Source organism: Anabrus simplex, chromosome 2 (genome assembly GCF_040414725.1).
Source record: "Anabrus simplex isolate iqAnaSimp1 chromosome 2, ASM4041472v1, whole genome shotgun sequence".
Lineage (NCBI taxonomy): Eukaryota > Metazoa > Arthropoda > Insecta > Orthoptera > Tettigoniidae > Anabrus > Anabrus simplex.
In genome coordinates this window covers 1,076,740,233-1,077,028,590 of record NC_090266.1, presented here as the reverse complement: position 1 = coordinate 1,077,028,590, position 288,358 = coordinate 1,076,740,233, and the positions used below count along the sequence as shown (strand labels likewise).

Genomic DNA, 288,358 nt, shown 5'->3' with positions numbered 1-288,358 from the left:
ATGGTCACGAAGAACTTTTCAGTATCAATCCAATGTAAGTATTCATTTCAATACTCCAGTACCCATTTTATGTAATTCTTCTTCCTCTTCTTCCTCAGTCATGCTTTTCCAGGGAGCTCCTGGGTCAGGCTGTGAATCATTCACCTCCATCCACTCTTTGCACCTCTCTGCAGACACAAGAGATGTGTGTGTGTCGCTTCTAAGGTAATCCTTACATCTCTGTTCTGATCTACTTTGGGACTTCATATAGGCTATTATTATGATAGGCTCACCACACCCAAAGGCATTTTGTATCTAACTGCCAGGTTTCAGTGAAGCCGCCCCAAACCTGAAAAAAAAAGATGCTTTTTGCACTCGCCCCTCACCTAGAGAACAGATGCTGCTTGCTGGGTTTCAGTGGCAATTCCTCCACTGGCAGCCCAGCATGCAAGCCGTTGATTCCTTTAGAGAGTCAAGTTATTTACAGCTGCCCAACACTTCACATTGAATTGCTGGTTGTACAGTCTACTCCATCCCATACCAGGTAACCCTGGCCTGTAATTATTAAAATATAGATCAAAGAAATAAAGGCACAAAGAAAATGTTCATTTTACACACCATAATGTGTATTTACTGTATAATAATAATAATAATATGTTTTATTTATTCTGGCAAAGTTAGGGATGTACTCCCTTTCTTACACTTCACCAGTCTTAACTTAGAACACTGTTAATACTAACTACTGATGACAGTAATATGGAATCAATATTAACAATGAAAATGAAAATCCACAACCTGTTTCCAGTCATTCGACTGGGTTAGGAATGGAATGAATGAAGCCCCCATCTAATTGCAAGGATAGGAATTTTGCCGGCTGCCAAAGCCTGCTGCACTCCTCTGGGACAATGATTGATGAATGACAGATGAAATGAAATGATACTGGAGAGTGTTGCTGGAATGAATTATGTCAGGGAAAACCGGAGTACACGGAGAAAAACCTGTTCTGCCTCCGCTTTGTCCAGCACAAATCTCCCATGGAGTGACTGGGATTTGAATCACGGAACCCAACGGTGAGAGGCCAGCGCGCTGCCGCCTGAGCCACAGAGGCTCAATATTAACAATAATAGTATTAATAAAAGTAATCACATGTAAAAAATCAAATATCATTTATATCATGTACATCGTATGTACAGTACATTAAAAATATATGAATAATGAGTGCTATAAATATTACTTAAGAGAAACTTTCGAAAATAGATAAATTTTTACAATATACTGAGATATCGCCTTCAATTGAGAGGTGAAGAGAATGAATAGTAAGAAGAAGAAGAAGATGATCTGTGAAAGGAAGAGGGAAATAATGATGAAGAGGAGGTAAGAGGTGTTTTCAGATCAAAACTTGATAATTCATGCATGTTTACCTAGTATTTTGACACAGGCATATTTAAAGGCTGAGCTGCTGGACATGCTTCTGATGCCCACTGGCAAGAGATTCCACTGTCGGCCTGCGGTAACGGTGAATGATTTTGTGTAGACTGTTGTTCTGTGTACAGGAAGAGATAAAGACATGGTACTGCAGGATCCAGTATTTTTGTTATGGTCTGTGGAGACGAGTTCAATGCGATCATGGAGATAGGCTGGTTGAGAAATTTTAAGAATGTTATGCAAAAAGCAAAGAGTATGAAGTGTGCGTTGTTCTTGCACGTGAAGGCACCCGAGCCGTATGACATGGTCAGCGTAACGAAGTTAAGCACAGCGCTGCAATTTAATTTCAATTAATTTTCTTTTTAATAGTGTTGTTTTTATCTGTCAATTGGTGCCAAGGACATTAAGCAGATGACCTTTTCAGATGTATTTTACTCACAAACTCTTTAAAACAACACATACGTGTCATGAATACAATTAGTATAACATTATGTAAATATTATCATTATTTCTCTATGTACTAATAACTATAACAATGCAAAGAAAGAAATAATGCTACAAAGTCTGGCAAACTAAGCAATTCTGTAATTCTTCTTGTAAAACAGTCTCATTTAATATCTGAGAAAATTTTTATATGACAATAAATGAGGATAGCAGGGGCCAACTATGGTGGGTGTAGTGTGGGCTCGCTCTGGAGTTCGCAGTGTGCAGTTGCGGACATCCATGTGCCAAACCAATAAAAAGGCCAGTATGTAGCAAAACAGACAAAAAATGTATAACTCAAAATATACAGGTAATCAATTTTTTTTTTTTACGTCGCACTGACACAGATAGGTCTTTTGGCGACAATGGGATTGGAAAGGCCTAGGAAGTGGAAGGAAGCAGCCATGGCCTTAATTAAGGTTCAGCCCCGGCATTTGCCTGGTGAGAAAATGGGAAACCACGGACAACCATCTTCAGGGCTGCCGACAATGGGGCTCGAACCCACTATCTCCTGATTACTGGATATTGGCCGCACTTAAGCTACTGCAGCTATTGAGCTTGGTAGGTAATCAACTTCCACTTACTGAAGAGCTATGTGTTTAGCTGGTTACACATCTCTTTTTATTTGTTTGTTTGTTTCTTTGCAGTGGTTACTTTCAGATCACCTCTAAAGTTGCAAATTATATCTTGTTCTATTTATTTTAAATCCAGAATCTATCATGAACAATACATTTGACTTCATTGAACTTTTCTACTCCTTAAACTCATATGCCATATCTTCACCTGCTCTTTCACATGGTAACTTCTCCTTCGTCTTCCTCCATGACCCTTAATCCAGGGAGCTCCTAGGTCGGGCTGTGAATCTGACCTCCATACACTTCTTGCACCTCCCTTGAAACACAAGAGATGAGTGTTGCTTCTGGGGTATTTCTTAGTTTTTATTTCTGATCCACTTTGATGCTTCATATAGGCTAATATTACAATGGGCTCGTTACACCCAAAGGCATCACATAACTACCTAGAAATGTTCCAGCAACTGCCACCAACAGAAGTAAAAGAAGAAGAAGAAAATTTCACCCGGGGAGGGACTAAAACACAGACCTCTGAGCTGACAGGATATTGCAGATCATGCCATGGCAAGTACGCTATGGTGACACCAGCTGTAACCCACGATGTGTTTGTGTTTAATGCCGATTTCTCAGCATGACTCTTTAGCCTATCTTAAGTCATGCACATATAATTTTCTTTTTTACCATCCATGTTGAACAAAATTATGATGCAAACTGGAGTTTTCCTTATAATATTTCCTAAGAGTCGTATTATACTTCTCCCTCTTATCTTGTTATAATCCATTGTTAACACACCTAATTCCATCCTGTTGGCTGATTCAGGTAATTTTAGTTTGTTCAAAAACTCCAGTGGTATTAATGAATTGAATACCAACAAACAGTAAATGAGTGAATACAAATGTTGGTAGAGCAGTTATTATCTGCATGTTTTTTGCAGTTTAGATGCATTTCTCCAACATATGTCAGATTTGTTAAAAATGTAGACTTAGTAATTATAGCTATATCAGAGAGCATTTCATCACTTGTAACAGCAACACTACAGCATATGAAAGGCTTTTATAGTATATGATAATTTGTCTAAACTGCTGCACCAAGAACTATTAATGCAAGAGCGATGTGCCTTGATACCAAAACCAACAGCCAGCAATTATGGTACTTACAAAGAGAGTTAGAGGTTTGGCAGCTGAAACATTCACCATGGACCTTATTGTACAGGATGGTCAGAAACAACGTGAACTAGGTATATGAGCGTTAGAGGGGTGGTCATACTGATAAATAAAATGAAAAAAATCATTCAACATCTCGCCCCGTTATCATTTCGTCAGCTGCAGAACTTCGCCAATCAGGTTGCTTCCCAAGCAAATTCAAATGGGCTTTGTGAGGCAGTGTTGCTAAATCTGAACGTGACTTAAGACTCGGTTGAGAGCACCATCAGAAGAAAAAAATTTCACCCAGGGAGGGACTGAAACACAGACCTCTGAGCTGACAGGATAGTGCAAATCATACCATGGCAAGTATGCTATGGTGACACCAACTGTAACCCACGATGTGTTTGTGTTTAATGCCGATTTTTCAGCATGACTCTCTAGCCGATCTTAAGTCATGCGTAGATTTAGCAACCTCGCAAAGCCCAGGTGAATTCGCCTGCGAAGCAATCAAATTGGCTAACTTCAGAAGCTAATAAAATAACAATGGTGCGAGAAATCGAAATAATTTTTTTCAAATTATTCGTTAGTATGACTAATACTTCAATGCACGTGTACCTGGTTCATGTTGTTTCCGACCACCCAGTATATGTGTGTAGAAAGTTGTGTGTGTCTCCTAACAAGTAAGAACAATGTAATTTAAATGTTTCCAGATCCTGGATTAAACAAGTCTTCCAATCTATTAGGTTTGGTCACCTGGCTCATAAAAAAGAAAAGATCAATAGAAGGCAAATTACTCTTTACTCTCATGAAAGTAACCTCTCACAAGAATGTCATATTTCCTTAATCAATATGACAATATGATTTTAATTCTCCATCAAAACAGAAGGTAGTTCAAATATAATCAGACATATTTTTTCTTTGGAAAATACTTTACTACAAGGAGGGGCAATACAGACAAGTGACTATCATAATTAGCTCCTTAAAAACATGGGGATGTTTCGAATCCTGGCCACTGTATATGGGATTTGAAATAGAAATAATAATGTTATTTGCTTTACATCCCGCTACCTACTTCTGCAGTTTTCGGAGAAGCCAAGGTGCCAGAATTTAGTCCCGCACAAGGCTGATGTATTTGAGTACCTTCAAAAACCACTGGACTGAGCCAGGATCAAACTTACCAAGCTGGGGTCAGAAAGCCAGCCCCTCAACCGTCTAGCAAATCTTCTCCCATAACCTCATGGCCAGATTTGTTTCTCTGATATAAATTTTTTTTTTACAATTGGCTTTACGTCACACCGACACACATAGGTTTTATGGTGATGATGGGACGGGAAAGGGCTAGGAGTGGGAAGGAAGCGGCCGTGGCCTTAATTAAGGTACAGCCGCAGCATTTGCCTTGTGTAAAAATAAGAAACCACAGAAAAACAGTTGTATTCATATTTGTGGCATGTTCTACAATGGAAACAATGCAAATATTTTCTGAAATACCAGGTGGTCATATGGTAATCACAGATAATATGGCTATCAATCAACACATATCAACACATTGTTCGATTCATTATTAATATTGTGCATGACTGCACAATGAACACTGCATTCTGTGCAGTGGACATGCTAGTAAAGCTCTTACTCACTTAAAATCATGTTCAAGTATGGTTCACACAGAGGAGCACTAGTCTTCTGACCTCGAGTTGGTGGCTCTGAAGGTACTCAGTTCCACTTATATTTGAATCACGTTCTAAAATGGATACAATGCAAATACTTTCTGAGATATCTGGTGGTCATATTGTAATGGCTACCGATCAACACAGTTTGATCCCCAGCCAGTCTCATGTTGGCGTATATGCAGGCACATAAAGGAACTCCTGCATGACTAAATACCGGCACCTCCAAAAATTGTAAAAGTAGTCAGTGAGGTATAAAATAAATAACATTATTCATTAATATCCAGATGATTTGTACACACACACACTAAAACATTAGACTTACTACATTTCATGGGAGATGAGATTCCACAGCTGTACATCACCTCACCAATGTTAATTAAGCTTTGCTGTGCAATAATAATAATGTTATTGGTTTTACATCGCACTACTTTGATGGTTTTCAGAGACACCGAGGTAATGGAACTGCTATGCAGTGGTGGAAGGGAAATGCACTAGATTTTCCGTAATTATGAGTCTCTCTCTCTCTCTCTCTTCCTTCAGTTTCACTGTTTTCAATTGTACATGTTCATGTATTTTGTAACCATAACATTCAAAAACCAATATTGAGGCAATTTGAAATTTCAGTACTCAGCAAAAGCCAGTAGATCTCGTTTGCATTCAATTTGAATGCAAGTCATGAACTGAGAACTTTTATACAAAAGGGACACGCTAGTAAAACTCTTACTCATACAAAATCATCCTCAAATATTTGAATTCTTTTGATATTTCAACATTTAACAGCTTTTTTAATAATCTGTTAGGGCATAGTATGATAAAATAACAACAATCTATTTATTCTTGTACTTAGTTTATACTGTATTTCTACAGTTAACCTATTATTACAATTATTTCAAAATTCAGGGTATGCCTAAGTACAGTGGAATTGTAGTTAGTATATTGCTTGCTTTTTTGTTGTGTAATCATTATGTAGGATATATTATTTCTTTCCTTTAATTATTTCCTAATTCAGAGGATATGTTATTTTATTCTATTTGATATTTTCATAATATTTCATATTTCTGAAAACAAGTTTAAAGAATGGCTGAAGAATGCAGGTGTAGGGACTGTGGATTTACGTGGGCATTAAGGAGCATGAAGGAAGAGACAGAGAGTTTGGCTGCACTGAGTGGCTCAGACGTTTGTGGCGCTGGCCTTATGATTCCAACTTGATAGTTTGATCCTGGCTCAGTCCGGTGGTATTTGAAGATGCTCAAATACATCAGCCTCATGTCGGTAGATTTACTGGCAGATAAAAGAACCCCTGCAGGACTAAATTATGGCACCTTGGCGTCTCCAAAAATCATAAAAATTGTTAGTGGGACATAAAGCAAATAATATTATTACAGAGAGTTTGAAGGATATTATTAGGCTTGTAAAGGAGGACAGGCATGAAGGAAAGTCTCCCTCAAACGATGAATACACTACACTAAGTAGACAAGATGAAGGGGAAATTAAGGGAGAAGATGTGGAAGCAGGGAAGGTATTCAGGAGAAATATTGGTGAGGAATCAGCATCAGTCACTGCCGGTAGAACAGCAGAGTGAACATTGGGAACAGGTAAGTGTAACAGAGAAGGGAAGGGAAACACGGAGTAGAGGATAGGAAGAGGGGTGGGGGGGTAAATGGAGAGGGAAGTATGAAGTATGTTGTGCAGCCATCAGGGAAGATAAGGGAGGCAAGAAGGGGATGGGATTTAATGAGGTGGGTCGAACTGATCCTCTGATCATGGAAGACCATTTGTTAGGCATGTGGAAAAAGTGGGTGGAGAAAAGGGAAACAGGATAGAGCGCAATTCAAGAATTAGGTTAAGACAGTTGTTGAAGAAAGTACAAGTGAAGGAGTATAGTAAGGAGAAGGAAGTAGTTTTTCACTAAGGTACCAACAACGTAAGGCAAGCACGAGTAAGTATATCAACATACACTGACGGAAAAAAAAAAAAAAAAAAAGCAACATCCTCAAGGACAAAGACATGTTATTCACAAGCAATGTGACAGGTAGTTCATCACTACAGGAGTATATGATTACAAATTCAGACCAAATGAAACACACGTCACAGTAAAGGGTGCCCAAACAGCCGCATCAGTACACAGTGTACCTCATCTGGCAGCAATGCAGGCATGTATTCGCACATGCAAACAATCATAAAGGTGCCAAATGGAATCCTCCAATAGATTACCAGCTAGAGTGGCAACAACACATCACAAAACTTGGATACATTGGATTTTTCCTTTCCAAATGGCAAGACACAGCTAACTTGTTTAACGGCAAATTCAAAATTAACTTCTCTCCACTTGACACCACTGAAGGCATTTTCCTACCAAAGACAACCTCCCCTGTCTTTCCTCTAGCCAGTCTACATTTCTCAGAACAGGGAACAGGGAACCCCCATGCTCCGACAGTCCCAGACTTGATACTTGCTTGGATTCTCCACTACTGTGCAGAAACACTAACGCCCTCATTGTGTTCGCTGTACAATCTGTAAATTAACACCGGAACTCTGCCGCAGGAATGGAAACATGCCAAAGTTGTTCGTGTGTTCACAGATGGAGACAAGGATGACATGGACATGGACAACTACCACCCTAATTTCACTAACATCTGGCATTTGTAAACGTATGAAGTGCCTGACTGCTAAGAACATACTAGAATTCCTGAGTGAATGAAACCTGTTCAATCAAAGCCAACATGGCTTCGTTCTGGGGAAATCTTGTACAATTCTTTTAACAAAGGTGGTTGCTGATTGGCAGAACTCTTTAGAATAGACTTACATCTCCCAAGTAGACTGGATTGAGCTGGACTCAAGTAAGGCTTTTGACTAAGTTTCTCATGAAAGACTCTTCTTGAAACTTAGCAAATATGGAAATGAAGGCACCCTGATGACATGGTTGAAGACATTCCTGGTAAGTCGAACGCATTGTGTAGTGTTTGGCGGGACCAGGTCATAGAACGCAGTGGTAAATTCTCGAGTACCACAGGGGTCAGTGATTGGGGCTTTGTTATACATGGCTTTTACCTTTGACCTTTCAGACTGTGTAATGTCAACTATGGCACTGTATGGAGATGACTCCATCATTTACAGAGCCATAAGAAATGGCAAAGACTTTAAAACACTTCAAGCCAATCTGGACAGTGTGGCAGTATGGTGTAATGTAAATAAAATGACTGAATCTGAACAAATGTAAATATATAAGATTAAGTAGGCCCAAACAGCTTCTTACATATAGCCTTTCACTGTGCAGCAAAATTCCTCCTCCTATGTGCACTTTTGACTACAAATGCAATTCTAAGTGGAATGTAAATGTACAGGAAACTAGGTGTAAAACCTTTACGTTACCAGTATTCTTTCATAGACATTTTGAAGTCATCTATGATACAATCCACTCTACTATATAGACTCCCTGCCTGGCAGCCCACCAGTGAGGAAATAAAGTGCAGTCCAACATCAAGTAGTGACTCATTTAGAGATAACATAATAAAGTTGCAACTAAACCATTAACATCTGTTAACAACGTGTGTCACCAAATAAACATAATATTTCTCTGAAAACCTCTGGCTGCCTCTGTTAAACTGTCCCCTTTTCACCGCCGCCAGCTACCATATCGCTCAGTCCGTAGAACACAAGGTGTCTCTCTCTCTTTCCCCCTTTCAATAGAACAACAGCGTACCAATCCAGTTTTTACAATCATTCTGCTTGACTCTGGAATAACCTTCCTTGTAAAATAAAGAACAAATATTTTGCTGCAAAGTAGGGTGACCTGATGCTTATTGAAAAAAAAGATATCAAAACTATTTAAAAAAGAGGACAATGCCAGAAAAAGGGGAAACAAAAATTCTCCATTGAGAGCCTGAATTTAGACATATATTCTAATTTTCACATAAATATTGAACAAAAGTATCCATTTCCATATTATACAGTAAACAACGAAACTAATTTGCTCACCTTGATAGCACTTTTTTAAAGATTCAATTGCCTTTAGGAGTTTTGGTTTGCCTAACATCTGTACATTGCTCAGAATTTGAAAAGAATGGTATTTCTGTATCGGTCATGTCCACAGTAACAAGGAAATGCAGTTTTTACTTTTCTGTAATGTCTGTCTGTCTGTCTGTCTGTCTGTCTGTCTGTCTGTCTGTCTGTCTGTCTGTCTGTCTGTCTGTCTGTCTGTCTGTCTGTCTGTCTGTCTGTCTGTCTGTCTGTACACGCATCACTAGAAAACGGCTGAAGAGAATTTAATAAAAATCAGTATGCAAAGTCGGAGAACAAGTCGCTACAATCTAGGCCGTAAATAATTTTATTCACGCTGATTGAAATGGTAGTTTAGGGGAAGGCCTAAAATTTAATTCTCAAATATTTATGTTATTAGTGGTGGTATCTTAATGAAAATTGGTATGCAAAGTCGAGGAATAAGTCGCTATAATCTAGGCTATAAACAATTGTATTCACGCTGAGTGAAATGGTAGTTTAGGGGAAGGCCAAAAATTTTATTCTTAAATATTCACGTTATTGGTGGTCCTATCTCATTGAAAATTTGTATGCAAAGTCGGAGAATGAGCCACTAAAATCCAGGCTATACATCATTTTATTCATGCTGAGCAAAATGGTACTTTGGGGGAAGGCCTAAAATTTAATTCTCGAATATTTATATTATTAGTGGTCGTATCGATAAATACTACATAACGAAAGTCATATAGAATTAAATTTCCGGGCATTTATGTCTTATACATTTATATCGTACCGGCTATGATAACACAGACCTTCATGAATTCGTATTTTTGTTGCTAAATCCATCAACGCCGAGCCATGAGAAAATGGGTTAACAGAATTTAATGAAAATCGGTATATAGAGACGGCGAGTAAGAAACTACAGTCTAAGCTATAAACAATTTTATTCAAACTGGATTAAATTGTAGTTTAGGGGAAGGCGCCTAAAATTTAATTTTTAAATTCCTATGTTATTGGTCCTGTCGAAAAGTACTACATAACAAAAGTTACAGAGAATACAATTTCCGATCATGTATATTTTATTCAGTTTTACTGTACCGACTATGATAGGAGTGGTATTTCAGAGTCGGAAGAAAACTAAATGTGAAGGCCTACAATATCGAAAGCGTATAACATTGATGAACAATAACATTACATTGACCATTGTTAGTGGCGGTGTTCTTTATCTCTTATACTGCCGCTCAACTCCGATAGATGGGATTACTGCTGCATACCGAGTGTAACAGCCTGACTGATTACTGGTGGAAAATAGCCAGGGAGTTTGAAAACTTTCTTCTTTCGCATGCCATTCTTCTGGTTCACACATTTTCTGATACAGCTGTACGTAACACACCAGTTCATCATAGTATTCCAGCAGTTTGATCTCCACTCTGACGTGCTGTTTTGAATGAGCAGTGTGCATACTTAGGCAGAGGCTCGCTTAGTAGTAGTAGTAGTAGTAGTAGTAGTAGTAGTAGTAGTAGTAGTAGTAATAGTAGTAGTAGTATGGCCTGGTCTAGAATAACAATTTAGGCCTATTCCAAATTATAGCACCACCATTCACTAAATGACTCAAAATTCAACCCTGAAAAGAGCCGTTTCTTAAGAAAAGCTTCTTCCTCTTAACTTTTATTAAATTCTACATTTATTTTATTCCAATTTAGCAGTGAAGAGGGGATTTCTCCTCTGGCTTGGAGGAGAAATTTGCCTCCAAGTCAGATAGATTTTTCCGCCGCCATTGTAGTGAATTGATATTTACCGACTCATCGTGTACTCCTAGGAAAGAGATTAGTAAAAGGGCATGATAATTGCCCTGGGAGTCTCCACTATTTGACTTCCACCCCGCCGAAAAAAAGACGAAGAGTGTTCACGGATCACGGCTGTCTCCGGCTTGGTCATTCCAGCTCTGAAACTTTGGATTGTAATATTGGAAGCTTAGACCTGTTCGTTAAAAGTGAGAAAATGTGTGGTTTGCGATTTGATCGAGTATTTCATACGAAAGCATTGCTTTTAATCGCGCCATTCCTATTGACGTCATTGTAATGTATATTTATTTCAGTTGGGAAAACCAGTAAGACAGTCTTTCTGAGGATGTAAAAAGGCAGGTGGAGAGTGAGTGTCTACCATTAAAATGAAAGCTTCCCAACCTGATTGTAACTGATGGTATGCAGACGAGTCTACCATTACAGTGAAAATTCCCTAACTCAGTCTTCATATGAGAAAAGATATTTGGTGACATCCCCGTCGCGTTTCTAGTGTAACGTTAAGAGCTTTGCAATTTAATACAATCTTGCTCACAACGTATACACTACCTAACCTAGAATTCTGTATACAATGTGGAATTCCATAGCGAAGCACGGGTACATCAGCTAGTATACTTATAAAAAAGTAACACATGTAAATTTCTTGAAATACTTTGCCCATTTCTGACTACAAGGTAACTTGTTAAATTCAGGGTCATTACTACTCTCATTCAGGAATTGTTTGAAATTGCAGAAATGGTCAAAAGATATCACATCATCAATTTGAAATGATTTACACAGCTTGCAAATACAGAATACTCTCTTTCAACATTACAATAAACCCTATCACTTTTCAGGGCCATCCATTTAAAACAGACCAAGACCTATTGTTGAAAGTATTCATAGCATGATTCATACAACAACATAGCTTCCTCCATAACAACAATCTTTATCAAAACCTTCTTTTCAAACACTTTCTTACTTCTCTTTAAATTTGAGGCAAACAAACTTCCCTTTTAATCTGTTTTGAAGGACCTGACAAACGGTATACAGGATTTTCATTATCTCAAGAATAGAATTTTCTTCCCTTTCTATTTGCATGATATGTTCATAAAACATAGACTTCACTGAATGTAAATACTATAAGCAGGCTTTACCTAATCTATATTAAAAAATGATACTAATAAGTTAGGTGGCTTACATATAGATAAGAAATAAGACTTTAATCGAGTATACATTTCCTGCACTTTCAATGCATCTAGCCATCTAGTTTTGCTGTGAGACAGTTATTTCTTGTAGTCAATACCAACAAAATCACAGAAAGACTTCTGTTCTCACAGTATGAATCAAAACCTAATTATTCATTTTCAACATGAAACATTCAATATTAACAGATAAACAGTCAGCTGCATGCTGTATTGTATTATGTAATATTTGGGCCAGACAGCCTACACCGACTAAATTGCCATTATTCAAAGATTTCTTGAAACTGCAATACCCATCGTGACCTTGCCAAATGCTACGCACTTATTCACAATGGCAAAAAAAATATAATACTTCTTAACATACCCAGAAATCATCTCAAATATTTCATTTGAGAATGATTTAAGCGCTACCAGTTTTGTTTCAATTCCACCCAGTTTGTAAACAAAATACTGAATAACAATAGTTTTACACATCCGTGGTTACTCACATCAGTAGAAACTCCAAAGCAAAATAGCCCATTTAAATATTCTACAGTTATATCTTAAAGCATGAGGAGCATAAACATAGATTATACTGTAATTCTTATAATGTATTACACTCAGTTTTTGTCCTGGCAACTGAAATCAGTTTGGCAACAGCAGAACCAAGAAAACACAGCTTCATTCAATTTTGGTGTACACTCCATGGATCTGTAGCTAAAAATTATGCCTAAAAGTGTGGAATGCCAGCGCTACTTCTCCAGCAAGTATCCAGTGAATAAATAATGTTACTGGCTTTACGTCCCACTAACCTCTCTTACAGTTTTTTGATACCCCGAGGTGCCGGAATTTAGTCCTGCAGGAGTTCTTTTACGTGCCAGTAAATCTACCAACACGAGGCTGACGTATCTGAGCACCTTCAAATACCACCGGACTAAGTCAGGATCAAACCTATCAAGTTGGGGTTAGAAGGCCAGCACGTCATCTATCTGAACCACTCAGCCCAGCAGGAACTGGTAACTTACAAGCAGAAGTGTCTGCTGTTGCTGAAATAATGTGCCTATTCTATCACTTCCCGAGTGAGTTCAAGATTAGTCTTACGATTCTGAGTAGCAATATGATTTTCCAAATCTTGGCTACCTAGTACAAGAAAACAAATTCCTGTGTCTTGTCTAGTTTGTTTTACAAAATATTTCATTATGTTTACTTGAAAGCATTATAAGCAGTGACAATTAGGAAACTACATACAGTCACGTAATGAGTAAAATATTATTTTCCTTTATTTGAAACTGAACCCAAGTTCCTACTCCACAAATTGTGTATTCCACTTCAAATTAATTCCTGCCTTTATTGAAAGCTGTACACTTATTTGCAAGAGCATCTGTATATGTACTATTCCAATTAGGCATTCTGAACGTGTATGTGCTGATTTAGAAATATTCCACTGAATGAAGAAAGATTATACGATTAACTAATGAAACACCAAATGATATGGCCGTGCAGTTTGGGTTGCGTAACTGTCATCTTGAATTCAGGAGATGGTGGGTTTGAATCCCACCGTCGGCAGCCCTGAAGGTGGTTTTCCGTGGTTTCCCATTTTCTTACCAGGCAAATGCTGGGGCTGTACCTTAATTAAGGCCATCCTAATCCTATCACTTCCCCATCCTTGCATCACGAAACACCTTTGATGTGTCAGAATGATGTTCAAAAACTAGCAAAAAACTGATGAAACAACACCAACTAATGAATAATTCATCAAGCCATGAACGCATGTTTATTTGGAGGTAGAGCCTGAATGTGAATGTGGAAACTATAACAGGAAATACCAAATGGATTGCATGTATCATTGGAGGCAAGTCAAGAATCAAGGAAAGTATCATTCCGTACCTAAGAACTACTAAAACATAGTACCCCAAAATATGCAGATTCATTAAAAAAGTCATCATTTTGGGTGTTTTTAAAATCCACCTGGACCGTGGACATTGGTTGAAAAAGGAAGACACGTCCACACATCTGGTCACCCTACTCTAAAGATCCTTAAAACTTGTGTAAACTGAAAGTGTATATAAAGTAAATCAGAGAGAGATTGATTATCCCATTTAGTTGTAAGCTGTGTGTTAATGGGCTCATGCGTAGTTACGTGTATATGTATCTAGCAATACTATGGTGTAAAACTGTAAATGTGTAACACAAGAAGATTTTAATATATTTAGTAACACTAACTTAAATCAATGGACATGGGAACAGTCCCGTGTATGTGACACTTGCTCTTTCTCCATCTGCCATCCACAAATTTTAGCAACAATTTTGGGATAATAATAATTTTTTTTTTTTTTTTTTTTACAAGTTGCTTTACATCTCACCGACACAGATAGCTCTTATAGAAACGATGGGACAGGAAAAGGCCAGGGAAGGAAGCAGCCGTGGCCTTAATTAAGGTACAGCCCCAGCATTAGTCTGGTATGAAAATGGGAAACCACAGAAAACCATCTTCAGGGCTGCCGACAGTGGGCTTCAAACCCATTATCTCCCAAATACTGGATACTGGCTGCACTTAAGCGACTGCAGCTATCAAGCTCGGTTTAATAATAATAATTTTTTTTACAAGTTACTTTACATCGCACCGACACAGATAGGTCTTATGCGACGATGGGACAGAAAAGGGCTAGGAGTGGGAAGGAAGCGGCCATGGCCTTAATTAAGGTTCAGCCCCAGCATTTGCCTGGTGTGAAAATGGGAAACCACTGAAAACCATCTTCAGGGCTGCCGACAGTGGGGTTTGAACCCATTGTAGGTATTTTGGGTATTCAGCCCGAAGGCTGGTTTGATCCTCTGCAGCTCAGCCAACAGCTGTCATAAATAGCCTAGGCATCACTGAAGAGGTGTACTAGGAAAATGAGGAATGGGGTAGTTTCCCGTTGCTTTCCTCACCGAGCCAGCCGTTCCTATTACATATCAGTCTGCCAAGCCCACTGAAATGCATGCACCAACCGACCCTAAGAGTGATATTCTCACACCATTCATAACAGGGACTGGCTGCATAAGGAATGGTATTACTAGCATCACTCATACCTCAGTCACTTTCATATTGTCAAAGCCAAGGATGAGATTGAGACAGGTCAATGAAAGTAACGAATTTGATATAGCCCATACCAGAAGACATAGTGCACTGTAAACACTACATCTACTACAGCAGGCAATGGTATGTTGATAAACGGGGCTAAAAGTCAGGTTGTGAGTTTTACAAATAGGAAAAGTCCTCTCAGTTTTAATTACTGTGTTGATGGGGTGAAAGTTCCTTTTGGGGATCATTGTAAGTATCTAGGTGTTAATATAAGGAAAGATCTTCACTGGGGTAATCACATAAATGGGATTGTAAATAAAGGGTACCGATCTCTGCACATGGTTATGAGGGTGTTTAGGGGTTGTAGTAAGGATGTAAAGGAGAGTGCATATAAGTCTCTGGTAAGACCCCAACTAGAGTATGGTTCCAGTGTATGGGACCCTCACCAGGATTACCTGATTCAAGAACTGGAAAAAATCCAAAGAAAAGCAGCTCGATTTGTTCTGGGTGATTTCCGACAAAAGAGTAGCGTTACAAAAATGTTGCAATGTTTGGGTTGGGAAGAATTGAGAGAAAGAAGAAGAGCTGCTCGACTAAGTGGTATGTTCCGAGCTGTCAGCGGAGAGATGGCGTGGAATGACATTAGTAGACGAATAGGTTTGAATGGCGTCTATAAAAGTAGGAAAGATCACAATATGAAGATAAAGTTGGAATTCTCGAGGACAAACTGGGGCAAATATTCATTTATAGGAAGGGGAGTTAGGGATTGGAATAACTTACCAAGGGAGATGTTCAATAAATTTCCAATTTCTTTGAAATCATTTTGGAAAAGGCTAGGAAAGCAACAGATAGGGAATCTGCCACCTGGGCGACTGCCCTAAATGCAGATCAGTATTGATTGATTGATTGATCTCGCCAGCAAACGCATTCGAACCCTTTATCTCCTAAATACTGGATACTGGCCGCACTTAAGCGACTGCAGCTATCAAGCTCGGTATAATAATAATAATAATAATAATAATAATAATAATAATAATAATAATAATAATAATGAAAATGAAAACCTACAACCTGTTTTCCGGTCATTGACCGGGTCAGGAATGAAATGAATGAATCATATATAGGCTATTAGTACGATGGGGTCGCCAATCCAAAAGTGATTTTATTAATGACTGATAAATGCTATGAAATGAGAATGGAGAGGGTTGCTGGAATGAAAGATGACAGGGAAAACCGGAGTACCTGGAGAAAAACCTGTCCCGCCTCCACTTTGTCCAGTACAAATCTCACATGGAGTGACCGGGATTTGAACCATGGTATCCAGCAGTGAGAGGCCGATGCGCTTCCGTCTGAGTCACGGAGGCTCTAATAATAATAATAATAATAATAATAATAATAAAAGAGCTTGTCGTCACTGATGGAGGTGCTCTGAATGGTCGATACATTGAGGTGGTGTTAACAGGGGCATGTAATCCCCTGTAATCCATTTGTCAGCAAAAACTTTAGACTGATGCACAACACCGCCTGGCCTCATGTCACTCATTGTGTGTAGGAATTCCTTCGTGACTCTGGGATACATACTCTGAACTGGCCAGCGTGTACTCCAGACCTCAATTTCACCAAATACCTAACGGGATATGCTTCAAAAAAAGTGTCTGACATAGGAATTACTTGGAATGAAAAGAGGCCAGCACAATTGGAGGAGTGGATCGTGGATCCACATCCCCCAGAATGGTAAATAATGTCTATTATCACAATACAAAGCATGCACAGAATAATGCCATGTACTGTACATCCATAACCACATTTCTATATACGATATCGATGATGCCAACACATAATAAAGAACATTGTGGGTACGCGCTGTGGTGCATAGAGGCTGTCATTGTTGCAGTGGTGGAAAAACACATTACTAGAGGAGGAAGGTGGTCACTGACAGCTATAGATCATCCCTTTAATTCTATTCATATGCTGACTGAAGGGAAACTGGACTTATGTATGATGGTGCCCCCTTTTTTGTTGTTGCCAAATTTCTGTTTTAATATGCTGTTGACTTGATCATCAGTGATCTGCATTTAGTGCTGTTGCTCAGGCGGTTGATTCCTTATCAGTTGTTTACTGTTTACCTAGCCTTTTCTTAAATGTTTTCAAGGAATCTGGAAATTTATCGAACATTTCCCTTGATAAATTATTCCAAATCTTTTAATTGAATATTTGCCCCAACTTGACCTATTGAATTACAGCTTTCTCTTCCAACTTTATCTGTAACGTCTGTCAGATTTATTAGTTCTTTGGAGACTACACTGTTTGGGTAATGTTTCATGATCTGTCTTTCAGCCTTTTAACATCACTTCTCAAAATGTCTGTAAAGAAGCATATGCCGGTCAGCATATTTATATATTTTTTTTTAATAGTCAAATTTTAAACAAATATCTGTAATTCACTTTTTAATAATTCATTTGGGTTTTCTGCATGAAATTTCCATATAAACTGTACAGACAACTGGACTAATTCTGAACATGTTCATGTGGAGGATAAAGACATAAACATCCTAACAAAATAATCTACTTCTCAAGTATGAAATACATTCTATTACAGCCTACATATTCAATGGCTCAAGTATAATCTGAGACTGTTCGAACCACTTCAGCTGATGAGCCTATGGCTACACAAGGGCAGAGTGCGAGAGATGGTGATATGCAATTTCAAATCACTAGATTGCGTGCCAAAAGTCTCAGTTCAATTCCGAACCTCTCCGCAGTGTTAATATGTACTGTGACATTTTAGGTCTATTGTAATTGGCAGTGAATTTTATGAGACGAGACTGTACGCCATGTGTTCTGCGCAGAGTGTTTGCGGCGGAACCCAAAGGGATGACTTTCTTTTTTCTTTTGTATAACCTGTTGAGGGGAGAAGAGCAGCCTTATCACCGCAAGAAAAGACGGGGAAAATTTTTAATAATGCTGAACTCTCCATCCATGAGAAATATTACATTCAAAACCTTTCGTAAAATCAAAACTTCAGATTCGACGTCTTAATACACATTCTCCAACAAGTGTGCATAAAAGCTTTGATAACGCATTTTTAGCAAGGCATAAATAATAATAATAGGAAACAAAATGAATTGTGGAATTAATTAACTAATTAATAAGAAATTAGGGGACATGTTAATTACAAGATAGAGGAATTCAGGACGTCAGCTGAATCACGAGGTATGACGTCAGAGCCCAGAATATAGGTGGCGAACTCAAACAAGGACTCTCTCACTTACTCACTTGCTGGCTACGTGTGTTGTTCAAAAGCTCACTACACAGGGAGGTCTTTTATAGACCTGGACAGCTGTTACTTGCCACCACGAGGAGAACAGTGTCATTTTTTGATAGATTTTTTTTTTTGCTAGGGGCTTTACGTCGCACCGACACAGATAGGTCTTATGGCGACGATGGGATAGGAAAGGCCTAGGAGTTGGAAGGAAGCGGCCATGGCCTTAATTAAGGTACAGCCCCAGCATTCGCCTGGTGTGAAAATGGGAAACCACGGAAAACCATTTTCAGGGCTGCCGATAGTGGGATTCGAACCTACTATCTCCCGGATGCAAGCTCACAGCCGCGCGCCTCTACGCGCACGGCCAACTCGCCCGGTTTTTGATAGTTTAACAGACCGTCTATAGTCATAACAGACGTCAATAGTGTCTATGAAGAAGGTACGTATCATTACATGTCAATTGTGAAACCACGAGTTGGGAATTTATACTAATATTTTCGTGAAAGTTTCAGTGCACATCAAGCAGTACCAGTTCGATACCGGCCAAGGCAATGAAGACCAACAGTAGGAACTTTGTGTGTGCCGAGGACATCGCCCAGATTAAGATGCAGCACTAAAAGGCAGGACCGATGCCGACAGCGTCCTATTGCCATGAATCCAGCCTAGAAGGAGACTAGGGTCATCAAGACATCCAAGTTAAGTCGACAATTCATGTATACTGGGTATTATCTGTTCTATGTAGCTGTAATAAGTACAGTAGAACCTCGATAATTTGAAATCGGTTAATTCAAAATCTCGCCTAATTCGAAGCAGTTCTCGTTCCCGGAAACATGAGGTATGGTTTTGCATGTTATTTAAATAGTTTAATTCGAAGTACGGATAATTCGTAGTAGTATAATACAGGGATTCTGGCGCCTCCTCCCGCGGGAAATTTGAATTTTGGCGGGAGATTTGAATTTTGGCGGGAGATTTGAATTTTGGCGCGAGATTTGAATTTGTAAACAAAGCCACGTGCTTTTTGACAGCTGTCATCGACAACAACGTATCGCTAACCTCACTGCTGCCATCTTGACGGGCCTAAACCTCAGTGGTACCAACTTAACCAACTAGCGCGAGGTCAACAAAGCCACGTGTTTTTTGACAGCCACGTGCTTTTTGACAGACAACAACGCATCGCTAACCTCAGTACTGCCATCTTGACGGGCCTAAACCTCAGTAGTACCAACTTAACCTAACTAGCGTGAGATAAACAAAGCCACGTGTTTTTTGACAGCCACGTGCTTTTTGACAGACAACAACACATCGCTAACCTCAGTACTGCCATCTTGACGGGCCTAAACCTTAGTGGTACCAACTTAACCTTACTAGCGTGTGGTAAACAAAGCCACGTGCTTTTTGACAGCTGTCATCCGCCATCTTTAAACCACAGAGCACTGTGCTGCCCTCTTTATCGTAGTAGATGTAAATTCGTCACCTGTCATCAGCAGTGCTGCCATCTTGGCGGGCCTAAACCTTAGTGCTACCAACTTAACCTCACCAGCGTGAGATAAACAAATCCACGTGCAGCTGTCATCCGCCATCTTTAATCCATAGAGCACAGTGCTGCCCTCTTTGTGGTGGCGGATAATTTGAAAAATGCTTTTTGATAGCAGCCATCTTTGAGCACCATGCTGCCCTCTTTAGCTACTTACCTTTGAAATGTGGTGGCGGTAAATTCCACGTGCTTTACAAACCTATATGCTATTCTGACAGCTGTCATCCGCCATCTTTAATCCAGAGAGAACAGTGCTGCCCTCTATGTGGTGGCGGCAAATTCCACGTGCTCTTGTTTGGAAACAAATCAACATGCTTTTTTGACAGCTGTCAACCGCCATCTTTAATCACCGTGCTGCCCTCTTTAGCTACTTACCTTTGTCAGCTGTCATCCGCCATCTTTAATCCAGAGAGAACAGTGCTGCCCTCTATGTGGTGGCGGCAAATTCCACGTGCTCTTGTTTGGAAACAAATCAACATGCTCTTTTTTGACAGCTGTCAACCGCCATCTTTAATCACCGTGCTGCCCTCTTTAGCTACTTACCTTTGACAGCTGTCATCCGCTATCTTTAATCCAGAGAGAACAGTGCTGCCCACTATGTGTTGGCGGCAAATTCCACGTGCTCTTGTTTGGAAACAAATCAACATGCTTTTTTTGACAGCTGTCAACCGCCATCTTTAATCACCGTGCTGCCCCCTCTTTAGCTACTCACCTTTGAAATGTGGTGGCGGTAAATTCTACGTGCTTTACAAACCTATATGCTTTTCTGACAGCTGTCATCCGCCATCTTTAAGCTGTAAATCCCCGATTCTCATGTTAAAAGAGCATCTAGTTTTAAAACAGATTCTTAACCGGAGTTCTTTGACGTCAGGAAGGGCAACCGGTCGAAAACAATAGTGTATGATGTAAGAGGCTAGATACTGCTAGTTTTGCGTCAGGAAGGGCAACTAGTCTTAAAACAAATTCTTGCGATTTAAAAATCTTAGTTTTGCGACAGGAAGGGCATCCAGCTGTAAAACAATAGTTCGTTATACAGCGATTTTAAATCTAAGAATAGCATCTAGCTGTAAATCCCCGATTCTCGTGTTAGAAGTTGTAAAACAGATTCTTAATCCGAGTTATTTGACGTCAGGAAGGGCAACCGGTCGAAAACAATAGTGTATGATGTAAGAGGCTAGATACTGCCAGTTTTGCGTCAGGAAGGGTAACTAGTCTTAAAACAAATTCTTGCGATTTAAAATCTTAGTATTGCGTAAGGAAGGGCATCCGGCTGTAAAACAATAGTTCGTGATACAGCGATTTAAAATCTAAGAAGAGCATCTAGCTGTAAATCCCCGATTCTCGTGTTAGAAGTTGTAAAACAGATTCTTAATCCGAGTTCTTTGACGTCAGGAAGGGCAACCGGTCGAAAACAATAGTGTATGATGTAAGAGGCTAGATACTGCTAGTTTTGCGTCAGGAAGGGCAACTAGTCTTAAAACAAATTCTTGCGATTTAAAATCTTAGTTTTGCGTCAGGAAGGGCATCCGGCTGTAAAACAATAGTTCGTGATACAGCGATTTAAAATCTAAGAAGAGCATCTAGCTATAAATCCCCGATTCTCGTGTTAGAAGTTGTAAAACAGTTTCTTAATCCGAGTTCTTTGACGTCAGGAAGGGCAACCGGTCGAAAACAATAGTGTATGATGTAAGAGGCTAGATACTGCTAGTTTTGCGTCAGGAAGGGCAACTAGTCTTAAAACAAATTCTTGCGATTTAAAATCATAGTTTTGCGTCAGGAAGGGCATCCAGCTGTAAAACAATAGTTCGTGATACAGCGATTTAAAATCTAAGAAGTGCATCTAGCTGTAAAACCCCGATTCTCGTGTTAGAAGTTGTAAAACAGATTCTTAATCCGAGTTCTTTGACGTCAGGAAGGGCAACCGGTCGAAAACAATAGTGTATGATGTAAGAGGCTAGATACTGCTATTTAAAATCCCAGGAGATATCCAGTTATAAAACGGATTCTTATGATTTAAAATCTCGCGTCAGGAAGGGCAACCGGTCGTAAAACGAATTCTTGCGATTTAAACTCATGCGTCAGGAGGAGGCACTCGGCTTTAAAACATATTTTTAATCCCGGCCCTGCTACGTTAGGAGCCACATCTAGCTGTAAAAACAGGAGCTTCAAACATTTACAGTTTTAAGCTTTAGGAACGGGTTATGGGTTACATTTTTTGTTCTACTGCATAGAACACTATCTTTGAAGTTGTATCGGCGCAGTCTGAAGCGAGGTATGGAATGTATGTGTTAGCTGAAATTGTACACTCGGCTTCCGGCAGCACTAACCTTGAACGAAGACACTGCATGCTGATAAGCAACTTGTAATTCATACAACGTCTTATTGCTAGATTATAAGCGTATTAAGGTTGTAAAATATTCTGTTCTGTAAAACTGAAATAGTCCTCCTCTGTGGTGTAGTAGTTAGTGTGATTAGCTGCTACCCCCGGAGGCCCGAGTTCGATTCCCGGCTCTGCCACGGAATGTGTAGCATTTAGCCCATGTAAGTTCCTAACATAAAATATCATGATTGTATGGAGAGGTTAAAACACAGTGCCAGCATATAGCCTACTCCTATCGAAAGAGCCTGCACGGCGCCGGCATGTAGGCTTCTCCTGTTGAAGGAGCCTGTACAAGGTTTAACACCCCTCCATCAACAGCCCTTACTTAATGCTGGGTTTTTGCACGCCCTCGAAACTACCTAAGAATGTAATATACAATAGTAGGGAGAGGGTAAAACCCGGTGCCGGCACATAGCCTACTCCTACCGAAGAAGCCTGCACACAGCTTAACGCCTCCATCCGACAAATGAATCACCCTCAACACTCTTGTACTCACAATCATTTTCGAAGGAGTCTGCATATGGTTTAACGTCCTCATCAACAACCCTTACTTAATGCTAGCTTTTTTTGCACACCCCGCCTCTTAGATCATACACCATAGTTTTACGACCGGTTGCCCTTCCTGACTAGGATTTTAAATCGCAGTATACGCGATAAATTTGTTATAGCGGGTTTTATAACTAGATATCCCGGTACCGGCACATAGCCTACTCCTACCGAAGAAGCCTGCACAAGGCTTATTGCCTCCATCCGACAGATGAATCACCATCAACGTCTTGTACTCAAAATCATTTTCGAAGGAGCCTGCACAAGATTTAACGCCCCCTATCAACAACCCTTACTTATTGCTGGCTTTTTGCACACCCCGCCTCTTAGATCATACACCATAGTTTTTCGACCGGTTGCCCTTCCTGACTAGGATTTTAAATCGCAGTATACGCGATAAATTTGTTATAGCGGGTTTTATAACTAGATATCCCGGTACTGGCACATAACCTACTCCTACCGAAGAAGCCTGCACAAGGCTTATTGCCTCCATCCGACAGATGAATCACCATCAACGTCTTGTACTCAAAATCATTTTCGAAGGAGCCTGCACAAGGTTTAACGCCCCCTATCAACAACCCTTACTTATTGCTGGCTTTTTGCACACCCCGCCTCTTAGATCATACACCATAGTTTTACGACCGGTTGCCCTTCCTGACTAGGATTTTAAATCGCAGTATACGCGATAAATTTGTTATAGCGGGTTTTATAACTAGATATCCCGGTACCGACACATAGCCTACTCCTACCGAAGAAGCCTGCACAAGGCTTATTGTCTCCATCCGACAGATGAATCACCATCAACGTCTTGTACTCAAAATCATTTTCGAAGGAGTCTGCACAAGGTTTAACGCCCCCCTATCAACAGCCCTTACTTAATGCCAGCTTTTTTGCACACACCGCCTCTTAGATCATACACCATAGTTTTACGACCGGTTACCCTTCCTGACTAGGATTTTAAATCGATAACTAGATGTCCCGGTACCGGTACATAGCCTACTCCTACCGAAGAAGCCTGCACACAGCTTAACGCCTCCATCCGACAAATGAATCACCCTCAACACTCTTCAATCATTCTCGCTACTTCGGAAGATAGCGGGTTCGAACTCCTACTGTTGGAAGCCGTAAAAAATAGCAAATGCTAGGCGAGGGGCCTGCGCGATCGTCATAACGTGTAATTACATGATCTAGCTAAATGTAGTTTTAGCTCAATACCTTTAAGTGCCTACAGGTAAGGAATACCGCGGATGTAGCTTAGTACCCTCCCGTTCCAGAAGTCGAGGATCGCGCGCTAACTATCCAAGGCTCGATCCGCTGCAGAACTCTTAAATTCTGACACCTCGGCATCAACAGGAGGTTCGATTCCGGCTTAAATACGTCAGCCTGCGGGACTTCAGGAGAGCTCTTGTTGCATAAACACTTCGTTCCAACTGTACTGCAGTTGTCAGCGATTTTCACATCCGCTTGGTAACAAGCAGCATATTTACTCGCTGCAGTCTACGTGAAGCGCTCACAGTTCTCTGTATGCGTTTATCACGTACACATCTCCCGTCTAAGTACTGTCTGCTGTGAATATTATTCTTCAGCCTTTATCTTAAGGTAAGCTAGAACTGTTAGTTACTGTTTGCAAAGCAACTTCTACGCTAGGTAATAGACATCTACATTCATATATGTTTGTTCTTTTCTTTTTTAGGTACCGTTCGAGTTACAGGCTTGAAAGCACGCATTTTATTCATCCGAGTAACAGTCTGCAGCACATGCATTTTTAAGGTATGTTTTCGAACTTTGAGTTGTAAAGATAGCTAGGTTAACTGATGTACCCTACACTACATTCATATATGTTTGTTCTTTTTAGGTACGACCAGAATATTATCATTCGAGTTTCAGGCTTGAACGTACGCATTTTATTTATCCGAGTAACAGTCTGCAGCACGTGCATTTTTTTAAGGTATGTTTTCGAACTTTCAGTTGTAAAGATAGCTAGGCTAACTGATGTACCCTACACTACATTCATATATGTTTGTTCTTTTCTTTTAGGTACCACCAGAATATTATCATTCGAGTTACAGGCTTGAAAGTACGCATTTTATTCATCCGAGTAACAGTCTGCAGTGCGAAGATTTTAAGGTACGTCTGACCTCTATTCGTTGAAACTTGGTTTCTTCCGAACATCGTAACTTTAAGCTAATAATAAATAGTTGTTCTCTTCAATCCTCATGCTATAGACGAGGTTCATCTTATAATTTCAAACACGCACACATAGCTATGTCTGTCCTCAACAGGCTGAAACTTGGTTTCTTCTAAAACATCGTAACTTTAGACTATTGATAAATAGTCGTTCTCTTCAATCCTCATACTATAGACGAGGTTAATTTTATAATTTCAAACACACACATAGCTATGTATGTCCTCAACAGGCCGAAACTTGGTTTCTTCCGAACATCGTAACTTTAAGCTAATCATAAATAGTTGTTCTCTTCAATCCTCATGCTATAGACGAGGTTAATCTTATAATTTCAAACACGCATACATAGCTATGTCTGTCCTCAACAGGCTGAAACTTGGTTTCTTCTAAAACATCGTAACTTTAAGCTAATCATAAATAGTTGTTCTCTTCAATCCTCATGCTATAGACGAGGTTAATCTTATAATTTCAAACACGCACACATAGCTATGTCTGTCCTCAACAGGCTGAAACTTGGTTTCTTCTAAAACATCGTAACTTTAGACTATTGATAAATAGTCGTTCTCTTCAATCCTCATACTATAGACGAGGTTAATTTTATAATTTCAAACACACACATAGCTATGTCTGTTCTCAACAGGCCGAAACTTGGTTTCTTCCGAACATCGTAACTTTAGGCTAATCATAAATAGTTGTTCACTTCAATCCTCATGCTATAGACGAGGTTAATCTTATAATTTCAAACACGCATACATAGCTATGTCTGTCCTCAACAGGCTGAAACTTGATTTCTTCTAAAACATCGTAACTTTAAGCTAATCATAAATAGTTGTTCTCTTCAATCCTCATGCTATAGACGAGGTTAATCTTATAATTTCAAACACGCATACATAGCTATGTCTGTCCTCAACAGGCTGAAACTTGGTTTCTTCTAAAACATCGTAACTTTAGACTATTGATAAATAGTCTTTCTCTTCAATCCTCATACTATGGACGAGGTTAATTTTATAATTTCAAACACACACATAGCTATGTCTGTTCTCAACAGGCCGAAACTTGGTTTCTTCCGAACATCGTAACCTGAAGCTAATCATAAATAGTTGTTCTCTCCAATCCTCATGCTATAGACGAGGTTAATTTTATAATTTCAAACACACACATAGCTGTGTCTGACCTCAACAGGCTGAAACTTGGTTTCTTCCGAACATCGTAACTTTAGTCTATTGATAAATAGTTATTGTCTTTAATCTGCATGTCATAGAAGAGGTTAATCTTATAATTTCAAACTCACAGCAATGTCCGACCTCTATACGTTGAAACTTGGTTTCTTCCGAACATCTTAACTTTAAGCTAATCATAAATAGTTGTTCTCTTCAATCCTCATGCTATAGACGAGGTTAATCTTATAATTTCAAACTCACAGCCATGTCCGACCTCTATACGTTGAAACTTGGTTTCTTCCGAACATCGTAACTTTCGCCTAATCTCTATCGGTCGTTCTCTTTTCAGATGTTCCCCTGCTGCGAGGAATGTATTGTAACGTTTACAAGGCGAGATAACTTCATGCGCCATATGAAATCAAAACACCCTAGCATAACATCTGCTTTATGTAAAGTTTGTAGTGTGTATTTCGCTAACGTAGAGCGATACGAGGCTCACTTAGTAGAGGTACATCAAATATCTACTTGCCCTCAGGTAGTAGTAGGGAAAAAGCGTGCAGCTACTGATGTAGCTGTAGAAAGTACTAGTAGTAAAAAACCTAGGAAAAATGAACTTCAAACTATTCACTGCGAGCACTGTAACACTGATGTACCATCTTCGCATTTTCAGGGACACTTACGGAGTAATGCACATAAAAATTATGCATGTAGAAGTGGTAGTAACGCAAACATCGAGGAAATTAATACAGCATTTAAAAGTAGGATTGCTAGTTACAGAATTCGCACTAGTCAAAAGTTTCAGAGCACCTCAAACTTTTTAAATTACGTTCAACCGGATGTACAACAGCTTCTTGCTAAATCTTTGTCCAATCATAATTTATTTAAAGTTAATTTTGAACTTTTCGCCTTGTAGGCCTACATTAAAAGCACGGATGAATCCGAAATAACGGACATTAAATCATTTAATACGAAGAATTTTGTCATAAGTGAGTCGACTAATTTTGGTGATGTACTTAGGGATGTCTCTAACATTATTTCAACTAAGAGCGAGGAATTTCAGGAAAAGGAATCAGGGTGGGCTTTAGTTGAGATAATGTATCTAGAAGTTAACATCAATAAGTACAATCCCATGCGAGGTTCATCGTACATCGAGCTGCCAACATGGATTCAGCAAAGAAAAGCTGTTGTAAACATCCAAAACAATGACGAGGCATGTTTTGCATGGGCGGTGATGTCGGCTTTAAATCCTGTGAAACGGAATGTAGCGAATAGAACATCATCGTATCCACACTATTCAACGCAACTAAATTTCGATAGTATAGAATTTCCTGTGCAGTTAAAAGATATTAAGCGCTTTGAGGAACTAAATAGCATTAGCATTAATGTGTATGGTGTAGAGAAAAAGTCTGTAGTAGGTCCTCTGTATTATACATGTCATAAGAAGAGTACTCATGTTAATTTACTCTATATTGAAAACAGTGAAAATAGCCACTTTTGCTGGATTAAAAATCTGAGTAGACTTGTTGGTAGTCAGTTATCCAAAGAAAGGTGTAAAAAGTGGCTATGTGACGGATGCTTGCAGTATTTTAGAACTGAAGATCAGTTAACGAAGCATTCCAAGAATGACTGCAATCATGTACGTACAGAGATACCTACTACAGGCAATAATGTTTTAAAATTTACAAATTTTCACAAGCAGATGTGGGTACTGTTCGTGATTTATGCAGACTTTGAAGCCATCCTCACGCCATGCAACACATGCTTACCTAATCCTGACAACTCTTTCACTAATACTACGCACACGCATGTCCCGTGTAGCTTCGCGTATTACATCAAGTGTAGTTACGATAGTACGCTTAACAAGTTAGAGCTGTATCGAGGACATGATGCTGCTAAAGTATTTTTAGAAAGACTTGAAAGTGATGCAGTTCGTCTTGGTCATATTCTAAATAGTAATATTCCTATGAAGCCACTCACCGAAATTCAGTTAAATGATCATGAACGTGCTACAAAGTGTAGCATTTGTGATGGGGAATTTTCCGAAAATGACCCTAAAGTTTTTGATCATGATCATTTAACTGGTTTCTACAGATGTGCCGCTCATTATAGCTGTAATCTTAAGTATAGAGTTCCTAAATTTATCCCTGTAATTTTTCATAACTTATCTGGTTACGACTCTCATTTCATCATTTCACAATTTGGAGCTTCAGATGAAAAAGTAGATATAATCCCTCAGAATAAAGAGCGGTACATTGCGTTTGCAAAGTCTGTAAAAGTAGATGCTGAGCATTCTATAAAACTGAGATTCCTTGACTCGTTTCGCTTTATGGCGAGTAGCCTCGATAAACTTTCTAGTCATTTACAACCTGAACAATTTACGGAAATTCGACGCGTTTTTCCCGAAGAAGCGCAGTTTAATTTACTTCGGCGTAAGGGTGTTTTTTGTTATGAATATCTCGACTGCTTAGAACGCCTCGAAGAACGTGCCTTACCATCGAAACAATCCTTTTACAGCTCGCTGAATTCAGCATATATTAGTGATGATGACTATTTACATGCACAACATATCTGGGAGCAGTGCCACATTCAAACGCTGGGTGAATACTCCGATTTATATTTAAAGACAGATGTACTTTTGTTAGCTGATGTTTTTTGAAAATTTTCGCTGTGTTTGCATGAAAACCTACAGCCTTGACCCATGTCAGTATTTTACTGCGCCTGGGTTAAGTTGGGACGCGATGTTAAAACACACGCAGGTGAATTTGGAACTGCTAACTGATATTGATATGGTGCACTTTATAAAATCATCTATTCGAGGTGGTCTAAGTCAGTGCAGCGGGCGGTATTCCAAGGCAAATAATAAGTACATGCCGAGTTTCGATTCTAGTCAGGAATCTCAGTATATCGTTTACCTCGATGCTAATAATCAGTATGGGTGGGCGATGAGTCAGCATCTACCGGTGAGTGGTTTCCGCTGGCTAACGCAGTGCGAAATTGATGCTTTACAGCTACACGCCCTAGGTGATGAAGCTGATAAAGGCTATTTCCTCGAAGTTGACTTACAGTATCCTAAAGAGTTACACACTTCTCATAATGACCTACCGTTCTGCCCTGAAAATATGAAGCCCCCGTACATCGCATCAACGACGAAAATGCTCATTGCTAATTTGTGCGATAAATCTAAGTATATCATTCATTACCGAAATTTAAAACAGTGTTTGCAGCATGGTTTGAAGTTATCCAAAATTCATCGCGTACTAGAATTTAATCAGTCACCGTGGCTAAAGCCATATATCGATCTGAACAATAATTTAAGAACGAATGCGGTTAACGAGTTTGAAAAAGATTTCTACAAGCGCATGAATAACAGTGTGTTTGGTAAGACTATGGAAAATGTTGACAAACGCGTTGATGTAAAATTGATTACAAACTGGGATAATATTAAGAAAAGGTATGGTGCTAACTATTTAATAAGTAAACCAAATTTCCACAGCTGCACCATCATACATGAGAATTTAGTTATTATACAGATGAATCGTGTTAAGGTTAAGTATGACAAACCTACCTACGTCGGCTTTGCAGTACTTGAATTGGCTAAAACACTCATGTATGAATTCCATTACGATTATATGATGAAGAAGTACGCGCATAATGCGCAATTGCTCTACACAGATACCGATTCGTTTATTTATCAAATCAAAACTGATGACTATTACAATGATATAAAGCCAGACTTGGGTAGGTTTGATACAAGTAACTATCCTGCAAATAATCAATATCATCTACCGCTAGTGAACAAAAAGGTTCTAGGTAAAATGAAAGATGAATGTGCTGGGAATATTATCGGTTCATTTGTAGGTACTAAATCCAAGTCATATTGCATAAAACTCTTAAATGAATTACAAATAAAGAGATTGAAGGGGTTTAAAAAGAATGTCGTTCAGAATCAGCTAAGTTTTGAAAACTATAACAATTGCATTAAAAGTAATCCACCTGTTTTGCATAAGCAAATGTCTGTCATTAGAAGCAAGAAGCACCAGTTGTACACTCATTTAATTAGTAAGGTAGCCCTTAATAATGTTGATTGCAAACGGTTTGTCATTCCAAATTCTACCAACACGCTAGCCTGGGGGCATAGTAGTATTGATAGGTACTACTTTACATAAAGCAGATGTGTGTGTAAACATTATGTTAGAGGTGTGTACTTACGTTACGCTGTCTTACATCACAATTCACTGTACATATTGTAGGGAGAGGTACGCTGAGAGCGTAGTACGGCAAGTTTAAATTTGTACATTCAAGAATTGCGTCGAGAAGTACGCAAACATCACTAGGGTAAAATGAATCGAGATAAAACTTGTACATACAAGACGTAAATAAATAATGTAGAATTAGCATATTCTTTTATTTTAGGTTAGGTATTACCTTCCTCCCGCTCCTTATTTGCAAGATAGAGTTTTTGTTTATTACTCAAAGAAGAAAAGCAAGAAAGAAGGTGTTGAGCAGATTCGTAAGTATGTTATTGTCTAGCTCATGTTGAGAAGAGATTTTTTTTCTAAACAGTGTTTGATTGCAATGCAGTGCCAAACAAGAGCACGTGGAATTTGCCGCCACCACATAGAGAGCAGCACTGTTCTCTCTGGATTAAAGATAGCGGATGACAGCTGTCAAAGGTAAGTAGCTAAAGAGGGCAGCACGGTGATTAAAGATGGTGGTTGACAGCTGTCAAAAAAAAGCATGTTGATTTGTTTCCAAACAAGAGCACGTGGAATTTGCAGCCACCACATAGAGGGCAGCACTGTTCTCTCTGGATTAAAGATGGCGGATGACAGCTGACAAAGGTAAGTAGCTAAAGAGGGCAGCACGGTGATTAAAGATGGCGTTGACAGATGTCAAAAAAGCATGTTGATTTGTTTCCAAACAAGAGCACGTGGAATTTGCCGCCACCACATAGAGGGCAGCACTGTTCTCTCTGGATTAAAGATGGCGAATGACAGCTGTCAGAAAAGCATATAGGTTTGTAAAGCACGTGGAATTTACCGCCACCACATTTCAAAGGTAAGTAGCTAAAGAGGGCAGCATGGTGCTCAAAGATGGCTGCTATCAAAAAGCATTTTTCAAATTATCCGCCACCACAAAGAGGGCAGCACGGTGCTCTATGGATTAAAGATGGCGGATGACAGCTGCACGTGGATTTGTTTATCTCACGCTAGTGAGGTTAAGTTGGTAGCACTAAGGTTTAGGCCCGCCAAGATGGCAGCACTGCTGATGACAGGTGACGAATTTACATCTACTACGATAAAGAGGGCAGCACAGTGCTCTGTGGTTTAAAGATGGCGGATGACAGCTGTCAAAAAGCACGTGGCTTTGTTTACCACACGCTAGTTAGGTTAAGTTGGTACCACTAAGGTTTAGGCCCGTCCAGATGGCAGTACTGAGGTTAGCGATGTGTTGATGTCTCTCAAAAAGCACGTGGCTGTCAAAAACACGTGGCTTTGTTTATCTCGCGCTAGTTAGGTTAAGTTGGTACTACTGAGGTTTAGGCCCGTCAAGATGGCAGTACTGAGGTTAGCGATGCGTTGTTGTCTGTCAAAAAGCACGTGGCTGTCAAAAAACACGTGGCTTTGTTTACCTCGCGCTAGTTAGGTTAAGTTGGTACCACTGAGGTTTAGGCCCGTCAAGATGGCAGCAGTGAGGTTAGCGATGCGTTGTTGTCGATGACAGCTGTCAAAAAACACGTGGCTTTGTTTACAAATTCAAATCTCGCGCCAAAATTCAAATCTCCCGCCAAAATTCAAATCTCCCGCCAAAATTCAAATTTCCCGCGGGAGGAGGCGCCAGAATCCCTGTATTATACTAATATTCGTAATTCGAAGAACAATGTCGGTCCTGTTACCAAAATTCAGACTTTTGATTCGAAACTGCCTTTACATTTTGATAAAAATAGTATTTTACAGAGTAATTTTAATTCAGAATTTCTCCGCGTCTTCCGGAACGTGAAGGGGTAACTTTGAGCACTTTCACGTACTTCGGCGTGTCTACCGTGTGCTTCATATCCGCTGTGTTCGAGCGGAATCGTAATTATTTTGTATTCGGCCTTTTTAGGAACGCCACAATATCACGTAGCAGGCAGTGTGCGGATGAGGAGAGGTAGAATCGGCGAACACTGGCGATGCCGACAGTAGGCAAACATGCGTGGCTTATAGCCTACAATCAATTCGTACGCACCAAAAATATTTTCAATGCCGATGAAACTGCATTGTTTGTTTGGTTTACTTTTTTAATGCTGAGGCCAGACGTACTTACAATTTTAAAGGAGAGAATTGCCAGCCGGGAAATGTATAATAGGCTACTGTGTTGTTACACAGTGCACACTGCACCCGGAAGCGAGAGACTTCCTTCACTTGTCATAGGAAAGTTCGAAAAGCCACGATGTTTTAAGGGCGTCGGGCACTTTCCATACAAGTACAATACATCTAAAAATGCAGACAGTACAGACATCCAAAAGATAAAGCATTTGCACAGGGCAGCCAGCATAACTTTTCCTCGTCTCTAAGTCGTGTTTTTCTTCCTTTCGTTGCGTGAGGCTATGTTTGTCATTGTTTTATACAAGTGAATTATTTGAATACCGGTAATGTAAATGCACCTTGTTGAATAAACTTCTGAAATAGTATTTTCCATGGCATTTGAAAAGTTTAAACTGAGAATCAAGGTGATTGCATGCATTAATGGGTCTTAGAAGTGCCACGGCAGGAAATCATACAAGTATAGTCACTGTACTGTTGTAATATGGACGGAAGCGAGAGACTTTCTCCCCTCATCATAGGAAAGTTCGATAATCCGCAATGTTTTAACAAGACCGACTCCAATCCTCAGACCTTAATGCTACTCTCGATCGTTCAAAGATGGCGAATCGAGTAGCCGAAATTGTTGGAAATGTGGGTTTGTTTTGGTTATCGTTTGGTTTGGTTATCGTATGTAGTCGGTGTAATTTTATGAAAGTTGACGATAAATGTTAATTTTTTTTGTAGAATATAAGTGTGCGAGTGTATTTATATGAGTCAGTGGACACATACGATCTGTAATTATACGCAGTAATATGATAATGTGTTTGTTTTGATCGTGTATTTACCAATTAAAAACACGAGTGCACTAGGTGGACCAGGTTTTAGTCTAACTGTGGCAATGCCTCTCATACACCTATTCTTAAGTTTCCTACGGAATAGAATATTGGGAGAGAAATGGATTAGAAATACACATCGTGATTATTATGAAGTGCATGACAAAACTGTAGCATGTCTACATCATTTTTGGAATAAGTCTGAGGTTAGAGAAGCCATTTCTCTACTTCCAAACTATTCGTGTTCCTCGAAAAATATTAACTTAGATAGAATATAATTGATATTGTGTTATTCCGTCAGTGTCTATGTGCTTCAAAGTGTCGAGTGATTTAGATGCAAGAGTATTTTACAATAACCTGTGGTTTGCCTGCGGAAATGTTTGGCTGGATCTTGGAGTATAGACTTAGAGGGATTAGTTGGGTTTGTAACGCAGGGTTTTACACTACCAACACCTTCCTATTCATGCTGTGGTTATCTGTTATCAAGCAGACTGCGTCGAACTGAAGCTCGTCCATGTGGTTAAATATCAATGTTTAGTCAATAGAGCTTTTGCGCTCATGTTATTTAATGGGTAAAAACCTATTATATCTTTAGTGTATGAACGTTTCTTTACTAAGGTTACCATCATTGTGTGAAGTGTTGCTATGCCATATGTCAATATTATGTTAACATTACCAGGCCCGTTCATTGGGTTAACATAATTTCGGGTGTACTTGGGCTGAGTGACTCAGACGGTTAAGGCGCCGGCCTTCTGACCCCGAGTTGGCAGATTCAATCCTGGCTCAGTCCGGTGGTATTTGAAGGTGCTCAAATACGTCAGCCTCGTGTCGGTGTATTTACTGGCACGTAAAAGTACTGCAGGACTAAATTCCGGCAGTTCGACGTCTACGAAAACCGTAAAAAATGTAGTTAGTGAGGCGTAAAGCCAATAACATTATCGTTTCGGGTGTACTTCCCATTCATTGGGTGCTGAATTTCAGAAATTGTCCACCACTTCAAAACTAAGGCAACAAATTATGTTTCATAGTTCTCATGAGAGCGAATAAATCGAGGAATTAAGCACCTTAATTCATTTTGAAACATTCCAAAATGATGTCGGAAATATCATTTTAACAGTTTTATCATGTATTTTCATCTATCCAGCGAAGTGGAATCTAAGAGAAAACGTTATTTGACGAATTGAAATATCTAAATAATCAGCTTGTTGGTCTCTTTTCTAGTAGAATATATCTGATTCTAGTTGATTATATGTGGTGCGTACTTGTTGGTGAAGCGTTTTCATACGTGTAAATTTGATTTTCCCTATGCTGTTACATTTACCATGTTAAATTACCGCCGTTTATATAATATGTACGTGATATTTTCGTGTTAGCGAATACCAGCATTCCGGCTACTTCGGCCGCCATGTTTCTTTTATATTACGGTCTGAGGATGGGTCTTGGTTTTAAGGGCATCGGGTACATTCCGTGCAAGCAAAAGGCATCTAAAATGCATACAGTACAATAATCCAATGATTAAAGCACTTGCACACGGGAGTCAGTGTAGATTTCTCCTCGTCTTAGAATCAAATTTTCTTTCTTTTGATTTCATTGCGTGAGGTTATGTTTGCCGGTGAGTTATCCAAGTGCATTATTTGAATACTGTAAATGCACCTTGTTGGATACATTTTGGAAATCGTTTTTCAATGGCATTTGAGAGCTTTAAACTGTGAATGAAGGTTAATTGCATGCAGTAACGGGTCTTGGAATATATTATGACGCCGCAAGGGTTGGCATTTCCGAAGTACGTGTTGGCGGTTAATTCGAAATCACGTAATTCGAAGTCCGATTTTTGCATCCCAACGGCTTCGAATTAACGAGGTTTTACTGTAGTTAACTTTCTTCTTGAAGGGATTATTGATTGAACAGTAGTTTGAGTAGATTTCTAGTATCTTTACCATGTCATTTTCTTGTTTTATACGACGTTGAATTTGTATTTTTTCCTATTAACATACGATTTTTTGAGGTGCGTGATGACGGTATGTCAACATCATCGACCACGCGGGTTTCAATAAGTCATATCATCGGACAAGTATCTGGTTTAAATATCAGCTATCGGCTAACCTTTAAGGAATATTACTTTTCCATTCAATTACTACAACATTGAGGGTCGTGTACATGTAATATGTTTATTCTTCGGAATTTATTTCTCCTATATTTTACCAAAAGTGTCTGCTACATTTTCATAAGAGAGCAGGCTCATCTGACATACTACTCCGATTTCATACTTTTAAGGGAGGACATTGTCTGATTATTATATTTATGTGTGGTTCCAGTCATTTATGAAATATTTTCCTTGATATTTTAGACGGATGTCGCGAATTATTTTGATATTTTCCCTCTCACGTTGTGCCATGTGGAGAGATGTTGCATTGGATTATGGTGATTTTTATGTGCTATTTGGGGGCGAATCTTGACGTCTCTATGATCAGAAGCACATGTAATCTATTTTCTGCGATGTTGTGTGTAATGATGAATGGATATTTAGAGATAATTTATCTTCATTTGAAGTATCTGCGAGTAGTTGTTTTCATGAGAGAACCATAGGCGATAGCGTCTTCACAAAATATTATAGAACCACGAGGTAAACCGCATGTCTTCCTATAATAATAAATTTGAGCGTATGAGATTGTTAGAGCCTTTTGTCATACCGGATGAGCGTCATCGCAATAGTATCAAAATCGTAACTGTATAATACTACCCAATTCCTCGATATTTGATATAAAGTTTGGGAACATCCTGAGTTCAATGTAGATATTGACGATATTATCAGTCACCGTTACCCACACTATTTCTACCGGACTGATTATTGTTGTTTCAGGCCATCATTTATGGGAGTTTTCCATCTCCATGAAAATGGATGAATAACGTGTGGACACGTGTGTATATTTGTAAAATAGTATTCTTAGTTGTAGTTGGTTACATTTCTTTCCTTGGTGGATGATGGTAACGGGAGATTTATTACGTGCATTTTATTTCATTATTTCCACAGGTTGAGTGTTTTTATTTTTATTGTAAATTATTGATGTGTGTGTTACCACCGTTGTTCCCAGTTTCGGCGTTGTGTTAAGGTCATTACACATGGTTAAAGATTTAACTTAAAATTCTTTTTTGCTTACTTTTATTACGTTAAGTCACGTGTATTCTGAGGTTACGCTGAACAGATAATCACTGAAAGGTCGAGTTAAATTGGAGAAACAATTAACAAGTAAAATTAAGTGTCCATCAATTTTTTTTATTTTCATACCCCCTGCGGGTGGGGGACGCACATGTAGAAAAAACCCGCGGTATCCCCTGCCTGTCATAAGAGGCGACAAAAAGGGGCGACCTAGGCACGGACATGGATTGTGGTTTGGTATAATGTGTCGGACCTCCTGTGGGTGGGAGAGGTTGAATACATCAACAGGTAATCCCTGACTGTCGAAGGCGACTAAAAGGGTCATGTGGGCATGGTCCTCTATTTCTTAATATTTTTCCGAGGGTCAGTTGTAGAACATTTCCAAATTTTGATGTGCGTGCTGCCCGGAGATGGGCCTCTTACGTGTGCGATTATGCCCAAAAGCCCACAATTGCCCACCCAGGAATATTGCGGGTGGGAGCGCCATGTACCTTGGCAGTAGTATCCGCCTTACAACACAGGACCCCGCACAGCCGAATGCCAGGACATATTATTAATATTTTTTAATATATTCTCTATATTTAGTGCTCTGTACACACTATGGGGTACATGCTATTGCGGGTGACTGGAGGAAGGGAGTCCTAGTGCTCATTGCCTCAGTCATCCCGTATTGGATATCGTCCAACATCGGACCCCGGGGAGTACCTGCTATGACCAGGTGGGTATTGCCTTGGCTGCTTGTTTCGGCTACAGAGACCCCTGATCGGAGTGGGTGGCATTCGGGGAGGAAGTTTTCGGATATGGCTTCCAAACGAAGTCGCCCCTCACAAGGTGGTCCCCCAACGAAGTCATTAACTTTTGCTTCCCTGAGAGGTTCAACTCCCTGGAAACATGCGCAACGTGAAGGAATGGGATCCAGCTTCCCTACGTTTCTGGTCACTACCAGAACCGATGGGCATGATTTTAAGCTGGTAAAATCGATCCTTTTTAGTAGACACATTGAAGGCGTCTACGGCGACCTTGAGGACCTCAAGAAAATGCGCAACGGTAGTTTGCTTATGAAGACTCGTACAGCACTGCAAGCTGATCAGTTGCGTAAGTGCGACCACTTTGGCGAAATCCCCGTCAAAGTGGAGGAGCATAAGTCCTTGAATCTGGTTCGGAGAGTCATCTTTCACCGCGACCTTATTTTGAACACTGACGACGAGTTGATGGAAGACATGAAGAACCGTAGCGTGTCACACGTCCGGTGCATTACGCGCAAGGTCAACGGTGAAGACGTTGCGACTGGTGTCTTCATTGTCTCTTTCAAGTTGTCATTGTTACCAGAGAAAGTCAAGGTAACAACTTACCGTTGCGATGTGAGGCCGTACATCCCGCCTCCTATGCGATGCTATCAATGCCAGCGATTCGGACATATGGTATCTCGCTGTTCGAATCAGTCTGTATGTGGTACATGTGGACGAGTAGCTCACGGCGCGGAGGAGTGTACAACTCCGTACAGTGCACTAACTGCTCCGGTTTTCATTCTCCTCGGGATCGGAACTGTCCGACATATCTGAATGAGAAGAAGATCCAGGAGATCAAGACCCTGGATGGTCTTTCCTACCAGGAAGCGCGCCGTAAGTTTAATTCCACGAATACGCCTGCCCGTACACTCGACTATAGCATGATAGCTCAGAGTCTTCCAGGTTCGTCATTTACAACATCGTCACCTGTGCTGATCGCCGCGCCCAAGGCGAATGTTGCTGCTCCCAGCAACGTCGCAAGGAGTAAAAGCTAGAAGGGGCGGACCACCCCACCTTCGACCAACCAGAAGTCTGTGCCGGCTGGCAGTTCCCATCCGGCACAGCAAGAGGGGAAGGCTAAGTCTCGCCTCCCTAAGAGGTCGGCGAAAGCCGTGCCCCAGCCGGCGGAGGCGGCATCGTCGACCAGGGCTGGGAAACCATCTCCCAGCCCGTCTAAACCAGAAGAGAAGAAGGCGGCGAAGAAGAGCGCCCTTGCTGAGCGCTCTCGCACTTCCCCTGCGAGGGAAAAGTCATGCCCCCCATCTGGGGGGTATGAGTCTGCGTCAGGAGATACTCCTGCTCCCAAACCTGCGCGCTCTCCTCGTAGAGGACCTGCTCGCTCCCGAAAACCATTGAAGTTCTGGGCGGCATCCCCGCCGTCTGTTGATGATGGGATGGATGTCGCGCTGTCCTCTACATCTACGGATGTAGATGTTGATAGTGTTTAGGCTTGCGAGCATTTTGTCAATTATAACCTAACACTCCTTTTATAGTCCACACTATGGCACTGTTACAGTGGAACTGTAACGTTTATGACAGGCATCTTGCTAAGTTACGTCAGCTAATTAGCGAGTACGCAGCGAGTATAGTCTGTATTCAGGAGACCAACTTCAGACCTGGTCATCATACGGTCTTGAGAAATTTCAGACTATACTCGACAGAACGATATTATGCCCACCGGGCGTCTGGTGGCGTGGGCATTTTTGTCCGTTCCGATACTTACAGCGAAGAGGTTCCTCTACGGACCCCACTGGAAGCAACTGCGGTGCGGGTACCTCTGTCTGTCATAGCAACAGTGTGCAACGTTTATTTTCCACCAGGTCAGCCTCTTAACATAAATGATGTCGCTGATCTTATAGATCAGCTTCCACCTCCCTTCATCTTGTTGGGCGATTTTAACGCCCATCACCCCATATGGGGCTCTGGGACGCCTTGTCCCAGGGGACGAGAGCTGGAAATATTGGTATCAGAGCTGGATTTATGTATTTTGAACACAGGGGAACCAACTCACTTTAGTGTACGTTACGGCACATATTCTCGCATAGACGTAAGTCTATGCAGCCGAACGTTGGTTCCGCTGTTTCGGTGGAATACACACGATAATCTCTGTGACAGTGACCATTCTCCCATCATCCTTACTTAGTTAAAACATAAATCCGTCGAGGCTCCCCCTCGATGGATTCTTAAACATGCTGATTGGCCAAAGTACACATCACTAGCTGTCTTTAACGATAATATCATTCGGACCGTCGGCGAACAAATAACTTACATCACTCAAGTTATTCTTGCTGCTGCTGAGGAGTCCATTCCATCCTTCTCGGGACCTCGTCGAAAACTCGTTCCTTGGTGGAACGAAGCAATAGCAGCAGCCATCAAGGAACGCCGTCGAGCTCATAAACGTTACCGTAGACAGCCTACTGTGGCAAACTTGGTAACATTTAAACAACTCCGCGCTAAGGTGCGAGTCCTTATTCGCCAAAATAAGGAAGCTTCGTGGGAGAGATGTGTGTCGTCTATGACGTCACAAACTCCATCATCTCAAGTGTGGACTAAACTTCGACGTACTTCGGGTATACAAGGATCATCTTCTGTACCGGGAATTTCCATTGCATGCAACATCGTCACTGAACCACTCTCGATTGCTAATCATCTAGCTAGCCATTTCGCGGATGTGTCTGGTTCCGGGAATTACCACTGTGACTTCCTCGCTCTGAAGCGGGAGGCAGAACGTCATCACCTCAGTTTTGCCACTCATGCTTCAGAGGACTATAACGTGCCATTTTCGGAGTGGGAACTCCGCAGCGCATTAGCGCTTTGCAAGGACACTTCTCCTGGACCAGACAACATCCATAACCAGATGATGAAACACCTTAGTGAGGACAGTCTTCTATATCTCCTTCGTGTGTTCAACCGAATCTGGATGGAGAGTGATTTTCCGTCTCAGTGGCGAGAGGGCATCCTCATTCCTGTCCTCAAGCCTGACAAAGATCCTAAGTATGCAGGAAGTTACAGACCTATTTGTCTTACAAGCTGCCTGTGCAAGCTATTTGAGAGGATGGTAAATCGTCGACTTATGTGGTGTCTGGAGAAACAAGGACTCTTGCCCGAGTATCAGTGTGGTTTTCGAGCCGCTCGATCCACCACTGACCACTTGGTACGCCTGGAGAGCTCTATCCAGGATGCGTTTCTCCGCAAACAGCATTTGGTAGCTGTTTTCTTTGACTTAGAGAAGGCCTACGACACCACATGGCGATATGGTATCCTTTCAGTCCTGCATCAATACAGATTCCGAGGTAACTTGCCGGTATTTATTGCGAATTTTTTGTCCCTCCGTCTATTCCGTGTCCGAGTAGGGAGAACATATTCGCAATACCATGTTCAACAAAACTGAGTCCCACAGGGATCGGTTCTTAGTGTCACTCTGTTCGCGATTGCCATAAACGGGATTGTTGCTGCTGCAGGTTCAGCAGTAATACCGTCGCTGTATGTGGACGGTTTTGCTCTGCATTATAGCTCGCGCAGTATGGCAGTCGCGGAGCGACTATTACAGCAAGCTATTAGGAGGGTGGAGCAGTGGACCTTAGAACATGGCTTTCGGATTTCTACCGCAAAGACCTCTGTTGTCCACTTTTGTCGTCAACGTACTCTTCACGCCCATCCTGAACTTTATCTAGGAAATGTCGCTCTTCCCGTAGTTGACACAGATTTCTTGGGCTCCTTTTTGACAGTAAATTATCGTGGGAGCCACACGTGCGGGAGCTAAAATTACAATGCACCAAGAGGCTTAATCTCCTGAAATTTCTTAGTAGCACTAATTGGGGAGCTGACCGCGCGGTGCTCCTACGATTCTACGGGGCACACATTTTATCCAGGTTAGACTACGGCAGTGCAGCATATGGCTCAACAAGACCAAGCGTTCTTGCGAAGCTGAACAGCATCGACCACAGCAGGGTTAGGCTGGCGACGGGAGCTTTTCGTACAAGCCCCATTGCCAGCCTGCTCGCTGAGTTTGGTGTACCGCCTTTACACTTGAGGCGCCAGCAGCTCCTACTTACGTATGCTGCAAGTTTGCGACAGATGCCACTTCATCCAAGCTATCCTTGCGTGTTCAACAAGGGCAACCATTTGCTGTACGCTGCTTGTCCTCGAGCAACGCGGCCGGTTGGAATACGTTTGGATAGCAGTTACAGATTGTTTCACGTATCTTCGGTTCCTTGCCTTGTCAGACAACCAAGTGGGGTACTTACGTGGGTAGTACAGCGACCTGAAATAATCCTGGACCTACACATTGGCCCGAAGGAAAACGCGGACCCTTCGATTTATCGGAGGATCTTCCTGTCCGTTGTTGGCCGATATCCAGGTTCAGTCGTCATCTACATGGATGGTTCAAGGACAGAAATGAAGGTGGGCTGTGCGTTCGTTGTCGACCATGATAGGTTTCTATTTGCTCTCCCGGAAACCTGTAGTGTGTACACAGCAGAGCTCTATGCCATCTGTGAAGCTCTGCGGTACGCACTGTACAATGAGCGCCGACACTTTCTGCTGTGTACTGACTCCATGAGTTCGCTCCAGTCTATTGATAATTGTTTCCCTCGGCACCCTCTGGTGTAGCGGGTCCAGGACCTGCTAGCCAGGTGTTCGGATGCCGGCACCAGAATCACGTTTATGTGGCTCCCAAGCCACATGGGTGTAGAGGGAAATGAATTGGCAGATGCGGCTGCCAAGGAGGCAGTTACACTGCCCCCGTTGCCTTTCAAGGTTCCAGCAACTGATATTCGCACTCAGCTGAGACATCTGGTTATGTCCCATTGGGAGATGGAGTGGCAGGCCATTCCACTTCCCAATAAGCTGAGAGCGATAAAAGGAACAACGAAGGTATGGAGGACTTCCCTTTGGGTTTCGCTGAGGGAAGCCGTGGTATTATGTCGTCTTAGGATCGGCCATGGTATCCTGACTCACTCGCATCTTTTGAAAGGAAAACTCCCTCCGGTGTGTACCTGCGACGACCATCTTACCGTGGTACACATCCTTACGGAGTGTATGGACCTGGTCGATCTTCGCTGTAGTCTTAACCTCCCGAGTACGATTTCCCTTATCTTGCGAGATTACGAACCGTCAGCAGACCTCGTCATCCGCATTATGAGGGATAGTGGTCTGTTTTATTGTGTCTAATGATGTCCTTTGTCCTAGTGTATTTGTGTCAATTGCGCTTTTATCTCATTGACTTCATTTTAGTTAATGTTGCGTATTTTAATATGTTATTTTAACATCTAATGTACATTATATATATCTGCACTTCCAGGCAATGCCTCATTCCTCTTTTCCCCTGTATTTTCTTTTATTTCATTAGAAAATAAGGCATTGTGAATTAGATCCACTGATTGTTTTAATCTCATACCTATTTTCTCATCATTTTTTTTTAACTCTCGTCAGTGGATACATTTTAAAATTTTAACTATCATATATCATGTCGTCCATCTCGTTCCATTAGGGGCCGATGACCTTCGATGTTAGGCCGCTTAAAACAACAATCATCATCATAATGTATTTTCACATTTTTGACCACTCGTGTAACTTAGCATTTAAAATCTTGTTCCAGATTTCCAGTATGATTTGACATGCATACGAGCATCATTCTCTAAACAAATAAAATTTAACATTCAAAATAATATTCGATAAAATATGATTTAATGAATTTTTTTTTTGGTCAGAATTAGCAGGAATTTATTAACATGTACCATCCCATTTGCTTTAATTTTTGGATGTATAGCAAGACTAAACGTAAAATTAAAATTCTAGTGATCATCTCACATAATCATAATTCTCAGGACGGAATTATTTTGTAATAAATCATCCAGCAGTAATTTATATTTTGATGGTTCATTATTTACCAATATCTGCCCATTTCCTTGATCCACACCATCTTTTTTATGGAACATGTCAATCCCTTACTGATCACCCCTGAGGGTGTCTTGTGTCTCTTATGTGTTAGTCGTCGCTTAAACGGGCAGAGTACCAAGGGCACATGATGCTGTTGATGGTGATTCATCCAGCAGATGGGCATGTTAAGCCTTGAGCAGACCCCTTGGTGTTATTCAACAGGAGTAGGCGATGTGCTGACACGGTGTTTCAACCTCTGCCTTCCTCATTATCATCATCATCTCACATCCAGATGTGCAATCGCCTTTGGGTGGAGAATATAAAGACCTGCACCACGTGATCCAAATGTTCTGATATACTTGCAGCACTAAAAGCTGTATGATAAATAAATTACAAAAATAATGTGATTAATGACACTCTCCTCATCCTTAAAATGTACACACATGCATATGGAATCGGCAAGTCAATGACTAGCTGAGAATGAGCAGCACATGAATTTCTTCTTCCCTTAGTGACACTGTTGGTCAAAACACCCTCTCCTTAAGTAGCCTCTTGCCCTATCACATAAGAACAAGTTGCATGCAGTCATTTTTTTTTTACAATTCCCTTTATGTCGCAACGAAACAGATAGGTCTTATGGCGAAGATGGGATAGGAAAGGCCTAGGAGTGGGAAGGAAGCGTCGGTGGCCTCAATTAACGTACAACCCCAGCATTTGGACGGGGTGAAAATGGAAAACCACGGAAAACCATCTTCAGGGCTGCTGACAATGGGGTTCGAACCCACTATCTCCCGGATGCAAGCTCACAGCTGCGTGCCCCTAACCACATGGCCAATCCACCCGGTTGCATGCAGTCATATGTACAAATTATCCTATGTATTCAATCTGACAACTGCCAATATTTATAGTGTCAAATGAATAAGAGAAGCAACAGAAAATATTCACAACCGTCAAGAAAGAAAAGGAATACATATTATGCGTAATCTTCCATATCATAAAGAGGCACTTTCACACCACATCTGCTCCTGCTCCTTATATTAACCGGAGCATATACTACCCCTTCACAAAATGACAACATTTACTGATATACACAGTATTTCTTGCCATTTCAGCATTGTGAATGTACTTGATCAGAGTTCAGCAAACTCTAAATATTATAGACTAAAATGCCACAAAGCGTGGTATGGACTCAACAGATAAATTAGTTGTTTACAAACTAATTTACATCGCACTGACTCAGATAGGTCTGGTGACGACAATGGGATAGGAAAGGGCTAGGAATAGGAAGGAAGCGACCGTGACCTTAATTAAGGTACAGCTCTGTATTTGCCTGTTGTGAAAATGGGAAATCACAGCAAACCATCTTTGGGGAATGCTGACAGTGCGGACAAATTAGCAAGTATTTACACTTGTAAGAGAGGAACTAGGGGATGGCCTATTGCCATATTTTACATCATCATTAACCTTGGAGCTATAAACACATTTTTATTATACATGCATGTAATCCCAGGATACAATGCTGGTAACATGTACAAAAGAAAACTGTTTTTGAAAGATCTTGGGAAATCCCTGACAGGAGGAGGTCACAGAGAAGGGTTGCAAGAGGATCTTCTTTGTACAGTAACACTGAAACTGCATGAAGTGGCAGGGACTAGTTTCTAAGATGTTGATGGGAGGAAGCACAGGCCTCGAAAAGATTTAAAACCCTCAACCAAATGTGCACTCTGTAAAGTATTTCTCTGCCAATGGTGAGTCAAAGTGTACTGCTCGTTTTGCATTATCTGAATCAAAGTAGAAGTGTAGTATCTATAATACCTGTTACGTGGTACCTTACATCATTTTCTCAAATTTTCAGTATGAATGTGCTAGGCTGAAGTGATTTTAAAAGAACAGAGTAGAAAGGTTGATTAAGATGCAGCCCCAACATTTGCCTGGTGTAATAATGGGAAACCACACAGAACCATCTTCAGGTCTGCTGACAGTGGGGTTCGAACCCTCTACCCCCAGAATGCAAGCTCACAGCTATGCGACTCAAAATGTGTGGCCACCTTGCCCAGCATATTCAAGCTCTTAAGCTATTTTAATTCATGAAATTAATAGCATTCTGCCCGGTATGGCAGAAGGATCATCAGCAGAGATGCCAACTTTCAAGAAGGGCAATTTGTAATGCAGCCGTTACGCCACCGGGGGGAGGGGGCGGCGGCTGCTCTAGAATTTTTTTCGGAGATCTTATTAACTTACATATCATTGAAAAATCAATGAACAACATAGAATTCAACCAGATGTAACATATTCCAAGACTGGCATATAAAGACTGTATGATTGTTACCTGTTAAAGCATAGCCGACTACTGTAGATGGCTCTGTGTCAAAGTAACAGGTGATCTGCAGTACATATCTGAGCGGAGGTTGAAGGATTATTTCTTCTGTTGAGTACTGTAGTTGCTGAACAACTGCCTGTCAAGTAATATCATGCCGTTCTTTGAATCATTGCAGCCAGCCATTCGAACACTAGAAGTCCAGTCCATGTTTCAATGCCATTTCGTTGGACTTCTCTTTTATCAATGGACCATCCACCGGAATATTATTTAAACGGGCCTGATGAAACCGCTCTATTAACTCATATTCTACTTTCGTGTGCCTTGCTCCTCGAATTCGCCTTGTTGATCAATCTTCTTAGTTTTGATCGCCTGCTTTCAATCTTCAATTTTTTAAGAATGTCGAAAGTGTTGATAGCGGTATTCTGTATGTTTTGGCTAGATGTGACGATGGATGGTGAAGGGACCTGATCCCTGTGGAAGGCACACCGGCCGGGTGAGAGCCCATGCTCGGCAGCCTATGAAATTTTAGTTGGTGACCACTCGGCCGGCCAACAGAGCAAAGCAAGTCTGTGTCCCACAGGCCGCACTTGTCGGCAGCGGATTTCACTTTTAGATTTTTTCTTCTCGTCAATTTCCTTGATGATCCACAATTTCTACGCTATTGCCCTTACAGAATGTCTTCTATTCAGCCATTATAAACAAAATCAGACTCTATGAAACTTGAACAAAAATAACCTCGCGACCATACTGTACATGTACCTCACAACAATAATAGGGCTTGTTGTCAATGCGATTAAAAAAGTAACAAAGAAGCAGCATATAAGTTTTAATTCCTGAAGAAATGAAGTACGGCCAACCTAATATTCTGGCGCGTACGCTATACGAGACAGTCGCTCATTGTCATTAATTGTCGTCTACAGTGACTTAATTTGTTAGCTGCTCTGCACCAACCAGATTACAGTACTGATTTTGAATTACATAGTTTAGGGGCCTGATGATAACTTCGAATTACATATTAACAGCATTTTGAATTAACCGATCGAAATAACTCACAAATGCCTATATTTTAATTCGAGGAATGGTAATTACTTCGAATTAACTGACTTCAAATTAAAGAGTTTTTACTGTCATTTATTTTTGCATGTATAAATAGCAAAACCCGTATAACTTATATAAATGTATTGGGTTAGTCTTTTGTGTATTTTCTTTTGATTTATCGTAACAACACAGGTAATATTATGTTCACAATCAGCTGTTCTTGTATCTTGAATAGAAAACAACTCCTTGAACTGAGATCAAAGATTTTAATCGGAGAAATTTCTCCATTCACGTTTATACAACAAAAAATCTGAGTTTGGCGTGAACAGAGATGAATTTTGTTTCTAAGATCAAAGGGTTAATGCAATCGACCCTAGTATCAACAAATCTCACATCCACTTTCCCACATACTCATTCCATAGTCTCGTTTTAATTCCCAATTACCTTCCAGTCAGTATACAGATTTTTATTGCAACTACTTGCAGACAGAAGAAGCAAGCAAAATATTGTCTAATAAGAATAGTTATGCTACATTTTAAACTGCAGTTAAACTTATCAAAGACTTGATTCTACTTACGGTGCTAATACTACATTCAATTGCTAACACACATTGACCCGTACACAACAAAATGTTCTTCACGGAGTGCAAGATGTGCACTCGTCATGGCCTCTAGGGACATAGGCCCTACCTAGGTGATTACTCTTAGAATGGAGTTTCATAACTGATTTGGGAGCCATTTTTTGTGCTCACGTTATTCATCTCAGCGACCCCGAAAACTATAGATTCTACATTAGTATTTCACCTGCCCTTTCAACCCCACTCCTAGGGGTGCTATTCGGGATGAACTCGACTTAAACAGCATTTTGGGTGTCATAGTTCATCTCAGTGATCCTGAAAACTATGGATACGACACTAATATCGGTCGTTTTCAATTACTTTCACATTTCATCCTCTCCCCTTGGGCTGGGAGGGGTGTCCTGCCCCCACACTATTTGATAAGAGCAGAAATAAGTTTTAAGGCACACATCATAATCTTCACATACTGTTGGGGTAGGCAACCCGCTGATCGGACTTGTCTTGCGGTTTCCTTTATCTTCCCCTATTTTATTTTTCACCCCTTAGTGGTGAAGGACCAATCAGATTTCGTTCAAACCACTTCATAATCCCTCTCAGATGTAATAAGAACAAACTGTGAAAATTTCAGCAAAATCGGTCCAGTAGTTTTTGAGTCTATTATCTTCAAACATACCAACATTCAATTTTATATACATAGATTAATGCTATTGGTTTTATGACTCAGTAACTACTTGCATGGTTTTTTGAAACACCAAGATGCTGGAATTTTGTCCCACAGGAGTTCATTTATACAGGGACTCAAATTTGGAGAGTATAGGAGTGGTAAAGCACTTCCCAACCCCAGTGATCGAACAAATCAGACATCACTCTTGCTGCATGCGCTCTTGCATTTTAGTGCAAAATGATAGGTGGGTTATCCATAAAGTGTCCCTGGGACATCGACCTAATCCCTAAGATGAAGGAACCACTGCGTGGTATTTGGTTCCAAACAGGTGAAGATGTCCTGAAGACAATGGATTGCTCTTTTAGAACCACTCAGAATTTAGGCAGTACCGATGGTATCCAAAAGCTTCTGTGTTGCTGGGGACATGTTTTATACAACACTGGTGGCTACATTGAAGACTATGCTATGTATCTAGAAAGTAAATAGTTGCCACTACCAAAAAAAAAAAAACCTATGTATCTAACGTTTATTAGTTCTCCAATTCTTCATTTCGGTGCTTGAATATTTTTGTTGGTTGATAGTGGAAATGTGAATAAATATAGATTAAATTAACTTCACTTCATTTTTAAACTACACAGAAATTTCTAACCTTTCTCATGGTTCTTTCGCTGCTACTACTACATCTTGAAATCTTCGTAGGCTGATGACAGCGAATTAGTTCTAGCTAAATATAGACTGAATGAAATGTACCACAGGCAACTATGCATGATGAGGTCAAAAGGAGATATTTGTTACATGAGCTTCAGAGATTCAGTAGAAGATTGTTTGGAGCTGGAAACCAAAACAGAAGATAGAGAGGGAGAGACACACAGGGAAATAAGAAGCTTCTCATTCACAAATGAAGATATTTTCAGAGAAATCCACCTGCTTCAGCACGGAAAAGCAGCAGGAAGTGATCAAATTACTGGGGAGGTATTAAAGACAATGGGGTGGTATATACTGCCTTATTTAAAATTTATCTTTGACTGTCATAAATAATAGTGTAATACCAAAGGAATTGAAGGAGTCTATAATAATACCAATTTTAAAGGAAAGGGTGAAAAAAGGAAACCTGAGAACTACAGACTAATCAGCCTGACCAGTGTAGTTTGTAAAATACTGGAGAGTTTAATAGCAAAGTATATCAGAGGGATATGTGATGATAAAAATTGGTTCATGAGGAGCCAGTATGGATATAGAAAGAAATTTTCTTGTGGGGCACAACTGGTGGGATTTCAGCAGGAGATATCAGATCAGTTGGATTCAGGAGGCCAGTTAGATTGCATAGCCATAGATCTTTCCAAAGCCTTTGATAGAGTGGAACATTGAATATTATTAAAGAAATCAGAGAGAATAGGATTGGACGTAAGGGTATATGTTGGATAAGAACATTTCTAAATTTGAGGGTTCAGAAATTCAAGGTACGAAATAATGTATCACAGGAAGAGAAAGTTTGGAAGGGAATTGCACAGGGTAGTATAATTGGTCCGTTACTTTTCTTAATATACGCAAATGATTTAGGGAACAATATAACATCGCAAATAAGATTGCATGCAGATGACATCATTGTTTATAGGGAAAAAAATAACACTGAGGATTGTTCACAATTACGAAGGGACCTTGACAGTATCCAACAATGGGTTGAAGAAAATAATATGAAGGTTAATGGAGGCAAATCAACTGTTACAATATTTTCAAACAGGAGCTTTAAATCTGAATTTAAATATACTTTGGATAAAGTAGTTATCCCACAAGATGGCAAGTGCAAATACTTAGGTGTGAGATTTGAAAGTAATTTGCACTGGAAGGGTCATGTTGATGACATTGTTGGGAAAGCATACCGATCGTTACATGTCATAATGAGGCTACTTAAAGGATGCAACAAAGAATTAAAAGAGAAAAGTTACTTAAGTATGGTTTGTCCATTATTGGAATATGCAAACAGTGTTTGGGATCCTCACCAACAATACCTAATAAAAGAAATAGATAGTGTGCACAGGAAAGCAGCAAGATTTGTAACAGGGGATTTCAGGTGAAAAAGTAGTGTTAGAGGAACTTGGGTAGGAAACTTTAAGTAAGAGAAGGGAGAAAACTAGACTTATAGGATTATATAGAGCCTATACAGGAGAAGCAGCATGGGAAGAAATCCGTGAGAGGCTTCAGTTGGAAAATAATTATACTGGCAGGACTAATCACAAGTATAAAATTAGAAGGCATTTTAGCAGAAGTGATTGGGGTAAATTTTCATTCACTGGGAAGGGCGTGAAAGAGTGGAACAGTTTACTAGGGGTAGTGTTTGATCCTTTTCCAAAATCTGTACAGATATTCAAGAAGAGAATAAACAGCAACAGAGAAAATAAATGTTAGAAGGCATTCGACCAGTGCAGTAAATAAAAAATGTGTGTGAATAAATTAATTCCATCCCCTGGTCTATGGAGATTAGACAGCCGAAGTAGAGGACTGCTTGTAGGGGTGAAGTACAGTGGGGACTTCGAGGGCCCTGGGACCACTATGGTATCTGTGAAGGCCCTTCAGGAACTCGGAAAAGCGGTGGCAAAAAGGGCTCTGTTTAAGACGTAGCAGGTCGTTATGCTACTTACGTTCCAAAATAAATAAATAAATAAATAAATAAATAAATAAATAAATAAATGCAATGTAAATTTTCATCTTATACCAGTTGCATAGTATTATTTGAAGTAATTCCACATACTGTATATGAGTTGACTATGTTTGTAAGTACAGGAGATATTATAAGTAGAATTTTGTAAACAATATAAATTTATTAAGGATGAGCTGTGTGTTTAATAGAAAAAAATTGTTAGTGTAAATTGTATAATATTGTATTCTAGGAAAATATCTTCTTCTCTAGTTAATTTAAAATTTAGTGCTTGACAATAATGTATTCTAGTGTACCATTTGCCACCAAGGTAGACACCTCATTTGCAAATAAAGTGATTTTGATTTGATTTGATATTTTGCAAGGCTAGAGAGAAGTCTTCGGACCTGATGCAAGCTATCATCCTGATATTTGCTGATAACCACCAATTTGTCAATAACATACACTTGACAGGTAAAAATAGTCAAGTAAGCATCTATACAACAAAAAAGTCAGACACCTACACTTGATTATGTATGTGTTCAGAATCGCTATACATAATTCATTATGGAAGAAGAACACATTAACATTTTAAAATGTTCTCTTTTAAAATTAGAATCCTCAACAACAACAATAGCAACATCAACTACAACTTTATTGTTAAACACATTTCCTTTTAAATAAGTAATTTTCTAGTGTAGAAAAGAACATTCGCTGTCATTAAGAGGACAACCATCTGGATGATTTCTGAAAGGGGTGAGGTCTATCAGTAGGGGTGAAGTCTATCAGTAGGGGTGAAGTCGATCGCCAATACATTGTTATGATTTTCGCTACTGCTGCCTGGTGGCAAATCTGGGAACTTCATTATATATATTCTCTTTGGAAGCCAATGAGTTGCAGAGTATTTTTTATCTGTAGAATATTCTCTATGAATATCCATTCAGTGGCACTGTGAGAAATAATCACATGCATTTTGGCTGCCTGTGAATGAAAGCAGACAAATGTGTCACAATACCACATTTTCGGATTGTTAGTCGGTAAGTGAATTCATTGTCATATGATTTATCTATTTGCAAAGACTGAAGTTTGTCATATGGGCAATATGACAACTGATCTAACAATTGAATTGTTGTATTTTGCAGTGTGAAGTCAATCATGCTGCGAACATAAAAGGAACTACAATGCGGTATATCTGGAAAATGCCATTCAGTAAGTGAAGGAAGGGAAGTTGAGTATTCGTAAAGCATCTGAGTGTTATGGTGTGCCCTATACAACGTTAAATGACTGGGTGAAGGGCAAACGTAAAAACAAGCATGGTGGGCAGCCTGTTCTAAATTCACAAGACGAAGAATGTTTAGCACATTGATTGATCACGTGTGGAGAATGGGGTTTTCCTTTGAAACGGCATGATATGAAAAATGTTGTACAGGAGTACTTGAATCATTCTGGGTGAGTTCAGAAACGTTTTAAGAACAATAAACCAGGAAGATACTGGTTCTTAGGCTTTATGAAGAGAAACAAGGAGCTTACTGAGAAATTAGTGCAAAATATTAAGAGGAGTCATGCTGGAATTAGTGAGGAAGTTATTCATGATTATTTTGATAATCTGGAAGCATACGTTGCAGACATGCCTCCTAGTAACATAATAAACTTTGATGAGACCAACTTTACCGATGACCCAGGACAAAGTAAAGCACTGGTTAGGAGAGGAGTAGAGTATGCATAGAAAATAATGGATTCGTCCAAGATAAATATCAGTGTCCTGATTTCAGCTACAGGTGAAGGTGTTGTTTTGCCACCATATGTGGTATATAAAGCAAAATATCTCTACATAACATGGATTGAAAATGGCATTCACAGCAGTGGGTACAACAGGAACACAAACAGTTCATTTGACCTCAAGATATTTGAAGACTGGTTTGAGAAAATGCTGCTCCCATTTACTTGTAAGCTGAGCGGTAGAAAAGTACTCATAGGAGAAAAACCTCTCAAGTCATCTTTCTCTTCATGTTTTTCAGTTGTGTGAGGAGAGCAAAACTGACTTCATTTACTTCCACCAAATACCACCCACATTTGACAACCACTTGACGTAGCCTTCTTCCATTCACTGAAAGGAGCTTGGAGAAAGTTCTTAGAAGAATGGAAAGTGAAAAACAGAGGAATCTTGCCTAGGTGCGAGTTTCCTAAGATGCTGAAAAAGACCTTCAAGGAAGTAGATGTTCACCTAACATCCAACGTTGTGGCAGGATTTGCAGCATGTGGCATTGTTCCTCTGAATCAAGAAGCTGTCCTTAAGAAACTTACAAAATCTCCGAGGGAAACTGAAGAATTGGAATGACGGTGGAGCGACACATTGGTGGAACACCTTGAGGAACTAAGGAAGGAGACCATCAGAAGTACCGAGAAACGCCCAAGGCAAAAATGTCTCAATGCTGCAGCTGGCAAGGGAATAGTGGTTTGTGATCTCATAGAGTCAGGTGATAATACGCAATCAGGATCATCTAACGACAATCAATTGCATTCTGATTCGGAGCTAATTGTCAAGGATGATACTGGTAGGTCTAGTGTCACAGATTATAGTGGAACAACTGAAGAAGGTGAAAACTGTAGTTCTTACAACAGTGGTGAATTTGTATTGTGTTATTTCCCACTGGTAGCAGGAACAGAAATTTTACAAACAGTGAAAATTCTTTATGATGTAAGATAATTTTATATATAGTGGCTACTTTCATTTTTATGAAAATACAATGTTCTAAACATAAAATATTCTATTTGTTAATTTGCATACATGTTAGGTCCCTGAGGAACACCCTCTAGTATTTTAAAAATGAATATAAACAAAGCCTACCATACCTTTGGAGCTATTTTAATTTAAAAGTTGATCAGTTTCACCCCATTACCTGCATGAAACCATTATGGACCTTTAAAAAAGCAATTAAAACAACTCCAAAAGCACAATAGGCTATGTCTATATTCAGCATTAGGTATAGAGTCGAAATGCTAAGGATTAAACGTAATTTTTTTGAAACTAATTCTTCAAGAGATTCCCCCTAAAATAAAAGAAAAACTTCACTTTTTGATCGACTTCACCCCTTCTGACGGTAAACTTGACAAGTAAAAATAGTCAAGCAAGCATCCAAGGTATGTAGAATAGAAGGTAGGGATCACGAGAAAGATGCGCAGTAGCAAAGCAGCGCTGTGACGTCACGCAAGACCCTCACGCTGAAGCTGCCCTGAACGAGGTAGAGGTACCGGTAGTTCGAATAAGAATCACTGTGCACACAGAAATTAGGAGCTAATAATATATGATAGTTACATATCTGTAGTGTATAAGAAATGGTGTGTATTTTATGTGATAGAACATAAAAATCAGTAATGGTGTACACTTTTCAGTATGGTTTGTTGCACCATTGCAGGCTGCACATATCATAGCAGGCAAGCACAGGGACGAAACATACACTTTTATTCCTTAAAGCCACCAACCTAAATAAATGGTGGCAGCAAGAAGTAATGGAGACATTATTGAAAGATATTTTTCTCAGCATCAAGGGTTTATAAGAATTTATGGCCATCCTCTTTCGACAGCTGTGACGCAAAGGGTGAAATCATTGCTTCTCAGCATCAATGCTTCCAAGGTGATAAAAAATTCCAACTGTTCTCCAGAAGATTATGCAACATTACGTGCAAACCTTTTAACATATGCTACTGATAGCGTTGATCAAAACTCTGATATAATGTGCCAGTCTAAGGCCAGCGTTGAGCCCACAACATCCTATTCCTTACCGGAGGATGAGCAAAGGTTTGTTAAAGCCCTCGAAGAGGTAGTGGAACAGCTCGAGGACAGTCGCGCAACCAAGGATCGTGATGAGCTGCTTGAAGACTTCACTGGCTATATAGCTTTTAGGGTTAAGAAGAAGAAACTCGGCATACAAAGCAATTATGGAGAGAAAACATGTCAACCTACAACAAGGGGTGGAAATTGGATGTCAAAGACATCTAGAGACAGTTTGATGCAGCCTACAGAGAGATAGTACGACACGGTAGTGCAGGCGGAAAACAAGTTATTTTTACCACGGAAAAGAACTGGAAGAGGGTTCTTTTTTTTTTTTGCTAGGGGCTTTACGTCGCACCGACACAGATAGGTCTTATGGCGACGATGGGATAGGATAGACCTAGGAGTTGGAAGGAAGCGGCCGTGGCCTTAATTAAGATACAGCCCCAGCATTTGCCTGGTGTGAAAATGGGAAACCATGGAAAACCATTTTCAGGGCTGCTGACAGTGGGATTCGAACCCCCTATCTCCCGGATGCAAGCTCACAGCCGTGCGCCTCTACGCTCATGGCCAACTCGCCCGGTAGGAAGAGGGTTCTAATGTCATCACAAACTTTACAGATATCCTGAAGAAGTAATTCCCAGCAATTCATGAATTTGTAAGTTGCTTCATGAGAAGCCATTCTTTTATTGGAATGAATGCTTTAAACAAAAGAGACAAAGTTTCAGTTAATACCATACCGATAAAGAAAGAAGAAAAGCAAAAAAATTCCACTGATGCTATAGGTAAGTGTGTTTGATAATATTTTAAAAAATTATTCTCTGTGTATAACACACCCTGTTAACTCTTTATGAAAGGCAGTTTTTTATTATTATTATTATGTTGTATATGAAACCAGTGCTAACAGTATTAATGTACAGGCTCATTTATTTGTATAGACTATCTAATGTTAAGTTGAAATTTGGCCGTTCTTGGCACTTGGATGAGAACATTTTACTGTTTGTGTTGTGGACAGTTACAGTTTCCTAACATTTGCTGTTTGTGTTGTGGACAGTGTATATAATGTAGTTTCCTAATAATGTTTGTAACAATGGACATACTACTTGCAGTCATCAAGCTTTAATGTTCCGAGTCTGTAACAATTAGAGCCCCTTGTTTTTGTAGTCATTGTTACATGTTGGGAACATGAACATATGGAATGGCCATTCCAGATTCCACTGTGATCACAGTCTTAGCATTGTTACAACCTTTTATACAGACTGTCTAAATACTTCAAATACAATGTGGATCAGGCAGCGTTTCTGATCTCATGTTATTACTCTAATATAAATTTGGAATGCCTTTCCTGAGGTGAGATTAAAATATCAATAAAGTTCTCTTATCTCTTAACTTGCGGCTAAAATAGAACAGTTCACATGTGTGTATTATCTCATACAGAGGACGAGGCTCTGACATGTCAGGGTTCCGATGACGTCACCGATGGCTAAGCGTGGTGGGGAAACCTGCGCATGATCCCTACCTCTTACTGCAACTACCTTGAAAGTATCTATACAACAAGAAAGTCAGACACCTACACTTGATTATGTAGGTGTTCAGAATCCCTATACATAATTCATTATGGAAGAAGAACACACTAACATTTTAAAATGTTCTCCCTTAAAAATTAAATCTGCAACAACAACAACAAAAACATCATTATCATCAACAACAATAGCAACAACTTTATTGTTAAACATATTTCCTTTTAAACAAGTAATTTTCTAGTGTAGAAAAGAACATTCGCTGTCATTAAGAGGACAGCCATCTGGATGATTTCTGAAAAACCAACAAGGTTTTACTCTTATTTTTAGTCTTTTATTATGTTTTAATTTTTTATTCTTAGTTGCCATTTCACCTGCTTGCTCTGTGCTTATTGGAGTTCTAAACTTAACTTGACCATTTTGGACAAGAAAAATTTGATGATTATTTCTCAGCAGTGTTTGCAATCCCCCACATTCATTTTTCATTTCCTTAAGCAATTCCTTTGGAATTTCAGCAGCAACTTCACCAAGAGAGATAGCAGTACCTGCATTCCATGTGCTAGTAGGCCCATCTGTTTTTTTATAATCTCGCAGTATCAAAGAGGCAACTATATCAATCACACTATTCACAATACTCTGATCTAGTTTTGTGCAGTTTCGAACACTTTCCTCTTTCTGTCTGGGCTTGAACTCCTCCACCCAGATTCCTTGTTCAGATTCCGAGATGGGACGACTTCGCTTTTCCCTGCTACAGGATTCACTTATTAATGCTGTTATATTCTTTTGAACAGTAGTGATTTCATCATTTGTATGGTTTCGTTTGCTTCCAACAATACATATCCTCTTAGTTGATGGAATCCTTAATTTATCCCTCTGTGTTTCAAACCCACATACTTCACTTACATGTTGCACATAATCCAAGTATTCAGAGTATATGCTTTGATTATTAGAGAGTCTTTGATATTTACATCCATTAAAATCAAAACAACAACATGGGATAACAAAGAAACAACAATTGTATGAACTACGAGCTGCAATAACAGGTATCCATGGTGTCAGTTCATCAGAGTGGTTTCCAATAATCCAGTCAGCTTCTGGAAAAAGGAAGTCATCTGAAGGAGTAATGGTCTGGACCTGGAAAAAGCATTCAAAATTAAATTTCATAGGAATTTGTGGACCATTAGCATCACCTTTAAATTCATTCCACAATTGTGATTCAATTCACAAAGCACAAGAAATGAGCTGCTGGGAAAATTCATTTCTAGAGTGAATGAGAAACCGATTCTTCAAACTGCATTTTCCAATAGTATACTGTATTATGAAGAAGCCAGAGAATCTGTATAACATGGACTGCTAATGGGAACATGGAACTGTATATAAAAATATTCTTGACTGGATGCTTCTCTAACAAGGAATGAGTAGTTAAAATTGTCCTTTCTGCTACCTTTTTAATGTTGCACTTACATAAGTAGTAGGATGGAACTGGGAAGGTAGTAGCTATGGCCTCAAAAATATACCCCAACCATTTCCCTGGGATGAGAAACCACAGAAGATCATCAGAGACTTGATAGTTGAGTTCAAACCCACAAACCTCTCTGAATGCAAGCTGATAGCAATATAACTTGGATCTACTTATGCTCTTCAACAAACTACAAACACATAGCATTCAGTTTAAAATCTTGTTTTCTATGTAACAATGCTAGATTACATTATCAGAGATGGATCTACTTGGTACAGAGCTCTATGACCAATATGCTTTCCATGTTTACAGATTAGTGCCACAGACACAGAGTAAAGAAGTAGAAACGCATAGAAATGACAATCTCATTACGATTATAACTATACAACCTACTCGAAAATTGACATTTCCTGAAGACCTTGTTCCACTTCCTCAGAAGTAAACCACAACTGTTCTAATAATTCTAAAAGGTTTGACTTTAAATTTTACTGTAGCTTTACTGATGAAAAAATACTCTCATTCATTACCAAATGGCACATTTGACATCATTATATAGACAATGTACCTTAGGGAGCAGTCTGTCAGCTGAAAAAGGTAATGTAATACAAGAAATGGATTTTGATGAGAATGAGAAAATACAATGAGATATTGGCTATGGTGTCAGGCCCTGTTTATAAACTGACCTCACATGCCTAATACCATCATTAGGCTTTTGAGGCAATCATCAATTGAAAGGGTCCAAAATGTCATGTTTTCAGGAGAGTAAAAAAGAGTGAATAGAAAATTCTTGAATCATATTTAAATACAGTTACTAACGTTATAAGAGATACCTAACAGTAAGTGCAAAAGCTAAATGAAAAACTGGATCAAAACAGACAAATGCTTTGGACATTTCAAGCAGATAAGTGAAGAAATAATGCAAAAATAAGCACTGTAAGGACAGATAACAGGGAAGAAAGGCGAGGAAGACAAATATTGCAATGGATGGACAGGATGAAGACCAAGACAAAATAAGACAACAAAACCTGGACTGAAACACTATGTTGGAGAGAAAGAGAAAAATCGTATTTGCCTGCACCCGGTATAAGCTGAAAAAGGAAAATGATGATGATGATGATGATGATAAATACATGCAACCTACTGCTAAAAGGCAAAAGAAGAAACAAAAACATTCAAATTAGCTCCAGTAAGAGAGAAAATGAGGTGGTGGATTAACATGGCCATTGCATGGAAGTGAATAAATAAGTGTATTAGAGCAAAATGTAGCTTTGGTGATGTACAGTGGTTTTAATGAAAACAGTCTCACAGCCAATGAATTCTTCTTCTTATTCTGGTTCCTAACTGATTAGACAGAACTGATGTGAGTTCATTAAAGGACAATGTCTTATGGTTACTCATCATTAGTGTCCGATAATAATATTATTGGTTTATAGGTCCCACCAACTACTTTTACAATTTTCGGAGATACTGAGGTGCGGGAATTTTGTCCCCCAGGAGGTTGTTCACATGGCAGTAAATGTACCAACATGAGGCTGACGTATTTGTGCACCTTCAAATATCACCAGACTGAGCCAGGATCGAACCTGCCAAGTTGGGTTCAGAAGACCAGCGCTGTGCTGTCTGAGCTATTCAGCCTGGCATTTGTGTCCTATATATGGTCGTTATTAGTTTGCACCTCTGGCCCAAGCTCATTACAGAACCAAATGTCACATGGAGGTACATAGGATGTGGCAAGTTTCATCACATCTTTGTGATTCCTCTTTTTAATTGTCAATGGTTTATAACACACAAACACTCCATCAGCATCGTTATTACACCAGGTTTGAGCATTATAAATTTTGTGAAATTTGTGCCACTTGTTATGTTCACAACAAGCTACTTCACTGAGATGTACAGTACTTAAAAAGACAACATTTTGAAACCATGAACCTTGTTCCCTTCGGTGTTACAGTGTTCCTGAGGGGCATAAGAAAATGTTCCAAGGAGTTGAGAAACATGATCTAACTTCAACAAATTTGAACTGCCTTGATATATTTTTTTCAATAATGAACCATATTGAAGTAGTAGTAATAATAATAATAATAATAATAATAATAATAATAATAATAATAATAATAATAATAATAATAATAATGTATGTTTAGTCCTCAGCCCGAAGGCTGGTTGGATCCTCAACAGTTCCACCATCAGCTGTCATAGATGGCCTAGGCATCACTGAAGAGGTGTACTAGGGAAATGAGGAGTGAGGTAGTTTCCCGTTGCTTTCCTCACCGAGCCAGAAGTTGCTATTACATATCAGTCTGCCAAGCCCGCTGAGATGCATGCACCAACTGACCTTATGAGCAATCTTTTTACACCATTCATAGCAGGGACTGGCTGCAGAAGGAATGGCATTACTAGCATCACTCATACCTCAGTCACTTTCATTTTGTCAAAGCCAAGGATAAAGCTGAGACAGATCAATGAAAGTAACAAAATTGCTCTAGCCCATACCAGAAGACATAGTGCACTGTAAACACTAGGTCCCGCCAGCAAAGGAATAATAATAATAATAATAATAATAATAATAATAATAATAATAATAATAATAATAATAATAATAATAATAATAATAATAATAATAATACAGCATGGTTACAACTTCAATAACAATGATGTTTTATTCCTTATACTTTATTCAAAATACAACTGTAGAGGTGCTATTACATTCATCCGTACCAGTGAGAGGAATTATTTTGGAGCAAAATACAGGTATATCTGAACAACTGTGGACTCGCCTGGTTCTTGCATGGTATCTCAAGGCGAGTTAACAGTTTTCACAAATATCATCCTGACATACATTGTTATTGCACTAAATCAAAGGTTAAGTCGTTCTTTATGATGTAATGTTAAAAAATGACACTCAAAAAAAAAGTGCACTCGAATGGTTCTTGCACACATCTTTCAGTTCCAAAGGAGGAAGCTAATTAACTGACCTTGGGGAACAGAATGCACTCATGATCATACAGATTTCCATAAGTTCATAAAAAGGAAGGTATTCGACGAATAGTTAGCATGTTAAGCTTTCCAAATATACTCTGCCAAAATTGCAAATTGCTTCAGCCTCACATAGGGCATACAGTCATACAGGTTGGAAGGTAAATGATTAAACAAACTAACACAAGTAATAGATCTTGAAGAGCGGATCACAAGTTTCAGGTCTGAAGCTTGTACAGTTACACTATAATTTCACAATGAAATCAGTAATGTAAACAGTTAATGGCTCAAAACACAAGACAATGGGTGGGTGTACAAACACCTAGGAATAAGTGTCAGAACAAATGCTTATTTGTTACCTGTCCAGTATCTCTATGAGTTAAGCAGTAAAAATTTAACAATTTTTGCATTGAGGGAATATTTGGATGTAATTTTAATTTATGGTGAAGTAGGACAGAATGCTCGAGCAGCTGCAGAGACGTACGCTCAACAATTCTCACAAAGAAGGGCTCCATATCTGCGTATGATCAATCAATTATTGACCTGCAATTTAGGGCTGTTGCCCACATGGCCAATTCCCTATAAGCTGTTTGCCTAGTCTTTTCTTAACTGATTTTAAAGAAGTTTGAAATTTATCGAATAACTCCCTAGGTAAATTATTCCAATCCCTAATTCCTTTTCCTATTTGTCCAAGTTGTCCTCTTGAATTCCAACTATCTCCATATTATGATCTTTCCTACCTTAACATTAAGCATTCAATCAATTTACACATACATGCAATTAGGACTGTTGCCCAGGTGGCAGACTGCCCTGTTGTTTGCCTACTCTTTTCTTAAAAGATTTCAAAGCAGTTTGAAATTTACTGAATATGTACCTTGGTAAATTATTCCCTAATAACAAATATTTCCCCCAATCTGTCCTCTTGAATTCTAACTTTATCATCATATTATTAATTTTCTTACTTCAAAAAGCTCCAGTCAAGCACATTCATCGACTTATGTCATTCAATGCCATTTCTCTACTAACAGCTCAGAACATAGCGCATGTTGCAAGTGACTATTCTCATTTTTAAAACCCATATTGAAGATCAAATGAAAGTAAAAACAATAAATTTATTATTCCACCCATTCAATACTCAACTAGCTTACAAAATTAGGATTTCATCCTTATTTTATTGCTAAAATATTAAAACATGGTACATGTTTCGCTCATTTTCTGAGCATCTTCAGCCACTTTAGAATCATAAGGCTAATTAGGAATATTGACCTAGAACTTACATAATTGATTTGTCATTAACAAGCTTAAAATTAATGCAATTTTTAAGAAACTTGTAAAATACAATTTTCTTGTATATTGTATCAAAATGGTTGTAATCTAAGTATAACAGTTATTCACATTCAATTGAAACTATTATAGTATAAAAGTGTGCTGTTCACTTAAAATATTTAACTAAAATCTTGAAGAATCATTGACACTTCTTATAAACTTGAATAAACGACTATATTGAACTCTCAAAACATTTTGAGATCAGGCTAAAGAACTATTGTGTTCGTCGTCTTACTATCAGCGGCTCATGTTATACCATTTCTTATTATAGGTATTGATTGTTACACACTTGAATTGACATATGTTGAAACTTGTTGTAATCCAACTTTACTATCATCTTGTTCAGGATTATTTTAAAAATCCATGTGTATGAATTAGTTCTGGGACAAAAGGGACATTCAAACTTAGTGTTGACATTTGAATTATGATTTCTACAAACTAAGCAATGAGCTTGTTGACATCTGTAACAACAGAAAAATTTGTAAGGATATACTATAATAAAATATTGAAGCCTCGCATTAAAGGATCAGCACTTACCCCTTCGACTCCTGCCTGCGTATCTGTTAGTGTTCAGGGCTGCCTGACGACTGTCCGTTGCTCCACCAGCACTCCTTGTGTTGTATGTATGGATACATAACCGCGGAGAGTAGGACGGGAAGCAGCAGTAGGCGGCGCCATGGTGGATGGGGGAACATCTAGAAGTAGCAGAGTGGGGATGTTTATTCGGGTAGAGTGACTATTGATATTGTTAGGAACGAAAATGTTCGAAAATTTTCGTCTATCAAACTTAAATCTTTGTATTAAATTTGGTAATTGTTCAATTAAGGAGTTCTTAACTTCAATTTCATCATTCAAGTTTTTATCTTTGTTGAAATGTTGGTCTAAGTGGATGTATATATATTTTCCAATTTAGTCATCAATTTTCCTTTTTCGACCTTTCTAATTATTCTTAAATCTCTTTCTATAGTCGCAAAGTGGTGTCCTTTTTCTTGTATGTGAGTACTCATAGCTGAATGTTTATGTTTCGCAGCAGTTACGTATTCTAGGTATCTGGTTATAAAGCTTCTGCCAGTTTGGCAAATATACGAAAATCCACACACTGTGCAAGTGAGTCTATAGATTCCTGAACATTGGTATTGGTTACTGCGTGAATTTACTATGTTATGATAGAAAAAATTTTGATTTGTGTTTTGAGTTTTAATTGCAATATTAATTTCCTGTTTCTTAATTGTATTAGTGATTCGATGTATGGCTCGGTTAGTAAATGTAAAAGTTGCAAACTTAGGTTTTGTGATTTTGATCGGAGTGACGCTAGTAGCCAATTTCAGTTTTACTCTATTAATTACCTTATTGATAATTTCTGTTTTATAACCAACCATTAATAGATGCTAGGTCTTAATATGAAATGAAGTTCTTTCCAATAATTTCAATGGTTTCCTTAATAGGTATGCTAGGATACATGTTAGTTACATCATAAGAACACACCTTGTAATGTGGATGTAGGCTGAAATTGTTTTAATTTTTCACAAAATTCTATTGAATTATTGATAGTAGTATCACTGTTAAATTTATAGTGCTTTTTAAAAAATGATGGCTGGGTGTTTGTGCTGTACCCAACATCCCTGCAACTCACACACTACACATAACACTATCCTCCACCACAATAACATGCAGCTGCCTACACATGGCAGATGCCGCCCACCCTCATCGGAGGGTCTGCCTTACAAGGGCTGCACTCGGCTAGAAATAGCCACACGAAATTTAAAAAAAAAATTAAAACTCCATCCACCACAGCACTGCCTACTGCTGCTTCCCCTTCCCACTCCCCGCAGTTATGTATCGACACATACAACACAAGGAGTGCTGGTGGAGTGACGGGTAGTCGTCAGACAGCCGTGAACACTAACAGATACACAGGCAGGAGTCAAAGCGGTAAGTGCTGATCCTTTAATGTGAGGCTTCGATGTTTTATTATAATATATCCTTACAAAATTTTCTATTGTTACAGATATGTCAACAAGCTCATTGCTTAGTTTGAAGAAATCATAATTCAACTGTCAATATTAAGTCTGAATGTCCCTTTTGACCTGCCTAATTCATACACATGGATGTTTAAATCCTGAACAAGATACTGTAATTGTAAAGTTGGGTTACAACAAGTTTCAACATATGTCAGTTCAAGTGTGTAACAATCAATACCTATAATAAAAAGTAAGTAAGAAGTAGTAAGAAGACAAACACAATAGTTCTTTAGCCTGATTTTATAAAATGTTTGGAGAGTGTAATATAGTCATTTTTTTTTCAAGTTTATAAGAAGTGACAATGATTCCTGAAGATTTTAGTAAAACAGTTTAAGTCAACAACAAACCTTTATACTATAATAATTTCAATTGAATGTGAATAACTGTTATACTTAGACCAGCCATTCTGACGTTTACACAAAAAAAACTGTAGTAGTTTTAATTGAATGTGAATAACTGTTATGCTTAGATTACACCCATTTTGACACAATGTTTGTCCAACCCTTTTGCCGTTTCCTACAAGGTCGGGTATGAGGTGAGATGAATCTGTCGCGGCGGGTTTTTATGACCGGATCCCCTTCCTGATGTCAACCTCATCAGAGGAGTTAATGAGATGAAATGAATGACGTGATATATATGATAGTACGGAGAGGGTGAAACCCGGTGCTGGCACATAGCCTACTCCTGTCGAATAGCACCAAGGGGTCTGCTCAAGGCTTAACATCTCCATCCGACGGACAATTCACCATCAACAGCATCATATGCCCTCACTCCATATGAGCACTGCAGAGAGGTTTGGAATTTAACCCAGGCTTTTGGCAATCTATTTAGTGATTAGAAACTGTATACCACCGCCTCCCCTACCCTGTCGGCCAACATTCTGATGGTGAAAATATTTTCGACCAACAGGACCCAAACCGGCTAACCTCGGTGTCAAACCGTTTAGACTTCAGCGCCTTAACGATCAAGGCCACCAGGCGGGCTAACCATTTTGACAATATACAAGAAAACTGTATTTAACCAAGTTTCTTAAAAATTGCATTAATTTTAAGCCTGCTAATGACAAATCAATCATATACATTCTAGGTCAATATTCCTAATTAGCCTTAAGATTCTAAAGTGGCTGAAGATGCTCAGAAAATGAGCAAAACATGTACCATGTTTTAATAATTTAGCAATAAAATAGCTATTTGGCAGTAAATTACATCTGCCATTATTGTCAGGTTTGACAATAAAACCAGCGCCATTGTCGCGCGTGAGCAAGTGCGCGGGATTTTTAGCAGCTTGAATTTTGTACTTCCATGCTTTATTGAACTTATTTTGAAGATGAATAATAGCATGGTCGGCATCATTCTTGCTTGTAACTGGAAAAGTTTTTAAATTTTTGTTAACATGCCACGTATATCTGTGGTAGTTACGATTTCAAATCTCTCTAGGAATAGATGACTCATCTAGCCTAACCCAAGTAAGATTGAAGATGATAGGCTTGTCCAAATTTAGAGCATCAGGGACTAAGAAATCAATAGTCCTGTTATAAAATGTTGTACATGCAACATCTAGGACATCAGGTAGACCACTCCACTCCGGATAAAAAGTATGTTCTGTGGGGGCGTATATACTGATGTCAGTATCTCTCATATGTTGCTGTAGTATTCTCCCCTTATGATTTATAGTCCTAGAGTTCCAGTCTGTATGCTTGGAATTTAAGTTGCCTCCTATGATAGAACAAATGTGGCTTGGATTATTTAATAAAGTATCTATCTCCGCAGTATGTAGCCTTGGGAGGTAAATAGGCTGCAAAAATACTATATTGATAGTTTTCGTGTCTAGTCTCGATACCAAGAGACTCAACAATGCCGAGAGGGAGCGAGGTCTATGACGTGGTGAGTAAGCTAAGACTTAATCAGCACGGCCACTCCCCCACTGTGGCTCTGTCTTTGCGATAGAATGCAACGATTTTAATTTTGAAAGGCATGTGAGGCTTAAGCCATGTTTCTCCTAACAGGAGGATATCAATGCTATGCTCAGAAATAAACGACTCAAGTTTGTATTTCTGAGCAGTAACACCCTTACAATTCCAGGCACAGACTGTAAGGTCCATAGTCAGAGAACAACAATCTCATTAGGGTTCTGAGACGTACTGCATCACAGCACTAATCAGTACTCCAATCTTGTCAATTGTTGTCTGACATGACCTTAGCTTGGTTGCGGTATCGTTTAAAAAAGGCAGGAGCCTAGAGAAATTAATCTCCCTCGCGAGGTTCAAAACTTTGGTTATGCCCGACAGAAAGTATATCATTTGCAAACAAATTTGTATTTTTTATTTTTCTATTCTATCTTTTCAATACAATTGATTTTGTGTTGTTAAAAATTCATATTGCTACAACACTACATTAAAAGGGACATGTTTCGCTCGGTTTCAAGCCTCCTCAGCCTTTGTTATTTATCTCAAGCTGTCATTGTTAATTTGCTTTTAACTAATTTGAACTTAAGTATGATTCTAAAAACTAAGTGGTGAAATATGTGAACATAAGCATTTGTAAATACAATGGACAGATTAACAATTTCAAATGACAGTGCTAAAATTGGGATATACATTAATTCTAATAACACTGACGTCCAAAACACAGTAATATCTTCACAATAATGAGATTTGGCTAAAATTCTAAAGTTCTTTGTTTTTAAAAAACAATTATTGGTTGACTTATTGTATTAAAATTTGAGTTGTAAATTCTAAAACTCAATAGTGTCTAAAGCTTAAAGTCTTAAATGCGTTGGAAATATTATGCATCATGTACTGGTTTGAGGCATGCTTCTGTAATTTATTAGTTGTAACTGGTGACATGCAACTTATTGGTAGTTTCCTCGAACTGGTCTTAATTTAACGAGCAGGTTTTACATTGGCAGTAGTTCATGTTTATGAGAGCTTAGTCAAAAGGGACGTCAATCCGAGAATCTTGAGGTGCTGATATGTTTCCTTTTTCCACAATATTTAAATAAGGGTGCGTCTGTAACAAATGAAATTACGTGATAATGTTGTGTGTTATAGCCGGCCCCGTGGTGTAGGGGTAGCGTGCCTGCCTCTCACCCGGAGGCCCCGGGTTCGATTCCCGGCCAGGTCAGGGATTTTTACCTGGACCTGAGGGCTGGTTCGAGGTCCACTCAGCCTACGTGATTAGAATTGAGGAGCTATCTGACGGTGAGATAGCGGCCCCGGTCTAGAAAGCCAAGAATAACGACCAAGAGGATTCGTCGTGCTGACCACACGACACCTCGTAATCTGCAGGCCTTCGGGCTGAACAGCGGTCGCTTGGTAGGCCAAGGCCCTTCAAGGGCTGTAGTGCCATGGGGTTTGGTTTGGTTTGGTTGTGTGTTATTGTGCTTTCACAGTGATCGTATTGGTATGCGTCACTTACCCCTTTGACTGCTACTACAATGCCTCGCGGTACCTATTACATTACGGTGACTGCTCGCTTTCGTGTTTCTACTCCTTGTGTTATACGAATGAAGAAGCTGTTGTGAAGGGTGAGTAGGGGACTTAGGGGAGAAACAGTAGGCGGGGCATTATACATTGGCGTATCGTGTGGCAAGGAGTCTTTATGCGTTGTCAAGGTAGGAGTAGGGGAGGAAATGGTAGGCAGGGCGTTGGACCTTGGCGTATTTTGTGGAGGGGAATCTTTATGCGTTATCAAAGTAGTAAGTGTGTCTATTTTTGTGGTGGGAGTTTTCAGATTAAATGCCTTAAAGAATTTACTATTATCTGATTTAAAAGTTTGTAGTAATATTGGCAATTGCTCTATTAATGGACTCTTTATTTTGACCTCGTCATTCAGGTTTTTTTCTTTATTAAAATACTGGTCCAAATTAATATAAATCTTCTCAAACTCAGTTATTAGCTTCCCTTTTTCAATTCTTTTGATTATTTTGAGGTCTCTGTCTATTGTGGTATATTGATGGCCAGTTTCTTACATGTGGTTACTCATTGTGGAATATTTGTTATGCTTTAAAGCATTAAAGTGTTCCATGTATCTGGTAGCTGCGGAGAGTTTGGCAAACATACGAAAAATTACACTGTGTGCATGATAGTCTGTATGTCCCAGAACCTTGATATTTGTTATTATTGGAGTTTACTATGTTGTGATTAAAGAATAAGTTTTTATAGGTGTTGTGTGTCTTGAAAGCTATTTGTATATTCTGTTTTTTTCAATGGGTTTGCTATTTGATGAATCGCTGGACTGGTGTAAGTAAAAGCTGCATATTTTGATTTTTTAGTCTTTTCTGGGGTAAAATTTTGGCTAATTTGAGTTTTACTTTATTGATGATTTGATTTACCATCTCTATTTTGTATCCACTGACTAGTGCTAGTTCTTTTCTGAAATTTAGTTCCTTCGTTAAATTCGCGGGTGATAAGGGTATTTTGTAAGCTCTGTAGGCCATGCTAAAAAAGGTTGCCTGTTTGTGGGATTTCGGGTGAAGTGAATCATTTCTTATTTTTACTGAAGTATGTGTCGACTTTCTGAATATTTGAAAATCGAATTTAGAATTTTTGCGTGTTACGTTAACATCTAGGAAGTTTAATGAACTGTCGTTTTCATCTTCTTTAGCAAATTTTATGTAACGGTCAATATTATTTTAAAAATCAAAATTTTTTTTGCTGTTATTTTTCCGGTTATCTATTATTACGAACGTGTCGTCTACGAATCTTAGCCAAAGGCAGAGCCCTTCTATATTAGGTTTAATTAATATAAGTTCCTTGTTGTGTATGTAAATATCGGCCAATATCCCCGAGCTGGGGTCACCCATAGCCAAACTCAACTGGTGGTAATTTTATTATTAAATGTGAAATAGTTATTTAACACAAATGTAAGTAATTTAATGAATTCATCTATCTCGAGCTTACTTAAGTTGCTATGCTTGGAGAGGTTTGAATTAATAATTTCCACAGTTTCGTTAATAGGGATGTTTGAATACATATTAGTAATGTCAAACGAGCTCATCCTATGGTGGGATTGTAAGTTGAACTTCTTTAGTTTTTCGCTGAATTCAATTGAATTTTTAATTGAAGAAGTATTGTAAAACTTATGTTTTTTAAGAAACTGATGTATAAATTTTGACGTTTTATATGTTGGGCTGTTCCTACTGTTTATAATTGGTCGAATGGGTGTGTTATTTTGTGTATCTTGGGTAGTGCCTTTGCCTTAGGTATTATCGGGTTCATGTTAACCATTTTTTGTTGTTCTTGTTCATTCAATAAACAAGTTGAATTTTTAAGGGTTGTTTTTAGGCTGTTGAATTCTATGGACCGGTCTTTATTCACTGCAGTGTAAGACTTATCAGAGAAGAACTCTTCGGTTTTTTTGATGTAGTCGCTTTTATTTACTAGGACTATTGTTTCGCCTTTATCCGCCTTAGTTACAATCACATTGTTATCCCTTATTTTTGTTTTTAATTCCCTTGTTTGTTTCAGAAGGACCTGGTTAGAGTTGGTTTTCATTTCTTTTACTAAATTTGGGAGTTTCTTTTTTACTTCAAATTTAATATAATTTTGTATTTCTGCCAGCAATTTCCCTATATTTAGTTCTGATTTCACTATTGTGGTTGTTAAATCTTCCGTTTTTTGTGGACTGGACCAATTGAATTTAGCTCCTTTATTAAAGTATATGCATTTCATTGTCAGAAAAGTTGGTGTCCGACAGATTAATTGTCGCGGGGGTGTTTTTCATTAATGAAATCAGGTCATTTTCTCTATTTACGTGTGTTGTTGACTTTTGTTGAGTTTCTTTTAGGTGTTCTAATTTGTTTTTTTGCTTTCTATCTAAGATGTTGGAAAGTTTTCATTGGTATACTGTTGAATTGAACTCCATTCTAATGGGGATGTAGACTGGGATGTACTTAAGTATACCTTGTAGAGTTGTAAGTTTAGTAAAGATTTCTTTCTATATAACTTTATTTCATTTTTTAGCCATATCTTGTTTACTCTGTTTTGGGTGTCAAGAGACTTCAAACTTGATATGTTATTTCTTTGGGTAGACCTTAGAAACTTAGGTATTATACTGCACTTGAAACATTCTTTCAAAAACCATATATCTTTAGCAATCTTACTGACTTTAACCTTGAGGTTTGTTTGTCCTAGTTTTTGCCTGGTTGACTATCACATTACATGTAACTATTCTTCTTTTCCAAAACACAGTAATATCTTCACATTAATGAGATTTGGCTAAAATTCTCAAGTTCTTTGTTTTTTAAAAACAATTATTGGTAGACTTGTATTAAAATTTGAGTTGTAAATTCTGCTAAAACTGAATAGTGTCTAAAGCTTAAAGGCTTAAATGCGTTGGGAATATTCTGCATCATGTATTGGTTTGAGGCATGCTTCTGTAATTCATTAGTTGTAACCGGTGAAATGCAACTTATTGGTAGTTTCCTCAAACTGGTCTTAATTTGACGAGCAGGTTTTACATTGGAAGTAGTTCGTGTTTATGAGAGCTTAATCAAAAGAGACGTCAATCCAAGAATCTTGAGGTACTGATATGTTTTCGTTTTCCACAATATTTAAATAATGGTGCATCTGTAACAAATGAAATTACGTGATAATGTTGTGTGCTATTGTGCTTTCACAGTGATCGTATTGGTATGCATCACTTACCCCTTTGACTGCTACTATTATGCCTTGCGGTACCTGTTACATTACGGTGACTGCTTGCTTTCGTGTTTCTACTCCTTGTGTTATACGAATGAAGAAGCTGTTGCGAAGGGCAAGTAGAGGACTTAGGGGAAGAAACAGTAGGTGGGGCGTTAAACAATGGCGTATCGTGTGGCGAGGAGTCTTTATGCGTTGTCAGGGTTGGACGTCAATGTTATTAGAATTAATGTATATCCCAATTTTAGCACTGTCATTTGATATTGTTAAACTGTCCATTGTATTTACAAATGCCTATGTTCACATATTTTACCACTTAGTTTTTAGAATCATAATTAAGTAAAAATTAGTTATACGCAAATTAACAATGACAGGTCTTAACCTTGAGATAAATTACAAAGGCTGAGGATGCTTGAAACCGATCGAAACATGTCCTTTTTAATGTAGTGTTGTAGCAATATGAATTTCTAACAACACAAAATCAACTGTATTGAAAAGGTGGAATAGAAATTAAAACATACAAATTTGTATGCAAATTATAGCAAATTTCAATACGGGTCTAAACATGAGAATAGTTACTTGTAAAATAGAGATAGTATATAGGCAACGCTTCCACTGAGGTTACAGGGTTCGATGTGGTGTAGGGGGTCTAGGCGCCTCCGGCTGCAGCTGCAAAAGAGAAGTTAGGGTCGATTTCTCTTGAGAGAGGGAGAGTCTTGTTTTTCTGTGATTTCAAGTACTCTCGTACCATCTTCTGCTCCATAATGTTGCGGAAGTGTTGACAGCCCCTCCAAGAGGTGGGGTGCTCGCCCAGACAGTTAACGCACTTAGATGGTGCCCCGGGAGCAAGAGGGCAGAAAGCAGCCGAGTGGTTTTCACATTTCACACAGAGTAAGGGCATCTTGGAATAATTAGCAGTGTCCCCCACCGCTAGCATCTAAAACATTAAGAAGGGCCGTCACGGCCCTTGAAAGCCTCAATTTTTACTGTGGACTCACAGAGATACTTCACAGAGAAGATAGTTTCAGAGAATTATTTCCTAGGGAGGGTGACGCTCATAACGCTTAGGCATATCAACTTCTTGGTTGTGGCATCCTGTCTAGTGTACTGGTACACATCCTGAGACTGGTACCCAAGCGCTATGAGCTCCTCTCTAATCCAGTCTACACCAACCGTGAAGACGATACTTTGAACGATAACTTTAAGGAGCCTCTGACTCGCCAGCTGGTGAGTATAGAAGCCCTTATTGTTTTCTTCAAAGTATTGCCTTATGAGTTGGTAGTCCTCCTCATTGGCAGCGTGAAACTTCAACACTTCCCTGGTATTTATGACACGAATGTCGCCAGTGCAGCGTGATCTCAGGTAAGTATAGTGGTGCTGATACTCCGACTTATCAGCAACCACTATGGGGGGCACAGAGACTTTCTTCTCAGTTTGGACTTCCATGTTCTCATCCTCCCCTCCTGGTGGGGGGGATCTGCCCTGTCTCCTGTCGCAAGGTGGTCGCCGTAGTGGTCCTCATGGAGGGTTGTGGCTCAGCCGCTTTCCAGGATTGCTGTGGCTGAGGCACAAGTTCTTCCTTACTTAAATTGCCCTCTGTGGGCAGGGAAAGAGTTAGCGGTGGCGACAGGCTTTTTCTGAGATTTTGCCTGTCGCCTTTGTAGGATTTGTTTCCCTACTACTTTCCACATGCCCTTTACAGCGGGGTGCCACCATGGGAACATAGTGGCTACGCTAGCTGGGATCTTCCCGGTTCTTGAGTATTCACTGACCATGTCAGCGGTTATCGTTTGTAAGACATTTATTGATGAAGCGGCCTTGGAAGCCGGCAGGCCTTGCTGAGGAGATCTACTCATTTCTGAGCCTCCCGTGGATCCACATGACGAGACATTGTCGCCCCCACCTCCCGGCAGGGGGGGGGAGGGGGGTGCTAGCCATCATGAAACTACAATGTGCTTATATGACAGGTACACCTGCAAGCAAAACAGCAAGAAAAGCAGCACACAATACAGCACACAACTTACAGAGCCTTACCCAGCAAGAACAGAAAGGATACTATTTCCCATTTCAGCGCCTTGGAGAAAGGAAACCCACAAAATCACAGCAGCCTCGCACCAGTCACAAGAACACAGAAGCCAGGAGCACGCATCAATTGTTGGATAAGCCAAGTTATGCTTAATGTCATATTGTTGAATAGTTACTAAATGCTCATTATGTATGTTAAGTTTTAAACGTGAAGTTACCTCCTGTACTATCACAAAACAAAGTCAGTGAACTAGTGCTAGTCTTTCCTCTGGAAAGAGAATATGCATGTTCTTATTGTTTGTGTTGAAAGCAGATGCTTGACCCTAAAGGTACACCAGCAGGCTGAAACCGGTTTAAAAGCTCATGACATATCCTGGCAGCCTCATCAGTAGCTACCGCCAGCTGCAGTGTTGTAATCCTTGCAACTCCAAAAACACTACTTTCCTCGAGAACAGTGCAAGCTATTGTCCTGAAACTTGTGACAATGTGATCCTCTGCCCAAGATCTATGATTTGTACTAATCTGATGCACCAGTTACCTTCCACCCTGTGTATAAGGAACACTTTGTGAATAAGTTATCGTAATCACAAAGATGCACACACGGGATGCTGTCAATTGTGCACACTGTTTTATTTACAAATTATATACACCTTAATACTTGCACATCAAATGAACCACCATCTTGAACTTAATCGACTGCCACATTAGCGTGTCAACCAACTGCGGAACGCTTGACAAGATCACATGTGGAACTGGCACAACATAACCACTTCAACGGCAAAACCACAACATGAGTTCGCATACTTAACTCGACTAACGACTCTCATTAACAACTCGACTCAACAACCCAAGACAGTCCTTTATATACCCTGCCTGGCCATGCTTCCAGAAAAGTATGCTACAACATGCTTTCTTGTATCTTCTCAAGTCTCCATTAACCTATATACCATTGAATAGAACATTCTGTAAAACTCGAGTGACAAAGGTGCGTTGTTCTAGACTCTTACCCTGTGTTGCACAACATTAAGTCAGATTTATACATCATATTTACATGTAATAAAAAATTATATACTATTATTTATGTGTTCTTACATTAAATAGAGTTGCATTAATAAACATATAGCACAAGTATCGTGACATAACCTCACATATTCTGTTACACAAGACAGATTATACCACAGACAAATAAATGATACGACCACGATTTATACCAAATAAAGTCTGTACTGACGTGTCATACATTACAACGTAGATAATAATAATAATAATAATAATAATAATAATAATAATAATAATAATAATAATAATAATAATAATAATAATAAAACCCGTGGGGGTTACCTGTTCCCCTATTGGGTGCGTCCCAGGTGGCAGATAAGGGGGCTCGCCGGACTTATCCGGAGGGTCTGAGGGAAATAAAATACCTCTCGCAGATCAAAATCAGCCACAGCCAGAAAACATCTTGAGGCAACACGTCAGCAAAACGCCAGCTGTCCGTATGGACTAACAACCCGTACGATGAGAGTGAATCAGTAATCAATGACTCACTTGCCCCGGGCTCAAGCCCTTCAGCTAAAATCTACCACGAACATAGCATGATGGAAGCATAAGCGACAGAGCGACTACCTCAGTCCTGAGCTGATAACAGCGAAGGTAAACCTCGTCATTCAGATTCTGGGGTACCAGGACATAATGCTGGGAAAAGTTGGAGCTTCCCTGAACTTCTCAAACCCAAGAAGACTTAGTTCATTTGTACACTTAACGTTCAGACACTGACCAAAACAGGAAAACTCAAGACACTGTCAGATACCTGTGACAGATTCGGAATCCTCATACTTTGCAAGTTATAAAATTCATTGTTTTTAAAATCTGTATTGAAAGTAACTTCTTTTAAATCTATAAAATTTTATTGCATGTAATTTTCCACCTATTCTGTACAATCAATCATAAGATTAATGTCCTTTTCCTCATTAAACTATGAACATAGGACATGTTTTGCCCCTTTTAAAGGGCATCATCAGCCTTATCATCGCCTCAATACTAAAATAGGTACCTGTTTAGCTATGACATAATCTAAACATTCTTATAATTTAAAATATTAGCATGATGTATAGTCATTATTTAAGGAACTTGATAAGACATGAGAATCATTAATATGCTAAAGGCCTAATGCCTTGGTCAAGAGTAAGAAGTGATTAATTAACCTATATAGTACAATAGACATGGTAAAATTGAAGTGAGTTAAAACATTTTTAGACAAGATTTGTAAAGGAAATACATTCCAACACGTAAAGTTTTGACATATTATTTAACTATATGTTCAAATCTAATGATTAGTCCTCATTCAAAAGTTGATAAAATTTGGTGTTTGTAACTTTCAAAGGTAGAAGTTATTTTATTGTTGCAATCTTAATTCAATCAATCAATACTGATCTGCATTTAGGGCAGTCGCCCAGGTGGCAGATTCCCTATCTGTTGCTTTCCTAGCCTTTTCCTAAATGATTTCAAAGAAATCGGAAATTTATTGAACGTCTCCCTTGGTAAGTTATTCCAATCCCTAACTCCCCTTCCTATAAATGAATATTTGCCCCAGTTTGTCCTCTTGAATTCCAACTTTATCTTCATATTGTGATCTTTCCTACTTTTATAAACGCCATTCAAACTTATTTGTCTACTAATGTCATTCCACGCCAACTCTCCGCTGACAGCTCGGAACATACCACTTAGTCGAGCAGCTCTTCTTCTTTCTCTCAATTCTTCCCAACCCAAACAATGCAACATTTTTGTAACGCTACTCTTTTGTCGGAAATCACCCAGAACAAATCGAGCTGCTTTTCTTTGGATTTTTTCCAGTTCTTGAATCAGGTAATCCTGGTGAGGGTCCCATACACTGGAACCATACTCTAGTTGGGGTCTTACCAGAGACTTATATGCCCTCTCCTTCACATCCTTACTACAACCCCTAAACACCCTCATAACCATGTGCAGAGATCTGTACCCTTTATTTACAATCCCATTTATGTGATTACCCCAATGAAGATCTTTCCTTATATTAACACCTAGATACTTACAATGATCCCCAAAAAGAACTTTCACCCCATCAACGCAGTGATTAAAACTGGTAGGAGTTTTCCTATTTGTGAAACTCACAACCTGACTTTTAACCCCGTTTATCATCATACCATTGCCCGCTGTCCATCTCACAACATTTTCGAGGTCACGCTGCAGTTGCTCACAATCTTGTAACTTATTTATCACTCTATAGAGAATAACATCATCCGCAAAAAGCCTTACCTCCGATTCCACTCCTTTACTCATATCATTTATATATATAAGAAAACATAAAGGTCCGATAATACTGCCTTGAGGAATTCCCCTCTTAATTATTACAGAGTCAGATAAAGCTTCACCGACCCTAATTCTCTGAGATCTATTTTCCAGAAATATAGCAACCCATTCAGTCACTCTTTTGTCTAGTCCAATTGCACTCATTTTTGCCAGTAGTCTCCCATGATCCACCCTATCAAATGCTTTAGACAGGTCAATCGCGATACAGTCCATTTGACCTCCAGAATCCAAGATATCTGCTAATTGAAGGCTTATTACTGAGTACTATATTTGCTGGTGCATTAAAACTGTAATAGTGTCATTAACTATCTTCTTTTGTATACACTAACATTGTGGTGTTGCTGTGCTGCGTCGATGTTGTAGCACTCTAATGTTAGCTTGTTGATCAGAAAGAGAACAGGTTGTGGGACAGTTGCAATGTCATGCTGTTGAGTGTATGTAAGATCTGTAAAGTGAGAAGTTAGAATTAACCAGATTAAAATGTAAAAAACAAAGCGGGAGAGGGTAACCGGAAAAATTATAAGTACTGCTGTGTTGACGCTTACCTATTTCCCACTTGAAAGCTACGTTTATGTGTGAGTACTGCTGGTCGCCAATTTTCTGCTGCGCGTTTTGTACGTGTGACATCTTGGTGGACGGGAGTTGTCTTGTGAAGGTGGGGCTATTGGCTTGCAGGTTACGCATGAGGGGTAGTTGCTTACGTCTAGTAGGGAAGAGGGACGTGATGTATTTATCGGCCTGATGGGAGTGTTTATTGTTTTTGTTTTTAAAACCTTACGTAAAATATTATCTTGAAGATTTAACTGATGGAATAGGATTGGCAATTGTTCATAAAGAGGACTTCCAATATCTTTTGGAACGTTTAAGTTTTCATTTACGTTATATTTCTGATCCACAAAAATATAAAGTTTCTTGAATTCGGTCATGAGTCTGCCTTTTTTGATTATTTTAAATCTGGAGATCATGTTCAATTGTTGTAAAGCTATGGCCTGAGTCTCTCATATGATTACTCATAGCTGAGAACTTGTTATATTTTTTAACTAGATACGTTGAACATTTCAACGCTCAAAAACATAACAAATTCTCGGCTATGAATAATCATAGGAGAGACTCAGGCCATAGCTTCACTACAATTGAACGTGATATCCAGATTTTTTTTAAAAATTGATAAAGGCAAACTCACGACCGAATTTGAAAAACTTTATATTTTTTGGATCAGAAATATAACATAAATCAAAACTTAAATGATCCAATAGACATAAAAAGTGCTCTTTATGAACAATTATCAATCCTATTCCATCAGTTAAATCTTCAAGATAATATTTTATGTAAGGTTCTAAAAACAGAAACAATAAACAGTCCCATCAGGCCGATAAACACATCATGTCCCTCTTGCCCACTAGATGCAAGCAACTCCCCCTCACGCGCAACCCGCAAGCCAATAGCCCTGCCTTTCCAAGACCACTCCCTTCCACCAAGACATCACACATACAATACGCGCAGCAGAACATTGGTGACCAGCAGTACTCACACATCAAGGTAGCATTCAAGTGGGCAAAAGGTAAGCGTCAACACAGCAGTTTTCCGGTTTCCCTCTCCCGTTTTGTTTTTTACATTTTAATCTGGTTAATTCTAACTTCTCCTTTTACAGAGCTTATATACACTCAACAGCATGACATTGCAACTGTCCCACAGCCTGTTGTCTTTTTGATCAACAAGCTAACATTAGAGTGCCACAACATCGATGCAGCACGCCAACATCACAATATTAGTGTATACAAAAGAAGATAGTTAATGACACTATTACAATTTTAATGCACCAGCAAATATAGTACTCAATAATAAGCCTTCAATTAAGATACAACAATAAATTAACTTCAACCTTCGAAAATTGCACACACGAATTTTATCAACTTTTGAATGAACACTATTCACTAGATCTGAGTATATAGTTAAGTAATATGTCAAAACTTTACGTGTTGGAATGTATTTCCTTTTTAAATCTTGTGTAAACAATGCTTTCACTCACTTCAATTTTACAATGTCTATTGTACTATATAGGTTAATTAATCACTTCTTACTCTTGACCAAGGCATTAGGCCTTTAGCATAGTAATGATTTCATGTCTTATCAAGTTCCTTACATGACGACTATACATTATGTTAATGTTTTAAATTATAAGAATTTTTAGATTATGTCATAGCTAAACAGGTACCTATTTTGATACTGAAGAGATAATAAGGCTGATGATGCCCTTTAAAAGGGGCAAAACATGTCCCATGTTCATAGTTTAATGAGGAAAGAACATTATGATTGATTGTATTGAACAGGTGGAAAATAACACACAATAAAATTTTATACATTTAAAAGAATCCTCATACTTGCCGTACAAGAAAGGCGATTTCGCAATTCTGATCTTTTCGACTCCTGTGCATATCGCATATACAAGGGAAAACCTGCATTTAAAGTACCAAAGAGCAACCTACATATGTTGGGAACCGGATTCCTAGTACATAACAGTATTGAGAACTCGGTGATAGATTTCACATCAACCTCGGAACGCCTCTCCGTACTCACAGTTAAATGTGCCAACAAGGCCTACACAATAGTGAATGCACACGCACAGGTCAACAATGAATCTGATACAAACAAAGTTGAAAAATTCTGGTCACATCTGGAATGAGCGCTGATGAAGATCCCTCAGCATCATGTCAAGATTCTCCTTGCGGATTTTAATGCACAAATTGGTAGAGAGCGAGAATACAGGCATATCATCGGAGATTTCTCAGCACATAGAAAGAGTAACGCTAATGGGCATCATTTAATCAACGTATGTGGAATGGCCAATCTCCAGTTGATGTCCACACATTTTAAGAAACCACCATGAAAAATGACTACATGGAAGTCACCAATCAATCACATTGGTGAATATCAGATTGACCATGTAGTGATTGCCAGAAAGTTTTCCCCGGAAATTATGAACGTGAGAGTACACAAAGGTTATGTGGAGTCCAACTACCATCTTTCACAAATCTCAATTTAATTCAGACCCAATCAAAAAATGTATAAAAAATCTAAAATCCCGCGTACTGACCCGGAATATCTGAAAGAACATGCACAAGAGTTTGCACAATCATTACAAACAAATGTACAAACATGAACACACTTCTTGAGACCATCCAAGAATCGTCAATAAAACTCGGTCAACCCCCACGGAAATGGAAACAAAGGTGGTGGACCTCTGACTGTGAAAAAGCTCTGGAATCGCGTATTCCAGCCTGGAAGAATTGGCACAGCCACCAAACGCCCGAGAACTGGAAGATATTTTCAGAAACCCAGAAGCATACGTCCAAAATACTCAGACAAATTAAACGCATATACCACCTCAAATTTGCCTGCTGCCATTTCATGATGGATACAGTACTTTTGTATCCATCTCTTGGCACAGGCCAGAGTAAAATGTAGCTTCCACCGAAGTCCCAGTCTCATCCATGGCTGTGACAATATGGAAGCTGCTGGGGTATGGGTGGTGCTGAGTCCTGACATTCAGAGCACAACTAGTGCATCTGAGTGTTATGAAAGGTGTTGCTCATAGGGTCAGTCGTGCTACAATAGCATTTTCTGACCCAGTGAGGAAAGCAATGGCAAACTACCTCACTCCTCGTCTTGCCTAGTACGCCTCATTTTGGTGCTGCCATTGGTTTTTGTGGTTTCCTTATAACCTCATAACCTTTGGTGGTGCTATTTGAGGATCCAACCAGCCTCTGGGCTGATGACCTAACAGACAGACAGACAGACAGACAGACAGACAGACACCACCTCAAAAGATCAGATGACGACTTAAAAAAAAAATGCACATGGAATTTCTACAGAACCTTTAGGGAAGAACTGAGCAACTACAAACCGCCCACTCTTTGTTTCCGTCACCCTGATGGGACACTGGAGACCAGCACAAAGATCAACTGTTACATCCTGAAGCAGCACTTTGAGAAGTTACACAACTGTGAACCCACCTACGGAGAAACTGCAATTCCACATACCTGTTCCAAACCAGGATTCAGTTTCACCTACACAATATCGCCAGAATAAATAATATAAGTTGAAAATTTTTGAAGGCTCCATATAAAACTACATAAACTAAACACAAATTAACAACTAAAACCAAAAAAATTGAAACAAGAAAAGGCATCTTCATCAGAGGACTCATCGTTGCTTCACCTTCCTAGGCAGCAGAATAAATAATGTTTTTTTAATACTTGTTTAACACTGCAGTAATACATGGTAGGTTTTCGATGACGGAGGGGTGGGGAAGGGCTAGGACTGGGAAGGTAGTGGCCATGGTCTTAAGGCATAGCCCCAGCATTTGCCTGGTGTGAAAATCAGAAACCACAGAAAACCATCTTCAGTGCTGTCGACAGTGGGATTCAAACCCATTATCTTCCAAATGCAAGCTCATAGTTGCACAACGCTATCCGTACAGCCAACTTGCTCGGTAATATAAGGTTCTTAAACATTGGCAAGTACAGCTGAATAAATGGAGACTTGTTTTAAATGCTTAAGAATCATCGTATTTTCAAGCGGGGTGAACAGAAATCTAGTGAAATCACCTTTGTAAATCTACTTCAATGATGATCTGACGAGCTCAATGAATGGACGTGGAACTGGGATTGGGGATATACATATTTGAAGAAGGGAGTGTATGAAGACGTGGAGACTATCCTGGTCCTTTTGTGTTTTCATGCTGGTCATTGCCTCTGCCCTCTGTTGCTCCCTCTGACCAGTCATTGAGTTCATACCTTTCTGTATATGAATTTGTCCACTTATTTGTTCCTCTCCCATTGATAGAACAATTAAAATTTATATTCTAAATTTCTACAACGATTCTTAATAATTTTAAACAAGGCTCGGTTTCCTCAGTTTTATAAATTCAATCAATCATCACTGATCTGCATTTAGGACTGTTGCCAAGGTGGAAGACTCCCCATCAATTGTTTAGCTTGTCCTTTCTTAAACGATTTCAAAGAACTTCAAAATTAATCAAACATTTCCTTTCATGAATTATTCCAATCCCTAACTCCCCTCCCTATAAATGAATATTTACCCCAGTTTGGCCCCCTGAATTCCAATTTTTCTACATGTTATTATATTTTCTACCTTCAAGAGCTTCACTCAAGATAATTTGTACACTAATGTCATTCCACACTATCTCTCAACTGACAGCTCAGATTTAACATCACCTTTGTCTTTCTTTATTTGCCTTAGCTCCCTCTGTGATTACTGCTGCTGTCGACCTCCAGATCCCAAGACTGCGGGTTCAAACCCAGCAGAGGTACGCAGAGATTTTAAAAGCAGAGAAATGTATGTTGGGCGCTCCATGTCATATGATGTCGGCATGCCAAAGATCTCTGGTGATATTATTAATTACCCGCATTCCATACATTTTGATTTTAGTACGTCATAGAATTTTTCCCTCTTATATTGTATGGTAGAAGAAGAATGTAAGTATTGTTTGCTTATACCGGCACATATTGTAATCCATCTGGTGACAAAAGAGGGTGCAACTTCGTTAACAGAGCTACAGTGATATTTTCAGCATGGTTTACTCTTAAGGAAGCAAAAGCAAGGTCTTTGTAAAATGTCAAGTTTAACAGTAATTTGTCTCATTTCACATGGCATAAACTCAGACAACCATGTCTAGTAATCTAGGTAATGGAAGCAAAATTTAAAGAGTAGAGATGTATGTTTATCACATGTGTACATTATTAGAAACTCCTAGTGGAAGACTCAGTCACATACATGTTTCCTGCTTTAAACAACATCCTGCAGATCCCACAATAATAACAATTGACAGTTTACAGAATACTAGATTTCTCATTTTACAACAGTCACAAAATAATGTATTCTTCATCCAAGTGCTCAAATAAGTTAAGAAGATTTTTTGCTATTGCTAGCCTTCAAGTAGAACAATATCACTACTGAATACTTAATATTTATTACAAGAAAAGGCATAGGAAATGATACTAAGAGGCAAATAAATTTGCACTCTATAGCCAGATCATGCACTACAGTACAACTACGAGATAAAGATACTTTGAATGAAAGACGGGGAAAGGCAACTACGTTGTAATACAATAGTAACACATTTGCCTGCTGCCATTTCTTGATGGATACAGTACTTTTGTATCCATCTCCTGGCACAGGCAAGAGTAAAGTGTAGCTTTCACCGAAGTCCCAGTCACATCCATGGCTGTGACAATATGGAAGCTGCTGGGGTATGGGTGGTGCTGAGTAATGGCATTCAGAGCATGACTAGTGGATCTGAGTGTTATGAAAGGTGTTGCTCATAGGGTCAGTTGTGCTGCAATAGCACTTACTGATCCAGTGAGGAAAGCAATGGCAAACTACCTCACTCCTCGTCTTGTCTAGTACGCCTCATTTTGGTGCTGACATTGGTTTTTGTGGTTTCCTTATAACCGCATTACCTTTGGTGGTACTATTTGAGGATCCAACCAGCCTCTGGGCTGATTACCTAACAGACAGACAGTAACAGATATAGAAAACCAAAGAACAAACAACAATGAAGTAATACATTCACATTATATAATATGTCCAAATGTAAAGATTTTAAATCATATTTATCAGCATTTTAGGTAGATTACGGATGGCAAAACATTCATGGCATTAATACACAGTGCAGGTCAACTTACATTTCACACAGCAGACATCCATCCATCCAGCAAAATTCCAAATGGACAAAATCCATGTGCAAGCTCTGGCACCAAGTAAATATGGAAACGATTGATTCAAAGTGATTCCAAAGGTGGGCATGGGAGTCTATGAGAGAGATATGAGATATTTCTCCTCCGTTTACCTCTCCCAGTTCTTCACTAAGCTGATATCCCTTATTTGTCATTAACATGTATCATACGTGTATATACCGTACTTCTCCAAACCTAAGACGACCCTGAATGCAAGACGACCCACACTTTTTCCTTCAAAAAACAAAATCAGGCTTAAAAAGTGCTCAGTGAAATCATATGAATACCTTTCTTGTACAGTATGCATTTTTTAGACTGCCTTTGTCTTCACGCCAAAGCTGAACACTGGCTTTAGTTGTGGCGTATTTTCTTGCAGCCACACAATTATTCTTATTTCCATGAGTTTAATAATCATTCAATTAAAACTGGCACCATAATATTGAAGAGAACCCATTGAAAATTGAAAATTTGCCGAAAATACCCATTCCACGTTTCTACAATACGAAAATCCATAAGGAAAATATTCCTGCTGTCTATAAAACTGTTACTCTTACCAAGCGTCAGGTACAGTCAGTTGCCACTAGACACACGTCTCGTTTGCCGTCATCAGTCAATTTCAGTGCCTAGCTAGTATACACCACAATTTCATATTTTACTTCTTTAAAGCATCTTTGTTGTGGGCCACTGAATATAAATTTTGTACATCACATATTTTTAAGCTATCTTTGTCTTCAGGCTAACGCGGAACATTGGCATTAGTTATACTGTATTTTCTTGCACGTGCACAATTATTTTTCATTGCCACGTGTTTAATAACCATTAACTTAAAACTGGCATCATAATTTTGACAAGAACCTGTTGAAAATTTGCCGGCAATACCTGTTCATGTGTCTTTACAATATGACGATCCATCACGAAAATATCCCTGTTGTCTGTAAAACTGTTAATTTTACTAAGTATCAGGTTCAGTAGACGCCTTATAACTCTGCCACTGAGTAGCCATGGCTTTTCTAAGAATTCGAAGGCCCGTATGTTTTTATGCAATTCTGCAGATTTGAGAAACATTTTTGTAGAGGCTAATACAGGGACTTTTTTTTAATCTATTCAGGGGATTGTTGCTTGCGTGGTCACCTGCGCTGTGAGTCTGTCTCCCGCCAAGTAGAATATTAGTCTCTCTTCACTATTCCCCGAGAACTAGTGACATTTCACAGAGGCACTGTACAACCGCTTGCCACAGCTAGCGATGTAGCCTATATGCCTAATAAAGACGCGGACTTTAAAGGTTGAGTTTTTATGCATGCGCGGGGCGTGGGGTATAGGGAAGCAGAGTGGTTCCCGTGGTAGCTACCAGTGGTGTTTTTACTGTTAGGTCGGGAATGCAAGATGATTAAATGTTAAACATTAATGTAATGACACTGCTATAGTCATAAAGACTCAACCAGTATTGAATAGCAAGATCAATACAAAGTTCAAATAATCTGTACCTTAAATGTTATAAAAATAATACATGTATACAATCACCAGAATGAATCAAGAAGATATTCAATATCATTTTGAAGATTAATACATTCACTAATTTAGTCTCTGGATGATGATGATGATGATGATGATGATGATGATGATGATGATGTTGATGATAATGATAATAATAATAATCATAATAATAATGTTATTGGTTTTACGTCCCAATAACTACTCTTTTATGGTTTCTGGAGACACCGAGGTGCCAGAATTTAGTCCCGCAGGAGTTCTTTTATGTGCCAGTAAATCTACCGACACGAGGCTGACATATTTGAGCACCTTCAAATACCACCGGACTGAGTCAGGATTGAATCTGCCAAGATGGGGTCAGAAGGCCAGTGTCTCAACCGTCTGAACCACTCAGCCCACCATCCCTGGAAGAAATATAGGTTACTCAATCCCCTACATAGAATCGTAATCACTGTCGGAGTTGTTCACATTTATTACAATCCATTTAATGGTATTCTCTACTAGCCAGTCTATGCCCCATATTCTTTTTTCCTCTGTCTCTATGACATATATTACACACGTTCCTCAATGCTGACAACTCACTAGTTCGAGCCCTTCCAGCAACAGTTTTCTTTCTTCCACAAGGATGAAAGTTTTGTTATTATGCAGCACATGGCCCTTTACTCAGCTCCACAGACTTTCAATGGGATTCAAATAACAATCGTATGGGGGTAATCTTAAGAATTGACCTCCTGATTGCAATGCGGTAACACCTACCAGACATAATTTATGATTTTCATGATTTCTGTACTGATTTCCCAGTTTCAGTAGCTTTAACTTTGTTTTGGATACTTCCACCTAATTGTGTTCTTCTCTTTCTTCTTCTACTGCTTTTCCCACACTGTGGGTCGCAGGTGGGAACTATGTCGCACATGTGGATTTGGCCCTGTTCTACAGCCGTATGCCCTTCCTGACGCCAACCCTATATGGAGGGATGTAATCACTATTGCGTGTTTCTGTTCCACCTAATTGTGTTATACAACTTTATTCTATCTCATTTACAGTAGAACTAGTTTTGGTCTAGTGTTTAGACCCTCTTCAGCTACAATGATAAACCACACATTACAAACTATAAACAGTGATAAAAATTCTATATTATAATGTTTACATTACTTTTCTTGGCGATGTCTTCAAGAATTAAAATCACATATATTTGTGAATAGTTTCATCAGTCTGAGAAATGAGAACACGCATGAAAGTTATGCAGTACATCTGTGTTTCGTAGTTAAGAAATGTCCGCCTCCATAGTGTACTGCAGCTCCGATGACATTGCACAAATAGGTGAATACATTCCTTATGTCTGACCCACGCATTGCAAGCATGCATCAGTCATGCAATACGTCTGTGTTTCACAGCTAAGAATGGCCTCTAGCGTAACAGCATAATTAGCTGCCGTTCTCGGGGGCCTGAGTTCGATTCCATGTACTGCCAGAGATTTAAGAATGGCAGTAAGGTTGATATGCAGTTAAATTGTAAATGCAGCTCACCTCAATTGGAGACATGCCTAGAAAGCTGTACCACCTCGGGATGGGGAAATGAGTTTCGTTTAGGTAAAAAATATTCACGATTGTTGCTATTAATACAGCAGGCGACATCATTAACAAAGTGATTGTTTAACATCTTGAAACTCAGGCTAATATAGGTCATTTTTGCAGAGAAGTCGGTTTGAAAAGTGATTTTAAAAAAATCCAATCATAACAACTATTTAACTCGTCAACATACCTAACAAATAATAATATCATTACTGATTTTACGTCCCACTAACTACTACTACAATTTTTGGAGATGCCAAAAGAAACATTATACATTAAAAAATGGAGACAAGGAACATATAAAATGAAACATTATGATAATAAAACACATTGCCTCCACACGTTCAGTATTCACAAATGCGGCAAGCTTTCCTAATATTTCTTTTTATTTTGTTGTTGTGGAACTTCTGGCACTACCCTGGAACTTAATAGCATATCTAACCTGTTTAAGCTGTTTAGGTAAATCGTGATGAAATAAATGTAGAGAACAAGCATGAAATATTCTTAAAAATAAAGGTCTGCCTTTCAAAACCCGCAGTTATCCAAAGAATCCTTCCAGTCACTATGTATTACATTCGGAAGTTCAACTTGTACCAACGATCAGCTGGTGGGTTGGTACACTTTCTACAGCTTGGCTTTATTTGGAAGGGATGGCTTCTGCTACACATACAGAACAACAAATGTGAATAAAAAGAGACAATCTCCAGAAACCATTTGTGAATAAATTCTCCCTGTTTGGACTCTGTATTTTTTTTTCCCTTAAAATTTGTTTTACATCACATCAACACAGATAGGTCTTATGGCAACAAGACTCTGTAGTCAGGAACGAAACTATTTTTTGATGTTTCAAGATGATGGGATCTCAAATGCTCTTGATAGCAGTGAAGATGACATCATTTGGGATGATGGCACGCTGTTACGAGGCACGGTTAATGTAGCAGGGAAGTTGGCAGCACAAGACGACGAAAATTCAAATGAAAGCAGTGATTAGATTTACTGTCCGGTGGGTCTACTGCTCAACTGACAGAGACAAATGACTGGCAACTAAGTTATTTTGTATTAATATAGCATAATACGATAAATAAAACTGTATGCCCAAACCTTATCCCTTTTGTCTATGGGGTCGGTATGAAGCGAGACAAATCTTCATTCAATTTCTATGAAACACTTTCCGCCTTGCCAATATTTTACATTTTATTATAATTATCTAACGTACATGTTTCGAGAGCTACTGCTCTCTTCTTCAGTGAAGCGAAAACATCAAACAAAATCTTAGGTCTTGATACACTTGTACAATACAGTCATCAACAAAACAAATTATACATGAATCTTGAAATCGTTAAAGTATTTCTTTTGTGTCTAAACTGTTCACTTACACTTACTACGTCATTTAGTAAAAACTTTAAAAATAGAATAATTTTCAAATCATAAAATGAATAAAACCTCTTAAGTTAGTCACTATATACTAAAATTTAAAATGCTTTCTGCTTTGTTCTTGAAACTTCTTCTTTCCTCAAATCCTTATTTACACCTAAAAAAGAAAAAAACATTACATTTAAATTTCTAATCTGTAGTTCAAATATCTTATTTGTAGATTTTATTCCAATAATTGTCAATTAACTTACTGCTATAGTTCTAAGACCTCTCATATAAATTGGAATTTCTGCTCTTAATCCCGCCTGACCATGCGAGCCATTTTTAACCGTCAAGTTCCTTTAAAATAAACAACCGAAAAAAACCAACTTTACAGACTTTTTCTACGAAAAAGACCACAACTCAGACAACTAGAAAATGTTGTTATTACTTACTTCAGTTTCAGCTGGTACCAAATTTGCCAAATTAAAACAACATTACACTTGTCTGAACCAAATAAACATGTCCTTCTCCTCTGCTTGCTGCAAATGACCTTACGACATGAGCTGCTACTTGTCGCTATGCCGCCGATTACCTGATGTAAGGGAGAGGAGGGGAAGCGTGTCAACGACCAGAACTATTTCTTTCGCTCTCTCTTTCTCTCCTTTTTCCTTATGTGATTGTACACTAATTTGTTCGTCGCATTCTCTTCATTCAGCGGTTCATTTAATTTATTCTCATTATTGCTTCTCTGGTCTACATATACAGTATACATATTTTCTCTAGAGCGTCCATTAATTTTCCTTTCGTTATCATGTGCAGTATTTCCATATCTTTATCTATTTCCGTAAAATCATGACTGTACTCTTCCATGTGTTCACCCATTGCTGAGAACCTTTTGTATTTTACTGCATTCACGTGCTCCTTGCATCTCGTCTCCAAACTTCTACCCGGTTGTCCTATATATTACTTTCCACAACTTTGGTACTTGATGCAATATACTCCCAATTTGTTGAACTTACTGGACCTATTAACTTTATGTGAATTGAATAAAATTCTCTTATTATTGTTGTTTGTCTTAAACACAATGTCAATGCCCTTTTTGTTAAAAATCTTTTTTATTCCATACGAGTGTCAGTTGTGGAATGTTATTACAACCACATTTTTTTTTTTTTCAAAGTCGATCTGTGTTTATTTACTAACTTGCTCTTTATTTGTCTACATATTTCTTCAAATATCAATTTCTATTCGTGATCTCATATATTGTATTCATTTCTTTTTCAAAAGCTAATCTTTCTAAGGGGAATTTAAGGGCCCTATTGATCATACTGTAAAATGTTGCCTTCTTCTGCTGCCCTGGATGGTTGGAGTTCTTCCTAATAATAGTACTAGTAGTTGTTTCTTTTCTAAAAACCTGGTACTCTAATTCCCTAATATTTCTCGTTACTTTAACATCTAAGTAATTCAGCGATCCTCTGACTCCATTGTAAATTTTATAATAAAAATCCACAGCCTGATTCCAGCAATTTGACCGGATCAGGAATGGAATAATGAAGGCCCCATCTATCAGCGAGGATAGGAACTGTGCCGGGTGCTGAAGCCTGTCGCACTCCTCTGGGGCGATTAATGACTGGCAGATGAAATGAAATGATATTGGAGAGTGTTACTGGAATGAAATATGACAGGGAAAACCAGAGTATCCAGTGAAAAACCTGTCCTGCCTCCACTTTCTCCAACACAAATCTCACATGGAGTGACCGGGATTTGAACTACGGAACCCAGCGGTGAGAGGCCGGCACGCTGCCGCCTGAGCCACGGAGGCTCTTGTAAATTTGATAACTTTGTCTATTTCATTCACCCATCTTAATACTTCTACCGGACCTATTTCTTTTCATCTATAATCATAAAAACATCGTCCACATATCTCACCCATTTGATTAATCCTTTAATTTTCTCAATTATTTTATTTGATTCCAAATAGTCCACGTAAATATTCGCCAGAATACCTGATGCCATGGAACCCATGGCCAACCCTTTCTCCTGTCTGTTTATTTTGTTATTACATCCGAAATAATTGTTCTCTAATGTGTATGCTAACTACTTGATAAATTCTTCAATCTCTATTTTACTTAACTCACTATGTTCTGTTAAATTCCTTCTAACAATATTTATCGTTTTAGAGATGGGGATGTTGGAGTACATGTCTTTAATATTGAGACTATGAATTGTGTAATTTTCCTTCATTTCAATATTCCTTGTTCTGTTACAGAAATCGCTTGTATTACTGACTATTGCCTCCGTTGTGAATTTAAAATGCTTCCTTAAGAATACCTGTATAAATTTGGCCAAACCGTACGTTGGACTATTTCTATAGTTTACTATCGGTCTTATGGGAATTTCTTGGTTATGGATTTTGTACAATGCGATTATAGTGGGCATTCCCGGGTTCATATTTATTCGCCTATTCATGTCCTTGGAGTCTAAAACAAATCTTACTTCTTTCAACATCTTTTCTTAATTCTTTTAACTACGTTTGTCAGATCTTTCTTAATTAAAGTGAACTTGCCATTCTTTAGAAACTCCTCTGTTTTATCAATATATTCTTGTTTATTCATTAGAACGATCGTGTTACCCTTATCCACTTTGGTTACTGTAATGTTGTTGCTTTCAATTTTCCCCTTCAATCCCTTCTTATTTATTATGATCGCTTCTTTATCTTCATACTCTATCATAGACAATATTTTTCCCACTTCATGCCTTGTGGCTTCTTGCTCCTCAAATTCCACTTTGGATATGACCTGTTCTACTTTTGGTATTATCTTCACTACTTCCCTCTTCTTCTTCTTCTTTTTATTATTATTATTATTATTATTATTATTATTATTATTATTATTATTATTATTATTATTATTATTACAAATTTTCATCCAATTATGCTTAGACCCTGTTTCTAACATTGCCATTTCTCCCATGCTAAATTCTGTATCTGTTAAATTCTATAATGGAGGATAGAATTTAATTTCCTTACTATTTGATCTCTTATTGTCTTCTTTATCATTTCCTTTCTCATCTTTCCACCTCTACAGTAATTGAAATTTCCTATCTAATGTATCCTGCTTCTTTCTGAGAATGAAATACAATGAATCTTCTACACTATCTTCAATCTCATCCCATACCAAACCCGGAAAATCTTTCGTGATCTGCAGATGAAGGTCATACAAGCCTTGGTTCAGACAGCTTTCCATAATGTGTAAGAACTTTATTTCACTTTTCAACCAAATCTGATTCACTTTCAACTGAGTCACGCTCTCATGTCTTTGCAAAATGCCCCTCCTCTCTACCGACTTCAAATATTTTGGAATTAAATCATTTGCCAGACAATTCTTAAGAAATTTCAAATCTTTAGATATTTTGACTATATTGACTTTTGTGATTTAAATTTATTCATTAATTTTCTAGCCTGGTTGGCATGCTCAGAATTGATTATTTTAACCATGTAGGTTAAATTTTGTCCGTATTGACTTATATTCAATTATCAATACTTCACATTTTATTATAATTAACTGCTCTCTTCTTCAGTGAAGCGAAAACATTAAACAAAATCTTAGGACTTGATACATTTGTACAATACAGTCATCAACAAAACAAATTATACATGAATCTTGAAATCGTTAAAGTATTTATTTTGTGCCTAAACCGTTCACTTACACTTACTATGTCATTTAGTAAAAACTTTAAAAATAGAATAATTTTCCAATCATAAAATGAATAAAACCTCTTAAGTTAGTCACTATATACTAAAATTCAAAATACTTTCTGCTTTGCTCTTGAAACTTATTTCCCCAAATCCTTATTTACACCTAAAAAAGAAAAAAACATAAAATTTCTAATCTGAAGTTCAAATATCTTATTTTTGTATTTTATTCCAATATAATTGTCAATTAACTTACTGCTATAGTCCTAAGACATTCCATATAAATCGGAATTTCTCCTCTTAATTCCGTCCGACCATGCGAGCCATTTTTAACCATCAAGTTCCTTTAAAATAAACAACCAAAAAAAACCAACTTTACAGACTTTTTCTACGAAAAAGACCACAACTCAGACGACTAGAAAATGTTATTATTACTTACTTCAGTTTCAGCTGGTACCAAATTTGCCAAATTAAAACAACATTACACTTGTCTGAACCAAATAAACATGTCCTTCTCCTCTGCTTGCTGCAAATGACCTTACGACACGAGCTGCTACTTGTCGCTATGCCGCCGGTTACCTAATGTAGGGGAGAGGAGGGGAAGCGTGTCAACGACCAGAACTATTTCTTTCGCTCTCTCTTTCTCTCCTTTTTCCTTATGTGATTGTACACTAATTTGTTCGTCGCATTCTCTTCATTCAGTGGTTCATTTAAATTATTCTCATTATTGCTTCTCTGGTCTACATATACAGTATACATATTTTCTCTAGAGCGTCCATTAATTTTCCTTTCGTTGTCTTGTGCAGTATTTCCATATCTTTATCTATTTCCGTAAAATCTTGACTGTACTCCTCCATGTGTTCACCCATTGCTGAGAACCTTTTGTGTCTTACTGCATTCCGTGCTCCTTGTATCTCATCTCCAAACTCTCACCTGATTGTCCAATATATTTCTTTCCACAACTTTTGTACTTGATGCAATATATCCCGATTTGTTGAACTTACTGGACTTATTAATCGTATGTGAATTGAATAAAATTCTCTTATTATTGTTGTTTCTCTTAAACAAAATGTCAATGCCCTTTTTCTTAAAAATTGTTCTTTTCAACTACACCAAAATTATGCCTAAACATTACAACACCCAATCAAATTTCCCTCCACGCCAGCCAGATTCGCCGCTGCTTATGGAGCCAATTCACGAACCCGGGACTTCAACCGTACAGCTTTCAGTATGACTGTCTCCTAATGGAGCCTCATTTGGCAATTTCAAAAAATGTTGGAATGTTTTTCCTAGCATTCCAAATAATTGTGAACTGAGGTCAAGCCACTACTGCATATTACAGTGTGGTTACCTTGTCAATGCTGTGATCGTTAACCAAAAGGCAGAAATTAGTGTTATACACACTGGTGCCAGACATTTTGTATCCTTCCTCCCCAAACTGCTCCCATCTAAATATGGATTATACGCTTTGTAATTTCCCAACTTTTCAATAGAGTAACATCAATATTACTGTGAATTTACCCTGTCAACACTGTGATCATCAACCAACGACAGAAATTAATGTTATGCACAATGGTGCCAGACATTTTTTATCCTTTCTCCCCAAACTGCTTCCATGTATATATATAAGCTTTGTAATTTCCTAAATGTTCTAAAGAGTAACGTCAATGATTCGTGTCAGACCACCACTGCTGGACACTGTTAAATGCCCCGTGGATTTACGCATTGGTGCTGACTACTGTATCTTTGACTTTGGCTGCCCCCATGTACACATGTTAATATAATCCTTTTTAACTCCATACTATAATGAACATTGTTTTTCTCACTGAAATTTTAGTAACACGTTCCTAACATTTCTGATTGTGTAACATCTGTAATTCATGCGGACCACTGCTGCTGGACATGTTAAATTGCCCTATGGTCTTACGCATTGGTGCCAGTCACTTATCTTTCCCTAGACTGCCCCCATGTAAAATGTTAAGTTAACCTTTGTAAGACATCTAACATTTAGAAGCTGTTATCCTTCACAACGGGTAATTTACAGCCAACGGCTGATATGTTGGTATCCATATTATCAATGAATATAGTTTTTCTCATTGACTATCCCTACAATAATATATCAATATTATTTCTTAGTAATTACAATTTAATTACAAATCAGGTACCTGATTTATGTATACTGTGACTGAAGATGCCTTCAATGAAAGGCAAAACATGTCTCATATGGAAATAAAGATAAATTCCTAATGTTTAAAATGTAATGTATTGAATAGGTGATATTATAAACTAATTGGCATCCTAGATATAGTATCTTCAATACGGATCAATAATGATATTTATCACTTGCAAGGCCACTTAAGGCGGGAGAGGGGTGGAAAAAAGTGAAGAAGGAGAAGAAGAAGAAGAATTTTTATGAGTAAACATTTACCTCAGAAACTGAAGGTGTTACAGACGTGCAGACATGAAAACTGGTATTTGGAATTGCCTTTAAAAATAATCAAACACGTACTTTTTTGTTTCTGGAAAATCCAGTTGAGGGGCTGAAAGGAATTGGAAAAGCGGGTGAATTTTTCAAATGAGTACCGGTATATCCACATTACATGTCAAAAACTTAACATGTTAGAGACAAGAATCTTGGTATTTGGAAAGTCCTTTAAAAATACAGGAATATGTACGTTTTTGTTTTCGGACGAGGAACTCAACAGGGGGTGAAAAGAAGTGAAAACTATTTGAATTATTTTTTGAGGATAATTATATCTTAAAAACTGAAGAAGTTACAGACGTGAAATTGGCATTTGGAATCTCCTTTAAAAATAAAAAAAACATGTATTTTTGTTTTAGGAAAGTACTCTTAAATGGGGTGTGGGGGTGGGGGTTGGGGTGGGGGAAGGACTGATCAAGGGGTGAATTCTTTTTATGGGGATACTTATGTATATCTACAAAATTGAAGATGTTACAGATGTAGGAATAGGTATTTGGAAACTCCTTTAAAAATAAAGGAACGTGTATTTATTTTTTCGTCCTGAGAGAAAACGGTTTCTCACATGTACAGTTCTATGTCGCACGGTCGTGTTAGCCGCAAGAGGTAATACCACAAACGTGGTTTACAAAGAATTTCTGGGGTAAATGAAACTCAAATTTCGGGTATTTTCTTATACTCCAGGAATTTTCAGATAATGTGTTAGTACAATGCCGAGGAACGATTACTTTGATCAAATTACGAAACCCACGCAAGCGAAGCCACGGGTAATTGCTAGTATATATTATAAAATAACTCGTCCTGACTGATTCATCATTGCCGAGCCAAAACTACTGGACATAAAGAAATGAAATTTTGGGGATACATTCATATTACAATGTAGATGCTCAATAAGGGACGACTTTTGGATATTCCGTCAATAAGGGGGTGAAAAGATGGGTGAAGTTTTAAAATGAGCTTACCTAAATCTCAAAAACTGAACAGTTTAAAGACACGAAAATTCGTATTTGGAATCTCCTTTAAAAATAAAGAAACATGTATTTTTTTGTTTTGCAAAATCCTGTTGTCAGGGGTGAAAAAAGGTGAAAAATGGGTTGAATAACTTCTATGTGGATGCTTATATCTCAAAAACTGAAGATGTTACAGTCATGAAAATTGGTATTTGGAATCTCCTTTAAAAATAAACACATATTTTTTGTTTTTGGAAATTCTACTTAAGGGATGGTGAACAGGAGTGACAAGGGGGTGAATTCTTAAAATGAATATATCTCAAAAACGTAACACATTAGACGTGAAAATTGGTATTTGGAACACGCATAATTTATTTTCTGAATATCCACTTAAGGGGAAGTGTTAAAGGGGTAAATTTTTAAAATGAGCATACTGAAACGGGAATGCCCTGTCAGCATTCGCCATCCATGTATTTCTTGTGTAAAACGCACCAACACACATCTGTGAAGATTTGAAACGAGCGCCGAGCGTGCAGGCATCATGTGTGACAGCGCAGGCAGGTGATCGCTCGCTGCGGGGTACCAGCCAAGGCCAAGTGACATCACGATCGAATGTTCCATTCCTTCGATGTCATTATAACCAGAATGGGATGTCCTATCATAATTTCAAGCACGTCATCTTGTAGGCCTAAATAACAAATGCTACTGTACAAATTCTCAAGCAAATCAGTGGAAGAATGTCCGAGCTATGAAAAATTAAGGAACCTCATATTTTCAGTCTCGCCAGCCGAGTGGGGATAAAAGGAGCTCGCGAGCCCTGTAGAAAGCAGAGTGTGTTTCTTCGTGTCCCAGCTGCCACGTCGTACGGGCCAGCTGCGGGAGTATAGTCTGCTATTCTGTCCGGCTAAGGGCCGATGGTGGATGATACGCGATACGGTTCGAGTGTCTAGTGTCGAACGTGTACTCGTACGACTTTAACTTTGTGTGAAGGAAATAAGTTGCCTCAGAAGACTTGTACAATAGTAATGCAAGTGATAGAATCGGTTCAGCTGATTAACACTCTTTTGATTTGTGAATTTTGTCTTGCAGAGACTGCACATTAATTACTGTCACAAAGACATTGCTTTTATAAAGAGTGTGATTAACTTGGTGCATAAAGACTGTGCCTTAGTGAAAATCAATTTTGTTTCGAGAGACTGTGTTAATTCACTTCGTAAAAGACTGTGCCTACATTTCTTTTCAAGAGACTGTGTTAAGTTACTTGTAAAAACTGTGCCTCAGTGGAAAATTACTGTGTTTATTCACCTCTTAAAAGACTGTGCCCACATTTCTTTTCGAGAGACTGTGTTAATTCACTTCGTAAATGACTGTGCCTACATTTCTTCTTGATATACTGTGTTGACTCACTTTGTGAAAGACTGTACATTTCTTTTCATTCACTATGAACAGTGCAAAAGACTGTGCCCAAAGGACTCAATTTATTTATTTTCTTTGAACTGAGATTAAGTGAAATGGTTGATCCTCATAAGGTTCCAGATTTTGTGTTGCTTATCATTTCAAGTTCGTCAGTGATTATTCCATTTACTGAACAGTGTTAACTTTCATTATCATCACAGAACTGTGATTTTGAATTTATTTTTCCGAAGTACTTTGCGTCCAACACTATTGACAGTGGTACTTGTGCAGTGTCGGGCCACAACCTTCAGTGCAATGCGGTAGAGGAGTTTGACATTCTATGCGAAGCCCATCCATATCATTACTCCCTTCATGGGACTTTAGTGAAATCCAGAGCTAATCAACTGTTCCACCCTGCACTATCACCAGACGTCAGTCTTCAGGTTTGAGTCTCTTTCAAACATCGAGGGTCGACAACCGCCGTGGGAAGACGTGGTGCCATGGTGAGGGAAAGGAGTTCAGCAATGTGGGACGACGCCGACGCTGAGGGACGACGACAGACACCGAGGGACGACGTCTTCTCTTCATCTTTCTGGACACTCAAACTCCAACCATTCGTCTATAAAGATGATACGATTTATCTGTTTTTTTCTTGAATAAACTGCAAGTTCCACTTAAAAAGAACTTACCGAGCTCGATAGCTGCAGTCGTTTAAGTGCAGCCAGTATCCAGTATTCGGGAGATAGTATTTTCGAACCCCACTATCGGTAGCGCTGAAAATGGTTTTCCGTGGTTTCCCATTTTCACACCAGGCAAATGCTGGGGCTGTACCTTAATTAAGGCCACGGCCGCTTCCTTCCCACTCCTAGGCCTTTCCTATCCCATCGTCGCCATAAGACCTGTCTGTGTCGGTGCGACATAAAGCAACTAGCAAAAAAAAAAAAAAAACTTATTGCACGACCCTTCTCTCTCCAACTCTCTGAGCGTGGACCGTACACGCCCTGGCCTCAATACATGTTCACCACTAAACTAAAGTACGGGCGTTCCTGTTACAGAGAGAAGGTAGTGAAAGAAAGTGGAACCCATGACGTTGGGGCTCGATTAAATAGAGTGCAAAGTGACACTAAATAACTCAAATAAGAAAAGTGATATCTTTACTTTCAAGTTCAGTTCTAAAGATAGAGTTGAATACTATAAACTTCAACAAGTTCAGTTTAGCGACTTTGATAAAATCTTAGACTTATGGCACAGAACTCTGATTTATTTTAATGGCACAAGTGATTTTTTTTTTTTTTTTTTTTTTTTTTTTTTTTTTTTTTTTTTTTTTGGTGTACTTAAAGTTTTCAGGCACAATATTTGATTTTATGCACAGTCTCATATAATGTTTAATATTTGTGTTAGTGAACTATTGAACTTTATCACTGGACAATAACAGTGACTTTACGTATCAACTGAATGAATGTATTTTCTGCATTTTGTGAAAATAACGATATTAATATGGAGAATATATTATCTGCTACTTAGGCTTTAAAAGTCAGTCTAAATGACAGGATTACAGAAAGTAACACTAATCTAGGGCATAGGATTGCTGAATCAAATGCTACTTTAGGAGCTCAACTTAGAGAATCTAATGCTGCATTAGGAAGTCATATTGATGCCACTAATACTGGCATGAACCAACTTTGCGTTAACTTAGAAAGTTGTATTGATGCCACTAATAATACTTTAGGAGCTCAACTTAGAGAATCTAACATTGCCTTAGATGCCAATATGACTCAACTTAGAGAATCTAACGCTGCCTTGGAAAGTCGTATGCAGGCTACTAATATTAGTATAGGTCAGCTTAGAGAAGCCAATGAGGCCACCAATAATAATATAACTCAGCTTAGGGAAGCTAATGAGGCTAACCTTGCAAAATTAACCGAGTCTGTCAATAAAAAGTTTGCGGAAGTAAATCATTATCTGGAACGTAGGCTCAATAATGCAGGTGCTGAAATTGAGAAACGATTTGAAGAGTCTAACAAAAGAATGGATTCTTAAATTCACGGAGATAAAAGAAAGATTAACACGTGACTTAGAAATCATCAAAGAAGACATCAAATCACAAGTAGCAGAGGACTTAAAAACTGCCTTCCCTTCTTTTCAGGAAGTCATTAAAGAGGTAGAGATTTTAAGGGTAGAATTTCAAGAGTCCCATGCTCAATTGTCACTTGCACAAGCCGAAAAGGCTACTATCCAAGACAATCTTCATGAATCGGTTAAAAATAATTTCATGAAGTTAGGAAACAAAATTAATCTTGTGAAAACTCAGCAAGAGGAGGCTGATAAACGTGTCAAGACACAACTAGATAACGCTCACACACAGATTACTTGTATCTGTCGTGATGTAGCGGAAGTTAAAACTGACTTGGAGAAGAGAGTCAAAGAGGTTGAGAATTCCATGCAGCGGAAAGTTAAAACCCTGAAACTTGAACTCCAAGGAAATATAGAATCTCTTAGCAGTAAAGTCTCCCAAGTCGAAAAGGACGTGTCATCATCTAGCCTTCATAACACTAGTGGAGAAACCCTGAATGTTTCCACAGCTTTCAAATTGACTGAGGAAAACCCAGCTAAATTCTCAGAGAAGGAGGAGTATACAGCTAAAGAGTTTCTCCTTAACCTTGAAGAATATTTCCACGAGAATCACATTAAAACAGACTGTCAGTTACTAATAGCATCTCGATTGTTAGAAGGCAGGGCGTTAATGTGGTACACTGCTTTCAAATTCAGCATCAGGATTTATCAAGAATTTAAGGAAGCCTTACTTAGACGGCCTTTGGAGTTCTTAAACTCAGCACTTAATAAAGCTCCAATTATGTTCCAGAAAGTATAATACTTCCATAAATTCTTCACGACACTCAGACTTTCTCATATCTCAGCTTAAAAAGATGCAGTTTTTCGACCCTCCTTTGCCAGAGCAAGAACTTATTCAGGTGATAACGCTGCAATTCCCTCCGAACGTTCAGGAGATATTGGTAGTGGCAAACGTCCAGGACTTAGAGCAGCTTGATGAGATCCTGAGAAAACTCGATACTGCTCATACTCAGAACGTAGCGAAACCCAGCAGAACTAAAGAAACAACGGCTAACCCCGTGGAAGTAAAGACTCCGGTTTGAGTAAGCCCAGAACCACAAGAAGAGAGAAGAACAAGTCAACACGTACCGTTCCGGTACAGAAGATTTAGAAAGTGTCCATTCGAAGAGAGGGCTACGTTCCAACAAGGACCTTCGTGGAGGCAGACAGCTAGCCAACCTAATAACTGGAACTCCCAGCGGGAAGAGTTAGAGAAATGTTGGAGAGACAAGAGAATACGTGAAAAATAAGAACAGGGAAGAAGGTCTACCTGGAGCAGCTTCTTTGGAATACAAGGAAGAGGTACAAAGAAGAAATGAGAAAACAGAAATTAATCCCGAAGCCACGGGTGAAAAAAAAGAAATTCTGATGAAGCAATAAGATTGCCTGAAAACCCAGAGGAAGGAGAAATAATCTGTAATACAGCCATCAACCATTGGTACTTACGAGGATACTGACTTACTGTATGAGGATCAGACACCACGATAGCCTCAGATACAGCGCCGTCTACCAATTATAAGCATTAAGCTAGGCAATATGACTGTCAATTCTTTAGTGGACTCACGGTCACAAGCCTCACTAATCTCACAAAAATTGATAGATGCGGTGCAAGAGACGACCAACATTTCCATCCTACCTGCTGCTCAAGTCAAGGTTAAAGGCATAGTTCCCGTTAAGACTATTAAATGCAAATTCCAGGCGGTTCTTTAGTTAGAAATTGGTGGTGTTAAGTTCCAACATCTATTTTTGATACTGACTCAGATGAAGTTTGATTTGATCCTTGGATCAGATTTCCTCATACAGCACGGGGGAATCATTGATTATCCTGCTAGCCTAATTAAATTTTTTGACGTCAAATCTGTAGAGCTACAGCTGGTTACCAGTAATGAGGTGAAGCATCCCGGATTCGAGACACCGGTGGACATAGTAGAAGGCAAGACGAGCGAGGCTCCGCCTGTCAAAGAATGCATCCATGAAGAGGGGAGACCTGAGCAAGTGGGACCCGTAGAGGACCAGGTAGCGTCCATCATTGACAATGAGTTTTACGTGGACCACTACAATTTCACATTTATGCCAGTATAGCTGAAAGCCCAGATTATAATGATGGAGCGGCAGAGACGATACAAGAGCTTTTTAAGAAATTTCCAGATGTGTATTCTGATAAACCTGGAGTTATCAAAGGTTTTAAACACCACTTACATGTTACTGACACTTCGCCTTATAAGAATCAGCCTTAACCGATACCTCAAGAAATACTTTGTAAAGAGATAATTAAAAAGAAAATCGTACACCAACTTTCTTTTTCCCTGAGCAGGGGGGAGATGAAACGGGAATGCCCTGTCAGCATTCGCCGTCCATGTATTTCTTGTGTAAAACGCGCTAATACCCGTCTGTGAAGATTTGAAACGAGCGCCGAGCGCACAGGCATCATACGACAGCGCAGGCAGATGATCGCTCGCTGCGGGGTACCAGCCAAGGCCAAGCAACATCATGATCGAATGTTCCATTCCTTCGATGTCATAGCCAGAATGGGATGTCCGATCATAATTTCAAGCACGTCAACTTGTAGGCCTAAATAACAAATGCTACTGTACAAAATCTCAAGCAAGTCGGCAGAAGAATGTCCGAGTTATGAAAAATTAAGGAACCTCATGTTTTCAGTCTGGCCAGCCGAGTGGGGATAAAAGGAGCTCGCGAGCCCTGTAGAAAGCAGAGTGTGTTTCATCGTGTCCCAGCTGCCACGTCGTACGGGCCAGCTGTGGGAGTATAGTCTGTTATTCTGTCAGGCTAAGGGCCGATGGTGGATGATATGCGATACGGTTCGAGTGTCTAGTGTCGAATGTGTACTCATACGACTTTAACTTTGTGTGAAGGAAATAAGTTCCCTCAGAAGACTTATACAATAGTAATGCAAGTGATGGAATCGGTTCAGCTGATTAACATTCTTTTGACATGTGAATTTCGTCTTGCAGAGATTGCACATTAATTACTGTCACGTAGACATTGCTTTTATAAAGAGTGCGATTAACTTAGTGCATAAAGACTGTGCCTTAGTGAAAATCAATTTTGTTTCGAGAGACTGTGTTAATTCACTTCGTAAATGACTGTGCCTACATTTCTTCTTGATATACTGTGTTAACTCACTTCGTGAAAGACTGTGTACATTTCTTTTCATTCACTATGAACAGTGCAAAAGACTGTGCCCAAAGGACTCAATTTATTTCTTTTCTTTGAACTGAGATTAAATGAAATGGTTGAGCCTCATAAGGTTCCAGATTTTGTGTTGCTTATCATTTCAAGTTCATCAGTGATTATTCCATTTACTGAACAGTGTTAACTTTCATTATCATCAAGGAATTGTGATTTTGAATTTATTTTTCTGAAGTAGTTTGCGTCCAACACTTTTGACAATGGAACTTGTGCAGTGTCGGGCCACAACCTTCAGTGCAATGCAGTAGAGGAGTTTGACATTCTATGCGAAGCCCATCCATTTCATTACTCCCTTCATGGGGCTTTAGTAGAATTCAGAACTAATCAACTGTTCCACGCTGCACTATCACCAGACGTCAGGCTCCAGGTTTATGTCTGTTTCAAACATCAAGGTTCGACAACCGCCGCGGGATGACGTGGTGCCATGGCGAGGGGAAGGAGTTCAGCGATGTGGGACGATGCCGACGCTGAGGGAAAACGACCGACGCCGAGGGACGACGACAGATGCCGAGGGACGACGCCTTCTCTTCATCTTTCTGGACACTCAAACTCTAACCATTCGTCTGTAGAGGTGATATGATTTATCTGTTTTTCTTGAATAAACTGCAAGTTCCACTTAAAAAGAACTTATTCCACTACCCTTCTCTCTCCAACTCTCTGAGCAAGGACCGTACATGCCCTGGCGTCAATCCATGTTCTCCACTAAGCTAAAGTACGGGCGTTCCTGTTACAATATTTACATTTATATAAAAAACTTAACACATTACAGACATGAAAATAGGTATTTTTAATCTCTTTAAAAAATAAAATTAACATGTATTTGTTTGCTTTCAGAAGAAGCAATTCAGTGGGGTGGGGGGGTGGGAGAGGGTGTATAAAGGACTGAGAAAGGGGTTGAATGCTCTTTTAGGTGGATACTTATATCTCAAAAAACCTTTTAAGTACGAATGGTAAGTAATGGTGCAGAACACTTAATAGTGAAAAAAATAGTTACAGACATGAAAATTGGTATTTGGAATCTTCTTTAAAAATAAAGAAACGCGTATAATTTTGTTTTCAGAAAATCCACTTAGGGGTGAAGAGAAGTGAACTTAGTTGAATTTTTTTATGGGGATACTTATACATCAAATACTGAAGATGTTACAGGCATGAAAATTGGCATTTGGAATCTCCTTTAAAAATAAGGAAACATTTATTTTTTTGTTTTCGGATATAATCCTCTAAAGAAGGTGAAAAAAGGTGTTATTGGTTGAATACCTTTTTGAGGATACTTATATCTCAAAAGCTGAAGATGTTACGGTCAGAACAAGTTTTATTTGGAATCTATTTTAAAAATAAATAAAGACGTATTTTCTTTAATTTTGGAAAACCTACTTGGGGCAGGGGTAAAAAGAACTGGAAAAGGGGTTGAATTATTTTTAAATTATTTTCATTAGGATACTGGTATCTCAAAATCTGAAGATATTACAGATGTCAAAATAGGTATTTGGCATATCAATGTGAATCCCCTATATTTCTTAAACTCTTTTCTATTCCCCTTCTTGAAAATGGGTATGATTACCCCCTTCTTCCAATCTTCAGGGGTCTTCCTTTCCTTCTATACTACTTTCAACACACGATAAAGCTACTGTTTCCCTACCTCTCTTGCTGCCTTCACGATCTCAATACTCACTTCATCTAACCCTGGGGATTTTCCTCCTTTCATCTTGTCCAGTGCTAGCTCCACTTCTGCCCATGTTAAGTCTTTTTCTTCTTCCATATTTCTTACTTCCTCCCTGATTCTACTTTCCTCCTCAGTGCATCCTTCTGGATTTAGTAAATCTTCAAAATACTCCTTCCACATTCCTATGAGTTTCTCCATTTCCATTTTTGTCTATCATTATAACATCTTCCCTCTTGCTTTTCCTCTTACTCTTGACCATTCCATAAAGTACTTTTTTTATTTCCTTTGCTATCCTCTTCCATCATGTTTGTCCACTTTTCCATCCATGTTTTCTTCTCCTCTGTTACAACCTTTTAAGCTTCTTCCTTTTTCATCTTATATTCTTGTCTTGTCTCCGTTGTCCTCTGTTGAAACTACACTCTGAAAGCTTTATTCTTCTCCCTAACTGCCGCTTTGACTCTGTTGTTCTACCATGGGGTCTCCTTGCATCTTTTCCTGGCACTAGTTCTCCCACAAACTTCCTCTGCAGCTTTTACTAGTGTCCTCTTGAACCTTTCCTCCTCTCCTGTTTTTGTATCATCTGTTGGTACGTTCAATCTTATTTTTTCCTGATATTCTTCCTTGGTTTCCTTTTCCTTCAGTTTCCATATTTTGATGTGTCTTTCTGCTTCTCTGTTCTTTTCCTTTCCGTCATTGTTCTCAGTTTCATTACCAGTAGTCTGTGGTCACTATCTAGGGTCTCTGATGGTATTACCCTTACATCTGTAACATACCTCTTCATTTCCCAGTCATAGATCATGTAATCTACCAATGGATTTCCTAGACCAGTCACTGCTATACCATGTTATCTTATGGCTTTCTCTCTTTTTGAACCATGAGTTCCCGACCATCATCCCATTTCTTTTGCACAAATCCAGTAGTCTTTCTCCTTCCTTATTCCTATTTCCCCCATCCTTCCGCTCCAAGTATGTTCTCATAACCCTTCCTTTCCATGCCTACATGGGCATTCAAGTCCCCCATTACCACATTATTTTGTCCATTCAATTGTCTCTCCAATTCATCCTCAAAGTCATCTTTATCCTGTTGCGTGCATCCTGCTTGTGGAGCATACACTTGTACAATTTCCCAGGTTTTACCTTTGACTGTTATTTTGACTTTTATCAACCTGTCACTTATCCCTTTTACTTCCTCTTTCAATCCATTTCTTACTACCACTCCTACTCCATTTCGCTTCCCTCATCATTTCCTATCCAGAACAACCGAAAACCATTCCGCAGCTCTCTCCTACCCTCATCCCTTCACTTAGTCTCTGCCAGCCCTAGTACATCCAGCTTTCTTCTTTCCATCATGTCTACAACCTCTTCTACTTTTACAGTCAATGTTTGTATATTCAGTGTGCCAATTCGTAATCCTGTTCCTCGCCAGGGTCGTCATCTGTTGCATCCGTCTGGCTTATCGTTCCTTGTTTCCTTGAAAGCGAGTTAATATCCATCACCGGCTTGCTAGACCTGTCGTGATTTCACCAGAGCCCCGTTTGCCGCCATCTTTCTCAGGATTCCTGTAGGTCCTTCACAGCTACCGTAATGGTCTCGGGGCCCACACAGTCCCTACTGTACTTCACCCCACAGGCTATTCCCTACTTGGACACCGTTTGAATTACGAAGTTAAAATGTCAAATGATATCCTAGGTGTTAAATAACAGAAGGTTTGAAACAAACTTAACCCCTCAGAGAGTTAAATGGGGGTTAAGGTCCGAAAACAAATATATTAATCCCTTCCTCCAGAACGGTTTAATGTACAAAGACAAAATTCCAAATAGCGGTATATATTTTTAAATCCTAGGTGTGAAATAGGAAATATTTTTAAACATTCCACCGCTAAAGTGTCAAATGAGGTTAGCTCCGCAAATTAAATTATTTATCCCTCAAAAACCGTTTGGCGTACAAAGTAGTGATTTTACGAAAAGGGTCTCTTTTTATGTCCTGTGTATAAAATACCAGATACTTCAAAACATTTCTCTCCTAAGAGGTTTAGATGGTAGTTGATCGTCAAAAACACAATATCCATTCTTCCGAAATCGTTTCAAGAATGAACATAACTTTTTTTTATGAAACGTAGTCTTCTATATCCTAGATGTTAATATATCAAAACATGCACTCCTTAAAAAGGTATTCATTCCTCCATTACTGTCTGACGTACAAAATCAAAATTTCACAGATTGGCCGCTTTTACATCCTAGATGTTAAATTAGATATGGTTTAAAACATTAAAGTTCTTCCGTATGAGGTTCAAGTGAGTAGTAAACTATAAAATAAACAATAATTCCCCCAAAACCGTTTGACGAATGAACTGAGGGCATATTTTACAGGCTCAGCAGACAGTGGACTCTCCAAAATGTAAAACTTTGGAAAATAACTTTCATTTTAAAGCCGTAGTGAAGCACGGGTATCTTGCTAGTAATCATATATAGCATCTCTAATCATAGCATCTCTACATACTGCTTCTTTCCTCTTTTGTGTATGTCACACACTCTTCTAATTTTTATTTTCTTCCAGGAACGATTACACTGTAGGAGATGTATATTTTCGGTATATTGGCACTCCTGCATGTAGGATGCTAAAGGGTTTAATGTGTCACCTATTCAATACATTATAAATTTTTAAACACTCAGGAATTTATAATTATTTCCTATTGAGACATGTTTCGCCCTTCATTGAGGGCATCATCAGTCATAGTACCTCCTCAAGGCATAAATCAGGTACCTGATTGGTAATTAAATTGTAAACACTAAGATACAAACTTAACATGTTACAATGGGAAAGTCAAGAAAAAAGATAAACATGTTCAGTGATGATACAGATAAACAATATATGTTTATAGACACAGTAGTCGGCACCAATGCGTAAAATCACAGGGTATTTAGCAGAGTCCAGCAGTGGTGGTCCGAAGAATAATTGATGCTACTCTATTAGGAAATCATAGGAAATTATAAAGTTTATACATATATTTACATGTAAACAGATAGGGGAGAAAGGGTATAAAGTGTCTGGCGTCAATGTTCATACGCATAAAGTTTATGCATATATTCACATGGAAACATTTAGGGGAGAAAGGGTATAAAGTGTCTGGCGTCAATGTTCACACACTAATTACTGCCGTTGGTTGAACGATTACAGGTTGACAGGGTAACTATACAGTAATTTTACAATATCCAATTGAACAGTTGAGAAATTACAAGCTTATAATACATATTTACAAGGGAGCAGCTTGGGGAGAAAGGATACAAAATGTCTGGTATCAAGTGCGTCCCGTTATTTTAGCCGTTGGTTGACGATTGCAGCATTAACACTATCAGTAATATGCAGAGTGGTCCAACCTCTGTTCATACCATAGGGGGCAGGGAAAAATATTCCACCGTTTATTCAAGAGTGTCAAATGAGGTTCTATAGGCGTAGTTATATTGGAAGTTGTCTGGTTGAAGTCCCGCGTTCATGAATATGGCTCAATAAGTACGGTGAATTTGGTTGGCGTGGACGGAGACTCATTGGGTGTCATTGAGTACACGGTGCATTATGAATGGCAACAATAATGGCAGTTATTTGTTGATAATTGTATTTACAGAGAATATGTTGCGGGTTAGAATCTTTCACTTTTAGTTCTGTTAACTTCATGTAGCTTTGAATACTATGTGAAAACTTCAGTGTGAGATGCTAGTGAGACTTTAAACTGATACTATTCCGTAAATGAAAACATAAAGGACCTCGGGACGAAGTTGTTGTTTTGTGCTGCTGGCCTGGTGAAATAGAATGGAGCTGCATGTGGTATAATCTGCAGTGGAGGGATTAAATGAGAAAGTAAATTACTACAGAGTCAGAGCGTCATAGCTGGGACGAGACATCTTCTTTTACTGTTTGTGAAGAGGAGCCGTAGTGGCACGCCATATTCGTGCTGGTGCGCGCTGGATTCTACCGTGTTGTTAAAAGTTGTGTTGCATGGAGAGGAAGTTATCTGTAATCGAGATGTTATTATTAAATTGGTGTGTAAAGAAAAGATCTTGGTAAGTAAAGAAGAGTAAATGTTGTGTTACATACAGTCACTGAGAAGCTACTTGTTGGTGAGTATTGATTGACTATGAAGGAGGCTCAGCCGGTATTACGCGCATGTGTTTGGCGTTTGGTGGCGGGGGGTGGGGAGCTTTGGGAGGGAGGAGCATGGGCGGAGTTCCTGCGCAGAGGAGAGTTGACAGAATGGAGGGAGGTAGAGTGGAGGGGTGAGCTTGTAATGTGTTGGGAGTAATGGTTGATAAGGTGTTGAGTTGAAAAAAGAGAGAGGGGGGGGAGTGTATGGACTCAAAAATTACGTGGATAGTGTTGATGTCTTTTTTCTATTGCAGTTGAGATGTTAATTACTTGTGTTGGGTGTTGTGTTTTTGATGGTCATGTGGTTTTTATTTCTCGTATTGTATCGATGGGGTCGTAGTGGAGGGGGAAGTGCTTGGGTGGGAAGAGGTATGGGCTTGCTGTCATTGCGTGTGGGGGAATTGGTGGGAATGGGGGAGGTAGGGGGGAGGGGGGGTGACTTTCAACGTGCTGGGAGAGTTAGTTGATGTGGTGAAAAGTTGTTGCCTTGAAAATTCATTTTTTGTAGCAAGGTGGGAATTTGATCATACAGGGGTTTTTTTTATATCTATTATCTCATTGAGGTTGAGGTTATTGGCACTCCTTACAAGACTACACTTCTACTACCACTTTTCCCTCACTTATGGAGTCATGTGTGCGAAGTGTTTCACACATGTGGATGTGGCCCTGTTTTACAACCAGATGCCCTCCCTGACACTAACCCTGTGTTTCTGTGGTGATTGGCAGTGTGATGTGTTGTCTGAATATGAAGAGGAGAGAGTTTCGACAAACACAAACACCCAGTTCCCGAACCAGAAGAATTAATCAAAGGAGATTAAATCTGCGGCTCAGCCGAGAGTCGAATCCGGGACCCTCTGCACCAAAGGTCTCAATGCCTACCATTCAGCCAAGGAGTCAGACTCTTTACATGATTACACGTTAATAAATAATTATTTGAAAATATACAGATTTTCCTTAATTCGATTTAAAACTAAGGTATATCATTTCATCCACTGTACGTAAAACCAAATGATGTTGGCAATACGTTGATTCATAACTATGACTACATTTGGGAAATAGGTGAGAATTTGTCAGAGTGTATTTTAATTATTTCAGACAGATTAAAACTACGCTGTTTCTATTTACTGGGTGATATATTCAGTATTCTGGATAGTGAATGTTGTTCGCTGATCCAAACTTGGTGTTGTTTATTTGCTCTTAACCTACTGGATCTACAGTACATCCTTCAAAGATTAAGAGTGCATACAGGACGTGAACTGAAAAGAATCGTTCAATAACATCTTATTTCATTTCATTGTTCCGTTAGGTAGCAGATTGCCAAAACTATGGCACAAATAATGTACATGGCAGAGAGACCACAACCACTGCACTGACTGGGAATGGGAAGGGGCCAGACTGGGTGGCCTATAAAAAGGAAAGCAGCATCTGTATGTCACGTGATTATCAGAAGCATGCATACCTGCCAACTTTTAGAAACCAAAAATAGGAAGATTTTTTAATTCTTGGATTTCATCGCATATATTCCACCACAGTGTATGTGAAAAGAAGGTCAGAATAAAAGGCATACGTGTCTACAGTTACAATGCGAATTGACCATTACATTTAAAACCTTAAACTAAGAAAGCATAGAAATGGTTACAAGAAAATGTACCTAATCACTCTCATTTATGACACTTACATTCGAATAATAATATTTATGTCACACCGACACACACAACAAAATGCATAATACTGTATTTTCTTGCGGTTCCTATAAGGGAGATCAAATATTCCTTCACTTTATGCTTCTCAATCACAAAGCGATGAAAACAGTTGAAATCATTCGTCATTTTTTGGCATAATGTTGTTCTTCGTCAAAGAGAAAGTCCATTTCTCTTCATAAAATTAATCAAGCCTTGGCTAACCTTCAAATCCAAGACACTGATTCCATGTGCCGCGGCTATTTCTCATTCTTTAAAATACAGCATTTCGTGAGAAAAGGCTTATCCAACATGGAGTAACAAAATCATATATTTAAGTAGATAATCCTCTACTTGCCGCTTTTTGGTCCACGAAATGCTTTGCGAGACTTGTTGCTCGCTTGAAGTGCACTTCTGTTACCGCGGTAGCGCATGTTTCATTTGGATACAGAATACTTGCTGCCCGCTGTTCTATTCCCGTATGTTTCGGCGTAACTGATCACCACGAGTTTGTATGAAGCAGTATTACTCCAATACTGTGGACTGACAAACAATTTTGAGATCACAGAATGTCCCATACCCGAAACACTCGTAAAACTAGTGCAATGGGATTTCCTGATGGCTAATAACAGCAAGTTGCCCTGTGTTTGGAATGCCCACTTTCGCAATAGGAAGCCTACTACCGGTACTTGAATAGTTGACATCTTTATTTTGAAACCCATCTGGAGCTGAGTGATGGATGTTCGAAGCTGTGGGTGCATCAAATACATGTGAAAATTTTTTTTTCTCTACTTTGGACCCAAAAATATTGGGATACGTAAATTATGCAAGGGCGTTAATTACGCGAGAAAATACGGTAGTTTCCTTTATCACACGGTAAAATGAACTGAAATGTATAGGTATCTCTGAACACTTGGAGATAACGTTTGTTATAGTTTTTGGCCATAATGAGAAAAGAAAATGCCAGAAAGTGTCACCGACACAACCCCCTTAAAAACATTCAACTCATTAAAATTATGCACTTAAATATGCGAAACTAACACATACAAAACTATTCAATATGTCCTAGACATTATTAACATACAACTTTGACAGAGGGGAAAAGCATAGAAATGCAAGAAAAAACACGTGGCCTACAACTCCGATGAAACTACGCACAGAAACGATGTTAACAGCGCGCGAACCACACAATAACGAACTCATTCTTTCGTCCCGATTAACTGAGTCGTTAGCGCGCGCTAGCCTCTTGCTTGCAGGACGATCGCCATCCTGAATCCCCAGCTGCATCAAGCGCACGCGCTGCTGTGGTGAGCGGGAAACACGATACACAAAGGCGGTGGACGAAACACTCACGAAATAAAGTATCAAATAAATACGCTTGAAAATGAGGTTTCATAAATTACACAAGCAAATAAGAATTTATCCTTTATCCTAGGGGAAGAGTATTGGCCGTACTAGAGGTTATATTAGTAAAAAATCGGAAGAAATAAAAATAAATTGGGAAATCGGAAGACGAGTTAAAAACCGGAAAGTTTCTGGGTAAATCAGAAGGGTTGGCAGGTATGAGCATGGTACTGGCTAGAAATGAACAAGATCCAATGATATGAGCTAGTTCTTTTTTGGGGCCACAGTTGATGGTGCAGGCCATTCGTTCATAAAAAGGTCAACTCTAATTTGAATGACCAGCTCTCAAGGAGCAAGGAGGGAGCTAGCTCATGCAAGAGTAGACTCGTATTTGAACGACCAGCTCTCAAGGAGAGAGCCTCTCAGAGCTAGCTCTTTAGAATGAGTCGTTCAAAAGAATCAGTTCATTCATGAACGACCCATCACTAGGCTAGCTTCTTTGAACTTAATACTCTCTCCCATGTCTTAAAAGGTGAGGTCATTGAGTGGCAACTTGTTACTCTCTTAACTATGAACAGATGGTAAGGGCATATTTCAATCAAATGCAACATTAAGTATTTCTTTCCATAAGCTAAACCTAAACTTAGTTCCAAACGTTAAAATCAGCATACCTTTAACACTGTAGTGGAAGGATAGAGGTCCCATATTCCTCGCTTTCTCACATCAATACCAAAGCCCTTATGTCCCTCGCATGCAAGAATGTGCACTAGGAGGCCATTACCACAGCCCAAGTCAACAAATGTCTGCTTCAAATCAGGCTGTCCTAGTTCTTCTCTCTGCTTTTCCCACAGCAACAGCAGGTATGCAGCAATAGCCACATCCTCATACACAAATTTCAATGGATCTGTGCTCTCTGGCCATATCTGAAAACAGGTAACATTAAGTATTAATGTAATATTATTCTCAAAAGAGGCAAGCCAATACAGTTGAGTTTAGTTCTGTCAACTGAGGTTCACGATTCCTACACTATGTCGAATCACAACATAATAACTCTGGTGCATTAATGAACAGGAAAGCTGATCATTTTCCCTACTTTATTACTTCAAAACACAGATGTGATATTTCACTGCACCTTATGCACTTAGGCCTTACACTCAGAAGGCATACAGCTACATTGGCTAACTGAACAGAACATAATTTCAGCAACAAAAGGAAACTGGTGAAATTACTAAATTAGTGATGAAGGATGGAGGTGTAAACAACTACTTAATTTCCACTGACAGAAAACACAGTCTACAGCCATCCATTTGAAAGACAAAGTGGGTAGTAGTCACCCATCCTAAATCAGATGAATTAATGAATGTCATTGATGAAATGATGCCAAAGAACAGGTGTAACACTGACATAGTACTTCCCAAGAAGGGAAGCAACTTTATAGTTTTGCATCACTATTGATGTTATGATCACAGCCACTGGATCTCCCATTTCACACAGAATTAGAAACACAATGATGCGAATTTCAGTTTGAAAATCCCATATTCACTGGCCAGGATTAAAATCACAGCCACCTTTATGAGAAGCTGAACATGACAACACTCTGCTTTTAAGATCCTGTCCCTTCCTACCAATTTTGAAGATTTCTTCTTCTTCCTTTTTTTTTTTTTTTTTTTACATCACACTGATACAGATAGGTCTTTTGGCAAAAATGGGATAGGAAAGGCCTATGAGTAGAACGGAAGTGTCTGTAGCCTTAATTTAGGTACAGCCCCAGCGTTCACCTGTTGAAAAAATGAGAAACCATGGAAAACCATCTTCAGGGCTGCCAACAGTGGGGTTCGAATACACTATCTCCCACACGCAAGCTCACAGCTGCGCACGCCCCTAACCGCATAGCCAACTCGCCTGGTATTTTGAAGAACAGTATTCACTTTGTTCAAATCCAAGTCAGAAGAAGGAAAAGTGAAACTAACTGCAAGTAAACTAGTTAATTCTTACAGATTTTCAATACTCACTAAACAGTTGTAATAAATAGACCCTGGATTTCCGTGCACTATCAAATCTCACAGTATGCATGCATTCATGCACTATTATATGACAAAATATACACAGTAAATTGGAAAATGTACTATCCAAATTCAGTTTAACATAATTACATTTCCATTTCCTTTTGAAACATTGTACAACTAATTTCTCCAAATTGTCTTGATTTAAGCATATTGCACCACTCCCGCGTCCAGGTGGGGATACACGAGTTCCAGACTAGCTCTTAATAACAATTTCATCTGCCAAATACTGCTGGGTTGTGAGTTCCGCGTGAGAAAGTACACCGATGGCCTACGGTAAATCCCAACCTACGTAGATGAACGTCTTCAACACGCTATCAGTCGGATACCGTACTTGTATGATACCGAAGTTTATCGTAAAAATCAGATTATCATGGCTTGTCAAGAATTCCGTACATGTCATCATCATAATCGCAATCAGAATTAGTCATTATAAGCTTATATCTAGTACTTATTCTAAGTAGACATTGAAAGAATTTTAATGTTTCACTACTCGGCCTTTATTAATAAATTGGTCTAAGTATGATTTGAAATAAAGGTAGAGTATCTTGAAAAATTATTTATACAATGTGGCTGGTTTCCTACGCAATCAGCATCTCTAAGTGCCGTAATTATATTGCATTGGAGAAAACAGGTTTGGAAAAACCTCTAATAAATAAATGAAATCAGGCCTCATTCATCTATGTCTTAATCCTGGCCTGTCAAAGAATTGTATCATAATTAAGTAGTATTCAAGGAAATTAAATGAAAGAAAATAAACAAATCATATAATCAAGTAAAATTATTCAACATAATTATAATAATCGGATGCATCCAAATGATTTAAGTAAAACAAGCTATACTCCCTACTATATACAATGTTCAAAATTGAGTTTCAATTGAAAATGTGAAAACGCAAAGAAGGTGGCCAATAATTAATCAATCAATTAATTAATTAATTAATTAAGATCCGGAATCTTTCCATATTAAGCTAGGTTGCTTCTCAAAATTACCAAAATCCAATCGTCTGAACCTAAATTCACATGCAATAAAAGAAATGCATATCACTCGGCTGAATACTTCACATCAATGTCCACGCACAGTAGAAAAATCGTGTGAGAAAATAATGTCTGTCCATTAGGGATTTTCACTAGTTGAGGTTTCAAATTTTTGTATGTTTCATATTTCATACTAACTGACCTCCATATAAGCAAATCTAAGTCCACTTTAAGTCGTAAGTAATCTCAAATTAATTCCATCGTAAGGCTTATGTGGCTAAATCATTCAATTATTATTTTAATTCATGGTTGAAATTCAATTAAAGTGCGTATATGACTTAATATAGCATTACCAAGTGTATTTAATTAACTTCCAACGAAATAATACCATAGGTGGGAAAATTGATACATAGGAAGACTCTATCTTCATCTAAAATCCACATATGAAAGACTAAGTTACCAGTGATGTGTTAAGTTGCTCCCATAAAATCACAAGTTAAATTGCCGTCTGTGAGAATACATGAAAACAATCCTAGGTATGTCAGTGAAGGCCTAGATATTGACTTAAGTGGCCTCTCGGCTCTTCTGATGATCCTACTTACTCAATTAATTCTATAGTGATGGCATTGAGATCGTATCCTAATCTGTATTATATATATATTAGGGAATAAAATAGCGATCGGAAACAGTACGTTTCAACACATATACCTTAGCATGTGCAACCTACACATACTACCATCTCTCGAAGAATACTATGACCAACTTCCTAAATAACAATAACTATCACCATCAAAATATACTATCAACTCATATGCTTATTACATTCACCATTTAACACTTCAATTATCGCGTAGCATTCATAATCAAAGCACTCGTTTCATCAAATACGCAACATATGTGCCATAACCTACACATATATAAATCATTATCATTACTGTCATAGTATCAAAGAACAGCACATCGTAACCTTAAAACTGTGCCACTATATTTTATTGTAAACATTCCCTAAATACGATCTTTACGCTTGTTATTTTGTTAAAGCCATCACGCATGTATATATTAGCTTCCACTTAATATTCTAACACTTCACTGACAACGAATTAAGAAAAATATCAATCACTTCTCCAATAACATAATGACAAACTTACGAACGGCATTCACTGGTATTTTACACCTATGTCTGGGATTTATGGTAACTTCAGATGAATACCTATTTCCTTGTAAGTACACTCGTATATTAACTACGCACACACAATGTCATAATGCACATTATATTTTAACCAAAAGAATAAAGGTTTCTACTTACGACACGACTCAAATGGGGACTTAACTTTGCTTATTGGATATTGACTTCCATCTCGCTGTTAATCGTCATGGGATGGTAGGCCTCGCTCCATGGTTCGGCTTAGGTAATCGGGTCCATCTCGTCCTCACAGCTGATTACCGCCCTCCTGGGTCATCAATCTCGTGAAGCGCCACCATAGCCGGAGTAGTCTCTGCCTCAGCTTCTTAGAACATCATAGTGGTCTTCATTGCGTCAAGGACAGAATAACACAAAGCATTAGTTGATTCATACATGCTATAATCTGCTTCGTAGTGCTAATGCGAAAAGTATATGTGTAATTTGGTCCGTCTAATTTGCTTATAAGAGCTCTAAATATCGTCCTTATTTCAACTGCCTTGCTCGCCGAAACGGTGTGAATTTTACGTGCTTTTAGAATTGCACTTTTATTTCCGTTTAATTCAGCTCTCTTGAGGTTGTGCAGTATCGGGCAAATACAATGTTCCGAGCCCAACCGTGACGTAGTACAGATCCAACTTGACGTTTCCTAACAGCTGGTCTATAATCTCACGTATATGTGTCAACCAACAGCTGATGTTAAGCGGGTTATCGTAGATTTGATCTTCTCTTCAATAATTGATTAAAGAATCCGATAAGTAACTGGTTTCTTTACTCGACTCCGTCCTTTCTTCGATGCCGTGCTGGATTGAGATTTGTTCTAATGGAAGATCTTTTTTTTCAATAATCGGTTTAAATAATCCGCTCTCGTCATTCTTTCGCACCGCCTTCTAAAAGTGGTTCTTTTCGTGATTGCCGGTTGAATTTATTGTCTCTTCAGCTCATACCGCTGCTAATTGCTTTATTTTAATTCTTTAATGGCTGGAACGCCATTTTTGTTCCTAATACTGCAACTATAGAACGGTGAAATGGCACATTTACTCCTCCCACGTTGATTTAAATATATGGCTTGCTATATATTTATCTTATATATTTCTAATATCATAATGGGACTTTTCACTGTTCTTAGTCAGAATTTTGAGCGCATTACTGTAAGTTTTTACAGATCAATTGGTTCATTCTTGTCATAGGCCATTCCAGTTCTCATTCCTTGTTTAACTGCGATATTTGATAGACTCTAATCCCTTTGTTCCTTGAAGTATAACTTAATATTTGCCGCGTTGTGTATTCCTTTACTTCTACCATTCAGGTCGTGAACTTCGTATGCGTTGTTCCCAAATGATCGATGTATAACGAATGGTCCGTCGAATAAATGTACGAACTTTGCAAATACTTTAGTGGATACATTCGAGATTGCTGGCTTCTTTACTAATATTAGGTCGCCTTTCTTCAATTCGGGATGGAATTTCTTGTGTTGTATCCTCCTCAGTCTCCTCTGGGATTGCTTATACATCCTCTCTCGAACTAGTTGGTTCAGCTTATCTTGGTCTAAGCTTGGTTCGGTAGGTAGCTGAATTATTTTGTCCCATGGTCTCTCAGGTCTAATATTGTAGTGAATAACTTTTGGAATTTGGCCGCTGGATTCGTGGACAGTGTTATTAATGCTTTCTTCAATTTTCTCAAGTACATCTATCCACTTCCAGTGTTGCTTGGAACAGTATATCCGGCAAAATTTAGCTATTTCTTTCATATATCTTTCGACTGGGTTGGATGCTGGATGTCTTATTGAACATAGAACATGTTTAATTCCCATCTCTTCCATAGCCTCTTTAAATTGAAGTGATGTAAACTGGGTTCCTCTGTCGGACAACAATCTCTCGGGTTTTCCCATGATAGGCAATATGTGTTTAACTAAACGTCGTATTACTTGTTTTGAATTAGCACGCTGTATTGGTTGAAGTGATACATACTTTGAGAAAACGTCCATAACTACCACGATGAATTTATTTCCTTTTCTAGCCGTAGGAAGCTTACCAAATATATCGATAGCATATAGCTCTCTAGCTTTGTGTGGTAATATGGCCCTTGGTTCATGCCTTATTAGACAATTACCTTGTTTAACTTTCTGGCAAATATCACAAGTTCTTACTATATTCCTTATAGTCCTCCTATTTCCTTTCCAAGTGAACTTTTCTAGGATGACTTGAGTCACTTTCTCCATACCGCCATGTCCTGTGATTCGATGTACGTGCCAGATCACTTCTCTATATAATACTGAAGGTAATACGATGCGTACTTTATCTTGATCTTTGCCTGTCTTAGCCATGAGCATACCCCATTCGATGCTGTATACTCTTGATATCTTCGACCTTGCCTCAGAACCACGATCTCTATTTTCTAGCTTGTCTATGATATTCTTCAACTTCTCATCCTGACGTTGCAACTGTACAATATTCCGTAATTTTTCTAAAACATCCTCATCTTCTGGAATTAGCTCTATTTTATGGACTTCCTCCATGTTGTCCACGGGGTTTCGACTTAGAGCATCGGCTAGGATATTTTCCTTTCCACTACAGTATTCGATCTTTATCTGGAATTGTTGAGTGAACAACATCCATCTTGTTATCCTTTCGTTCGTCATTGCTGCTTTAAGTCCGAAAGTCAATGCTTTGTGGTCCGATCTGACTGTTATCGGATATCCATAGATGGTCTTTTTCCACTGCTGTAAAGCATAGACTATTGCTAGTAGCTCTTGTTCTGTAGTAGTGTAATGAATTTCATGGCTCCTCAACTTTCAACTGGTGAAGGCTAAATATACTCTTTTAGGAGGTGTTCCCTCTTCCTCTTGGTACAAACACGCGCCTATACCGACATTCGAGGCATCTGACTGGATAATAAATTCCTTTTCGTAATTAGGATAGCCTAACTTTATACTTCTGGTCAGCAAAGTTTTCAATTCTTGGAATGCCCTTTCTGCTTTTTCATCCCACTTCCATCTGTTATTTGTCTTCAACAGATCCTGTAGAGGTGCTGCAGTTTGAGTGTAGCCTTTACAGTGGTTAGAAAAGAATTGGGCCATTCCAAGGAATTGTCGTACATGTTTAATGCGTTTTGGTTGAGGAAAGTCGCATATCGCCTGGATTTTTACTGGGTTTGGTCGTACCCCTGTGCCATCTACCATGTGACCGACAAATAATACTTCTTCCTGACAAAATTTGGACTTGGCTATGTTGATTTTGAATCCAGCTGTCCTTAGATTCTGAAATAACTACTCCAGCTTATCACAATGATCATCGAATGTCTTGGTCGCCAAAATGAGGTCGTCTACATAACAAGTTAGAAATTCCTTCACCTCTGGAGTTAAATTCCTATCCAGGGCTCTCACCAAAACGGCACAACTGTTCTTCAGCCCGAAAGGCAACCGACAGTAGACATAAGTCTGACTGTCAAACATGAATCCCGTTAGCAGTCGAGACCTTTCTTCAAGGACAATATGATGATAGGAAGACGTGAAGTCCATCGTCGAAAAATACCTCATGTCTCGGAATTTTTGTACAATATCCTTAATCTTCGGTACAGTATTATATTCAGGAATTAGCCGGGTATTTAAGCATCGCGCGTCTAGGCAAATTCTCAGTTTCCCGTTGCTTTTCACTACTATTACTAACGGGTTCAAATATGGACTGGAGGTTTTCATGATGATTCCATCATCCTCCATGCCTTTTATAATTTCTTTTACTTCTGAGAAATATTTCTCTGGTACCCCATATAATTTTCCTTTAAAAGGTGTCCAATCATTTACCAACAACTTGTACCTAAAATTGGGAATTTGTCCTGGCTTGTTTCTGAATAGATCTGAATATTCCTGCAAGATTCCGTGAAGTTTGGATTTTTCAACAGGTGAAATTTTGGCATTTGCAACTGCCTCCGAGATGTTTGGCATATTTTCTTCCTCCACTGTAACCATGACCTTCTCAATACTTTCTAGTACATTCTCACATGACATTGACATTTCATTCCCTTCTATCTGCAATTTCGGATTCCTTTCTGACTGTGGGTCCTCTCCTTCTTCCTCGACTTTCACACTATTAACTACACCAACGTCCTCATTGATCTTAATTCTTTCCTGTTTTTCTTCTGTATTCTCATCGCAAATAGGAAATCTTATCTCTTGTTTCTCCATGTCAATGGTCATTCCTGTTACTGTCATAAAATCTATTCCTAGTATAATGTTATACTTGATTCGGTTCATGACTACGAATGGGTGTTCAAAATTTCTGTTTCCTATATTAATCTCCAGATATGTTTGTACATTACACTCCACTGTCTTGTCAGGTACTATACCCCGTATCTTAATTTTTGACACTGGTATTGTTAGTAGTTTCATTCTTTTATTCATGTCTTGGAAAAGCTCTTTGGATAACACACTAATACTGGCTCCAGAATCCACGAGGCAATGTACTTTAAGTTCTCCTACTCTTGCTACTATAATAGGTAAATTATATCTTTTCTTCATATGATGCTGTGTTAAGTCTTTCACTAACTCTTCAGAATCAATCTCCCACGAATCTACTTGTGTTATAAAATAACTGTTAATTTTGAAATTTCCTGCGTTTTCTACATTCTCAATTTCGCCTTCTAATCTGAAATCGGTGTTTCTTTTTTTGCTTGTTGGCTTTTCGCTCTCTCTCCTACACTCGAATTCCTTTGTGTTGGGATTGAGCGTCTGTTCCTCCTGTCTTCGTTTCTTAAATCTTTGTAGTTCAAGACTCTCGGCTCCTTCCACGTCAGTATTTACGTCTTGATCTCTTATAGCCTTTTCCCATTTAATTTTATCATTTCGGGCCTCATTCAGTTCCTGAATGTACCTTCGGTTGTAACTTTCCTTTTCTTGGCTATCCCTAACATTCCTTCTTTCGTATCGGGGTCTCTCTCTGAAATTGTTTCTTCCTCTGCCTTCTCTATATTGGTTCCTCAGTCGCATATTGGACTTGTATCTCCTATTTCCCATATATGTCCCTTGACCATAGGCTCCTCTCCTGCAATGACATTTTTCTTCCTCCTTTCTTCCATTTTCTGGATTACCCCATTGTCTTTTTCTGTTTATGTTCCTACGTTCTTCCAGGGTATTTCTGCTCGTGTCATCTTGCGTAAGTATGTTAACAGTTTCTTCACCGTAACCGTTCCTAACTATCCTGTGAGGATGTGGTACCGTAGTCATGTCAATCTGCCTTAGCGTTGTCTCCATCTGTACTGCGGTTACCGGGTTAGCAGTAGCTAATAATCGTTGAACGTCTAATGGAAATTGACGTTGTATAGTCTTAATTGCTTCGAGTTCGCTGGGTGGTGAATCCAGGTCCTGAAAACGGTAAAATTGGTGGGCAAAGAAATCGCTGTACCCTGTTTGACCATTTGAAGCATATTTACGGGAATAGAGTTCTAAACGTAGGTTGTGCTGAACGTCTGGATTCCAAAAGCGCTGCAAGAATGCTGTTTTAAAATCGCTGTACTCATGAAAAGTATATTTGAATGCTTGGAACCACAAACTAGGATTTGCGTCCAAGTGTTTTTCTACTACTTTCAGTTTTTTCTCCTCTGGGATACCATGCTCTCTAAAATAGTCATCCATTTCTCGAAGAAAACGTTTTGGTGAAATACTCGTGGTATTATTAAAATGTTTAGGCCTATCATCGAATGTCTTTATTACATTTATTATAGTGGGACTCCCACTGCTTCCATTCTCTGTATTCCTCTCCACAATACTGTGATTCGAACGTGTAACCGGTATAGATGTGGCTTCTCTCTCATTCATCTGAAATTCCACGTTCTTACGACACTCGTCGTTGGATATCGTAACAGTCCTTCCCTGTTCTTCATCTCGGATCTCTCGTATTTGAGCTTGTATCTGCCGAAGTCCTTCCTCAGATTTACTCATCCTCTGATTTAGTTCTTCTTTGTTGTGCTCGATCTCGTCTCTTATTTCCGTTATTTTATTCCCGATCTGATCTGCAGCTTGTTCGTATTTCTTTTCCAAATCAGCATTCGTTGTCTGTATTTCGCCGCTTAACTTCCCAATCTTCTCCTCACATTGTTTCCATTTCTCTTGGGAATCTATATGCAATCTCTCCATATTGTCTGTCAGGTTCTTTATTTCATTCTCCTTTAGAGATTGTAGACAATTATTGCTCCCTATCATCTCTTTCTTGATGTCATTTATTTCTTCTTGTATTTTCTGGTTTTTCTCTTCCATATTTCCGCTAATTTCTGCTTTCCATTCCTCCATGTGGTTCTTGATCTTGCCCATTTCTGATCCTATTTTCAAGATCTCTTCTTTCATCTCCTCCATCATTTGCTTCTGTTTCTCTTCCTGTTTACTAATAATTTCTTCCATCATTTGCTTCTGTTTCTCTTCTTGCCTCTTCTCCTTTTCTTCCTGTTCTTCCTTTTGTTTCCTCTCTTTCTCTTCCTGTTCTTCCTTCTGTTTCCTCTCTTTCTCTTCCTGTTCTTCCTTCTGCTCCTGATGACCTTTCTTGATCTTCTCCTTCATCTCCTGCTTCATTTCTTCCATCATTTGTTTTATGGCTTGCAACATTCCCTGTTGTTCTTCCTTCTGCTTTCTTTCCTTCTCTTCTTGTTCTTTCTGATATTTCTCTTGCTTCTCTTCCTGTTCCTTCCGATATTTCTCCTGCTCATTCTGGTATTTTTCTTGCTTCTCCTCCTGTTCCTTACGATATTTCTCCTGCTCATTCTGGTATTTTTCTTGCCTCTCCTCCTGTACCTTCTGGTACTCTTCAAATTGTGCTTTTAATTGGCTTAACGTCGACATCTTTACTTTCACGTACTATTTCCGAGTTCTCTATTATTTCAGATAATACTCTAATTCTGCCCTAACTTCTCTATAGTTCAATATTCTCAAATATTCTTATTCTTACTTACTCAACTATACTTGTATTATGCTTAAATATAGGCTTAACTACTCTGACTAGGCTTTGCTTACGAGGTTGACCCAATTACTCCATGAAATATGAAACATTTACCCTAATGACTAAGATTCCAAACCTTAATTCTGGCATGAATAATTAAAAAGGTTCAAATAACTCAATTTCTTACCATCTACTTCCTATATCTAAGTTATTTCATAATAAATTGTGACTAACATACTAACAACATTCCTTAAATTCACTTCCACTATTTATATTTACAATTATAAAGTCTTCATATTCTACCTCAGCTTCCACTAGACAGAAATTCGATTATTTCCAGCCGTCCTGAGATATTTTCTTCATCTCATCCATCCGTTTCTCTTCTCTCTTATCTCTGATTATTATCATTATTGGGCATCTACTCGACTTCACAGTCCATTGTCCTCCTGTGTTTTCTTCGATCCCAATACAAAAATTTATCTGGTCAAACGACAACTTCTTTTACCAGATATAACTAAGTTTTGCACGATACTTCCATTTTCACTCCATCATCTGGTCCATACGTTCAAAATCCTCTGTCAATCAACTCCTAAAAATACCTTTCCTTCCTATCAAGGTTCTCTCAGTAAAATTTCTTTTCTCTCAGACTGCCACATGTTTGCGTAATTCTACAAGACTCAACAACTCCATTTCTTGACCTTAATGCCTTTCTCTTCATTATGAATATGACGTAGCATCAAATGTACATGGTCTGATGACCAACGTCTCTCTCCCACGGTGTTTTTCTCTCAAATTTCCACGGGAATGCGACAAAATTACATGCCTTCGGAAACCATTCCAGTATCTTTCTCAAAATTGCCACACAATTGGGCACAAAAAATTACATGTTTTTGGCAACTCTACTCCCACGGTGTCTTTCTCTTGAATTGCAACACCTTGCGGCGCCAATTACTACATGCACCACTCCCGCGTCCAGGTGGGGATACACGAGTTCCAGACTAGCTCTTAATAACAATTTCATCTGCCAAATACTGCTGGGTTGTGAGTTCCGCGTGAGAAAGTACACCGATGGCCTACGGTAAATCCCAACCTACGTAGATGAACGTCTTCAACACGCTATCAGTCGGATACCGTACTTGTATGATACCGAAGTTTATCGTAAAAATCAGATTATCATGGCTTGTCAAGAATTCCGTACATGTCATCATCATAATCGCAATCAGAATTAGTCATTATAAGCTTATATCTAGTACTTATTCTAAGTAGACATTGAAAGAATTTTAATGTTTCACTACTCGGCCTTTATTAATAAATTGGTCTAAGTATGATTTGAAATAAAGGTAGAGTATCTTGAAAAATTATTTATACAATGTGGCTGGTTTCCTACGCAATCAGCATCTCTAAGTGCCGTAATTATATTGCATTGGAGAAAACAGGTTTGGAAAAACCTCTAATAAATAAATGAAATCAGGCCTCATTCATCTATGTCTTAATCCTGGCCTGTCAAAGAATTGTATCATAATTAAGTAGTATTCAAGGAAATTAAATGAAAGAAAATAAACAAATCATATAATCAAGTAAAATTATTCAACATAATTATAATAATCGGATGCATCCAAATGATTTAAGTAAAACAAGCTATACTCCCTACTATATACAATGTTCAAAATTGAGTTTCAATTGAAAATGTGAAAACGCAAAGAAGGTGGCCAATAATTAATCAATCAATTAATTAATTAATTAATTAAGATCCGGAATCTTTCCATATTAAGCTAGGTTGCTTCTCAAAATTACCAAAATCCAATCGTCTGAACCTAAATTCACATGCAATAAAAGAAATGCATATCACTCGGCTGAATACTTCACATCAATGTCCACGCACAGTAGAAAAATCGTGTGAGAAAATAATGTCTGTCCATTAGGGATTTTCACTAGTTGAGGTTTCAAATCTTTGTATGTTTCATATTTCATACTAACTGACCTCCATATAAGAAAATCTAAGTCCACTTTAAGTCGTAAGTAATCTCAAATTAATTCCATCGTAAGGCTTATGTGGCTAAATCATTCAATTATTATTTTAATTCATGGTTGAAATTCAATTAAAGTGCGTATATGACTTAATATAGCATTACCAAGTGTATTTAATTAACTTCCAACGAAATAATACCATAGGTGGGAAAACTGATACATGGGAAGACTATCTTCATCTAAAATCCACATATGAAAGACTAAGTTACCAGTGATGTGTTAAGTTGCTCCCATAAAATCACAAGTTAAATTGCCGTCTGTGAGAATACATGAAAACAATCCTAGGTATGTCAGTGAAGGCCTAGATATTGACGTAAGTGGCCTCTCGGCTCTTCTGATGATCCTACTTACTCAATTAATTCTATAGTGATGGCATTGAGATCGTATCCTAATCTGTATTATATATATATTAGGGAATAAAATAGCGATCGGAAACAGTACGTTTCAACACATATACCTTAGCATGTGCAACCTACACATACTACCATCTCTCGAAGAATACTATGACCAACTTCCTAAATAACAATAACTATCACCATCAAAATATACTATCAACTCATATGCTTATTACATTCACCATTTAACACTTCAATTATCGCGTAGCATTCATAATCAAAGCACTCGTTTCATCAAATACGCAACATATGTGCCATAACCTACACATATATAAATCATTATCATTACTGTCATAGTATCAAAGAACAGCACATCGTAACCTTAAAACTGTGCCACTATATTTTATTGTAAACATTCCCTAAATACGATCTTTACGCTTGTTATTTTGTTAAAGCCATCACGCATGTATATATTAGCTTCCACTTAATATTCTAACACTTCACTGACAACGAATTAAGAAAAATATCAATCACTTCTCCAATAACATATTGACAAACTTACGAACGGCATTCACTGGTATTTTACACCTATGTCTGGGATTTATGGTAACTTCAGATGAATACCTATTTCCTTGTAAGTACACTCGTATATTAACTACGCACACACAATGTCATAATGCACATTATATTTTAACCAAAAGAATAAAGGTTTCTACTTACGACACGACTCAAATGGGGACTTAACTTTGCTTATTGGATATTGACTTCCATCTCGCTGTTAATCGTCATGGGATGGTAGGCCTCGCTCCATGGTTCGGCTTAGGTAATCGGGTCCATCTCGTCCTCACAGCTGATTACCGCCCTCCTGGGTCATCAATCTCGTGAAGCGCCACCATAGCCGGAGTAGTCTCTGCCTCAGCTTCTTAGAACATCATAGTGGTCTTCATTGCGTCAAGGACAGAATAACACAAAGCATTAGTTGATTCATACATGCTATAATCTGCTTCGTAGTGCTAATGCGAAAAGTATATGTGTAATTTGGTCCGTCTAATTTGCTTATAAGAGCTCTAAATATCGTCCTTATTTCAACTGCCTTGCTCGCCGAAACGGTGTGAATTTTACGTGCTTTTAGAATTGCACTTTTATTTCCGTTTAATTCAGCTCTCTTGAGGTTGTGCAGTATCGGGCAAATACAATGTTCCGAGCCCAACCGTGACGTAGTACAGATCCAACTTGACGTTTCCTAACAGCTGGTCTATAATCTCACGTATATGTGTCAACCAACAGCTGATGTTAAGCGGGTTATCGTAGATTTGATCTTCTCTTCAATAATTGATTAAAGAATCCGATAAGTAACTGGTTTCTTTACTCGACTCCGTCCTTTCTTCGATGCCGTGCTGGATTGAGATTTGTTCTAATGGAAGATCTTTTTTTTCAATAATTGGTTTAAATAATCCGCTCTCGTCATTCTTTCGCACCGCCTTCTAAAAATGGTTCTTTTCGTGATTGCCGGTTGAATTTATTGTCTCTTCAGCTCATACCGCTGCTAATTGCTTTATTTTAATTCTTTAATGGCTGGAACGCCATTTTTGTTCCTAATACTGCAACTATAGAACGGTGAAATGGCACAATATACGTTTATCTGAGAGCACATTCTTAATACACTCGACTCATCTGACATGACGTTCATGCAAGCATTGGCCAGGCCTTCAACTCAAATAACAAGATATTCACACGCTGAGCCGAGTCATATTACTAGCTTAGATTTTTATCACCTCTGTCAGGGTTTCCCTTTTGCAAACTGCTATGAAAAGAATAGGAATATGGCTTGTTTACAGCTCTCCTTCTAAGAACTTGTAGCATAATTCAATGGCCAATTGTAGCCTCTGAAAGCACAAACATTTCATCGGGTGTCAGTCTCCTAGCCATAATAAAAGCCAGTGACAGCAATGCAGTAGTAAATTCAAGGTGTCTTAGGCAGTGATGGCAATAATGATAATATTAAAGAAGAGATTTTAAGTGAAAGTGACAATTCATTTGATATAAGTGACCGTGAAATCATACCTAAAGCACTGCGGGTGAAAGCAAAACATAGCAAATGGGTGTGGGTTAGTATTAGTGATGACTAGAGCCCTGCACAGATATACAAAATAGTACCCGCATCCACACTTCCTTCATCCGCACCCGCATCCGCAAATTGTTATCCACGGATATTGTAAATATATATTACAGTATATTACATCCAAGGTATTGAAACTGATAGATCTCTTAACATAATACAATAGGCTTGACACCTGGAACCAGAACCCCTACAGTTACAGGTTTATGAGGGATTTTCTCTTGCAACAGCTACCGACGAATTGACCTTGTTCCTTCCCTCCATTAATTGCGGACAGGAACCAGGTAGGCTCAAGTCAGATTTACGGCTTTATGGTCTCAAGGCTCTTTATATATCACCATTCTCCCATACCACTGTCAAGGATTGCCTAATCACAAGGAAAAATAAAAGTATACCTGAGTGAAAATTAATAAACGTCATTATTTAGAAATTATCAGAAAAATGTATGCGCCCTGCAATACAGTTTGTATCCGCCAAGACACTAACTTCGCAGATATCCGCATCCGTACACGGCTCTAGTGAAAACCAACAAATTATTCATCACTTTACAGGCTCTCCAGGAGTCTCAGGAGAACTGAGAGATAAATATTTAAATAATTCTGTATCGGAGTTGCCTGTGTTTTTGGAGTTTATATATGCGTTATTTTCCCACGTTGCAAAGGGAAACAAATATTTACACTATGAAAAAAAAGTTTCATTTGTAATATCTGAAGCCATCTCTTTTCAGTTTCAACTCAGTTAATTTATAACTTTTCAGCTCTTTAGTCTGCCAAAACTAACTTTGAGTAACTAAATTTATAAATTACCTGAAAGAGAAAACATATGGTAACAGTATCACACCTGAAAAAGAAACAACTTAATTAAAGTAGTTATACGAAAATGCTAATGTTATTTTCAGGATCAGTGTATCCAAAAACATGGTAATTGATATATATTGTGTCTGAGAGCAATTCACTGTTGTACTGTGTCATATTTTGTTCTTGAAAGAACATCATCTGATTCTTTCAAATCACACTCAAATATTTAGAAATAAATATTTCTGTTTAAATAATTAATAATAATGATATTTGCTTTTACGGTCTTCGGTGACGCCGAGGTGCCGGAATTTAGTCCCGCAGGAGTTCTTTTATGTCAGTAAATCTACCGACACGAGGCTGTCGTATTTGAGCACCTTCAAATACCACCGGACTGAGCCAGGATCGAACCTGCCAGGTTCGGGTTAGAAGGCCAGCGCCTTAACCGTCTGAGCCACTCAGCCCGGCGTTTAAATAATTAGGAACTTCAATATGGAACTTATTTTAATGATGTCGTCCTTTATCTCTACTCCAGCATTTACTACGATGTTTTCGAAAAACTGCAGCTCTGTCATTGGTTTAAGTCCAAATTAATTAAGTTGTTATTTTTTTTAGGTATAATATTGTTACCATGTATCTTTTCTCTTTCAGGCAGTTTATAAATTAATTTACGCAAAGCTTGTTTCAGTAGACTGAAGAGGCTAACAGTTATTTAAAAAGTAAAATCTGAACAATTACACAGTACAACAGTGAATTGCTCTCAAACACAAAATATATCAATTACCATGTCTTCGGACACACTGATCCCAAAAGTAACATTAGCTTTTTCATATAACTAAACATTGTAGAGATATTTGTATAGCATCCTATAGCGGGACTGTTAGTTTCTTCGGGAGCGGAAGGCGTTATTGTCTCCCTGTCTGGGCAACTTCTTTTATACCTCTTGGTGTTATTACTCTAAAGGAATGTTAAAACCCCCCTGTTGCCTTTTCCGTTTAATATAAAAGAAACATATGATAGTATGGAAACAATTCTTAAGGCTTTGAACTATACAAAATACGGGTGGCAGATTTGTGCAGATCTAAAAGTGACAGGTATGCAAACAGGAATGCAGCCAGGATTCACAAAATTTTGTTGTTTTCTCTGTATGTGGGACAGTCAAGATAAGCATAATCATTATGAAGTTAGAGAGTGGTCATCAAGTGAAAGTGTAGTATCAGGACAAAAAGTATTAAAAACTTGTCATTTGTTGATGTCACCGGACATATATAAGGGGAAATTTCAAAGGATTAGTGAGGTAAAACTAAATTAATATATCTTTACAGAGCCACAAATATGCGATGCCTTACCTGATTCTGTATTCGACGGGACTCATTCCTGTCAGAAAAAAGCCTAGCTTGCTTTTGAAGTGGTTTGTTTTAATTTTCTGGGAAACTATAGAACAGACAATTACAGAGATATGGTGGAAGATTTGTTGAGAGCTTACATGAAAATGGAATGTAACATGTCCCTTAAGATTCCCTTCCTCCATTCACACTTGAATTTCTTTCCGCCGAACCTTGGTGAGGTCAGTGATGAGCATGGAGAGGTTCCATCAGGACTTCTTAGAAATGGAAAGGCGATATAAGGGAAAATCAGTGTTCAACATGCTTGCCGATTACTGCTGGCACCTTATCACAGACATTTCGGAGATATCTTATAGGCGCAAGTCTTCAAGGAAAAAGTTTTAAGAAGGTAAGAATTTTTACTATATAAAGTCTTAATTGCAACATAAATACAATTTTAGAATACTTAATATATTTCTGTTGTGTATTTTGGATTATGGATTATTTGGGTTGAAATTACACCAAATATAATAATAGAAAATAATAAAAACCACAAATGAACAATAGTGAACTATGTAGCCTATGCAGTATTTTGTGGGAAAGTTCATCATGTCCCCTCAAATAACTGTTAGGTGATAGAGAAAAACGAGCTTTAGATTCGAAATCAGCATATGCAAATTAACTAAAATCGCATATTTTCATTTCTGAGTGAAAAAAGTTTAAATTTGTTGTAGTGTGTTATCGGAACCAGATGGGGGGAAAAAAAAAAGTAAATGATAAGTGGTTTGATGCTAATGAGGAAGAAATTAAGGCCGACTTTACCCTCTGCATTCTGATATCCCAGGCTCTAAGCCTCGCGTCCAATTATATTGGAGGGCCGATGACCTAGATGTTAGGTCCCTTAAAACAAGCAACCAACCAATTATATTGGAGCAAAGATAAACGTATTGAGACCTCAAAAAGTGTGAAGTGCCTCTATGTATACACAAATGTTTCGAGATTTACCATACAAAATCTTCGTTCTGACGCCAAATTTTGCTAGTGGCTTAATGTCGCACCGACACACATAGGTCTATTGGCGACAATGGGATAGGAAAGGGCTAGGAATTGGAAGGAATCAGCCGTGGCCTTAATTAACCCTTAGCTGACCGACAGTACGTGTAAGTACCAGCTATTAATTTGCCTCTTTACTCATAATGTTCGGTAGATATCGCGTCTGGAAGTTGTTAGAGCATCCGTGTATTTTCATTCTATAAGGCAAATGTAAAAACGTAATGTTGGGTAGCTTGTATTTGATTTCCTTGGTAACAGAAACTGTTGTTACCATGGTTATGGCCCTTGTTGAAAATGTAATGTATTTCATGATATCTGAACGATATTTCACATGACAAGACTTTCTGAAAATGTGTTTATTGTGAATATCGAACATTCTTTTAGTGTTCTAAATACTTTTCAACGAAATTTGAACAGTTTTGAGCGTAAATAGTGACTTTTATGTAAGTGTACTCCAGAGTACCGACGGTCTGTAAGAAGGCGCAATGTGTATATGAACATAATCTCAGATAATCACTGTCCACTTTGCGATAAACTGTTGAGTGACTTAGAATTTTTAATGCATTGATGGTAAATATGGCTATGTTTTTAAGTGATAATGAACTATTAGAAATTTTAGATGAAGATATTGAACTGAATAATAACTGTGACATTGATATTGAGCAAGAAGATGATGAAAGTGATTCGTTGTCGCTTGCCGCTTGCCGATATATGCGTTCACAATGTCTTTGATTACCTGTTTAGTGCTGAAATTGCTAGTCAGATAAGTAACAGCAATCAATGGTTCAGGAGGCAATTCTGTTCGCAGATTATCTCGGCCTGTTGCAAATGGAAGTGGCGTAACAGTGAGTGTAAATGGAAAAGTGGATGATGTGAGTACCAGCAAAGAGGATAGTGCCGATTTTCCGGCTAATGATACTGGTGGGAGTGGGAAAGACAATGCTGGGGGAATGAGTAGAAAATGGGAAACCTCCATGGCTCGGGCGGAAGTGCATCGGCCTATCACCGCTAGGTTCCGTGGTTCAAATCCCGGTCACTCCATGTGAGATTTGTGCTGGACAAAGCGGAGGCGGGACATGCTTTTCTCTGGGTACTCCGGGTTTCCCTGTCATCTTTCATTCCAGCAACACTCTCCAATATTATTTCATCTGTCAGTCATTAGTCATTGCCCCAGAGGAGTGCGACGGGACTCGGCAGCCGGCACAGTTCCTATCCTCGCCGCAAGATGGGGGCTTCATTCATTCCATCCCTGACCCGGTCAATGACTGCAACAAAGGTTATAGGTTTTCTTCTTCTTCAAGCATAAAATGGAAGAAAGTAGAGGAGGACACAATTACTCCTGAATATAATTTGCTACCTAGTGTAAAACAGAAAAGGTATTCCCCAAAATATGGCAGACAAGAAAATGTCTCGAGATGAGAGTGACCGCAGGATGTCAAATACTGGCATAGGATATTTCAAGTGGAAAGATACCAAATCTGTAACTCTTGCATCTAACATGCTAGACAACTTACCACTTTTTCCGGAGAAGAAAAGGATGGCACAAGGAAAGAAGTGATCTGCCCAGCAGTTGTTGCAGATTATAACTCTCATACGGGAGGGGCTGATTTGGCAGACAACTTAGGACAGTGTACGGACTTGACTGAAGATACAAGAAATGGTGGCACAGGCTCTTTTGGGGACTACTTGAAATAGCATTCATTGATGCATATGTGTGTTTTTTTTGTTTTTTTGTTTTCTTTGTGAGATGAAATACATGAAAAAATTCCACTTGGAGGGATGTTGATCTTGGATTATTGACTTTCAGTGACCCCAGGAAAACTTCAAAAAGAAAGTTTAGTGCTGAAAAACAACCAAGAAACAACAAAAGAAGAGGGAAAATCTCCTCCGTCGCCAAAGATGTCAGACTAGGAAACAAGGGCATTCAATGGCATATTTTCACAGCTGTACGGGCTAGGTGTGTATTCTGCAGTTTCCACCAGATACAATCTCGTCTCTACAGTAAATGTAGTCACCGCAATGTGCATTTGTGCTGTAATGAAAAAAGGAAATATTTCAATGTCTATCATGATGTAGCTAATCAATACGAATAACAGTGTGAACTGAAAGTTTTAAATATTCCTCTAATTTTGCAAATCAATTAGTTCATTAATTCATTAATTTTTACTAATTGTACATTTTAATTGTCTCTGGATTAATTTTCATACAACCTTAGTATTATTAATGTGAAAAATTAACTACAAAATGATAAATGTAGTATATTTTTGTATCTTGGAGAAAGGTTTTCAGCATGAAATATATATCTAAGTACTTATGTTGAACCAGCCTTCACAGGGACCGACGGTACTCTCAAGTACCATGTACGAAACACATAGAATTACAAAAAATTAAAAATGTTTAACACTTTATCGTATTCAAGTAACCCCTTTTCATTAGATCTTCAATGGAAAATTGTGTAAAAGTAGGAACAAAACACCCTTGGTCAGCTAAGGATTAAGGTACAGCCCCAGCATTTGCCTGGTGTGAAAATGGGAAACCACGGAAAACCATATTCAGGGCTGCCGACAGTGGGATTCGAACCCACTATCTCCCGGATGCAAGCTCACAGCTGCGCGGCCCTAACCGCACGGCCTACTCGGCTGGTGTTAATTTTTTATGAGTACAATTATTATGAATGCTTCACTGAAAATTGTGTGTGAAAATTTAGGTTGCTGTTCCATTTATTTCACAGCAGTATACAGTAATTCTGACCGGGTTGCTTACTCGTGTTGAGGGAGATTTAAATCTGATTTCTAAGAGAGTGCACAGGACCGTTACACCTGAAACGATTGGGTTGAACATAGAAAATTATCTTTCTACATCACAAGGAGTGTTAGGTGCATACCTAAATGAAGATATTTGGGAAAAAGTGAGGTCAAATTGTATGCCTTTTGGATTTTCACCACACAATATGTCTTTTATCAGCTTGATGAATTCAAAATCAGGATTTGAACGGATCACACTTTCTTCAACTTGTTCTCTGTTGTGATGATTGCAAACACTTTTTAATATCTTCAATAACTGCTTATGACTTGACAAGAGGTAGACCTTTAGTTTCCTATCTCGTTATTGCAGTAGGCAATTTGCCCAAATTTGATTTTATATAAATCAAGTCTTATTGCACATTCATCCTGTTGAATTCCATTTACACATCTTTAAATCTTTAATGCAAGCAGCGTCATCTATTGGAAAACTGACTGTGACCTAAAGCTGAAATAAATAATTGATGTAAGCGATATTACACCTTATCTATGGCATTAAGTTCATTGATAATAATTTTTTTAAATATCAATAACTTTACTATTTCACCTATAGTCCAGATAAATGATTTCTTACCGACCTAACCACTTCAAAATTTTCGCAGTAAAAGACTGCAGCATTTAGCCAGGTACCCCATTTCATTAGAATAGGCTGTGGTAACAAAGGCAGATCTTGTAAGCTCTCTCTATGTACAGCAACAAGACAACAAGAGCAGGAGCTTTCAGGAACACCTTTAATATGCAAATATTGTCAATATATGATTTAGAATATTACGTTATCGCTTTTCAGTATACTATTTAATTAATCCTGGAGTTTATTCAACACTACTTCCATTTTATGCATTTATTCACTTTCTTTGTGGAAAAAAAATTGGTGCATTCACGTTCTTACACTTAAGACATATTGTTTCTGCCACACCACACAGCGCATGGGCTCACCATGCTTCAGATTAGTGTAAAATACTTTATGGGTTTTTCCACCATTCACATGTATGGCACAGCTTCAGTCATTAGGAAAACCCTACCCTTATCTAAATTATTTGGCCACAAAATTCCTGAAATTATCAATAAAAGTATTATAATTAAAACACAATGTACAAAACTTTGTACGATCATTTACTAAAATTAATGTGACTACTCACACATTCCTTCATTGAAGAAATTTGAAATTGAAGAGTGGTTTTGTTTTCTGTAAAACTTTGCATCACACAAAATGAGCTTGACCAGGTCCAGTCTCACTTAACTTGCAACTATCAAATTCACAACATACTAACCTGCTGAGTCTGTTGTTTTGTCCACAGAAGCCCATATGTTTGAATCACCCAAGTTGTTTTGAATTTTATCCAAAACATACTTAGTGAAATCTTAAATAAAATATATTCATGTAAACAAAGAAAGTTTGAAGTTATATCCTTCCAAAAATGAATTTTGTATTACCGTACCAAATAACTTTAATTTGATATCACGCAAAAAGTCGCGTGAATAAATTAATAAAAATCTGCCTTTCTCATACCGTACCTCTGCATATAATATTGGAAGTTATATTCTTAAGGCTGTTGGATCTGGAATATCATGTTTCATATACTTCTGTGATGTGACTACGGAATTTGCCAGAGCATCATACAAATCCATAAAAAATTAATGCGATTACTCACACATTCCTTCACTGAAGAAATTTGAAATTGAAGAATGGTTTTGTTTTCTGTAAAACTTTGCATCACACAAAATGTGCATGTACCTGTGCATATAATATTGGAAGATATATTCTTAAGGCTGTTGGATCTGGAATATCATGTTTCATATACTTCTGTGATGTGACTATGGAATTTGCCAGTTTTCAAGTCATATATCTGCCCCCAACAGAGCATCACACAAATCCATAAAAAATGACTTTGGGCCTGGATTAGCTGGTGTATTTAGTAATAAATGTTTGGACATATTCCTTTCTGGTTTCTTTTCATTGTTTTATTTTTGCAATGTGTGAAACTAAAGTTATATGTTGATCAACTTGGAATATTTAAAAAAATGAAATGTACAAACAAAACATGTATTTTTCTATGTGTGCATTTCCAGAAATAGTAAATCAAAATAAAGTGGGTCACTGATCAGTATAAGGTGCTAATAGAATTTTTTTAAAAATAAACTATTAAAGAAAAGTAATAAAAAGTACAGGTACGTACATCTCTATTGCAACAATCAAAATAAACTACATTGCCATCCGTTCTTAGAAAATCCTTTTCCTCAATCCATTTAAGACATGAGGCTTCTTCTTACACTTTTAACAGACAGCATGAAAACATCGCTTTACAACACAGTTCATCACTAAATTACAATCTGAATCATTCTGCTTCCCAACTGCCTTATTTCTTTCAATTATTCTGGACTCAAACGTGTGAAAGCAAAAGTTCCAGATAGTAAATTCCAGGATAACAATGGAAGAGGGTTGAGTATAAATCCAAGGTTTGTGAGCCGCTATCTCAGTAATACGGCATCACAGAAGTATAGTTCAAGCTTTGTTTTGTTCGTCTAACATAGAATAAAACACGAGCCAAAACACAATTTACGGTTCAGTTTATAACAATTTATACTTGGACACCTTATTTCTAAGAATTACAGTGGTCAACATAGGAATTTCTGGCCTCCATCAATGTTTACTCAAGCAACAGATAAAAAAGTGCTTGGCTAATTTGTTTATAGGAACTCTATGTATCTAATTTTGGCTGTCAGGTAGGATGCTAGGAATACATTCCCTTTCTCTCAGTCTCTCAACAATAGACAATTAACGTGTAAAAGCAGTCCCAAATTCTGCAAACCAATATTCACAAAAAGGCACCATCACACAAGTTAACGTTATACGAGTATATTCTTCAAAGTCAGAAGAAAAGTCACATCATGCATTGTAAATGTCCAAATATTTGCTAATAAATAGGAAAATCTACAAATTTGCATTATGCATGAACTTTCTGCTAAAAAGGCCAAAACATGCAAAGATGCATGTAAAAAGAATGATTATTTGGGATCATTAAGTCATAAAATGAATATTTGCAAAGTTTGAGAAGCGTAACCAGGTTATTGAAAAACATGCATTTGCACGGAAATCTGGGCACTAGTAATAAGCGAGCAGTAACATGTAATATGTTGCATGAACAGTAACATATATTGGCAAATACTGTAATGACACAAGATTTCTTTTCTTTTTTTCTCTCTCCTATAAGGATTAGAAAATATTTCTTTTTGTTTATTATAATTAACTTGTTAATTCAATTTAGATATAACTTCATGTAATAAAACTAATTACGAATGACAGAAAATTTCCTTTCAGTATTACATAAAGTACAAGGTGAAAATAGCCAGGCTGAGTAGCGACTGTAGACTGCTGGCCTTGCAGGAAGAAAAAGTACAAAAGTATCCTTATGCACACATGTTGCCAGAAGTGCGTTTCGATGAGGTATCCCACTGCCTCAAAAAAAAAAAAAAGAAAAGGAAGAGTGGTGCATGCAATGTGGTAAAGAGACCAGGAAACAGTGCAAAAAATGTAATGTTGGCTGCCAAGTCCTTTGCTTTGAGGCATTTCACTCACGCTACTGTATAATAGATGGGATTGCAAAAAAACAGAGTGTGGCCTCAAAACGCAGACTAAACTCTTCTAAAGTTCTATTAGCAGTTACGCATTTTTATTATTTGCAGAGTGACCATACTTGCTCAAAATTTGGTATTATGTGTATACAAAATAATAGAAACGAATGTTGTCCTTTTGTTTTGAAACAGTGTGCATTCTAAATTGAGACCAAACTGTTCCTGAGTTATGTTTTAAATAATGTATTCCATAATTTTTATAGTGCTAATTCAGCACCTGTATGAATAATACTTAACCAAATTCTAGATTATTACATTCATATGAGTTTAAAATGTGAAGAAATGAACCTTCATTAAAGATCTCTTTTACCCTACCCATCCACGCTCACTGTAGACATATGCTAACATGGAAAATCTCCAGGAAAATATGTTAATGAAACCTAAATTCACCATACCCCATTCATTTAGGTTAAAAACAACTGGCCTAAGGAAATATATTGCAATATTCCATAGAAAAATAAAGTGGACAATTATGGGTTAATGAAGAAGACTTTTACTGTGTGAAACATCACTAATAAATACTAAGAGCACACAAGCTGAATATCATAGATTTCTGCACCCCAACCTTTACTCTCACAGTCTCTGCATTAAGTCGCATTTGAGGAAGAGGATGGTTACTTTAAAGTTCATCGGTCAGTAGGAAAAAGAAAACATCTTCATTTCTACCTATTTTACAGCAACTTGTCTAGATACTTGCAGTATACTAGTATCTTGGTCCCATTACATGTAAACTCACCTCAACCATTTTCTGCCCATACTTCTTCTTTAAATCCTGGTACAACAAGGTATATCGATCAACTGAAACCAAGGAAAGTGATGGTATGTTTTGATCAATTGTACACTCTGCCCATTTCTCAATCTTAGGAAACACACTTTTCATCAACCAGGAGATGTAAGGATTCTCAGCCAATTCATCAACATGTGCAACCAACTGAATCTCGCCTTCCACAAACTGGAAAGTATATGGTGTCTCCAGAATAAAAATATGCTGCTTATGCTCTTGGTGCAGACTGAAAAATGTTGCTTTACAATGCACTTCATCTGGAAACAAAATTGTAATAAATGCAACAGAAAAATTCTCAAAGTATTACACAAGATACCACTTAAGCTAAATTTTAAAATGATTATACAATTTTCCACCTTTTGTAATTTGTCAGTCAAATACGATCAGCAAAACATATGAATTTGGCACAAATACAGGATGAATCACCTACAACTACCACCACAAATATTTCTGAAAAAAAGAAAAAAAGATGTGCAAGTGATGTGCCGTTTTCACAGAATGGGAGTACAGTATATATTGGATCTCACAAACATAGCCCATATAGCTATTCCAACGATGCCCAGAAAGTGGCTTCTGAGCACTACGTTTAAGGTTTTTTAATGTTTTGTGTCCTGTAATACAGATTACATTAAATACTTTGTGGTATTACATAGAAGGAAGTTGTTCAGGATAGACTAGAGACATTGGTATTTATAAATGTGGAAAAAGTCAACATGACCCCAGTGTACAGTGAATAGAAAGAATACAGTGCTTTCGTTCAACATGTACATAGAGATATCCTGATAGAAATCAACCATATGGAAGCCTATTTATGAATTTCTATAATCAATTATGTGAAACTGGTAGTGCTACACCTCGTAAACTTTCCCGAAAACAATGAACGACTGAAAAAGAGGGTGAAATTAACGTTCTAGCAGCTGTTCCTATACAGCCCCACATTAGCTCCCATGCTATCATAAGGGAAAGTGGCATTAGTCAGGCAAGTTTACTAAGTATTCTGTACACTCATAGGTTCCACCTCTATCATGTCTCCCTCTATCAAGAACTCCATGGAAACTATTTTTAGAATCATGTCCATTTTTGTGTAGGAATATTAACACTAGGACACCCGAAGGTCGGTAAATTTGACCCAACCAGGTATTGTAATGTATGTCTACTTTCTTCCCTTCAAATGGTTATAGAAACTTCACCTCTTTATAACTTTTGCTCTTTTGTTAGGGGTACTAAACCTGCATAAAAATATATCAATATAAACGAGAGAGAGAGAGAGAGAGAGAGAGAGAGAGAGAGAAGGGGGATCTATATTTTAATTTTATGCTTCTGAACAACATTGACATTTTTTGTGCAGCATTACACAACAATGTGCAAATAACAGCAATGCACAATATCTGCAAGTAATGGTACTGGAGAAATTGTTAGTAACTGGACAATTCCTAGCGGAGGTACTCCTGGATCTTTACCTCAGCAAGCAGCTCCTAATGGCACAATATGGATGGAACAACAGTCGAATGTAAACCTACCTGGAAGACGTCCTAAACACATTATTCAGAGGGAATAACACCCTGTGCCAAAACAATGTAAGTAATGACGGTGTGGTTAGTGCACGACCTTTATTTATATCAAAGTTGATACTGCAACATATTCAGAAATGTACTGTAACCAAGGCATACAGTGTTAGGAAGCTGTAGTTGGTCTTTAACCATTGGAAGCTTTTATTGCCATTATGGACGCCCGAGGTATCAGTGGCTGGAAGACCACAGAGTTCCACTAGCTTAGGATTAGATTCATGGGGTCTGTCTTTCAATAGAGAGTCCATGAGCAGGAACAAAATTTGTGAGGTAATGAAATTTTTGAGATTTGATATATAACGTACTTGTGCCGCTCGATTACAGGTAAACAAATATGCACTCATTTCTAAAATATGGAATGAATTCATACAGAACTTTAAATTCTCTATAAAACCTGGAACAAATATTGCAATATTAATGAACAGTTAGTTCCTAGTAAAGCTAGTTCCCAATACACATTTCTTGGATTCCAAGCCTAACAAGTATGGACAAAAGTTTTGGTTCACACTGGATGTTGATTTGAAATATATTCTAAATGGTCCTCCCATATCTGGAAAAGGACAATGTTGGACCTGAGACTGAACGAGTATCTGATTACTAGGGCAAGGCATTTAATGACCAAAAAATAGCAAGAAAATGCAAAATAAAAAATGCATTTATGACCTAAAAATGGTTTTAAAATGACACAAAATTTGAAAAAAATGACCAATAAATTAATCGTAAGTCACTTATTTATTAATCCTTTAAGAAACAATTAGCTGATTTGAGAGAGAATTTTAATGGATGACAATGCATTAAGTTAAAATTATTTTTGTTACTAATAAAGTAAATACCACTTTGCACCCCTGGTGAAAAAAAATGAAATATTTTAGAACTGGCATATTCTTCAAATACTCTCCTAGCAAATAGGTGTCATTTAATTAACAAAGAATATTTAAGAAAACAAACTTCAGTGGCTGTTTACAATAAATTCGAATTGAAATGCACAATAAAAACTTTGCGTAGGTTCTCAAATGAAAACGATTGCCTATTGTCTGCAAGTAACGATTTGTACATGGAAAAGCTTCTCTCTACCTTAACTGAAACAATTGGTGCATACTGAAAACAAGCAATATCTCCTGGATTCAATTTACAGTCGGTAAGAGAAAAATTTTCACCCCACAATGCTTTGCCAATAGAACACAAAGTTTTATAACCATTGTTCTTTTGCAACACCTTATTCAATTTCATGGATACAACTTCACTCACTTTACCACACACATAATTCAGATCATTCACAACTTTATACACAATTTGCAGCTGCTCCACTAGTGGCACTTGGGATTTTTCTAGAGCACTTATTGCATTAGGAAGGGATCCGAAATTTGTTTTTATTTCTTTGTCAGCCAAGAGCTCCTGGGTTGTTTTTATTGATCCAGCCTCAGTTTTGTTGAAGGAATCGACCACTTTCTTTACAACTTCAAAGTTCTCGCAGTAATAACAACAAGCCTCAATCCACGTTCCCCATCTCGTCAAAACAGGTGAAAAGGGCAAGGGAATTTCAAGAGCTTCTGTTTTGAATGCTAGAACTCTAGATGGGGCTTTTAAAAACACTTTCTTTATGCGCCCAATTAACTTGTCAACTTCAGGAAAATTATGTCTACCTCTTCCGCGGTCCGACGTAACGCATGGGCTAGGCATGTGACATGCAACATTTTCGAGAAGAGCGCTTGTAACGAATTTGCAGCCTTTACCTCGTAGGGTGCTGCATCTGTTATTAAAAGCAGCACATTGTCATTCCGAATGCCATCGGGCCACAATAGCCTCAAAGACTGGTCAAACAGTTTGCTAATTGTTGACCAGTTAGCTTTGTCCAATTGCTCACAATGTAGTAGAAATGGTTCTCCAGCATTCCCTGCTTCCAGGACGCCTACAATAACGTTGGCTATATATCGTCCCATACTGTCTGTTGTTTCATCTATGCATACCCATATGTTTCCGTCTCCTACCCTTATCCTTATTTCTTGTAACGTTTTGTCATAGCATCTTCCAACGTAGGTTCTTCTTAATGTTCTGGGATCTGGTACAGATTTTCCAGTCTCCTCTTCTAAGAATGTACGCAGCTTTGGATGGTTCAATTTGTACAGTGGAATATCGGCGCATAAAAATGCTGTACACAGTTTCTCACAAAATGGAGAAAATGTTGAAGATTCACCCAGTAGTGTCTGGTGTAAGCCATGGTTTCTTTTATCTTCAAGTCGCTGCACACCACGATTATGTTTTTCTCGCGACACATGTTCAACTGTAAACTTCTTTTCTGCTGAAACTCGCACATCACACACTTTGCAAGATAATATTTTCCCATCAGTGGAAAATATATTTTCTCCATATTGTGTAACAAATTGTTTTAATTTAACAATTGTACTTCCTTTAACTTTGGGCATCTTACAGTACTTGTCAACAAAGAATTCACTCGACTCTCAGCACGCGGGCAACCGACTTCCTTCTTATCTAGCTGAAGATAAGGAGCAATGCCCAGCTTGGGCGAGTCCATTATGCGTCTTACATATAGGGGAAGGTGGTACTGCTTATAGTATGTTTTCTTGGAAGTGCAATCGAGTTGAAAATACTCTTTCCTTGAAAACTAGAGGCAGCAGGGTATGTTGCAAGTCTACGTTCTTTCTTGAGCAAGTTATTTGTCTAAGTTAAACATAATAGACAAGTATTGTAAACATAAATAATATTAATTAAATATCCAAATATAACGAATATAACACTTCCCAGAAAACAATTAAAAATGCCAAAAATGACCATAAATTGCTCCAAAAATGACCTATCTCTTGTAAACGACAAAAAATGAAAAAATGCCGTAACAAATTGCCCTTATTTAATCAGTCAATTCATGAAACATATGTACATATACTCAAGCTATATTTTGGCCTTCATAAAAAAAAAAGATGCAAAATCATCAAATGCCTTGCCTACTGATTACGTTGTGATGAAACTTATGGAACCTTATTTGTCTAAAGGTTGATACATTAACAAATGACAATTATTTCGCATATTTACATCTAGCCAAGGAACCGAAGGCAAAGTCAACTACCACTGTAGGTACAGTAAATAGAGTCAGGAGAGAAAATCTATCAAAACAATAAAAATCTCCATTGCATAGTACCACAATACTGAAGCATGATGATGTTACCTTGACCGTATATCAAGGGGAAAAGGCGAAAAATGTACTAGTAATGAGCTCCCTCCATTATTCAGTGAATTCAAAACCAATGAAAAGAAACTCCTGAAACAATACATTATTATAATGGAACACAGTATGGGGAAGAGACTGTGGAAAATTGAGTAGACTACACTAAAAAGGCTTCATTCAGAAAGTAGCCTATAAACACATTATTATTATTATTATTATTATTATTATTATTATTATTATTATTATTATTATTATTATTATTATTATTATTATTATTATTATTATTATTATATGTGAATGGTCCCTTTTGGAACACATGAAGCTTTATTTATGATTTCTTTTTGTTAGGATCCAGGATGCTTTCATCTGTTGACTAAATATCCTTTTCCGTTCTTCCATCCACTTGGTACCTGCTCTTTTTGGTACTTCATTCTCTGGAGTAACTTCCCACTTGTCAATTTTCTTTCTATATATATTTCGATTCAAAATGTCTTCAGGTTGAATTTGTGCATTCTTCATGTCTACTTTTGTTTGTTGTATCCAAGGGAAATTCTTCAGTTTATCAACTCTTTGAAGAACTTGGTGGGTTAGTCTATTTTCTGGAAGCCTCTTAACATGTCCATAAAATTTCAACCTTCTTTTCCTGATGTCTGCCGCAATATTAGATAATTTTTCTGTGGATTTCCTGGTTTGGAGGCGGTACCCTTCTCCCGTGTGTCTTGGTCCTAAAATTTTCCTCATGATTTTTCGCTCTTCTTTTAGGATATTTTCCAGCTCGCCCTTTCTATGAAGCGTTAGAGTTTCCCCTGCATATAAAGCCTCAGGTTTGATTACAGTAATGTAATGTTTAATCTTAACGTGGAGAGACATACATTTTTTGTTGTAGATTTCTCTTGTTCTCCCATAAGCTCTTCTGAGTGTTTGGACACGGTTGTTTTGGGCTATTTTCTCTTGTCTGGTCGGTTCGAGAATTTCGCCCAGGTATTTGAAGTGAGGGACTCTGTTGATTTTTCTGTATTTTGTATTGAGACTATGGATGTCTAGTTTTGCACAGAAAAATTCAGTTTTCTGGAAGGAGATATGAAGTCCGACCTTTCTGGCACATTCTTGGAGAATTTCAACTTGCTTTATTGCTGTGACTTCATCACTGGACAAAAGGACCAAGTCATCCACGAAGGCTAAGCATGGAATTTCAAGCTTGTTTCTTCGTGTCCTGATGTTTACTGGGTTCCAGCTATTTTGTGCTTTCAGTTCTTTTCCCCATTCCCTCATCACCTTATCTAGGACGAGGTTGAAGAGGAGGGGTGACAGTCCATCTCCTTGCTGGACACCAGTTTTTATCAGGATTTCATCTGAGATTTTTCCCATGAATTTCACTCTTGACTTCGTATCAGTGAGGGTCTGTTTGGTCAAGTTTAGCGTTTTGGAGTCTAGTCCCTGTTCTTTCAGGATGTTGAACAGAGATTGACGATCAATTGAATCATAAGCCTTCTTGAAATCTACGAAGGTACAGATGATTGGAAGGTTTCTGAGGGCCCTGAATTTTAGAGCGGTTTTGAGGTTGAAGATCTGTTGAATGCACGATCTGTGAGGGCGGAACCCAGCTTGATATTCACCAATCTTATGCTCCAGTTGTTTTTGTATTCTTTTTAACAGGCATGCAGAGAAAATTTTGTAGCCAACTTCAAAGAGGGAGATTCCCCTATAGTTGTTCACATCAGTTTTGTCTCCTTTTTTGTGAAGTGGATGAATTAAGGCACATTTCCAGTCTTCTGGGAATTTTTCGTTTTTCCAAGATTTTCTGTATGATTTCTGTAAATTCGAGTGAATTTGGACCAAGATTCTTAAGGAATTCTGCAACAATCCTGTCTCTTCCTGAGGTTCTGTTGTTCTTTAGTCGTTTAATGTGGCTCTGAATTTCTTCCTGGTTTGGTGGAGGTGATTCTGGGTGAGTGAAACTGGATGCTTCTTCAAGAAATCTTTCAGTGGGTTCGGGGCAGTTAAGAAGTTCTGAGAAGTACCGTGCAAGTTCTTGGCAGTTTTCTTTATTAGTAAGCGCCAATTTTCAATCTTGTTTCCTGAAACATAAGTTCTGTGGAATGTATCCTCAGATTTTTTCTGTGAATGTTCTGTAGAAATCCCTTGTGTTGTGGTTTCTAAAGTTTTCTTCAATTGACTCCAGTTGTTCTTTCAGGTGCTTTCTTTTCTCTTGCCTGATGGTTTTGGATACTTGTTTTCTGGTCTCATAAAATTCTCGTTGAGTTTTCTGGGATTTTCTACTGTTGTATTTCTGAAACGCAGATTTTCTTATCTCTAGGGCTTGGTTGCATGTTGAGTTCCACCAGGGGTGTTTTGTATTCCTTTTTAAAGGTACCATTTCTCATGCCTTCTGTATGATTTTGGTGTGGAATTCTTCCCATGTTTTCGCTGGCTGATTTTCCCATGCTTCTTTTAGATCCGTAACAGGAATCCGTTTTATGTCAAATTTCTGTTCTTGGATTTTCTTGGGGTGGTATTTGGAGTAAACTTTACTTTAACTCTTGTGAGATAGTGATCAGAGTCGACGTTTGCTCCTCTTCTCACTTGTACCTCACATACCTCTTTCTGTAGCCGATACGAGATAGCTACATGATCAATCTGAAATTCACCAATGGATTCAATGGGGGACCTCCAGGTTTTTTGTTTCTTGGGATGCTTCCTGAGGGATGTGGACATGATTTTAAGGTTGCACTGTTGATATAGTTCAATGAATCCTGAACCGTTTTTGTTGGTAAATTTGTGCGCCGGGTAGAGTCCTCACAACAGTTTTCCTGTGATCCTTTTCTCGGCCCATTTGTGCACTGAAATCGCCTAAGAGGATTTTAACGTCATCCTTTGGAATTTTTGACATTACTTTTTCAAGTTTGTTCCAAAATTTGTCCACGTTTTGGGGATTCTTCTTGTTGTCTATGTTTGTAGGGGCGTGTGCATTTATTAATGTATTTTTTTATTGGCACACTGAATCCTCATGGTCATTAGGCGATTGCTGATGGAATTTTCCTGGATCGAATTCAATATACTTTTATGTACTACGAAGCTCATACCAAATAAAGGGGTCCTATTTAGAATCTTTTGGTCTGTTTTACTTTTGAATATATGGTAATTTCCATAATCCATGGTGGCATCATCAGTAAATCGAGTTTCCTGCAGGGCAACGATAAGAATTTTTTGCCGATCAAGTTCTGTGACTAAATTTAGTAATTTTCCTGGTTGTATCAAAGTGTTGATATTGAATGTACCAATGTATGTGGGGGTTTTGTGGGATAGTTTACCAGAGAGCTCCGACTCTCTCCCATGTTTTTGTGGTTGTCCAGGTTCCCCAGAAGCCGAAAGCCTGGTTGCCGTCTCAATGCGACGGGTGGAATGGATACCACCTGGAGTAATGTTGTTACTACGCTCACGAATCATGTTTGGCTTGTAATAGGAGAGCCAGCAGTGCTGGGTGCTTAGAACCAGGGATTGTTAGTTCCTGGAGCTTGATATTGCCGCCACACCTACAAGGTGTCAGATGCGGACCAGGAAGCCGGTGGATACCACTCAGACGCACCTGGATTTTAAACAGACTTTTTATTACTATCCCAAAAAGCAAGTGTGCCTCCTCCACCAGTTCCGCCATACCAATGATCTTCATCTCCGCCTTCACTGCCGTTGAGGTCTTCACTCGTAACCCTGAGCTGGGACCCTTACCAGATGATACACACCAGGTCAGTGTGCTCTGGGACTCACATAGGCAGGGGCGCCACACCCTGGGCAGGGCTGCCTCCGAAGAGGGTCCCTACCTGCTACATTGTTATTATTATTATTATTATTATTATTATTATTATTATTATTATTATTATTATTATTATTATTATTATTAAAGCGTCTTTACTGTGGCGAAGTTAGGGCTCCCGGCCCTTTCTTACACTTAACCACTTCATGTATAAACAACATAATTTTTACATAAAATTTAAACATGTGAAATCTTTACAACCTAAAGTATAACTAAAGCAACTAAAGTATAACTAACTAAATTAACTAAAGTGAGTAAAGTATAACTAAAGTATAAATAGAAACACATTACAATGAACAACCATATTCACTCTCATTCATGCATCCCATTCACACTCAAGAAAGACTGGAAGTGCTTATAAGATGATGCTGGCAAAGGATTTTAAATTTTGTCTCAGATTTAGCTTCCCTGATGTCATTGGGGAGTTCATTCCACCAGCTCGTGGCGGTGATCATGAACAACCAGCTCGTGGCGGTGATCATGAACAATCTGTTGTAGGTTGCGGTTCGATGCACAGGAATTTCTAGCGTACAGCCTGACCGGGTATTGAACAGGTGTAGGGAACTAAGGTAGTGAAATCTGGTGGATAGGTAAGGAGGAGTGTTTCCAGAAAGCAATTGATACACCAAAGTAGTTGCATGGAGTCTACGTCTGTCATTCAGCCATGACCAAGATAATTGTCTATAGTATAGGGATACATGGGCATATGGTCATATGTCGAATGCATACCTGATGCATGCATTTTGGGCACGTTGCAGTCTCATGACTTGCTCGTTACTGATATCAATAAAAACTGTATCACAGTATTCGAGAATTGGAAACAAAAGTGATTGAATGAGCTTTATTTTCAGGGACCAAGGAAATATATTTTTAAACCGCTTCAGGGGATGCAGGCTTTGATATATCTTTTGGCACATTTTCGTCACATGTTGCGACCAGTTCAATGTTTTGCTTACAGCCACACCATGATTCATAACTGTTTCACAATATGGAATAATGGTAATGTTTAGTGCTACAGGAGGAATTTCGTATTGTTTTAAGACGTGTAAGTTTTTGAAGTACCAATGATAATTGCTTGCGTTTTGAGAGGATTAATTCTGAGATTGTTACTCAATGCGAAATTACTTATGAGACTTAAATCTGCATTAACTTGTTGTACAGCACTCTGAATTTTATCAGTTTTTGAGTGGTAGTAGATCTGCAGATCATCAGCATAAATGCAATGTAATGTGTAATCGATTTGGCAACATCGTGTAAGTAAATTGCAAACAGCAATGGTCCAAGTAGAGACCCTTGGGGGACACCGAGGGGTTTGTTAAGCCACTCAGATTCAGAGGGATCACTGATTTTCCAGCAAAAATGCAGTTGTATTCAGAGCTATCACAGAGAGAAATATTACTTGGAAAGAATATTCAACGATTCACAGAAGAACAGTGTTAATGAAGAAATGTATTACACTGTAACCACAAAATAGGCTTATATTATTTCAAAATGCAACCTGCATATAACAAGGGTCAAATTGCACTTACCTGGGCATTGTAGGTAATCAGAAATCATGGGCATCCTAGTTTTAAGAAATTATACACAGGAGTTGTCGTGTATCTCTTTTACGCACAAAGCAACATTTACAAATCGTGGCCAGCATGCACTACTGGTCAGTAAACAATCCCCATTGGCTTCGCCAAGTGGAACGTCAACGTCCATGGAGTGTAAACATGGTGTAGATTAGTAGGCCATTATATATGTCATACAACCCTTTTACATAGATGGGTCTCTAGATGCCAATAAGTATATCCACCTTCCTAACACAGGAACTTCCACCAAAGTTATAGAACAGTTTGCTCCAGATGAGGAGGAACACGTGGTATCAGGATGATGACTGCCCAGCTCAAAATACTAGATGTAGTACAGCTTGCCTTAAACAAATATTTCCCAGATGGAGGATTGGGCAAAGAGGACCTGTAAGTTGTCCAGCCTCTGCCCCAATTTGACACCTCTAGATTTCTTTCTGTGGGGAAAGCTAAAGATATTGTCTACAATTTCTTTCTGAGGGGAAAGCTAAAAGATGTCTACAAGAAAATAACGACTATACCGAATGACATGGAAAGCTGTACTGGAGCAGCCTTGTGGATATTTCTTCTGAAATGCTATGTCATGCGCAGTGATTTTTGTGAGAAAGACTGGTATCATGTAATGTGGCAAATTGGCATCATTTCAAACATAACTGGTAAATGTAAACATACAAGCAAGGAAGGCACACGTACTCTAGTGATGGCCGGTCAACTGGAGCAGACAGCAATCCCAGATGGAAATGAAGATATACTGTGAACAATTTGCACTAAGACCCTGCAACAAAAGCCACTGTGATTTTAATTGTTTCTATTTTTATTTTATTTCCAAGCATTGTTGGAATCACTGTATGGGCTACATCTACAACACCCTATATGTACTTCCATTCTGTCAAAACAGCACATCTATTGCATATCTCATTTTGAAATTTTTGCAGTGACAGTTTTAGGTGATTTATCCTGTATACCATACATACATTTTTCTTTAATTCCTACTAACTCAATATTAAGTCATGTATTGTATATTCTTAAAAGAAATGTACTCAAATTCAGTGTTCATCACTGAGTAGCACTGAATAAAACAGTACAGAAATTGACAGGAGCAATCACCTCACTTAGTGTTCTGAGGGCTGCTACAGACACAGAATTTTAAAATTCTCTGGCCTTTTCTTCACTTTTCTGACCTTATATTATTTAGAACTAGTAAAATAAGAACACAGGCTGCTTCTCCACTAACTCTGAAACCAACTCTACCGAGCTCGATAGCTGCAGTCGCTTAAGTGCGGCCAGTATCCAGTATTTGGGAGATAGTGGGTTCAAACCCTACTGTCGGCAGCCCTAAAGATGGTTTTCTGTGGTTTCCCATTTTCACACCAGGCAAATGCTGGGGCTGTACCTTAATTAAGGCCATGGCCACTTCCTTCCCACTCCTAACCATTTCCCGTCCCATCATCGCCATAAGACAAATCTGTGTCGGTGCGATGTAAAGCAACTTGTAAAAAAAAAAAAAAGAAACCAACTAACACTTTTCATTAACTACTTCACTTAATTCAAGGGAAATCATACGTAAAATTATTATAAGGTGCCAGCCTCTCGTGAATGATGATCCTTAGATTTCAAAGCTCTAGCTGATAACTACTTGCAGAATGCCCTGAGGATTTAATGAACAGCATAGTTTATCAACCAAATCACATATCTCCATTTAGTACAAAGGTCAGTCTTTCATTGACAGTCCAGCCCCTTGGCTGAAACGTCACCATAGTGGTGTTAGGTTTAGCGGGCACTAGGTTTGATTCCTGGCCAGGCATTTTAGCCACATTTGGTTATTTCCTCTAGCTAGGGAGCTGGGTGTTCGTGATCATCTTTACACATCTTCATTTATATACATCACACTACTGACTAAAAAAAGAAACATGCAATATAGAATACATCCCTCCACACAGGTTTGGCATAAGGAATGGCATCCAGTCATAAAATAGGGAATAATACATATAAGTGCTGACCCCACATAATTGGGAAAAAGGCCAGGAATGAAGAAGTTAGCCTTCACTGACAATTATATCAGTTCTAAATAGCTGGTGAGATATGTTTTGAAAATTGTATCTTGAGAGTTAAGAAGATGTGAACACAACCCGATAACTTTGAAATGTTTCAAGAAAACATTAGTCTATTAGAATTTAGTACATAGACTGAGGCATCAGAATTTAAAGTTTGAAGGTCCTTTCTTAGTATTTGACAGCTGACTCAATGTGACCTGTGTATATGGTGTGACCGGTCTAGAAAGCCAAGAATAACGGACAAGAGGATTCGTCGTGCTGACCACATGACACCTCATAATCTGCAGGCCTTCAGGCTGAGCAGCAGTTTCACTTGGTAGGCCATGGATCTTTGGGGCTGTTGTGCCATGGGGTTTGGTTTGATAGGCTATATAGTATGAATTTTCAAATATGTTTGGTTGCTTTCACAAGTGGTAACGTTATAAAAGTACAGTAGCATTTTAGAAAAATAGTTTTCCATAACAAATTAAGATGCGATTCACATCAGAATCTGCACAGTAAAAATGTTTCAATTTTTTTTTGTTCATTCCTATAATGAAAATTAAAACAGATAACAAAATAATCCCAATAATAAACTCTGGTAGAACTAATTGTTTTCAAAGAAAAGTGCAAAATGTTCATGCGGCAGTATCCAACTCATATCAGACTGGCAAACTCCTGTGGAGGAGAGGTGCAAATTCAGCATCACTCCACTTCTGTTAAGGAATTGAATGAGGCAAACTCTACCTTCTTACCACTTCTTTCTCCTTCTTCATATAAAGAAAAAATTGTTTATTCAGCTTGACAAAAGAATAATTAGACCTTTATAATGAAACACTGCAACGATATCTTTCTTTATTTCTTCCTTCCTTTATTTATTTACTTTCTTTACTTTCTGTTTAATGTCACACTATATTACCGGTATATACAGCTATATTACCGCTACAGCATAACCAACTCAATCTGCACACAGTGGTGAGAGGTGGGGGTGATGATAAAAAAACTACTCCACTCCTCCCTGTTTTATGTTGTCACAGGAACTGAGGTTGAGATCAGTATCCAATGTTTTCCTGAAACAAGTAATGCCTTCAGCATGACATTCTCACAGTTCACCAAGCGAGGTGATTCCAGGTTTGAGTCATGTAGCGGTGAGCTTGCATTTGAGACATGGTGGATCAGAAACACAATGTTGGTAGCCCTGAATATAGTTTTCCATAGCTGTCCTTTTTCACACCAGACAAATGTTGGGACTATATCTTAAAAACACTATGGCTACTTCCTTCCCATTTCTAGCCCTTTCCCACTCTTGCATTGCAGAAAACCTTCTGTGTGTTAGTGCAATTTTATACCACTAGCAAAAAAAAAAAAATCTTACAGTTCCATAAACCAAAATGAACATTATGATGTTTATGTAAAGCTGGACAATCAAGAAATGACGCATGAAAAATTTTGAAGTCCTGTGTCAGGTGTCAATATCCTTGGATGGAGCAGTACAGCTACAACAAAAAGGTATGCAACTTGCTTACTGTCAAATGAGACTTTCCTGATTAAATGAGATAGTGCACATACCTGCATATCAAAATAACATAAAAGAATACAATCACGTGGAAAAAAACTGCCATAAAGGTTAAATAAACATGTGAAGTGAGGGACATGCCTGGCAAGCAAAATTCAATGTGAAGCACTCTATGATGTGCCAGTCTTAGTGCAGGGGGAAAGGTCCTTGATTATCAACCAGGAGATCCGGAGCTCGAATCCACGTATCAGCATTTTTTTTTCTTTCTTACTGGACTCTGTTACTCTATTGTGTAACTGCATCATACTAACCATCCTTGCATTTCTACTATGAATGCTTGCAAGGAGCATGTAGTTTATCATCACTGCCCCCCTCCCCCCAAAAGGAGTGATATAGATGTATAAATATGCTACGTGCCACATACAGCGGGGAATAAAGGAAAAACAAACCCCATGGCGCAACAGCCCCGAAGGGCCTTGGCCTACCAAGCGACCAATCCCCAAAGGCCTGCAGATTATGAGGTGTCGTATGGTCAACACGATGAATCCTCTCAGTCGTTATTCCTGGTTTTGCAGAGCGGGGAATAGCCTTACAATATTAAGCGTGTTCCAGCACGTGCCAATTAGCTCCGAGGAAGAGTACGGGCCTGTCAAGATGAGAACCAGGATTCAAATCCTACTCTAGCCATTATTTTTCTTTAAACTTTTAGTGTTGCATCAACCAAGTTCAAATTAATAATTAATTAATGTTATTTGCTTTACGTCCCACTAACTATTTTTATGTTTTTCAGAGACAATGAGGTGCCGGAATTTAGTCCCACAGGAGTTCTTTTACGTGCCAATAAATCTACCAACACGAGACTAACGTAGTTGAGCACCTTCAAATACCACTGGACTGAGCCACGATCGAACCTGCCAAGATGGTGTCAGAAGGCCAGCGCCTCAACCGTCTGAGCCACTCAGCCTGGCTCAACCAAGTTCGTGTGTATCGAAATTCATTGAGAAATCTAGCATTGTGCCCTTAGTTATGTTAGTATTGAAAAGGACTGGTTTAGACATGACTTAATACCTCATCCAGCATCCATTGACAAATAATTTGTCGGAGCCAACGTGACAATAACCCAACAAGGTTCCTTAAGTATTCCTCATCAAGGACAATCTCCTCCGATGCGTCCAACATAAAGCCCCACAAAGCACCCTGCAAACACGGAGAGGATGATGCCAGTGTTTCTTTATATGACGTTCCTACACTTTGGCCACACATGTTCAATGGGGTTCCAGTATGGAGCTCAGGGACCCAAACGAGCAGTTCAGTGGAGTCCTGCTCAGAAAACCAACCCTGAACATGATCGCTCTTCTGGATTGAGGAATGGTCATGCATGAACTTCTGGACAGCACTCTCACACACTTGAAACCATAATATTATGCAGAATGTCCAAATATTGGTCCAATGTGAGATGGCCATCTATCCGATGAACCACTCCAGCCCCATCAGACAATATCCATCCCCAACACGACACAGACATGTGGCCACTGTATTAACACTTGGTTATATATCTTTTGATATAGATGTAGATTCCCATAGCGAACCTGAAATATTTGTTCCGAATGAGTAAATTTATAATACCAATATAGTTGGTCCATTATTGGACATTATAAATTTTCCAGCTAACTCATTCGTGGTTGCCAGTGTTTTGCCCCAGTGTGCTAAGTTGGGCTCATCAGTTGGTAAATAGCACACCTACCAAGACGCATGGCTAGTGCATACCGTAAAGGCCACTGCGTAAGCTACTTGGAGCCACGAGCAGTGCCAATGCACTATGAAAGACTCTGTCTCATTATCAAAAACTGATGCCCGCCTGGCGATCAGATGATATAGATGTAGATTCACTTACAGTTATGAATTTCATTGGTTCCGTATTGAAGTGGGATTACAGTAAAATTAAATTCTTTCAAGGTCCACCTATTCAATACAATGACGTTTTATTGTGAATTTAATCACATGTCAAATAGTCAAATGGTACTAGTTTCGGCATCTATGTGCCATCATCAGCCTTGAGTACAAATTAAAACAAGATATATATTCCTAAAACATCTAAAACACATTTTAACTCATTGTAAAATAACATACAATTAATGTGGTGATACATGAAATACGATAAAATTATGATACAATTGGTGTGATATAAAATTCTTAAAATTCCGGCTGTTCGTTACATAATTCAGTCTGTGTGCATCCGGGATGAGTGAATTTTTGCAGTTGTATGCTATGTGAATGACATTTGTTCCTTTAGATATTAGGTGGTTCCAGGGAAGTTTACTTTGATCATATAAGATCGTGATGTAATTAGAGATGAATTCCCACTTCAATTTGAACCTTGAGCAGCATGTAAATGTGTTGTTACACAGATGGACATGTAACGAACAGCCGGAATTTTAAGAATTTTATATCACACCAATTGTATCATAATTTTATCGTATTTCATGTATCACCACATTAATTGTATGTTATTTTACAATGAGTTAAAATGTGTTTTAGATGTTTTAGGAATATATATCTTGTTTTAATTTGTACTCAAGGCTGATGATGGCACATAGATGCCGAAACTAGTACCATTTGACTATTTGACATGCGATTAAAATCACAATAAAACGTCATTGTATTGAATAGGTGGACCTTGAAAGAATGTAATTTTACTGTAGATGTAGATTCCCATAGGGAACCTGAAATATTTGTCCCGAATGAGTAAATTTATAATACCAATATAGTTGGTCCATTATTGGACATTATAAATTTTCCAGCTAACACATTCCTGGTTGCCATAGTGCAATGGCACTGCTGGTGGCTCCAAGTAGCTTATGCAGTGGCTTCTACGGTATGCACTAGCGTCTTGGTAGGTGTGCTATTTTCCAACTGATGAGCCCAACTTAGCACACTGGGGCGGAACGCTGGCAACCAAGAATGAGTTAGCTGGAAAATTTATAATGTCCAATAACAGATACTCTATAATGGTATTATATATCTTTTGTCATATCGGGCTCCCCTTGACCTGTAAACATCAAGCGGCCCAACCTCCGCCAATCTGAAAGGAGTCCCATCAGAGATCACACATGATCCCAATTACAATTTAACTCCATCTCAGCAAAAGAGCATCAACTGACCATCTGTTCATCAGAGAGAGACTCCTCGGTTTTCTCTAATGGAGTCCGGATTTTCGTAATCGTTGGACCATGTATGGACATGCAGGAAAATTGGCTGCCTTCATGACGTCCGCTGAGATTAAGAATGGGTTCTTCTGTGAAATTTCAACTAACCTTATCTCTTCTTCCCTAGTAGAAACCTGCTTTAAACCACTGCCCGGTAGGTGTCCAATGTACCTACACACCACCAGAATCCATCTCTTAGCAGCCCTAAGTGAAACGCCACACCAAATTGATTCCTCACTAATGCTAAAATTGCTATGTAGGACGAGAGCCAGCACTCGCTCTGCTGACAAATGTGAATAATGTGCCACGTCAGAATGGAGTGGAGGATTTAACACTGAAGTTAGCTCAGCCAAACTGTGTTCATTGCCCGACGTCATCACGGAGTATTAGTTCGGAAACAAAAATGTAGCTTACAGCTCACCCACTGCACTACATGGGAGCCCGCTTATAATTTCATAGAGCAGTATGCAAGTGCAAGCCACGAAGAGAGAGAATTTGCCTTGCCTTAGTCTGAATACGAAATTTCTTGCATGATGATAAAACAGACAGACAGATACAAATCGGTTTGCTGCCATCATTTGCCTTTAATTTACCTGAAACGTGTAAACAGCTCAAATTTTTGCATAAACATATAAGAGAGATAAAATTTATTGTTTAATATATCAAACTCACACAGTACACAGCAGAAAAGCGGACAGGTAGGCAATGTCCACATCTGATTTCCAGTATGTAAATATGTGTTTCTTAAGTGATTAATGATGGAAGTGTTGTCGTAAGTTTCAAGTGAAGGAATGCGTTTGTGTGGACCAACTGGATCTCTATTTGAAGGGTAGCCTTTGAGAGAATTATTAATGTGTTTAATTTAATTTTCCTAGTCATCATCCGAATAGTTTATTATTTGGAAATGGTCACTAACATCAGGGACGAGATTCAGAACTTCATTAATGCAGGTCGAACCAATAGCGGCATAATTACGGTCATCAGATTTTAAATTTAATTGAAGTGTATCATTTGATAAGAGATTGAGTATTTCTTGTACATGCCAATATGATCTTCATAAAACACTCAAAAGTTATTATTGGGAGAATCAGGTATGTAAGTTTGTCATCAACTTATTATCATGTAAATTAATCAGAAAGAGGGTGGAAGAGAAGTTAAGAGAAGAGCAGTATGGCTTCAGATCAGGAAGGTCCACAGTGGACCTTATATTTGCAATAAAACAGTTACAAGAGCACCATTATGGGTGGGATAAAGATCTACTTATGGCATTCTTGGACTTTGAGAAAGCATATGATCATGTGTGCAGAAACAAGGTATGGGAAGCCTTACAGATAAAAGGTGTCAAGAAGCAGACAACAGAAAGAGTGAGGGAAATGTACCAAGGGAGTGTCAGTTGTGTGAAAGTAGGGGGAGAGAGAACAGACTGATTTGAGCACAAAAAGTGGATTAAGACACGGAAGTGCTCTGTCACCTTTGCTCTACATTGTTGTAATGAACGTGCTAATGACTGAAGTGGCCAAGGAAAATTGGGGAAGGAAAAATGAAAGTCATGGTGTTTGCAGATGACTTGTTAGTCTGGGGAGAAAAGGAAGAGGATATCCAGGAACAGTTAGATGCATGGGAAGAGGAGGTGAAACAATATGGAATGAAATTTAATGCCAAAAAGAGCGAGACAGTGATCATAACTAGAAAAATGGAGAGACCTAAGATAGGGATAATGCTAGTAGGGGAACAGCTTAGGAAGGTAGAGAGTTTCAAGTACTTGGGAAGTATCATACAGGAAAGTGGAAGAAATGATAAGGAAATATTTGAGCATGGAAGACATGCAGGAGTATTTCTGAAAAGTGTCAGTAGCCTGGTTCGGAGCAAGGAAGTCCCTCAGAGAAGCAAAAGAGTGATATAGAGGACGTACTATGTACAGTACCTATTCTGACGTATGCAGCAGTAACTTGGGAATGAGGCTGAGAGCCGTAACTACGATACAGGCAAGTGAAATGCAGTTTCTGAAAAGTGACAAGAATGGATAAGATGAGAAATGAGAAGGTGAGAGATATAATAAAAGAAGAGCCACTACAGAACAGGAGAGAGGCATCTATACTTAGGTGGTATGGACACGACAGAGGAAAAAATACTGAGGAGCATAAGTGAAATGGAGATAACTGGAAAACGACCAAGAGGAAGACCAAGAGACAGGTGGATAAAAGGAGTGGAAAAGTGCGTGCAGAGAAGAGGACTGGGCAAGAGTGACAAGGGAGAAGTGGTGGGAAGACAAGAGGAAATGGAGAGGCTTATGTTCCAAGCAAACCTGGCCAATAGCTGGAAACTGCATATGATGATGATAAATAAAATTTAGGATGCGTGGATTATTTGATCCAGTGATAATGTAGGAGTCTGTTCTTCAAGTAAAAGCCAGCATGATGAATGCATATTTTGTTAGACTTGTCTTGGGTAGTTTTTGTATTGCAGCATCGTCAATTATACCGGGACTCATGTAGGCGAGTATCATTTGTTTGTGTGGGAACTGGAATACTAAATTTATGTAGGTACATGATAGGAGCAAAGGACTCTAATGATGTTTTATTCCGACAAGGGCTAATTCTGACGAGGATAGCTCATTACCAAGGAGAGTCGCCGTTTAGTGCGGTCTACATTTATATTTCACCAACGTTCCTAGAGGTTGTTTGGTTTGATGATTTATTTTGTTATGTTCATTTGGGGATCACAGGAAATGCTGGAAGCCATGATTTTGATGCACCAATCAGTTGCTGTCACATGTCTGCACATGTGCATCTCCTGCATCTCACGAGTACATCTCTGTGTCATTATGTGTGAGTGAGTGAGTGAGTGAGTGAGTGAGTGAGTGAGTGAGTGAGTGAGCGAGAGGAGTAGACATGTTTAGTGACCAATTGAAAGAAACACAAAATGGTGCTCACGATAAAACAGCTCATGTTCAATGCCGAGCATTACTCGAAGCACAATTCGTGGAAAACCTGTGCAGAACTGTTTGCACAAGAGTTTAAGACTAAGTATTTTGGCAAAACTTAAAGCAAAGTCTGCAATGCAAAACTTAGTGGCAAAATGGCGTGAAACAGGCTCTGTAGTAAATAAAAACCGTAACTATCCGAAAAGAGTTTGAACACCAGAAAACATGGCTCGAGTGAAGGAAAGCCTGGAACAAAGCCCGATGAAATCTCAACGCCCTGTGCAAATGGGAATTAGGAGATCGTTATGTCGAAACATTTTCATAAAGGACCTGCATCTGTATCCTTACAAATTTACTGTTGTGCAAGTATTAGAGCATCCAGGCAAACCTTCACGTGTTGAGTTCTGCCGGTGGTTTCTGAGTGAAGTGGAGTCAGCACTTTTGTATCCTCAGTTTTTCATTTCTTCAGATGAGGCCATTTCCAGCATCTCCTGTGAGTACCAATATAAATGGTCCGTTACTGGACATTATAAATTTTCCAGCTAACTCATTCCTGGTTGCCAGCATTTTGCCCCAGTGTGCTAAGTTGGACTCATCAGTTGGTAAATAGCACACCCACCAAGATGCATGGCTAGTGCATACCATGGAGGCCACTGCGTAGGCTACTTGGAGTCACCAGCAGTGCCAATGCACTACGTGAGACTTAGTCTTTTACCAAAAATTGATGCCTGCCTGGCCATCAGATGATATAGATATTGATTCCCATAGGGAACCTGAAATATTTGTCTCGAATGAGTAAATTTATAATACCAATATAAATGGTCCGTTATTGGACATTACAAATTTTCCAGCTAACTCATTCCTGGTTGCCAGTATTTTGCCCCAGTGTGCTAAGTTGGGCTCATCAGTCGGTAAATAGCACACCCACCAAGACACATGCTAGTGCATACCGTGGAGGCCACTGCGTAGGCTACTTGGAGCCACCGCTGCCATGCGTCTTGGTGTGTGTGCTATTTACCAACTGATGAGCCCAACTTAGCACATTGGGGTAAAACTCTGGCAACCGGGAATGAGTTAGCTGGAAAATTTATAATGTCCAATAACGGACCATTTATATTGCAATTATAAATTTACTCATTCGGGACAAATATTTCACGTTCCCTATGAAAATATTTCATGTTCCCTATGGGAATCAATATCTGTATCACCTGATGGCCAGGCAGGCATCAATTTTTGGTAATAAGACTAAGTCTCACATAGTGCATTGGCACTGCTGGTGGCTCCAAGTAGCCTACACAGTGGCCTCCATGGTATGCACTAGCCATGCATCTTGGTGGGTGTGCAATTTAACAACTGATGAGCCCAACTTAGCACACTGGGGCGAAACGCTAGCAACCAGGAATAAGTTAGCTGGAAAATCTATAATGTCCAATAACAGACCATTTATATTGGTATTATACATTTACTCATTTGGGACAAATATTTCAGGTTCCCTATGGGAATCAACATCTATATCATCTCCTGTGAGGTTCATTAACAAGGATCAATCCCACAGCAGTCCTATTGTAAATATTTTCCAGGCAAGTTTTATTTTCCCACCCTGTATAAGATGCCCTTACCTTGTCTGTTAACTTATATGTTCCCCATCCCTTAAAACCAAGGTATAATTTATTTAGGTATTATTCTTACATCATGGACCAGACACGCCTGGGATCCATTAACTAGCTTGGAGCATTACCATTTTGGTACAAATACGGGTACAATATCAAATGTAACACTAGATAAAATTAGCTTTTGGATTAGCCAACCCAATGAGCAGATAAAGCTTCCTGTGTGCAGGCTTGAGAGAAGTATACAGAAAGCACAAACAACCAGTCTCCTAACTACTTGAAGTTAAAATACCCACAGTCTCACTGGGAACTGAACTGGAGTCCCTTCAGAGCACTACTACTCAGCTACAGAGCTGGACTGTTCCACGTGATCTAAGATCCTACAAAAGATAATTAAAAAATGTAATCCAATCACATTTCATAATTTGGCTGACCTCACTGAATTATTTGATAGAATGCAGCAATCGGGTTAACATCATCTACAAGAATCCGAATGAGGAAAATATTGTCTAAAATCTAACCTAAATTCTAAATATTTAAGTAAAATACTAGGAAAGAAAGTAATATTTTTATACTTACAGAATAATACAATTTAAAGGCCATATTCAAGAGAAAAATCTCTAAAATCACTCCTACAACTAGGTACTATATTTTCTAAATGTGGCACAACTAGAAGACACTGTTCACACTCATTACTTACCTAAAATAGTAATTTCCAACAAAGGCAAATGATGACTGCTATTCCTTGGTATCAATTTTCTTAATGTCAAACACAACCCAAAATCACCATCTTCATCTTTTTTGTAAATGTCCATACTAGAAAATATTTGCTTTATTTCATCGTCAGCCATAGATTTTGTAATCTTGGTATCAATCAATGATTTATATACTTCATTAAGTGGGACAGATTTATCAATATTACTGGTTAAAATAGGCACAGCTCCAGTAACTCGTCTATTAATGACATGCGGTTTATCATGCCACACTTTTATAGCCATCCACACTTGAGACGAGGAAGCAGATGTAGAACTCTTCATCACAAGTTTAGATGGAAGAGACTCCATATTTGGAAATTAATTTAAAGCAACTAAAATACACACCAAAGGGTAAAACTTAAGTGTCTCAACTATGGCCTTGGCACACCAGCATACTGCAAAAGAATAACACACAAAATCAGCAATGAAGTTGAATATAACACTATCAAAAAATGTAATAGAATCTACAATCCTCAAAGTGTATTTGTACACATATTTATATACACAGTTCAAAAAAATTAGGGGAACATGTTTTATAAAATCTGGCATGTGAATGTTAATTTGGTAGATGGGGATCCAATGGTCGTACAGCATACCTTGAGACTTTAGCTAATCAGGATATGTCAAATCGAAGTTATACTCTATCTGTAGGCATAGCCATGAATTAAGCTGTCAGGTGACCCCTCGAAACAAAGCGAATAGCGGTGCATCCATGTGTTGTGAGGTACACACACTACTGTGGTCATTTGAGCATATAATACATCAACCAGCACATCCCATGAGACATCTTAACGAGATTCAAGTCGCAAGGAACGTCACTCTGATCCAGGAAGTATGGACTTTTCGTCGTGTTGCTGTGGATCTCAATGTCTCTCCGTCAGTCATTCACCACTTGTGGAATCGCTACAATGAGACGGGCCAGTTCACAAGGAGGGTTGGACAAGGTCGTGGATGCATGACAACCCCACAGGATGACCGATATCTGACCATCTGTGCATTGCAGTGTCGTTCAGCAACTGCCAGAGAACTGCAACAAGACCTCAGGAGAGTCACTGGAGTCACAGTGTCTGACCAGACAGTAAGGAACATGTTAAGAGAAGTGTCCTTATGACCCAGACATCCTGTTCGAGTGCCCCGTTTAACGCTGCAACATTGCGCAGCTCGCCTTCTGTTTGCCCGTACCCACGTCAACTGGCAACTTCGCCAAAAGAGACCTGTGTTGTTCACAGATGAGTCCAGATTTCCCAACACAGAATGATGGACATCAACATGTATGGAGATGCTGTGGTGAGCAGTACATGCCAAATGTCCAGGAAGGCGACCCATTCGGACAAGGTTCTGTGATGCTGTGGGGTGGAATCAGTATTGATGGCCGTACGGATCTTGTCGTCATCCGTGGTAATCTTACCGCTGCGAGGTACATCAAGCAGATACTGCTACAGCATGTGCTGGTTGCTGCATACGGTGTTGGCCCTGAATTTGTACTCATGCACGACAATGCCAGGGCTCATGTAGCGTGCACCACCAGAGCTGTCTTGCAAGAACTGGACATTCAAGAGATGGAATGGCCAGCAGTGAGTCCCGAACTTAATCCCATCAAGCATGTATGGGATAGGCTTGACAGAAGTGTTCGTGGGCATCCTGTTCCACCACGGACTCTGCAAGACCTCGAACAGGCTCTCATTGAAGAATGGGACCTGATACCGCATGACCTCCGTCGACTTGTACGGAGCATGCCACGTAGGTGCCATGCTGTGATAAATGCTCGTGGAGAACATACACCATACTGAAGCTCCCCAACTGTGATAATAATCCACCCTGGAGGACTGTTATCACTTTGTTTTCACTCCTATTTGGACATTTCCGTTTGTGTTCTGAAAATGAACGCGAATCCATCGATGCTCTTTTGTATACTTCAACGGTAAAGAATAAAGGTTTAGTTGGTAATATACCTGGGTGTGAGGTATTGTTTTGTGCAGCATAGCATACGTTCAAAAACATGTTCCCCTAACTTTTTTGAACTGTGTATCTACATGATTTTTGATTTTCAAAACATATGTAGAGAAATACTTAAATGCTGAAAATAGTACAAAAATAATCTTACAAGGGGGCATTCCCTACTCGTCACCACCGATTTCGCTCAAATTTATAGAACATGCAGGGTTTGGCTAGAAATGAAATTACCAGAAGTGGGAACTCCAGATGGCCAAGCGTATAGAAGATAAAAATAAAAATAAAAGTGTTGACGCAGCTCTCGCACCGTATAAGCCACTTACGTTAGCGCGCATCCGAGCAGTTCTTGGCGCAGCGGTAAAAGCTTGGACTATTAATTCAATGGTCGTGGGTTCGGCTCCCCGTGTGGAGAATATTTTTCTCAATTTTTATATTATTCATTTATTTTAATTTATTTTATTTATTTATATGCAAAAGGCATATAGGACATCATTTTTTTAATGAGCGCACAATTGTAGAAAATTTGGAGTTGCGAACTTTCCCGACGTGTTCAAACAGAAATTCTTCTTTTTTCTCCTTTACTGGCTATCTCCCCTCCTTGGGGAATGTGCCATAAATGTAAGTAGTCGTTTTGCTGTAAGATTCGTTTTCACCGGACAAGTGAAGGTTGCTCCTGGCGGCTGTACACAAACAATAGATTCTTGGCACAGGTAGGAAAAAAGTCTGACAATGAAATCCCAATTTTTTATGTTTTCTATGCCTTTTGCGTATAAATAAATAAATAAAATGAATTATTCACCTCTTTGCGTAATTGGAAAATGAATAATATAAAAGTTGACCGAAAAAAACAGTCTCCACATGGAGAGCCGAACCCACGACCATCGAATTACTAGTCCAAGCTCTTACCGCTATGCCAACAACTGCTCGGCGTGCGCACTAACGTAAGTGGCTTATACAGAGCGAGAGCCGCGTCAACATTTATATTTTTATTTGTATTTTCTATACGCTTTGCCATCTGCAGTTCCCACTTCGGGTACTTTTACTTCTAGCCAAGCCCTGCATGTTCTATAAATTTGAGCGAAATCAGTGGTGACGAGTAGGGAATGTCCCCTTATTAGGAAGAACTTCCAGTAATGTACGGAAAGGATTTTCAGTTGAGGACAATGAAAGAGCATATTCTAGGTTGCATGCAAAGAAGTTCTCACAATCCAATTATCAATCAACTTCCTTCCTTTGCCATTTTGTTTGTTGAATCATACTTCAAACATCATTTTTCATGTAATTACTAAGCAAATTTGTAATTTTCTCCCATGTCAGACATTACATCTAAAGAAAGATGCTTGGAAGAAAACAGACGATTATTATATTTCAAGAGAGCCTACATCATCTAATATTCACATTCATTATCCAGCAGTAGCTGTGCACACATTTTCTTCTTATGAAAGAGCTGTTGCTGCTGTTGTACTTCTTCTTCATCTTCTTCTTCTGCCTTACATAACACTGCATTAACACAAATAGGTTTTACAGTGATGATGGAATAAGAAAAGGCTAGGACATGGAAAATAGCGGCTGCAACTTGAAGTTCTTTGCAATTATTCACATACTTCTAATATGAAATTAAAACTTTGAGTTTCTTTTAATTTTTCCCTTCTCTTGCTCCTTTTCCCACAACCTGCTGGAGTTGCAGGTGGGAACTGTTTCACACAGATGAATGATTTTCTTTTAATACAACTGGAAATTTTAATCCTATCTTGGTGTGGAAAATCATCGTGACATGTTATTCACAACACACTAATTTGACAATGCAATTCTACATGTTCTTTTACTTTGTTGGTTTGTGTATGATGTATGTAACTGCCTAATTTTCTCCCATGTCAGACATTACATCTAAAGAAAGATGCTTGGAAGAAAACAGACGATTATTATATTTCTCTTCCTGTCACACTCATAGGCTGTCCTTAGCAGCCCATGAGAATGTTACTATCTGTCATTCCCATAGACTTTTCTTGATTACCAATGGGAATACAAGAATCTCACTCACAGTAACTCTCATAGTCTAGTCTTCTCTCTCTTCTTGTTTGTCAATGTGAATACAAGAATCTCACACACCGTCATTCTAACACTGAGGCTTTTCAGTTTACAACGCCCTTGCTAAATAACAATATTTGCATGGCATCCAAGATGGAAACATCCCTAATTATTACACCTTGCTAATGTGATTACATAGGTCAGATAAAAAATTAAAACACTTACTTAACATGACAAAAAGTATAATAAACACACACTGAACAACTGAATAACTGAACAAATTAAAGTAATCATGATTTGTGGAGTGGATAAGCCTGTATATCACTGTCCACTTCTTTTCAAAATCTTGGAATTGCAATAAACACAGCCACTCTCATTTCCTTCTCTGCATGGATTTAAACACAGTAAAAGCCAAACTCCAGCTTCACACAAACAACAAGTTGTAAACAGAATTAAGATTTGCTGGTCTCGACTGCTTAGACTGCTACGTACACACACATAATATACACACTCCAGTTTTTTATTTGGAATAGAGCTCAGCTCTCAAGTCAAGGGCAAACCATCTCCCATAACCCTCCCCTTATCTCAGTCAGCACCTCTCTCGCCTTCTTTGGTGAAAGGTGAAAGGCAGGCAAGTAATCCAGATCATAGGGTATTCCCTGGCCTAATGAGTTAGATGAGATACTGTTGAAATGACTGCAATTTCAGTATACTAGTGTATAGTATGTGCGAGGCATAAGGTATAAGATCGAGTCCAGTGTATTATGATACCGTAATTTGCTGTAGAGCGTGACTTCGCTTTATGGGTGGATTATGGAGAAATGTTTGAGTTTTATGGGAAGTTTTAAAATTAAAATGATTTAATTTGTGGAGAAATACAATAATCATGCCACAGACTGATAATTTAATGTGACTGAGTTTAACTTATGTTAATATTCAATAAACCATTTCAGGTATACCCATAAAAATAAAAATAAATGTGTGTAGTACATAAGTCAAGTGCTAGTAGTACACCCTATTATGACAGATGGTCTTCAGTGAGTTGGCCATTAACAATGTTTATACATCCAGATTGTAATGTGTCGACATCAAGTCCAATCTCAATAAATCCTTGTAAGGCCGTTTTTGCCCATTCCATTGCTAAATCCTTACCCTTTCCAATAATTACTGTATCGTAAGCAAATGCGAGGACTGTCAGAGGTTTCAGTCCAGCTGCTAGTGAAAACCCGTATTTTGTTGCTACAGTTTCTTCAGCAAGCTCATTGAGAATGTGGTCTGTAGCTCAATTATATAGAGGGGGTGAAAGGGGAGAACCTTGCATTACACCTTACAGTAATTTAATGGCCTTTGTTGCAGAATGATTATCCTCAATTTGTGTCCCATTTCCTTCTTGTAATGATAAAATTAGGTCAGTTAATTTGGAAGGGACTGTGGAATTTTCCAAAGTTTTCTTAAGATGTTCATGACCAATATTGTTGAAGGCTTTATGTATATCGAGAAAAAAGTCTATTACATCGACTTGGTATGTATACTAACACATGTGCACATGTCTTTCTGTGGCAGAAATATTTCTCAGCTTTAGTCTACTTTCAGCAGGTACCGAGCTATGGAGGCAAGTTCTGCATTCAGGAGACGCTTGGGTTTGAACCCCACCATCGGCTGTCCTGAGATTGGTTTTCTGTGGTTTCCCATTTTCACTTCCAGCTAATACTGGGACAGTTCCTATTCACAGACCACATCCAATTCCTTCCTCCTCCATACCTAATTTCACTCATCATCACTCATTATCATCTACATTAGTTCCTGAATGAAATAGGCCGTAAAAACATGCCATATAAATTCATCTCACTTCATCCCCGATTTTGTACCGAAAAATGGAACCAAGGGACGGACGGACGGACACGAACACATACACCGAGTCTACTTTTAGCAGGTAGCAGTAAAATTCCTAATGAGTTCAACCTTGACAGTGAAAGACAGTATTTTGAATAAGAGAGCTTGGCTTGGGACATCTTGGTCTCATTCCTATCTGAATGGTCATGTTGCCAGGAATTTTGTTTCCTGGAAAAGCTAGGGCAACTGAACTAAGCTCCCCACCATTCTTCAACTGTTCTTGGTTTGAGACTGTAACTTCAGTTTTTAAGTGTGATTTCAACATGTCTAAAGGGGAGTGTTCAGGGAGTGTGAAACTGAGACAATTCATTCAAAAATTTGGGGAACAGATTTTTAGTAGTGATGGTATTATTTTCTACTGTAAACTCTGTAAAGATAAGGTACTGGCTCAAAAGCATTTTAACACTAGAACCTCCGGAATATATTATATACCTGGAACCGCCGATGCGGTCATTTTGACCACCATTGAAATGATTATATCTTCGTTCTCGATACGCACGGCTACTCATTGTTATCCTTTTGCCTCTGTTTCTGTACATTGATTTATGAGTTTCAATATTTATTTGTCAACAAAAAGACGCCACGCACTCGTTACACTGTCGTCAGTTTCATACCACTATGAATATGGAGTAAGTCCTGGATTTTCTTTCAATGGGTAATGCGAGCAATCCAACCAGGTGTCATCTTCCCAGTCTGCTACAGTCCACTCCCTGATGCCATCAGGACCTGAGGACGTATTATCTGACCATGGTAGGCTTTTACCTTGGTGGTCATGTCCCCTATGATACCATGCTTTACGGGTTACTATGTCTACGGCTGTACGAGAAGAATTGAAAACTCGTCAGTACTCAGCCTATGTGAGGAATCATAATTTGAATACAGTATAAATCAAGGAACTTCACCAAATTTGTTATGCTGATAGTTATAACAGTACTAATATCAACTTACCTTTCAGCCTGAACAATTCGGTTTTGAGAGTGATCTGAATCACTGCTTTCCGAGTTATCACTTGAATGGTAATAATATTTGTATGCATTTTTCTTTTTAGGTCCTTTATTTGCCTTTGCTGGCGAAATGTAGTGTTTACAGTGCACTATGCCTTCTGGTAATTTTCACTTTCATTGACCTATCTCAATCTCATCATTGGCTTTGACAATATGAAAGTGACCGAGGTATGAGCGATGCTAGTAATACCATTCCTTATGCAGCCAGTCCATGTTATGAATGGTGTGAAAATGTCACTCATAGGGTCGGTTGGTGCATGCATTGCAATGGGCTTGGCAGACTGATATGTAATAGCAACTTCTGGTTCGGTGAGGAAAGCAACGGGAAACTACCTCACTCCTCATTTCCCTAGTATGCCTCCTGAGTGACACCAACGCTATCCATGACAGCTTTTGGGGGAACTGTGGAGGATCAAACCAGCCTTCGGGCTGAATACCCAACATACATAAAATACAGGTCCCTTATATCTGGACCACATTCTACATCAGACATATCTTCAGGAACGTCATTCAATAGACTCAGCAACTGATGGTTTACGAGATATGTTTACTGCACTGTGAGAAGCTGACAAATGATAAAACTACCGGAGACGCAGCGGAAATAATGCTCGTACAATTCGTAGTATATCCGAGTTCCATTGTTGTGTTTTTGAACATTCCTTTGTTGATAGGATAATTATTAGTAGATGATTACATCTCACCGAAAGATGTGTGTTATAATACATTTTATTATGAAATTAATACAGCGGTCAAAATGACCGCTCCGGAGGTAGTAGGTATACCCGTTACTTACACCCCATCCATTGATGCAAAATTAATTATATTTAAGGGATTTTCCTGACCACTAATCAGGAAAAGTCACTGCAACTCAATATCTTACAATAAAAACTGTAGTCAAAATTGAGTTTGGAAAATGTGTAGCGGTCATTTTGACCGCTCCGGCGGTACTAGAGTTAATGTGCAACAACCAGTGGTGTATGCTGGGATCAAAACGTGGGCTACCACCACTAGACTCAGTTTACCCCATTTTGATGGTTGGTTTAGTGAATGCCAAGCCCTACACATTCTGAGCTGCAGCCAATAGTCAATGGAGTAGCCTGATGTGTTTTCAAGACTGCTTCACAAGCTACTGCTCTGGGCTCTGCTACTGTCAATAATCAACACCTGATCAGTAGAGAAGGTAGCCTAAGGTTTAGCAAATTAAAGTCCAGCTTTGTGCCAAAATGAACAGAATGCTTGCTTTTAGTCGGATGGACCCGGTTCAATTCTCAGAATCAACACCCCTCGTACTCTTAATTCCCCTAGCTTGGGGACTGGGTGTTTATCACGTCTTCGCCATTCATTTTATCCTCATTAGGTCACCACCAAGCCTATACAGATGCCATGCACCATTATTATTATTATTATTATTATTATTATTATTATTATTATTATTATTATTATTATTATTATTATTATTATTATTAATGTATTATTAACATTTTGAATTTTACAGCATTATCAGCAGTCATACCCATCATTCACTGGTTTATTAGCTTCCTCAGGAGATCAATGGTGGTGTCCGACCCATGATCACGGGTTTGATTCCAACCAATCAAAGAGAACACTAAACCTGAAAGAATGCATTTCATTTTAGCAGATCTACCTATGAAAAGAAAACTATATTACTCCTATGACAGTAGACCTGCAGTTTCTTTCTACAAGGATGTAGAAGCAAAAGGGAGTGATATACCAGCACTTTGTTATCTGTATAATTAAGCCATAAGTATGAAGTGAGGAAGTATATACGATGAGGAACGTGTGTGTCAATTCAGAAACTTCTGGAGAACTTCAAGTCTCTGAGCTATCTCTCCTTCGTTAGCAGTGGTGATCCGATGGACTGAAGCCTAGCACACCTATCCCCCCACGTCCCCACACCTAATCAGGGTTCAGCAGCAAGCCGTGCGAGGTAAGGCAAGGGGAGATGGACACAATGCCTGGGCTGCAATATCTTTCTCTGATACCTTGCACTCAGAAATGCAAGCGACATTTTATCTTATTGCGTTCAATTTTTGTACATGGAACAATGTGCCAAATGCTTACAATGTAATGTGCTTTAGATTTCCAGCATTCTCATTTGAGGTTAGGGCTTCACCGATAGCCTTGGCAGCCCTCAGTATATGCCACTGGCAATAACACTGTGATACCAGCAAGCATGAAAGGTGGTTAACAAGATTTTCCACTCTGTAGAACAGGCAGTGCCTCCTTTTTTGAGGGAGCTTCTTCAAATACAGTCTCATTAGATAGCACTTCAGAATTTTGTCAACATCTGTCTGCATAAGGTAAGGGTTATTCTGCCCGAAGGCAGGTCCGAACCTCCGCAGAGGTGTTCCTGAGCCGGAGTTTACATGCGGTAGGGTGGCCAGTTCCTTTCCGCTCCTCCATTCCCTTACCACTGTCTGCATGATGTTAGTTACTTCCAATATTCCTATAAGAAAGTAAATAGTGTCAGCTTCAGATGCTTCTCTCTCTCTCTTTTTTTTTTTTTTTTTTTTTTTTACAATTGGCTTTACGTCACACTGACACAGATAGGCATATGGCGACGATGGGATAGGAAAGCGCTAAAGGAAATGGCCATGGCCTTAATTAAGGTACAGCCCCAGCATTTGCCTGGTGTGAAAATGGGAAACTACAAAAACCGTCTTCAGGGCTGCCAACAGTGGGGTTCGAACCCACTATCTCCCGAAAGCAAGCACACAGCTGTGCGCCCCTAACCGTACGACCAACTCACTCGGTAGGGGAAACCTTCTCAGAGAAGTACATCAGTCAGTCAATTCCTAAAAGAATCAATACTTAGAAAAATATTATATATCTCCTTACTTTGAAGATGTGTTAACCCTCTTAGTGCCATGCTCCCATGCTGACAATGTGCCAAGAATGCCAGGCTGATCAGTAGCATTTTGCAAGTCCCTATTTAAAACGCCACATAATTTACAATTTTGAATATTTTGACTTTAAACATGCAGGAAATGTTGATTTTTTTTTTTTTTTGGCTAGTTGTTTTAAGTCGCACCAACACAGATAGGTCTTACGGCGACGATGGGACAGGAAAGGGCTACGACTGGGAAGGAAGCGGCCATGGCTTTAATTAAGGTACAGCCCCAGCATTTGCCTGGTGTGAAAATGGGAAACCACGGAAAACCATTTTCAGGGCTGCCGACAGTGGGGTTCGAACCTACTATCTCCCGAATACTGGATACTGGCCGCACTTAACTGACTGCAGCTATCGAGCTCGGTAGGAAATGTTGAGGATGGTATGTACTTGCTACTGACAATGATTACAATACCCTATCTGTTAAGTTTAAAAAAAATATATATTTTTCTAAATATTTTCTGTATACTTTGAAAACCAAGAAATCAAATGTCAAAAAAATAGCAATAAAAATAATTAATTAAAATTACAGATAAAAGGTGGTAATCCCTCTGCAACACAGCCATACAAGTGAATAAACAGAGGAAATATGAAAAATATCTGTTTGGTTGTTCAGTAAGTAATTACTGTTACATAACTGCCAATCGTCACATGACCAGAGAAATGCATGAAATTCAAAAATCCAATGTGCATAATGAGCTGCTTAGTGATAAAAATAGAAACTACGTTCTTTACTACATACAAACAAAATGCAAGATATTGCCATCTGCCATTCGTAATCGTGCTAAGTTCAGATAGTAAGGCATGCTGTTCAAACGATGATATAACATTGTCTTAGTTTATTGGCATTCGAAAGGTTAAAGAAGATAGATCTACAGTTCTCAACAATAAGATATGGATTTCAGTGGACAAAACAGTCAATGTACATGGGAGATACATAGCTAATGTTATTATTGGTGTAATTGGTGAAGTGTTTCTTCAAACATGTGTAATTCTGGAGAAAAGTAAATCATTACACCATTGCAGTGTAGTTTGATGATGCTATGAAGCTTCTGTGGCCAAAGGTGCAATGAGAGACAACATTCTACTGTTAGTAACTGATGTGCCCCATACATGACCAAGGCAGGGAAAGAACTCAAAAACCACTTTACCCCAAAATGATCCATGTTACGTGTCTTGTACATGATTTGCATAGAGTGGCAGAAGAGGTTCAAAGCAACTACTCTGATGTAGACAGGCTAATTCCTAATGGGAAGAAAATATTCCTGAAAGTTCCACTTTGAGTACAGAAGATGAAAGAAACAGGCCTTGCTTTACCTCTTTCTCCTCAACCTATCCTTACTCGCTGAGGGACGTGGCTCAATGCTATTCTATATTATTGCAGAAATCATGATTCCTTTGAGAGGGTACTGCAGGAGTTTGATTGTTCCGATTCATCATGTATTACAATTGTGCAAGATTTGATGTCTTCTAAGAGTCTGGTCAGAAACTTGGCATACATAACATCAGAATATAAAGGTCAATCACTCATTCTGAAACTGCAGGGCTTCCAGTTTGTGATGTACGGGAAATTGTAAAATAAACTGATCCAAAGCGAGCAAAAGGTGAAGGGGCTGACACACAATCAGTACAAAATTGGAAAGCGTGCTGTTGTCTAATGTAGGTTATAATGCGCATCGGAAGCTGAGTGACATACATTGTGGACACAAAGCAAAATTTGAGGATTCTGAACCAGAATTTTCCCCGGATGAAAAAACTGTATTCAAATTTGCTCTTAACATCATATGATGTTAAGCGGAGTTTCTGCAGGTATAAAAACATCCCATCTGACACAAAGAGGCTTTCAATTTGCCAACATTTCTATATTCAATTTTAATTATAAAAACCCTTTGTTCATATCTAAAGTAACTCAGTTCAAGCATGTACATTTTAGAAAAGTATTGTTATTAATTTTAAGAAATGTAATGTACTTGAAAAAAATAGAATTAAAGGATATGAAAGGGTGATTGGTAAATGTGGGGAAGATATGAAAGCTAATGGGAATGGAAAGCGTCTGCTGGAGTTCTGTGCTAGTATGAGTTTAGCAGTTACGAATACATTCTTCAAGCATAAGGCTATTCACTGCTACACATGGGAGGCTAGGGGTACCAAGTCCATAATAGACTATATCTTAACCGACTTCGAATTCAGGAAGTCTTTTTTTTTTTTTTTTAAACATAAGAGTTTCATTTTTGGTCCGTATTGAACTGAGAATGGAAGATAGGAAAAACTAGAAAGGTTCCACCTTTTCAATACAAAAATGTTATAGGTTTATTTATAACATGTATTTGCACTTGGGACTAGTTTCGACGCTGTGTTGGCGTCATCATCAGCCAAAAAATGGGAAAATAGGCCAGTGTGTAGGCATTCATATTACACAAGGTGTTACATTAAACAATACAAATCTTGCAAGGAGATAAAAACATGGATGAATATAGAAACAAATGAATCGTTGGAAAGCAAAAGTTATACATGTTAAAAAATAACCTTAATCACACATCTTGCAGTGCGAAAATATTCGTCTTGAATGATTCCTGAGTGTAAAACACACGCGCACACATTTCTGAAGAGCCAGCAGGCAGGACAAAGTAAAGTGAAACCTTAAGGGATCTTCTGAGAAGAGTTCATCATTTTTCTATGTTCCGATTAAATAATGAAGTCTCCCTTGAGTTCCTGATAAACATACACAACAGGAAATTCTCCTTCACTCTCAACAATAGCTATAAAGACCAACGGTAAATTTCATTTTTCAAAGACGTGAAAGCATGATCTTGAACGTGATGTAACTCCTTTCATTTAACCCATTTTTACACAAGGTGTTACATTAAATAATATATTTCACGAGGAGATGAAAACAGGGACGAATGTAGAAACACATGCACCGTTGAGAGAGCAAAAGTTGTACATATTAAAATAAGCTTAAGCACATAACTTGCAGTGCGAAAATATTTGCATTTGAAAGATTCTTGAATAAAAGACGCACGCGCACACACTTCTAAAGAGCCAGCAGGCAGGAAAAAGTAAGGTGAAACCTTAAGAGTTCTTCTGAGAAGAGTTCATCATACTTTCAATGTTCCGACTAACTAATGAAGTCTCGTTTTGAGTTCCTGATAAACATACACAACAGGAAATTAAACAATATACATCTTACAAGGAGATAAAAACAGGGAAAGTTATACATATTAAAAATAGTCTTAACCACAAATCTTGCAGTGTGAAAATATTCGTCTTGAATGATTCCTGAATACAAAACACACGCGCATACAATTCCGAAGAGCCAGCAGGCAGGAAAAAGTAAAGTGAAACCTTAAGAGTTCTTCTGAGAAGAGTTCATCATACTTTCAATGTTCCGACTAGCTAATGAAGTCTCCCTTGAGTTCCTGATAAACATATACAACAGGAAATTCTCCTTCACTTTCAACAATAGCTATAAAGACCAACGGTAAATTTCATTTTAAATATTGTGCAGAGACGTGAAAGCATGATTATGAACATGATATAACTCCTTCATTTAACCCAATTTTTACACAAGGTGTTACATTAAACAATACACATCTTACGAGGAGATGAAAACAGGGCCGAATGTAGAAACAAATGCATCGTTATGCATATTAAAAATGAGCTTAACCACACAAATTGCAGTGCGAAAATATTTGCCTTGAATGATACATGAATACAAAAACGCACGCGCACACATTTCTGAAGAGCCAGCAGGCAGGAAAGAATAAGGTGAAACCTTAAGAATTCTTCTGAGAAGAGTTGTATTTTAAATACTGTGTAGAGATGTGAAAGGATGATCTTGAACATGATGTAACTTCTTCTTTAACCACCTATGAAAGTCTCTCTCTATATTACATAGCTTCAATAACAACCATTCTGTAGATGCACAAAATAATCTTGTAATCTTCACAGGTCCGGTATTCAGCTCAACAAGAATATAAAATTGGTATTCAGGAATACGTTTTTGAGAGTTTGGAGGTTGACTGTGCCAGTATTTGTGGTGTATTGTTGCAGCATTACGTGTAGGGGGGGGCAGGTTTCTGTGATGTTTATTGCGGGACATGAGGCGGAAAAGCTATGTCGCGAGATGAAGAAGAAACAGAGCGTGTTGTATAGTTTAGGTCTGGGGAGCGGCCATTGTTGGATTAGGAGGGGGGAGGGGAGGAGTGGTAGGGGAGGAGGAGTGGAAGGAAGGGAAGTATGGAGGGTGATGTGGTGAAAGTGTGTGGCGTGACAAAGTATTATGCATAATCTGAAAGACCGATCTGTTTTTCGGGATATTCATGTTTTTGAAAAATTCAATGAGAAAGTCGAATAGGATCTTTGGTTTCTCTGAGATATCATTTAAGTTTAGGTTGGGATTGAAATATTGGTCTAAATGAATATAGAGGTTTTCAGTGACGTCTAGGAGAGAACCTTTGTTTAGAATATCTAGTACCTCAAGATCTTGATTTATTTCAGTAAAATTGTGCTTAAATTCTTTTATATGTAGGCCGACCGCGGAAAAACGGTTGTGTTTTATGGCATTGACATGTTCTGCATATCTGATTTTAAAGCTGCGTCCTGTTTGCCCTAGGTAAGAACTTTTGCAGTCTTGGCAAGAAAACCTATATACACCTGATTTAGAAAAAGGACTACTTTTATTTATTGATGAAGAGTTGTGTAGAATCTCTGTGCTTCTATTGTTAGTACGAAAGGCTATTTTAACGTTGTGTTTTTTAAGGACGTTAGTGACGTTGTAAATTTCTTTATTGAAGGTAAATGTGGAAAACGTGGCAGTGCTAGTATTGTCTTTTATTAGGGTGGTTTTTGGGCGGTGTCTGAATTTATTGATTATTCTTTCAATAAAGGATTCATTATATCCATTGAATTTTGCTATAGAGCGGATGGTGTTCAATTCTTTATTTAAGTTTTTTCTTGACATCGGAATTTTGAATGCTCGGTCTACTAAGCTATTATATGTAGCCGCTTTGTGTGTTTGGGGGTGTAGTGAGTCATTTCTTATAGTAGTGGCCGTTTGAGTGGGCTTTCTATAGATACTATATGTGAACGAAGAGGGGTGCCTATTGATTGTTAGGTCTAGGAAGTTGATGGAGTTGTTTGTCTCTGATTCTAAGGTAAATTTAATGTCATGATCAATGTTATTGAGGTTTTTGAGGGTGGATGGTGCGTCTACGGAGCGTTCATCTAGGATTATAAATGTGTCATCTACGTACCTCACCCAGAATTGGATATTAGCAAATTTGATGTTATTGTCGATGGCGGTGTGCTCTAGGAAATCAAGGTAGATCTCTGCTAAAATTCCTGAGGCTGGTGAACCCATAGCCAAACCATCTTGTTTGTAAATGATCTTATCGAATGTGAAGTAGTTATTGTTAATTAGTAATCTTAGTATGGTCTTAAGGTTTCACCTTACTTTTTCCTGCCTGCTGGCTCTTTAGAAGTGTGTGCGCGTGCGTCTTTTATTCAAGAATCTTTCAAATGCAAATATTTTCGCACTGCAAGTTATGTGCTTAAGCTTATTTTAATATGTACAACTTTTGCTCTCTCAACGGTGCATGTGTTTCTACATTCGTCCCTGTTTTCATCTCCTCGTGAAATATATTATTTAATGTAACACCTTGTGTAAAAATGGGTTAAATGAAAGGAGTTACATCACGTTCAAGATCATGCTTTCACGTCTTTGAAAAATGAAATTTACCGTTGGTCTTTATAGCTATTGTTGAGAGTGAAGGAGAATTTCCTGTTGTGTATGTTTATCAGGAACTCAAGGGAGACTTCATTATTTAATCGGAACATAGAAAAATGATGAACTCTTCTCAGAAGATCCCTTAAGGTTTCACTTTACTTTGTCCTGCCTGCTGGCTCTTCAGAAATGTGTGCGCGTGTGTTTTACACTCAGGAATCATTCAAGACGAATATTTTCGCACTGCAAGATGTGTGATTAAGGTTATTTTTTAACATGTATAACTTTTGCTTTCCAACGATTCATTTGTTTCTATATTCATCCATGTTTTTATCTCCTTGCAAGATTTGTATTGTTTAATGTAACACCTTGTGTAATATGAATGCCTACACACTGGCCTATTTTCCCATTTTTTGGCTGATGATGACGCCAACACAGCGTCGAAACTAGTCCCAAGTGCAAATACATGTTATAAATAAACCTATAACATTTTTGTATTGAAAAGGTGGAACCTTTCTAGTTTTTCAGGAAGTCTGTTAGGAATGTACAGGTTTTTCAGGGATTTTTCGATGATACAGACCACTATCTAATCTGTAGTGAACTAAGTGTCTCTAGGCCAAGGGTAGAGAAAGTGAAATCTGTCTGCAAACGAATAAGGGTAGAAAATCTCCAGGACGAAGAAATTAGACAGAAGTAGATAGATATGATTAGTGAGAAGTTTCGAACAATGGACAGTAAGCAGGTTCAGGATATAGAAAGAGAATGGGTGGCATACAGGGATGCTGTAGTAGAAACAGCAAGGGAATGCCTAGGAACGACTGTGTGTAAAGATGGCAAAAAAAACGAACATCTTGGTGGAATGATGAAGTGAGAGCAGCTTGTAAACGTAAAAAGAAGGCTTATCAGAAATGGCTCCAAACAAGGGCTGATGCAGACAGGGAACTGTATGTAGATGAACGAAAATAGAGCGAAACAAATAGTTTTTGAATCCAAAAAGATGTCATGGGAAGATTTTGGTAATAACCTGGAAAGGTTAGGTCAAGCAGCAGGGAAACCTTTCTGGACAGTAATAAAGAATATTAGGAACAGAGGGAAAAAGGAAATGAACAGTGTTTTGAGTAATTCAGGTGGAGGGAATACTTTGAAAATCTTCTCAACGTAAAAGGAAATCTTCATGGTGGTGCCGCGAACAACCACGTTCATGGGGAGGAAGAAAATGATGTTGGTGCAATTACGCTTGAGGAAGTGGAAAATTTGGTAAATAAACTCCACTGTAATAAAGCAGCAGGAAGAGATAAAATTAGACCTGAAATGGTGCAGTTTAGTGGGAAGGCAGGGATGAAATGGCTTCATAGATTAGTCAAATTAGCATGGAGTGTTGGTAAGGTACCTTCAGATTGGACAAAAGCAGTAACTGCACTTATCTATAAGCAAGGGAACAGGAATGATTGCAACAATTATCGAGGTATCTCATTGATTAGTATACCAGGCAAAGTATTCACTGGCATCTTGGAAGGGAGGGTGCGATCAGTGGTTGAGAGGAAGTTGGATGAAAACCAGTATGGTTTCAGACCACAGAGGGGCTGTCAGGATCAGATTTTCAGTATGTGCCAGGTAAATGAAAAATGTTACGAGAGGAATAGACAGTTGTGTTTATGTTTCGTAGATCTAGAGAAAGGATACGACAGGGTACCGAGGGAAAAGGTGTTCGCCATACTGGGGCACTATGGAATTAAGGGTAGATTATTGAAATCAATCAAAGGCATTTATGTTGACAATTGGGCTGCAGAGAGAATTGATGGTAGAATGAGTTCTTGGTTCAGGGTACTTACAGGGATTAGACAAGGCTGTAATCTTTCACCTTTGCTGTTTGTAGTTTACATGGATCATCTTCTGAAAGATATAAAGTGGCAGGGACGGATTCAGTTGGGTGGAAATGTAGTAAGCAGTCTGGCCTATGCTGACGACTTGGTCTTAATGCCAGATTGTGCCAAAAGCCTGCAGTCTAATATCTTGGAACTTGAAAGTAGGTGCAAGAGTATGGTATGAAAATTAGCCCCTTGAAGACTAAATTGATGTCAGTAGGTAAGAAATTCAACAGACCTGAATGTCAGATTGGTAATACAAAGCTGGAACAGGTAGAAAATTTTAAGTATTTAGGTTATGTGTTCTCCCAGAATGGTAATATAGTAAGTGAGATTGAATCAAGGTGTAGTAAAGCTAATGCAGTTAGCTCGCAGTTGCGAACAACAGTGTTCTGTAAGAAGGAAGTCAGCTCCCGGACGAAACTATATTTACATCGGTCTGTTTTCAGACCAACTTTGCTTTACTGGTGTGAAAGCTGGGTTGACTCAGGATACCTTATTCATAAGTCAGAAGTAACAGACATGAAAGTAGCAAGAATGATTGCTGGTACAAACAGATGGGAACAATGGCAGGAGGGTACTCAGAACGAGGAGATAAAGGCTAAGTTAGGAATGAACTTGATGGATGAAGCTGTACGCATAAACCAGCTGCGGTGGTGGGGTCATGTGAGACGAATGGAAGAGGATAGGTTACCTAGGAGAATAATGGACTCTGTTATGGAGGGTAAGAGGAGTAGAGGGAGACCAAGACGACGATGGTTAGACTCAGTTTCTAATAATTTAAAGATAAGAGGTATAGAACTAAATGGGGCCACAGCACTAGTTGCAAATAGAGGATTGTGGCGACGTTTAGTGAATTCACAGAGGCTTGCAGACTCAACTCTGAAAGGCATAACGGTCTATAATGACAATGTATGTATGTATGTATTGTACTCTATGTCCAATGTCTTTGTCTTACTTCCTAGACTGATGATGGCATAACCTATTGCCGAAACTGGTCCCAAATAAAATGAATATGTGATGACTTAATAATTATCACTATTTCTTGTATTGAATAGGTGAATCCCCATACCTAACAATTTTGAATATAAATCTCGATTTAATATGGAGCCTAAAAATGAAATTTTTGACACTAGATAATGTGAAAATGCACATGATTATCCAGAGTAATTTCAATGGCAGTGGGAACTAATGCCAGGTATGGATGTTTGATTCTCATTTTAATAAATAACTTTACAGCTAGACACTAGCTAAGTACTGGTACTTCATTAATGTTTTTTTGTTTGTTTTGTTTTTCAGGGTACATTACTTGGTACAGCTGAAGATGAGATGAAACAAAGAACTTTCTGATAAATAGAAATATGTTATATTAGGTTAGTTAATTTTGAATTACTGACTGCCTTAGGAGAAGCCAGCATAGCAAGGTTATTCCATTTAGTGCGTAAGAAGCATGATACAGGAGAAGTGCCATCTGATTTTAGACAGAATGTTGTAATACCTATTCCCAAGAAAGTAGGTGCTGACAATTGTGAAAACTACTGCATCATTAGTTTAGTGTCTCACGCCTGCAAAATTTTAACTTGTATTATTTACAGAAGAATGGGAAGACAAATTGAAGCCGAGCTGGAAGATGACAACTTTGGCTTCAGAAGAAATGTAGGAATATGTGAAGTAATCATGACTTCACATCTGATCTTTGAGGATCAAATTAAGAAAAAATTCTGAAAGATTAGGTCCACCTATTCAATACATTTCTGCCATTTATTAAATGGTACATTTAAAAGTTACATATAGTTTAAAACACCTTGGACATGTTTTGACCTGGCTTAGAGGTCATCAGCAAAATAACAAAGGAGAAAAGACATACGACAAAAAAAAAAAAAAAAAACAGTGATACATAAAAATGCGAGCTAAAACACAGTCAACAAATGTAAGGGGAATTCACGTTAAAAAGTACATCGCTTCACTATTAAAAATATAATCAACAAGTACAATGGAAAACTGTTAAAAATTCAAACTTGGACAAAATAGAACTGATAGTGTGGGTTCAAGCGTATTGAGTACAATATTACATAGCTGGAGGAAATATTTAAGAAAACTAGTGAAGACAGTTGGATCTTGTTCTAATCTGTCATTTTCTGGAAAATGGAGTGAAGTTATAAAAGATCCGTTGTAATGCATCACAGAAAACACTTGTATAGCCAGGATCTGAAAGAGGAAATAAAAAGCCGAGTATGAGAACGAAAAAATGAGGTAGATGTTTAAGATAGTATTAGGAATCGCAAAATATTACTCACTTCCTCTTTCCTCCAGCCCTATACTTGCGTAGACCAGGTTGGGTCGGTGCTGACCTCCACACTGACTGGCAACTGTTCTGATGTTGCGTTGGGTGGGAGAAACAGTGGATGAGGGGAGAAAGAGCGAGTATAAGTATGGAAGGACGAACCAGTAATGCGTGCTGTGATAGATTGAATTGAGCTTTGCTTAAAATCTTTCTCGATTATTGTGTCAACCACGATGTTCATTTTTTTTCTTGGATTTCATTAAGATTATGAATGGGATTTGATTTTTGATCGATGTTTATGTAAATGTTTCCAAGATGTTTAATAAAGTTCCCTTTTTGGTTATATGTAGGATATATAGATCTTTATCTATGGTGGAGAATGAGTGATTGTAAACTTTCATGTGTTCATAGCAGAAAATCCTTTGTATTTAGCTGCATTAACATGTTCTTTGTAGCGGATATAAAAGTTTCTGTCAGTTTGCCCGATATAGGTGGCATTACACTGGTTACACACCAATTTGTACACCCCTGATTGCAAAAATTGTTTTCAGATTTGTTAAGTGTGTTTGTGTTATATAAAAGTTTAGAGGTAGTGTTGTTGGTTCTAAAAGTGACACTGAGGTTCTGTTTTTTGAAAATGTTTGAGATTTGGTATACGTTATTGCTGTCGAATGTGAAGTTGACAAGGCAGTATTCTCTTTCTTTTGTTTTTTAAGTGTGGTGGTGGGTTTATTCTTACTTTTATTAAGAATTCTGTCAAGAAATTGCTGTTGAACCCATTAAGGTGAACTAAAGTGTGGGTGGTGTTAATTTCTTTCTTATAAGCTTTCTTGGACATGGGAATGTTCAAGCCTCTGTTTATCATGCTATAAAAAGAGGCCTTTTTGTGGTAGCCAGGGTGTAGTGAATCTTGTCTGATCATGTTAGCTGTTTGGGTGGGTTTTCTGAAGATTTCAAATTTTAGATCATTGTCGCTTCTCCTAATTTTAAGATCTAGAAAATTTAAGGATCTATCTGTTTCAGATTCAACTGTAAATTTTGTGTAGGGGTCACAAGTATTTAGCTTATTGAGGAGGGTTGTAATGTCAGTGATACGATGATCAATAATGGTGAAAATGTTGTCTACATATCTCAACCAATGGAATATACATGATAAATTATTGAGTACTTTGTTTTTTTCCAGAGTGTCTATATAAATTTTTACCAAAATTCCAGAAATAGGGGACTGAAGTTTATTACAAATTAAGAAGAGCAAGCTCGCATACATGGCAATTGTAGATCTAGAAAAGGCAGTCAATAATGTTGACTGGAACAAGCTATTTGAGATTCTGAAGGTGATCGGGATCAGATACTGAGAAAGAATAATTATCAACAATCTGCACAAGAATCAGTCTGCAGTGATAAGAATCAAAGGCTATGATAAAGAAGAAACAATCCAGAAAGGAGTGAGGCAGGGATGCAGTTTGTCCTGACTCCTTTCCAATGTTTACATAGAACATCCAGGGAGTGGAAATCAAAACTCTGAGATTTGCCAATGATGATGTTATTTTATCTGAGTCTGCAGATGATCTGGAGAAATTGCTGAATTGTACAGACATAGTCTGTACAAGATGAAAATAAACAAATCCAAAACAATAATGTTATTTTTTCTTTTCATTTTGTCCCACTAACTACTTTTGACAGTTTTTGGAGATGCCGAGGTGCCGGAATTTTTTCTGCAAGAGTTTTTTCACATGCCAGTAAATCTACCAACACAAGGCCAACGTATTTGAGCACCTTCAAATACCACCTGACTGAGCCAGGATCAAACCTGCCAAGTTGGGGTCAGAAGGCCAGCACCTCAACCATCTGAACCATTCAGCCTGGCAAAAAAAAAAATCCAAAACAAAAGTAATAGAGCGCAGTTGAACAAAGTCGAATGATGCAGGAAATGAAGTCTTAAAGGAGGTACATGAATACTGTTATTTGGGCAGTAGAATAACTAATGATGGCAGAAGTAAGACATAAAATGCAGACTAGCACAAGCAAGGAAAGCCTTCTTTTTTAAAAGAAATTTGCTCACTTCAAACATTAATATTGGAATTAGAAAGATGTTTTTGAAGACTCTCGCTTGGAGCGTGGCACTGTATGGAAGTGAAACATGTATGATAACAAGCTCAGAAAGAAAGAGAATACAAGTTTTTTAAATGTGGTCTTACAGAATAATGCTGAAGGTGAGGTGCAGATCTAGTTACGAATGAAGAAGTACTAAATCGAATTGGTGAGAGGAGAACAATTTTATGACATTTGACCAGAAGAAGAGAGAATGATTGGACACATCATTAAGACATCCATGACTGTTCAGTTGGTTTTTGAGGGAACTGTAGGTGGTAAAACAGTATGGGTAGACCAAGGTATGAATATGACAAACAGATTAGAGTAGATGTTGGATGTAGTAGTTAAGTAGAAATGAATAGGTTAGCACAGGATAAGGTGGGATGGAGAGCTGCATCAAACCAGTCTATAGACTGATGACCCAAACAACAATGTAAGTTAATTAAACCATGAGATCACATTTTTATATGTTAATTAATTAAAATCTAAGGTCACATTTTTGGTTTTCTTTTTGGGCCTTATATATGTCTTTTAGGTCATATTTGCTTGCATATTTTAATATTTTTAGGTCATTAAAATCTGCACCCTACTCATGAACAAAATTTGTACTATTTACTGATATCCAATGTCATTTCACTCATAAACTCCAAGGACTGAACGTGTTCTGGAAGTTACTGTGCCAAAAAGAAAACAAAAAAACAAAAAACAAAAAAAAAAACAAAAAAACAGTAATAGCGTGTTCTTCACTTTTGATTTCAACTGACTATTAATGTGATGAACTATGTTCTGTCCAACAATGATTTCACTAGAGCAAATAGTTCTCCAGCAACAGTTTTTCATCGTCGCCATAAGACCTATCTGTGTCGGTGCGACGTAAAGCCCCTAGCAAAAAAAAAAAAAAAACAGTTTTTCAGGTCTCCTGGAAAATGTATGAGGGGCAGTCATATGAAAACGGGTCCCTACGAAAGAGAACATTTTGTACCTCAAAATAACCACCAGAACTGTTACAAGACATTTATCCTACTGGGTAATGGTAATGAGACGAGCAGTCCCATTTTTGAAAAAGCTGGCAGGCTGTCAATGGAACCACATCTGTACCCAGTCCCACATATCGTTGTCTGATGCAAAGTGATGTCCATGAAAATCTTTCTTCAGCTCCCCAAAAGGTGTGCAAACAACATAGGGAAAGATCTAGGAATAGGGAGATGGTTATTGAGTTTCCTACACAAATCTCTGTATCATATTCCTCGCACAGTTGCTAGTGTGATGGCAAGAATCATCATGAAGAAAGATACTGATGTTCGAAAGCATGTCCAGGCATGACTTCATAGCACACCTCAGTTTCTGCAACGTGTCTTCATACAGTGGTGCATCAATTGTAACCCTTGGGATGCACACCTTCAAATACAATGTGCCATGAAAGTTCAGTAAACTCCTAGAACCATCTGGAAGCTTAAATAATTGTATGGCTGTCTAGAAAACTTTGTTAAGTCCCTTTTTGACAAAAACGAAGTTTTCCTTGCAGAAAAAAGTTGTAGCACATATCTTCCAGCAAGTGGTGCTATCTACTTGCCAGTATGCCCACTACTTCAAGAGGTATAGTGTTTTGATTTAGCTGTTGAGCTGAACAAAGTAGTAATGCATATAAGATGGCAGACAACCATGCATTGAGTGTGTCTCGTAGTGTTATAAACAACGTAAATAGAAAGAGAAAACGTAAGATCAATATCACGAAATGGAAGGACAATGTACGTAAGGCACTAAAGGATCAGTGGAAAGAATATATTTCGAAGAAATGTGTTGTTAAACCAGCTGTGAAACGTCCTGAACTGGTGAGTAGAATAAGGTTGGATGTCAGTGTACAGACGAAACGGTACAATAACAAAGTAACATATATCCTGTGAAACTATAAAGAATGTATGCATTTTATTCAATAAACTGCCAAATACGTGAATATTATTCGATTCATAAAGTGATTCTGAAGAAATTTATAATACCTGCCAGATTTTCATCCTTAACCACCAACAGAAATTTATATCAAGGTAACATTTTCCCTAAATAAGTTTTATTCTTTCATTGCAGGAAAGTATGTAAGTATGTAAGTGAACGTTTCAGTATGGAAACTTAAGTGCAGATATGAAAGAAGTCACATTTGAGTCGTTCTGGAAACTGAATGGGAATGAAAAAATTCATTCTTGTCATGATGTATGAGGATAACGGACCCAAAACAGAGAAGAACACCTGAAGCAGTATCAAGATGACAGTGCTCGATACAGTATACTGTAAGATCTCTGATAACGTGTGAAAACTTTCGTGTATGTCAGAGGACATTATGTGATACTACAGGAACATCGCCTCGGAAGATACAGTGTTTAGTGGCCAAAGTTAAGCAGGGTGCCAGTGATCTGTCCGATTTATGAGGCAAACATTTTAATAGGCCCCATGCCATCCATCATGAAGTAAAAGAAAAGGTTCGTGAGCACATCCGAATCTTCCCAAAACAAGAAAGTCATAATAGCACAAACATTTCATCTAAAGAATGCCTTGCAGCTAATTTGAATCTGACGGTAATGTATCTGATGTTTAAAAGTAAGTACCCTGAAGTCAAGGTTTCTGATTATCTGTACCGGCAAATTTTTCACGACGAGTTCAACTTGCGCTTTGGGACACCTCAGTCCGATACGTGTGCTACCTGCGACAAATACTTTCATTGAACTCTGTGTTGCTGAAACTCAGGAAGAACGCAATAGGATATACCTTGAAAGCGAAATGCATCATAGGAAGGCAGAATCAGCATATAACAAGTTACAAGAAGACACTAACTTAGCAAAGATAAATTCCAATGTTCATGTAGTGTGTGTTGATTTAGCAAGTTTTGTTCTGCCCCGTCCTAACACATTTGAATGTGTTCTACCACAGGCTACTTTCAACATACAACTGTGCCATCCATAATGTTGGTAATAATGAAGTTTCTATGCATGTCTAAAGATCTAAGGATGAGAGGAACGTATTTTTTGCTATGGGCTTTACATCGCACCGACACAGATAGGTCTTATGGCGACGATGGGATAGGAAAGGCCTAGGAGTTGGAAGGAAGCGGCCGTGGCCTTAATTAAGGTACAGCCCCAGCATTTGCCTGGTGTGAAAATGGGAAACCACGGAAAACCATCTTCAGGGCTGCCGATAGTGGGATTCGAACCTACTATCTCCCGGATGCAAGCTCACAGCCGCGCGCCTCTACGCGCACGGCCAATTCGCCCGGTGGAGGAACGTATTAAAAGGTGTGAAAAAACACAAGAGAACAAATAAGAAAACATTTTCTGCTGGGGCTTATATTATAACAAGTGCACTGAAAGGTGTGAAAACTACCAAACAACAGCCAATACAAATATTCAAGTATTATTGCAGGTTACACTCTTTCTAAAACAAGTTTTAGTAGAAGCCTTTTATTTCGGAGCATGGGTTGTTAAACATTATTTTCTGGTCACACTCTTAGACAATGAATTGGAGGTTACACTCGACCATACGCGACCGGGAGGAATCAGAAGGAGGAATGACTTCGACCGCCATTTTGAAACACTTTGTTCGATCAAGTCAAATGATGGAGTCGAAACTCGAAGGTGTGAGTTCAACCAAGACCAGCTACAATATTATCAGACCTGAATGCATATATCCATATGTGACAAAATAGCTGCCACATTGGGCCACTTGTTAGCCGGCATGTGGGGCCATGTTTACATTCAGTTTGGTTTATACCATGCACATGTGTGGTTGGCTGAGGTCGCCTTGTTACTGGATTTTGCGATTTAATTATCCACCGAATATTTTTGTGTGTTAAATAGTGTTGCAGTGTCCTTTTATTGGTTCTGTTATTGGTTATCAAGATATTTTTTAATGTGCTAGTGATGTTTTTAGTATTTAGAGGTTATTTCAGTAAGTGGTGTGAAAGTGACAAAATTATAGTTACCTCATTCATCTGTGAAGTTCGGAGGAAATGCTTTAAACCATTCACTGTAATAGTGAAGGAAGAATATGTGTTGTTCGTGAAGGTGGATGATGAGTCATTTTTTAATGTTCTATTAATGTGAATTTTAAGGTTTCAAGTTCATTTGCAGTTCAAGTGTTCCACAAAAATGTGTGTTTGCCCACAGAGCATTTTAGGTTTATATTGGCAATTTTTTTTTGCAAGTTGCTTTACGTTGCACCGATACAGATGGGTCTTATGGCGACGATGGGACAGGAAAGGGCTAGAAGTGGGAAGAAAGCGGCCGTGGCTTTATTTAAGGTACAGCCCGAGCATTTGCCTGGTGTGAAAATGGGAAACCACGGAAAACCATCTTCAGGGCTGCCAACAGTGGGACTCGAACCCACTACCTTCTGAATACTGGATACTGGCCACACTTAAGCAACTGCAGCTATCAAACTCGGTGGTTTATATTGGAATCTGATGCTTGTGAAGACCTGAAATGTGCCAGAAGGATGAAATTTGACACTTTGGTAAGTCATCTCACAAGTTATTCTGGTAATAATATTGGTCTCACTGATAAAATTTCTCTTTTGATGACTGTGAGTTTAATACAGATTAGAACTCTAAACAAGTAAAATAAAATTTGTCCTGGAACAGTTAGAGCCCTCTGCAACAAATTAAATAAGGTGCTCTCCAGAACTACTGACCTGGGCTGCGACATTCTCTTGTTATACCAAATGTTGATAAGACATTTGCTGTTTTAAGTGAAGTGGTCAGTGTTGATGTTGGTACAAAGTCAGTCTGTAAATGTACAACTACTGGGCCAAATTTTCAGACCTTAAAGAGGTGTTTCATTCAGAGAAGAGATTGTTGCTAAAAATGGCTCCAAATTTATCTAGGAAGGCTCTGTACCCAACAACAATAGAGACACAATGTATCATTAGCAGTAAAGTTTTTGGTCATAAGAATGTTGCTGGTTTGGAATTGCTTGAAAGTCAAGGTGTGGATGTTTCTGATGGCACAATCCAGTTTCTAAAATTGATTCAAAAGTGGTGGTCAGTTTGTAATGTACAGCATCTCATGAAAGGTACATATACCAGAAATGAAGATGCTAGTCCAATTACTGGTCCTGATGACATGAAACTTTCATTCCTTATATGTTTACAAACATACAAAAACTTATGACATGTCATAAACAGAAGGAGGATTGACATACACACTTACCACTGTGATAGAACTGTGTAAATATATTTCCAATAAGTACCACTGGTCTTATGTGCTTACTGCCAAATTGTAAACAGAGAGTTTAGAAGGAAGATTTGGTGTCTACAGGAGATTGAGTGATTGCACTTATAATGCTTCTGTGGAACAAATTCTTGAGTCTGAAAGAAAGCTCAAAGGGTTAGGTGTATTGAAGATGAAGTCCGCAAAACTTGGTGAATTTTGTTAGAAAGTCTTTGCTCGTAATGATTATAACAATGGCCATGATGGAATTACTGAAAATTTAGATCTGTTAGAACCTGCATTAGAAGCAGTAGTTCACATCACAGTTCCCCTTGAAGCACTGTGGATTTTAGTCTGTATTGCTAGCTACACCAGTTTACAAGTGATTGAAATATTATGTAAAACGTGTGATGTCTGCGTTGAAATGTTGCAGACTGAAAATGAATTGCTTGTGGATAGTGACAGGGAAATGATGATGTATTTTAATCTAGTGGTGGTTTGAAGTGTCCATCACTGACGGTCATGTCCTTGTGTTGTAACGTGTTCAGACTTTTTCCAGGTGTTAATTAGTGACGGTTTCAAACCAGAATTTCTTAAGTTACAGAATCAGAGAGAGACGCACTGGTAACCTTAATGATGAATGTCAGTGCAGTGTGAAGTTGAAAACAATTATTAAAATGTACATTAAGGTGTAAGCAAATGTTTTTATCAACAATTATGATTTTCTTATAAATACACCTTTAATTGTATATTTAAAGTAGGACTAGGCTGGTGAATGTGTATTTGTTGAGAATGTTGTTTCTTTTGCTAGTTGTTTTACGTCGCACCGACACAGATAGGTCTTACGGCGACGATGGGACAGGAAAGGGCTACGACTGGGAAGGAAGCGGCCGCGGCCTTAATTAAGGTACAGCCCCAGCATTTGCCTGGTGTGAAAATGGGAAACCACGGAAAAACATTTTCAGGGCTGCCGACAGTGGGGTTCGAACCTACTATCTCCCGAATACTGGATACTGGCCGCACTTAAGCGACTGCAGCTATCGAGCTCGGTTAGAGTTATGTTAGTGAGTCACGTGCATATTTAAAGAACAGTAGTCTAGGTTGCTGAATATCTTGTTTAATGAATACGGTATGCCATTTGAGTGTTATGGGTGGTTTTCTTGTAATGTGTTGTGTGTGCGTTGTTGTGTTTCACCAACAAATTTTGGTTAAATTTTTGTCATTTTCAAGTGCTTGGGTTGTAGGGTTATGTTAGCAAGTCATGTGCATATATATAGTAGTCTTGCTTGCTGAATATCTTATTTACTGAGTATGATATGTCATTTCACTGTTATGGATGATTCATGTTTTTTCTTGTAATGTGTTGTGTTGTTATTTTACCAACGAATATTAATTACTTACATTTTGTCATTGTCAAATATACTGGTGTAGGGTTATGTAACTTAGTTGAATACTTGTTTCAATTTTGGTACATTATTTTAAACCGTTTCGTGTTTTCTAACTATGAAAACATTATTTATATTTCATGTCTAATTCTTCTTTATGAAGATTATAACGTTATCGGCGTTAGTTACATTATTACGAATTAACGCCCAGCTGCGTCCCACAGAAGTCAGTGGGTCCAATGTTTCGGCCATGTTGGATTCTGCATTAAGGTCTGATAGGTTGTATAGTACGCAAACTTTTTCTTGAGTCCTAGTTCCCATTATGCACTATGGAGTTCAGGGCTCAAGAAAAGGTTCGTGTACAGTTGGTCTTGGTTCAACATTCGCGACATCTGAGTGCTTAAAGATTCGGCTGCCAGTTCACTTTCTGAAAGATTTTAATTTTGTCTTCCATTAGTAAGGAATTTCACGATTGTTCCCGTATCCATAACTAGGCTATCACAAGACAAATATGCACCACACTAGTCAATTTCACATGATTATGTTCCTAATCCAGATATAGGTTACTGTATCATGCAACAAAACTTTACTGTATCACTCAACACAAAATTAATGTCTAACTTTTCAATGGAATGCAAAATACAAGCACAAATAGCTCACTGTTTCCGTAATCAATCAACTGTGGCGACGGTTCTTACCCGAGTTGTAAATCACGTTTCTTTCACAAGGGATGACAAATAACATTTTCAGGGCTAGGAAAAATGTGACCATACTAAGCGGTAATAGAAAAAATTTGTGACACGATAAGCGAGATATTTTTATATCGATTTAATACGATGAAAATCGGTACTTCGAATTTACGACGTGCTAAGCAGGAAAATGTGTGAATGAGGAACACACTAACAAGGTTTCACCGTATTTTATTTGTTTTGGGATTCACGTTTAGTGTCACAACTATATTTTACATTGCAAACCTCTGGGTTTTGCTAATTAAAAATATACAATTGCAAAATTAGCTTAAAATTATAATTCAGTCAGTGAATACTAATTATACTGTGAACTTATTAACTACTTCTAATAAAAAATAAAATTATACCAATAACTGTAATAAAAAACCAAACCCCATGGCACTACAGCCCTTGAAGGGCCTTGGTCTACCAAGCGACCGCTACTAAGCCTGAAGGCTTGCAGATTACGAGTTGTCGTGTGGTTAGCACGACGAATCCTCTCGGCCGTTATTCTTGGCTTTCTAGACCAGGGCAGCTATCTCACCATTAGATAGCTCCTCAATTCTAATCACGTAGGCTGAGTGGACCTCGAACCAGCCCTCAGGTCCAAGTAAAAATCCCTGACCTGGCCAGGAATCGAACCCAGGGCTTCCGGGTAAGAGACAGGCACGTTACCCCTACACCATACGGGGCCGGAACAGTAACTGTAATAACAATATACATAATTATACAAAACAAGAAGTATATACAGTAATACTATAGGCACTTCAGTCTCACACAGGCCTACTCACATTCTTCTCTGTCACCATGTACATGCGACAAGTTCAAACTGTGTGCTCCTTGCAGATGTACATCTGACAATATTGCTGCACTGGGTCTTGGTTTTTCTGTGTTTGCGCCAATCACAGTAGGCACAACAACCAGGTCCTGTTTCCTGCCTCGATACTGCAGGCTGTTTACATTCCACCTCACTTAGCTCAACACGCTCTTTCAGAATGCTGTGTATTCTCATCTTCACCTCCCTAGATAAGCTATAAATTGTTTCTTGATATTGGATATATTCAAGGCACAGTTGGCAGGAGAGCTGTTTCAAAAATTGTCGAATTATGGATTTCTGAGTATTTTCCCTCAGGACAATGAATGTGTTTATTCCAGCAACATTCAGTAATCCACAGAAAACAGTCAGTGGCCAGCGACAGCTAGTCCTTGAAACAGAATAGGTGCCTTTCACTGCATTGACAGTGTCCACACCTCCCTTTGTCATGTAGCTCAGGTTTACTGGCCTCTCCAGAACCCTCATCCTGTCAGAATCATGGAAAAGTGGAAATCAAAAGGATGACCTTTGTTTTTCCTGCAAGCAGAGGAGAGCAATGTATAGTCATCTCTAAATCCAAAATTACTACTTTTGACTGACTTCTTTGGATCAATGAATATTCGAGGAATCTCTCTGTTTTTTGGACAGTTCCGACAGTCATTAGACGGTGGTTTTCAAGAAGAAAGTTGGCTAGGGGGAAGGATATAAACCAGTTATCAACAGTCACATTCCTCCCAGTGCATGATATTGGATGTACCATTCTCTCAAGAATGGCTCTCGGTGAACCGTCGAAAAATGCATTTCCCATTAAACAACTCAGCATTTTGTCAATCGTTGCAATATTCACTCGGTGAATATGCTTTAGAGCATGGTTCGCCAAAAGCCTGAAATATCTCACAGATTTTAGAAAGACGATACAATTTCAAGAAAGCAAATTGGGATATGTTTTCTGAGGCACTAGACATCCTTGTGTTGAAAATACATCGATGTCCTGAGGCATGTGATGATTTTATAGCAGCCGTTCAGGAGTCATCTCGTAAATCTATCCCACGTGGATGCCATACCAACTACATTCCAGGACTCAGTAAAGACAACATCTATTTGTTAGAAGAGTACATTAAACTCTTTGAAGAAAACCCTTTCAGCGAACAAACATCAGATGCTGCTATAAAACTTACTCAGTCTGTGGCAGAAGTTAAGAAAACTCGGTGGATAGAAACGATAGAAAGGCTAGACATGAGCAAAAGCAGCTATATGGCATGGAGATTACGTCAACTAAGTAATGATCCAATGCAAAAGAAAACCCATGCAAACATTTCTCCAAATCAAATAGCTCAACAGCTTTTGAAAAATGGTAAAACAGACAAATGAGGTAAAGGACCCATGATTCAAAGACAAGAACATCTGGAAACTAATGAGCTCTCACAGCCATTTTCACAAAATGAGTTGCAAAAGGCCATACAACAATGTAAGAACAACAAGGCAGCTGGATTAGATGATATAAGAATTGAACAAATAAAGAAATTTGGACCAACAACACTGAAATGGCTTGTGGAACTCTTTAATAACTGCTTAAGGCAGAACAAGATTCCAAAAATATGGAGGAAAACTAAGTTAATTGCTATCTTGAAACCTGGAAAAGAACCTTCTGACTCCAAGAATTACCGGCCCATCTCATTATTATGCCATCTTTATAGGATATTTGAAAGGCTGCTATTGAACCGCCTATCACCAAAGATTGACAATTTACTTATACCTGAACAGGCAGGCTTCAGACTCCAGAGAAATTGTACAGCACAAATAACTCACTTAACACAACACACACAGGATGGGTTTGAGAAGGGCCAGATCACTGGAGTGGCTTACTGATCTCTCATCAGCTTATGATACAATCCAATACTGCATAATGCTTCACAAGATCTACAGCTTACCCTGGACTTTCGTTTCACTAGAATAATTTCCACCTTATTACACAACCGAAGATTCTACATTGAATTCCAAGGAAGTCAGAGCCGTTGGAGGACCCAAAGGAATGGCTTACCCCAAGGGAGTGTACTGTCACCAATACTCTTCAACATTTATACAAATGATCAGCCCTGACCTCATGCAACCAAAAGTTTCATATATGCCGACGACCTTGCTTTAACGGTACAGACAAGTGGTTTTGAAGAAGCAGAACAGATGCTTACAGGAGCTCTAGAAACCTTTTCTGAATACTACAATACTGTAGGAACCACCTGAAGCCAAACCCACAAAAGACTCAGGTCAGTGCTTTCCATCTTCGAAACAGGCAGGAAGAAAACTGAAAGTGACTTGGGAAGGCACCGAATTGGAGCACTGTTTTACACTCAAATACCTTGGAATTACCTTGGACAGGTCCCTCACCTACCGACAGAATTGCCTAAACACCTAACACAAGGTGTCAGCCCGTAACAACATCATTCGGAAACTTGTTGGTAGTCATTGGGGTGCTGAACCTCACATGGTCCGTACTTCTGCCAAGGCACTTTGCTTCTCCACCGGTGAATATGCCTGCCCAGTGTGGTATAAATCCGCCCATGCAAAGCAAGTAGATGTGGCCCTTAATGAAACTGCGAGACTAATTACTGGATGTTTGAAGCCAACTCCAGTTGGCAAACTGTATTGCAAGGCAGGAATTGCTCTCCTGATATACGCCGCAAAGTAACCGCAAATGCCGAAAGGAAAAAAGTTGAAGAAAATGAGCTACATCCACTACACAGACACACTCCACCAACGCCTAGATTGAAATCTAGGAGGAGCTTCTTACAGTCAACATTTCCACTAAATACATCTTCGAAGAAAGCCAGAGGAAAATTGTGGGCAGCCAGAACAAGTCATCTTCAAACATGGACAAAACCAGCTGAATGCTTACCAACTTGACACAACTTGGACCGAATCACATGGAGATCACTGAATAGGTTAAGAACAGGTGTTGGAAAGTCTAAGGACAACTTAGTGTGTAACTTGGATATGTCACCAGTATGTGAAGGCGGAGAGGTGCAGAGTACCAAGCATCTATGTCAGTGCTCATGTTGCCCTGATTCTTGCAGTGAGGAAGATTTGCTCAAGGCACAAGGAAATGCAGTCACAGTTGCTCGCCTCTTGGCAAATACTATTTAATACACCATTTTGGCATATATGGGTAAAAATTCCTTCTCTTTTATTGTTACTAAATTGTAATGTAAAATCCAAAAGAAAAAAGTTCTATTGTATGCTTCTGACTCGAGTAAATAAATAATAAATGTCTGTGATGAACGTTATAGAATCTCATAGCTCTAAGTAAGAACTTCAAGCGATGCAGATTCGCTGTTATTCGGAATATTTCTACACCCACCTAATCTGTTGCCCACATGTCTTCAAGATTTTCATGGGATGAACAAAGAATGGCAGCAAGGTAAACCAGCCCAAATACGGCTTTCATTTCTCGAACAACCGTAGGATGAGCATCACATTCACAAATAAAGTTTGCTCTGTTTTTTTCTAAGCATATATTTGTAAAGCCCACAGTTTTTTCAATTTTGGAGTATGGAAAATAAATTCTCTGAACTTCTATCAGAGAGCGAAGAGGAATGTACTCACCATGTTGTAGCACCATCTGTACTCATGCACACTAGTCCAGTATAAATAGTATTTCTTCTGGTAGGGGACAAAACTGGCACGTTTTCTGTTTGTTGTATAGTATTTGAATTAAGCGACAGGTTATCACAATCTTGTTCATCCACTGATTCCTCTGAGTTTGTGTTGTGTTGTGGCACGTTTTCCGTTTGTTGTATAGTATTTGAATTAAGCGACAGGTTATCACAATCTTGTTCATCCACTGATTCCTCTGAGTTTGTGTTGTGTTCATTACAATCCAAGTTCTCCTCTTCACCATCATTATCTTCAAATTCCCCAGCACCCTCTTGCTCTACGTCAAACTATTCAGTTCGAACTCTGTCTAGTTCAACTCTGAGCACTTGGTTTCTGTTTCGTTCTTACTTCTCTACACTCTCCAAGAGCTTTCTAATTTTATTTTCTTCGGACTCCATCCTGAAATGGAAGACTTGACAGGCCGCGTGTGGTCAAAACGACCAGGTTTGAAATAATTAGTGTGAAATTCAAGATACCATGTTACAGTCGACTGCGAGAAAGTGTTGCTGAAACTTCCCGCTATAATTTGATGAAGTACAGTGGGGAGGGTGTGCAGTGAACGACAATGGTGATGTGAACAATACAAAAAGAAAAAAAAACAAACTCCATGACGCAACAGCTCCGAAGGGCCTTGGCCTATCAAGTGACCACTACTCAGCCCGAAGACCTGCAGATTACGAGGTGTTGTGTGGTCAGCACGACAAATCCTCACAGCCATCATTCATGGCTCTCTAGACCGGAGCCAACATCTCACCATCAGATAGCTCCTCAATTATAATCACATAGGCTGAGTGGACATCGAACCAGCCCACAGATACAGGTAAAAATCCCTGACCTGGCTGGGAATCGAACCCAAGGCCTCTGGGTAAGAGGCAGGCACACTACCCCTACACCGCGGGGCCGGCGAACAATACGAACCTGGTCTAAAAGTTTGTAACACGATCTCTCCTGGGTTAAACAAACGGCAGGTCACCAAGTGATTAGCCATATACTATGGATGGTAAACCAACTTTGTGGAGAGTTGTTAGTTTCAGAAAATTTTGAGAAGAAACACAGATAGATAGATAGATAGATAGATAGATAGATAGATAGATAGATAGATAGATAGATAGATAGATAGATAGACAGACACAGACTTTCAATCAGGTTTCGGATTATTATGCATATTGCATATGCAATTGCATATTTGGAGTAGTTTTATCTTAATAGTGCATATTTTGTGCTTTCCTCTTGTTAGGGCATGTTTTGAAAGTGTTCTGCATCTTCAGTGTAGACATCAGCTTCTGCAGAACATTACTGGAAAATTGGCCATATGTTTGAGTGCTGGAAACCTATGCATGACTCATGCCATACTCAGAAGTTGAGCTGTGCTGGTTACTGCCAGGTAGCCTGTTTAACAAGGAGGTAGTGCATTTAAAATGAGCAATACCAGCTCTACATCTGGCCATAGCTTAATCTGCCTGCAACCCAACCAGGCAAGCAGGCTACCGATTCCTTGAAATTCACTTACGACAGGGCTGTCTTTTCCCCACTTCATAGATAGTTAAATACAATGCACTTTCATGCACAATTAGTTTTTAACAGTCCTGCTTTGGTTGTGTTGAAACAGGTTGTGGTTCATAGTTCATTAAAGGACTATGTTGTTACTAATTTATAAAACCTAAGAAGAAAACAATTATTGATATACTGAAAACATATGTACGTGAATTTGAAGACTTTTCAACTGATGGAAGTATTTTGATTTGTAAATACTGTAGCACAGTCATCATGGCAATTAGAAATTATCCAGTCGAACATCATCTTCAAGCAGTGAAACACAATAAATTAAAACTGGTAAACTTGGAACAAGAACACCAGTCTCTTGTAACCACAGATTTAGTTAAACGTGAACCAACCTGAAGTAAATTCAATGAAGACTAACATAAAACATTTGTCCTGACAAACATACTATTGGGTAAGTTAAACAATAAGAACTTAGTTCATTTTCTGGAGGAGTATACAAAACAACCAATACCAGATGAATCAACAATTAGGATGAATTACATTCCTGTGTTTTATAAAGTGGTGTAATAAACTAAGGGAAAAGGCTGATTGCAAATATATTTGGGTCTTGCTAAACGAAACAATAAATGTGGACAAAAGATCCGTAATTAACTTTGTGTTTGAAGTTTTAGAAGAGGAAGAAGAGAAAGACGAATCGTATCTACTAACTATGGATATGTTACCTAACAATACAGTAAATCACTCAACATTGCTGCATTTTTCAAGGTCCACTTAGTTCTTTGAGGCCATGACGCATTCTTTACGATCATGTTCTCATGGCCTGCACTGATGCCGCACCTTACATGTGCAAAGCCATGGGAAATTATATCCCAAGATGATACACATCACATGCATAGCACATGGACTTCACCAAGTCGCCGAAGCAGTCCAGGCTTCCTTTCCTGAAGTGAACTTTCTTATCTCTACAGTGAAAAGAGTATTTCTGAAGGCTCCACATCACAAGATATGTTTTTGGGTACAGTTGGTAATGTGCCGCACCCACACTCACCAGTTCATACAAGATGGAGAATGTGGCTCGAAGCTGGTGCTTATTATGCTAATTATTTTGAAGTAGTAAAAGTAGTAGTTAAAAGCCTTGATTCTGAAGAAGCTCTTCTTCTTCTCTCTCGGACTGTTCCGTATCTGTTTTATGTTCACTTGTTCACTTTCACAGTCGAAGTCACTGTTCTCACCCTCGAGTTGATCACTAGGAATTTCATCAAACCAAGCTAAAATGGCGGCTTACCAGTGGTCGCTATATGAGCAAAATGCTCACGGTCATTGAAAATCATCTGGGTTTTTTTTTTTATTTTTTTTTTTTATTTTTTTTTTTGTACAGCATGTAGTTTAGAACTTGGCCCCTGATGTACCTTCGCACTGCAGTTTTGAGAGAAAGACAGATGCATTGAAATGCACATCTGTGTCCTTGAGAAGGGACAGGGAGGGAGGAATTATCAGCCACCATCAACAGTGAGCATTCACGTTGGCGCTAATTTCTGTGTGTGTTATAGTTTGGTTTTTTTTATTTTATTATTGATATATTCAGTTGTATCAGCACACACGTTATTAAAACATAACCGGTTTTCGGACACTAAGGTCCATCATCAGTGTTAATATTTAAATTTAATTTCACATAAGTGTGTCGTCAAAATGAGTTAAAAATGAGTTTAAATTTGTAGCCCTGTTGACATCAACTATAAAATGAGAAAAAAAGAAAACAAGTGTAAAATTATGAAATCAATACATGTAAACTTACAATGTTGTTGTAAAAATTTATGGACATACCATGTTAAGGCTGGCTTTCCTTCATGCTCAGGCTGTTGGTCGAGTACTAACAAGCGTTCAGCTTTAACTACGGAACCGCACTGCAAGCACATGATGTTACGTCACCTCAAGGTTACGTAGATAGCACCTGATGTTTACATCAACTCAAGATTGTAAACAAGATGTTGCTTGCGACTGTTTCATTTAAAATTTTATCTGGTTCCCTTGTCTGCACTAAAAATATCTCAATGTTTTCACGTGTATTTAATTCAAATCCATAATTACCTTTAAAAATTAACTTCATGTCCTTTTCGATCCCTAAAAAGCTATGGTTATTGTTATAAATGCGTTCCGCAAAAGCTGAATACTTATTGTACTTTATTGCCTTAAAATGTTCTTGATATCTTTGATTTAAGGTTCGCCCGGTTCTACCTATATAAAACTTTTTACAGTCGTTACAAGTGAGCCTGTATACTCCCGAATTAGTATATATATCTTTTTTATTGACACTGTGTGCATTATATATATGTTCTGATATTTTATTTCTGGTTCGGAAAGCTGTTTTTAGTTGAAATTTCTTAAATATATTCGCGATTTTAAAAACATTCATAGGTCGAGAAACATCCAAAGCCTTTAAATTTAGGAACATAAAATTGAAAATTTTAACCATCAATGAGGACATTAAGTTCAATCATGAATGCTTAAAGCAAAGCTTAACACCGAATTTTGTTAATCTGAAAAGCAACAACACATCAATATCTTGCCAACGAGCTGTCAAAATAGCACGGACAACATGGTTAAAAAGTGAAATCAAGAGCCTACATGCAAAGAAGGACCAGTTAAATGAAGAAGCGTTTCAACTTCAACTTCAACTTATGAACACATTCAGTAAACTGGAATGGACATGTCTCGCAACACACATTCACGAATACATAAGAATTAGACTTGAGAAAAAACGAAAAACAATTCAGAATAAATTAAATAAACTTAAGAACAAATATACATGTGATGATTCCAATAATTTAATTGAACACGAATTTTGTGAACCTGTTGTCAACATTTCGGACACACCTTTAACCCAAAATGAAACCAACCTATTAAAACTAGGTTACAAACACAATTTTAAACAAAACATTAACAATGCCGCATTAAAACAACTAATAACAGAAACTGAATCAGCTATCCAAAAAGTCCCTGACAATAAAAAAGAAACTGTAAGACACTTAGTAGCAAATCAAATTGAAAACATCAAAAACAAACCTATTAAAGAAAATAAAGAAAGTAGTACACAACAAAAAGTAATAACTAATCTAAAAACTAAAATAAAAAATAATAACTTGATTGTAACTAAAGCAGATAAGGGTAACGTCACAGTTATCATAAATAAAGACGACTACATCCAAAAAACAATTGATTTCATAGAAACAAATGGCATAAAGGAAATAAAGAAGGACCCCACCAAGAACTTAAACACAAAAATAAAAGAAACTCTAAAGGACACACAGTTCATAATAAACGAAAAAGAGAAACAAAAATTAGTCCCGATGAACCCAAGGTGCCCAACTTTAAAGTCTCTCCCAAAAATTCACAAAGAGAATTACCCTGTTAGACCTATAATTAATTGTCGTAACAGCCCCACATTTCAATTATCAAAATTTTTACTTAAACACTTACAAAACCACATTACACTAGAAAATAGTAATTCAATATCGAATTCTTTGGAAGCTATTTCCAAAATACAATCAACAGAAATAAACGAAGAAACTGTAAAGGTATCATATGACGTGACCAACATGTATTTCAACATTCCTATTAAAGAGACCATAGACTTAATAGAAGAAAACTTAAAGAATCAAGACAGACTAAGTCGCATAGAAATTAATGAAACGATAAACTTATTAACTCTAATATTAGAAAATAATTACTTTACATTCAACGGGAAGTACTACCAGCAAAACACAGGTTTACCAATGGGGGGCCCACTATCAGGTTTCTTAGCCAATATTTATTTAAATAATCTTGAGAAAACCATTTTGAACACATATCAGAAAGAAATAAAATTATGGGTCCGTTTTGTTGACGACACGGTAGTATTTTTAAATGGAGACCTCATTACTCCCAAAACATTTCTGGGTTGTTTGAATTTGCTTGACAGCAACATTAAATTCACTATGGAGAAAGAAATCGATAAAAAGTTAAATTTCTTGGACCTCACATTAACAAAAACCAACAATAGGATAGATTTAGATATTTTTAGGAAACCCACACAGGCCATCACTACCATCAATAAAGATTCCAACCACCCAGGAACTCACAAACAATCAGCTTACAACAGCTACATTAGTAGATTACTAAAACTTCCCTTGAGTAATGAAAACAAACTGAAAGAAATTAGAATAATAAAACAAATTGCTAAAGCAAATGGCTACAACCCAGAAATGATAGACAATATTATACGTAAGAAAGAAAATGGAGAAAAAAAGAAAAACCATGAGAAAAGAAAGAAAATCCATGAACGTAATAAATTTGTGACATTTACATATTTTGGAAGTCAAGTTTTTAAAATCGCGAATATATTTAAGAAATTTCAACTAAAAACAGCTTTCCGAACCAGAAATAAAATATCAGAACATATATATAATGCACACAGTGTCAATAAAAAAGATATATATACTAATTCGGGAGTATACAGGCTCACTTGTAACGACTGTAAAAAGTTTTATATAGGTAGAACCGGGCGAACCTTAAATCAAAGATATCAAGAACATTTTAAGGCAATAAAGTACAATAAGTATTCAGCTTTTGCGGAACGCATTTATAACAATAACCATAGCTTTTTAGGGATCGAAAAGGACATGAAGTTAATTTTTAAAGGTAATTATGGATTTGAATTAAATACACGTGAAAACATTGAGATATTTTTAGTGCATACAAGGGAACCAGATAAAATTTTAAATGAAACAGTCGCAAGCAACATCTTGTTTACAATCTTGAGTTGACGTAAACATCAGGTGCTTACTACGTAACCTTGAGGTGACGTAACATCATGTGCTTGCAGTGCGGTTCCGTAGTTAAAGCTGAACGCTTGTTAGTACTCGACCAACAGCCTGAGCACGAAGGAAAGCCAGCCTTAACATGGTATGTCCATAAATTTTTACAACAACATTGTAAGTTTACATGTATTGATTTCATAATTTTACACTTGTTTTCTTTCTTTTTTCTCATTTTACAGTTGATGTCAACAGGGCTACAAATTTAAACTCATTTTTAACTCATTTTGACGACACACTTATGTGAAATTAAATTTAAATATTAACACTGATGATGGACCTTAGTGTCCGAAAACCGGTTATGTTTTAATAACGTGTGTGCTGATACGACTGTATATATCAATAATAATAATAAAATAATTATATCAGCACTGTCAAAATGGCTTTGATATTTTATAATGATTATAATTTGTTATAGTTTCGCTGTTGTTGTATGTTGTTTCATTCTTTGCATCTTATTGTATTAATGTGTTGTGTAATTAGTGCGTGATGATGACTTCAAGTCGTGACACTTTAGCTTGGTTTGATGAAATTCCTAGTGATCAACTTGAGGGCAAGAACGGTGACTTGGACTGTGAAAGTGAACAAGTGAACATCAAACGGATACTGAACAGTCAAAGAGAGAAGAACGTGCTGATGGAACCGAACCTGGAGAGCAATCTGTAGCTGGCAAACAACCTACTGAATGTTGGAGATAAATGAGAATTCCATGTTTAGTGACAATGTTTATACAGGGACAAAAATTAGGTGACAAAGTGGGGAAGACACCCATCAAGAAGAAATCCACGCTCACGTACTTGTGCTGAAATTATAGTGATGATGATGATGATGATGATGCTTGTTGTATAAAGGGGCCTAACATCGAGGTCATCGGCCCTTAATGGTACGAAATGAAATGACAACAAAAGGTTCAAAATCATCCACTGACCAAAATTTAAAAAATTAAAATGTCATGAAGATTGAATGGATGGACATGAACCCAAAAAAAAAAAAAAAAAAAAAAAAAAAAAACAGTGGATGCGACTCAAAAAAAAAAAAAGATCATAAATAATAGTATTACTGACCAAGGGACCACTTATAAAGACAATCCTGAATCGAGGATGCTTGATGGCTAAAGGGGTCCAAAATCCAGGTCAAGGCCCCTCAGAATGGTAATTATAGCTAGTAAAGTAGAACCATGGTATTTGTCATGTTGGGGTACTAATCAAAAGTAACGAAGACTCACAGTGTTCCACACATGATGGTACTACTCACAAGTATTGTACATCGTACAGGTAACGCAGACCTATGGTGTTTCTCACACAATGGCGCCACCCATAGCCAACGCAAACCAATGAGGTTCCTCACCTAGGTGTTCTAACCATAGGGACCCGTACTATCCCGTGGTGTTCCTCACACAGTGGATACTAATCACAGGCAACGCAGACCCACGGTGTTGCTCATATAGTGGTACAACTCACAGGCAACGTCTAGACCCGCGGTGTTACTCACATGGGTACGACTCACGGGTACTGGAAACCCACCGGAGAACCTACTCATTGCTTATACTAATCACAAACCCATTTCATACCTAATATGGTGGTACTACTCGCAAGTAAAGGCGGCACATGGTGTTCCCCGCGTGATGGTACTAATCAAAAGTAGTTTCATGGTTCTAAGACAATCATCCCTTGGTAGCCCCTTTTAGTCGCCTCTCACGGCAGGCAGGGGATAGCGTGGGTGTATTATTCGTCTGCATCCCCCACCCACAGGGGGTAGAGAGAGAGAAAAAAGAAGAAGAAAGAAGGGATCCGTCACTTCAAAAAATGAAGTAACGGACGAAGAAAGGCAAGGGCCACAAAGGGCGTGAAAATGAAAGACTCCCTAGGCCTCGAATGCTTTAATACTACACGTTACAAGTAACAACTCTCATTATTGTTCCGTATTGAAGATGACGTTAGGCATAGATATCAAGGATAATTTAATAAAAAACCATCTATTCAATACTTTCCACTAGATGGATCTGTCTGTTCCGGCAGCGCCTGTCTTATCACCACTTCTACTCCTGGTGTTGTACTGGTGCGGTAATGGAGGGGCGGGGCATGGAGGGAGAGTGGGGGTAGGCTGGTCTATGGGCGTGTGTGCTGTTGCTGGAGGGGAGTTTCTAGAAGCAATATGGGCGGGTTTAACTTTTGGCATGATGGATGAAGCATTTGAGTGTGGAGATTTAAATAACTGAGGGATTTTGTTTTGATCTGAATTCACGATATTAATTAATCTAGGTGTTAATTCGTACAAAGGATTTTTAATTTCATTGACGTCATTGAGATTTTCATTTTTATTGTAGGTTTGGTCTAAAAAGATGTGTAGGTTTTCCAGTTCATTCATTAATTTCCCTTTACCTATGCTTCTAATGATGGTAAGATCTTTCTCTATGGATGTAAAGTGATGGCCCGTTTCTCTCATATGTTGGCTCATCGCTGAGTATTTATTGTGTTTTTGAGCGTTATAATGTTCCAGATATCTCGTGTTAAAGCTGCGGCCAGTCTGTCCGATATAAGAAAAACCACATTGTGTACATGTTAGTTTATATATGCCGGACCTTGAATAATGGTTGCTATTGTGATTGACCTTGTTGTGGTTAAAAAATATGTTTCGATTAGTGTTAACTGTCCTGAAGGCTATATTGATATTGTGCTTCTTTAAAGTATTTGCGATCTGATGGACGGCTGGGATGTTATATGTAAATGTGGCGAAACTAGTTTTTTTAGGTTTTTTTGGGATGAGGTTAGTGGACAATTTAATTTTGATTTTATTAATCAAACGGTTGACCATATCTATTTTAAACCCGTTGAGTTGAGCAAGATTCCTTATGTACTTCAGTTCAATTTTTAAATTGTTGGGAGAAAGAGGAATTTTTAAAGCTCTATAAATTAAATTATAGAAAGAGGCTTGTTTTTGGGACTTGGGGTGTAGGGATGAATTCATAATAGTTAAGGGAGAGTGTGTAGGTTTCCTGTATATTCGAAAATCGAAGGTATTATGTCCGCGTGTAATAGTTAAGTCCAAAAAGTTTAATGAGTTCCTAACCTCATCCTCTTTAGTAAACTTAACATTGGGGTCAATTTTGTTTAGGGACTCCAAGATCTCGTCACTATTAGTGACATTTTTGTCGAAAATTATGAAGGTATCGTCTACAAATCTCAGCCATAAACATACGCCTTTTATTTGTGTTATAATTTTTGTGTGTTCTATTGTGTCCATATAAATGTCTGCTAGGATGCCAGAAAGAGGGTCGCCCATCGCTAAGCCTTTTTGTTGGTAAAACTTTCCATTGAAAGAGAAAAAGTTGTTGCTTAAGACAAAATTTAATATCTTCATGAATTCTTCGATTTCCATCTTACTAAGGCCGCTGTGTTTATTGATATTATCACTGATAATTCTTACAGTTTCTTTGGTAGGGATGTTTGGGTACATATTTACGACGTCATAGGAGCACATTGAGTGATGGGGGCGCAGCTTAAACTTGTTTAAAATTTCGCAAAAAGTGAATGAATTTTTTAAAGGGTGTTTATTATTGAATACATAATTTTTTTTAGAAAGCCATGAATGAATTTTGATACTTTATAGGTGGGGCTGTTTCTACAGTTTATGATAGGGCGTATTGGAATGTCCTTCTTATGAATCTTTGGTAAGGCTCTGGCTGTCGGAATACTAGGGTTCATGTTAAAAAGTTTTTGTTGTTCTTGTTCATTGAAAAGACAGTTAGAACTTCTTATTAGAGTTTTTAGATTTCGCTGAATTCTCGTGGTTGGATCTTTGTTGACTATTGTGTATATTTTGTCCTTAAAAAAGTCTTCTGTTTTTTGAATGTATGTGTTTTGATCTAGGAGAACTGTGGATCCTCCTGTGTCCGCCTTTGTGACAATAATGTTGTTGTCGTCTATTTTCTTTTTTACGTTCTGGATCAATTTTTTGTGGTCGAAATTTGAATATGCGTTTATTTCTTCCGCTAGTTTTGGTAGTTTCTTTTTTACCTCAAATCTGGTATCATTTTGTGTTTCTAAAGGGAGTTTAGAAATGTTAGCCTCGATCTCAGCTAGTGTGTTGATAATATCCGTTTCTTTTTTCCTGCTAGGCCAGTTATGTTTTAAGCCTTTATTCAAGATCCCCATTTCTTCTTCAGAGAACTGTACGTCTGTCAAATTAACTACTGTGGGTGTATTGTTCTGTGAGGGAGCCGCTTTTTGCGTGTCTGAACTACGTTTTGGTAATCGTGATTGGGATGCTTTTAATTGAGATAGTTTCTTGTCGAGAGTAACTTGCTTCCTATCCAATAAAGCAATCAGTTTATTGTCCACATGTAGTTGGAAAGAGTTCCATTCTAACGGATGTAAAGCCTGAGCTAACGCTAAATGAACTCTATATAACTGCAGATTTAAAAGCGACTTCTTTTTATATGACGCTTTAATTTCATTTCTTAACCAAATGTCGTTGACCTTGTTTTGAACTCTAATCAAACTTTGGTTAGATAAGTTTTTTCGCTGTGTAGGTTTCAAAAATTTTGGGATCAATTTTAGTTCTAGACACTGTTTTAGAAAGGCTATGTCTTTAGTTAGTTTACAAATCTTGACCTTAAGGTTGAAGTACCTATTTAAACGGTATTTTGCCTGGTTGGCTACCAAATTACAAGTAACAACTCTCATTATTGTTCCGTATTGAAGATGACGTTAGGCATAGATATCAAGGATAATTTAATAAAAAACCACCTATTATAGGTGGTTTTTTATTAAATTATCCTTGATATCTATGCTCTAATACTGTCGGGGTCAGAAAAGAACAAGAGTTGACCAAGGGAGGTCAGATAGGATAGACGAAAGTGAGGAGCCAAGTAAGTGGAAGCAATGCCAAGACACAGCTAAGTGCCCCGTGGTCGCCAATCCACGCTCTCAAGTTGAGAGCCCCTTGGGCCCCTTTTAGTCACCTCATACGACAGGCAGGGGATACCGCGGGTGTATTCTACATGTGCGTCCCCCACCCACAGGGGGTAGTCTGTGTGGTCCACGAGAGGTATTTTATTTCCCTCAAATCCGCTGGCAAGCCGGTTAGGACCCCCCTATCAGCCACCTGGGAGTATCTTTCTTTTTTCTTTTGCTTTGCTTTACGTCGCACCGACACAGATAGGTCTTATGGTGACGATTGGACAGGGAAGGGCTAGATGTGGGAAGGAAGCGACCGTGGTCTTAATTAAGGTACAGCCCCCCAGCATTTGCAGGGTATGAAAATGGGAAACCACGGAAAACCATTTTCAGGGCTGCCGACAGTGGGGTTCGAACCTACTATCTCCCGAATACTGGATACTGGCCGCACTTAAGCGACTGCAGCTATCGAGCTCGGTACAGTAACAAATCCATCACTTCTTCCCCTGCTACGCCAGCATAGTAGGTTCGTGGTGAAAATATAGTAACTCATCCTCCTTGTGTAAAGGGCACTGCCAATGATGGACACACTATTTTAGAAAGTTGGAAATTGTTTTTTCCAGATACAGTTTTAACCACTTGCAATTTATTACTATTTGTAATTTTATTTGTAATTTTTAGTGTTCTTGATAACCATTTCAGATTTAGTCTTATGTTCATTTAATGTGTTAATACATTTACGCTTGAAATCTGTTGGTATTTACTACGTAAACACGTCATATCAAACCGTGAGCATTTTGCTCAACGCGCGACCACTCGTGCTACTCTCATCCTAGCGACCATTGGCAGGTTAAAGATGGTGTTCGTGAGCACCTTCTATTCATTCATTCATTCTAATTTGAGGTGCATAACTTTAATTGCAAGAAAAAGACCTTCCCTTGATGTTAGTAAAGGAATTGAAACGGCGTATGGCTTTTAGTGCCGGGAGTGTCCTAGGACAATTGCGGCTCGCCAGGTGCAGGTCTTTTTATTTGACTCCCGTAGGCAACCTGCACGCCGTGATGAGGGTGAAATGATGATGAAGAAGACACATACACCCAGCCCCAGTGCCAGCAGAATTAACCAATTATGGTTAAAATTCCCGACCCTGCCGGTAATCGAACCCAGGACCCCTGTGAGCAAAGGCCAGCACGCTAACCATTTAGCTATGGAGTCGGACAGTAAAGGAATTGCTGAAGATTAACGAACTCTAATGAACCTAACAAATCAAGTTTTCTTAGAAAAAATGCAGAGGGCAGTGTTTAAAAACTCCAGTCTCTGTAAACATAAAAACATTTCTAGTGTTCTCCAGGACAAAAAATGATTGTGCACTGATTCTGGAAGTCTCTGATTTTGTTAAACTGGAGTACGCTGCAATTGTGGCATGTAATGTAGAGAGTGTGCTTTTTCCAAGTACAAACCTTTTTTCATTTTCAATTTTCTTTAAGCCACATCGACACATAAGTCTTACGGCGACGATGAGATCGGAAAGGTTTGGGAAGGAAGCGACCATGGCCTTAATTAAGGTACAGCCCCAGCATTTGCCTGGTGTGAAAATGGGAAACCACAGAAAACTACCTTCAGGGCTGCCGATAGTGGGGTTCGAACCCACTGTCTCCCAGATGCGAGCTCACAGCCGTACACCTCTAACCGCATGGCCAACTCGCCCGGTTTGAAGAAACTTAAACCTATACCAGTTTGCAGCAAATTTATATTGTGAAGATATTTTAATATTATCAAATCGAAGGAATACGAAGCGCACTTATATTGCATATTACAGGTAGGTGTACTTAAATACCAGTATACTTTAAACAGAAAATGTTTCACAGTTAATCATAAATAACACTTATTATCATTTCCCAAAGAGGTTAAGATCATTTCAATGAATGCAAAACATTTTAACTACCATAAATTAAAAGTTACACATCCTCGGTAAGAAAGCTAACAAGAGTGAAATAAGTATGTACAGTCCAAAGTAGATGGAAAGCAGCAACTTACCATGTAAGCACACAAAGAGTACACATAAAAAGAAACATACAAGTCCAAAATTTTTGGATGCAGTCTTCAACAATGGAGGACAGATAAGAATGGTGTTGACACCTATTGTTGAAAAGTAGATGTAGCTGTCAGGTAAGATGGACTTTGGAAACAATAGTACTACTTACTGAACTACTATCACCTTTCTCCATCCTACACAGTTCTGTGTTGAATGGAGGCTAGACTGACGAACAAGTCAGTGCTCCCGTGGATCAGAAGGAACCACGACAATGCATGCTATTTACTACATAGCTTTCAGTATGAGTTAAACTTCCAGGCATATCCTTCTAGTTATGAGGTCAAATACTTTCCTACAACAATAAGAAAGTCTAACTACACAAGATATTTGAATAAAGAGTACCTTCTGCTTGATCCACTTTGCATCTTCTAATGCTCTCTCAATAATCTGATTTATTCTCTCTGGATCAGTTTCCGAAATGTGCTGTTTGAAACTCTGAAAGAAAAAAAAAAAGGACATTATCTAAATCACTTGGAAGAAAGTGAAGTATTCCCTATGGGATCTACCAATAAATAAAAGAAAAATTCAAAAATAATGAATATTTAGTACTGCTACAGCATACTACCTCGCAAGAGAAGTGGATCAGTCATCTAAGATTATTAAGTTACTAGAGATCGTATTGTTATGTATATAAATATTTTAGAATGTAAATACATATTTTCAACAATTCTGCTATAAATACATAATTTCAATTATTTTATTGTAAATACAGTATATAAATTATTTTCTTCTTTATTCTAACTTTTCCATTCAAACCAACAACTCATTTCAAATACTGTACGTATTATTAAAAACAAAATGTGAATGATTTTTTTCTTAAATTTTCTTAAATTTTACTGCACTTGCTGACACACACACTCTCCTTTTGAAGGAGAATCCTTTGTCTATAAAATGAAGCAACATACATAACAAGAATGTTCTTCAAATATTTGCAAAGCAACTTCCACTTCATATTCCTCTTTTTCAAAAAGTTCTGAATAGGTATTACGTATATTTATGTAAGGCTTTTCTTAGATCTGATATCTCTTCATACAAATTGAAAACTACAGAATTTGGAAGTTTCTTACAAAATACACACATTTTGAAACACCATAAGAACCACATTAAGAAAATTGTACATCCGTGTCCACTACGAAGAAACACAAGGAAAAACCATGATGGAGTGTGGAAATTTAAAAAAAAAGTATATGTAAGCATGAATGACTCCATAAGTAGAAAATGTTATGATAGGTGTAGCCTACTAGAAAATAATAAAATACTTTCCAAGCAGTGTTTTCTATTAGCACACAGAGAAATGTCAGTATCAAGTCACGTAACAATGGCTTGCTTATTGAATAAATCTCTGCAGTTGTTACAGTTGAATGGGGTCAAATTGATAGGCCTACTGTTTTACTCTTACTTATGGATGCTGCTCCGTGTATGACAACTATAGCAAGAGGCCTTTTTGTAAACTTCAAAAACATGATATCTATTACTATAGAACTGGGGTGGCCACTAACCTTACTTCTGGGAGCCGCAAATTTAGGGTACAAACAATTGGGAGCATGTTTAGAAAATGGTTTATAAAATGAAGACACGTTTTTCATTTTATAACAAATGAAGGAACATTTATTTTCTACACTACACAGAACATTATTTTTCAGGTACACATCAAGGAATGAGATTTTACTTTTGAGAAGTGCTTTTTCTGAGTGTTCATTTTTGCTGTTAGTTTTTTGAAATCTGGCTGATAATTGGTAAGTGCAGTTCGCACAAGTTCGCTTAAATGTTCTTCAGTTCATTCAGATCGATATTTAGATTTAATGAATTGAATCGTTGAGTACAGTGATTCACAAACATAAGTAGTCCCAAAGATTGAGATTAGTCTTTTGGCACACTGTTTTGTTAGTGTGTATTTTTCTTCTGGAACATTCTTCCAAAATTCTATGGTAGAAATGCCACTTCATTTGAATCCTTTTAATCCTTCATCCTCTTGCAGTTCTTGTAGCTCCAACTCTACAGCTGCTGTATCCTTTGTTATTGGTGATGAAACAGGACTGCCATCGCCCACAACATCAACAGAAAAAGGATTTTCCAGGAATGAAAATGAAGGTTTAAGTGATCTCAAATCATTAAATCTGCCATTGATTTCTTCAGCAAGGCCAGACATTTTACTCATGTAATCTTCAGTTTCCACCCGAACGTCAGGAAGGCTTTCAGTAATTTTCTTCAAACCTTTGAAGTGAGAAAATGTTTTAGTCTGAAGGTCTTTCCCAAAAAGCTTCAACTTGCTATGAAAGCTAAATATAATCTGGTCCAATTCAGAAATATCTTTACAAGGAAGATATTGCTTTTGAGCGGGAGAGTGTGTCAGTGAGCCAGTGTTGTGCCAGTCGTGTTCACGTATAGGCAGTACCGCAACTCACACACACACTCCCACTCAAAGCACTATCAAATGGAAGGCGCCGGAACTATCTTCACCTCCCATGTCTTACCACTGACCTACAGCGCTAATAACGTTAAGCCACACATCACTCCTACTGACTGACGCCAGCCGCGAGATGTTGTTAGATTCCATTAATTATATAATTTAATTTAACTCTAAGGTTGGTATCAAGAGCCGCATGCGGCTCGCGACCCTCGTTGTGGCCAGCCCTGCTATAGAACATGGTTTGCACTGAGTATGTGAGCAGGTACGTACCTTACATCCTGAAATGGACAAATTACTTTCAAACAGCAAAAAAGGCTTTATGAATGTCAGAACAAGAACTGATTTGTTCAAAACCAAAAATGCAGATCCTCTGAAAACCATAAAAGTAGTTAGTGGGACATAAAACCAATAACATAATGTTATTAACCATTCTGATCTTGCACTTCCACCTAGACGCATAGTTACTCATTGGGTGACATGGTCAGAAGTAGTAGTATATTATGCAAACAATCCTGAAAATGTTAAATTAGTGATAGATGACCTAAGTAAGGATGACATATTACCAACTAAAATTCTTTAAACTTACTCAACGACAGTTCATTAAAAATTAACTATCTTACAGAAAGCTGCTTGTTGTCTGTCCCTAACCCAATAGGAATCTGTACAGGTGTACTTCTCCTTGACAATCAAAAGGAGTACAATATTCCACATGGGCATCGTTTAGCCCTGTGTTACAACAATTCACCTGTAATTGTTAAAATGAAGAATGCAGATGGAAGTATGCTGATATGCCTAATTTGATATTTGCTTTACGTCCCACTAACTACTTTTTACAGTTTTCGAAGACGCCGAGGTGCCGGAATTTAGTCCCGCAGGAGTTCTTTTATGTGCCAGTAAATCTACCGACATGAGGCTAGCATATTTGAGCACCTTCAAATACCACCAGACTGAGCCAGGATCGAACCTGCCCAGTTGGGGTCAGAAGGCCAGCGCCTCAACTGTCTGAGCCACTCAGCCTGGCTATGCCTAATTTGTTTGCTGTGGAATATCCCTGCAATCTGTTAAATTTAGCTGCAGAAAAGGGAATAGCCAGCCAACCATTTTGCAATGATGATTATATGATATTTTGCGTATAAAGAGAATGGGAAAATTGACAGTTTCAGAAATTATATGATCCTGATTCAAAACAAAAAGTATCTTGAAGCATGTGTGCAAATAGTGGCTTTCTGTGGGCAGATGTATTTCCACGTTATTGGAAAAGTGGCAGCCATTAAATAACTTGCTTCATCACACGGTGAAGTCAGGTAAGACACACAACTTGGAAGTCTCCAAACATAAGATCCCGAAGGTGACTCCACGAGAGTGGAAATGTACAGGATATATCATCAAGGAAAGGAAAAGGCCTGGTGACTAGCAAGGCCCTTGCTCTTCTGAACCAAGAACTATGAAACAAGAGTCTGTAACCGAGTTCCACCTAATGTGCAAAGAAGGAATTTTTATTTTCCAACTGAAAATGTAAACCTACAACCTGTTTTCCAGTCTTTGACCGAGTTAGGGATGTAATGAATGAACCATATAGGCTATTATGACAATGGGGTCGCCACTCCCAAGGTGATATTAATGACTGATAAATGCTATGAAATGATAATGGAGAGTGTTGCTGGAATGAAAGATGACAGGGAAAATCGGAGTACCCGGAGAAAAACCTGCCCCTCCTCCACTTTGTCCAGCACAAATCTCACGTGGAGTGACTAGGATTTGAACCACGGTATCCGGCGGTGAGAGGCCGACGCGCTGCCGTCTGAGCCACGGAGGATCTTATTTTCCAACTGTCCAATTTAAATTAATGTAACTTATAAGCTTTTCAGCCTGTCACACGCACAAATTCAATATAAAAACATCATAACTAAAAAAAAACACATTATGAAACAAGGAATAAAAATCAAATTTAACTGAGTTGACACTGGAAAGTATGGCTTCCTTCTTAACAATTTAAATAAAGCTTTTTGATTGTTTATATGCAGCATTATACAAGCACAGTTTTATGGTCAACTGTGCAAAATATTCTAATGGACACATTAAAGAATTTGATATCTAAATTTTTAATTGAAGGGGTCGGGGCAAAATAGTGCCAAGCAACATTTTTAGCAAAACTGAGCTGTCAGTGCCATTTGTTGATGATTATGATAAGCTATCAGTAAATACTGGAAACATGCATAGAAATACATTCAGATGGCACTGCATGTGACTTTCATGTTGTTGCCCCCCAAACAGTTCTTAAAAACACTCGGAGCAAAACAGTGTGAAGCAACCAGGAGACCCAGATTACCATGGATTGTAGGAGGAAGCTTGTGTTATCGAGTGATTCTGAAGAATATCCCAGTGATCCTGATGTAGACCCTGACTACGGTACCTTCCTCACATAGCACGTGAAATTTCCTCTGAAAGTGGAAGTGAGGTAAGTGTTGCTTGGCATTATTTTGACCATAACAAAAGTTTCCTCCATTGTTGCTGAAGTTATGTAACTTATTAAGTCATTAGGTTATGTTTTAAGAACCGTTATAACACACTCTTGGGTCTATAGCAAGTGGCTTTTTCAGTTCAAAATTTACTCTTGTTAGTTTAAGGCCTTTGTTGACCAGCATTCGCAAATATGCATTGTGTTGCTTGGCACTATATTGTTCCAATTTGAAATCTGTTGCTCTCAGTCATCATTATTCTCAAGAAAGTTTACATTGTCACTTCCCACCAGAGGTTTATACTAGCCAACAGAAAAACTAGTGCATCATTTTGCAGCACTCTTGTTAAAGTAATTGTTATTAGTTACATAACAGAGGATACAAAATGGGTATTTCTCGTACTAAGACTTGGTGTTTTGCACTGTTTACGATATCCTGGATCATTCGAGGTCACCGTTACATTCGCCTGAGAAAGGTCCGAATTCTAGGAATTGAAAGAGACGTATTAAGAAGATACAGACAAATAAGAAGGGGCGAAACGAAGGAAGAGAATATATAGTGCGTAAGACCGGAAAAGTTGTTCCAGGAGCAAAAGTTGGAGAGCTGTGTCGCTGTCTCCTGAGATGATTTGAACTTGTAGAACAACAGATATTGTCAATATTTAATGGGTTTTGGGATCTCGTTTATTTTGAAAAGCAAAATCCTTATTGAAGCTATTCCTGTAAAACGGAGAATTTTTTTGCTAATTGCTTTACGTCGCACCGACACAGATAGGTATTATGGCGACGATGGGACAGGAAAACCCTAGGAATGGGAAAGAAGTGGCCGAGGCCTTAATTAACTTACAGCCCCATCATTTGCCTGGTGTGAAAACGGGAAACCACGGAAAACCATCTTCAGGGCTGCCTAAACTCACCTGTTCACTAGCATTTTATCTACGGAATTTGTGGTCATACAATGTGGGAATTCACGAGTGTGGTAAAGACTTATGGTGCATGTTTTTTTGGGATGAGAGTATTTCAAGAAGAGGCAGTGACGAAATAGGTAGCGCAATTTTGAAGTATCTGAGAACAAACGCCGTCGATGCTAAAAAGCTTGTGATTTTTTCTGATAACTGCGGGGGCCAGAATAACAAGTGGAATAAAATGGCACTCTGTCAATATTATACTGTCAATACTGATCTGCATTTAGGGCAGTCGCCCAGGTGGCAGATTCCCTATCTGTTGCTTAATGAGATCGAACACTGGTTTTAAACATCTGGCCACATATTCTTGCCATCAGGTAGAGACTTTGCCAAAATTGAAAAGTACCAACGAAATCAACCGCATGTGTTCGACCCTGCTGACTAGAAACGTATCATTCAAGAAGGTGGGAGAAAGAAGCAGTTCAGTGTAACAGACCTGAAGCAAGACGACTTTTATGACCTGTCGGCACTAAAAGTTGGATTCCTGAACATGTGTAAGTGGCATGGAATTTTAATTCACAGAAGTAATTTGTTTCAAATTTGAAGCAAGTAATCCATGGTTTATCAAACTAAAAACAAGAGTACCGGGCGAGTTGTCCGTGCGTGTAGAGGCGCGCGGCTGTGAGCTTGCATCCGGGAGATAGTAGGTTCGAATCCCACTATCGGCAGCCCTGAAAATGGTTTTCCGTGGTTTCCCATTTTCACACCAGGCAAATGCTGGGGCTGTACCTTAATTAAGGCCACGGCTGCTTCCTTCCAACTCCAAGGCCTTTCCTATCCCATCGTCGCCATAAGATCTATCTGTGTCGGTGCGACGTAAAGCCCCTAGCAAAAAAAAAAAAAAAAAACACAAGAGTGAATATGGATTTTGAAGACAGTAATATGCGAAAAAGAGGCAACACCACTACGCTGAGCTTGAGACAACAGTACACCACTGTGCAAAAAGTAAAGAAAAACAAACTTCAAGATGTGTTGAAACTCCTGGACTATATCCCACCTGCCCATCACCAGTTTTATCTCAGCTTGATTCCTGACTGTCAGGACACTGATGAAGTTGAAGAAGTGTAGGAAAGCAGCAGCTGATCTGTTAGTTTAATGTTATGCATGTGCAGTTATAAGTTCCTAAATTCCATATTTTGAAAAGAACATCATAGTGGAAAGATACAAACAGACCTTTTGCAGTGCCGGATTTATGTTGATTTATTTAAATTTCCTTTCAGTTGCCAGTTCCACCCCAATTTCCACTGCTACCATTTTAAGTATTATTGGTGGAAATGTTATTTTAACTGAAGATTGGTGTTAGATTTCATTTCTGATTAAAATAGTTGAAATATCAGACATTGTTTCATTATCACAAAATAATATTCCTAAGATAAATGTCACTCCCATTGGGGCATTAAAGTGCCAAGCCACAGTATTCTGTGACATGGTATTAAAAGTATTGACTTTTGACCCTACAAATAGCAGCCCAAAAGAAATTATGCCTGTAAATCACATACAATGAATATTACTTAACCTTTCAAAGCTATTAATATATCATTCTCGTGAATGGTACAATTTCACGATTTGAACAAACTTTCTAACTGCTCTCCCTTAAAATGAAGAAAATGTTGCTTGGCACTCTTTTACCCCGACCCCTTCAATGACGACATCTGGTAGTGAAATTCTGTTCTCTGTTGGAGGTTGATTATTATGCATGGAGAAACCAGAAAGGTAACTGTGACTTGGTGTTAGGAAGCTGTACTTCCCAGATTGTAGAAGATCTTAAACGAGAAGAATATGAGGTAATATTCAGTTAGGAAATATTTCATTACTCCTTATGTTTACATTATCTGCATGTTTCCTCTGAAAAGTGAAATGCTGGGCTGAGTGGCTCTGACGGTTGCAGCGCTTGCCTTCTGACCCCACCCAGCAGATTCGATCCTGGTTCAGTCCGGTGGTATTTGAAGGTGCTCAAATATGTCAGCCCCGTGTCGGTAGATTTACTGACACATAAAAACTCCTGCAGGACTAAATTCCGAAAACCATAAAAGTAGTAAGTGGGACGTAAGGCCAATGGGCGATTTTCATCTCGAATCATACATGTGTCACATCAATATTTCAAAGTATGCTGAAGAAAATATATGTTGAAGTTCCACATGATATCACTAAAAAATAATTTTCATTTTCTGTTGATCACTTAAAATGTTATAGACCTATCTGAATGAGGGTATTTGTGAAAATTTCATAACAGAACAGAATAGACATCTGAAATTATTTTTTATGGAAACCTTGTTCAATACTATCAGACATGATTAACACATACACACTTCGGAGCTTTTTTTTCATCTTTAATTTGGAAGAACAGAATAAAATTTGTAACCTTTTGCAAACTTCAAAACTGTGTTTTGAAAATATGAATAGTCATAGGATGTTAACTGTCACGAGAAATGATAACCATGAAACTTGACTGTCAACAATGGCATCAATGCCTCATCTTCTCAAACTATCAAAATATCTTTTACCGGGTGAGTTGGCCATGCGGTTAGAGTCGCGGAGCTGTCAGCTTGCATCCGGGAGATAGTGGGTTCGAATCCCATTGTCGGCACCCCTGAAGATGGTTTTCCATGCCTTCCCATTTTCACACCAGGCAAATGCTGGGGCTGCACCTTCATTAAGGCCACAGCTGCTTCCTTCCCACTCCTAGGCTTTCCCTATACCATCGTCGCCATAAGACCTATCTGTGTTGGTGCGACGTAAAGCAAATAACAAACAAACAAAAAAAAAAAAAAAAAAAACCCACGAAAAACAAGGGGGGGATCAAATATAAATGGGATTTTATTTTTTATTTAAATTCATTTATTGGAAAACACAAGGCAATTACAATTTATTTTTCCACATAGTTTCCTGCTTTGGAAATGCATTTGTCCCAGCATATGGGCAGCTTTTTGATGCCCTGATCGTAAAAATACAGGGTCGTGTAACCAGCCAGTTGCGCACGAAGTCTTCCACACTCTCGTCATCTTCAAATCGTTGCCCTCCTAGAATTGCTTTAAGTGATCCCAACAAATTGAAATCGCAGGGCGACAAGTCCGGGTTGTAAGGAGAATGATCAAATGTAGTCCAGTGCATTTCCTGTAGCCTGGAGACAGTTAGAGCTGCAGTATGGGGCCGCGCATTGTTGTGGAGGAGGATGACCTGTCAAATCGGTTGGTCTCATCTTTTGCGGCAATATGCAACCCTCGCCTCCTTCAACAGCTCGCAGTAGTAAGCAGCATTGATTGTGCGTCGCTCATGCAACAAATCAATCAAAAAAACGGTTGCAGGAACCTTGCCATCTGACAGTCGAGTCTTGGCTTTCACTGGTGATGCCTCCCCTCTCCTCCGCCACTCCTTACTGACTTGTTTGGATTCGGAAGTGTAATGGTGGCCCCATGTTTCGTCGCAGGTGACGATCCGACTCAAAAATTCATGACCTACTTCCGCAAACCTTGCTGTAAGCCTCTGACAGACCTCCAAAGTCTCAACTTCAGATTTTCAGTCAAAAGGGAAGGGACCCATCTGGAACACACTTTACGGAACTGTAAGTCACTTGTGATGATTGCTTGACAGCTCCCATAACTGATTTTGACTTGTTCTGCAATTTCTGATACTCTCGCCCATCGATCGTTGTCAATAATGTCTTTAACCGCACAAATGTTCTCGTCTGTAATGCTGATCCGAGGACAGCGATCGTGTTGCTGATTTTCCATATGTTCTCATCCTTCCTTGAACTTTTTATGCCAGGCAAACACACACGTCCTTGACAATGTTTGATCACCGAACTGTGCAGTCCTTCTCTGGCAAATTTCTGCTGCTGTAACTCTTTCACAAGCAAGAAATTTTATAATTATGTGTTGCGCAGAGGAGGGGTGCACCTGTTGCTCTGACATCGTGAGCATTACTGACGAAATGGCGGGAAATATCTAACAACACGCTCTCCCCACTTCTAATGGTCCCGCCTAAGCTTAGCGGAAGCACGGGGCAGTCCTACCAACTGTTGATGTTCAAGAACAAAAATCCGGTTTATATTTGATCAACCTTTGTATATCCTCTAAAACCCCCATCCCAGACATTCTAAAAATTGCATAGGATATTATTTGGTCATTGTACTTACAGAAGGTACAATCAGAGTGGCCAATATTTTTCTGTGCAAATGTGAGAAATTTTTAAGTTATGCCTATTTACACCCAAGGTCAAAAACTCCCAGGTACTTAAATATTTTTAAATGTTTGCTGACACTGAACAAATGTAATGCAAAATTGGTATTTCTGAATCAAAATAAGTATGTTTTAAACTGCTATAAGAGAGTGGGAAAACCATTTTTGATTTTGCTCAAGCATTTGATAACAAATGCATGTTACCTTTATGCATTTTTCTGTTTCTAATTTTTTCACAAATTTTTACTCTCTTCTGTTTTGATTTTATTTCTTTGGCATTACATGAATTGGAATTCCCTACACTGGTTCAGGGTTTGAAATATATACCAGGCAATCAATTGATTGTCCAGGATTTTTTTTACCCTCAGTGTACATTACAACTACTCTATAAGAAGTCTGCTGAAAGAGACACACACTGGAACAATCAACACCGCACTGCTGAAAAAACTTCATTTGATTTTTCATCTTGTAACCGTACAACAGGGTTACAGATTCCATTCAGTATTTATTATTATTATTATTATCATTATTAACCCGATTCATTAGATTTTATATATTCTGTTTCTCATCATTTAGACTGTAATAATTAGGTATCACGCATGTTATTGTATTTAATCATAGGTTAAGTGAATATGTTTGTAATTATGCTGTATATTAGTAAGTGAGATTTGTTGGTTTGATATAGTCATTCTGTGGCTTGTAACTCTAGGCAGATGTGTTGGCAGAGTATTTTGCAATCGAGGCTATGTTTAACTGAGAATGTTATGTGCAAGTAGGTTTTCCGGTGACTCATGCCGCATAGTCACTGTAATCCGCTTGGGTGCGCTTATACGACACATGACTGATGACATCAGTGCGTGGACACATGATTGCGACCATGTGTCAGTATTCGCCAGCTACTGTATGTTGAGCTGGAAGGGATGAACAGAGAGTAGGGAGACGAGTCGTCATCGCGAGGTTATAAAAGTCTATGCAACGGTGGTGAGAGGTATCAGATCATAGGTAACAGTCAGATGTATCAAATGGAAGTAGTGGTCTTAGAGTGATGGTCAGAGCTAAGAGTTGTGTTTGAAGAAGTAATAATCGAGGAGGTCTACAAGTGGTGGTTGTATCCGAGCAGAGACGAGTACTATGCTGATAAAGAAACATCATCTTCTTGTGAGGATGGACTTCACAAGATGTTTCAATAATATTTTCCAATGTCTTATAATATATTGAGTGGACGTAATTACATTAGAGCTCCCTACACACGTACATGGTATGTAGGCCAACTCCTTGTTATATAAGATAATAGCAGACGGCTCCCGACTTCAGCTCATAGGTTTTCAATTGTGGAAATGCAACAGTAATTTAATATTGTCCTGATCCATATCCCTGTACAATTGCCAGATATGTGAGTTTATCACCTCACGCCTTGAGATAATTGATCTAAGAGGTATGCTCTACCAAATTTTGTTGTTTTTATTTAAAAAGCAACTGGCGCTCAAACAAATGTTATGTATATTGTGTGAAGGAGATGAAGGTATAAGAGTAGTGGTTGGAGTAGCCACAAAGTGTCGCCAGCAACGTGGGACTCGAAAGGTTCAGAAAAAGTGTTTCTGAATGGCAATATACATGGATCAGTTCTTTTAATGAGTACGCACATGTTAAATTCACCGAGTAATGTTAGGAAGGTCATTTTGTTGAAGTTTGTATTTAAGGGGTAATGTCAAAGGAAGTGCAAGGGGAAATAGCTTTGAGATCGCGAAAAATTAGTAGGAAACCGAAGATGGACAAGGATAGCAATATGCAGTCAGGTGATGAGGCTGAGGTTATTGTGTCCAAGGAAATCCAAGGTGGTAACATAAATAGGAAGTTGGTGACTAAGATGGGACCTGCTGAAAATCAGAAAATAGTAGAGACTGAGGAAAACGCTGTCACGCGAGATCAAAGTAAAGGGGTGATTGACCTTGGTTTATTTAATTTGCTGATGTCCAAAATGACTGAGCAGAATAATATCATTAGTGAGAAAATTGAATCTCAGAGTAATATTTCTGTGGTGCTGGGCAAAGGAAGAGGTGTACTGCACCAAACCAAAAACTTTGGAGGAAATGGAAGATCGCATTTCTCATGTCCTCACTAAAATACCACAAGAGTACTTGCTCGAGTCAGTCAGAAATATCCCCCCATAAATTACAAACATTGCTGCAAAATGCTAGTGAATATGTGGAGTTTTACGTTTCACTGCATACAATTTCTACTATGTTAAACTTCACAACAAAACTTGTTTCACTAAAACAGACTGATCTATTTCTATAAATTAAGATTTTTGTCTGTACATTGCTCAGAATTCAAAAAGAACGGTATTTCTGTATCGGTCATGTCCACAGTAACAAGGAAATACATTTTTTTAATTTTCAGTAATTTCTGTCTGTCTGTCTGTCTGTCTGTCTGTATGTATGTATGTATGTATGTATGTATGTATGTATGTATGTACGGGGATCACGAGAAAATGGCTGAATACAATTTAATGAAAATTAGTGTGCAAAGTCAGGGAATTAGGTACTATAATCTAGGCCATAAATAATTTTATTTGTGTTGAATGGAATGGTAGTTTAGGGGAAGGTCTAAAATGTAATTCTCAAATATTCATGTTATTAATGGACCTCGTAATCTATAATCTTCATCTCTGTATTGACGAATTACACAATTAGAAATAGGAAAGGATTTCCTATTTCTAACTGATTAATGGACCTATCGATAAATACTATATAGGGCCTAACTAAAGTTATAGCCTAGAGAATGAAATTTCCGATCATTTTGGCCCTATACATTTTACCGTACCTGCTATGATAAAAGATATTCATGAATTTTTATTTTTGTTGCCAAGTCCATATCAGTGCCGAACCACGAGAAAATGAGTGAATAGAATTTAATGAAAATCTGTATATAAAGTCTGGGAATAAGGTGATACAGTCTAGGTTTTTTTATTCATGCTGGATGAAATGGTAGTTTTGATGATGATGATGATGATGATGATGATGATGATGCTTGTTGTTTAAAGGGGCCTAACATCGAGGTCATCGGCCCCTAATGGTACGAAATGAGACAATATGGAATGACAAATTAAAAGTCTAAAATTCTCCACTGACCAGAATTCAAAACATGAGGACGAAGAATGAATGGATGGACATGAATTTAAAACAATCAGTGGATGCGACCCGCAATGCCTTACATTCACAGAAACTGACTTAAAACAATAGGATTACTGACCACGGGACTGCGCTATAGTATAACACTGAATCGATGATGCTTGCAGTCTAAAGGGGGTCCAAAATCCAAGTTATTGGCCCCTCATAACGGTACTTATTGCTAGGAAAGTAGAACCATGGTATTTGTCATGTTGCAGTACTAATCAAAAGTAGCAGAGACTCGCGGTGTTCCACACATTATGGTACTACTCACAGGTTATGACATTCGACATATAATACAGGCCTATGGTTTATCTCACTTTGCGGCGCCATTTACAGGCAACGCAAACCTATGGTGTTCATCACATAAGAGTACTAACCACAGGGACCTGCACTATCCCATGGTGTTCCTCATATAGCAGGTAGTAATCATAGGCAAGGCAGAACCATGGTAGCTATCATCCCATGCTCCTGCTCATATGGTGGTACTGATCACAGGTACTGCAAAAGCCGACTGCACGGTGCTCCTGTGTGCTACTAATCACAAACCTATTTGGTACCCAATATAGTGGTACTACGCGCAAGTAAAAGCGACCTATGACGTTCTCTGCGTGGTGGTACTAATCACAAGTAGTTTCATGGTTCCAAGACAATCATCCCTTGGTCGCCCCTATTAGTTGCCTCTTACGACAGGCAGGGGATACTGTGGGTGTATTCTTCGTCTGCGTCCCCCACCCACAGGGGGATGGTAGTTTCGAGGAAGGTGCCTAAATTTTTTTTTTAAATACCTATTGTATTGGTCCTATCGGAAAGTATTACATACCATATCAAAAGTATGCTTAGTCCATATCAACGCCAAGCATTGCTAACATGGAAATATTGTTTAATCATGTTAGCTGGCGATGATTTTTGTAATGATTGTCTCAAGATGTAAAACCGTGTGGTCATCGGTCCATATCGACAAGGAAAAATGCGAAGATCATAAAAAAGTCGTGAAGGAACGATGAAGGATAAGATGAGGGAGTAGTGAAAGAAGGAAGGACTACCTTTAAATTAGATGCTCTGATATCCCAGAGTCGGAAGAAAACTAAATGTGGAGGCCTACAATATTGATAGCTCATAAAAATGATCAACAATACAATTGCATTGACCATTGTTGTGATGTGATTTGTCTCTTCTGCTGCCAATCATCTCCAATAGATGGGATTACTGCTGCGTCCTGAGTGAAACATCATGCCTGAATACTGGCAGAAAGTATCTGGGGAGTTAGATAACTGCACATTCTATATGACTGTCCCGTCAACGACGGGTACTGCAACTAGTTATTAATAAAGTTATAAGCATGTATAAAGTACACCCAAAAGGTTGCCAGAAGCAACATGTAGTAGTTTGTAATCAAATAGATACCATGTTGGAAGAATACTGCCATTGAGAGAATGAGACAGAGAAATCTAATATTATGTACAGAGCACCTGTGAATGAATGAAACTCCGAGATAGCGATAAGAACAAGCGAGTTGAATGTAATGTTACGAGAGAGATTTCCATCTGATGAGAGGAGTAGCAGGAAGCCAAGAGCAAGCAAGAGCGCTTGCTTAAAATAAAGAACACTTTTATAGGTACGCTATTTTAATGGCACTGCTTAAATGTTTAATGAGCCACATCCAGGCATGAAATGACTTTAAGAGAAGGAACAATAAAAATCTTTAACACTTAATACCAGCGAGATAGTGTGTCAACATTCAAACTGTAGGACTACCTAATCGGGGCAGTAACAGAATGCTCGGTTCAATTCGAAGGACGCAAGTTCGATTCCCAGTTAAGAAGTCGAGGAAGTTTTAAAATAAGATTTCCACTTCTGGAAAGGCACATGACCTTCAGGTTCCTCAGCCTATACAAAGAAAAAGTACAAAGTCAAATCCGGAGGGCAAATGTCGAAACATACAGCTAAATACTTAATCCCACTTTGTGCCAAGGTACGGACTCATCCACCTTAAAAACATGTCTTTGTACGGATTATTGTATGGTAATTCTCAAATAAACAGACATGATGGTAACGAGAGTAATTGCTAAAAATTGGTCGGAACAATCAACAATAGCAGGACGGTACTCAGAATGAGGAGATAAAGATCAAGTTTGCACGGCTTCGGCGGTGATGTCATGCGAGACGAATGTTTTCTTTTCGTTTTTTAAAATTTACTTTACGTCGCATCGACAGAAATAGACCTTATGGCGACGATGGGATAGGAAGTGGACAGGAATGGGAAGAAAACGACCGTGGCTTTAATTAACAGCTCTGGCATTTGCCTGGTGTGAAAATGGGAAACAACGGGAACCCATCTTCAGGGCAACCGACAGTAGGGTTCGAACCCACTATATCCCAAATCGAATCTCGCAGCTGCGCGACCCTAACCGCATGGCCATATACTCGGTCATGGGAGAAGAGTGGATTTTATTATCGAGGCTGAAAAAAGCTGAGACAGACCAAATGATTCGACTCTGTTCCTAACGATTTAGAGATGAGAGGTGTGTAACTGAACGAGACCACAGAACTAGAATCCAATCAATCATCAATCACTGAATTTTAGAGGCGTACAGGCTCGCAGACTGAACGCTGTCTATAGGAGGCTTCTTGTTTAAAGGGGCCTAACATCTGCGTCATCGGCCTTACAATCCATAATGAAGTTCTATACATTCTGTATCTTTCCAAAACATAACCTAATATTACCTGCTTTATGGCATGTCGATAAAATTGGTTGGCTCCGATTGGCAGTTTATTACATTCCCTTAAAAGATATTTATATAATCCTCTAGCATTTATTTTTTTTGCCGACGTTAGTACAGAGGACAAAACAACCATAATCAAACGTAACTTAAATCCCCACCTACACCAACACAGAACGAAAATCGCGTACGCCACACAATATCAATGTTCGTGCAGTTGATTTGGGCTCGTTATTTCACCCACACACAATATCTTCTTCTTCTTCTTCTTCTTCTTCTTCTTCTTGTATGTTGTTGGGCTTAGTTTTAATTCCGTACCCAATATCCACACCGTTTGGTAATGTACTTATTTGTGTTGAAAGAATATCCGTAAGTTCTAGGTTGGTAATCCTGGGTAATGCAAGGTTTGGAAGTTGTTTTGCGTGGTTGAGGAAGAATCAGAGGAGTAGGCTTGCCCTCTCCTGCTTGTCCCTTATATGTTGCCCGGTGTGTATGTTTTGTAGAAGTCGCTGAGACGGCCACTCTAGCGTGAAGATTAGTATACCTTGTGTCCCTGTGCTTTTCCTATATCTCCTAGTCTTGTATACGTCTTTCCTCACTCTCAATTGTCTAGGTGATACGTCTTTTCCTGAACTACTTCAAGTGCTTTGAACCCCTTTTGTGAGTCTGCTGCATGGTCTACTTCCCTCAATCTTCAAGTCCTTCGTACTCAGAAAACATTGTCAACTGCATTCGTGTTCTACTTTATTGAAATTGTGTGCGTGTGTAAAACTAGTACGAATATAATACAGTATTGTGTCTGGGTGAAATAACGAGCCCAAATCAACTTCACGAACAGGACAGAACAGAACAGAACAGAGGAGTAGGCTTGTACTGGTAAAGAATGATTAAATTATTAATTGGACCCTATGTTAGATTGTAATGAAAAGATAATATTCGCCGATATGTGATATCCATGATAGATATGGAAGTTCTTCTATTATCGGTGAGCTGATTTGTACTGTTGTTAACATGTGTAGATTAAAGGAATAGTCAGGTTATGTAATGTAAGTGTGAGAATGTTAGTGACATGTGTAGGCTACTAAAGGTGACTTATAAGGCGATTTTACATTCATCAAGGAAATTAGTGAGCATATTTACTAATGGTTCCGTAGGAGCATGAATAAGACAAGCGACACTAGTTGGTAGAGGAACGTTATGATTTATTAGTGCTTGAAAAAACGTTTTTCGTTGGTTAGAATAGTTACAACATTGGAATATTATGTGATGAATCGTACCACTTGCTTGCTGACAGGTGCAAATATCCGTGTCACTGATATGAAATTTATACTTATATTCGGGTGTAAGCGCATGATTGAATCGTAAGCGGATTAGACACACACAATATCAATGACTTGCTTGCTTGCTTGCTGATGCTTATTGGGCTGTGTCTACGACATTTCACCCAGTCAATACTCGCTTACGCATGTAAACACACTAGTCTAAATGAAAACACTTCAATTCAATAATTGATGCCTGAACTTGCAAGTAGAAAAACACAAAACACGAAACTTCACTATATCACATAACTACCCCATTTTGCTAGTATAGACTGTTGTCATACGGGAAACTTCCAATCTTGCAATCACACTGCGTTTAAAGCGTCACCCACACGAAGAATCCAAAATAGCACTCACAAGTAATACACTAATGATATGAGGAATCACTCAAATGGAACCTGAGAAAGCATGAATAATTCTCACTGGATATTATAGACAAAATTATAACACGATCTTGGCTTCATCTAGAAACAAATTTAGCACTCTAATAATCTCTTCTGTAGGATTACAGAGCAAACAAGAAACACTGGTAGGAAAAACCTGCTTAAGTCTCTGGAGGTTAGCCATAAGTTTTTTACGTTGGTTAGCATACAAAGAACATTCAAAGAGGATGTGATTAGAATCGCCATTACGGATATCTGTACCACACAGACAGTTGGTATCTTGCGTTAAATGGAACCGTGATCGATATTGTGGTGTGAGGGCATGATTAAACCGTAACCGAATGATGTTAATAATATGTCGTCTAGTATAAGATCCTCGTATAAACCAAGGTTTAACTAAAAGGCTTGGTTGTAAATGATAATAAAATTTACCTTTGACTTGTGCAGTTTGTCGGAAGAAATTCTGCCAGTCTGAACGTCCCTCCTGTCGAAAAATAACTACATAATCAGAAGCTGGAACCATATTGTTAGTATTCGGAACAGGAAGACGAGAAGCTTGTTTTGCAAAACAGTCTGCTTTTTCATTACCGGCGATACCCACGTGACCTGGTACCCATACTAAAGTTATGGAAATACCGACATTGTCAAGCATATAAAGGATACTCTTGACATTGTAAATATACCAATTATAGGATAACTCATCAGAAACCAAAGATTGTAATGCACTCAGCGAATCCGTATAGATTGTAGCTCGCGTATATCCCTTTCGCTGAACAAAAAGTAAGGCTTGCTGTATGGCAAATAGCTCCGCCGTAAAAATCGAACAGTCACTAGGCAAACCATATTGTTCACTAAAATTTAGAGAAGGTATATAATAAGCGGAACCGACTCCATTAATGTTCTTTGCCCCATCTGTAAAAATGTTTATGCTTCGTGGAATATGAGAAAATTTCACTCGTTTAACTGGACATATCTCGATCCCCTGCAGACAAGGAAATGTAGTAGAGCCATTACGCATAGGCCAAATGATTTGAGGCTTAAAATGAGAAACCGGATAGGGTAAAGTATAGGGTAGTAAAGTAGCACTGTGTATTAAGGTACACTGCTTCGACTTTAATGTATTAAATGCATGAAACAATGCAGGCAATCTGCTTAAACCCTGGCGCCTAACTGAATAATACTCCGAGAGTAACTGTAACTTCGGAATTAGAGGATGACTTGTGAATGAAAACTTTTTAAGTAAATATTTCGTTGCAAGTATTTTTCTACGTACTTGTAAGGGAGCTTCGCAGGCTTCAACGAGGAGGGCATTGGTAGGTGTGGATTTTAAAGCTCCAATACAGGATCGTATTGCTTGATATTGACAAGTGTTAAGAATATGTAAGTTAGTAGAAGATGCTACGTCGAAAATATGTGATCCGTAATCCAATATCGTCCGAATAGTGGTTTTGTACAGAGATAGCACCACAACGGGATCTGCCCCCCATTGCCTACGGGTTACGGCCTGTATAACCTGAATATACCGTTCACTCTTCGAACGCAAATATAAAAAATGATGTTTCCATGTAAGTTTTTGATCGATAAATAACCCAAGATATTTATGGTGGCTAACCACTGGTATTTCATACTGATCAAAGGCAAGTGGCGATCGGTCATAGGTTCTGCGATGTGTAAATATCATTGCTCGACATTTCGCTATGGAAAGATTTAACCCATGGGCCTCTAACCATGTTCTAGCTTCATAAAGCGCGAGACTAATATGTTGTCTACAGAGCTGTAAATCTTCGTGTGTACAATAAATCAAAAAATCATCAGCATACGCCTGTATGCGAGCATGACGTAAAATGACCGTTTCAAAATCTTTCATAAAAAGAGCAAAAAGAATACCACTCAGAATATCGCCCTGAGGCAACCCATTACTTACCTGCCGGGGCTGGAGTGTACAAGGCGTCGATTTAAATCGTAGTGTTCTATAAGTCAGAAGTTGTCGGAGAATGCTAATAAATCCCTCAGGAATCTTAAGAGTTGCAAGTTTTTCCCATAAGATGTGCAAAGGTACGGAATCATAAGCCCGTTGAATATCAAGAAAAACCGCTATGGTACTATGTTTTCTATGACGAGCTAAAAGTAAATCGATAACAAAACTATTAAATGCATCAGATGTACTGCGTCCCTTAAAAAAGGCATATTGATATCGAGGCGTCAAGTTGTAGTATTCTAATACCCATAGGATTCTTCGAAGTAAGATCTTTAGAAACACTTTACGGATGCACGAACCGAGGACTATACCGCGATAATTACTTACCTCTGTGGGTAACTGCTTGTTTTTAAGAATGGGGATTAGGAAAAATTCATTCCAACTAACAGGTGTACTGTGATTGCGAAAAATATCATTATACCTATTTAGTAATACCTTCTTTGCGCGAATAGGTAGTAATTGGAGCATTTGATAGGAAACATTATCTGGACCTGGGGAAGAATTTGAGCATGAGCGGAGTACTGCTTCTAATTCCTGATAGTCGCAGGGTTGTAGCAATACGGAAAAACGTGTGTCTAGTGGGTCTTGGTAAGGAACATACTGTGGCACTACAAAATCTGGCGTTTCTCTTACAAGAAAATCTGATAATACTTGACCTGGGATGGTCTTGGCAGGGGAGTGCTGCGTCACTCTTGTGATTGCCCTGATGGCATTCCACAAGTCTGCAATCGGAACCTGGCGTGTGAAGGACGATATAAACTCCCTCCAAGCGTCACGCCGTTTTTGATGGAAATGTCGGCGGGTTTGTGCCATGTGTCGTTTGAGCCGGAAGTAATGCTCAGGTGTTGCGTGCTGCCTATATTGTCGAAACAGTACTTTACGAGTTTGGATCATCAAATGGCATTCTTCATCCCACCACTTAACATGCACAGGTTTTCTAGAAGATAAAGGAGGTGAAGCGCTGATGGGGTGATGAAGGTTAATATAAGCTGTTAAAATCTGCATTAAAGTTTGATATGAAAAAGTATTTACCGGTATTTTTTGTAACGCGTCCTCAATGTAGGCGGTATATATTTGTGGTTTAAAACTCCTTAAAGATCGAATCATGTTATGTGAAACAGTGTGGGGGGGTGGAGAAAAAGGTCTGCCTACTCCATAAGTAATAACAATAGGGAAATGATCACTGGAATAAGTATCACTCAAAGTATGCCATGTAGCGATAGACACCATATTTCGCTTACACAATGTTAAATCTACTGCGCTAGGAGGGGCAGAAGGCGCAGTCAAACGCGTAGGAGAGCCATCATTCAAAATAGCGAAAGCATGGTTATTTACTTCATTAAGGAACTGTGTACCTTGAAGGGTATCCAAATGTCCTCCCCACAGGGTGTGATGAAGATTAAAGTCCCCAAAGATAAAAACATATGGTTCGGTAGTAAATTGTTGAAAGAATTGGTTCCATTGTCTCTCAGTAATGGAAAATTCAGGAGGACAGTAGATATTCACAAGTAAAAAATGCATATAATATAATCCTATAACATATGTATGGGGTATGGCCTGAATGTTCAAATGGATGCTATATGTCACGGATGAGTGGACCAAAAAGGCAACCCCCCCGTAACCGGGTCCATCATTACGTAAAACTGTGTAATTTGGATACTTGATGCGAGTCTCTAGATGAAACCAAGTTTCTTGTATAGCTACGAAGTGAGGTACTGTTTCCTGTATTAATTTATATAGCTCATGACGCTTGTTCATGAGACTTCTAGCATTCCATTGAGTGATTCTGATCATAGAATTGAATAAAATTACAAATCCTGTCCCTTAACTGGAATACATTATGCGCTACCGCGGGGTGATCACCCAATAATTGTACTAATTGCTGAATAGATTGATAAAGACCACTTTGAAGATGTTCTCTTTGCCTATGAAATGACGAAAGTGGCTGCGCCATGGATGCGCTACTCGTGGCAACAGGTTCGTCAAAAGGTGCCTCCATCCGACGGTTTGCGCCGCCGTAAACAGGTGTCAGTCTTGAAGCCGCCATCTCCATGCGGGGAAGCTCGCGAACCAAATTTTGGTAACCTTCCTTATCATATCCTGGGGCTGGTGCTGGTCTCGGGGATTTTAAAATTACTTGAGTGAATTTCCTCTTACGGGGATTCGACTGTGTAGGAGTCTGCCCCTCCCCATTTAAAGGGGGAAAATTTTGAGAAGTGTCCACTAGATTATATTCCCTAGGTTGGACTTTTTGAACAGCGTCCTTGAAAGATAAATTCTGGTGGCTCATTATCTTTTTAATGTGGACCTGCTGTTGGTGCGTTGGACAATCCACATTGCCAGTTGAATGGGAACCGCGACAATGCACACATTGAAAGAAAGTTTCAGTACAGTTCGCCGTAGTATGGTGCAATGCACATTTCCCACACCTGGGACTTGTTGCTCTGCAATGCTTATCAACGTGCCCGTACCGCTGGCATTTTTTGCAGATGATGGGAGCAAAAACATATGGCTCCACCTCTAAATGCACTTGATATAAAGACACGTACTGTGGAAGTTTCTGTGCACGAAAAACCACTTTGATAGATCCAGTAGGTACATACTGTGTGCCTTCTTCGTTAACAACTCGACGGTTCAAACGTTTTACAGATTTTATTGTAGCAGGAGACTTCAAGTGCTTTAATATGGCATCCTCAGTCAAGGTCTTCTCTACTCCCCTGATGACTCCTACCCGCAATACATTAGAGCTAGGTATGTATGCCCGTAACTGCAGCTCAACTAATATAGGGTGTTTCAAAAATGAATTTGCCTGTACAGCATAGACAAATTCTATTTGTACCCTATTGCGTCCCTTGCGGGCCACTGATTTTATGCCTGGAATATTGTTCTCATAGAAAGTCCTACCTAGGGTCATAGGATGCATGTTACCGACATTGCCTGATGATGTGGACTCCACAAAAATAATGAAAGGTCCATAATGAGTACTAGGATAAAGTTCCTGCGACTCAGTCTTCGAATTCGAAGTAGTAGTCTCTTTATTCACTACCTCATTGGGTGTATTAGGTGTACTCACTGTACTACTATTCTCACTTAGACTATCATCCTCATCCTGTTCCATTTGAACTGTCTCTTCCCGAGCAACTTTGAGGGTTGAAGGATCAGGAGACTCCTCACCACCACTTTGCTCCCCCATAACTTACGTATTACACTCGCAAAAGCACTACTCTATACCGTCCACGCTACCTCCTCACAGCAACTGTCAACTCAACTGCACACGAGCACTGCTAAGAGGGAACTCGATATCAATGACTGTTCTGTTCTGTTCGTGAAGTTGATTTGGGCTCGTTATTTCACCCAGACACAATACTGTATTATATTTGTACTAGTTTTTACACGCGCACACAATTTCTTTTCTTTCTTTCTTTCTTTCTTTCTTGATATTTGGTTGGGCTCTGTATTTAACTAACACCCAGTTCCAATACTTTGTAAATGAAACACTGTCGAACACTCAGAAACATTTAGTTATGGTGACTAAGAAATACTTCATCTCACAGGGCAAAGATCACTGGTATGGGTGAAAATCTACATCTTGTGGGTGTAAGTGTAATAGACATAGGAGTAAGCACGGGGACACAAGGTACTATATCTTCACGCCGAAGTGACCCATCTTGGCGTCTTCTACTTTGACATACGGAACGGGTCTACAATTGGGAAGGACAAAGGATAGAACACAACTAAAGGATCTAGTATTAAGGATGGAATAACACAAATAGAGGGTTAGAATGTAGATATCGCGCAAAGTGTAATGAAAGCTTACCAATGACATGTGTTATGACTAACGACGTGTTACCCTAAACCAGGGATGGCGAACCTATGACACGCGTGTCACTGGGTGACACGTGAACACGTTTTCAGTGGCACGCCACATGAACATAATAATGTTTTTATATACGCCTTGTAGTACAGACAATACATACCCCATAGTGTTTCAAGTGTAAGGAATAAATATCGAAAATCTAAATACTAGCTTCATTTGGACGTGCAATATAGCAATACTGCTACACTGATACGTCCGAAAGTCAAGTGAAATAGCGTCGTTTTCTGGTGGTTTTCTATACGGACATCGCAAACATGTTTTCGGTGCCGAAAGGACATTAACTTAACAAAGGCGGTGACCGTATATTTCAAGAACTGTGGACAAGGGAATTCGGACTGGCAGAAAAATGTGTTGCCTCTGTTCGAAAACAACTGTACCCCTCACATTTAACGTAAAGCGCAGTTTTGGAGACTAATCATTCAAATGTTTTTTCCATATCAAATGAATGAAGAAGAGAGTTCGTTTCACAAAATATCGAACATTACACATAACAAACTCTTTTGTATCTTCTTTCCGGCCAAGACATAATATCAGTGCAGCTGTTTCCATAAGTCTCACTGCATAGTACAGCATACATGGGAAACTAATGGTACTAATGGTGAGATCTTGAAAGAAACTTTCTTATTGACGTCCGACACATTATTTGAAAACTACCCTAACAGCTAATATTTAACAGAATTAAAGGAATGCCAGCCAGCTGAGCTGGTGTCAAGGATATCGTAATAAAATGAGAGAAGTTTCGGAGCAATTGAAACCTAATTTGGATAACTCCCACATGTATGCAGCATGTTTTGATGAAAGCATGAATGTGATCTTACAGGCTAGGATAGCTGTTTCATCTGGTTTCCTTGCGGAAATGTGATGAGGTAGAAATTAGTTAAATTGTTGAGCACACGAACTACGACAACATGAGGGAGGGGAGGGGGTTTGTAGGTTGTAGATTTTACTTAAAGCAAGATAACAAGTGGCACGGTCACAGTTGAGAATAATAAACCAGACTTAAAATGACACGCTACTTGGAAAAGGTTCGCCATCCCTGCCCTAAACCGTACCTATCAAAGAGCATCTGACCTACCAATGAGAATTTACCTACTGAATCTGGATCTTTTTAACAAAAGAACAACGCATTAACATATGTGCTAGAGGCGACAAAAGACAATAGTAACGCGAACATTGTGCTCATTTTCTGCTAGAGTTGTATAATAATAAAAATTAAACAAAACCTAAGTAGGCATAGTCGGGAGTGTTATGAAGACTATGTAAGTGACACAACTATTAATGAAACGTGAATCTTATGGTATGTTTATAATATGATGTCCGTGTCATCTAAATATTTGTTTAATATGTATATTATGTCCGGTGACGGATTGTAAACAAGACAAGCAACACTTGTTGGAAGCGGTATTCGTAAACAGAGTAGACTTGCAATTAATCGTGTTCGAGCCTGTGTATATAACGAACACTGGAGAATGAGGTGATTTGCATCCGCCTCATTTGAACCACACTGACATGTCGGTTGGCTGACAATATTGAAACGGTACTTTAACATGGGCGTAAGCGAATGGTTGAAACGTAGCCTAATAATAGTTATTATATGACGCCGTGTGTAAGTTGATCGTTGATACCAGTGTTGGATTGGCAGAGAGGGTTGGATACTGTAATAGAATTTCCCTTTTATTCTTGCAGTGTCATTCCAGAACTGTTGCAATGTTGCTTTTTGATGTTGCTTTAGTAGTGGAATTAGATCGGTAACTGGAGTCATAAATGTCATTGGAGGGGTGTTGAGCAGTGATGCTTGTTTGGCAGCTTTATCCGCTTTTTCATTACCGGGAATATTTTTATGAGCTGGAATCCATATAATTGTAATCTGAGTACCAGTAGTACGTAGGTCATATAATAGTTGCTTAACATTATAAACATACCAGTTCATCGTGAATTTAGAAGACTGGATCGATTGTAATGCTGATAGAGAATCTGTGAAGATATTAGCGTTCGGGATTGCTTCGTTTTTTATATACAGGAGTGTTTGTCTGATCGCTATAAGTTCTGCAGTAAAGATAGAGAAATCCGGGTGGAGTTTATATAGCTCAATGTGTTGTATTCGTTCATAACAAAATGCTGCTCCTACCCCGCATGAATTCCGAGATCCATCGGTATAGAAATTATGTCCAATGTTAGAGTATGTTAAACGAAGTTTTTTCGAGGGTGTTGAAAACATAGAGGTTTTATACTGTAGGAATGCAAAAGTAGTAGTTGTAGCTTGGATATCATCTGTGTAGTATTGTACTACCTCATACGGTACCGTATAACGGGGAAGTTTGGCGCACCTTATGATATTGGTTGTTAATGTCGATACATATTGGAATACGGTTATTAGAGCAGGGGTTCTTTTGTCTCTGATATTATATGAATTGTATCTTTCATGTAGTAGTTGGAGTTTCGGTACAATAGGATGAGAAACTGTTATGAAACGTCGTATGAGGTACTTGGAAGTAAGGAACTGTCGACGTATATGGAGTGGTGGTTCTCCCGTTTCCACTTGTAGAGCATTCGTGGGTGTAGATTTTAATGCACCAAAACAAATACGTAATGCGCGGTGTTCTATAGTATTTAGCTTATTCAGTGTTGCGGGATTAGCAATATCAATGATATGAGCGCAATAATCTAATCTGGAGCGAATTGTAGCACAGTATACTGTCTTGGCTGTTGTAGGGTCTGCCCCCCATGATCGTCTTGTTATAGCTTTGAGTAGTTTTGTATAATTATCCGCCATATTTCTGAGGTACTGGATATGTCTAGTAAAGGTTAGTTTATTATCTAGGATGATGCCGAGATATTTATGATATGTATGTATCGGTATCTCATAGGAAGCCACTTTTAATGGTTCAGTGTTGTAGACCCGTTTCTGCGTAAAAATGAGTGTTGAACACTTAGTTGGAGATATTGATAAACCATGGTCACTTAACCAGTTCTGTACTTCAAGCATGACTTTAGTAATAGTATTACGGGCACCATTAATATCCTTCCCTGATGTATATATGACTATATCATCAGCATAGAGTAAGATACGTGCATGTTGGAGTACAAGCTGTTCGAGGTTTGAGAGATACAAGGCAAATAATATGCCATTAAAAATATCGCCCTGTGGAAGTCCATCTGTAGCCTGACGTGAAATAGGTGGTGCATCAGGGTGTTTTATTATAAGCTTTCGATATGTATGGAGGTTTCGGAGTAGTGTGATGAACGGAGTAGGAAGTCCTTTGGATGATAATGCGGCCCATAACATATGCAATGGGACTGAGTCAAACGCTCCCCGTATGTCCAGAAAGGTGGCAATTGTGTGATATTTTCTTGTTTTAGCAAGTAATATGTCAGTTATTAGTATATTAATGGCATCTTGTGAACTGCGACCTTTAAAATAGGCATATTGGCATTTGGGAACCAAGTCATAGTATTCTAGGTACCATAAAAACGTTGTAGTAGTAGTTTTAAAAATGCTTTGCGTATACAAGAGGCTAATACAATTCCACGAATATGTTTATGATTATTTAACGGTAGCCGAGGTTTTGGAATAGGTATTAAGAAAAATTTATTCCAGTCGTCCGGAGGGGTAGAGGTTTGTAGTATGTGATTGTAGTGATTAACAAGGGCTTGCAATGCCGGGTTGGGGAGTGCTTTTATCATTGTGTAAGTAATGTAGTCCGGACCAGGTGTGGATGTGTTACATTTTTGTAGCGTTGCTGTGAATTCACGTAGGGTGATGTTCTGTAGCAAAACTGAAGACGATAGTGGAGAATCGTTACAATTAGGGACGAACTGTGGGACCACCGTATTGGGAGTTAATGAATAAAGGAATTGTTCCAAAATATCTGTCTGAATTAAAGGTCTAGTAATTTGTGTGGAGACACGTGCTAGTGCCCTAACCGCGTTCCATAATCTGGTTACGGATATATATTTATGGAAAGAATTAATAAAGGCTTTCCAAGCTGTGCACCTTTTTTGATGAAATATGCGACGTATTGTAGCAGTATGTCGTTTTAAGCGAATATAATTCACTAAGTTTAGTGTTTTCCGATAGATTTTAAAAAGGCGTTTCCTTTTAAGAATGAGGTGGTGACATTCATCATCCCACCATCTGAGGCCACCAATATTGTGGGAGTGTGCATTGGGTGTTCGGTTAAATGGGTGATAACAGTCGAGATATTGATATATAATGTGATAGAGCTTATTGTAATTAAACTCATCGACTGTATATTTTTCAACCTGTTTTAGTATAAATACCTTGAACGTCTCGGGATCAAACTTATGTAAAGAGCGTGTTGTACTCATTACTTGATTGGACCATGGGGGTTTCATTATAGATCCAGAACCGTGAGTTATAAATATTGGATAATGATCACTGCTATGTGTATCACACAATGTACGCCAAGTAGTTGTGGATGCTATAGTATAACTGCATAATGAAATATCCACTGCACTTGGAGGTACTCCAGGGGAAGTTAGTCTGGTCGGTGACCCATCATTGAGAATTACTAGATTACTTCGCTGTATTGCGTTTAAGAAGTTAGTTCCCCTAGGTGTGTCCACTTGGGAACCCCAATGGGTATGGTGAATATTCATGTCCCCTAAAATAAGTAGTTGGTTTTGGGCATGGAATTGTTGAAAAAATTGTTGCCATTGTCTATATGATATATATTGGTCAGGTGGGCAATATATATTTATGACATGTATATTATTAATTATTATACCAAGTACATATACGTTAGGTATTTGACATTGGGGATGAAATAGCTGATAGGTGAATGATTGATGTATTAAAAACGCTACTCCATCATACCCCGGGCCATCTATGCGTTCAATTTGATAATAAGGTATAGAAAAAACACTATCGGGCGCAAGCCATGTTTCTTGTAAGAGTACTATATCCGGTGATGTTTCTTTTATTAATATTCTCAATTCATGGTATTTATTCCGAATACTTCTAGCATTCCATTGAATTATCTTCATTGTCTTTAGAGAATAGGGACTGTAGGCTGTCGCAGAATTGTCCAATCATGGATAACATATTCGGTTGGTCCTTAAGTAATGGGGGTAATAGCAACATGAGCGTACGTAAGCATTGTATGACTTGGTCTTTTTGCATATCATGTTGAGATGTCAAAGCTGCTTCGTTTACCGTTTGCTGCGATAAGGGTTGTCGTGATGTAGTTGGGGTCTGCTGAAGATGTGAAGGGGGGTGGTGCTGAGCTGGCATCGCTGGGTGCCGAGGAATTTGATAGTTCTGCAGAAATTGCATGTGCCCCATACGATCATATCCGGGAGTCGGCTTGGGTGGCAAATCTTTAACAATAACCTGTGTAAACTTCCGCTTACGCGGAGCTTCAACAACCGGTGTAGGCGCAGGAGTTTGCAAGGGGGGGAAAATTTTGAAGAGTGTCTTGTGGGGCTATAGTCTGTGGGTATAGACGCGAAGCAGCCTCAGAATAAGATACATTCTCGAGGCACATTAGTTTTTTGATTTCAATTTGGCGTTTGTGTACCTCACATTCAGTCGCTCCTGATGCGTGTTGCTTATTACAGTGCAAACATTGTATTATATTAGATAGGCAATCAGCTGTCGCGTGGTTTAAGGCACAATTTTTGCATCTAAAAGTGGACGACTGACAATTTCTGAGAGTGTGACCATATCTTTGGCATTTCCCACAAAGAATTGGAGAAAAAATAAATGGAGTAACTTCTAACACAACTTGAAAAATAGATACATATTTGGGAAGATGTTTCGCCCAAAAGACTACTTTGACTGATCCAGTCGGCACGTATACGAATTTCCCGTCTTCGACCGTCTTACGATTTAACCGTTGTACAGAATGGACCTTAATATCACTTTTGATTAGAGCTAATATGTCAGGTTCAGTAAGATTTTTGTCAACTCCTCTAATTATACCTATGCGAAATAGGTTTGAGTGTGGAATAAATGCATGTAAGTTATGTGAGGCAAGAAATTTACTTTGTAAAAATGAGTTAGCATGTAATGCAGATAGAAAAACGACCTGAATCCTGTTCCTCCCTTTGGGTTGAATGGAGTGAACATGGAAATTATTTTCATGTAGAAGTCTTCCGAGTGCCATTGGGTGTAGGTTGCCAATGTTATTCGTACTTTTACCGGACACAAATACAATATATGGTCCCTGATGATTAGTAGGGTAGCTATATGCAGCAAGATTATGGTTAGTGGTTATAGTAGTCGAATTAGGAGTATTAGAAGGTTTATGATTATTAGTCACCGAGGAATTCTTAGAGATAGTTGCAGAATGGTGATTCGTCTTCACTGTTTCTTCATGATCGACATTGTCATTAGCTAAAGGATCAAGTTCTTCACCTCCGCCACTGTCACTATCCATGTCGACCTACGAGTTGCACGCTACCACTCGGCAAGCACTAAGTAGAACACTCTAGAACCGACTCGATACAAGCGCACGCGCTGTACAACCGCACCACACGACAAAGCGAACGAGACTGCGCACACAATTTCAATAAAGTAGTACACCAATGCAGTTTTAGGTTCGTTCCAACAAGAACGGGGACAGTTTGCAAACTGGCAGACGCATGCGCAGTACGGAAAGAGCGTTCCAACAAACTTCAAACTCAAACGCGAACTCGGAGTCGGTTGTTCCAACAGACTATGGACCGTTCATGAACCAGTTTGCGGACTGACAAAGCAGTTCGTGCTCCAGAGCAAGTACTGTTCGTCAGAGACATGCGCAGTACATCAAAATAAGTATGAGCTGTGCATTGTGGTCCTAGCTGTCACTTGGTGAAGCGTGAACAGCTGGTCGGTATCTTCTGGCGCGAGCAGACGACACGTTACACGTAAAATTAAATAGAAGTTCGGCGTTGTTATACAATTATACAGTAAAAGTTAAAAAGTTATACAGTTAAAAAGTCATATTTGACTACACACTAATAGTAAGAGGCACGAGATAAAAACGAGAACGATGCATGACCATTTTGAAGGCGGTTCCTTGAGCCACTAGCTCACTGGGACATTCTATAACCAATAAATAAATAAATAAAATAAATAAATTCTGATGATGATCTTATGAATATCCCAAAAGCGAAAAATGAAGATTATTTAGGCAAGTTATTTTCTTTTTTTTTTACTTGTTTGCAATTATGTTTAAATGATATTTATTTTCACTACATGCACGAGTAACTCATAATTTAGTAACCAAAATTCTCTCTCTCTCTCTCTCGCTCTCCGTCTATAGAAGAAACAGTACCTCGCTATGACAATGAAACGTTCAAGGAGCATTTTCGCGTCAGTAGGGAGATAATGGAAAATATTGCAGAACGGTATGAAGGAAGTGACCAATACAAACATCAGTCTGGCCAATATGGAAAACTTTCTGCTCTGAGTCAGGTTTATCTTTAGCTGCTGCAATAATAATAATAATAATAATAATAATAATAATAATAATAATAATAATAATAATAATATCGGGCGAGTTGGCCGTGCGGTTAGGGGCGCGCAGCTATGAGTTCGCATCCTGGAGATAGTGGGTTCGAATCCCACTCTCGGCAGCCCCGAAGATGGTTTTCCGCGGTTTCCCATTTTCACACCAGGCAAATGCTGGGGCTGTACCTTAATTGAGGCCACGGCCACTTCCTTCCAATTCCTACGCCTTTCCTGTCCCATCGTCGCCATAAAACCTATCTGTGTCGGTGCGACGTAAAGCAATAATAATAATAATAATAATAATAATAATAATAATAATAATAATAATAATAATGTCCGCCTCTGTGGTGTAGTGGTTAGTGTGATTAGCTGCCACCCCCGGAGGCCCGGGTTCGATTCCTGGCTCTACCACGAAATTTGAAAAGTGGTACGAGGGCTGGAACGGGGTCCACTCAGCCTCGGGAGGTCAACTGAGTAGAGGTGGGTTCGATTCTCACCTCAGCCATCCTGGAAGTGGTTTTCCGTGGTTTCCCACTTCTCCTCCAGGCAAATGCCGGGATGGTCCCTAACTTAAGGCCACGTGCACTTCCTTCCCTCTTCCTTGTCTATCCCTTCCAATCTTTCCATCCCCCCGCAAGTCCCCTGTTCAGCATAGCAGGTGAAGCCGCCTGGGCGAGGTAATGGTCTCCTCCCCAGTTGTATCCCACGACCCAAAGTCTGAAGCTCCAGGACACTGCCCTTGAGGCGGTAGAGGTGGGATCCCTCGCTGAGTCCGAGGGAAAAACCAACCCTGGAAGTTAAGCATCAGACTTCAAGTTTCCGGGGTGTTACAGATCGGTTTGACATTTCTTTGAGCTCTCTACATAGAACTGTCAAACGATTGACTGTCTTCATTAGCAACTTATCTCCAAAAGTGATCACTTGGCCTACAGAAGATGAGAAAGTAAATAATGAGCAACATTTCAGGGAAAGTGGATTTCCAGGTGTCATTGGTGCCATAGGTGGTTGTCATATTGAAATTGATAAGCCTATAAATGATCCTGACTCTTACATAAATAGAAAAGGACACTATTCCATACAGTTATATTTTATTTATCAACATAATGTCTTCATAATAAACCACGATTATTATTAATGAATTAATGAATGCAAGCTGTTTATGACCACAGGCGAAACATTTTGGATGTGTTTCCGAATATTTTTTTTAATGCTATTTGTTCGGGGCGTCGACCCATGTGGATTTTTTGCCCCTAATGGCACCATAGTGTATGAACCTGCGTGTAATTGGAATGGCGGCAGTGTGGAGTGTTCTGTGTGAGGAAAGGAAGATTAAGAACGCCACAAAGGACGTCATTACAATTAAAAAACCCTGACCCGGCCGGGAATCGAACTCGGGGCTGCCGGGTGACAGGCGGACGCGTTGCCCCCTACACCCCGGGGCCGGACTAGCAGAGCATTTAGAATTTCATCTCTTGGTAATAATTTAGAAGGAAAAAAATTGATCAGTATTTGCTTTTAGGTGACATGGTTATCCTCTGAATAGAACCGTCTACATCATCGGTTTTTACGCTGCCAGTACTCGTGGTAAAATTATAAATTCACGTAATTCTGGAATAAAGTAAAGCAAAGTATTTTGGAAACAGGTCCATTAGTCTATTATTTTATTAGTTGAGTCATTTTATTGCCAATTACCTTCCACTGAGTAGACCTAACAAGTTTTTTTTTTTAGCAGAGATGAACAAGAACAGCTGTTTGTTTATCCTCAAACAGGAATCTCCCGCGTAATTGTGAACGCATGCGCATTGTAGTTTTTCTTGACGGTACACGAACCGTTCCAACCAACGAGCTAGAAAGAGGACTATAGAGTGGCTATTCGACCGCCATATTTGAATCTTCTTGAACGCCGCGTCCGCCATATTATTAGCGATCAAAACAAGTGGGCGTGGCGATCGAGCTACAACTCGTTGGTGATTGAGAACACAAAGTGCACGAAAAGTAATCGTCACAATTTCTTCATTGCGAAAGTACTCAAAGGAGCATAATGTATTCTGCAAGTGCATACATAATTACGCATTAAACAAAGAAGAGAAATCAATGAATTTCCAGTACGGTTCCATAATTACAATAGGAATCAGATTAGGCCTACACTGTCATTAAGCATTACAACGCACGGAGAATGAAAATAATAGAACAAAAAATCACTGAAGGTACGAAATAGATAAACTCTAAATGTACATTAGCTGCAATAAAACCTTTTTTTGCTAGTGGCTTTACGTCGCACCGACACAGATAGGTCTTATGGCGACGATGGGACAGGAAAGGCCTAGGAGTTGGAAGGAAGCGGCCGTGGTCTTAATTAAGGTACAGCCCAGCATTTACCTAGTGTGGACATGGAAAAACCATCTTCAGGACTGCTGACAGTGGTATTCGAACCCCCTATCTCCCGGATACAAGCTCACAGCCGCGCGCCCCGCAATAAACCTATTACCGGTATTAAATGTACATTAGGCCAGCCCAACGATTTAGAAAGAAGACACCTCTTGATACCTCGTGCCTGTCAATAACCGACTCGTAAATGTATTTTTATTTTTCAAAATATGGAATATACTTTCTTCTTCGCAAGTAAAACTGGCGTTTCATGTTCATTTTAAAGTTCTCCAGAAAAATGGTTTTATATTTAACTCTATTAAACAGACATAGGCCTATCTTTTAAAACATTATAAATTGCCTGGTCATGATTTAGGTGGTTTATTACAAAGGCAACCTTTTGTCGCTCATACATTCAAAGTTGTGAAATTTGCGGCACATTAGGACTCGGGCAAAAGGGAAATGTTCAATAAATTTCCAAGTTTTTTGAAAACATTGGACAAATGGCTAGGTATACTATTGATAGGGAAGCTGCCACCTGGGCGATCTAACACCTTCACTCACGTGCATCTCTGATGATCCTGATGGAATATTGTGGCAGTAGCATGGGCATATGACATGCTGAAAGCAACAAATACCGATTCTTCCAGCGAGTTGTTTCACTTTGTCGACCAGCAACAGTTTATTTCTCCCTGAAACTTTTTAAAATTTTGAAGAAATCACTCTCACTCACTCGAACACTAGCGACACACACTTTCACATCCGTGTCACAATTTGAATATGATCAGTAGCAGAAAGGGGTACTCTTGCCGTGCTTACCCAAGTCCTACACATGCTGTCTATATACCACCAACCTTACAAGCGATGATGTTGAACTGATGGACAAGACAAATGCCTATCAGACAAATATCAAACCTGATCTGGGGTTAGATTCTCAGTGTATCTCAGATATTGGCCTATAGTACATACTGTAAATACGTCCCAGGTACCATGACATTTTTACCATGTTAAATCAATGTAAAACCATTTTGAGCCATGAACAAAAATTCCTTCATCTATAGTTCTTTTTGGTAGGCTACATTTATTTCAATGCAATAGAGATCATGATGAACCAATCCAACTACTGGTGTGCTAGGTGTGGAGACCTTAATTTCAATCATCATTAATTTGCATTTAGAGCAGTTTATATGTTGAGTGAGGGCATATGATTCTGCTGATGGTGACTCATCTGTTGGATGGGGATGTCAGGCTTGCTAAGACCCCTTGATAGGAGTAAGATAAGTGCCAACACCGGGTTTCATCCTATCCCTACCTTCGTCATACGCATATGCACAAGTCGCCCATGAGCATAAGCTAGAAAGTCCTGCCTGCTTCTGGCCTCTCCAGAGACCACATAACATGAATTCCAATTTCATCCCCAGTGAAAGCATGGTGCCTTTATAATAATCTGCTAATACATTGACTGTTTCCTTCCTACTACTTACCCTAGTTAACTGCAAATACCAAACCACTTAAGCAGAAGTCATCAGACTGATGGCCATAATTGTAACATATTTATAATTTCATATTTTATAGCTTTGTACCGGCACTGTTTATCGTAGTGACATGCTGCTCATTTTGAGCCTTGCCTGTTGGCTCAGTTTTGACATAAGTTTTTCACTCACCTTTGCAGCTGCCCTTCAAATCTTGAGCCAGTAACATGCAAGATTTTGAATGAAACTGTAGCTTGATGATCTTGAAATCATGAGATTTAGAGTCTTGTGAAATTTTTACATTTTCTGTGTTGATCAATATGCTTTAATGTAATGTATTAAGGAGAAAGTAAGTCAGTCAGCTTGTGTTCTTATAACTGACACATCTGTCTGCATGTATGTATAAATATTAATAAAGAGATGCAGTTTTATTTGGTACACCTATCTAGTACTTCAACAACATACTGCTAGTTTTACATAGAGAATGTCACAGAGACAGTCAATGTCCAAGCAAAAAGTACTTTTCAGAAAGAGGAAGATATTTGCTTGCTTCATATTGCAAATTCCAAGACAGGTGTTAGTTGGACCGTGAACTTATTTCAAAGTAAAATGTGAATTACAACAGTAGTAAAATGACTGGAATCTACTGAACGAAGGTTATGAACTTTAATCCTGATTCTGACACTGTGAAACAGTTGACAACCTACCCACACGCACAGGCTCATCAGTATTTTAAGGACCTAAAACAAATGGGTGTGGTGATGAATCAAGGACACAAGGTGCAGGAAAAATGAACAGTACAAAATTTTCTTCATTAGGAAAACAGTAAAGTCTCTAATATAATTTTAGAAAGCAGTAACAATACAAAATTGCTTATTACATAAAGGAAAAAAAATCATAATATACTCATCAAAAATGTTAAGGATATTTGCAGTTTACCTACCAATTTATGCTGTATTTATGGTTAGACTGGAATGCATTGTGAAGAAGATTCAGTAAAAATTGTGACTGGCAATGGATTGTCCAGCTCCATGACTAAATAGTTAGCATGGTCCAAAGGGTCCGGGGTGTTCACCTTCAACAGTTAATTCCCATGATTCGGGGGATGGGCATGTGTGTGCCATCTCTAGCATTAGAATTCATCATAGGTAAGGCCCCATTCTTGCAGACACGCGAATCGCCTAACAGGCATCAAGTTAAAAGACCTGCATCAGGCCTCTTCGGAGGTCACACAACATAATTATTATAACGTACATTATTTAAATCATCAGAGGTGCCAACTTTGAAGTGGATTATCAGTAATTGCCCTCCGCCCCCAAGAAAAATTTCGAGTCAAGTCCAAAGCATACGCCTTCCTTCTTGATAATTACACACCCCTTTTGCCCTTCTCTCTAGCAATCTATCGAAAAGTATATCATATTACACAATAACATTTGCACGCAACCTGTTGGTTCTATGATAAAACATTCCTTGTAGCTTGTTTCTCACGCAGCAGCTGCTTTTCAGTGTAGTTTTTCTTGAAGCATCCTTCCAACTGTGATGACATTTTCGTTTTCTGAACCATAAGCGATACCAGTGCAGTTCAGATCTTTCTGTCAACTGTCAGGTACACTTAACACAGCAAATACAACATTACTGAAGGATTTGTAGAGGAGCTCCTTCATTCACAATTAATTTTACAACGCTTATGGGTAGCAAAAGGAAGTCACGATCGAATAAGTAACGTTGCCAACTCACAAGCACTGAAATAAAGTCGATTTAGGAGAAAGGCTCGAAAGGACTCAAAATTTTTCCTTTTCTTTTGTTTCCGTCAAAAATTATTTTTTCGTGATAATGTCAGCTTTTCCGTAATTATTTCCCCTTTGACGGTAACTCCGTTATTGTGAGGTGAAATCCGTAATAATTACGGACAATCCGAAATAGTTGGCACCTCTGAATCATGGCAGCCCTGCCTTCTTCACAGCTAGGGGCATTTGACTAAGAATTGGTAAACAAACCCAGTACACTAGAACTGAAGTAGCGTACAAGCAAACTTGTCAGTGTGACTCGGTTCTATGAACTGAAATACCTCATCCTACACTGTCTACGGCAGATCGTATCACACTAGATAAGCTGATGATAACATTGTTGACATGAATCAAAGTGTTGGTTCCAAGTTGCGAGAAAAGTTCCAAGACCCCCATTCAGTAACAGATGGGCACTGCGCAGGCCATTCATGCAAATACCACCACCTCAAGAGCAATATATATGAATTTAAGCATGGAAACACCGTATACACACAGCTGCTACTCTGTGGCACGAGCTTTGAGACAACAGAAGAGTTATTATAAGTACCCACACTGTGCACAAGACTCCATGGTGGGGAACTAATCAAGATAACCCCCTCAGGACTCCTCCACATGGTGGATTGCATTCGATGGGCTAAAGCACATCAGACTTGGGCACGAGATCAATGATCCAGAATGTGGTTCACTGATGAAGTGAGAATTGGTTTACACCCTGATGATACCTCCCCGCGTGTGTGGAGGGCAAGAGAGGAATGTTACAATGAATGATTCTCGGTAGAATGTCACCAACATCTTGGAGGTTCGGCGCTATCCTGGACAGGCATTGTTTCACCGCTGGTTCACGTTCTACGTGACGGCTGATGTGTACAATGCAACACTCTCCAACCTATAGCAAGTCATTTTGCAGAGACTGTAGGAGATGTATTTACTCTATAAGACGATAATGCTTGTCCACATCGTGCAGCAGCTGTGAACATAGCTCGAAGGATATGTGATCGGCAGAATGGACTGGCCAGCGTCTTCCCTGGACAGGAACTGCATAAAGCATGCGTGATCCCTTCTTAGAGTAGGAATTTCAAACCATCAACATCCACCACTAACGATTCAGGTCATAAAACATGCTGCCATCAAGAGGTGGGATTGTTTGCCTCAAGAAATGTTCAATAATTTGGTACTGAACATGTCCCGCTGCATTCAAGAGTGCCACAGGGTTTGTAGAGGACAAACACTCTATTGACTTGTGGATGCATTAAAGCTATCTTTAATTTGTGGGGTTTAGTTACAGACCAAGTGTTTTAATTTTCACTGGATCCTAAGTTATTGAGTATATTTTCATTGTACTTATTATTCTATGTTTCACATGAAGCAATATGATATCGGTTCTACTTGAAAGCAACAGAATCTGGTATATACTGAACATTTTTTGATTGATGTGCATTTTTACACAGACGTTAACTATATATATACATAATAATTAATTACAAAAGCAATCAGAATACTCTAGCATTAAGTACATTCAGCAATACAATATTTACAGAGAATGAAAATATTACAGCAAACATGAAAGTTCAAATATACATACACTAAATTTACAAACAAAAAATTATATTACACCTGCCAATAACCAACTGTTAAATGCACACGTGGAGCGAACATTCAAATAATATTTTCTCCCAAAAATATTATTTGAAAAAAAAAAAAAGTAATGTACAGCAAGCATTATTTTCAGCTTATTAAGGACTTTCAACTTGTGAGGTTACTTTGATTTTAAACATGATTCTTCACTAGAAAATCAAGTAAAGGCAATATTTCAATCAAACAGGCATGTTTTCGGTTACACTTGGCTTTGAGGTAACAGTCTTTTCGACTGCAATTAGATGACCACATTGTGGCAATGACGTGCCTGGTGTCCAGGCTACTTGAAATTTCTGCTCTTGTTTTAATAAGTGAAGCTAATACAGGAAGCACGAAAAGGAAAAAGGGACTGAACAAGTTGGCCGTGCGGTTAGGGGCGCGCAGCTGTGAGCTTGCATTCGGGAGGTAGTGGGTTCAAACTTTACTGCTGGCAGCCCACACGATGGTTTTTCTCTTGTTTTCCATTTTTTTGTTTGCTATGGGCATTACGTCGCACCGACACAGATAGGTCTTATGGCGACGATGGGATGAGAAGGGCCTAGGAGTTGGAAGGAAGCGGCCGTGGCCTTAATTAAGGTACAGCCCCAGCATTTGCCTGGTGTGAAAATGGGAAACCACGGAAAACCATCTTCAGGGCTGCCGATAGTGGGATTCGAACCTACTATCTCCCGGATGCAAGCTCACAGCTGCGTGCCTCTACCCTTTCCTATCCCATCGTCGCCAAAAGGCCTATCTGTGTCGGTGTGACAAAGGCAATCGAAAAAAGAGGAAAAGGTCAGGTGGTGACAGACATACAATAGCCAGTTATTCAGCTCCTCATGGGTGCAATGTTTTTCATTCCCTGCAAGCATTCTGGTAAGACTTTATACTGCTGCCAGGCAATGCCTATGGGATGTAAATACATGAGATACACCATAGGGTGGTCGAAAACAACATGAACCGGGAACATGAGCATTTGAATGTTGGTCAACCTGATAAATATTTTGAAAAAAGTAATTCAGTATCTCACGTAGTCCTTTTATCAGCTGTTGAAGGTCACTTCGCAAGCAAATTCAAATGGGCTATGCGAGGCAGAGTCGCTAAATCTCCACACAACTTGATACTGCTTGAAAGCACCAATCGAAGAAAAAATGTGCTAGGGGAGGAATTAGAACCTGAAACTCTGAGCGGACAGTATCGCACCATAGCAACTATGCTAAAGTGACACCAGCTGAATCCATGGTGTGTGTGTCTTTGATGATGATTTCTCATCATCGGTACCTGAGGGGCAATAGAAAATGTTCATTAAGCAGTAGTGGACATGGACTCGCACTGTAACGCAAACCTAGTCAGTATCGACCGCCGTCCTGTCAGCATCGATTCATCAACTGGTGCTGTCAAACTGGACTTAACCATGTGCAGATTTAGTAACACCTTCTCCTAAAGCCCATTTGAATTTGCCCATGACGTGATTGATTTGCTAATTTCAGCAGCTGCTAAACTGACAACAGTGAGGAATATGGAATTATTTATCAGTATGGTCAATACTATAATGCTCATGCACCTGGTTCACTTTGTTAACAACCACCCTATATATTCAAAAGCCAATTAAATCCACTTATCCTCAGCATAATACTCCATATAACTCTCAAAGGCAACAATAATTTAAGTGTGAAAATCAACTTGTTGGAATAACAAAAACATGCCAAAGTAGTCGCAGAACATTGCCAATAAAAGTGCATGAAAGTGCTAAGAGAGTTGCAAAGAAAACACACAATCGGTTTCTCAATCAGCTGAATCTCAAAGTTTGACTATTAGAAATCTAGAGCAGTTTCTAATTTCACACACATTACGGTCAAGGAAATGAACAGGTACTGTGTTAATGTGTATGGTTTAAGAAACTATAGATTCAAAGATGAAAGTGAGCAAAAACATGAGTCTCTGTTAAAAAAAGGGCATGAGAAGTAAACACATTCGCTCTACTGAATTGATGGAGCCATTATTGATTCAAAGTATTTCAAAATATAAATAATGTTATAAACATAACCATGTTTTTAGGAAAGGCCTTGTACATGAATTTATTCTTATAAAATAATAAAATCTATTTCCAGCCACAAGTATTCTTAAATGATTTACTCCCCTATGTATTTCAAAGACTGAGCAAATCTTTTCAGAGTGAGGGGTCCCGAAAAATGTAGACACTCTTTGATAGTCAATATTAATGAACAAAATGACACACCTTACAATCCTTGCATGGAGGTAAGTTCATTTTCCGGGTTCAAATTGACCCCCATTACCAGCCAAACAACGTCGATGCCACTGAACTGCTGACCGAACTACGGCCGTCAGGGTTGCCAGTCTGATAGCCACACAGGATGAGGAAGCCTCGATGGCTTCTCGTAGCTCATTCAGTATAGTTGGCTTCTATCGATAAACTTCATTTTTCAACATCCCCCATATGCAGAAGAGGTGTAAGGTCTGAAGGCCGTGGTGAGTACTCAATACTCCAAGTAGGCTCTGACATCTCTGTGGTAGTAAGGTGGAGCGCCATCTTGTTGTAGGTAATATCTTTCATTTCCAAACATCTCTTGGAAGGCAGGCAAAATTGATGTTCGTAGCACATGAAGATACACCTCACCAGTTACGGTACGTTGAAAGAAGAACAGGCCAATCAAACCGCGCAATGACAGACCATACCACACATTAACACCAGGTAGATTAACATGTTGTCCACGTGAACGTGAGGATTTTCAGAAGCGCAGTACACGCAGTTGTGGCGGTTTACAGTACCGTTCAGTTTGAATTGCGCCTCATCTGACAAGACAATCATCCCTGCAAACTGTTTATCTTCATGAAGCATGCCTTCAAACCACTCGCAGTACTCCATCGTTCGATCCGGGTCGTCCTCGTTCATAGCGTGCAACGATCTTGGAACGTACACTTTCCACTTTACAGCCTTCAGAATTCATCGCATGGTTAATCGGCTTACCCTGCCTTCACGTGCACCCTGCTTCACAGATTTTTTACGTGATCTGGTAAAATGTTGCAACACAGCAGCGCTGGAAGCTGGATTTGTTGATGTTTTCGGTCAACCAGACCTTTTCTTATGCACATCCTGAACAGTACCGTCGGCTTCAAATTTATCCCGAATAAGATAAATTGCTGTACATGTTGGTGGCCGAGTACGCCATTGCCGCTGTACCTCCATGTTTTCATACTTCCAGTACCACTTCAATATGGCTTTGCGTTGTTCAAACGACAATCTTACTTCATTCATTGCTGCACTGTCATCTGCTGGAAAACGCAAGCCAAGATTGTTGCGCCATTCTGTTGAGAATACAATGGACTACGCTACTGTGCAAGAATCGCAATGATATGTCATTTGTTCCAAAGATATTAACTATCAAAGTGTCTACATTTTTTTGGATCCCTCTGTAGAACTTGTGACTGGTAACAGTTTATTTCATAAAGAATTAATAAACTTTGCCTGTATTTTGACAAAGATTGGGAAAGCCTAGAAGATATTACAGAAAAAGAAAATCTCTCTCATTTCACATGGTACAGGCCAAGCTACTGCCCTTTAAATAATATTAATTTAGTAAACATCTGTCTCACTTGCTTTCCTCCTTCCTTCTCAGATCTGCTTCTACAAACATGATGCAGTCTACAGGTAAAATACTGATGTAAAATTAATTTAATGAGCGAGGCATAATGAGATTCCTCACCTGGTTCCACGGCAGTGAACAAATGATCAAATTCAAAAAATAAACAATTCGGCAACAAACTTAACACCTCAGTCTGAAGTTTTAACATTACTTTTCTTTCATGCTTTCCCAGTAGTTCATAATTATTTCTAAAAACTTTTTCAGCAATTTTACATAGTTTTACTACATCCTGAGATGGATTCACAAGAGAACCATTCACATTCTTTTCTACTGCTAATCTGCTTCCGTATGTACTGCTATTAGCCAATAGAACCTCCAAACATTGTAAACATTTCAACTTCTTAGATGCCTGACGAACTACACTCCCTGCAATGTACTCAACTACATTATCAACATATATACTAATAGAATCATAGTTACGACTAAAATAGTCGTGATCCAGTTCCAGTGCATTTAACATAAATCTGTTGTCGATTGTATTCTGAAGAGAACTGATACCACTGGCATGGACAAGGACATCACAGTCAGAAAGTTCACAATTTGCACTTTCAGATGGCTGCACACGTGCAATCAAACATTTCCTGTACGCCGACCTAAACTGCAAAGCATTTGGATTATTCCTGTTCCCACCTCTAGAGCGTAAAGAAGAAAAAAATAATTCCAAATGATCTTGGCTCAACCTACGCGTCAGAAATTATTTCATAATAGGGTCATCATTCCAAACATATGCCTCAGCCAACTCCTTAACAGCCACAAGATCAACAATGAGCCCATGAATTGGCATTTTCCTATTTGAGTTGCAAACAAGTGTTCCATCTGAAAGTTTCAGGTGTTGTAGATAATTGATACAGTCCTTAATTTGATTGCAGACAGTTACTCTGTTCTTTCTGGAAATAGGAGATTTTGTGCCTTTACCCAATGGATGACAGGAATTCAAAATATCAAATATTAAATCAATAATCTTAACAAATTTAACAGTGGGTTCACATCATGCAAATTCCTGAAACCCTAATGCATTACAGAAAGACATAGCACAACCCACTGACCTGCTAAATGTCTGAGCAGCAAGGCCAACTTTCATTTTTTGGGTTTCATAGTAGATATGTCGCCGTCTCAGTTTATTTGCAGCATGTAAACCCTCGTTTTCCTGGAGAGTAACTAGACTACAAAAATACTCCCATTTAATCTTATTTTCGTCACCACCTTGAATAGTGCCATCAACAAGAACTTCCCTTTCTGCCAGCAAGTTCCGCATTAACTTTAACATATGTGCAGCGTCAAAAATACAATACACTTTTCTCTGCTGAAAAGATGGGTGAGGGAACCAGCACTGTACGTTATCACCAGAAAAAGTTACACCTAATTTCTGCATAACAGATTTATTTGTAGGTGTTCCATCACAGACTACACTTACTATACTGACTCCTGTTTCATGCAGTTTCCTAAGATACTGCTCTATTAAATTAGCTTTCATAGAAGCTGATGTGCCATCTACAAGGCAATAACCAACAGGTATCTTCCAGTTACGATTTAAAGCCGTAACCATAAAAACAAGAGCTTCCCTGGCCAAGGGACAGTCATCACTTCCAATAAAACCCTGTCCTAAATATACATAACCACAAATTTGATTACCGTCCCACACAAGATCTTTCTTTATTGCCATTTCATCAAACATTAGAGATGCAAGGATAGGCTCGGCACTTCCCTCTACCTCCTGTGTAATTTTCCTGAAACTTTCCTCTGTGAAGCCTGGATTACCATCCAGAACTGATGCCCAACGACGGAGAGTCCTTGGATGAGGAAGTTTAACGTGTTTCCTGAGGTACTGATAGGCTCGTGAGGAATAAAAATGTAGCGTCAAAGCAAATCTTCTTATCTCCTCAGTATAATTCTGTCCACAACCCTTGATCTGAAGTTCTAGAAGTTCCTTCAGTACACCTGTAAAACATTTGTCTAAAATTTCAGAGCCAGATTCACACAGTCTTTTATTAAGTCCTGAAATTAGCTGCTGGTAATTAATTATTTTACTCCTCTTTCTATTAATGTTCTGTTGAAGACATTTAATTTTTTTCTTTAAATTGGCATTTACTTCCATTGCATTGTCATACATTCTTTTCATTTTGCGTGGACTAGGGACACAGTACGCATGATCATTTCCTATGATCTTCAGTTCAGCACTTCCTGAAAAGAGGAGAAAAAAGTAAAAGTGAAACAAACGAATAAACACAATCCACTGTTACCAGTAGCATTACTATTGACAAATAAGGACTAGATCTTTCTACAAGGAAAAAATTGTCAATTTACTGGATATAGCAGCATTCCGAGAGACTACATCTCTGATGACTTGAAACATGCTAAAGGAAAGCTATACAGTATTCAGACTTTACAAAAGCATTTGAAAGTATTAACAGACAATACATTAAAACCATGATGATACGAAAGGACCACATATTGGTAATTACTAAAATAGTTAGCCTACCGTATTTACTCATGTATTAGACCCCTTCGCGTATTACATCCCCCTTGGCTTTTCGAGACGAAGAAAATGAAAAAATAAAACTTGCATACAAGAACCCCCCAGATCCCCTTTGCCTGTCCCTATATCACTGGTTTTGTCCAGGTCCTATCCTAATGTCCGAACGGCAAGAACAACTCCTCACCAATCGTGCAACAATAATCACTACCACCAGCTATCGAAGCACCACTCACTCATCAGTTCCTAAGTACAGAGGTTGACAGTAGGCTACAGAGCACCGCTTGGCAACACCCTTCCTGAGAAGGCCGCGAGCATGTAAACAAACGACAGTCGTTATGCGGGTGTGAAAGTCTTGTCAACCGGGCTGGAGTAATGATGAGCTCACATCTTGTGCAAGTACAGGGCTGCCATATTCGCTAAAAGTGAGAGAACCATCAATTTCACTCTCGCTTCTTGAAATTTTTATCTAACATATTCAGACCAATGGTTTTGTCACTATCTTACCGTAACCTATCCAGATCAATGGTGGTGTCACGCAGGATACTAAAGGCCTAAGGGCTGGTAAGTGACTCTAACCTGTACGTCCCCCGGCCAATGGTCTAGTAACTAGCCGGACCTATCCAATCCAGACCAATGGTTTTGTCGCTCCTCGGACATAACCCATCCAGCCCAATGGTCTTGTCACTAAGATTGTGTAAGTTGGCAAGCCTGCCGAGTGTTACATGTGCCATCTCTAACCTCACTTTCACACACCGGTTATAGAAGTTTTACACCGAATACTGTAACAAACCATCCCATAGCGATAATGATGATAGGCCTAGACCGAACACTTCGTACTTTAAACCATTTGAAATAATTATTGTGTTAATGTCAATTATGTTAAATCGCATAGTTACCTGAATTGTTCAATTCCATATTTGTGGACGAAGATTCGAATAGTGGCGGCGTAGGACTGGAGGCTCTCATATTGTTTCGTATCGTAGGTGGAGGTCTAGTACGCTGTATTTTCATAAGGTGACTCGGAAAATCAAAAACTGTAGGGATGGCTCTGGACAGCAAGCGTCTTCTATCATTGTTGATCACTATGTATTTTTCTTCAAAATGTCGTGAACACAGGAAACTGTGCTTTGTCGGAAACCATTTATCACGTTTCATATTTATTACCCATTGTTTCGTGAGTTCCTTATCTTTCAGAGGGAACCTAGAGAGAAAAGCATAGATTGATTTACAAACACTGACAACGGGGAAACGTACTCTGCTAATGACCAAACATTGCATTCTTTACTAAAAAAAAACTTACCTGAAATATGATATATCCTTTGAGCTGCCTCTACGGAACGTGCAGTTGATTGCTGCACATATAGGCGGCATAATTTATGCAGTTAATTTATCAGATTCAGTGCAAATAAACCACGATTAGAACACACAATAACCAGAATAAACCGTAAAACACGGGCGGATATAATATGGCGTCGCTATTTTGCCTTGGCACCGCCTAGAGCGCTGTAGCAGACGTGTTAGCCACTCTATAGTCCTCTTTCTAGCTCGTTGGTTCCAACAGACTGCTGTTTAGGGACGGTTCCCAACGAGTACATAGCTCGCGCATGCACTTACATCAGTTCATGAATCGATACCAAACCGTACGCAAACTGCTTGTTGGAACAACCTAATGTTTTCTGAGTACGAAGTACTTGAAGATTGAGGGAAGTAGACCATGCAGCGGACTCACAAAATGGGTTCAAAGCACTTGAAGTAGTTCAGGAAAAGACGTATCACCTAGACAACTGAGAGTGAGGAAATACGTATACAAGACTAGGAGATATAGGAAAAGCACAGGGACACAAGGTATACTAATCTTCACGCTAGAGTGGCCGTCTCAGCGACTTCTACAAAACATACACACCGGGCCAACATATAAGGGATAAGCAGGAGAGGGCAGTGGAACGACGGAGGGGTGGATATATGTGAGAGTGTAGGACTATGGACAGATGGAAAAAAATATCTGAGCAACGTATATGGGGGATGTAGAGAGCGCAAAGTGTCAGTGAAATCGTAAACAAAGGATGAAGAGGGGCGACAGTGTGTTGATATGAACATCAATGAAAATGTACACGCGATCGGTGGAGGGGGAGATGTGAATAAACGGTAGCTATGTGTCTTGGTTGAAGAGGAGGCGTTAGGGAGGGCGGGATGCAAATGAGAATATGATGAAATATGTAAGTAGTGTCAATGTATTGTGGGAAAGTGGGGTTAGAGTTGTAAATTAGAGTGATCTAAGAACTGATTTAAGATATGTATGATTGTGGGAGAGGGCTTGTATACGAGACATGCAATTGACGAGGGGAGTGGATAATTGTATTGTATTAAGCTGGAGTACAGGCATCGGCGAGGAGAGTTGTACAATGGGCATTGAAAAAAGAGATGATTGATATCAGCATCTACAGATCCACAATGACATAGGGGATGTGGTTGTAAGCGAAATCGAAATTTATATAGAGGTGTAAGGGAATGATTAAAGCGAAGACGTATGATATTGATGATATGACGACGAGTGTAGGTGGCGTGTTGATACCAGAAAGTAGTAGGTAGTATGGGTTGGAGACTATGATAGAATTTGCCCTTCTGACATGCAGATGTTGTCCATGTGTTTTGCCATATTTGTCGTTGTTGTGATTTGAGGAGAGATATGAAATCTGTGGCTGGAACAGAAAATGTAGCTGAGGTTGTAGATAAGAGGGAAGCCTCTTTCGCTAAGCGATCGGCTCGTTCATTGCCTGGTATGTTCTTATGTGCAGGTATCCAAATGAGGGTTATTTGGACACCTAACTGGTGTAAATTGAAGAGGATGTGATTGACATTATAAACATACCAGTTCAGCGTAAACTTGTTAGATTTTAGTGTTTGGAGCACGGAGAGAGAGTCAGTGAATATATTAGCAGATTGTATGGATGAATGTTTGATGTACAGTAATGTTTGTCGTATGGCAAGGAGTTCAGCCGAAAAAATAGAAAAGTGGGACGATAAGTGAAACAATTCAGCATACTGAGTCTGTTCGTAATAAAAAGCAGCGCCGACACCACAAGAATTTTTGGATCCATCAGTATAAAAATTGGGACAGGCATTAGTGGATGAAATGCGAACTTTTTTAGAATGTAGAGGAAAAAATGAAAGCCGGTAAGGGAGCATAGCAAAAGAAGATTCTTTAGAATGAATAATAGTAGGAGTATATTGAATCACGTCGTATGCCACAGAATAGTATGGTAGCACATGACTACGAATAATAGTAGATTGAAAAGGGGAGACAGACTCAAATGCCCAAATTAAGGCAGGGGCTCGGCAAGGATGTGTGATAGGTGTTGAGAATGATTGAGCGAGTAATTGTATTTTGGGTAGAAGGTTATTGGAGAGCACTAGAATTCGTTTGAGGAGATACTTAGATGCTAGAAATCTGCGTCGAAGGAGAAGAGGAGGGTCACCAGTTTCAACTAATAAGGCATTAGTAGGTGTGGTAGACAACGCACCAAAACAAACTCGTAGTGCTTGATTTTGAATTGTGTTGAGGGATTGAAGGGCAGATGGTGATGCAAGATCAATTATATGTGCACAGTAGTCGAAACGAGCATGGATGGTGGAGCAGTAGACTAATTTTGCTGTAAGAGGATCAGCTCCCCAGGAACGACGTGTAAGGGCTTTTAGGAGGTTAATATACGTGGCAGTACAGTTGCGTAGGTGTTGTATATATTGGGAAAATTGTAATTTACGGTCAAGGATAATGCCAAGATATTTATGGTGCGAACGTATGGGAATTTCATAAGTATCGAACAGTAAAGGCTCGGAGTTGTAAACCCGCCTGGTAGTAAAGATTACTGCAGAGCATTTAACTATCTGAGCTAGATAGGTTACCACCAAATACTTTTTAATATGACAACACCGGACAGCTGATGTTTTCAGCGAGGAAGTCGATAGTGCAGCTACCTACATGGCTTGGTGTGACCAACTCTTCAATAACATATTGCCATCTATATGATTCTCGGCGCACTGTCTTGTTGTTTATAATGTATCAGTATTTATCACTAAATAATATTACGTAACTACAATCTGTATTATGTACCGTTAATAGCTCGTCCCCAGGACCTGATGCAATTACTTATCTCATGCTCAGGGCCCTACCCCCTCACGCCCAAATTTATTTACTACAGCATTATATTAGTATTCTTGAGACATTACACGTACCAACAACATGGAACGATTTTTTCATAATTCCTATATTGAAACCAACAAAACGACCTACCGAATCTGAAAATTTTCGTAGCATAGTTTTGGGATCATGTATACGGAAAGCCTTCTGTAAAATCCTCATGAAACGAATGACGTGGTTATTGGAATATCACTCGCTATTACCTAAGTATCAGTTCGCTTTTAGACGTGGTAATAGTACACAGGAACCTATCATTATTTTCCTACTCGACATCTTATTGGCAAAATGGCGGAAACAATCTACCGTGGCAGTTTTTTTATATACTAAAGGTGCCTATGATGATGTGTTATTGCATATTCTCTGGGAGAAATTATTTATTTCTGGATTTCCCATCAAATTCCTTTCTATTTTAAATCAACTATTTACCAATCGCCGGTTAACCATTAAATCAACTCAACACACAATTGAAAGCCGCTATACATCAAAAGGATTACCACAGGGTTCGATACTAAGTGGAATTTTGTTTGCCCTTTATATGAAAGATCTCGAATCTATTGTGACTCCACACGCTCGAATTCTAGCTTACGCGGATGATTATGTTATTTATTGTTCTCACTCCAACATTGATCATTGTAGAACCACAATATCTCGCGTTTTAAGTTAAGTCCTTCGGTGGCTAACAACCCATGGACTTTCACTTTCAATCGCTAAATGTGCACACGATGATCTTTACAAATAAACGAACCTTTGATAATAGCCCTATTAACTTTGATACCTATAGCATCCCCTTTGTCCCACAACACTGATATTTAGGCATATATATCGACCAAAGACTTACATGGCAACCGCAAATACAGTATTTAATTCGGAAATCTGATCGTTATATTACTATCTTACGAACGGTAACGAAACGTGCATGGGTGCTGACCCCTTGTCAGCATTACAACTATATCGTGCAACCATTCGGTCCATACTTCATTATAGCGCCCATATTATTGATCTAACCGCTAAACACAGTTTACTAGCTTTGGATCGTCTTCAATTTTCAGCACTACGTATCAGTGTGGGTGCCCTCCGAACAACACCAACTAACGCTTTACTAGTAGAAACTACAGAAGAACCACTGTATATTCGCAGGATAGAAATATTTAAAAAATTCCTACTTAAACATATTAGCAGATCGAACTCCCTTATCGTACCTAAATTAAAATTATTATATGAATAACCGAGCGAGTTGGCCGTGCGCGTAGAGGCGCGCGGCTGTGAGCTTGCATCCGGGAGATAGTAGGTTCGAATCCCACTATCGGCAGCCCTGAAGATGGTTTTCCGTGGTTTCCCATTTTCACACCAGGCAAATGCTGGGGCTGTACCTTAATTAAGGCCACGGCCGCTTCCTTCCAACTCCTAGGCCTTTCCTATCCCATCGTCGCCGTAAGACCTATCTGTGTCGGTGCGACGTAAAGCCCCTAGCAAAAAAAAAAATTATATGAATATTATCAACAGCGTCCTCCACCTCATCATCAGTACCCCGCCATATATATGGCGTATGCTGAACTCCACCATCTTACTGAAACTATTCTTCGCACATCACGCGTAAATTTGTATTCATACAACTATGATATTCAAACATTCCGTCCTTATATTATCATTGCCCCTTCTGATTCATTAAAACAATCAATGTATTCACCTCATCCCAAATTATACGCTCTTAAGAAATTTAGAAGTTCAATAACCTCACCAGATTATCACCTTTTTACTGATGGGTCAAAATCGACTACTGGAGTCGGAGCAGCATTTTATGATCCACAAACACAAACTATCTTTAAATATCCGTTGCCTAATAATTTAACTATCTTTACCACAGAATTATATGCCATATATCAAACTCTTTTATATGTCCAACAGTTACAATCCAAAAAAATAAATATATTCAGCGATTCTCAAAGTGTATTACAAGCTCTCCAATCCTTCGCCCATAGTCAAAATACATATGTCTACGAAGTTAAACACCTTATTTTACAACTCGAAACATCCGGTTTTGTTATAACGTTAATATGGATTAAAGGGCATAACCGACACGCAGGCAACGATATGGCCGATATAGCAGCAAAAGAAGCCAGTGCAGATACCGCGAACTTATTACAAATCAAGATCCCGATTTCTGACTTCTTTCCATATATCAAAAATGAAGCTAAACACACATGGTGCACAAAATGGCGCTTATCAGCTAGTACGAAAGGCCATTATTACTATCAAATTCAACCGAATATTCCCACACTTCCGTGGTTTACAAATAGTACGTATACACTACGTCACATTACTAACATCATCAGACTACGTTTTAATCATGCCTTAACACCGGTATATTTACCTCGATTTCAAATTACGAACGATCCAACTTGTTCCTGTGGAGAACCTCAGGGCGATAGTGATCATTTGTTTTTTCATTGCCCCCAATATGCACGCCAACAGGCCATTTTAATGCAGAAATTAATTAATGTCCACGTACCTTTCCCTACACGACTTTCAGCTCTGTTGTATCAACCTTAGCCTAAGATCATTGCTATCTTAAACGAATACCTTGATAACACTCACATCAAATTGTAATTACGATCTAGATTTTCAGTTGTTTTATCCGACATGTTGGTGAAGTGGCTTTTCTATATGTTCCGGGTGAGTGGATCTCGCACCAAGAATTTTATTACTCTCCCATCTTGTACAGTGCAACACGTTTCTATTGCTCAAGATTAATAGGTTATCTGTGTATTCGACCAGTCCAGATAGTTTAATACTTTTATGACCCTACATATACACGATATCATAGTGCTTCTTTCAGTTTATCTATCTAAGTGTAATCGTGCTAAAACTGGTTATTAATGATGTAAACGTGTGCTATTGTGATACAAGTGAAAAATTTCATTGGGCTCGTGACTGGGAAAGAATATATTGGTTCCCAAATAAATATCTGCAAGACAAGACAAGACAAATAATCTTACAATGCAGTTCTATTCCAAGAAAAGTGTTATGCGCTGAACAAATTACCCAGCAAGATAATGGACATGGGAACTGATAAGCACCGCAACTATTAAGAAAAGTAATGACCTCGCATCTGTGTTGAGGTTACATTCTATGCCCCTTATATTAAGGAAATCAATCAAATACTCCACTGAAATGTTAGTAGAGTCTCCGTGGCTCAGACGGCAGCGCGCCGGCCTCTCACCGCGGGATTTCGTGGTTCAAGTCCCCATCATTCCATGCGAGATTTGTGCTGGACAAAGCGGAGGTGGGACAGGTTTTTCTCCGGATACTCCGGTTTTCCCTGTCATCATTCATTCCAGCAAAACTGTCCAATATTTAATTTCGTTTGTCATTCATCGATCATTGTCCCCAGAGGAGTGCTTCGGCAGCCGACACAATTCCTATTGTCGCCGCTAGATGGGGCTTTATTCATTCCATTCCTGACCCGGTTGAATGACTCGAAACAGGCTGTAGATTTTCATTTCACTCTAGTGAAATGTTAGTGGGACGTAAAACCAATAGTATTAACAAATATGGAACTCTAATATACTCAAACTTGAGGGTCCACATTGTTAAACAGTACCATAAATTTCACAACTGAAAACCTGTGGGCCTGTAGCTTAATGGTCATCGCAGTAGTCTTGAAATTAAAAATTGAAGACCATGAGTTTCGAATCCAATCACCTTCTTTTACTGTAAGAAAATAATAATAATAATAATAATAATAATAATAATAATAATAATAATAATAATAATAATAATAATAATAATTTTCTTTTCGTCCCATTAAGTACTTTTACGGTTTTCGGAGACGCCGAGGTGCCGGAATATAGTCCCGCAGGAATTCTTTTACATGCCAGTAAATCTAACTACACGAGGCTGACGTATTTGAGCACCTTCAAATACTACCAGACTGAGCCAGGATCGAAACTGCCAAATTTGGATCAGAAGGCCAACGCATCAACCGTCTGAGCCACTCAGCCCGGCGTAAGAAAATGAAATGAAATGGCGTATGGCTTTTAGTGCCGGAGGACATGTTCGGCTCGCCAGGTGCAGGTCTTTCTATTTGACTCCCGTTGGCGACCTGCGTGTCGTGATGAGGATGAAATGGTGATGAAGACGACACATACACCCAGTCCCCGCGCAAGCGAAAATAACCAATGATGGTTAAAATTCCCGACCCTGCCGGGAATAGAAACCGGAACCCCTGTGACCAAAGGCCAGCACGATAAGCATTTAGCCATAGAGCCGGACATTATTTCAGTGTATTATTGGCATAGGCTTGAGCATCAGTACAACTAATGTAATACGTGTGTATGTTAATTATTGATGCATACATTTGTGAAAGAGACTTTAGGAATTTCTGAACACTTCTTCCTTGTCAGGAACGTCGTAGTTCACTCACGTAACCCCAATATGTGTTTTATATATATATATATATTTCTGTCTTCAGAGGTAAAACAGAAAATTCAACTTCCAGCAAAAGCGAGATAGCAGCGTGAGGTAAGGTCCCCTGTAGAGTTTGGGAAGATCAGCCGTACCAAAGAAGAAGAAGAAGAAGAAGAAGAAGAAAAATAAGAGGAAGAAGAAGAAGTCGGCATGATGAACCAAAACTCCTGTTCCTTAATTACCGCTTCTCTTTCCAAATTCTTAATAAATCATGGATGTTGTTAAGTTATCTGCCCCCTCTGGCGCTTTGGCTGAATAGTTAGCGCTTCGTGCACACCCCCCTCATTTTATGATACCTTCATTCTTCGGAGTGTTGGACCTCTTCCATTTTCCTTCTGATAAGTGTTAATGGAGGATAACTGGCCAGTTGTACTTCCTCTTAAAATAATTACCACCACGGAATGGTCAGCGTACTGGCCTTCGGTTCAGAGGGCCCTGGTACGATTCTCGGTTGAATTGGATATTTTAAACGCGTCTGTTAATTCCTGTAGATCGGGGGCTACGGGTTCGTGTTTGTGTTCGTGTTCATACGTATCTTCAAGCATATACAACACATCACACGAAAAATAACCACAGAACCACGCAATAGTGAATATATATCCCTCCACGTAGAGTTAGTGTTAGGAAAGGCATCCAGCCGGAAAGCTAGGCAAAGTCCATACGAAGTGCTGCGGTAGGTAATTGAGAAAAGGTTAGAAAGAAGAGGAGAGAGTAGTTGTTAAATATTTCCCCCAGAGGCTGGGTGGATCCTCAAACAAATTCTACTTTATAATTTTTAAGACATAGCGAAAGGCACGCCTAATATAATGCTCGTTTGGAGGTTTGTGAAGCAGGCATTTCATATTTTAAAATTTAATTCTGAATTATTATGATTATCAATCATTTTAACAAAAATATTTCCAATGAGTGTAGTGCATTCCTCTTAACTGTAGCATAGACAAGTATGCAGTTCACACCAATACGCTAGATGTCACTACTGTCGCTGTTCGCACTCCACTCAATGCTGTTGAGATTGAGTTGTCCGATATTGGTGTATTAAAGTATTTGTTACCACCAACGAATAATATATCAAATATACTATAGACAATACCGGACGCTTCCGTATTCTCCCGTGCTAAACTGAGAGACATGTTGACAGTGGCGCACCAGGCGGCCCGACCTTAAACATCAGGTGACAAGATTGAAGTTACAACTGTTGCATGTTAAAAAATATATGAAACCAAATCATTATTTCTGCTTTCTGCCATTACAAAAGTTGAATGTTTATACTGATAGACATAATTAATAATTAAGTTTTGTCAGAATCCTTGGCTGAATCGTCAGCGTTGAGACCCTCCTTTCAGAAGGACTCGCATCCGATTCCCGGTGGGATCAGGGATTTTAATTGCGTCTAATTAATTCTTTTGGCTCGGGGACTGGATGTTTGTGTTTGTTCCAACACTTTTCTCTTCATATCCATACAACACACTACAATTCCAACTACCACAGGAACATGCAATGGTGATTACTAGACCTCTGATTTTTAGGTGTTAAAAATGTTACTTAGCTGCCTAAAACAGACTCTCAAATAGGTTCTAAAATATTTTTTAGGCAGTTTCAGTTTTACGTATTTTAATAGGCATCAATTTATATGGCAAAATTGATAATAACTCATTAGGGGAAATTATAAATAATGTTTCACTCACCTCTTTGATACAAAAGTCTAAAAATTTAACAATCCTATGTGAAATGGGAAAAATCCTGTAATCACTTTTTAATTAAAGATGACTTGGTACCTGACGCCTTCGGCATAATTCACACACTGAACAAATGGGAATAACGAACTGTTCTCACAGAATGAAATGGAGGCATTTTTCAGCAAGTCATGGATACTGTCTCCTCCTTTGTAACAAACCACGGGAGTTTTCGCTGCGGGAGGTTCTTAAGGCTTAAGGGGAGTGTGCTTTTACAGCTTTCTGATTTTCATATTTTGTTTGAGATACTGAAAACGAGTCAGGAAATATTTTACCGGAATATATGGAAAGCATTTTAACCGATTTAGGGATAAAAATACGAATTATAGGAATATGAGCAAATATAGGGTCTAACGTCAATTCAGGCATTTCTAGGCGCTACAGGACAACCGTTACTAAAAATACAATTTAACTTTAAGTTATCTCTCCAAGGACAAATTAGTTCTTTCCCTAAAATCCGACGTCTAGTGAATATATCGCTCCATATAGGGTCGGCGTCAAGAAGGGCAACCGATCGTAAAATAGGGCCAAATCCACATGTGCGACACAGTTCGAACCCGCGACCCCAGAAATGTGGAAAAAGCTGTAGAAGTAGAAAAATAATATTTTTATGTATTTTATTTTAATTTTCTTCATGTAATTAATATAAGAATACTTTTTTGACAATTAAATGTTAAGCCTAATGTGATGTGTACACTAATATTTCATAATACTGGAATTTACTTACGCTGTTTGTCTCGAGGAAAACGGAAGAAAGGTTTCGATAGCTGAACAAGTTCGGAGTTATTGCAGCCAAAGACAGCACAAACCTTACGAAACATTGTTCAATACTTCTATGATTGTAATTCCAAAAACTTTTGTCACCAGTAAAATTAAATTTTCATGAAAATCTTCTTCTTAACGCAAATCTAAGAACAAAATTTCACACTACATCAGCTGATCGGTACTACTTCTGCACTCAGTCAAGGCCGTCCCGCTAGGTGCGCTGGCAAGCAATGTCTTGCGAAATCTCGCAAAGTGTTACGTATTTTCTATAGTGTATTTGAATATAGCCAAGATCTAATACAATATAGACAATACAGGACACTTCCGTATTCTCCCGTACTAAACTGAGAGACATGTTGACAGTGGCGCACCTGGCGGGCCGACCTTAAACATCAGGCGGCTAGATTAAGACTACAAAAGTTCAATGTTGAAACTGATAGAAATAATGAAACTAAATAATGATTTTTGTTTTGTTCTACCACGAAAGTTGAATGAAAATACTGATAGAAATAATGAAACTCAATAATGATTTCGTTTTGTCCGAATCCTTGGCTGAATGGCCAGCATTGAGGTCTTCCGTTCAGAAGGTCCCAGCTTCGCTTTCCGTCCGGATCGAGGATTTTAATCGCGTCTAATAAATTATTCTGCTTCGGAGAGTGGGTGTATTTGTTTCTTCAAACACCTTTCTCTTCATATTCTGACAACACGCTACAACTCGAGCCGCTTCAGAAATATGCAATAGTAATTAAGAGACCTCGGATTTTTAGGTGCTTAAATGTATATAGTGTATTCGGTGTCATACCATATATTTCTATTTGTTCTTATCCTGGCAAATACTCTGTAGAGAATACGTGCCACTTTGTGGGATATCGCAAGGCAATGATAGCCAGCGCACATAGCGGGACGGCCTTGAGACTGGGTGTAGTAGTAATACCGATCAGCTGATGTACTGTGATATTTTGTTCTCGGATGTGCGTTAAGAAGTAGGCCTATATTTTCGTGCAAATTCAATTTATCCCGTGACAACAATTTTTGGATTTACAATAATAAAAGCATTGAACCATGTTTGGCAAGGTTGGTGTTGTTTTTGGCTGCAATAACTTTGAACATGTTCAGCTATCGAAACCTTTCTTCCACTTACCTGGAAACAAAAAAGTGGGGTCTTCATTAACCATAGTAATAGTTCATCTGTGAAAAAATGCTCTGTTTTCTTAATGTATTCAGTGTTATCCATGATTAGTGTACAGTAGTATTGCTTTTGTCTGCCTTGGTGAACATTAAGTTCTTGTCCTTGATTTTTTCATGTCGTTACATTGCTTGTTAGTTACTAAGTTGTTACTTTTATTGTAATATTGTTGGCGAATGTTAAGAAATTTGTGTTAATATATTGTTATTCGACGAAGAAAATTAAAACAAAATATGGTACATAGAACAAATCATAATCTTAAAATAGGAAAGTATACAGTTACTCGTTGCAGAAAATAAGTTAGACGAAACAGATAGAACCACAGTAGAAATGATTAAGGAAGCAACTGTTGAGATTAGACCAAGAAGAGCAAAACGATGGTTTGACACAGAGTGTTACCAGAAAAGAAAGGACACTCTAGCCAGTTTAAGAAGGCTTAAAACATCAAAATGCGAGGAAACCTTGAAGGAATATCAACGCCAAAGGCAAAAAAACAAAATACTAATAAACAGGAAGCAAACGGATTTCATCGAAAAAGAAGATATTAGACCAGCAGAAGCTGCGGAAAAGAAACTTTATTCCAAGCATTATGGACAAAGCAACCAAGACTCACAATGTCTATTCCCATGGAAAGATGGGAACGTCATTTTTGAACAATGTTATCGCACAAGAAAACGAGACCAGATTTTACAGAAGAAACATATTTTAATGAAACATATCTATACTTAACCATGGATGAATTGGATATTGTCATGAAATCACTAAAGAGAGGGAAAGCACCATGACCGGATAGACTCTGCAATGAATATCTACAGGAGACATACCCAGTAATGGCAGACACATGGCTTCACCTGTTCAATAAATGTTTAGAGACAGGAAAAAAACGCATTTCCACAATAAAAACATTATACAAGGGCAAAGGAGACCCTAATAATCCGGAAGCGTATCGAGGTATAGCACTTGAATTAGCTGCTTTCAAAATACTCTCAAGATTGCTAGCCTTGAGGATAGGGCCAAAAATAGAGGAACATCTTCTAGACGAGCAATTTGGATTCAGATTAGGTCGCTCCACATAAATGGCAGCAGAATGTCTCATAAGACAAATTCAAGCAGAAATAAGTAAAGAACGAGGAAAGCTGTATGTGATCTTCATAGATTTTTCAAAGGCTCTTGACATGGTTAACCCCAGGAAGCTAATAGAAAAACAGAAAATTCTACGAAGAGCCATGTACAATAAAACTGATATCAAACATCCTGTCGGAAAATTTTTTGAAAGTCAACGACAATATTGGACAGTCTGAATGGTTAATTCAGACTAATGGAGTATTGCAGGGTGATCCACTCAACCCATTCCTCCTCAATATTCTTACTCACGATGAAGTAGCTGCAGTTAATAAGGGATAGCGAGGTGTATCATAATACATATATGCAGACGATATGGCACTGGCGTCGAACAACAGGGAAGAGCTTCAAAGAGGACTAGACTCCTTAGCTGAATGGATAGAAACGAACGAACTACAGATGAATCGAGACAAAACGGAGCTAGTAATTTTCAGGAAAGCAGCAAAACTAGCCTCGGACGATGAAATTTTCTGCAAAGCTTTATCGTTTCAAAAGAATAACATGTACAGATATTTAGGAATCACAATACAGATGATTGCAAAATCTTTCTCAGTACACCTCAGGGAAAGACTGATCGCGTTAGTTAAAGCAATTAATGAAATTTAAAATCTACAGCTTCTCTCCCTGGAAACTGCCTTGAAGTTGTTCGATACGAAAATACTACCCACGTTAACATACGGAATAGAGATCATCTGGGAACACCTAACTGTAAAACAACTGGAAGATATTGAGGCTCTAAAAGCCAGATTCTTGAAAAGAACTATGGGCTTGTCAAAATACACGCTGTCTCGACTAGTTTATGTTATGGCGAAAGAAACATCTTTGTTGGAAGATCTAACTTTAAGCTACTTGTTACCAAAGAGACCTGCAGTGAAGACTGCTCTGCGGAACAGACGGGAGAAGGAAGATCAAATATGGGAAGACTTCTATACGACAGAGGCCGTGATGACTATCAAATGGAGATAAGCAAGCCAGAAATTACGACATGTGGTGACCAGGATGGTGGTGCATGGGTTTCATACCAAATTGTGGATAAATAAGAAGTATCACACCCCAGCAGTGATTGTGTGTGTGAACTTTGTAATGAACGCTGTGAACGCTACCACATACTTAGTTGTAAATTACGATCAAAAGTATCTGTGAATATTCGAGGTTGTAATGCAAAATTTTTGCGCACTTAATAAAATATATAAAATCGGAAAGCTGTAAACAAAACTGCTCGTAAAATCTTAAGAACGTCCCGCAATGAACATTCCCGTAGTCTGTTACGACGGAGCTCGATGGCTGCAGTCGCTTAAGTGCGGCCAGTATTCGGAAGATAGTAGGTTCGAACCGCACAGCCGGCAGCTCTGAAGATGGTTTCCTGTAGTTTCTCATTTTCACACCAGGCAAATGTACCAGGCTGTGCCTTAATTAAGGTCACGGAAGCTTCTTTCCCACGTCTAGCACCTTCCTATCCCATTGTCGCAATAAGACTTATACGTACACTATCTTGGTGTTCTACACATATTTCTCCCGATAATTCTTCCAGTACATTAAGATTTCTCACAAATTCCTGTACATGACAAAACAGCAATAGCAATTCATTGATGTGTAAATGGGATAGTCGGATTATATTCTATACCGGTATTCTTGTAGACTTATTAGGGCTTCTGCCTCCCCTGATTATTTTGCAGAGACCGATACATGCTGCACAGTGGGTCACTTTGCTTGCATTTTCAATAACATATCCACTGTAGTGATGATTTACATTTGTTTTGGAATTGCTGACAGAAGCTATATGTTCATCTTCCCAACAGGATAATGGTGCCTGATTGAAGGTAAGCTTGCTGAGAATTTCTTTATGAGCTGTACTTATGATTTTTACATTTAATAGCATAGAATAGAATAGAATAGAATAGAATAGAATAGGCATATCCACGTGCGGTAGTAGCAAATACACTATTAACAATACTGGAAACTTCTGTATTCTCTCGTACTAAACTGAGAGACCTCTTGAAAAAGGCACACCTGGCGGCCCGACCTTAAACATCGGGCAGCAAGATTGAAACAACAAAAGTTCAATGTTAAAATTGAGAGAAATAATGAAACTAAATCATTATTTTTGCTTCGTTCTAATTGGTACCAATTCCCCAATTTGTCCTCTTGAATTCCAGCTTTATCTTCAAATTGTGTTTCTCTCCTACTTTTAAAGACACCACTCAAACGTATTCGTCAACTGATGTCCTCCCACGCCATCTCTCCACTGACAGCTGAGAACATACCACTTAGTCGAGCAGCTTGTCTCCTTTCTCCCATATCTTCCCAGCCCAAATTTTGCAACATATTTGTAACGCTACTCTTTTGTCGGAAATAGCCCAGAAGAAATCGAGCTGCCTTTCTATGGATTTTTTTCAGTTCCTGAATCAAGTAAACCTGACTACAACCCCTAAATACCCTCATAACCATGTGCAGAGATCTGTACCCTTTATTTACAATCATATTTATGTGATTACCCCAATGACGATCTTTCCTTATATTAACACCTATGTTTTTATAATGATCCCCAAAGGGAACCTTCACCCCTCAACGCAGTAATTAAAACTGAGAGGACTTTTCCTGTTTGTGAAACTCACAACCTGACTTTTATCCCCGTTCATCATATTACCATTGCCTACTGTCCATCTCACAACATTATCGAGGACATTTAGCAGTTGCTCACAATATTGTAAGTTTTTATTATTCTGTACAGAATAACATCGTATGCAAAAAGCCTTATCTGTGATTCCACTTCTTTATACATATCATTGATATATATATATATATATATATATAAGAAAACATAAAGGTCCAATAATGCTGCCTAGAGAAATTCCTCTCTTAATTATTACAGGGACAGATAAAGCTTCGCCTACTCTAATTCTCTGAGTTCTATTTTCTAGAAACATAGCCAATCATTCAGTCACTCTTTTGTCAAGTCCAATTGCTCATATTTTTTCCATTAGTCTCCCATTATCTACCCTATCAAATGCCTTAGATAGGTCAATTGCAATACAGTCCATTTGACCTCCAAAGTCCAGGATACCTGCTATATCCTGCTGGAATCCTACAAGTTGAGAATCAGTGGAATAAATTTTCCTAAACCCAAACTGCCTTGTATCAAACCAGTTATTAATTTCGCAAACATGTCTTTTATAATCAGAGAGAATGTTTTCCCAAAGCTTACATGCAATGCATGTCAAACTTACTGGTCTGTAATTTTCAGCTTTATGTCTATCACCCTTTCCTTTATACACAAGATCTACTATACAAACTCCCCTTTCATTTGGTATAGCTCCTTCATATAAACAATAATCAAATAAGTACTTCAGATATAGTAATATATCCCAAACCATTGTCTTTAGTACATCCCCCGTAACCTTATCAATTCCAGCTGATTTTCTAGTTTTCAACATTTGTATCTTACTGTAAATGTCATTGCTGTCATAGGTAAATTTAATACGTCTTTAGTATTAGTCACCTCATCTATCTGGACATTATCCTTGTAACGAACAATCTGTATACACTGCTGACTGTATACTTCTGCCTTTTGAAGATCCTCGCATACACGCACCCCTTGTTCATTAATGATTCCTGGAATGTCCTTCTGGGAACATGTTTCTGATAGTTCATGGTGGTTCAAGTCGACCCGGCGTAAGGAATTTATAACCGGTAACTTAAATTCATGTAAGATGCAAATATGGTGTAAATGAATGTTAGACAAAAGAAGTAGAAATTAATTCCAATCTTTGTGATTACTGCATTTTGACTTTAAATAAATGCATACGTAGTTTAACACGCGTACAATATTTACATGGTGCATTGCCGTCACAGAGCTGTCACTATCTCTCTCTTCCTCGCCCCCTTCTCCTTACATCGCGCCACAGCAATTCAAACTAACTTCACTCCGATTGGACAATGACGACCCCCACCGGCACATCTATACTGCCCTTTAACTCGTATATACATTCAGGTTAGGATGTAATACTTTAGGGTTTTACATATTTCAGTGTGCTCTTTCGGATGGTGTATAAATTGGTTTCAAGTTGCCTTAACATTGACCGATGGTCCCTTGTTAGCACACCTAGACTGCGGTACCAGCATGAAATAGCCATATTTAGATAAGGTAGCATTTCCCCACAATTTTCAAATGTAACATCGTCATACCTGAAAGGACAGGGCAATCAGAAATGTATTATTTCCCAGCAAAGTTTTAAAATCCTTAATCTCATGGAATGGCTCTTACAATGGTACAGCTAACTCCTCAGCTTCTACTCTTCTTTCTTCTTCCTCTGATTCACTGCTTCCATAATGAATTATTAGTTCCTCCACTTCAGGAAAACTTCTCACCTAATTATTGTAGAACTCAACAATCTACTTCGCAGTGTGTTTCACTTCATTTCTCCACAACCTGGTAAGTTATGATATACTCCACATGCCTATATCCAATAAGTAACATTTCCACTTGGCCTACCTGATCAAAAGATTCTTTCTACACAGCTCTAGCTCTGTTCAATCCATGACCAGGTCTTGAAGCCACCGTGTTGTTATAATACGGTTTTGCCACAGACCATTCTAATTCGATGGCATTGAAAAATGAGTGGTATGGAGGAAGTCATATGATAGCATGGCCTTCATTTTGCAGCATCTTGTCATTAATTTACCTGGTTTTAAAAATAGAAAAAAATTGTCATGCATACAAAAAAGTAAACAACATTATATAAACTTATGTTTAGATGCTTCTCTACCTCTTTAAGTGACTTCGATTCATATGACACAACCTTTGCAGCACATCTTTTGTAGCATTTTATGGTGGAGAACATTCTAACTCAACCATGACCATAAATTAAAGGAAAAATAAAAATTAAGTTCTGTAACATCATTATATATCATTCAGTAGAAGGACATATGCAATGGAGTATAATTACCACTAATTGATCCTTCCTCCATTTCGTTGTTGGTTGATGCTCCACAAGCTTACAGTGATATGTTGCATTATCCATTACAATAATCCAGGGTCAAATATTTCTTAACCGTACGATTAATTGTGTTTCCACCCACATCAACAATTTCTCACTGTCCATAGCACCATGATAATCTTGATTTCCCTTCAAGTTTGTGGCAAATATCTAATCAGCACCTGTAAGAATTTTAAGTTTTAGAATGAAGTTATTTCTTGTAAAAGAGTATTCCCTAAAAATATAAAATCACCCTCTTCAGGGATAGGCCTATTAATTGACAAAAATTGTGATTTCTGTTGATTGATAGAAAAGGATGTCTGATTTTAAGTGAAACCAACTACAATGTAGCAAAGTCAGCTGATTATGAAGTTACTGAATTACTACTTACACTACTTTATCCTAACATCTGTCATGAATGTATTTCCATCAGTAGGTCTATATCCAGACTAGAACTCCACGATCACTTGTATTAATGATATACGTATAAACATTAATAGAATCGTTCACCCGAAAAACTTTGTATCCAACAAAAAGTAAATTTTACAGGAGGACAAAAAAACGTTTAATGCTTAACTATTATTATTTTTGAACATAAACTGGATACATAAGGTAACATCATTATTGAACAATGTAATGTAAAGTTGACAACACAGTATGGTACATTTACAACATGATTATTGGCAATATAAAAATTTTCAGCAGGAATAACGTTGTATGTGGCTAGTTACAACGTTGTTCTTCTGAAATACACTCAAAATATTATCTGAAATCCCTTCAACAAAATGGAACACAGCAGTAAACATAATCAGAATACCTGAGTATAGTAATATCACACTTCTGCAGAAAGCTTGTGCCTCATTATCTTTGCAAAATTGGTTGCAATACGCTATAACTTGTAAAGTTAGATAGTTATGATTTAATACCACAAAAAAGACTATTACACACCGGGGTATAAAACATTATTCACTTAGTAAGTTTTCACAGAAACCTCTCTTTTCAGCAGGAATATACTGACAAATGTCAAACAGATCCTTTTTTGCACTCTTGTGCCCCCATTTTTCCCGAGCTAAGCCCAGCCATCGAGCGAGAGATCTCAAGGTGGACCGTTCGATCGTTGGCTATCACTTTCTAGAGGCATTTAGGGATGTTAAGGATTGATGACCAAGCAGGATAAAAAGAAATATTAAAACAACACTCTGACATTTATTCACATAAGCAAACAATAAATAAAAATATTCTTACTGATATATTTTTTTTACATAGAACTTCCATAATATTGATTTTCTTCCTCCTTATTTAGAGTGACACGTGTTCTTAATCTCCAGCCTTACTGTGCTGTAATGAAAACCAAAGAAAAATTAGGCCTCTTGCCTTTCCAAATCAGAATATTTGATTAAAAGAATTTAAATAAATTAACATAGAGGTTCGTAAAATAATTAACAGCTGTCTTGCTAACGAGGGTTTTACAATAAATGTGTTCAAAGCTTTACCAATTCAGAGTAGTCTCAACACGTGGTTTTAAGATGTACTCAACTGAATTTATCATTTACAGTATTTAATATTAGTCAATGACACCAACATGAACTTCAGCAGAAAATGAAAATTGATTTCAAAATTCTCAAAATTAATTAATTATTATTTTGATTATTATTATTATTATTAATTTCTCATCATTTAATTAACCTATGTTTCATTGTCACACGATCGTGTTCTCATTAATTTTCCACTGCATCATTTACCTAATGATCGTCATTAGGATTTCAGAATAATTATTTTCAATTAATTATTAATGACTTGGTTTCACCATAACTCAAAGTAATCATGCGGCTAACGAACTTCTACTTCTGATCTTTGTATTTCATTTCCATTCAAATTAATCTTAAAATATTTCAAAGTTCAACTATAAATGAGTCAGAAATTTACATCATCCACGTGTGAGCTAGTTAAATAAATTTTGTTTACAAATCGAGTGCCTTCGTAAAATAACGAGATGATCTTTCCTTTTAAATCTCGCTAATGAAGAAAATAAATCCTTTTCTAGTCTTCCTCGACTTAAGTTGATCAAACTTTTCCTTAAGGGCATGAAAATTACTTCTTAAGGCAACACACAACGATAAGTGTAATCTGCGTCGCAGCAAGTGCACGACCAGATCAAATTAAATGGGACCAACATGATACAAGTGAAATATACATATTTACATACACACACACATTCACACTAGGAAACACGTCTTTTATGTACATTATTTACATCGAATCCTGTTTTGGCAAGTTTATTCATGATTTTTACAAGTGGTCAGGACGCGTAATATCTAGCAGAAATAATATGTGTACTGAAATTATCCTTCATTAATGGTGGCTAGTGATCGAAGTCATGGGTATCACTTGGTAGAAACACATTTCACATATCAACGTAAGTTCATCTAACGCATGAAATTATAATGGAATATTCTAGTAAAATCCATAAGCACTACCATCGTTTGGGCTACAGGTTGAAATTATGGCGAGCGTGAGCCTTAATCGTATTATTTTTATTCGCTACCTGTGAAATACACTCGCAACACGTGCTCCAATAATTATAATCTATCTTGCGCTCCCAATACACAAGAATGAGTCAAATATCACCATTAAATCATCAATTGCTCAATTATACGTCAAATATCCCTCAGGATTGGTCATATTCCAGACACTTCATGAACAGAGCACATTCAATCTCACATATAAGGACTCTACAGTAAATTTATGGCTCACGAGCGTTTAATTCTGTTTTACCCGATCTTTAGTCAATATTATTATTATTTAAGTGATTATTACATCTACTGATCCTCGTGGAATATCGTAAAATTAGATGACTTCATCATAAATACAACAAGTGATCTTGAAAGACACTAGGTTCGACCCTATTCACTCAAAATGTACACGCAAATTTCAGTCCAGTAACTTTCAACATTACAAGGAAAGTAGATTTATCGTGTGGTCAGTGATTATTAAGTATAAAGCTCCTAAGCATGGGAAATCAATCAAAGACAACCTACATGTGTACTCTAATAGATTCAAAATTTCATTCACACGTACCTAGTCTACCACGACACCTTAAGAAGTGGAAAAATGAAATATTTCTAACTACAACAAACTAATAGATCTACGACTTAAAGAAGAAAGACCTCTAGTTGTACAAAAGGTAAGACAGATAAATTAAATTAAAAGGGTACTCAAGTTTTAGATGGAGTTCGATTCCCATCGACAGTCAATTATTCCAGCATTTTCCTCCGGTCAGTCTCCTTCCAATTACCAGATACGCCTCACATTTTACAGCTCCATGGAGGCTCTGTAGCAGATGTCCCTCGATGAAGTTGTGTTGTTGGTGGTTGTGGAATTGTCCATCTTGAGGTGTTCAACTTCTAAGACGACTTCCGTAGAATTCCGGTCACAAGCTGTAACTGAAATGACAAGATTAAGTATTTTGCACAAGCACACGTCGAATATCAATAGCTCGTCTACACAGTCACGCTTAACTTGGTTCTTAAGACGTTTTTATTCCATAGGAATTCACTAATTCTCGCTAAATTCTGGCAGAACGGGCGTTGACTTGAACTGGAAATTACTTCTCCACGTGGTCCGATAACGTAGTGTCCCACACAGCAGCACAGCGAAGAATATTTAGGGTAAGAGAGCGATTTACTCGTAACAAGGCCTTTTTATCTTATCAGCCTGGGAGGTGTGATCTTCAACGAGAACGGTAATTGGCTGATGGTCTCATTTAATTGGCTCAGACTATTCCAGATGTGAGTTGCGCGCGTGCGGCGGTAGTCACGTGGTTTGCTCTGACCTTGGCACAGTCCAGGCCGTGTATCACCCCTCTGAACGACGAAAAAAAACTCGTTCTTAGCTCGCCACTACTCCCCAAATGACATGCTGCAGTTCCAAGCAGACAATAAAACTTTTACTTTCCACTTGTTGAAAATATTCACAATATCGCCAATTTTAACGGGGACACTTGTTTGGTAAAGGTGTTCCATATAAAAACCGGAAAAAAGCTGAAATGTTCATAGGTGGCAAATTTATGTTTCTAGTTCCTCTTGTCTTCTTTGCCAAGCATTGATATGCTCAAGGTTGTACAATATTATGACTTTTTCTTCCTCTAAGTGAAGTGGGATCATCGGACGGTATTTGAAGCCATGCATATTCTGTTATTTTGAACGACGCCTTGCTTAAGCTGGTATCCATTATGGTAAGATCCTTGAAATCTTCACTTTCCATCATGGAATCCAGAAAACCACATGTTTTGGCATTTGCAATCACAGGTTCTCAGACGAATGGCTCATACACAGGGAAGGAATTTTTGTTCCTCTATATCATGGCAAAGTCCCTGTCACAGGGCACAGTTTCTTGCCCTGTGACAAGGAATTTTTGATCTACAGCAGTAAAATATTTTCAGACGATCAGATTCTGGCACAGAGCAATCATTCGCCAGTTATTATTCTGAACAATACAACGGTCAGACCAGATTATCAAATTACGAATTTCACCAGCTTTAAGTGGCTTGAAGTACGTAGTAACATATTTAAGTATGCAAGAATATATTTCTGCTGACCCCCCTCTGGCAATACTTTCATGCCAGAAATACATGAAAGCAGTATTGTTACCCATATTATGGATTGCTAGATTGTAGCACGAGTGCTGACGTCGGTAGAACACAGAAGAATGGTGTAACTGTGGACAAAATAGCACTTGCTGAAGATCCACACACAAGGTCACTACATTTTTTATGGTTTTGCTATTATCAGAATCAGCTGCAAGTGTTTTGTACGCTAGTTCAGCCCTGGAACGGTGAATTGTTCTTTCAATTGCAATTTGTTTACATTCCTCTTCAGATGAGGCTACAGTCATCTGAATGAACAATCTGTCACAGTATGAACAGGAATCGGACCTAGGAATTCCAAATTTCAATTGAAAATCACTTCTAAATGTGTCTCTATCTGTGCTTTCAGTAACATTAACATTAGGATATTTCTCCCGGAAAAGTTCATACATTTTCCGCACATTCAGTTGCGAACTTAAGAAACAGTTGACACTTATGCCTGAGGTAGTGACTTTCCTGTTTTGGAAATGATTCAGTATGTCTTTTTACTAAGTCTTCGTCACAATCAGGAATTCTGTTTGGCCTGTTGGAATGCTTTCCTCTTTTGTCCTGAAGAGGCAAGTTGGCTTTCATTTCTTCAATCAAGATTTGCACTCTACGAGTTGTATTAATATATACATTGCACAAAGTCTTCTGGCAGACCTGTACCCAGGGGCGTATTTTCCTTGCATGCAAGGCATTCGTTGCATGCGTTATGATAGCGCTAAGGATTGTCTGAAGTATGATTTTAGGATGACCGAGCGAGTTGGCCGTGCGCGTAGAGGCGCGCGGCTGTGAGCTTGCATCCGGGAGATAGTAGGTTCGAATCCCACTATCGGCAGCTCTGAAGATGGTTTTCCGTGGTTTCCCATTTTCACACCAGGCAAATGCTGGTGCTGTACCTTAATTAAGGCCATGGCCGCTTCCTTCCAACTCCTAGGCCTTTCCTATCCCATCGCCGCCATAAGACCTATCTGTGTCGGTGCGACGTAAAGCCCCTAGCAAAAAAAATGATTTTAGAATGTTTCAAGTCAAGTATTATTAATTTCACCTCTCATAAGTTCAAAAGTTCCGCACAACTGCACTAGTTCAGTTGCTTGACTACGTGTGGCTTTGGTGTAGTCTCGCCATCTAATCTACTGTAGAAAGAAAGAGACAGCAGATGGAGGAGTTAAGGACGTAACGCATTCAACGTTAAAATTGCATTCAGTGGTAGACATGGTTCTGAAACCCTCCACATGATGTCACTGCACTCGACTCTTTGTTACCATTTACGTGCTACGCGCTGTCGTCTGTCAGCAGCTTCGGTGAGAGTTGGAATGTCGAAGGTATGAAGGTAACGGTCGAGCGGCAAGCACGGATTACTCCCTGGCGTGATGAGCTCTCTTCGGAACGCATCCCATGAGGCTGCTCCATTTTCCAAGACTGGCATAACGACGATAGCCAGCTGAAAGTTTTATGGATATTTTTTAAAATGTATGTATACTCTGATGCTGTTAATCCATTAAAATGTTTGCCAGTATATCCTCACCTTGTTCTAATGCAGAGGCAGAAGGTCCTTTCAATCAGCTGAACTTGGTGAAAATAAAGGTGCGTACCAGATTCCACGCCAAGCACTGCTTCACGCTTCACGCCAAAAACGCACTTAGAAGTGTTAGGAAGACCTGTTACACATAATTATGAATTCTCTGAAAGTGCCATGCGTAAAACAGCAACCTCAGTTGCATATCCATATTCCAATTGCAACTACACCAGAAGAGGAACCTGAGTCTTCTCATTTTTTTTGCTAGGTGCTTTACGTCACACCGACACAGATAGGTCTTATGGCGACGATGGGAGAGGAAAGGGCTAGGAGTGGGAAGGAAGCGGCCGTGGCCTTAATTAAGGTACAGCCCCAGCATTTGCCTGATGTGAAAATGGGAAACCACGGAAAACCATTTTCAGGGCTGCCGACAGTGGGGTTCGAACCTACTATCTCCCGAATACTGGACACTGGCCGCACTTAAGCGACTGCAGCTATCGAGCTCGGTCTTCTCATTTATTAGGTATGCTGCATTTTTCCGTCCATTTAATGTTTCAATATTCATAGACCTAGTTCACAAAATTTCATGTAGTGACATTTTAACCCAATTAGTTATTTCATGATAATTGGCAACGCTGAATCTAGCAGATCCCCAAGTTGAGTAAAGACGACCTAATATACACTTAAACTGAGCAAACAGATCTATTCAATTTACAGTAACATTGGCTTTCCTGCATAAACAAATAAAAAAATAACACTAATATTAATATCACCCTACTCTTAAGAGTGTTAATGTGGAGGAAAAAATCATTCCATTTGACTGAACACAATGTGTAGGCTATTCTAACAGAAAAGTTGGGGCATATAATGTGGAATAAAAACAATTAAACCAGGCGAGTTGGCCGTGCGGTTAGGGGCGAGCATCTATGAGCTTGCATCCGGGAGATAGTGGGTTCGAGCCGCACTGTCGGCAGCCCTGATTATAGTTTTCTGGGATTTCCCATTTTCACACCAGGCAAACAACACACCACAGCCAATTCCTTCCAACTCCTAGCCCTTTCCTATCCCATCGTCGCCATAAGACCTATCTGTGTCGGTGCGACGTAAAGCACGTTGAAAAATAAAACTAATAACGGAGGATGTCATTTCATCAGATAAAAAGGGCATTTTTCATATTCCTTAAATCACGCCAAATAAAAATAAAATCAATTTGAAAATATATGCAAGTCGTTGCGCCTGAAAATATTGCTTTGTGACAATGTCGTCGAAGTACTGACACGCGGCACATATGTAATTATGAACGGTAATTCTTTGATAGAAATTCGGACAAAATTGAACCTTAGATAATTAAACCTTACAGGTCAGAGTTCTAAGCTGAAATATTTCACGCGATTTTTTAGGCCACCACACAATGATTGCAAGAAATGTTCATTTCTTTTGTGATTTTCCTAAAAAGCAATTCAGCAAATTGATCGAAGTCTATGGAAAATATTTTGATGCAGTATGACTTAAATAGCCAACGGCCGTAGCCGTGTTGAAACACCGGATCCCGTGAGATCTCCGAAGTTGAGGAACATTGGGCGTGCTCAGGAGTTGGATGGGTTGCCACGCGCTGTTGGTGGGGGTAAGGGAATGGAGGAGCAGAAAGGAACTGGCCACCGTACCGCACGCAAACTCCGGCTCAGGAACACCTCTGCGGAGGTTCGGACCTGCCTTCGGGGAGAATAACCCTTACCTACCATGACTTAAATCCGAAATGAGGGCAATGTTCACTTCTGAACACTTCAAAGGTAAGACTCTGAACCAAATCCAGAAGTTCCTATTGGCCGGTGGTCTCTATATTGGTCTTCGTGAGCTTTATAAATTGTGTACATTGGCCCTTTCACCCGCAATTCTTAAAGTCAAAGTCTCTCTCTCTGCATTAGGAAATGGCACCAAACTAAACCAATAAATCCAATATCTGTCCCCCTTTATGCCCGCCATATATAATAAAGAGTAATCCTACGCCCACCTCCAGCCATTCTTGCACATCAACATCTCTTCAAACGCATTATCCTTTTCTCCTCCATCTCCCTTTTCCTCCAATTCCAAACAACCCCGTCCAATCCCCTGGCCAGGGAGAGGGCGACACCCTCTAGGTGGCCCGCCCCACCCCCTCAGGGTGGGGAATGAAAGCGTCCGAGCGAGCGAGCTGCATTAGGAAGGATGTATATAGTGGGGATGGAGGCACATTCGTGCATGTGGGGCTATGCCCTTTCTCCATTCACCATTCCTGAATTTTATCTACAATTTGTGGAAAATAAATAATAATAATAATAATAATAATAATAGAGAAGGATCATCTTGTTGAGTTGAACGCATGTGAGGACTTCTACAGTGACGTCACCAAGGAATTCTGAAAAAAGAATCTCAGGGTCGAATTCACCTTCATATAATAAGGTTGCGTAGAATTGGAATTTACTAAATACATTTTGCTACTGTATGGTTACTAGTTGCATGCCTCCGTGGGGAATCCAGGATACGCCACTGCCTGTACCCTACCATTTTCCAAAGGTAAGTAATAAAGAACTGAACACTGGCGACGAGATACTTCTTCTGGGGTAGTCCGTCTCTTGACTTCCCCTACTTCAATGCATTGGTGAGCCAAAAATGTTATTTGGTTATCATAATTAACCCCGTAGAACGTCTGGAACAAGTTCATTTTACTATTCGCAGGTAAATTCCGCACGAAAACTTGAAGTGGCAAAATTTTCCCTAAAAATAAAAGAAAAACTCCATTGAATTGGAATAAATTAGGCCTACATTTAGCATATAAAAGCTTACTTGTTGTTTGTGAACTAGAGGCAAATTGTTTTGATCGTGCGATATGAAATCATACGATCTGTACTATTGCAACAACAGTTACATAACCTAAACATATTAATGTGCCTATATTTCAAAATAGAATTGCTCTATAATCATGATATTGCTCCAGAAGTGCATCAGGTTTGTATAAGAATGGGTTCTAAATATTTTACATAGGTAAATTCAATACTGACCGATCAGTTAATACACTTTAAGCATTACATGGATTGGAATCAGCTACAACGTTGTTCTACTTACCCTACTTGGTGGTAGTTTTCCAGGAACAGGTTGCTTGTTTTTCGAAATATATGGGCATCCGCTGTCCTTCAGTGCCTTTCGTCTGTTATCTTTCCAATTAACAAGATTAACTTTCCGTCTTTTACCTTTATTTAGTCTTTTTGATCACTGTTTGTTAGCGACACAACAACATAGTCGCCATGTTGCTTGTAGTTACAACGTTGTTCTACTAAACCGTAATTTGAAATATTCATCATCGTGCCAACTGTTATTTTCTGCAAGAACAAAGTTTCCCATCGCATGCAGGATACCATATAGAACGTTATTACATATTTAACTCACTGTCAACAAAACTGTTGGTTACAACGTTTTTCGGGCGAACGATTCTATTGTAATACCTTATAACAAATGTAATTGCTGCGAACACTGAACCTATATCAGACACTAAGAAATAAGAAGCTTGGAATGTGCTCAACAGTCAGATATCATGCACTGATTCAGGTGGAGATTGTCAAATACAGACCAAAATCAAATCAAAAATCAAAATCACTTTATTTGCAAATGAGGTGTTTACCTCGGTGGCAAATGGTACACTAAAATACATTATTGTCAAGCACTAAATATTAAATTAACAAGAGAATAAAATTTTCCTATAATACAATATTATATAATTTACGCAAAAATTTTTTTCTATTAAACACACAGCTCATCCTTAATAAATTTACATTGTTTACAGAATTCTACTTATAATATCTCCTCTACTACTTACAAATATAGTCATCTGATATACAGTATGTGGAATTACTTCAAATTATACTGTACAACTGGTATAAGATTAAAATTTACATTGCATTTATTTATTTTTCTTTTCTTTACCCATTCTGGAACCTAAGCAGCATAACGACCTGCTATGTCTTAACCAGAGCCACTTTTACCACCACTTTTCAGAGTTCCTGAAGGGCCTTCACAGCTACCGTAGCGGTTCCAGAGCCCTCGAAGTCCCCACTGTACTTCACCCCTACAGGCAGTCCCCTACTTTGGCTGTCCAAACTCCTTAGACCAGGGGATGGAATTAATTTATTCCAACACATTCTTTATTTACATTAACCTGCACTGGTCGAATGCCCTCTAAAATTTCATTTATTTTCTCTGTTGCTGTTTATTCTCTTTTTGAATATCTGTACAGATTTTGGAAAAGGATAAAACACTACCCCTAGTAAACTGTTCCACTCCTTCACACCCTTCCCAATGAATGAAAATTTACCCCAATCGCTTCTGCTAAAATTCCTTCTAATTTTATATGTGTGGTCAGTCCTGCCGATACAATTATTTTCCAACTGAAGCCTCTCACGGATATCTCCCCATGCTGCTTCTCCTGTATAGGCTCTATATAAACCTACAAGTCTAGTTCTCCCTTCTCTTACTTAAACTTTCCCACCCTAGTTTCTTTAATATTTCTGATACACTACTCTTTCTCCTGAAATCCCCTGTTACAAATCTTGCTGCTTTCCTCTGCACACTATCTATTTCTTTTATTAGGTATTCTTGGTGAGGATCCCAAACACTGTTTGCATATTCCAATAATGGACGAACCATACTTAAGTAACTTTTCTCTTTTAATTCTTTGTTGCATCCTTTAAGTAGCCTCATCATGACATGTAACGATCTGTATGCTTTCCCAGGAATGTCATCCACATGACCCTTCCAATGCAAATTACTTTCAAATCTTACACCTAAGTATTTGCACTTGTCATCTTTTGGGATAACTGCCCCATTCAAAGTATATTCAAATTCAGTTTTAAAACTCCTGTTTGTAGATGTTGTAACAGTTGATTTGCCTCCATTAACCTTCATGTTATTCTCTTCAACCCATTGTTGGATACTCTCAAGGTCCCTTTGTAATTCTGAACAATCCTCAATGGTATTTATTTCCCTGTAAACAATTATGTCATCTGCATACAATCTTATTTTTGATGTTATATTGTTCCCTAAGTCATTTACGTATGTTAAGAAAAGTAACGGACCAAACTTTCTCTTCCTGCGATACGTTAATTCCTACTTTGACTTTCTGAACCCTTGAATTTAGAAATGGTTTTACCCAACGTGTAACCCTTACGTCCAATCCTATTCCCTCCAATTTTTTTAATAATATTCCATGTTCCACTCTATCAAAGGCTTTGGAAAGATCTATGGCTATGCAATCTAACTGGCCTCCTGAATCCAATTGATCTGATATGTCCTGCTGAAATCCCACCAGTTGTGCCTCACAAGAAAATGTCTTTCTAAATCCGTACTGGCTCCTCATGAACCAGTTTTTATCATCACATATCCCTCTGATGTACTTTGATATTAAACGCTCCAGTATTTTACAAACTATACTGGTCAGGCTGATTGGTCTGTAGTTCTCTGGTTTCCTTTTATCACCCTTTCCTTTGTAAATTGGTATTATTATAGATTCCTTCCATTCCTTTGGTATTACACTATTATTTATGACATAGTCTAAGAGATATTTTAAATAATGCACTATGTACCACCCCATTGTCTTTATCACCTCCCCAGTAATTTGATCACTTCCTGCTGCTTTTCCTTGCTGAAGCAGTTGGATTTCTCTGAAAATATCTTCATTTGTGAACGAGAAGCTTATTGTTTCCCTCTGTGTCTGTCCCTCTGTACCTTCTGTTTCGGTGTCCAACTCCTGACAATCATCTACTGAATCTCTAAATTCCCTACTAAAGAGGTTTGCTTTCTCAGTATCTGTTAAATAGTGTTCACCCCCTTCTCCCACCATTGTAGAAATTTGGATTCCTTTTCCTATTTGATTCCTGATATATGAATACAGCTTTTTCCATTTCCCTTTGTGGTCATTACGCTCTTGAAGAATGCCATTCATATAATTATCTTTTGCTTCCTTTTTTACTCTATTCAGTTCCCTCATTAGCTGTTTTCTACTTTCTCTACTCTCCCTACCTTCTGTTTACTATTCTACATTTTCTTTTTAATTTTCTTATTTCCCTTGTATAATAAACAGGGTCTGAGGTCATTTTACCCTTCTTAACAGGTACAAATCTCTTCCCTCCTTCCCAAACAATTCCTTTGAATTTAGCCCAAAGTGTATCCGCATTACTCCCTTCACTTATCCAACAACTGATTTGTGATTTAAGGTAAGTCCCAAATTCATCAACTTTAGTTTTTCTGTACAATTTCTTGTCTTGTGTGACCCTCGTATTAAGCCTTTTTGGTACCAGTCCTACACCCATTATTACAGCCTTATGGTCACCTATTCCTTCAATTACCTCAGTTTTATCAACAATTTCCCATGGTTTAACCAAGAATTCATCTAGTAAGTTATTGAGACGAGTCGGTTCTTGAAGGATCAAATAGGCCTACAGTACAAGTAATTTACTGATACAAATATCGAGTAGCAGAAGCGTAGCCAGGATTTTAGTTTGGGGGGCCCATTCATCCAGAATATTATCTCGATAGGTGTCCAAACTTCCAGAATTTAGGTGGTGTAGAATACCTAAAAAGGAAATGAGTGTCCTTGGATCCAAGTAAGAGTGGTGGATTCGTACAGATCTCGGAAGCTCATAGTTATCTTCTTCTTCTTCCTCTTCTTCCCCCGCTTTTCCCACATCCGTGGCGTTGCGGGTGCAAACTGTGTCGCGCATGTGGATTTTTCCCTGTTTTACGACCGGATGTCCTTCCCGACGCCAACCCCATACGGAGGGATGTAATCACTGTTGTTTCTTTGGTGGTTGGTAGTGTAGTATGATGTCTGAATATGAAGAGGAAAGTGTTGGCACAAACACCAGTCCCCGAGGCAGAAGCGATTAAAATCCCCGACCCGTCCGGGATTCAAATCCGGGAACCTCTGAACTGAAGGCCTCAACACTGATCATTCAGCCAATGAGCCGGACTCCGGAACCTAATATTAATATACATTATATATAAAATGCTTAAAAAAGTGCATTCGTTAAAACTCGTGGGGTGTCTGGACTCGTTGGACGACAACTACCCCCCCCCCCCGGCTACTACACCCATCCCAACATAACTGCAGCATTTCATATATTCCGAGTAAAAGTGAAATGAATGCAAGAATAAACTGTTTGAGTAAAGATGCAATATTCTGGTTTAGAGTGAATACGGAAATATGATTATAATAATGGTCATGTAATAAGCAATATAGAAGTGACATTTTATACAAATAATGTGGCAAAGAAATATACGCGCACACACGCCTGCGCGCGCGTCGAATACAGGTTTCTCGCCCTTCTTGTTCATGGCTAGATGATGAAGCCAAGAGAATGATGGCCCACCGTGACTCGTTTTTTCGACATTATAAACAAACCCTAGATGACACAGATTTCGAATCTTACCGCATCTTAAGAAATCGCACAAAGTGGTTAATCAGAAGTAAAAATGTATATATTTCCAGAATTTAGCTAATAACTTAAAATCTAATCGCGCATGGGATCAACTTATAGCTTTGGGAATAGGAAAACATTAACACAGACAGACAACTCCCGACATTCCACTTGACGAACGAATTCTGATTAGTATGTGGTTAAGTATAAGAGAGGGCCTGGAACCGTAACTTAGCCACTGTACAGAAGGCACTAATAAATAAATAAATAAATAAATAAATAAATAAATAAATAAATAAATAAATAAATAAATAAATAAATAAATAAATAAATAAATAAATAAATAAATAAATAAATAAATAAACATGTGTAGGGATTCACCAGTTACCTCCATCGGGCACGTCGCATTGGAATTGGGGAAGCTCGCTGGCTCTGCCACCAGCAGAGTCAGAGGGTAGTAGGTAAATAAAATACCACCGTGAAAGAACTTGTCCTTGCCAGGGTTACGGCGAAGACTGGTAAATGACCAAAAGCCAAAGAACATCTTGAGGCAACCTCTAGGGCTAACAAACCTAGTTGTAAAAGGAAGGGTGCCCGTCCAAAACAAAGTCAAGTCAAGAAGCATGATGGCACAACGTTTCAAGAAACATACCCCAGGGAGCAAATCTTCGGATAAATCCCTCGTCGTGAACTCCACGGCGCACGAATCTCGTTCGGATTCTGGGGGTGACTCGACATCATGCAAGAGACGAGTCGGACGTCTCGGTGTACCCCGAAATGTCAAAAACTCAGGCCAAAATGCAAAACCTTTCTAGCAACTTTCAACATAAATTCACTTACACTAACTGGCATGCTGAAAACCCTCACCAAGGCTCTTCACGAAAATCAGATTTCTATAATGGCCCTACAAGAAGCAAGTTACCCAGATGAAGAGATTTTTGAATCCGAAGGCTACCGATTTTTCAAGAGCAAAGCGCAAAGAGGAATCTTCAATGGAGCTGTGATGCTTGAAAACGCGTTTGCTGTTAGAACCAAGATGCTTAAATCGGTTGCAAATTTCGAACCTGTGAATGACAGATTGTCTATAATAACGATTTAATGCGCGAACGAAACCTACGCCCTAGTTAACGCACATGCTCCTACAAACGATAAGAACAAGTCTGATCCAGACGAAGTTGAATATTTCTGGGACCTACTGGATGAAAAATTAAACAAAATCTCCAAACACCATGTCAAGTTTCTTTTGGGTTACTTCAATGCCCAACTAGGTCGTGAACAGAAGTACAAGAAAGTTACAGGAAATTACCCTGCTCACAAAAGAACCAATGACAACGGCAAAAGACTGGTGTCTATTTGCGAAAATCACAACATGCAGGTCATCTACCCAGAAAGCAAATGACTAGGCGTTCTCACGTCCAAACTCTCGGAGAGTTCCAAATAGATCATGTTTCAATCTCCAGGAAAAACAGCCCTGAGATTATGAATGTCAAGGTAAAGAAAGGCATCAATGTGGCCTCAGATCACTATATGTCTCTGATCAAATTAAACCAATTCGTGCAAACACAAGGAAGACAACCAAACAGATCACACGCTTCGACAATGATAAACTTCAGCAAAGGGTCGAGGAATTCCGGGAGAAGGCTAGACCAAATGACTGTGACTTTAACAACACCAAAAGTCTCCTTGTTGAGGCCGCCAAAGACGTTGCAGAAATCAAGAGAAGCAAAAAGCATGCCTGGTGGAATGGTACCTGCGAATCCTCAAAGAAAGACTCAATGCGTGGAAACAGTACTACTCAACGAAATCAGAAAATGACTGGGAAACCTACAAAACCCAACGTGCCCAAGCAGCCAGGGTGTTAAGAACTGAGAAACGTAAATACGAAAAATCTCTCATTGAAAATATAGAACAAAACTTAAGGAAGAATGAAAGCAGAGAGTACTACAGAGCCTTCAAACGCAAATTCACTGGCTATAAACCACCACCTCTATGCTTTGAGCGAAAAGACGACACACTGGCGACGTCAAATGAAGAAAACTGCAGCATTCTGGCAGACTACTTCAAGAATTTACTTAATTGCTCTAAACCGCAAAGCCCCATTGAGACCAAGGAACCCTTACTCAGGTACCCAGATTCCAAAGCACCTGACGGAGATGAAATCATGCGCCACATTGCGCGTCTAAAGAATAAAATATCGCCGGGGAAGACTCAGTAGAAGCCGAACTATGGAAATAAGCCACAGAGCAATCACTTGATATCTTGCAAAAGCAAATAGAAGAAATTTAGAACAAGGAGACCCTACCCGAAGACTGGAAAATAGCTTTGATTCATCCATTACACAAAAAAGGCAGCATGAAGAACATCAACAACTACAGAGGAATATATTTGCTACCCGTAACTTACAAAATTCTATCACTTGCCATCCTGGAGCGTTTGGAAGCACAAGTCGAACATCAAATAGGTGAATACCAAGGAGGGTTCAGAAAAGGTCGCTCAATAGCTGAAGAGATCCAAAATCTCAAAACGATCATCATATATTGTACACTAAGGTCCAAGCATTATGTTTCTGTCTTTGCGGTCTTCAAGAATGCGTTCGACTCCATTAACCGGGAAGTCCTGCTAAACATTTTAAAATAATTTGAAGTTGAGTTGAAACTGTTGGCATTAATTAGAGCCACCCTGACCGATACAAAATCTAAGGTGAAGTTCCACGGATGTCTCTCGCATTCCTTTGACATCAAAACAGGAGTCCGACAAGGTGATGGACTATCCCCGATACTCTTCAACTGCGTTTTTGAAAAGATCATCAGAACCTGGCGGGTGAGATTACAGGAAACCAACTACAGTCCATTAAGAATAGGAACCAAATCCAAGGGGATTACAACAGACTGCTTAGCATTTGTCGATGATATCGCTCTTCTCTCAAACGACATAGAAATCGCTAGAGCTCAAGTTGAAATGGTAAAGGAAATTGCCGAACAAACTTGTCTGCAGATATCGTTTGAAAAAACAGAAGTAATGACTAACATCAAAGGGGACCCACCAAATCTCCATACAAAATACGGGGACATCACCCGAGTAGACAAATTCAAATACCTGGGTGAGATCATCATGAAAAATGGACTGGACAAAAAAGCACTTCAGGAGCGAGTACGCAAACTGGAAATAGCCTACCAAACATCCCGCACAATCTACAACAAAAAATGCCTTTCCCAAAACACCAAGATACGACACTATGAAACAGTTCTGAAGCCAGTAGTTCTATATGCAGCCGAAACCCTGTCTCTAAATGCCAACAAAGGACTCCTTGAAGAACTGGAGATAAAAGAGCGCAAAATTGTGAGAGGAATCTTGGGATCAAAGTATAGAGATGGAATCCATCAAAAGAGATCCAACGAGGAAGTCTACAGGAAAATAGAGAAAATTATAGACACAATAAAAAAAAGGGCACGATTTTACGATCATCTGAAAAGAATGGACGGAAGAAAGTTAACAAAAGCGATCTTTCACTTTATTGATTCAAACCCCGAAAACACAATTCCCTAGTTTAGAATACCAAAGAAGACCTGCAAATGCTGCATATGTCAGCTGAAGACGCCCTTAGTAGAGATCGCTTCCGCAAGAAAATATTGACGAACGGGCTAAATCGAGACGAGCAACCGAAGAGAAGACACGGTGCCCCTTTGACAGAGGAGCGTAAGCAGGCCCACTCACAAAGAATGAGGGAAATTTGAGCTCTAAAGAAGGCTAAGTTCAGTGTCAAATGCAACAAGACTTAACGTGGTCCTTGATGGCCCCAGACAATTTTATATAAATAAATAAATAAATAAATAAATAAATAAATAAATAAATAAATAAATAAATAAATAAATAAATAAATAAATAAATAAATAAATAAATAAATAAATAAATAAATAAATAAATAAACATAGAATGTAAAGCGTATGTGTATAGATATTTTGTGAGTTGGTAAAGAAAATTACACGTCACAACATGTGCTACGTAGGGTTTACCTTGTCCTACTGTATTAGTTTCGCTCACTGTTAGGGCCACGCAGCTGTGAGCTTGCATCCGGGAGATAGTGAATTCGAACCCCACTGTCGGCAGCCCTGAAAATGGGTTCTCGTGGTTTAACATTTCCACAGCAAGCAAATGCTGGGGTTGTACCTTAATTAAGACCAAGACCGCTTCCTTCCCACTCCTAGGCCTTTCCTATCCCACCGTTGCCATAAGGGCTATCTGCATTGGTGAGACGTAAAGCAAATTGTTAATTAGTTTCCCTCGCAAGCCTGGGTTACAGAATATAGTAGTATAAAGTTACAGTTTTGTGACGCTAATATTCATATTGTACCAGGAAAGCCTATGTCCTGGCCCATATCAATCGAAAGAAAAGTTATTCCAGCATAAAATATCCGTCCGACGTACGAACATTTAAATAAAGGAATGTTCCAGCATGTGCCAGACTTCACGAGTGCACTAGGCGAAGTCAAGTGACGTCACCTGTCGCTCGAAACTCACCTCCCCTAGAGATATTTCTCGAAAATAATTTTCTTTTCGCAAGCTTTTCAACGCCTTAACCAATTTCAACGGGACAAACGCTGAATTGTAGCGGACGTCATAAAAAGTTAATCCCTGTGAATTTCGAATTAATCCATCCCATGGTTGTTGAGTTATAATAATTTAAAGTCTAAGAAAATTATACACTCACGGTCACAAGGCCAAAATAAACCACCCCTCCCAGCGCCGGTATATATATGTCAAGGCTAACAAGCAGAGCAGCGCAGTGCAAGGACGAGTACACAGATGTGTGTGAGTGAGACAGAGGAGAGACCGACTCGTACAGTATGTCCGCGCAGTCACGGTGATAGTACTTGCCGTCGCGTTTCCGGAACAGGAAGTTATATCGCCGACAAAATTATAATAGACGTCGCACTGTATTTAGTACATCGCGTCGCGGCTACAGTCTAATTCTAAAGACATTTGAGAATATAATACGAGTGAACTTATTGGAGTGCAAATACCAAATATTTAACGTTCACAGAATATATCATTAAGTGTAGACTTAGATTACTTCACATGATATTGAACTTCTACAGAAACTAATGTGTAGAATTACCAGAAGTCATTTCTTTTCGAGTATTGAACTGTATTTCTTTATTCACGCCATATTAGTATACGACTTACTGTAGTAATCTGGGTGAATACTAAGAACTTTTTCTGAGGTAATATGACGTTATAATAACAAGATAATCAGAAAATAATCCTTAGTGACTTAATGACCGTGTTCAAAGGCTGTGATTATAGACTATGATGTGCCTTTTTCAATTGTGAACTGTGTAATTATGGACGTTTCAATAACGACTTTAAATAGTATTTCATACAGGAAGGACTGTAATTATTCATTTAACGCCTTAAAGTTCAATTACGCCATAAACTGTGTTCAACAGTAAATGACAGTGTCAGTGATAACTACTCGCACTAAGTGAATTTTTCGTGTGCGAAAAATCACCTTAACGGGTTGCAATTCTACACGATTCAGTTCCAGCTATCTTCACCTCATCGGGGGACGTCAACATGGTGTATTAAGGGAACATCGCCGATCCTGATTCTCCACGGAACATTCCAGACGTCCATCCTTCAACATTTGTAGCAACATTTCTTTCATTAAGTGAGTAGTAACAAACTGACTAAAATTTTCTCATTGATTTTGAACAGTGGAAACTTCAGTGCCGCGTGTGAACAAATATTTGTGATTAATTTAATTTTCAAATTTAATTTTCATATCTCATAGAAAGACTTTAGGCTTTTCAAGTGTGCTATACATCAAGGTTTAGAAACTGAAAAACTGAAAACTTTTAACAGAAATTTAATTTCTCATGTCAATTTGCAATTACAAGTGTGTGCTCATATTTAGAAAGGCTTTAGGTGGAAATCTAATACCTCGTCTTCTCACATATGAAAGACTTTGGAATCAGTGATATTCATTTAATTTTCATGAACAGAATTCAGGAAGATTACGTTCAAACTTTTAATTTCAATGCCAGATTTGAGTCCAATAATCATATTGCAGGGTGAAGAATTAATAAATTGTAAAAAAAAATTAACCATCTATTATTCGCTCTGCGATTCTATCCTACCCTGTATCGGCTCCAAAACCAAGTTCCACTCCCTGAGGTCCTACTCATGCCCTTTCCCCAAAAACTTTTCCTGGTACAATATGTATAATTTTTATTAACGTGCCAAAAACCAACAACACGGAGCTGTTGCCATTTCAACACAGTTTTAAGGGCCACCGACCCAAGGCGGGATTTGAGCCTGCGTACGTTTTCCAACTGTCTTAAATGCACAAGGCCGGACAGAAGAACTAGCTGGAAGCTAAAGAGCCTTGCAGCAGGGGTGTCGCTTCCTTCTCCGTTCACTTTTTCAAACCAAACCCCATGACGTAACAGCCCCGAAAGGCCATTGCCTACAAAGCGACTGCTGTTCAGCCCGAAGGCCTGCAGATTATGAGGTGCCATGTGGTCAGCCTGAAGAACCCTCTCCGCCGTTATTCTTGGCTTTCTAGACCGGGGCCGCCATATCACCGTCAGATAGTTCCTCAATTATAAACACGAGGGCTGAGTGTACCTCGAACCAGCCCTCAGATCCAGATGAAATCCCTGACCTCGGCGGAAATCGAACCCGGGGCCTCCGGTAAGAGGCAGGCACGCTACCCCTACACCGTGTGGCTGGCTGGTTACTTTTAGGTCTCCTTATTTTAGAATTTACCTAACGCATACTTCATTCGTTTCCCGGCACTGACAGTGTTAAGAAAGGCGTGGGATGGGGAAGATACAGCCTTGTTTTTGGTGCAGTACAGTTGGACTTGAGTCTCCCGCAATCGAAATATCTGCGACCTGGAAGGTAGTTACCTTCACGGGGTGTAGTACCAACGTGGGTTCTTTTTTAAGAGGACAAATTAAATGAAGATTCTACTTCCTCACAAACGAAGAACGATGTAATCAATTTTACGAACAGTTTCAATAATGCAGCCGTTTTATGTTCAGATTACAGAAGCTATGATTGTACATGGTAACAATCAAAACCATCAATATCTACTGAAGATCCGTCACCGCATTTGGTAGGACCGAGTTTCATTTCATGTCCACCGGGCGAGTTGGCCGTGCGGTTAGTGCATTCGAAATATAGTCGGCCAAACTCCACTGCCGGCTGGTCTAAAGAGGGTTGTCCGTGGTTTCCCAATTTCATACCCGGCAAATGTTGGGGCTGTACCTTAATTAAAGCCACGACCGCTTCCTTCCCACTCTTATCCCTTTCCTTTCCTATCATCGCCACAAGACCTACGGTGTGACGTAAAGCAAATTCTAAATAAAAATGTAAAAAGTCTTTTCACAACCCCTTCCAAGGGAAAGTTGTATCCATGCTACTGGCCTTGATTTACACCCCACACAGTGAAATTATTTTCTGGGTACGTCTTTGTATCCACTCACCATTTAAGGTACAAGTT

General features: G+C 38.7%; 1 protein-coding gene across 5 annotated transcripts; it reads right to left on the bottom strand.

Annotated features, from left to right (window-relative positions):
- Positions 1-55,999: 55,999 nt before the first annotated feature.
- Positions 56,000-204,950, bottom strand: LOC136864710 (probable tRNA (uracil-O(2)-)-methyltransferase). 5 transcript variants are annotated; one of them, XR_010859361.2, is made up of 6 exons: positions 204,858-204,950; positions 157,586-158,035; positions 135,419-135,723; positions 110,123-110,374; positions 82,019-82,142; positions 56,849-56,952 (listed from the first exon to the last, which is right to left on the bottom strand). XR_010859361.2 is itself a non-coding variant. In XM_067142039.2 (5 exons), the coding sequence occupies exons 2-5, from the start codon at positions 157,947-157,949 to the stop codon at positions 56,059-56,061; spliced, it is 1,815 nt and encodes a 604-aa protein (XP_066998140.1). In that variant the 5' UTR covers positions 157,950-158,035; positions 204,858-204,950; the 3' UTR covers positions 56,000-56,058. The 5 variants fall into 5 exon arrangements, 3 of the variants coding, with proteins under 3 accessions (XP_066998140.1, XP_068082497.1, XP_066998141.1); XR_010859362.2 differs by lacking the exons at positions 56,849-56,952; positions 82,019-82,142 and adding exons at positions 86,602-86,964; positions 87,059-87,146; XM_067142039.2 differs by lacking the exon at positions 82,019-82,142 and having other exon boundaries at positions 56,000-56,952.
- Positions 204,951-288,358: the final 83,408 nt, after the last annotated feature.

What these genes read in the sequence shown, in the direction of transcription:
- LOC136864710 (XM_067142039.2), bottom strand. Translation starts at nt 157,949, where the DNA reads ATGGAGTCTCTTCCATCTAAACTTGTGATGAAGAGTTCTACATCTGCT. An exon ending in GTTGGAAATTACTATTTTAG is followed by an intron (nt 135,724 to 157,585) that starts GTAAGTAATGAG and finishes TTTTGTTTCCAG; the next exon opens with ATGAAGTGCATTGTAAAGCA. An exon ending in CTTCCACTACAGTGTTAAAG is followed by an intron (nt 56,953 to 110,122) that starts GTATGCTGATTT and finishes TGCTTTTTCCAG; the next exon opens with GTCCAGACCATTACTCCTTC.